This window comes from Esox lucius, chromosome 20 (assembly GCF_011004845.1).
Source record: "Esox lucius isolate fEsoLuc1 chromosome 20, fEsoLuc1.pri, whole genome shotgun sequence".
In the NCBI taxonomy this organism is placed as follows: domain Eukaryota; kingdom Metazoa; phylum Chordata; class Actinopteri; order Esociformes; family Esocidae; genus Esox; species Esox lucius.
Window position 1 is genome coordinate 21,597,087 of NC_047588.1, and position 288,358 is coordinate 21,885,444.

The 288,358-nt window shown below is 39.9% G+C and overlaps 1 protein-coding gene across 9 annotated transcripts; it reads left to right on the forward strand.

Moving 5' to 3' along the window:
* The first annotated feature begins 18,357 nt into the window (after positions 1-18,357).
* Positions 18,358-199,172, forward strand: adgrb1a (adhesion G protein-coupled receptor B1a). Of its 9 annotated transcripts, XM_034289044.1 has the most exons (33): positions 18,358-18,911; positions 19,343-19,454; positions 79,094-80,079; positions 109,963-110,121; positions 125,593-125,712; positions 126,404-126,574; positions 127,063-127,242; positions 138,507-138,671; positions 138,753-138,917; positions 141,380-141,481; positions 141,704-141,810; positions 143,820-144,014; positions 153,600-153,668; positions 154,082-154,190; positions 157,190-157,333; positions 160,944-161,019; positions 161,819-161,921; positions 162,199-162,242; positions 166,262-166,388; positions 171,604-171,707; positions 171,972-172,074; positions 172,230-172,380; positions 172,655-172,724; positions 173,026-173,092; positions 173,649-173,734; positions 185,673-185,771; positions 186,934-187,105; positions 187,361-187,456; positions 187,731-187,794; positions 188,670-189,355; positions 189,954-189,989; positions 197,451-197,609; positions 198,018-199,172. In XM_034289044.1, exons 3-33 carry the CDS (start codon positions 79,314-79,316, stop codon positions 198,210-198,212), a joined length of 4,890 nt encoding a protein of 1,629 aa, XP_034144935.1. In that variant the 5' UTR covers positions 18,358-18,911; positions 19,343-19,454; positions 79,094-79,313; the 3' UTR covers positions 198,213-199,172. The 9 variants fall into 9 exon arrangements, 7 of the variants coding, with proteins under 7 accessions (XP_034144935.1, XP_019897029.2, XP_019897030.2 ...); XR_002195787.2 differs by lacking the exons at positions 19,343-19,454; positions 198,018-199,172 and adding an exon at positions 189,565-189,796 and having other exon boundaries at positions 197,451-197,504; XM_020041470.3 differs by lacking the exon at positions 19,343-19,454.
* Positions 199,173-288,358: the final 89,186 nt, after the last annotated feature.

Consider the following 288,358-nt stretch of genomic DNA (forward strand, 5'->3'; position numbering starts at 1 on the left):
TATTCTCATTTACCAGATGGCTGGGTCTTATCCCCTTAGTGAGGCACAGGGTGGCGTATGGGAATAAATGTTTGGTCTGAGAACATTTGTAAGGCAGCATCAGGCTGGCTGGCAGGTTGACTCTCCAACACAGTTGCAACTTCATACTTAGTATCAATAGGTTTCATCTAATGGCTGTGAGGTTCTGTTTTGTTCGGTTTAGATTTTGGTTTTTGAATGTAGCCAGTTCTGTTTGGTTTTTGTCCTTTGATTTTGAACAGAGCTTATCCTTTTGCATTGTCGTTTTTTACCTGTGCCTTGTTTGCCCCTTGCTGTGTCCCCATTTAAGTTCCTCCTGCCCCTGTGTTTTTGTCAGTCATTGTATGGATGTTGTGTTGTTAACGTTGTGTTATGTTCCTGAGTCGTGCAATGATAAATATGTTTGTTCCTGAGCCTCTGCGCTTGCAACAGGGCTGGGATTTGGTTTATATTAACTTTTTGAATATAGCCTGTTCAGTTTGGTTTTTGTCCTTTGATTTTGAACACAGCTTGTCCTTTTTTGTTATCGTTTTCACCTGTGCCTTGTTTGCCCCTCGTTGTGTCCCTGTTTAAGTTCCTCCTGCCCCTGTATTTTTGTCAGACATTGTATGCATATCATGTCTTGTTTACATTGTGTTCCTGAGCATCTGCACCTGTGTCCTGATACTTCCCCTTGTGACAATGGCACACTCTGCCATGCACATGGTAGTGTCTGGTAGTGTAAGTGGTATCGGTACTGCATACCTTGCTCATTGATTATAGGGATTACTAGTATAGTAATCTCTATAATACTACTAGTAGTATTGGATACGCATCATGTGATGGCGGTGAGTAACCCCAAAGGCCAAGACATTGAATGTGTATTATTGTGCATTGTTTCTCCATATATGGTCACTACAGGTAGTGTTTTCTGTTTGAAGTGCTATGTATTAGAAACAAAAATCAATTCATGGCAATTCAATTCAATTCATATTTGCATTGCAAATATTTTTTTATTGGTATAGCTTAACTGTAAGACCGGTGAGGCTAGTTAATATTGAACTTTGCAGAGGTTAGTTGTCTTAATGAATTGTGGAGTCAAATAAAATGTACACATGTTTCAGACATCTGTAATGCTAATGGTAGTTGTGGCTAAGGCAATCACGTTCATGCCATTTTAGTTTAATTAATTATTTAATTGTCACTTTGGTTTTATGTCACTAGCTGATTTCACAAAGAACACAGCGCAATAAGCAATGCTGAAAATTGTATCAAAGTGATACCTGAATGAAGAGTTATAGATCCTGCCCACTAGCTGTCCACCACCACTTACTTTATGCTTTCTGCTCCATCAAATTCTCAAATTACGGACTTAATCATAGTATATCTACAGAAATACTATTGAGTCAGCCTCTGATTCTACTTTGCTGTCAAATAATTCCTGCACTTTGACACCTACTCAGCTGACTGTTTGACACATGGACTAACACAAACACAGCGAGGCTCATATAGGTGTGAGGTGTCTCGAGCTCATAAGTGACAAGCTACATGTAAACTTGTTTCTTTGGTCAGTGAGTTATTTCTGTATGCATCTGGAGAAATGCTTTGGATAATTTTCTAGATGACTAAATAACAGTTTCAACCTTATGACAAGCAGATCTCTTGTGTCAATGACGCTATGTACCCGAGTGTGAATCCCTGAGCCTTTGATAGCAAACATTTAAAATGTGGAGGATGGTTTTATTTTCTGTATATTTCTCCACCACTGTTTGTGGGCAAAAAAAGTTTTCTCTTGACTTACAATAGAAACTGGTTCTAATCAAAGCTTCAGTGACGTGTAGCAAACCCCAGACATTGAGGTCTATGTTACACAAGAGTAGGTTTCTTCTGGAAAGATCATCTCATAGCTGTTGGCATGGCATGGAATTGTTGCTGATTGCTTATAGAATTTGTCTCATTTTGTCAAAACTCTACATACAACACTTCGTGTCAGGTCCTCGCCGGGGTGCCTCTAGGCATCTCTATGTGCCTGGAGGCCACAGTCAGGGCCTGACTGCAGAGGTGCCTCTGGGCATCTCCATGTGCACTACTGTTTAATTATCCCCAACCAGAGGCAGCTACTCCCTATTGCCTTTTATTGGGATCCTATTTATGTTGCCCGGTTGGTCCCTTAGTTGCGGGATATTGTTTTGCGTTAGCGTTGTGGTTTGCTGTGCTTCAGTTTATGGTTTGTACTTATCATTTGTACAATTAAAAGGGTGTTCATTAGCTCTGTGCCTTGTGTCCTTTCTACACTGAACCGAGACACTTGGAGATAAACGTCTCATTTCTAAGTCAAAATGAAACTACAATCATAACCTGAAAGTGTTTTATTTCAAAATGGCATTTCACACACATGCACCATTTGAATTACAACACACCGATGTACTTTATACAAAACACTGCTGTCTTTCGTACTTTGTATACCTACATTTTCTCATACATTCATTTGTGAAAGATTGATCCAGTACATCTACTCACATTTCAATGATCATAAAAATAAAGTATTCAAAAAAATATACAACCTATGTTTGCCATTGCAGGTTTGTACAACAAAAACACACAAAGTAACATTATAGTACAGCAATAAAAAATACTGTAAAATCCCAGAAACAAAATTAGTTACAGAGAAATTACAGTGCCATTGTAAACAAAAGTATTGTAAGGGATGTGGGTGGATCATTTATGCATCCCACCTTCTGTTAGGGTCTGGCCACATTACCTCATCCACATCACAGGCAATGTCCTCCCTCGCTAAGCGACGGTGAATGTATCGCCTTGCGTTCCGCATTCAACTCTTGTGTGACCCCACCTCAGTGTCCACGCTTGCCTCTTCCATTGCTTGCAGAAGAAGCAGGAGGGCATGTGGTTGATGGTCAGACACTTTCAAACGCCAATCCCAAGATAATTCCTCAATTGGATTGAGAAATTGGGAGTAAGGGGGCAAGTATACAACTGAAAATATTGTGTTTGGTGAACCATGGACAATGAACAGTTCTTGTACATGGGTGAGCAGACATTGCCTTCCACCCTCAGGAGGTCGTCTGACAGTTCTGTTGAAAATGCCAGAATATGATTTCATTGGTTAGGTTCATACGTACTGTCATACTATAACACAGTAACATCAAAACTGTATTACATGTACTTCATAGCACTGTACCTATTTTATTTCTTCACTTAGTCACACAAAGCTACAGTTTTTCCCAACTGATACACACTATCCTCTGAACAACACCCTAGTGATTGATCAGGTCCTCCCTGAACTGTGTCCCATCTGACACATCTTTAGTTAATAACAGTCTGAATAGCCGTCTAGGTGGAGAGGTAGACACGCATGCGGGGTATGGATGTGGATAATGTTACCCCCGTGATTGGTTTGACTTCTTACAACCCGCTCACATAGTCCATGGCCCAAAGGCAGGGTGGTTGGCCCATGATGGAGTTAGGGATCACACAGGAATAATATCCAACAATGCCATACGCTTGAAGTTGAGCCAGAACACAGTTATATCCATGCAGACCAACGTGAGTCCAGGTATGAAAGCCTTTTCGAGAAACAACATGCTTGAGCGCTGGGGACGAGGCTAAGGCGGGTTTTCAGGAGAGTAAAGGATTCCTCCATCTCCGGAGGCCAGTCAAATGGAACGGAGCCAGTCAACCCACCTCCAGTGCATAATACGGTGGTTTTGGCAAAGTCTGAAAACTCAGATATAACAACGGTTCTAATCCAACAAATTCAAGTGTCGCCTCATAACAATGAGGGAGTAGTAGGCTACAGAAATGGCATTTGTGACCTTTAATAATCTATGAATTACTACTCATATGGTTTACACTTTACAATAAGAGTCAAAATGTATTTGAACTGATGGTTTACTACTATTAAGCTATGCTAATAAATGGCCCACAAACTTTGGTAATACATTTATTTAGGGCTGTAGCCAAGGTTTAAAAATAAGTGAGGTCCAGGTTTATTTTGTTTTCAACATGGTTTATTTGCCATTCATGCCAACATTACACCTAAACACAACCAGTTGTGCACTACAGTCACATAAACTGATCATTATTGAAACACATACAGAGGGACCTGTTGGCAAAAATACTTTTATTAAGGCTGCACAATTTGCCCTCACTGTTCTTGTGTGTGTGCGTGTGTGTGTGTGTGTTATGTGACAGAAAGGGAGAGAGAGAGAAGAGATAGTAAAAAAGCAGAGAGAGAGTCAGGAGAAGACCAAAAGTATTACATTATTTTGAAAAGGATTATTTGATTACATCAGTTTTCATATTCTCTTATGTAAAAACTGAGATTATATTGTGCACTAACTACGTAAAGTGACAATACAGATGCAAAAAAGGAGATCAACAGCATTAGACTTGATTAGATTAAACTTTGTCATTGAACAGTATAATTACAGTACAAGGAAATGCAATTAGCATCTAACCAGAAGTGCAAATAGAGGAGTGCAGAAAATGTATGCGTATTTACAAATATATGTATATTACCAGTGGAATTTGTAGATGTGCAGTGAAGGCAAATGCAGTATAAATGGCAACAGTAAATGTGCAATAAGGCAAATAGAGGAGGGCAGATAATGTACAGGTATTTACAAGTATTAAGTACAGTTGTGCTCAAAAGTTTGCATACCCTTGGAGAATTGGTAATATATGTACCATTTGTAAAGAAAACATGAGGGAGCAGGTATTTCTTATAGGATTCACATTCAACTGTAGGTCATAACAGAATGGCACAATCATAAAACAAAACATGGCAACAAAGAAAATAAATGAACTGACCCCTGTTTGTAATAGTGGTCTATGAGGCCCCGAATTCTTGCGAGTGGTATAGTTGCCCATTTGTCTTGGCAAAATGTCTCCAGGTCATGTAAAGGGTTTGGTTGTCTTGCATGAACTGCACATTTGAGATCTCCCCAGAGTGGCTTGATGATATTAAGGTCAGGAGACCATTCCAGAGCCTTCACCTTTTTTGCTCAAACCACTGGTGTCAACTTGGCCTTCTTCTTAGGGTTATTGTCATGCTGGAAAGTCCAAGAGCATCCCATGCACAGCTTTCGTGCAGAAGAATGCAAATTGTCTGCCAGTATTTTCTGATAACATGCTGAATTCATCATAAAGCTCTATTTTGGTTTCATCACTCCAAATTATAATGTGTCAGAAGCTGTGAGGCGTGTCAAGGTGTTGTTGACATATTGTAACCAGGCTTTTTTATGGCATTGGTGCAGTAAAGGATTCTTACTGGCAGCTCGACCATGCAGCTTATTTTTGTTCAAATATTGTCGTATTCAATCAATCAATCAAATGTATTTATAAAGCCCTTTTTACAACAGCAGTTGTCACAAAGTGCTTTACAGAGACACCCGGCCTTAAACCCCAAGGAGCAAACAACAGTAGTGTTGAATTTCAGTGGCTAGGAAAAACTCCCTAAGAAGGTCGAATTTTAGGAAGAAACCTAGAGAGGACCCAGGCTCAGAGGGGTGACCAGTCCTCTTCTGGCTGTGCCGGGTGAGATATTAAGAGTCCAATTGGAATAATAAATACATTTCTCTGGGCTAAATCCAGAGTCTATTTGATTTTAGACTAGGTCAGAAGTATGACCAGGTGGACAACGACAGGGGACAGCAACGGGCCCCCCAAACCAGGTAATCCGCAGGTGTGGACCAGGACCTCATCTCCTTCTAAAATTTAAAACTGGAGGAAACTGAGAAAAGTTAGTAGTACATCCCTCATATCCCCCAGCACAATAATATAGCAGCGTAACACCTTGGAACTGAGACGGGTGGGGTCCGGTGACACTGTGGCCCTACCCAGGGGAGGCCCCCAGACAGGGCCCAACAGGCAGGAAATCAATCCAACCACATTGCCAGGCATCAACCAAAGGGACACCCACCAACTGCAACCCCCCTGAATGAGGGCCGAGTATTGCTAGCGGCGTACAGCCCAATTGCACAAGTGCGCAACAGAGAGTCAACAACAAGCCAGTGACTGTTCCCCCGAAAGGCATTGGAGGGAGGGCATCCCAGTGGCGACGAGAGCCCACCTGGCAAGACAACAAGGGTGGACAGTATCAAGCCTACTGGTCACCTTCACGCCCACGGGCCAGGCTATACCTAATTATAAACCGTGCTGTAGAGATTAGTTTTTAGTAGACACTTGAAAGTTTGCACTGAGTTTGCATTTCTAACCTTAATTGGCAGCTCTATAAGAAAAGGCCCTGCCGCCAGCTGTTTGTTTAGAAATTCTAGGTACAATTAAAAGGCCTGCATCTTGCGATCTAAGGTTATGTGTAGGTATGTATGGCTGGATCATTTCAGCAAGGTAAGTAGGAGCAAGTCCATGCATTGATTTATAGGTAAAAAAAACTTAAAATCAGCCCTAACCCTAACAGGCAGCCAATGTAAGGACGCCAGGACAGGAGTAATGTGTTCAAATTTTTTCGTTCTAGTTAGGATTCTAGCAGCTGTGTGCAGCACTAATTGAAGTTTATTAATTAATTTGTCTGGATATCCAGAGAGAAGAGCATTGCAGTAATCTAATCTAGAAGTAACGAAAGCATGGATTAATTTTTCTGCATCAGTTTTTGATAGAAAGTTTCTAATTTTTGCGATGTTTCGAAGATGAAAATAAGCAACTCTCAAAGGAGAGGTCAGGGTCAAGGGTAACACCAAGGTTTTTTACAGTTTTTTGGGATACAACCATGCAGCCGTCGAGGTTCACAGTGAGATCTGCTAACAACGCTCTTTGTTTTTTGGGTCCTAAAAGGAGTATTTCTGTTTTATTTGAGTTTAAGAGCAAGAAATTCTCTGTCATCCACTTCCTAATATTTGAAACGCATGCTTCCAAAATAGCTAATTTAGGGGCTTCTCCATGCTTCATTGAAATATATAACTGTGTGTCATCAGCATAACAGTGAAAGTTAATATTGTGATTTCGGATTACATCGCCCAGAGGGAGCATGTATAGTGAGAACAATAATGGGCCCAGAACCAAGCCTTGAGGAACTCCAAAGCATACCTTTGACTTGTCAGACGATATGCCATCCACACTAACAAACTGATATCTTTCAGATAAATAAGATTTAAAAAGCCCAATATGGGTTTCCAGTCTCTCTAAGAGAAAGGAGTGATCAATAGTGTCAAAAGCAGCACTAAGATCAAGAAGCAACAGGACGGTTGCGGAACCTTTGTCTGAGGCTATTAGAAGGTCATTTGTTACCTTCACGAGTGCAGTCTCAGTACTATGATGGGATCTAAAACCGGACTGGAATATTTCATAAATGTTTTTTGTCTTTAGGAACGGGAGGTTCGATATTGGCCTATAATTGTTTAATATGTCGGGATCTAGATTAGATTTTTTTTAGAAGAGGCTTAATTTCCGCAATTTTTTGTGAGTTTGGTACGCATCCGGAGGAAAGGGAGCAATTTATTATGTTCAGCATTGGCTGACCTAGCACAAGAAATAACTCCTTAAGTAATTTTGTTGGAATCGGGTCTAGCTGAGAGTTTGTGGGTTTAGAACTCATTACAAATTTTGTAAATGTGTCAAGCGATACGGTATCAAAAAATTCAAGTGTCCCCATTGACACCAAATCAGGGAGGTCCAGGAAATTTTTTGGACAACTGAGATTTTGAGGACCATAACTATTTAAGGAGTCAGTTATTTGTTTTCTAATGGTGACGATCTTTTCATCAAAGTAGTTCATGTATTCATTACAACTAAAGTGAAGACCCACTTCACTTGCTAAGCTTTGCTTTTTTGTTAACTTTGCAACTGTATCAAAGAGAAATTTTGGATTGTTTTTGTTCGCCTCAGTCAGGTTGGAGAAATAAGCTGATCGAGCACACGTGAGTGATTTTCGGTATTGTACTGTACTGTCTATCCAGGCTAGTCTAAATCGCTCCAATTTTCTGGAGGCTTGCTTAAGTGCTCTAGTATTGTCGGTGTACCAGGGAGCAAGATTCTTGTTGCGTATTTCTTTAATTTTTAGTGGTGCAACTATGTCTAATGTATTTCGCAGTATTGAGTTTAGATTCTCGATTTGATCGTTTACAGATTTATTTACTCTGTCGTTAATAAGCGAACTTGTAAGAATGTCAAGGAATTTATTTGTAGTCCGAGAATTTATAGTACGGCTTTTGAAACTCATTGTTTGGGGGGCAAGTGGATTTCTTGTTTTAATGGTAAATGTAATAAGACAGTGATCCGATAATCCAGGATTTTGGGGGTAAATTATTAGATCTACAATATCTATTTCTCGTGACAGGACTAAATCTAAGGTATGATTGTGGCAATGTGTTGGACATGAGACATGTTGGATGAAACCCATTGAGTCAATTATGGCTTTAAAGGCTTTTTGAAGAGGATCATTGGAGTTTTCCATATGAATATTGAAATCGCCAAAAATTAGAATACTACCTGCCATGACTACAAGGTTAGACAAGAATTCTGGAAACTCATTGAGGAACAATGTGTATGGCCCGGGGGGCCTATAAATAGTAGCTATTTAAAATGATTTATTGGCCTGGTTAACTTTCATGAGTAAATCTTCGAAAGAATGAAACTGTGATATGTTTGAGAGTAAGTTTATATTTACTGTCATAAATATTAGCGACACCCCCTCCTTTTCGGAACGCACGAGGGATATGATCACTAGTATAGCCAGGAGGAGAGGCCTCATTTAAGGCAGTGAATTCATTAGGCTTAAGCCACGTTTCACATAAACCAATAGCATCTAGTTTATGATCAGAGATTAATTAATTTACTGCAACTGCCTTTGGAGCAAGAGATCTAATATTTAGGAGTCCCATTTTGAGATGCGAAGTGATACAATTATTTTTATTTTTGACCGAGGTGGAGGAAGGCTTTATCTTAATAAGGTTGTTTTTGTTAGCACTATGGCAATAGGTAAAGCTGTACTAACTACTCTGGCTATGCTATTGACAGACTCCACTATGCTAGCAGGCTGGCTTACAGCCTGCAGCCTGACCTGCACCCTATCTCATGTTAAAGCTATAGGAGTGAGACTCCTGTCAATGTTCTTAGATAAAAGAAGAGCATAACTCCAGCTAGTATGGAGTCCGTCGCTCCTCAGCAGATCAGGCCTGGCCCTATTTCTGGGAGAGTCCCAAAAAGAAGGCCAGTTGTCTACAAACTCTACCTCCTGCGACGGGCAGAACTCCGTTTTCAGCCAGCAATTGAGTTGCGCAAGTCTGCTGTAGAGCTCGTCACCACCCCTAGCTGGGAGGGGGCCAGAGACAATTACTCGATGCTGACATATCTTTCTACCTAATTTACACGCTGATGCTATGTTCTGCTTCGTAACCTCTGACTGTTTCATCCTAACATTGTTGGTGCCAACATGGATAACAATATCTCTGTACTCTCTATACTTGCCAGTTTTAGACTTCGCTAGTACCAACCCCAGATTTGCGGCTACGTCGGTGGCTCTGCCCCCAGTAAACAATGTACGATCGCCGGCTGTTTCTTTAGTCTAATACTGCGTGTAATGGAATCGCCAATGACTAAAGTTTTCAGTTTTTCAAGGCCACCGGTAGAACATGCCTGCCGATCATTCCCCTCCGAAGACGGCTCGGGCCTTGACTCCGACTCCAGTGGGGAAAACCTGTTCAAAGTCTCAGTTGGTTTTAGCAACGATTCAGGTTTAACTGGTCGACGGCATTTCTTCCCAGTGACCAAGAGAAAGTTATTGCCCGGCTGCAGGAGCTGTGCCGGGGGGCTAACAAAACTATCGTTTCTACCTGGTGGCACTGACGCAGATTTTTCTATTTCTACACTAGCATAATCCTTGCCTGGCATTTGCGTCAGAAGCCGAGCCTCTAACTCTGCTACAACAATTACAGTGATAAGGCATTGTAATGATACTTAGCCTCGGGTGTTCAGGGTGAGTAGTTATGTTAATTATGTCCAAAAAGAGTATTGTGCTCCTTGAAACAACCACACTGTCTTTTCCAGGAGCAGCCTGCATTTCTCCTGAGGTTACCTGTGGGTTTTTCTTTGTATCCCAAACAATTCCTTTGGCAGTTTTGCCTGAAATCTTGCAAAGCCAGGCTTTGGATGTCTTTTTATATCCTTTTCCATCTTTATAAAGTTCCATTACCTTGTTATGCAGGTCTTTTGAATGTTCTTTTCTGCTCCCCATTATTCAGTATCTAGCCTGCTCAGTTCATCCACATGAGAGCTAACAAAATAATTGACTATTTATGCACTGACACTAAATGCCCTTTAAAAAGCCACAGGTGTGGGAAATGCACCTTTAATTGACATTTTCACCTGTATGTATCTTCTTATGTGTCTGTAACAAGGCCAAACATTCAAGGGTATGTAAACTTTTGATCAGGGCAATTTGGGTGATTTCTGTTATCATTATGATTTAAAAAGGAGCCAAACAACCATGTGATAATAAATGGCTTCATATGATCACTATCTTTTTAAAATCAATGGACATTTTTCACAATTTCTGCCAGGATATGTAAACTTATGAGCACAACTGTATATAGCTTTAAAATATAGACCTTAGAAGTCATAAGGACTAAGACTCAACAGGAGGCAGCCGCAAAAGCTGGATTTAATTTATTTAGGTACATAGCGACGGTGATGATCTATAAATGTAGTCTGAAATACAAGTATATTCACAAAGTCATACTCTCTTTACAGTTAGAATTCAGTCAGGAAATCGCAACTGTATTTCGTTCATCCATATTGCTTGTTGCATATCAGTGACATTTGTGACATGCAAATTATTTTTCCCATATTATTAAGGTGAAACACCAAAATGCTTGTTAAAACTATTAAATAAGTATTTTCGTTTTGAACATGTAAGCATATATTCTCGACATTTAATTATTTTTGTGTAGGCTACAGGAGAAACATTTGTAGCTAACATATGTATGTGTTATGTATTTAATACTAATTAAATTATACCTAATATAGTGGAAGTCACTTATTACAAAGTTTGAGAAGTTGTGAGCAACTTGTCTCCTCAGTCCCCAGACGTTTGCAGAAGAAGAGGGGATGCCACACAGTGGTAAACCTGGCCTTGTCCCAACTTTTTTGAGATGTGTTGATGCCATGAAATTTAAAATCTGTATATAGCTTGCATTCTGTTTTTATACACAATTGTTCAGTGTCCCAACTTTTTTGGAATCGGGTTTGTATGTATCAGCACTGTTAGATATTATCAGTTTCGTATAGTGGTGAAATAATAATAGCATTCCCAGGTCGAGTCAAGGGAGAGATACATTTAATTATTTATTGAAGCACAGTTGTTGATACGTATGTTCCATTATCATCTCATTGTATTGATGGTGGCTCACCAATATACAGCTCCGGGACAAAATTAAGGGACCAATGCACCTTTTTCTTTCCTTTCCAAAAATGTTTAAAAGGAAAGTTTTGAATGAGGAACAGAAGTGTTCAATTTGCAGTGGTCTCTTAATTTTAACCCTTCAGTTAAATATTTAATAAATATGACATTGTATTGATCTAAGGAAATATTGAATATAACACATTGTACAGGTGATTATGGCAAACAGACTGTTTAACCTCAAGTTTGGATATCACAAACCAGATAATCATAGAAACATAGAAATGTTTCACAATAGCAAATCATGACAATGTAATGTAGTTGGGGAGAAAAGAATTGCTTATAGACTGAAGGAAATATTCAGGCAATACTTACAGAGATGTAATAAATAATTTTTCCCTTACACAAAATTTCAGAGGCTATTGTGAATAGCACAAATGTTTTTTCATTAATGAGATACATCAACTTCATTCATTTGGTAATTAAACAGTAATACTTATAATTACTTGGTCTTATAGTATCTATTATAGTATCAAACTCTATGTTGGGCCAAGGTCCATTTGTTGATGGTGACATTGGCTATATTCATCCATAGTACTCCATGTATCTTTGATAGTACATGACAGCTTAGGCTGTCATGCACCTTCATTTAATCCTCACATCTTTTTATTGGAAGTCAAAATTCAAAATGTTTCAGTCTGAGTGCCTTGAGATCTCATGGACAAACAAACTATTTACTGATAGCTGACATTATAGTAATCAACAAGGTGCCATTTATTTATCAATTTTGGATTTATTTTCATATACATTTTGTCTTCATATAGGAACCAATCCCATGCAGTTATCACTAGGCCTATGCTATAGGGTTCTCTTATCTGACCAAATCATATAACATTCATGCCTTGAGTAGCTCTTATATCCTGAGTGTATATATATAAAATATGCAACATTCAACACATTCTTTAGCACTACTGTTACTTGAAGTCAATGTGTCCCCAGGGAACTATTTTACTGTGTTTTGTTGAAAATGTTGCCCTGCAAAACTGATATTTGTGATGTATGACCACTGCAGATATTGATTTGTTGTTTACGAGCTGCCATTTGACAAATATCTGAATACATTAGTTTGCATTAGTGTTACTTTTAAGAAATGTGAGCCTTTTCTGTAAATGTTGTGTGCATGACATTTTGGTTATGTTGCCATGACCCCTCTGATAACAGAATTGCATAACTTGGTTGAATAGTTACAAAGCGTCCAAGACTATAAAAATATGTCACCTCTATGCCAAGCTATTTGGCATTTTACCAAAATAAACACTATACTTTCATCAAGACTATCATGAACAGCAGCTTCAGGAGTTAAACTTCATTGAAACTTGGTTTGGATCAAAGATTTATGATCAGACCAGACAGAAAATTCTGCTTTTTGGCCACAGACCAGATGTAGGTTTAGGGTAAAAAGAGGGATGGTCATTTAGAAAATAACATATTCTCACTGTGAAATATGTTGATGGAAATGTGATCTTTTGTTGACAATTTTGATTCCAAAAGCTCTGGGAACCTACAATAGTTTAAGATGCATAGCATTATGATTTTGGACCAAAATTTGTCTGCCACTTCTTGGAAGCTAAAAACAGGTTGTCAATAAACTGGCAATTAAAGGCATCAGCAATTGCATTTTGATCAGTAGTAAGTACTGTCTGTTGTGGCAGTGTGTTAATGGCACTGTTGTTCAGAGTTTTTAATGTTTGTCCAGGATTTGGAAGGGCATCCATTAAAGTAAATAGTGCACAGTGGGGATACACTGTAGAGGTCTGTAACTGTGAGAGACAGAATCTAAAACAAAAATCCAGAAAATCACATTGTATGATTTTTAAATAATTAATTTGCATTTTATTGCATGACATAAGCATTTGATCACCTACCAACCAGTAAGAATTCCGGCTCTCACATACCTGTTAGTTTTTCTTTAAGAAGCCCTCCTGTTCTCCACTCATTACCTGTATTAACTGCACCTGTTTGAACTCGTTACCTGTATAAAAGACACCTGTCCAAACACTCAATCAAACAGACTCCAACCTCTCCACAATGGCCAAGACCAGAGAGCTGTGTAAGGACATCAGGGATAAAATTATAGACCTGCACAAGGCTGGGGTGGGCTACAGGACTATAGGCAAGCAGCTTGGTGAGAAGGCAACAACTGTTGGCACAATTATTATAAAATGGAAGAAGTTCAAGATGACGGTAAATCTCCCTCGGTCTGGGGCTCCATGCAAGATCTCACCTCGTGGGGCATCAATGATCATGAGGAAGGTGAGGGATCAGCCCAGAACTACACGGCAGGACCTGGTCAATGACCTGAAGAGAGCTGGGACCACAGTCTCAAAGAAAACCATTAGTAACACACTATGCCATCATGGATTAAAATTCTGCAGCGCACGCAAGATCCCCCTACTCAAGCCAGCGCATGTCCAGGCCCATCTGAAGTTTGCCAATGACCATCTGGATGATCCAGAGGAGGAATGGGAGAAGGTCATGTGGTCTGATGAGACAAAAATAGAGCTTTTTGGTCTAAACTCCACTCGCCGTGTTTGGAGGAAGAAGGATGAATTCAACCCCAAGAACACCATCCCAACCGTGAAGCATGGAGGTGGAAACATCATTCTTTGGGGATGCTTTTCTGCAAAGGGGACAGGACAACTGCACCATATTGAGGGGAGGATGAATGGGGTCATGTATCACGAGATCTTGGCCAACAACCTCTTCCCCTCAGCATTGAAGATGGGTCATGGCTGGGTCTTCCAGCATGACAACGACCCGAAATAAACAGTCAGGGCAACTAAGGAGTGGCTCCGTAAGAAGCATCTCAAGGTCCTGGAGTGGCCTAGCCAGTCTCCAGACCTGAACCCAATAGAAAATATTTGGAGGGAGCTGAAAGTCTGTATTGCCCAGTGACAGCCCCGAAACCTGAAGGATCTGGAGAAGGTCTGTATGGAGGAGTGGGCCAAAATCCCTGCTGCAGTGTGTGCAAACCTGGTCAAGAATTACAGGAAACGTACGTAATTGCAAACAAAGGTTTCTGTACCAAATATTAAGTTCTGCTTTTCTGATGTATCAAATACTTATGTCATGCAATAAAATGCAAATGAATTACTTAAAAATCATACAATGTTATTTTCTGGATTTAGATTACGTCACTCACAGTTGAAGAGTACCTATGATAAAGATTAGAGACTTCTACATGCTTTGTAAGTGGGTAAACCTGCAAAATCGGCAGTGTATCAAATACTTATTCTCCCCACTGTATATACATAGTAGTCTGCTTTTGCTTTTCTCAGTGTCTGCTAGTCTATGCTAGAAGTAGTTTTTCTAGTATTTGCCCACGCCAGATTTCTTTAAAGAATAACATCAGATATTTCAAAATTAAATCAGGGATTAGATCTGTTCTTGACTCTTATCCTCGTATAAGGGGCATGCTTATCTGCTATGGAGGTAAAAACAATTGTGAAATACAGTAGTGCTATTTCGGCCTCTGGAAGGGCTGAAATGCAATCAAGATTACTTTGGGGAGGTCTTGTGAAAAAGCTTGTTCAGTAAAATTTCAAATATACAGTTTTCATGATAAAACATGGTTTGACCTTTGGAACTCTAACATCTCTAATGCATGCAATAGGGCAATGGTGGGCTGATATCTTACGGAATATAGCACTTCCCATATACTTTTCTGGTACATTTATCTATACACTGAGGAGCCAAAACATTATGAGCACCTGCCTAATATACTGTTGGTCCTCTGAGTGCCGCCAAAAAAGTCTGGACAACATCCATGGTATCAAGACATTTGCAGCAGATCCTTAAAGTCATGTAAGTTACAAGGTGCCCATGGTGCCATTGTCGAAGCCATTGTCACCGCCATTGTCGAAGCGGCCGCTCGGAGCTGTGGCCGTAAGGTCTCCGGTGCCTGTCGAGGCGGCAATCCCCGAACCCGGTGGTGGACACCGGAAGTAAGGGATGCCGTCAAGCTGAAGAAGGAGTCCTATCAGGCCTGGTTGGCTTGTGGGACTCCTGAGGCAGCTGACGGGTACCGACAGGCCAAGCGTGCTGCAGCCCGGGTGGTTGTGGAGGCAAAAACTCGGGCCTGGGAGGAGTTCGGTGAGGCCATGGAGAAGGACTATCGGCTGGCCCCGAAGAGATTCTGGCAAACCATCCGGCGCCTCAGGAGAGGGAAACAGTGCCCTACCAACGCTGTTTACAGTAGAGGTGGACAGCTGTTGACCTCAACTGAGGATGTCGTCGGGCGGTGGAAGGAGTACTTCGAGGATCTCCTCAATCCCGCTGACACGTCTTCCATTGAGGAAGCAGAGGATGAGGGCTCAGAGGTGGACTCGTCCATCACCCGGGCTTAAGTCACTGAGGTGGTCAAGAAACTCCTCGGTGGCAAGGCACCGGGGGTGGATGAGATCCGCCCTGAGTACCTCAAGTCTCTGGATGTTGTGGGGCTGTCTTGGTTGACACGCCTGTGCAACATCGCGTGGCGGTCGGGGACAGTGCCTCTTGGATGGCAGACCGGGGTGGTGGTCCCTCTTTTTAAGAAGGGGGACCGGAGGGTGTGTTCCAACTATAGGGGGATCACACTTCTCAGCCTCCCCGGGAAAGTCTATGCCAGGGTTCTGGAGAGGAGAATACGGCCGATAGTAGAACCTCGGATTCAGGAGGAACAGTGTGGTTTTCGTCCGGGCCGTGGAACACTGGACCAGCTCTATACCCTCTACGGGGTGTTGGAGGGTTCATGGGAGTTTGCCCAACCAATCCACATGTGTTTTGTGGATTTGGAGAAAGCATTCGACTGTGTCCCTCGCGGCATCTTGTGGAGGGTGCTTGGGGAATATGGGGTCCTGGGTCCTTTGCTAAGGGCTGTCAGGTCCCTGTACAACCGAAGCAGGAGCTTAGTCCGCATTGCTGGCAGTAAGTCAGACTTGTTCCCAGTGCATGTTGGACTCCGGCAGGGCTGCCCTTTGTCACCGGTTCTGTTCGTAATTTTTATGGACAGAATTTCTAGGCGCAGCCAGGGGCCGGAGGGTGTCAGGTTTGGGGACCACACGATTTCGTCTCTGCTCTTTGCAGATGATGTTGTCGTGTTGGCCCCTTCTAACCAGGACCTTCAGCATGCACTGGGATGGTTTGCAGCCGAGTGTGAAGCGGTGGGGATGAAAATCAGTACCTCCAAATCTGAGGCCATGGTCCTCAGTCGGAAAAGGGTGGCTTGCCCACTTCAGGTTGGTGGAGAGTGCCTGCCTCAAGTGGAGGAGTTTAAGTATCTAGGGGTCTTGTTCACGAGTGAGGGAAGGATGGAACGGGAGATTGACAGACGGATCGGTGCAGCTTCTGCAGTAATGCAGTCGATGTATCGGTCTGTCGTGGTGAAGAAAGAGCTGAGCCGCAAGGCGAAGCTCTCGATTTACCAGTCAATCTACGTTCCTACTCTCACCTATGGTCATGAGCTTTGGGTCATGACCGAAAGGACAAGATCCCGGATACAGGCGGCCGAAATGAGCTTTCTCCGCAGGGTGGCTGGGCGATCCCTTAGAGATAGGGTGAGAAGCTCGGTCACCCGGGAGGAGCTCAGAGTAGAGCCGCTGCTCCTCCACATCGAGAGGGGTCAGCTGAGGTGGCTTGGGCATCTTTTTCGGATGCCTCCGGAACGCCTTCCTGGGAAGGTGTTCCGGTCCCGTCCCACCGGGAAGAGACCCCGGGGAAGACCTAGGACACGCTGGAGGGACTATGTCTCCCGGCTGGCCTGGGAACGCCTCGGTGTCCCCCCGGAAGAGCTAGAGGAAGTGTCTGGGGAGAGGGAAGTCTGGGCATCCCTGCTTAGACTGCTGCCCCCGCGACCCGGCCCCGGATAAGCGGGAGAAGATGGATGGATGGAATTGCAAGCCAGGCCTTCTCGTCCAACATTACTGCCTCACATCAAAAATGCTATTTTCGCTGAATGGGCACAAACTCCCAGAGACACTCCAAAATCTTGGGTGCGATGGTCAGGTTTCCACATACTTTCGGCCATATAGTGCAGTGGTTCCCAACCAGGGGTACTAGGACCCCTGGGGGTACTTGGCCTCTCCACAGGGGGTACTTGAAAACACTCATGACACCATAGACTTACTAGTGAAATTAGCATGAGGGGGTACTTCAGGGGTACTGAAAGCAGTGCAAAAACATTTTGGGGGTACAGTAACTAAAAAAGATTGGGAGACACTGATATAGTCTAACTAAGTTTCAGATAAAACAAATAAAATAAGTCTTGAATTGACTGAAATTCCAAAATTATAATAAAATCAGTTTTCAACAAATTCTGTACATTTAGGAGTGAAAACCCAAAGCCCTTGGGGTTTTTGAATCTATGTGGACTGTCAGCATATAGAGGATTGCTTGTGGAGTATATTTCTTAAGCTACTTGTGTGACCCAACTGCAGTACAAGACTACTACCTACTATTCCTCTTTGTTTATGCAAGAAGGTAATAATATGATGGTCAGATATAATACTACAGAGAGTTTAGGTTGAGCTGACAATACTTTTTTTATAAAATAAGATTACAGCATTTACATAATCCCTCCCCTCATCTGAAGCAGATGTTGAGTAATGGGACAGTGGTTACCTTAGCTGAGTTCAACTTTGACTTTTGCAATTGCCCTAGTAAGGAAATCATCTTTGTTTAACATGCCATCAGTAATTTTATCCAAAATACTTAAGGCTATAAATCATGATTTTACAAAACGTATTAGGCAATTCATGAGTAAATTAAAAAAATTTTACATTTTAACTGTATAAAGAATTCCCATTAATGCGCCACCTCTCTTTTTTTCTCACATTTTTCACTCCTTCCCTATTTGCTGTGGCTCGTTCATTTCAGTGTGACCCACGCATTGCTTCGACTCCAGCTCCAGAAGGGGGGGCTGCTGGGTTTTGTGACGAACCCCAGGGCTTCAAAGACAGAATCCAGTCCTGCGCTCGGACCGCAGACACACTGGCAAGGACACTCCGAAGCTGGGAGGGACGCTGGATGCTCCCTAAACGCGCACACTGGAATGAACACAACACAAGATGAGCTATCCTAATTTTACGCTTTCTTAGACCTTAGTCTTCACCATCCACACGAAGCAATCAACATTGGAGAATATCTTGGTGACAAGGCTTGTACAGTATATTGGGAGTAAAAATATACATTTTAAGAGCATCTCTACAGAAATATTAGGGGGACCTTTGATTCTGAATCGACGCAAGCCTACTGTGAAACCCAATAACGTCTGGATTTGTATTCATTTTACGCATTGGAACTTTGGAATAGGCGGTTTTGAATCGCTGTCTCTCAGACTTTTTCCTTTCTTCAGACTACATTAGACATACGTCCGCTTGAAATTATAAATAGGCCTATCACGAACTTATTTTGCTCATGGAATTTTCGATTGTCTTTTGAAAGAATTTGAGCTTGGAGCACAGAAGATAGGCTATGCTTTAATGCAACTGTTAACTTTTTCAAGGTAAATATCATTTTAATTTAACTTATAGACACATCGAAGTGAACAATTTATTGTGATTTTATATCGAACGTGCCATATATTTAATAACATTGTTATATTAATTCGACATTAAATCTGATGGTCGCATTTTCGCCAGAAGAAAAGACTGTTTTTAATAACGAAACATTTGTATTAAAATTATATTGCAGCACCATGGTTTTCAGATACGTCTCGTTGATAAGAGTAGACAAATTAAATCTGTAAATGCGAGCTGTTCTTTTGCAGTTTAGCGAAGGCAAATTAGAGAAAAGCACTAACTTATTTTAAACACACCAGTGATTGTTCACCTTTCATTTGTAGACTCCCCAAATCGATTACAATAAGCTCTAAATCTTTGAAAATGGAGAACAAGTCGAGATTAAGTTGTTAAAACGAGCTTTCACTGGTCCCAGTTTGGATTAAGGCAGTATCAACATGTTCAACGGACGCGATCCGGGAATAACAGCGTTCAACTCCGAGCGCACTCGTCGGCGGCGGTCTCGAAGACGATAGTCGCTGTCCAAGGTATCTATAATTAAATCCTCCGACGAGCTAGATAGCAAGTGCAGCCCCACCAAATATTTAGTGTGATTTCATCAGTTTTTCAAACACCTGGTCTTTGTTTTTATGAGGAATTCAAAGGGACATTCCAGCATATATGGCAAATGGGGGTTTGACATGGATTTGAAGATGCCTTTCTTGTGCATATTTTATGTTTACATTGATTAAGCTATTGTTTGTATTGTTAATGTAGTTAAGGAATACCTCGGTGGTGTTTCTATATGTCTTCTCAAGTCCTCTTCCACAAGTCAATTGTCTTTGCATTTGAAAGTAGGTTCTGTCTGATTTCATAAATCGAGGGTTGCAAAGTCAATTGATGACGCTCTAAGCTTGACTTTGTAACTCTAAACTTTTCTTATTTGCATAATTGTTCAATGGCAATAGTCCTTGGTGACACAATTTTCGAAAACAACATAGGCAATCCTATATACATTTTCTAAATGTAATGTTTTTTTTTTGTGTTAATTAATTCAACCATAACTTACTGTACAGTGATCTGGAATGCAATGAAAATATGATTGAATACATTGTGGTTCATTATAATGGCAGTTGGTTCCCTCAGCTTCGCGGATCAGTAGTCACTGAACGCTTAAGGGTGAGCATGTGATGTACAGCTGACGCTTCTGTATCTGCACAACCTTTCCTTTAGTTCTATACCATAGCCAGAATACATAACAGACTACAACAATACAATTGCCTAAAGTAAACTGTGTGTTTTTATTATTGTCCTCCAAATGCTTTTTGGGAAATTGTCGATCCTCTACGTCCCTCGTGATGTAAGTGAATGCAAAAATGTCAGAACCTATTCTCCCTCCCTGTATGTAGGGATAAATGAAGCGTTCAACAGCAGATAGTGGTCGAAAGGCGGAAAGGGAGAGAAGACTATTGGCAGGCGCCAAGAGATCTCCTATTTGTTTCGGTTCAATGTGCTTTAAGATCAGAGAGAGAGACGCAATTGAAAGTAATCTCTGGGTGTGTGAATGCAACAGTGTATGCGTGTTTGAATACATAACAAATATAAATAAGCGCTTAATTCAAAATCATAGAGATTGAAAATTGGCATTACATTTAGAGACAAATATTTATTACATTTTGGCAGGGGAGAAAGTGTGAAAGCGTGTGTGACTTGGGGATAAAGGAAATAATTAAAATGTTACTTCCATGTTCATACTGTAGGGGGTGTCTACAGACACTAAATCCTCTTCATGGGAAGACAGATTTACAGAGCATTACATTAAAAAAAAAGATTCCTAAAACAACGGGTGAGCGTGTTTCTCGTATCTCCACTATGGAACTGTGCAAATGTCTATGTAAAGCCCCATGTTCCTCTCTCTCTCGCCTGTTCTAAATATCATTAATGGTGAGACGCTTTGCCATGTGAATACTTAAAATATATGAAAGGCATGAACAAACAATTAAAAATTTCACAAAATAATTCAGGAAACTGTCGGCTAATAGTGACGATGATAGGAACATGCGTATTTCACAAAGTGCAACAGTGAGTGCTTAACTGCTAGTGGGCTTTGGATACAGCTTGCTAGGGCGTTGTGGAAGTGTATTGTAGATGGAGAATGCCTAAGCCTCGAGCTACAGCTCAGATTCTAGTATTTTTTATTTCATAGGCACAATTTATTATTGCTATAATTATTTTGTGAAATAACTGCTTCCATGATGTCGTGTTGAATTGTCTGTCAATGCGACCCTCTCACTCAAGTAGAGCATGGTACAGTGCATGTGGAGCAACAGTGTGTTCTATGTTACAAGTGGGCACCCTTTGAACATGCTGTAGGGCTACATTGGCTACTACTTTTGTTTAACACAAAAAAAGTATGCAAATATGAAAACAAATACACATTATTTCACAGCAAACATTACGTAATGCGCAAGTGTAACTGTAATGCTACTTTTTTCTGTTTAAACCCAAATCCTTAACCATTATGGAACTTAATAGTAATAATTTCATGTGAGTACCCCATGTTTGTCAAATACTTGTGATTTATTTTACTAAATCCGCAACAATAGCAATAAGAACGAAACAACAGCCAGGCCTGATAGAGGGGATGCATGAGGAAGAAAAGCATGCGAAGCAGCAGCCTGCATACACATACACGAATACGCATGCACCACACCCAAGTTTAAAAGAATATCTGGCAGCAAGGTCAAAGAACGAGATATGGGCACTCCAAGTCTTGTGCTGTTCTGACTCTTTTGGCTCTGTTAACGTTATAAAACCAGTTCCTTCGGCTTCCGAATGGATCTTTTGTTTTAAATACCTACAAATACGCCCAGAACCATAAACAATAATATCTGTAGACTACCATAGTTATGTTACTTGCACTAATTATTAGATCGTTAACTGACGTTGTTACAAAACTGGAGGGAAAAAATGCATTAAGCACACGCCTTTTTTGTGTGAATCATTTTGTAACTAGTCTGCGAATAATCACAGTTTGAAAAAAAAAATATATTAAGGAAATCTATGCCCCAAATGAACGTCTCCTTTCACAAATTCGGTTCCCAACGTTCACCGAAAGGACCCATTCAAAAGGAGCTGTTTGTTCGCAAACGACCCATCACTAGCACTTGCCCAATGGAGCAGCAGCTCACAGACTACGACAGTTTTAGGGTACGGTAGTTCAATTTAACCAGTTCTTCCAACATCAATTTCATGCAACACCCTCTAACTTTCTGAAGTGGTCTAATGCCTGTTTGCGTTTTGTGTCACAAAAATACATCAACACTGTTTGCAATACAGAAACACCTTTTGCCAAAACAGCACTTTCTTGCTAGTTGCGCTATTGAGTTTTAAGGAGAACACCATTTAACCAAGAAGTGTTGTTTTGGCCTTGCAACATCAAATGTGTGATTAGGCAAAAAATCTGAGGACCAAAAAAAATCTAAAACCTGGAAAACCAATTGAAGAAAACGAAATCTGGGCAAAACAGTACTAAGGGGAAACATTATCAATAAACAGTCTACCCAAATCATGTAATAAATAATGTTAAACTGCAGATTTTCAGTAAATTAATATAAAATAATATATAGGCCCCCCAAATTAAACGTTTGGTGATTTATTTAATATATTTCCATATACAATATTTCAATAAATCTAAAAGCAGGTTCCTGACAGCTTTTTCTGACTCTTTGAACTACTAACACTACTAACACTACTTACATATCTGTTAAACAAATGAGGTTTTGAACAATGGCTAATTTAAGTCAGTAGAGCAATTCTTACTCCTTACAATGGGCTAATTATTGGGAAATTATTGTGCCTGTATCAGCAAGAAAAATACTGTTATTCTCCATACTTAAAATATATATATATATATATATATATATATATATATATATATATATATATATATATATATATATATATATATATATATATATATATATATATATATATATACTTTATAGTTTTGCTGGTGCAAGTATTTATTTTTAGCAGGATATTCCTGATGAAATGTCTTTTGTCTCAAGTATATTGTTTTGTAAGTTTAGTGCTGCATACCAAGTTGTCCACATACAAAGTTTTTTATTGTAATTACACTCTGTCATGCCTAGAATTGACCAATTAACATATGATTAAAAAAGCATAGCATAGCCCTTATTAACTTATAACAGTTCAACGCCTAGGGACAGGGATTATAAATAGTCTCTACAGGAACCTCCTGACAGGCAGGCAGTCTTTCAGTCATGGACAGACCGGGTTGGGCTATAAAATAAAGCCAGCACAGTACACAGACCCTTTGAGAAGCAACCATGCATGTCTTTTAACCTAGATGTCCTTTGTTTTTCTATCTCGTATCCAAGCCGCCTTCACAAATACTCTGGTTCTAACCTCTCCTCTATTCTGTACTCTTCTTTATTCTGCTCTCTCCTGCATCCCTGCTCTAAAGCTCAATTGATAGGGCATGGCTCTTACAACACCAGGTTAGGGCTTTGATTTCTACAGGGGGCCAATAGGATGAAAATCGATCACTCACTATTTTAAGTCAAACTGGATATAAGTGTCTGCTAAATAACTTAAATGTGAAATGTAAAGCCAATTTTGAGTAAGGGCTCCACCAATAGGAACGAAGCCCCTATGGGCGACGCTCCACTCATAGAACTGGGGTTACGAAAGTAACCATCATTGTATGTTCAACCAGTGTGAAAAAAAAATCTTGAAATTCTATGTGAATTTGCATATGTACATTATCCCAGTGTTGTCATGGTCATTCAATCACAATGTCATCAAACTGGCAATAGAGTACATTCCAATTGGAAACGCCACCTGGAATTATTTGGAGTCACCTGATTAATCAATTGAACAAAATGAACTAACAACTAAATAATAATGCTATTTAGCTAATAATCTGAATTGAGCTACAGGGTAGAAAACTTACAGTTAAATGGTTTGTTCTCTCAATTTGCTTAGTAGCTAGATAGCTTCATTCTTTGTAGTTTAATGAATTCAAGACACACTATGTAATCAGAACAGATTATAAATAATAAGCAATACTTCAGTTTACCAGGCCAAAGGACTTTGTTTCTATCCATCCCTATGCTGTTGGTTTTATGCTTCTCCTATTGTACTTTGCAGCCGTTGTACAATAGTTGATGAACCTTTTTTTCTCCAATAAGTAGTAGTTGTGGGAACCAAGCCATATGTTTCCTGACCGGTAAAACATTTACTTTCAGGTTCCCTAAAATATTGACAAAACGTTGTAAAAAGATCTACTGATAATCTTGGTTTGTGTCTATTCCTATAAACATATTTATACAACTAGATTTAATGAGTTTGAATATAGAAATGTAATTATATTTAATATTTTGCTTTTCATGCTTTGGTACTATATTAAGTAGATGGTAATTTTTCCACAAATCTTAAAATGAAAACACAAAACTACAGAGTTTAAGCACATTTTACACTTACTGAGTAGAACACACAAAATCTAATTATTTCATATTAAAATACATTATTTATATGTTATGTATAAGTACTTGCATAACATTTGATAAGATTTTCTTCTCTATTGTAAAATCACTGCTTACTATCACTAATCTTATTGTTCAAAATTGATCATTTCTTTGGTTAGTATGCTGTATATACACATTGGGGAGAACAAGTATTTGATGCACTGCTGATTTTGCAGGTTTACCCACCTACCAAGCATGTAGAAGTCTTTAATCTTTATCATAGGTACTCTTCAACTGTGAGTGACGGAAACTAAAACAAAAATCCAGAATATCACAGTGTATGATTTTTAAGTAATTAATTTGCATTTTATTGCATGCCATAAGTATTTGATACATCAGAAAAGAAGAACTTAATATTTGGTACAGACACCTTTGTTTGCAATTACAGAGATCATACATTTCCTGTAGTTCTTGACCAGGTTTGCACACACTGCAGCAGGGATTTTGGCCCACTCCTCCATACAGACCTTCTCCAGATCCTTCAGGTTTCGGGGCTGTCGCTGGGCAATAGAATTTCAGCTCCCTCCAAATATTTTCTATTGGGATCAGGTCTGGAGACTGGCTAGGCCACTCCAGGACCTTGAGATGCTTCTTACGGAGCCACTCCTTAGTTGACCTGGCTGTTTGTTTCGGGTCGTTGTCATGCTGGAAGACCCAGCCACGACCCATCTTCAATGCTCTTACTGAGGGAAGGAGGTTGTTGGCCAATATCTTGCGATAAATGGCCCCATCCATCCTCCCCTCAATACGGTGCAGTCGTCCTGTCCCCTTTGCAGAAAAGCATCGAAAAGAATGTTTCCACCTCCATGCTTCACGGTTGGGATGGTGTTCTTGGGTTTGTACTCATCCTTCTTCTTCCTCCAAACATGGCGAGTGGAGTATAGACCAAAAACCTCTATTTTTGTCTCATCAGCCATGTAGTTCTGGGCTGATCCCTTACCTTCCTCATGAGCATTGATGCCCCATGAGGTGAGATCTTGCAAGGAGCCCCAGACCGAGGGAGATTGACCCTCATCTTGAACGTCTTTTCTAATAATTGCGCCAACAGTTGTTGCCTTCTCACAAAGCTGCTTGCTTATTGTCCTATAGCCCAGCCTTGTGCAGGTCTACAATTGTATCCCTGATGTCCTTACACAGCTCTCTGGTCTTGGCCATTGTGAAGAGGTTGGAGTCTGTTTGATTGAGTGTGTGGTGTCTTTTATACAGGTAACGAGTTCAAACTGGTGCAGTTAATACAGGAGGGCTTCTTAAAGAAAAACTAACAGGTCTGTGAGAGCCGGAATTCTTACTGGTTGGTAGGTGATCAAATACTTGTGTCGTGCAATAAAATGCAAATTAATTATTTAAAAATTGTGATTTTCTGGATATTGTTTTTTTTTTATTCCATCTCTCACAGTTGACGTGTACCTATGTAACTAATTACAGACCTCTACATGCTTTGTAAGTAGGTAAACCTGCAAAATCAGCAGAGTATCAAATACTTGTTCTCCCCGCTGTGTATATATATATATACATTGTTTTGCCTACTATGCTCAGATTGAATAGTACTGAATCCCCACCCTATGGCCCCAGATTAGGGTGACCTCAGTAGGATTCAAGCCTTCATCTTTGCTGTTGGTAATGTGGTGCTCTAACAGATTGAGCCACAAAAGGTTTCCACAATGTGCTAGAATAGCATGGACACACATTGTGATATATACAAATGTAATGATTTGGAGATCACCAAACAAAGACTGGAGTACTCTAATGCAATGAAACAATTGTATGCATGTGGCTTGAGACAAGTTCTTCTATACCCTCGCCACATAAGGATGTCATTGGATGGACAGCTGAGGTTCCAGGGCTTGGTTGCCCAAGTTAGATGACTAGCTGACGTAGCACCAGCCACCAAATGTTCTATATTTTCTATATTTTTTGCAAACGGAATACAATTATGTCATGCATTTATTTGTGGTTGAGTTGCTATATACTATACAGGTGCTGGTCATAAAATTAGAATATCATCAAAAAGTTGATTTATTTGAGTAATTCCATTCAAAAAGTGAAACTTGTATATTATATTCATTCATTACACACAGACTGATATATTTCATTTATTTCTTTTAATTGTGACGATTATAACTGACAACTAATGAAAAAAGTATGAGCATGTACAGCACTCAATACTTAGTTGAGGCTCCTTTTGCCTGAATTACTGCAGCAATGCGGCGTGGCATGGAGTCGATCAGTCAGTGGCACTGTTCAGGTGTTATGAGATCCCAGGTTGCTCTGATAGTGGCCTTCAACTCTTCTGCATTGTAGGCATATCGCATCTTCCTCTTCAGAATACCCCATAGATTTTCTATAGGGTTAAGGTCAGGTGAGTTTGCTGGCCAATTAAGAACAGGGATACCATGGTCCTTAAACCAGGTTCTGGTAGCTTTGGCACTGTGTGCAGGTGCCAAGTCATGTTGGAAAATGAAATCTGCTTAAAGTTGGTCAGCAGCAGGAAGCATGAAGTGCTTTAAAGCTTCCTGGTAGACGGCTGCGTTGACCTTGGACCTCAGAAAACACAGTGGACCAACACCAGCAGATGACATGGCACCCCAAACCATCACTGACTGTGGAAACTTTACACTGGACTTCAAGCAACATGGATTCTGTGCCTCTCCCCTCTTCCTCCAGACTCTGGGACCTTGATTTCCAAAGGAAATGCAAAATGTACTTTAATCAGAGAACATAACTCAGCAGGAGTCCTGTCCTTTTTGTCTTTAGCCCAGGCAAGACACTTCTGATGCTGTGTCTTGTTCAAGAGTGGCTTGACACAAAGAATGCGACAGCTAAAACCCATATCTTGCATATGTCTGTGTGTGGTGGTTCTTGAAGCACTGACTCCAGATGCAGTCCACTCCAGATGCAGTGAATCTCCCCCACATTTTTGAAGGGGTTTTGTTTCACAATCCTCTCCAGGGTGCGGTTATCCCTATTGCTTGTACATTTTCTTCTACCACATCTTTTCCTTCCCTTCACCTCTCTATTAATGTGCTTTGACACAGAGCTCTGTGAACAGCCAGCCTCTTTAGCTATGACCTTTTGTGTCTTACCCTCCTTGTGCAAGGTGTCAATGGTCGTCTTTTGGACAGCTGTCAAGTCAGCAGTCTTCCCCATGCTTGTGTTGCCTACAAAACTAGACTGAGAGACCATTTAAAGGCCTTTGCAGGTGATTTGGACTAATTAGCTGATTAGAGTGTGGCACCAGGTGTCTTCAATATTGAACCTTTTCACAATATTCATATTTTCTGAGATACTGAATTTGGGTTTGTCATTAGTTGTCAGTTATAATCATCAAAATTAAAAGAAATAAACACTTGAAATATATCAGTCTGTGTGGAATGAATGTATACATTATACAAGTATCACTTTTTGAATGGAATTACTGAAATAACTCAACTTTTTGATGATATTCAAATTTTATGACCAGCACCTGTATATTTAAGTAAAATATACAAACCCGACTCCAAAAAAGTTGGGACACTGTACAAATTGTGAGTAAAAGGGAATGGAATAATTTACAAATCTCATAAACGTATATTTCATTCACAATAGAATATAGATACCATATTGAATGTTGAAAGTGAGACATTTTGTAATGTCATGCCAAATATTGGCTCATTTTGGATTTCATGAGAGCTATACATTCCAAATAAGTTGCCAATTGACATAAAAAGTTAAATGTACAGATAAGGAACAGCTGGAGGACCAATTTGCAACTTATTATGTCAATTGGCAACATGATTGGGTATAAAAAGAGCCTCTCAGAGTGGCAGTGTCTCTCAGAAGTCAAGATGGGCAGAGGATCACCAATTCCCCCAATGCTGCGGCGAAAAATAGTGGAGCAATATCAGAAAGGAGTTTCTCAGAGAAAAATTGCAAAGAGTTTGAAGTTATCATCATCTACAGTGCATAATATAATCCAAAGATTCAGAGAATCTGGAACAATCTCTGTGCGTAAGGGGTCAAGGCCGGAAAATCATACTGGATCCCCGTGATCTTCGAGCCCTCAGACGGCACAGCATCACATACAGGAATGATATTGTAATGGAAATCACAACATGAGCTTAGGAATACTTCCAGAAAACATTGTCTGTGAACACAATCCATCGTGCCATTCGCCGTTGCCGGCTAAAACTCTATAGGTCAAAAAAGAAGCCGTATCTAAACAGGATCCAGAAGCGCAGGCGTTTTCTCTGAGCCAAGGATCACTTAAAATGGACTGTGGCAAAGTGGAAAAGTGTTCTGTGGTCAGACGAATCAAATGTTGAAGTTCATTTTGGAAAACTGGGACGCCATGTCATCCAGACTAAAGAGGACAAGGAAATCCCAAGCGTGCATCTCTGATTGTATGGGGTTGCATGAGTGCATGTGGCATGGGCAGCCTACACATCTGGAAAGGCACCATCAATGCTGACAGTTATATCCAAGTTCTAGAACAACATATTCTCCCATCCAGACGTCGTCTCTTTCAGGGAAGACCTTGCATTTTCCAACATGACAATGCCAGACCACATACTGCATCAATTACAATGTCATGACTGCATAGAAGAAGGATCCGAGTACTGAAATGGCCAGCCTGCAGTCCAGATCTTTCACCCATAGAAAACATTTGGCGCACCATAAAGAGGAAGGTGCGACAAAGAAGACCTAAGACAGTTGAACAACTAGAAGCTTTTATTTGATAAGAATGGGACAACATTCCTATTCATAAACTTGAGCAACTTGTCTCCTCAGTCCCTAGACGTTTGCAGTCTGTTATAAAAAGAAGAGGGGATGCCACACAGTGGTAAACATGGCCTCGTCCCAACTTTTTTGAGATGTGTTGATGCCATGAAATTTAAAATCAACTTATTTTTCCCAGTTTAAACAAATCAACTACATTTTCTCAGTTTAAACATTTGATATGTCATCTATGTTGTATTCTGAATAAAATATTGAAATTTCCACATCATTGCATTCTGTTTTTATTCACAATTATACAGTGTCCCAACTTTTTTGGAATCGGGTTTGTATATTGACATTAAATAGACATCTGCATTTGTTCTATGATTCCATAGGGCATTTTTAGGATTGACCAATCTTTAACCATGGGGATCAAACGAGAGATCTTACAGGCTCATTAGCTAAATATCTCAGCTTAGAAAGATAGCTAGCTAAAGTAACAAAACAAAAATGGAATGGAGATGTCTGCCACTTAGAAGAGGAAAGAAAAGCAATACATGATTAAATTAAATAAACAGTGTGCCCTTGACAATTGTCTTTAGTAAAGTTTTTGAGCAGCAGAAGTATGAGAAGACTGATTGATGTAACATTACAATGACAGCTGCAGAAGCGTTGCAGTGTCAAGTGACAAACAGAGAAAATAAAGTGGTAATCCAGTTCGAACTGTAGCTTGCAACAATGTATTTTTACAGCAAATATGAATTATTGTAGCTTAATAACAAGCTTCTGTTCATCATGGTCGATAAAAGTTCTTAAAATTTTTTGGAAAATGAATATTGCCTGCTTGTATATTTGACATGAGAGATTAAGTAGCAATAGTAGTGGCCCATTACTTGCCCCCATGGGAAGTTAAGCACCACCCCTGGTTTGAATGAATGGTTCTTGTCAACATCAGTGACATCTTGTCGACATCATGTTGGGCAGCTCTATTGCTGTGGTGGGTAGTTGTCAAGAAAAATAAAAAGTAAAACCAGAAAATAAAAATATCTGCTATTGCTTTAATGATGTTTGTAGTTGTTCATTTTCTCACGTTTCTTGTGTAGCACCTCAAGAACATTTTGTTGAGGTGCCGGATAATGCTGGATGATGTTGTGTTCCACGAACAAGTTTACTTACTATGCCCACAGTGATTGGCTCATAGGGGAAGGGTCTCTGTCAGTGAATTGATCATAGCAATACTGTAGAAGAATGTATTATGTTGCCATATTGAAATTAAAATATTAAGATGAAAATGTAGGCTAAGTGTCACTGATTAAACATGAAACCAAGAATAATATATTGACTAGTCAAGATATGTTCAGCTAATTGTCAGTCTCTTACCTGGCAGTCTGGCAGCTCGTAAAGATGCGTGTTCATCTTTTGATGGTGCAATAATTCATGCAATTATGTGTCCCACCACCAACAACAATGGGTGGTCGAGCTATGGCCATGAAGTCGGCTTTGTTTCTTTATTGTTGGCAAAAATCATGAGGAAACCACATTTTTTGTCACACAATATGGGGTCTGGGGAGGGCATTTATTGTTTGATGTAATATTCCACTGCCAGATGACTGAGATATACGTAGTTTGTCTGCATTCGCTACATAGCTGCATTTTCTCTGTGGCCAAGTAGCGTAGAGTTGTCACAACCTTGATGTCCAATGTTATTGGGTTCTTTCTGTTTGTTGGTGAAGTAACTTCATCACTGACTAGCTTTATTATGATCACAATACCCTCACGATTAAAGCGATGTTATAAGCTCAGTATCATTAAATGTTTCTAAAATGTCGACATGATTATGAGGTGAATTCCTGGCAGCAGCCCTTTTAGGATTTTTTGTGATTTGGTGACTTAGGAATCCTCTTGACTACTTCTAACATTTCCCAAATTTAGGAGCTGGTTTTAGTGGACTGGTTTTTAGGAGTCCTAAATTTAGGACTGACACAGGCTTTTTTTTTTTTTTTTTTGAGTTACTCCTAAATTTATTTAGGAGCTACTTTTAGCCTTAAGATGTTTTGTGAGTACGGCCCCAAATGCAGAAAACGTTTTGGGTCTCCCACTGTGTTTTCAGTCTTCAACCTGCCCATGGAGAAGTCCATGGCATGCGTAGTTACACCTGGTCTGTGGATTTGAGGCCATTTGGACATACTGCCAATCTCTCTAAAACAATGTTTTAGGTGGCTTATGGTTGAGAAAAGAAGATCAAATTTGGAAAAAGCTCTGTTATACATTCCTGCAGTCAATATTCCAAAAACCATGCTAACTCAAAAGTTATGTCTTTGTGCTGTGTGATGCTGTGTGATCAGTGTATTTTATCATTTATCATAAGGAACTCTTTTGATAGTCATCCATGACAGCCTGTTTCACTACAGTATAAATGAGAGAAAGGTCAGAGAACACACAAATTAAATGAGACAAGATTTTTTGTAAATTAAGCAATGACTATACATCATTTTAAAGCTACATGCATGAAAATATCAATATCCAATGTTCGGGTAATAATTTAGATGGAGCTGAAACGAACTGACCTGGAAGAATACCCAAGTGTATTGTGTCTCCATCGCACATTGAAGAGGATGATTCTCCAAACACAACATTTTTAGATTTGCAGTTGGTTGAATCTTGTGCAAAAACTGCACTAAACTGTCATCTAGATAACAACAAGATAGCCTCTATTTTCATCAATAAATAAATGTCAGTACCTGGAGAAAAAAATCATGCTTTCTGGTGCAAACACTAGAGTTATGTTTGGCATGAAAATATGAATGGTCAAGCAGAAAATAACTTAATCCCCACTTTGACGTTCTTGTTGGTTTCCAAATGCCATGGGAACCTAGTTAGATTAAATGGCATCATAGACTCTTAAAAGAGATTTCAAAGAAAGTTTTAACAGGACAATAATCCAAAGCCTTCCTTCAGATTCTAACAAAAATGGCCCTCCTGGTCTCTTGACTTAAATCCCATTGAAAACCTGAAGACTGTGCTGAAAGGAAAGTCCACATGCGAGGACCAAGGACTCAGAAGTATCTGGAGAGATTTTGCATGGATGAATGGTCACAGATTCTTCGCAATGTGTTCTCCCACCTCATCAAATTTTATAAAAGACTCTGTGCTGTTGTCTTAGAATGTTGTGGGTGCATGAAATACAAAATGCAGGGGTTGCCAATAATCATAACATGTTTCAAGAAAGAAAATATTTTTTCATTAAGACAGTTTTCTTTTTTTACTCAATTAAAGGTTATTTTTTTCTCATATGTTGAGAGTTAGATCAAGCTAATTAACAACAATTATTTTCTTTTATAGACTTTATTGTTCCTCTTCACCAAGGGGCTTATTGTATCATGGAATCATTTCAAAACTTGATACATGTTGTACCAGAATGCTTTGTAAGATAAGCTGATTTGAAAGTAACATTTGATGTTGCCATCCTCATAACCGCACATGGAATTGCCAGAAAAAGTACACCTGTTGATGAAAATAGATAAAACAGACAAATGTGGCTATGTCTTACAAAAAATATATCAAAAATAAGATCACTACTGAATAAGAAAATATATAATATTAAGTACGGACGGATAGGATAGACAAAGATTTTGATCAAACTTAACTCATGTTCACAAGGTAGGCCTATACTGAAAGTCATCATTCTGTATATATCGTGTATATAGAGTGAATATAAAAAGTCTACACAGCACTGTTAAAATGCCAGGCTCTGGTGATGTAAAAGAATGAGACAAAGATAAATCATGTCAGAACTTATGAACAGTTCCAAATACCAGGCAATTTTGTCACAAAACCTTCAGGCGTCTGTTAGAAAGCTGAAGATGAAGAGGAAGTTCACCTTTCAGCCCGACAATGACCCAAAGCACACATCCAAATCCACAAAAGCATGGCTTCACCAGAAGAAGATTAATGTTTTGGAATGGCCCAGCCAGAGCCCAGACCTGAATCCAATTGAACATCTATGGGGTGATCTGAAAAGGGCTGTGCCCAGGAGATGTCCTCGCAATCTGACAGATTTGGAGCGCTTTTGCAAAGAAGAGTGGGCAAATATTGCCACGTCAACAACGTGCCATGATAATAGACTCCTCCCCAAAAAGACTGAGTGCTGTAATAAACTCAAATGTTGCTTCAACAAAGTATTAGTTTAAGGGTGTGCACACTTATGCAACCAGGTTATTGTAAGGTTTTCATTTTTCCCCTTTGAAGATTTCAGTTTGTTTTTCTATTGAATTGTACAAATTATAGGTCACATTAAAAGTGGAAAAAGTTCTGACATGATTTATCTTTGTCACATTCTTTTACATCACAAAAACCAGGCATTTTAATAGGGGTGTGTAGACTTTTTATATCCTCTGTAGTCTAGCATTTAAAGCATTTGACCTTATGTAGACAGAGGTGAAGAATCTGTTGTTCTCCCCTTGAGCGAGGCAGTTAACTTAAATTGCTTCTAGACGTTACTCTTTATAAGTGTCTGTTAAATAACATACATGTAAATATTTTTTGATTTTATTTAAGGGTCTCAGGTCAATTTTCGAAATTCTGACCTACAGAATGTATTATGTAAAACACAATAATGGTATTTGACCGTGCATTATTCTGTTTTATTTTCTTAACATTTTTGAAATCTACTTGAATGGTCATACTTCATGAATTTCTATCTCCTGTGAAGATCAAATGCAATACTTTAGACAGAAATGTAGTTTATGGAGTTCCAAGCAGGCTATACTAGTTGAAGTGATGTTCCTTTGACCAAAAGCATTAGCTTGTGTAGCTTGCTAGAAACACACAGGAATTTAGTTACACCCTTGCTGAGCGTTGGGATTAAAAACTCTAGTTCAGTTTCATGTCAAATGAAACAGCAGTAGCCTACAAATCATCTTAGCCATTTATGCCATCTATAATGTTATGACAAAACAGTTTAACAGTCCCCAGCCATGCTGCTGATATAAATGTTTTGCCATTGAACTAGGGCAGGGGTTTAAAGTCTGAGACAACAGGCCTCCGGTCATAGAACATCAAGACAACCTACCTGCTGTGATGTCAGTTGCGACTTCCTGACTGAATTCTAACTGTAAAGAGAGTATGACTTCTACCTTTGTGAATATACTTGTATTTCAGACTACATTTATAGATCATCACTGTCGCTATGTAGCTAAATAAATTAAAACCAGCATTTGCAGCTGCCTCCTGTTGAGTCTTAGTCCTTATGACTTCTAAGGTCTATATTTTAAAGCTGTATACATTTCTGCTCATAAGTTTGCATACCCTGGCAGAGATTGTGAAATGTTGGTATTGATTTTGAAAATATGACTGATCATGCAAATAAACTGTTTTTATTTTAGGATAGTGATCATATGAAGCCATTTATTATCACATAGTTGTTTGGCTCCTTTTTAAAATATATTGATAACAGAAATCACCCAAATGGCCCTGAACAAAAGTGTACATACCCTTGAATGTTTGGTCTTTCACAAGGTGACACACACAGGTGAAAATGTAAATTAAAGGTGAATTTCCCACAACTGTGGCTTTTTTAATTGCAATTAGTGTCTGTGTATAAATAGTCAATGGGTTTCTTAGCTCTCACGTGGATGCACTGAGCAGGCTAGATAATGAGCCATGGGGAGCAGAAAATAACTGTCAAAAGACCTGCGTAACAAGGTAATGGAACTATAAAGATGGAAAAGGATATAAAAACACATCCAAAGCCTTGCAAATGCCAGTCAGTACTGTTCATTCACTTATTAAGAAGTGGAAAATTCTGATATCTCTTGATACCAAGCCAAAGTCAGGTAGACCAAGAAATATTTCAGCCAAAACTGCCAGAGGAATTGTTTGGGATACAAAGAAAAACCCTCAGGTAACCTCAGGAAAAATACAGGCTGCTCTGGAAAAAGACAGTGTGGTTGCCTTTAGTGCGCCAATGCCACAAAAAAGCACAGTTAAAATATGCCCGACGACACCTTGACACACCTCATAGCTTATGGCACACTAATTGGAAGTGATGACACTAAAATAGAGCTTTAGGTTCACAACCATAAGCGCTATGTTTGGAGAGGGGTCAACAAGGCCTATAGTGAACAGAATACCATCCCCATTGTGAAAAATGGTGTTGGCTCACTGTTGTTTTGGGGTGTGTGAGCTCTACAAGCATGGGGAATCTTGAAAAAGTTGATGGCAAGATGAATGCAGCATGTTATCAGAAAATACTGGCAGACAATTTGCATTGTTTTGCACGAAAGCTGTGCATGGGACGCTCTTGGACTTTCCAGCACGACAATGACCATAAGCAAAAGGCCAAGTTGACCCTCCAGTGGTTACTGCAGAAAAAGGTGAAGGTTCTGGAGTGGACATCACAGTCTCCTGACCTTAATATCATCGAGCCATTCTGGGGAGATCTCAAACGTGCGGTTCATGTGAGACGACCAAAGACTTTGCATGACCTGGAGGCATTTTGCCAAGACAAATTTGATTTATGCTTGTGCCATTCTGTTATGACCTACAGTTGAATGGGAATCCCATAAGAAATAGACATAGTGTATTGCCGGCTCACACAAATGTTACATATATTACCAATTCTCCAAGGGTATGCAAACTTTTGAGCCCAGCTGTATAATGACAAGCTATAATGAAATGATGCGATCATCAGCTTTGTGTTATCTGGTTATCCAACACAAAGCCATGAAATCTCCATAGATAAATACTGGCAATATGATGGGTCATACTGAAGAACTCAGTGACTTTAAATGTGGCACTGTCAAAGGATGCCACCTTTGCTGCAAGTCAGTTTGTGAAATTTCTGCCATACTATATCGGTCCTGGTCAACTGTAAGTGCTATAATTGTGAAGTGGAAGCATCTAGGAGTAACAGCAGCCCAGCCATGAAATGGTAGACCATGCAACTCACAGTCTGCCGAGTACATAATCATCTGTTGCATCACTCACCACAGACTTCCAAATTGCCTCTGGATGCAACATCAGCACAAGAACTGTGCATTGGGAGGTTCACAAATTGGGTTTCCAGCAGCTGTATGTAAGCCTTACATCAACATGTGCTGGAGTGGTGTAGAGCATGCCGGCACTGGACTCTGGAGCAGTGGAAATGTGTTCTCTGGTGTGATGAATCACGCTTTACTATCTGGTAGTCTGATGGACAAATCTGGGTGTAGCGGAGAGAACGCTACCTACCGGAATGCGTAGTGCCTCCTGCAAACTTTGGTGGAAGAGGGATAATGGTCTGGGGCTGTGTTTCAGGATTTTAGCTAGGCCCATTAGTTCCAGTGAAGGGTTGTCTTAATGCTACAGGATACAAATACATTTTAGACAATTGGGGGCTTACAACATTGTAGCAACAGTTTGGAGTAGGCCCTTTCCTATTCCAGCATGAATGTGTCCCTATGCACAATGCGGGGTCCATAAAGACATGTTTTGAAGACGTTGGTGTGGAAGAACTTGAGTGACCTGCACAGAGCCCTGACCTCAATCTTGCTGAACACCCTTGGGATGAATTGGAACGGTGATTGCGATCCAGACCTTTTCGTCCATCATCAGTGCCTGACCTCACAAATGCTCTTTTGGCTGAATGGGCACAACTTCCCACAGAGACACTCCAAAATCTTGTGGAAAGCCTTCATATGAGAGTGGTGGTTACGATAGCAGCAAAGGGGGGACAACTCAATATTAATGCCCATGGTTTTTGAATTGGATGTCCAAGAAGCTCATAAATCGGTTTGATGGTCGGGTGTCCACATACTTTTGGGCACATAGTGTATAACATTAACCTACTTTTGAAAATATATTTAATAATTACTGGAGAACATCTCAACTTAGGCTTTACAGTTTTTCAAATATATATATATCTTGACTGATATATATATCATCAGTCAAGATATTATTGCTGGTAGCTTTACTATAAAGCAATAGTGTGCAGAGCTGAAGAAGTTTCTTTATAAATACATTTGAGTTGACTTAGAGGGCAACAACAACAAATTTCTTAGATTACTGCACATGCCAACAAGCTGGAATGTACCTCAATCAATTGGGGTACTCAAATTTTTTGTTCTCAATTTGGCAGAACATTCGTTTTTCACATAGATAGGTGTTATTTCACTAAGTTCTATCAATGTCCTTTAGTGGGGAGAGAGTAAAGGAACTATTTGATACGCTAACTCAACCCTGCTTTCCCTTAGTGAGTGTTGAATGCATAGATACAGTCCAACTATATTTTCAAATTATTTATAGCCTTCCTTCTTTAAGATCCATTTTAACCTGTACACATCTCCTACTTTACCACCATCACACTGCCTCCACCATGCTTGCCTAATAGTGTCAAGCACTCCTCCAACATCTTTTCATTTGGTCTGCTTCTCATGAATCTCCTTCTTTGTGATTCAAACACCTCAAACACGATTGCTCTCTCCATAACACTTTCTTCCATTCTTCCGCTGTTTGGTGTGTGTTCTTTTGCCCATCTTAATATTTTCTTTTCATTGGCCAGTCTTAGATATGGCTTTTTTCCCCCCAACTCTGCCTTGGAGGCCAAGGACGCCTCTTCACTGTTGACTTTGTGTTCTACAAGTATTTTTTCATGCCACACTCCCATAGGGGCCAGATTTGTGGAGCGCTTGTGATATTGTGGTCACATGCACATATTGACCAGTCTTGGCCATAAAGGCCTATGGCGTCTTCAAAGTTGCCTTGTCTTCTTGATAGCCTCTTTGAACAGGCTCCCCTGCCCGATTATATAGCTTGGATTTATGCAAGGTCTGGGTGGTGCCAAACACCTTCCACTTTTTAGTAAGGGTCTTCACAGTGCTCGAAGGGATACAAAAAGCCTTTGAAATTGCTTTATATCCACCTCCTGGCATTTTCCTTTCCACAACTTTATTTTGTATATCTTTTTAAAGTACCTCTCCGCCCTTATTGGATTCTATGCTTTGAATTGCAATACAAAACAGAGGTGACCACTACTGCTGTTATTCTGAAATATCAGTGTCACCACAGTTGTTATACAGGGGAGCCAATTAGCTTGATTTGTGATCTGGAGGGTGGTTGGTTATAAGGTTGGTGTTCTCTTAACAGAACAGGTAATAGGTAAAATTCTGAGTGTATTTTACTGTTTAAATTGTAATTCATTTTCAGAGTTTTTTTGGGATTTTCTTTTCAATTGGAAATTGAGGGATACTGGGTGAGGGGGGTATCTTTCTATTCCCACTGCATTTTAATTGTTTACTTAACAAAACTGCTTTATTTAACAAAAGCTCAGATTAATGAGTGCAACATATTAGAATGCCTTCTTTTCAGGTCTTGTAGCACCGTCATTAACTTGGAGTAAACGTCTCATATAGCCACTAATCAGTCATATTTTCTTAGGGATTTATGTCTACTTCTTACAGAACTCAGACAACTGAATGAGGTTTGAGGGGAATCTGGCATAAACTGTCCACTTCAGGTCCTGCCACAGCATTTAGATTGGATTAGGATTTTGACTTGGTCAGTCCAAAACACAAATCTTTTTTCTTCTGAGTAAATTATTCTTGGTAAAATTATTTTGTTAGTTTGCTTAAATGCTTTGGGTTTTGTCTTGTTGCAAGACCTTGTTTTGGACCAGCTTTAGCTCCTTCACTGATGGCATGATGTTATGTTCAAGAAACTCCTAGCATATATCAGAATCCATGTTTCTCTTGATGTTGTACAGTCAACCATGTACAAAGAAGGAAAAGCAGCCCCAGTTGTTGACGTTCCCAACACCATATACTGGTTTCACCCAACATAGCAGTTTGGATTGTGACCAAAAAGGTCAATTTGGAACTTATCTATCCAGAGAATGGACTTTCAGAAACCTTCATGTTTGTCCAGGTGGTCTCTGGCAAAATGTAGAATGGTAGTGTGGTTCTTTTTTGACGGCAGATTCTTCTTCCTAGCAACCGTCCCATGAATGCCATGTCGATTAAGTGTTCTTATTGTTGAAGCGTGAAAGTAACATGAGATGAAGAAAGGGAGGTCTGCAAATCTACAGATGTTTTGCTTGGGTTGACATTTACCTGATTTATTATTTTTCTCTTACATTTTGGAAAGTCTGGCTGAGTTGCTGTGAAGTTAAATACTACCATTTGTCAATTATTTGCCTCACATTGGACTGATGGAGCTCAAATCTTTTTGAAATGGTTATATAGCCTTCCCCAGACTGATGTGCTATCACAAACCTCTACCTGATGTCCTCTGAGATCTTATTTTCTCTTGGCATGGCTGTATGGGTGAATGCAAGCTGACCAGGTTTCTTATCTTTATTAGATCCCCAACCAAACTCTTTCCTAATCACTCTTATTTTGATTGGTTCATTGAACTCGATAATTTACCCAGCTGATTCTATTTACCTACTTGATAGAACCAGTGCTGCTTGGGGTTTACTTATTTCTGTTTTTGATTTTCTAATTCATTTTCATTTTGTTTTTCTACTACACACATGATTTCCTCTTAACCAACAAATGGAATTGTTAACTAGAAATCTGTTATGTCAGATGAATAGACTGGTTCTGATTTAAAAAAGATTTCATGGTGAACAGTAAAGAAAATATATAGTTACACTAGGGGTTCACATACTATCAAGTAAGAGTGTATGGAATGACACACACATGGCAAAGAAACTATTGCGCAGCCAACTGTACAGAAAGTGCTATAATTCCTACAGTTTACAGTTTATGGATGTTCTATTGGCAAATTAAGCTGATTAAATTGGCAAATTAAACAGTCACACCTTAACCTCTTTGCCATGCATTGTTTCATTGCAAATCCAATGTGCTAGAATGCAGAGCCAAACAACATAAAATGTGTCACTATCCAAATACTAATAGACTACACTTTGGCCATTTGCATTTAATATTTACTTCCTGTTTATCTCTTTCAATATTAAATTTGTTTCAACAGTCATGACACATTTACTAAATAGTATTACATTGATCTCCATGTTGGAAAATGGTCAGCTGGTGGTATCAATGCATTAGATGTTGTGGTATGACTGACATTCAGATATGTTCTACTTAATCACACTTTGTAAATGTGTGATGCTTAAAAAAAGTAGATGTTTAGCTGCTGTTGTTTTGTCTGTTCTATATGAAATGGAGTCTGCACAGTTGGATTATCACAACCACGTTTTCTTTTCATTATCTGGTGTTTATGCATTCTCTGCGGGTTTATGCTTAGTATAATGGAATAAAAATATTCAAGCACCATTTCAAGTCCTGCAGTAATCTTACTATAATCATAGGCTATATTCAATATGCCCATGTATTTCACGTATACACTATCCTATTCTAGATTTTCAAAACAGATGTTAGCTAGGACGCAGCTGTGGAAGGATTGTCATTATCATAAAAAAGGAATAAAAAGCAGTTTCAACCAAACAAACGTATCCGACCCAGAAGTACATCTGTTTGTAATTTGTCTTCCATTAGATGATGCGTTTAACTACATACAAAGTTTATCTCTACAAACAGAAAAGAGACAGCATCTGGTCCAAAGTGCTGACAGTCTTATTTGTCAGCTACTATAGAAAAGTTCTTGTGAAGTGAAGCCACAAATGTACCCTTCTCTTTAATCCAAAATGTCGTTTTTTTGCTGCAGCTGAGGTTGTGAACTGGGCTTACTTTGGGTGCTCTCGTGTATTGTATATACTGTAGCGAATAGGGTGCATGCCATTTAGGACATTGCCTATGGGTGTTTGGTACATCATTAGAGATTGTGGGTTCATCTCCTTAGCTTTCCTTTTCTCCTACTCTAATCTCTCCCCTGCTCCCTTCCGTGCGCCTCTGTATCTCTGAGGAGGAATGTGTTGATGGATGGGCCGGGTCAGTGAGGAGTCTTTGACAGTGATAGCCTTTGTCACTGCTCAGACAGTTTGCTTGTCAGTCTTTTCTTTCTCTACCCCTCTCTATCTCCCTAACTTTCCTCAGCCACTCTCCGGATTATTGGCAGTGGTCTAAGGATACTGAGGGCATTTCTGTGACAGAAGAAGAAGGGGGGAATGGGAGTAATAGCTGGGTAAGCAAATAAGTAGATGTGGAAGGATGGACGAAGGATGGATGAAGGATGGGGAACAATTACAGGAATAGAGAAGAACAGGTAGATTGATAGGATCACATGAAGTGGAACTGACAGCATTTGAAGCACTGCAGATTTGAAGCAAACAGGTATTCATAAAATATGGAAAATATATCAAATACAATTTTTATGCGCTATATTTATTTATTTATTTTAACAATAGGTTCTATTTGACTGTAAATTCAGAAGTAGAGTAATGCATTGTTGGCTGAAGGCATTTATGCAGTTGAATTATTGATTCATATATTTCACAAAAATACTGCATGGAAATAAAGATAAATAGAAATCAGGTTGTAAATCAAAGACTGTTACACTGTTTGTTGTGTCCATCCATTCGGCATTATGCACTGTTTTAGTTACAGTTATTCTGTACTTTTTTATATCCACGAAACAACAACATATGGCTAGAAATGTCAACAGTTAACCTAGGGACAGTGATAATAAATCATAAAGGTGGCAAGTGTGGCAGGGCACAGCAAGGACACAAGGCGGGAGTTGTAGTACACATGCCCTGGGGCATTTTATTAACTCAACATAAAGAAAAATGGATAACAGAAAGCTACAAGAACACAAAACGTCACACTGAGTAATTTAAACAAACTGCTAAGCCCGAATGTATTGTGATCCTAGCAACGCCTCTGCCATCAGGCCCTCCCACGTTCCCCCAGAGATGATCAAAGCACCTCTGGCACTGACTCTGAATGTGACCGTAGCATTCTATCAGATAATCTACTTTCATTAGCCAATGCTAAACCATTAAAATATCTGTGTGCCAGGGAAATTCTATAACTTGACCCACAATTTCACAGCTATTAAATATATATTTCTTATATGCCAACAGCAAAATATGTAATAGCTAGCTACGCCTCTGAAGCAATGACAATAGCTAATAAAATAATCCCCTTCCTCCATCCTCAATACCATCTCAGCAATAACTCTAAACTTCGTTAGCCTACTACTGCATTGCTAAGTCAAGTCAATGTTAACTATTTCCATTGATCAAATTGGTCAGTGTCTAAGTAGGAATACACTTCAACACAGCGAGAGCATTTAAACATCCACCTATTACCGGGTGCTACATTTTTGATACAAGTATTTGCACAGTATACAAACACATGTGAAGCAGTGAACTATTAATAACTTGAACAATGGCAGTGACGCATTAAAATAGAATTGTGTTACATTTGTGATTAATCCTCCATCGCTAGTCCAGATTAAACATTTGCACATTATTTCCAATTTCAAATGACCACTTGGCTAACCAACATGTTATGTACACCACTGTCCAGAGTTTCCCTGGAGTGTCACTGGAGGGGCAGTTAAGGGGCCAATCAGATGTAAGGTGGAGCAAGTGCCCCGGTGGCACACCCACTAGATCCACCAGTGCATGGACTTTTCTCTCTAAACAAATTAGACAGAGATGGCTAGGAACCAATGACGTTATAATTTGAACCAACAATCAAATTACCAGTTTTAATGTTTAGCAATAATCCAGATTTCACCTTCAAGAGATATTATTATTATAGTTTGCCTAACAATGTCCTCCTAACTCTCAAAGCTACTGAAAATTATACATGCCATTCTGCTCAAATAACCAGAGCTGTGTGTTTCTGTGTCTGTATGTCTGTTTATTTATTTGACTAAACACATCTACATATTTTAGGAGCATAAGGAATATGCGGGCAAGCAAATTATTTACATTACTTGTGAAAACATCTGGTGTATGCATTTTATGTTGATACACATGGAAACAAGGCATCAGTAAACTGTTATCCCCCACTTTTGCTGTTCAAGGTGCTAGCATAACCATTGATCTCAGTGTCATGGTGGCATCTATTAAGATCTTCCTGAGTTGTACAGAGTTGCACTGACTGTTGCAGTAGTATAAGAAAAACACCACACTTGATCATAGTAGTCATAGTAGTCTAATCATTTAATCTTAATCAAATGCATGTGGAAACGCATTTAGATCTTCTTGAGGTATACAGAATAGTTCAGGAGGAAATTACAGTTTTGATGAATGATACATTTTGATAAAAACAAAACAGTACCGGGACATGAACTTTTAAGCCATGGTACGGTACTAAGACTGTTGTGCTTACAACTGCACCATGCAGCATCTTGGTTTGTTATTTCTTTTCCTGTGTCAATCAAGTAAATAAATCAGAGTTGGCCAATTGTTTTATAAAAATAGAAAGTACCCTCAACCAGACCACAAACTCTTAGCCTTCAGATGCAGAGACAGCTGTTTTCAATGCTGAGTTATGTAGCAGCTTGGTCAGCAATGTTTCCATATACAAAACTGTGCAACCACACATTTTATGGACATTTTAGGTTTCTGCATATGGCAATCAAAGTCATTTTGAAAATACTGGTTCTGAACAGTCAGACACACCATTTACCCAAGTGTTGTCAAGATATGTATTGCAGGGCCATAGAAATTGTCTCTGATACATATGTGAACAAACAAACAGAACTATTACATTTTCCCCCTTCCGATGAAAAAAAGTATATATATTACTATCAGTTTTGCCATTCTGAAATGTCCTGTGGATCCAGGAAGATGCACATTGTTTTTCACTACGTATGAGTAGATATGTAGCCTTTGGGTAAATTTGGAATGAGGGATACAAAAAACACATTACACATGTGGCATTTATAGCAGTGTAGGATCCATGGTCAACCCCTTAGGGAAAGCATTGTGAGGAAGCCTTAGTATTAGTTGTTGGCATTCGGTAATTGTGCCCCAAAGGCATGTCATGTATTTATTTTATTTTTTTCTGTCTGATGATGAGTACTATTACACTAAGGCAGGGAAAGAGGGAGATGGAGAGGAAGAAAGAAGGAAAAATCTAGGTGAAATGGAAAGAGAAATGAAGAGCGAGGGATGAAAGAGAAAGAAAGAGGGATGGGGATGATGTGCATTCAAGCACACAGACATACACACTCAAAGTCCTTTTAGTTTAGTGCTCATTTGATTGTGTGAGATGTTTGCAATTGTTAGACTGCCTGTGCAAGGCGTAAATATTCTGCCATTGATTTATGGTATATATGGATTCTCCTTCTCCCTAGGAGCCCCAGACTAAAATAAGCTTTGTTTGGCTGCTCAGCACTTGTAAATCTGCTTGTGACATTTTGATAGTGGGCGACACAAATATCATTGGGCAGGATTAAAATCTGTCACTCAAAGACTCCATTATCGACACAATGAGCATGAGATGCTCGGGGCAGACGCAGATGCCGGCAGGAGACACAGACAGAAAGTGCCATCAGCAGTTAAATGACATGAACATCAAAAAGAGTGAGGGATGTAGTTTAAAGGAAAGAGGTGTGAACTTGGGGGTGTATGGGCTTGTCAATCAGAGGAGTCGTGGGTAAACAGAAAGTCGTAAATATTTCAGCCGTCACAGCAAAGTGTGTGCAGCTGGTCCCTTCTAAAAGGTAATGAAGGAGATAGAGAGACCAACTCAATAGAGCCCTTCATTTCAATACTGGGATCCTCTATTGCTTGCTTGCCTACACACACAAACATACACACACAGAGCCACAGCTGAAAGCGTATCCCACTGGATGGGGTGGCTCTCCTCATTTTGTTCTATCTATTCTCAGGAATCAAGTATTTATCTCTATTCCCGGGTCCCTCTTTTAAATTATTAACATTTTAAATGTAGTGGGCTTCATTGGCAAGAGAAACATTAAATAATCCGAAATAATAAGTAAACATTAGACACATTTGAATGCTGTGTGTTAGACACCATGTACCTCTCTCTTAACTCTATGTCTCTTTCTATGTCCACATAAATTCTGTCTCTCTCAAGTTAAGTCACTCTAAACCACTTGCCAGTTGTAGTATCTCTCTCTCTATGCCCATGTCTACTGGTCCTCTCTCTCTCTCTCTCTCCTTTTCTCTCTCTCTTTTTCTCTTTCTTTTTCTCAATTCAACTAATTTGAAAGGGCTTTATTGGTATGGGTGAGATTATTTTATTTAGATTTCAAAAGAAAGAGAAAAGTTGATTGGATATATCTATTATTAGGAATGACAACGGGAAATGAAGAGATGAACATTGGTTAGGTTCATAATGTTATTTGCGCTGATCTGGTTTTCACAAATATTGCTACTGTAATTGGACATTGATGTACTTCACCTAACAGGTACAGAAGTTTATCAATGTTTGATTTGATTTTGAAGTCCTTGTGAATCGGTGTGATCTAAGGGAAACGTGTGTTTGATTTGGTCATGCATTTGGCAGGAGGTTAAAAAGAGCAGAACTGTTTCCACCTCCTTTAATGGACAGTGTGCACATAGTCTATCATTGAGAGAGAGCCAGGTCTGCCTATGGCAGCCTTTCTCAATGTCAACACCATGCTCACTGAGTCTTAACATACTGTAGCGTAACAGGGAAATGGCGGATTCAAGCCACAATCGTTTCTTTTTTTACTTCTGGGTACATCATGTTTGTCTGCCGATTTGTACTCTTTTGCAGATAAGGAAACATTCCATTTTGCATTTTGTTTATACAAAATAATATTAATAAAATATATATAAAATGAGTTGATTATTTTCAATATGTCAAATCTTTATTCCCAGCTCTATTCCTCTCTCATTCCAAGCCTCTAGTATCTCTAACTGTATAATGCTGTGTTGTCCCTATAGGCCCCAGGCTCAATGCCTACCAAAAGCCTTATAATCTGCCTCATTATTCATTCTCAATTCCATCATTATAGTCATCATACTCAAAAGCTTAGTTAGTCATCTGCTCATCTCTGCACTTTGTCCTGACCATTACAATGTGTTAACATCACTTGCTTATGTAACTTTAAATGAATTATAATGCCGTATGAGTTCCTGTCATTTGTCCTACTTCGTCCAGTGTCCCCATGAGGCTATCACAGTAGATTAGAATAAATTCCCCCCAACCAAATTATTATAAGCCTTGTTTTGGGGTTCCAAGAAGAAACCGTTTTGTTTCCAGGGAGCAAATTTTGCTTTAAATTGGAGTCAAAATACTGTTCTTCTACAGGTACAACATGTTCACTGTTTTGATATGCATGTAACAATGTTGGCTTATCTATCTAATTCCCTGCCCCCTACTGCTAATAGCAGCATCAGGGGCTGTATGTTGCCATTGATTGTTGGATCTTTGATTTGACAGGGTGTGAGGTAAAGAGGGTGTCCTTGTAGCATGTTATCTGGTCCTTGCTTACTTGAATACTTGAATCAGAGGCAAAAAAAATATTATCGTCCATCTCAGTGTGTGTGGGTGTGCATTTGTGTCCGACAGCAGGGTAGTTCCTTCACAAGTGCAGTAACAAAAGCAAATTATCTGCCACAGTTAAAACCTGATTGTGTGTGACAAGCTTTCCGTCATCTCCAGTAGGAGAATTAACATGATTCAACCCTAAAATAGACCCTACATCTACAGCGTAGAAAACAATGTGTGGAATCTGATTGCAATGCCTTAAATAATACACAGTGAGAATTTAGTCAGCATGTCTTGATCTTCAGTAACCTGATGTTCTATTACACACACACTTTAATCAACAAAACACAGGAAATTAGAATCTAGGCTGAGTTTGCAAACTCTCTATGCTGAGTTTGCTTCTGAAACCTATTTTCCACATGTACTGTATCTGTCACGTGTTATTTGTCTTTTTCCATCACTGTGTGCGCTTTGCACTCAACATTCTACTTAAAGTGATTACAGTTCGTATAATGTTGTTGGCTATTCTTGTAGCCCCTTGTTTTAGGCTCAAGTTTTAGGTTTGTATTGTCCGTTATTTGGTCTGCCAGTGTGATTTACTCACAAAGATTTACTCACTTTCCTAAGTCAAGCTACCAGAGCAGGTGAAAAAACCTGTGATTTGAGAGACTTTGGCTTCAGCAAAATCTACTTTTAACATATTTATTGACAAGTATGATTGAAAAAAACCTGCAACAGCTTAATGATACTTCAGGATTGTTGCATATCTTTTACACCGAAAGATTTCAGATCTTCATACAAAATGAACCTGAGTAAACACACATTTTTAAATTGTAATTGTATTTTTTGACGGAAAAAAGTTATCCAACATAAACTGGCCCTGTGTGAAAAGTGATTGACCCCTGAATTGAATAACTGCTTGAGCCACTTCTAGAGGGAATCACTGCAACCGTTCCTATACTTGAAGACCAGTCTCTCACATCGCTGTTGAGGAATCTTGTCCCACTCTTTGCAGAATTATTGTAATTCAGCAACATTGGAGGGTTTTCAAACAGGTACTGCTCGTATAAGGTCCTGCCACAACATCTCAATGGGGTTAAAGTCTGAGTTCTTCCTCTGCCCCGGTTTCTGTGTTCTTTTGCCCATGTTAATCTTTTATTTTTATTCACCAGTCTGAGATATGGCATTGTCTATGCAAACCTGTATAAAAGGCCAGCATCCCAGAGTCACCTCTTCACTGTTGACATTGATACTGGTGTTTGCAGGTACTATTTAATGAAGCTGCCAGTTGAGGACCTGTAATTTGTACTCTTGCTCAGTTGTGCACCGGGGCCTCCCACTCCTCTGTTCTGGGTAAAGACAGTTTGTGCTGAAGGGAGCAGTACACATTGTTGTATGAGATCTTCTGGTTCTTGATTTACCTTTGAGTGAATTAAGTGGTCTGCTCATGAATGTTTGAAGTGCTGCTATATTTAAATATATAATGATTTATATTCATATCATGTGTAGGAAAATTGTATGTATAATCATAAAATCAAGCTGTATGATGCCCAAAAGCTTATATATTCATCTGAAATTAAGCAGTGTCTTTGCTGCAAAAAACGGATACTGAAACCCATTACTGTCAACATTTTATAATTTCCTGTTGTTGGACAAGCTGTTTAGCAAAGTGAGGTTTGTGTTTTATAGCCAGTTTCTAACTGTAGGTTGTAAAATCCATATCAACTTGTTGTTAAATGAGCCACTGTATCTCAGTCCATCGGTAAAAGTAGTACTAATTGCAAATGAAGGGAAAAAGAAAAAAAGGAAATTATTGAATTGCTGATCCACTGTAACTGACTGTTATTATTGTGAATATGTACTGATCCTGTATCAGTGGAACTGTATACTACAACTTTTGAGAATACATTTATTGTCTCTTCTGAAGCCTGAGTTTCTGTCAAGGTCATGTCATATTCACAGCATTTGGTTCCTTATTTTTTTATTGTACTGATGTAATGCCACATACTAACTGTATCAATATATTATTTTATTTATGTAGAAGTGAGGTTTTAGTGCTGGACTGAAGAGAAAACCTACAGGAAAGTAGATCTACAGAAACAGGGTTGAGCAGCCCTGTGTTAGCGGGTAAACAGTAACTTCTGGAATATAGTTGGCACTAACAGGCAAATCAGAAGTAGTGTGGTAGATATACTGGCCCACGAGGTACTCTTTTTCACATAAAAGGAAGTAAATATTGTCAAAGTTATATAATCAGTATACTCAAAGTTTACTGATTAGTTTATTTGATTTTAATGCGATATGGCTTGATTATATTTGATTTCAAATGCAATACATATATATATATATATATATATATATATATATATATATATATATATATATATATGTACATATATTTAAAAACAAAGCTCCTTTCATGGAGTGAATTATTCCTGATTTAATTTTTTTTTGTTTTGGAGTTGATAGAATTCCCTACTGATATGTGATATGGGTATTAGGAAGATAAGGTCTGACATATCCTAGTTCCATGGTTCTATATTTGTGGAGAACTAACCCTAACCCTGAAATCCTGGTTCTAAACCTAACCTTTACCCTAACCTCAAAACACTAACCTTTACCTACACTAACACTACCTCAATAACAACTTTTATACCTAAACTTTGCCTTGCCTTTAGCATAACCCTAAACGGAAATGTATCAACTGAAAAATAACCAGATTTTAACACTAAATTAAATTGCACGTTTTTCTCTACACAAATAACATTTTCACAAATGTGGGGACCAGCCCAAAAACCTTGTGGGGACCGATTTGTAATTTTCTTCTATCTTTGGGGATAGTAATACACATGGCCCCCACATGCCATGGATGGATCGCACAAACACATATAAACACAATCCCTACGTCTCTTGTGTCACCCCAATGTGTTGAAGGAGCTACAGGGAGGTTGTTTCAGTGCCAGCCAAGGCTATATGGTCCTAAGTGCTACAAGCTAACCACCAAAGCAAGGCATCTGTTTGTCATTAACAGCCCTTAAAACTGTTTCAAAACCACTTTTGCAATTTGCTTGTGTGGCAAGAGGACCGTAATTCGTGCTACAGATGTCATGCCTTTTCACTCGCGGTGAGAGGCACAATTACGGTTACATTTAACATTGCCTCAATTCCAGACCAACACAGATACAGGGAGGACCATGGTGGAATCACTGTGTATTGTCTCTGTTAATAATTGTTCTCTTTCATGTATGATACTGCGCCAGTGGGCATCACTCAAAAATAGCACTGCACACTATCAAATCATTCAGGATGAGGAGTGAGAAAAGGATATTTAAGCCTACTTAATGAAGGGTTGCTTCTTTTCACATAATCAATCTATGAGCCTAATTAATTAGATATGACATAAGACGTTTTCTTCTCTTGGAAGGCAGAGAATCCCATGTGACTTCCCAGAAACACAGCTAGGCTAACATGGTGTGGTTGTTGATAATAAACAGGGAGATATGGTGCATGGTGGGTGTTTGCCAGACAGTGAGGTAGAGAGAGATGGGCAAAGAACAAAATATACAGACTTTGCTCATCTAAATTCTGCTTCATAAAATGGAAGATGCATTGTTAATGCTTCATTATACCTCATCATGTTGTGCGATCGTACGGCACACACTTTAAAAAAGATAATTACTGGCCACCAGGGGGTATCTGTAAGCACATCAACTCCAGCTTAGAATTGTCATTTTCAGCCTAAACCAGACCTTAACGGATTTGGCCTGGGCTTGGCATAATTGTTTATTAGTCTAATAACTGATTACCAATTAACATAATCGAATAGTGATTGTATTTGTCTCAAACAAAAACAAAATAAAACAACCACATTTGCTTTCATTTAGATTTAATTATCTTGTATTCTAATGATTGCCACTAAGTTATGGCATTTTAACATTGTGTATGAAGTGCAACTATTTGTGGGTAGTTCAATAAAGGGTTACATTAATAAAGAGTGGCTAGCAAATATTATTTATATAACAACGCAAGGAGAAGGGGACAGACCCTTTATACTTTATATATTATATGTGGCATCGTATGTTATTAAAAAATCTGAATTGTAGATAATCTGTTATGGGGAGAGTAATTTCAAAAAATATTCAAATAAAAAAAGTGTATTCAGTGACGCATGTGTAGTGTATTTAAATTATCACACGTTGCTATAACGTACATTAGGCCTATATCACTTGTATTTACAAGCTGGTTATTAATTTATTTTTATTTTGAGACCATAATCAAAATGTAAGTCATTATTTGTAATTAAATGTTAACAATCTTCGTTATTGATATAAACATTCTGATATAAAAGTTTGACTTTATTTCTGTACAAAATCTGTATGTCTTTAGGTTCGGGGACAGTATATTCATGTGATGTTTGGCCGGGCCAGGGCTAGGGTTTTTCATTGGTTGCTGCTGTTGTGAAGCAAAAATCTGGCATACACAAGGATACTGCCACTACAAGTAATCATCTACAAGTGGCTTTCTTTCTATTAGTCTGCATGTAGTCGGAATAGCAATGTTGTTTTGAATATTATTGCAAAAAGACAGTTATCCATACAAATCTGCTTGATATTTCACTGTGACATTTTTGAATGCTCATTCAAATAATGCTTTTTATCTTTTATGTTTTCCAAATACAGGCTATTACTAATTTAGCAATTGCAGTCAACAGCATCTTTTAATCTTAAAATATTTTCTTAGTTTTATCCCCAACACATGATAGGCCACATTACACTATTGTTCTAAATTTAAATGCAAAAGACATTTGCACAATTATTATTAGTTTCTCCTTTGTCATTTATTCACTCACAGAGAGAGACGCATTGGTTATTACGCAAGACTAACGATTGTCATAATGAGCTATTAAGAAAATGTTGGCTGCTATAGGCCATGTCCAATTTAATGGCTCATCAAGGCAACTGAACAACATTTATTGACTCAATAGAACTGCTGCTTTGGACTACTGTACAGTGAAGTGTAGCCCATTTATAAAGCACTTCCACTGTTATATAAAGCACTTCCAATAATATTATTTTTCAGAATTTTTAGACTTTGTAAATAACACAATAAATTACAAGTATTACCAGAGAGAAGGTTAAACATTTTTTTTAAATCTTTTTCTAAAGAACATACAGTAGCAATGTTAAAAACAGCAACATTTGTGCTATACATAAAGCCTACGGCCAACTCACTAGAATTTCTACATACACTACCGTTCAAGTTTGGGGTCATTTCTTTTTTTCCATGAATTCCCATTTTTTGAATAGGACATGTTTGAATAGGAAATATAGCAAAAATAATAGGAAATATAGTAATTGACAAGGTTAGACATAATCATTTTTTATTTAAATAATTATGTTGTTCAAACTTTGCTTTTGTCAAAATAATCTTCCATTTGCAGCAACTGCAACCTTTGGCATATTAGTTGTCAATTTGTTGAGGTAATCTGAAGACATTCTTGCTTCCTGAAGCACCTCCCACAAATTGGATTGGCGTGATGGGCACTTCTCACGTATCACATGCTCAAGCTGCTGCCACAAAAGCTCAATAGAGGAGATAGAATATCGGCTGACTGTTTCTTCCCTAAATAGTTCTTGCACATGCTTTGGGTCATTGTCCTGTTGAAGGAGGAAATTGGCTTCAATCAAGGGCCGTCCACAGGTTATGGCAAGGTGATGCAAAATGGAGTGATAGCCTTCCTTCTTTACTCTAGCCTTTACCATGCAAACATATCCCACTTTACCACCACCTAAGCACCCACAGACCATCACATTGCCTCCACCTGAACATTTAAAACTTGGATTTTTCTGTCCATAACACTTTCTTCCAGACTTCTTCCATCCAGTGTCTGTGTTCTTTTGCACATCTTAATCTTTTCTTTATATTGGCCAGTCTGGCTTTGTCCCTGAGTCTCCTCTGCACTGTTGACTTTGACACTGGTGTTTTGCGGGTACTATTTACTAACGCTGCCAGTTGAGGACCTGTGATGCATCTCCTCTTGCTCAGTTGTGCATTGGGTCCTCCCACTTTTCTTGCCAGTTTGCTCTATTCTGTGAAGTGAGTAGTACACAGCATTGTACAAGGTCTTCACTTTCTTGCCAATTTCTCGCATGGAATAGCTGTCATTTCTCAGAACAAGAACAGACTGACGAGATTCAGAAGACGTTCTTTGTTTCTTTTCGATTCTATATCAAGTAATACCAAGGATAGTATCCTGAAACCAATACTTTTAAAAGTCTTGTGTATGTATTTGCCGGTTGTAATAAAAGGAAAGAACAGTCAAATATGCCTGGAACTCAAAATGTCTGTTGTGAGAACAGCACTGTCTGCATGATGTAAAGTTACCCTTACAATGTATTGATAGTCATAATACAGGTCTGTAATTGTACCCTCCATCAAGTGTTTAGCAGCTTGGGATTTTATAGTACCAATCAAGGGACAAATACCTTAAAACAGGGATGCCCAACCCTGTTCCTGGAGATTTACTGTCCTGTAGGTTTTCTCTCCAACTATTTTAGCACACCTGAATCTAATAATTAGCTGGTTGAAAAGCTTAACCGGGTAAGTCACATAATGTGTTTGAAGAGAGAACCTACAGGACAGTAGATCTCCAGGAAAAGGGTTCCTAAAGGTTTCTGTACCAAATATTAAGTTCTGCTTTTCTGATGTACCAAATACTTATGTCATGCAATAAAATGCACATTAATTATAAAAAAAATCATACAATGTGATTTTCTGGATTTTTGTTTTAGTCTCTCACAGTTGAAGTGTACCTATGATAAATTACAGACCTCTACATGCTTTGTAAGTAGGAAAACCTGCAAAATCGGCAGTGTATCAAATACTTGTTCTCCCCACTTTAGTTGGGAATATTAACCTTAGTTGGTTTATCAGAATATTAGTTTACATGTAAAAGCACCCACAGTAATATTCTGCACTGTGATAGCCTATTTTTTTAAATGTCCTGCTTTGTATTGAAATTATTAAAACAATTCATACTATCTGCACACATATACTATACTGTGTATATACATATGGCTTGTGTCAGACAACTGCCTCACTATATCATCAGATCTGGGGGTATTTGCCTGCGTCCTTTCCTTTGATCGCCTCCGCTGTACTTCATCAAACTATTTCATGTGGTTGATTTGTTTTAACAAGTTTGTAGTATTGCCAAAATATCATACAGACTTTTGACGAAGATCACATGTTGCTTCAGGTTTGATTATTGGAGTGAAATAACCCCAAACAATGCTTCGTTTCCGTTCTGCCATGAACGTACAGGTAACCTAGTCAACTCCTAGTTCTTTAACTGTGACTAGAAGGTCAACCAATGGATTGCTGAGCTGAACAGGACACAACCAGAACAGTTTACCAGTCTGCAAGGCTAGAGATATGTGACCTAAAGGCTGAGCTAGACACGGTAGGTAAAACATTGATAACCACACCAAACTAAAATAAAAAAACACAATGTTAAATCTTTTGCTGAATTCTAGTTGGACGACTCAATTTAAACACTTATTTTAGGGTTTGAAACATTTCAAATTACAAATGTTCTGTGCTACAGGCAATAATAAATGTATAAAGCCTGTAGTCATACATTGTTTCTATCTTTTAGTCATAGTTCAAAGTCTCCCTATTCCTATTTATTTTACTCAGGCGGTAGTGGTGCTATTTAGATGTAGCACCTACCATTATGTATCTCAAGAATTACGTTCCCTGGGGACTATTGTAAAAACGGCGATTACGTTCTATGCCAACGTATCTAGCAATTCCATCGGTCAATAACGTTATATTTAGACAAATAAATCAATGTGTATGGTAATAATCCAATAGTTTTGTAGGATATCACCTATCCAAATAAGGCAATTTGTGTAGACCATCCCCACTCAACATTCCCACTCAAGCCAAATCAGTTGTTTTTAAAAGAATACAAAACCAAAACCTGTATGGAGAGTGCCGCATGTGGCCATTCAAAATGTGGATTGATATATAACGTTCTTGACCGACGTAATGGCACTAGAGTGTTTCACAGCGTGCCTGTGTGTAGGTTATATTAGGAGCGGAAGGAGACAGCAGAACTAGTTCCTATAAACAACATTGTTACAGCACCAAAAACACATTGAATTGATAAAATAAATAATAATAACTGGTTAAAGAAAGCACTTGGTATTGATATTTTTATGTGAAGATTGATTCTCAAAAAGAAAAGTGAGAATCGAAAGTATCGATACTTTGGTATTGATCCGCACATCCCTACTGGCTACTTTGTAGCCACTTCCACCGTGTCTTAAATGACAGTATAATTTTCAAGAACATTTTAGTACGATGAAAGCACAGTAATGAAATCATGAGTAACACTAGAGGGTCTATTTTAACACAAAAACGTGTATTTATGTTAATTGCATACAGACTGGTCACATAGGTATGTGTAGTTGTCCGTCAATCCACTCATTAGTGTAATGTGCATCAATACCACCCATTGGCACTCTTCATCCTTTCATTCAAGATCTGTTTCATATCAACTTGTGCTCTGCTATTTTTAAAACATCACCCTGCCTCCATGGTTCCTTTCATATCACATATACATGTATGAGTATCCTAATGAAAAAAATCCCATTTGGCGCATATTCTGTCATGTACCCAGACAACTGTCATAAATCCGCTGTAAATCTCCTAGTAATGGCAGAACTTTAGCTAATGCACAACAAACATGTTTTAGATTTGTTCTTTATGTTTGTGCATAGGGCTGGAAAATAAAACAATATTCATTATTATCATGTTAAGCAAATATGTTGATAATCTTTTGAGATATATTTTGATAAAGACATAGCTTTCGCCATTTTACACAATCTCAACAACAAATTACTTGATACAGCAGGTAAACATTGCAACACGAACAACCACTCACAAAGCATAAATACATATATACAACTGCATGCATGTTAAGGTACACGCAGAACATCATTGACCATGTGTGTGTTAATAAGGCTGCATGTGTACAAAAAGAAAGATGAATCAGCCCAGTAGGAAAAGACATTTGGAAGAAAGAGAAGCCAGGAATAATAAATTGGATCTAAGAGGAAGCAAATATCCTTTAACATGCCAGTGGTTTTTGCTTTTGAAATCTGACAGAGCACAGGCCAATATGAGCACAGGCCAATATGAGCACAGGCCAATATGCTGTGCAAAATATGTCAGCAACTAGTGAATAGGAAGTCTGGCAAAAACAGGCAACCGCTTCCTATAAGGATGAAGCTAATGATGTTCCTGCCAAACCAGGCAACCACTTCCTAGCTATAAGGATGAAGCTAATGATGTTCCTGCCAACAACAGCTTCTACTGAGTTCGCTGCTCCAAAACCTAGAGTGAGTATTATCCAAAATACTTTGTAGATCAACAACTATCTGTGTTTGAATTAGTTGTTTACAGCAGCATCTTACACAGACTGGTCTTACATTACTGCAATAGGGGTTGTGCAACAACACAGGCGGCTTTGTGAAAACATAGTATACAGTATTCACTCCACATTTGGTTTTCACATGGATTTCATAAGTCCATAATTTGAATAGAAAAAAAAAATACGGAAATGTTTCTAAAATAAAATATTTCATTGCATAAGAGTTCACATTTGCTATGACACACCTGAAATGTGTTGTGGTGCAACCAATTGTCTTTGGAAGTCACATTACTAGTTGAATGGAGTTCACGTGTATGCAATTATGGTAAAATACACCTGTCTGTGGGAAGTTCCACAGTTATTTAGTACAATTCCATTATGGAATATTTTTGTGTTTATCAGTGACAGAATCTCCTGATTAGATCCATTGTGTTGTAACAAAATAAATGTCAAAGAGGGCCACTGTAAAGCCTGCAGATACAAACTTATAAACAGCAGTTATAGCTACATTTGGTGGAATACATATCTCTATGTATTTGTTTTCCCCTGTGTTAGGTAATGGACCTAATGGTGCTAAAGATGGCACCACAATCACTGAGACATATGATCGTTATTTGATCACTCATATTTTACTTTTCTAGAAAAGCTACTGACCACTTTAAAGGGTATGATCCAGCTCTTTTCTTCCAATACTTTGTGAAAGTTCCAGAATTGTTTGTAGAAAATGGAATTGTGTTCATGTGTTTATTGCATGACGCAATTTAATAACACATGGCATAGTTTTCAGGTAAAAATATGTCTCTACCTGCAGTATATTGTCCTATTAAATTGTTCTCAAGTATACCCAAAAGATGATGCCAAACGTATTGGGACATTTTTAGAACACTTTATGGCTATTGATTAATTACCACCTTTTTATAATCATGTTTTAAATTCCTCTCAGCTTTGTCCAATTTTCATTAGTATCATTATATATACTGATTCTGTGTGGCATCTACAGGCCAAGTTTAATTTATATTAATTGATTATTAATTAATATGGTTTTGATAATGTTTCTTTTTGTGTGACAGGTCTGGGTTATAACCAGTATAGTCTGAGTCTTGGAAACTGTGTTTGTCGTTTTGATGAAATCTAGTACACATTGAGTAAATGTGCTAGCATTTTTGAAAAACTGCAATATATCAAGGTCTAGGTTCTTTCAAAATGTGGTGAGTTTTGAGAACTGTGTTAATAGTTTTGAGAAAATATTGAATATGTTCTGGGCAGTTGTGAAAAACATTAACAAAGCAGGTTGTTAAAATTCAACATTGTGGCACAATTTCTACTTACCAAAGTAAGTACATGTCTTTTTTATGGGTGGATACACTTTAACAACCTGCTTTGAGTAAATAGATACAGGAAATCAGATAACATTTAATGCAGACAGACAGACAGAAGCCATCGTAGACCGCCAGTGCAAGCGATGTCAGCGCAGGGTGCACGGCATCACCAGGGACCCTTTGCATCCAGGCCACAAACTGTTTTCCCTCCTCCCATCAGGCAGGTGGTACAGATCTCTTCGTTCTCGTACCAGCAGGCTCAGGAACAGTTTCTTTCCATCTGCTGTAACCCTGCTGAACTCTGTGACCCATCATTAACCATGCCCACCCTTTGTACCACTGGACTCTGTTAATGCCTTACAAAGTCTGATAAGGAAGTCTTCAGTTGTCTACAGGCATGTGTCATTGCTGCTATTCCTGTATTTAATTAGCACATGCTGACTTGCACCTTAAAATGTCCTTCATGGCACATTTAGAACTGCCACTGTACTCGCATTTTCAACTGTAACATACACATCTACCTTGGGAATCTCTTTGCTGCTATCCCTGCATTTCAGCTGCACATGCTGCCCTGCTCTTTCAATTTGCCTCGATTTCAAATTCAGAATGCCATTGAGAATTCCAACTTGTACCCGTACAACTATTTATTCCACTTGAACATACATTATACTTAATATGGTGTATAATGTATGTACAAGTGGAATATTTACAATTTAATACTTGCAAATTTTCTGACCTCCTCTATTTGCTTCCATTGCACATTTAGAGTTGCCATATGTAATGAATTTGCATTAATTGCACATCTATACATTCCACTTGTACATACATATACTTAATACTAATATGTTTTCTGCCCTCCTCTATTTGTACTTCTGGTTAGACACAAACTGCATTTCGTTGTACTGCACTTGTTCAATGACAAAAAGGTGAATCTAATCTAATCTAAAAAGAAGGACAGTCAGATATGTACCAGACTGTCCTCCTTAATCTGCCTTTGCTCTATTAATTTCCTCCACTGTTTAGTCTGTTAATTGAAATTAAGTGCAGGTAAACAATCCACTGTCTAAGAGGGAGTGAGCTCTAAAAATTACAGACCAGAACAAAATGAGGGGACCAGGCATGTTCAATCATACTTGTCTCTTTAACTGACTCACTGAGACAAGTCCTCCTTCACTCTATGGCTACCATCCTTTTAGTTGTTATTTCAAATGGTTCAGCTTCAACATAGATGGTGGGGTATTTGCATATCATTTCACTTTGCAATTAGAGGTTTAAGAGAGAGAGAAAATAATAATAAATAATTGGACACTGACACAAGTTTTGTTATTTTAACTGTTTACCAAAATATATTCAAGTTACAGTTAAACAATATGTGCATAAAGTGCAGTGTCTCACCTTTTTTTTTGGAGGATATTCACATGCAAATTGGAGGAAGGGTTTAGGAATTACAGCTCTTTTGTGTAGCCCCCTCTTTTTCAAGGGACCAAAAGTTATTGGACAATTGACCCAAGCGCTGTTTCATGGACAGGTGTGGGCTATTCTTTCATTATGTCTTCATCAATTAAGCAGATAAAATGCCTGGAGTTGATTCCAGGTGTGGCATTCACATTTGGAAGCTGTTGCTGTGAACCCACAAAGCTTCACTTTACACATGTACAATGACCCAAAACATTCTGTACTGCAAAAGAAACCTAGGAGTTTTTTAAAGCAAAGATCTGATCAACCATGCATTTCACTTACGGAAAACTAAACTTAAGACAGAAAGACCCACGAACAAACAACAACTAAAGAGAGATGCAGTAAAGGCCTGGCAAAGTATCATAAAGGAAGAAACCCAGTGTTTGTTGATGTCTATGCTTTCCAAACTTCAAGCAGTCAATGCCTCCAAAGGATTCTCAACAAAGTATTACATTTTTTATTTATGATTGTGTTTTTCTGTCCAATTACATTTTAGCCCCTGAAATAAAGGGACTGTGTATGAAAATGGTTGCAATTCATAAACCTTTCATATGATATTTTTGTTCAACCTCTTGAATTAAAGCTCAAAGTCTGCAATTCAATTGCATCTCAGTTGTTTCATTTCAAATCTATTGTGGTGACGTACAGAGCCAAAATTATGAAAATTGTGTTAGTGTCCAAATATTTCCAGCCCTAACTGTATATTGCTTCAGTACTATAGACTTCTAAAGATTAGTAAAGAGATTATTTTTGAAAAAGAGCTTTCTTCATTAATAACAATTTCAATGGGCACTGGGTACATACTGTTCCTGTCTTGAACATGGTGGCTTGTGTTTGTTTGTGCAAATGACATATGTGCAGACCTTTACGTACGGAGGCATGTGTGTACAATGATTGTGTGAACTGAGGCATGTGCTTTTCGTTTGTTAATTTCTCTACTGAGGAGAAAGGTTCCACATTTAATATAGTATACACATTAATCTCCAGAGACAGATAATTATCTCTCTAATGTGGAAACATTCTCAGGGTTTCTGGGATGTTGTCCAATGGATATGTCAAAAGACAAGAGATGTGTTTTGTCAGGAAAGAAGATTCAATGTTTGTTGTTGCCTTCTATTGGTTTCTTTTTGTTTGTTGAAATGACATTGCTAGTAGCTGAGTGCTACTGCAGCCCTTTAATTTGTGCGGAGGGTGGTGGGATAGAACGATATTTAGGTGGAAGGAAGGCACAGGGTGGCACATAAAAAAAAGAGTCAGATAAAATAAAACCGGAGAAACACTAGTCGGTCATGGTACCAAGGTTCTCTTTCAAGCGCTGGAAGCTTTTTCTCCTTGTACTTATCTCCTTTTTTCCACCCGTTCCCCCCTTTTTGCTTTTTTACTCTGTAATTTTCTTATTTTATGTGCTGCCTCCAGTCTAGTTCTTTCTTTCTCCGTCTCTGTCCCAATCCTTGGTGCACCTGTTTTCTTCCCTCCACTCGCTCTGGACACCCCCTTTTTCTCTCTGATGCAGTTTGATTGCTGCAATCTTGTAACACTAAAATATAACAGCCAAAACTCTCTAACAAAATAAAGAATGCATCTGTTGATATTCAGTGATTATATGCTTGCCTCCTCTGTTTTTGAGTGGGGTGATATAACGTTTCATGGCTAAATCCCTCATATAGAATAATGCAATGGCAAAACTGTAATAATAATAATTGTTTGCAGTCATTATTTTCCTGTGAGAAAATACATTTTTCTAGTTATTTATAGTTTTTTTCTGACTAATGACTATAGAAACGAAAGCAAGACATGACTGTGTGTGAGTCTGTGAGAGACGGCGAGGCCCTAAATTAATTAAGTGAAATAAAGGGTGTGTGTCTGTTTTAAAGTTGCATGGTGCACACTAGTTCCATGGTACACATTAAAGCTGATGTCACAAAATGCTTCAGCACCAACATAATTGTCAGGTTAGGTCAATTGTCAGGTTAGGAGGCATGATGCAGTTCTGAGGAGACTGTGCTTTTACATGATGTTTTGCTAAAAGGTCGGTAAGACCAAAAATACAAGAAAGCACACAGCTCTACAGACTACACACTGACAATAAGCAAAAAGAGACAATGGGATCGGAGGGATACATATACACAGGATGTTTACGGACCAGGTGTGCATAATGGAGAGACGAATATAAGGATTGGATAATGACGTGCAATTGTGTCAGTGGCAGCTAGGAGACCAGCAACACAGAGCGTGGGTGCGGGAAGGCAGACGAAGAAGGCGTTACAATAATTGAGTCAATGAAAGTACTCTAACATAAAACAATTAAAAGTCAACAAGAGAACAATGAAATCAATAATCCAAATGGGACTCTGCAGGTACTGGAAATATACACACAGTATGTGGGGCAAGTTGTGTATAAAGACTCTGGACCCAGGCAATTGTATTTGTAAACCCGTCATCTGAACATTAAAACATATTTATGGGACTCATAAGGTCATGTACTCTTATAGTCTCACACGGCAAGAGCCAAAAGTGGACTGGCCACCCCCCAGTGTCTGGTTCCTCTCTAGGTTTCTTCCTAGGTTCCGACCATACCAAGGAGATTTTCCTCGCCACTGTGCATCAAAACTTTTGTTTCTGTCTTTTTGGGGTATATGCATAAGCACTTTGTGACAGTGTAGCTGTATAAAGGGGTTTATAAAATACATCTGATTGAATGATTGATGAATGAATAAAGCATCTACAGTTTAATATCATGGTACTTGCAATGCCAGATTTTAGGTTTCCATCGGGGTAAAAACGAACAGATGTACATACTCATTACTGTAAATTGATCTGGTGAAGAGTAAGTGCTAAATCACACAAATGGAAATGGAGAAAGTTTAATATGATGACTCAAAATCGTGGGGGCATAGTTGAAATATCCCCTTTGTCGGGTTAATTGCTTATGAAAGCGAACTCAACAGTCACATAATAAAGTCTTGGAAAATCCACATATCTTGACCAATTATGTTGGTTTTATATTTCCTCTTTTGAAAAAGAAATAGGCATTGGTGAATTCTGTATCGGTATACTGTCCTTAAGGTAATCTTCAAAATAGGTTATAGTGTTCTAGGTAAATATCCTGCCCTGCACAAATAAAAAAAACTACTTCAGTTGATGGAGGGTAGATCACATCCCCGTACTCATTAATGGGGAGGGTCAAAAGCTTCAGGTTTCTTAGCATGCAGCAAAACCTCATCAATAATTGACATGGGCCAACCACACCAAAAACTGTGGCGAAAAAGATGCCAAATTGTGTTAGAGGACACTAGTGAGGACACTAGTGAACCCTTTGTGGCCCACTTCCTGTCCTACAAGAAAGGTATTCAACACAATGTTGCAGGGAGGCATCAAAGGATATTAAGAACCTCAGCCAACCAAGGCATGGGCTGTTTGTTCTGCTACTATCTAGCAGAAAGAGATGGTTCAGGAGCATTACAACCCGGGTAGATAAACTGAAAAAAGGTTCTACCCCCAAGCCATCAGATGATCAGACTGTTAAGCGAACTAACCATCTGCCATTTAGATTAATCTGCAACTTAGAGCACTTTTGCACACACACACAAACACACAAAAACACACGCCCCAGCTCATTCATGCACATACTCAATTAGACAAACTCTCCAGGGACACAGTCTCTCTCACTCACGTTCTTAAACTCACACACACACACACTCAAACCAATGCAACCAAATGTATTTTATGAAGCCCTTTTTACATCAGCAATTGTTTGTTGTGCTTATACAGATACCCAGCCTTGAAACCCCTAAGAGCAAGCAACAACCAAAAATGGATGCAGAGTGTCTAGATAAAACTCCCATGTAGGGTAGAAACCTAGGATAAAAACTAGAGTAGTAGTAGCTGGGAGGCGTCCTTCCCTGAGTTCAGACTAGAGGGCTGTCCTCCTAGCGCAATGCATTAAACCCAGGCTACAGTAATTCATAGACGATGGCAGAGTAAAAACAAGGCACTGAGGCGAGATTCACAGACACTTTGGCTCCGTCATATTTACCCACACATATGCACCCATTCAAACCATGCTTCTGTGCCACGTTCACTGTGAACACCAGTAACTTCATTTATATTCTGTTTAACAGATTTTCCCACAATGCTACTTGGACTGGAATAATATACACCGATCAGCCATAACATTATGACCACTGATAGGTGAAGTGAATAACACTGATAATCTCGTGATCATGGCACCTGTCAGTGGGTGGGATATATTAGGCAGCAAGTGAACATCCTCAAAGTTGATGTGTTGGAAGCAGGAAAAATGGGCAAGTGTAAGGATCTGAGCTACATTGACAAGGGCCACATTTTGATGGCAAGATGACTGGGTCAGAGAATCTCCAAAACTGTGGTCTGCAGTGGTCAGTACCTATCAAAAGTGGTCCAAGTAGGGAATAGCGGTGACCCGGCGACAGAGTCATGGGCGGCCAAGGCTCACAGATTGATGTCAGGAGCAAAGGCTGGCCCATGTGGTCTGATCCAACAGACAAGGTACTGTAGCTCAAATTCCAGAGAAAGGTAATGCTGATACTGATAGAAAGGTGTCAGAACACACAGTGCATCAAAGGTTTTTTGTGTATGGGGCTGTGCAGTGGCAGACCAGACAGGGTGCCCATGCCGACCCCTGTCCACTGCCGAAAGCGCCTACAATGGGCACGTGAACATCAGAAGTGGACCACGGAGCAATGGAAGAAGGTTGCCTGGTCTGATGAATCACGTTTCCTTTTACATCACATGGATGACCGGGTGCGTGTGTGTCACTTATCTGGAGAACACGTGGCACCAGGATGCACTATGTGAAGAAGGGAAGCCAGCGGAGGCAGTGTGATGCTTTGGGAAATGTTCTGCTGGGAAACCTTGGGTCCTGCCATTCATGTGGATGTTATTTTGACACGTACCACCTACCTAAGCATAGTTGCAGACCATGGGTACCCTTTCATGGTAACAGTATTCCCTGATGGCATTGGCCTCTTTCAGCAGTATAATGCGCCCTGCCCCAAAGCAAAAATGCTTCAGGAATTGTTTAAGGAACACAACAAAGAGTTCAAGGAGTTGACTTGGCCTCCAGATTCCCCAGATCTCAATCCAATCGAGCATCTGTGGGATGTGCTGGAAAAACAAGTCCAAACCATGGAGGCCCCACCTCGCAACTTACAGGATTTAAAGGATCTGCTGCTAACGTCTGGGTGCCACATACCACAGCACACCTTCAGAGGTCTAGTGGAGTCCATGCCCCGACAGGTCAGGGCTGTTTTTGTGGTAAAAGGGGGACCTATGGTTCCCTTTGGTTGATGCCTGGCAATGTGGTTGGATTGATTTCCTGCCTGTTGGGCCCTGTCCGGGGCCTCCCCCGGGTAGGGCCACAGTGTCACCGGACCCCCCCTCAGTTCTCAGTTCCAAGGTGTTACGCTGCTATATTATTGTGCTGGGGGATATGAGGGATGTACTACTAACTTTTCTCAGTTTCCTCCAGTTTTAAATTTTAGAAGGAGATGAGGTCCTGGTCCACACCTGTGGATTACCTGGTTTGGGGGGCCCGTTGCTGTCCCTGTCCTTGTCCACTTGGTCATACTTCTGACCTAGTCTAAAATCAAATAGACTCTGGATTTAGCCCAGAGAAATGTATTTATTATTCCAATTGGACTCTTAATATCTCACCCGGCACAGCCAGAAGAGGACTGGTCACCCCTCTGAGCCTGGGTCCTCTCTAGGTTTCTTCCTAAAATTCGACCTTCTTAGGGAGTTTTTCCTAGCCACCGAAATTCAACACTACTGTTGTTTGCTCCTTGGGGTTTAAGGCCGAGTGTCTCTGTAAAGCACTTTGTGACAACTGCTGTTGTAAAAATGGCTTTATAAATAAATTTGATTGATTGATTGATTGACCTACACAATATTAGGCAGGTGGTCAACATTTTCTGGCTGATCGTTTTATATATATATATATATACACTCACCTAAAGGATTATTAGGAACACCATACTAATACTGTGTTTGACCCCCTTTCGCCTTCAGAACTGCCTTAATTCTACGTGGCATTGATTCAACAAGGTACTGAAAGCATTCTTTAGAAATGTTGGCCCATATTGGTAGGATAGCATCTTGCACTTGATGGAGATTTGTGGGATGCACATCCAGGGCACGAAGCTCCCGTTCCACCACATCCCAAAGATGCTCTATTGGGTTGAGATCTGGTGACTGTGGGGGCCATTTGTCAACTCATTGTCATGTTCAAGAAACCAATTGGAAATGATTCGAGCTTTGTGACATGGTGCATTATCCTGCTGGAAGTAACCATCAGAGGACGGGTACATGGTGGTCATAAAGGGATGGACATGGTCAGAAACAATGCTCAGGTAGGCCATGGCATTTAAACGATGCCCAATTGGCACTAAGGGGCCTAAAGTGTGCCAAGAAAACATCCCCCACACCATTACACCACCACCACCAGCCTGCACAATGGTAACAAGGCATGATGGATCCGTGTTCTAATTCTGTTTACGGCAAATTCTGACTCTACCATCTGAATGTCTCAACAGAAATCGAGACTCATCAGACCAGACAACATTCTTCCAGTCTTCAACTGTCCAATTTTGGTGAGCTTGTGCAAATTGTAGCCTCTTTTTCCTATTTTTAGTGGAGATGAGTGGTACCCGGTGGGGTCTTCTGCTGTTGTAGCCCATACGCCTCAAGGTTGTGCGTGTTGTGGCTTCACAAATGCTTTGCTGCATACCTCGGTTGTAACGAGTGGTTATTTCAGTCAAAGTTGCTCTTCTATCAGCTTGAATCAGTCGGCCCATTCTCCTCTGACCTCTAGCATCAACAAGGCATTTTCGCCCACAGGACTGCCGCATACTGGATGTTTTTCCCTTTTCACACCATTCTTTGTAAACCCTAGAAATGGTTGTGCGTGAAAATCCCAGTAACTGAGCAGATTGTGAAATACTCAGATCGGCCCGTCTGGCACCAACAACCATGCCACGCTCAAAATTGCAAGGAGTTGGGCAAAGCTGAAAATGTGACTCGTCAGAGAAGATTACTTTTTTCCATTCCTCTACAGTCCAATCCTTATGGTCTTTTGCAAACTTCAGCCTGGCTCTTCTTTGCTTCTCATTGATGAGAAGGGCTTTTTTCGAGTTTTGCACGACAACAGCCCTGCCCCTAGGAGCCATCTTTTAACATTTCAGGATGGAAGCCACCTGACGCTCACTGTTTCCCTCTGCCAGTAAAGCCAAAATGTACATCTTTTCCTGACTCAAAGCTTTTCTTTTCAACTATTCTTTCATGCAAAAGAATAGTTATTTTTTTATTCAAATTACCTTTGAGGTACTACTACTACCAGTTTTTGCCATCCAGCTCGTCCTATTGCGGATAGTGGATAGTGATGACCACAGCAGTGGTTTTTATACTTTTCCTCATTAAATTAGATTTGGTTCAGGTAATCACCTAATCAGTACCTCATAAAGTAAAATGAGGTGTGCCTGTGTTGGAATTTAACAGACACTGAAATGGAATGGCTGCCATAAATGTAGAGATTCTGATTCAAGAAAAATTAGGAGTGGTCTCTTAATATTTTCCAGTGCTGTATATATACACATTACTGCGCACAGTTAATCAAATTGTAAATCAAAAGGTTTACTTTGTTAACCGTTTATCAGTTCATCAAAAAGTTAAATAAGTAAGACATAGCTTAACAAAAGTTAACAAGTAAACAAAAAGGTAATCACTTAAATTGTTAAAAATGTAATGGAAATTAGCGATAAACATTAACGTTAATGTTTTGTATAAAATTACTTTTTTTGCTCTAAGAACATCTAAAAACAAATGTCTAACCAATTTATGTGCCAGAAGCTCACTGTTATTTCCATTGGATTCCGGACTTCCTGACTAAGTCAATTGACAATACATTCGTCCTTTTCCGTAACGGGGAGTGATGTTGAAGTTACTCTTTTTTTGCAAGATCTTGCCAATGCATAGTCAATCCATTTCACATATATTAGAGAGCCATTCACAGTTGGCCAATTCCCATGTTGGCCAATCACACATGATGTTTACAACACATAAATAGCTGTTTGCAAGTAATACGAGGGTTCCCAAATGTTTTTTCACTCTTGACCTTGAGACTATCTGAGAAATACATTTTTGACTAGAAATACAGATATTCTAGATATTCAGAACAGCAAGCATTGGATTTGGTCTCGTTCCCCACTCCGGACTGAAGCAAAAAATAGAGGGTTTTAAAGGTTTTTTTGTGATGTTTTTGGGTTAGCAGATTTGAGTTAACCAAAGTTAAATGCAATGGAAGTTAATTAGTCCGATAATGATATTCACAGTTAACCTAAAAGTTAAATTGCTGTCTGTATGTGTGTGCATACAGTGGTGCTTGAAAGTTTCTGCTTTAATATGACCTAAAACATCATCAGTTTTTCACATACGTCCTTTATGTAGATTCAGAGAGCCCAATTTAAAGAATGATACAAACATATTATACATAGTCATTTATTTATTGAGGAAAATGGTCCAATCTTTGAGTGGCAAAAGTATGTGAAACTCTAGGATGAGCAATTCATTTGAAGGTGAAATTAGAGTCAGGGGTTTTCCATCGATGGGATGACAATCAGGTGTGAATGGGCACCCTGTTTTATTTAAAGAACTGGGATCTATCAAAGTCTGATCTTCACAACACATTTTTTGCGGAAATGTGTACCATGGCATGAACAAAGGACATTTCTGAGCATCTCAGAAAAAGAGTTGTTGATGGTTGGCTCAGTTCTTGTGGTTGGCTCTTCCATGGTAAGAGGAGATTCCATAAAAAGGCTGAGACCTTCTGCTCTCCAGGTGCTAAAGGCTATTAGCACCTGGAAAGCAGAAGGGCTATTCTTCCGTCAATTATTAGCATAACACTGCCTCAGCGGTCGTTGTTCACGTGGGGTGAAATTATATTAAGCGGGCAGCAGTCGGAGAAACTCAAGAGGTTTTACATGTTTTACAGACATAACTTTTAGTCATATTCACCAGCTTCACGTAAATATATTGTTGTGCCTGAGGCATTACTTTTATTGATCATTTTACTGCTTTTCTTGAACGGCCAAATCTGTTCCAACCTAACAGGTATGGTGACAACATCCTTTCATCCAATATCTCTTCGGGCCTAGCATCATGCGCGGTATTGAATGCTTGATGCTGTGTACCTATGGAGGACTGTTCACATAGTGTTTCATGTCCAATTTCTTGTGTGTTTAGGACTGGGTCGGTCCTCTACTGGATGTGAACTTAGGCCTTATGGAAAAGATAAGCGAAAACTAACATTAGTTCATTTACAACATTATGTTTTTACATTAATCATGGGGCTTGGTTCCATTCAATTAAATATTAGGAGCTTGCTGCCTAAACATGACTATGTAAAGATTTTGATGAATCCGACTAAACCTGATATTCTCATCCTATCTGAAACTTGATCATCTAAGAAAACATCCGATGCAGATATTACCACTGAAGGTTATAATGTTTTCCGATCAGACAGGGTGACAAAGGGAGGAGGAGTGGACTTTTTTTGCGGGATTCCATTTCATTGTCACCTTGTTGAAATCAAAAGAGAGGCCTTCCATTAAAGGCCTATCTCACATTGACTAACGTCAATGTTCATTAGTACACCATCAGAACACTGAACAGCAGTGGTGTGCATGGTAGAGTAGCAAGAAGAAAGCCACTCCTTCCCAAAAACAACATGCCCGTCTGCAGTTTGCTCAAGATCATGTAGACAAATGTGTTGGTGGATGGATGAGATCAAATTAGAACTTTTTGGTTTATATGAGATGTTATGTTTGGTGAAAGGAAAACACTGCATTCCAACATAAGAACCTTATTCCATCTGTGAAACATGAGGTGGTGGGAGTATTATGGTTTGGGCCTGTTTTGCCCCATCTGGGACAAGACAGCTTATCATCAATGATGGAACAATGTATTATGAATTGTACCAGCCAATTCTAAAGGAAAATGTCAGGAAGTCTGTCTGCTAACTGAATCGCAAGAAAACGTGGGTCATGTAGCAAGACAACAACCCTAAGCACACAAGTCAACCGTCCAAAAAATGGTAACAGATGAATACATTTATGTTTTGGAATGGCCACGTCTATGTCCTGACCTTAATCCAAACCCACCAACGTCCCAGAGTTGAAGCTGTTTTCTATGGAAGAATGGGCTTAGATTCCGCCAAACGAATGTGCAGAACTGATCAACAGTTACCGGAAACATTTAGATGCAGTTATTGCTGCACAAAGGCGTCACACCAAATACTGAAAGCAAAGAATCATATACTTTTACTACACACAGATTGTAATTTTGGATCAATAAATAAATGACCAAGTAAAATATTTTTGTCTAATTTGTTTAACACTAGGACCACAAAATGCCTTGCAGGGATTGACATTTGAGTTTGTAATTAAAATAAAACTGCCATTTTGAAAGCTACACCCTCCCCCTTCCATGACCTTTCCTAAATTGCCGTATATTACTTTGTTACGTTTTCAGAAATCGAAACTCAAAAACGGGAAACTATTTTCAGATTTTTTACCAGTTTCTTTACCCTATTTTCCCGACTTCATTGGCAAGCAGCCCACTAATTTGACCCAAATGGCGCTAATCACCCCTCACTGAATGCATGACGTAAATGGATGAATGCGCGATACTCCCAGATAAATGTCTTGGTTGAATTTAAATTAACTTAAAGGAAATACAAGATTTCCATTCAACTATTAAATTAGGCCATTATTGAAACATAATGCAAACTATGTAGGCTACTTGACATTTCAAAATATATATCACCCATTATCATTTTTCATGTAGATTCAGCTTCTTGTGTAAGTTTATTCATCAAATGTAAATCTAAAACGTAAATCTAAATATTATAAGAAAACAAATACCAGATAGTCTTTACCAATACCCAACTACCAATTCAACAAACGTATTACACATTACTGTTTATCTGGAGTCAGATAGAAATAGATCCTGAAATTAAGGTCTCAGATGTCGGGTCTTCATCTTATTCTTATAATGAGCCAAAAAAAAAAATACACGAACCAACAGCAACCTCAAAAGCTACTGTGAGATACAACTGTTATCGCTTGATCATCCTTTTACTCTGCTTATCAAAATTATATTTTAAAATGTTGTATTCAAGTATGTCACGGTGATAAGCAAGGAGCCCAGGCGCAGGGTGAAGGGTGACACAAGTGTTTCCTACACAAGGGCAGTTATAGGCTGTAGTAGTGATGATCCGGTGTGTGTAATGATGGGAAGCCTGGGGTGATGTGTTGAGGTACAGGTGTGCATAATAGTGGAGAGTCTGGCATGTTCCGTGAATGCAGTGCTAGCAGCAGGGAGAATGGACAGACCAGCGACAGGAAGCAATGTAGTCGAGCTTCCCCAAAGAGAGTCGTCATAACTGGAGGCACCGTGACAGTGTAGGCTACTGTAAATCATCCTTTGATCATCCTTTTACTCTGCTAATCACATTTTCAAATAAAATGTATTGAATAAAACAATGCAGTTTTTTTACTTGAAGAGGTTACATATCCTTGGATCTATAAACCCGATTCCAAATAAGTTGTAGAATTGTGAATAAAAACAGAATGCAATGATTTGGAAGTTTCAAATTTCAATAATTTATTCAGAATACAACATAGATGACATCAAATGTTTAAACTGAGAAAATGTATCACTTTAAAGGAAAAATAAGTTGATTTTAAATTTCATGGCATCAACACTTCTCAAAAAAGTTGGGACAAGGACATGTTTACCACTGTGTGGCATCCCCTCTTCTTTTTATAACAGACTGCAAACGTCTGGGGACTGAGGAGACAAGTTGCTCAAGTTTATGAATAGGAATGTTGTCCCATTCTTGTCTAATACAGGCTTCTAGTTGCTCAACTGTCTTAGGTCTTCTTTGTCGCACCTTCCTCTTTATGATGCGTCAAATGTTTTCTATGGGTGAAAGATCTGGATTGCAGGCTGGCCATTTCAGTACCTGGATCCTTCTTCTATGCAGTCATGACATTGTAATTAATGCAGTATGTGGTCTGGCATTGTCATGTTGGAAAATGTAAGGTCTTCCCTGAAAGAGAGGACGTCTGGATGGGAGCATATGTTGTTCTAGAACTTGCATATAACTGTCAGCATTGATGGTGCCTTTCCAGATGTGTAGGCTGCCCATGCCACACGTACTCATGCAACCCCATACCATCCAAGATACAGGCTTCTGAACTGAGCGCTGATAACAACTTGGGTTGTCCTTGTCCTCTTTAGTCCGGATGACATGGCGTCCCAGTTTTCCAAAATGAACTTCAAACTTTGATTTGTCTGACCAAAGAACACTTTTCCACTTTGCCAATTTCCATTTTAAATGATCCTTGGCCCAGAGAAAATGCCTGCGCTTCTGGATCCTGTTAGATACGGCTTCTTTTTTAACCTATAGAGTTTTAGCCGGCAACGGCGAATGGCACGATGGATTGTGTCCACCAACAATGTTTTCTGGAAGTATTCCTGAGCACATGTTGTGATTTCCATTACAGTATCATTCCTGTATGTGTTGCAGTGCCGCCTGAGGGCCTGAAGATCACGGGCATCCAGTATGGTTTTCCGGCCTTGACCCTTACGCACAGAGATTGTTCCAGATTCTCTGAATCTTTGGATGATATTATGCAGTGTAGAAGATGATAACTTCAAACTCTTTGCAATTTTTCTCTGAGAAACTCCACTATTTTTCGCTGCAGCATTCGGGGAATTGGTGATCCTCTGCCCATCTTGACTTCTGAGAGACACTGCCACTCTGAGAGGCTCTTTTTATACCCAATCATGTTGCCAATTGACATAATAAGTTTCAAATTGGTCCTCCAGCTGTTCCTTAACTGTACATTTAACTTTTCCGGCCTCTTATTGCTACCTGTCCCAACCTTTTTGGAATGTGTAGCTCTCATGAAATCCAAAATGAGCCAATATTTGGCATCACAATACAAAATGTCTCACTTTCAACATTCAATATGTTATCTATATTCTATTGTGAATTAAATATAAGTTTATGAGATTTGTGAATTATTCCATTCCTTTTTTACTCACAATTTTTTTTACTCATCATTTTTTGAAATGTTTGGTGTTTATCAAGCAACTGTGCTTTAGGTCTAAGTATGGCTATTCATAAGGATGTCCTTTGATCATTACAGACTGGTTGATAATGTCTGTTATTTTACCTTGTACATCATCAAAATTAGATCAAAATTAGTGATGTGGGATTTTTCTTTTGTATTTTTGTAGGGCCTAATAAACAAATGAAAATACTATGGTCTGTGTTCTTAGAAATAATTGTTCTATGTTTTCTTTTTTTAGTCGTTTTTCCGTATGATACAAACGCATTCTTGTAGTTTTTCAAGTTCATTAACCGCTTAAAACAAGAATTATGTTCTATTCTATATAGTTTGACCACTTGAACTGATGCTCTGGCTGGATAGTGATACTGTGAAGGAGAATATGTATGCTAATAGGGCCAATTTGTATGCAAATGACAAGAAGCAGCGTTCGGCTCTGGCTGATACTGTTTGTCTGAAAGTCTTTGTGGTTCTAGTAGTGTTAACTAGGTTCTCAGTATCTACATTTAGAACTTATGTGAAAATCTGATGTTTTAGATTATGCAGGAATATTCATTATAAAGGTTTCACAAAATGTTTAACCCCACTTTATAGCCTATATACAGTATCTCACAGAAGTTGGTACACCCCTCACTTACGAGTCACATGACACCGGGGAGAGAAAATTGCTATTTGGGCCCAATTTGGACATTTTCACTTAGGGGTGTACTCACTTTTGTTGCCAGGGGTTTAGACATTAATGGCTGTGTGTTGTGTTATTTTGAGGGGACAGCAAATGTATACTGTTATACAAGCTGTACACTCACTACTTTACATTGTAGCAAAGTGTCATTTCTTCAGTGTTGTCACATGAAAAGATATAATCAAATATTTACAAAAATGTGAGGGGGTGTACTCACTTCTGTGAGATACTGTACATGGGTGTAGGGCTTGACATTGGCACCTGCCAAATGCAGGTAGAATTCGGGTGTGGCGTGTAACCCAGTCACACTTACTAGCCACTTTGTCAGGTGGCAATCTATACACAGGGTTTTCCTGCATTCAAAACTCGATAGCCTTCTCACCACCTATGTGTGTTGACATGGTAAAACATGATTTTACGCTCATATATAAAATAACAGCGAAACACTGTAGCTAATGTGACAGTAGGAGAAAACTTTTCCCATACTGACAGTGGTGTCAGGTGGGGTGTTTCCTACACAATTGGGCTATTTTTCTGGTATCTGCAGGAGAATAGCAGTTTACAGTTAATGAAATCTGGCAACCTTGCATACAGGACCACACCGGCCCTGACTTCATGGGGATGAGTAACATCGGAAAAACAAGTGGATCCTAGCTTTCTTTTACACCCAAGCATATCAAAATATTTAATAAAAACTTAACTTCACACTGCATCCAATCCGCATGACATTTTAACTTTTCAGGTGAATTCTAGTAGTGTAGAATTACAAATTATTTAAAGACAGATGGCGAGACAAACGAAGATGACTGTAGAAAAGTCCATCAGCTTAGGGTATGTACTGTCACTAAAAACATTATGCTATGTATGCAATATACATTGTGAAAAAATATAATTAACATATGTAAGTCACTAACAATATAAATATAAGAACGTGAAGATGTTGGATCAGGGACAACAGCAGAGCCTAGTACAGCTGAAGGAAGTTAACAGAGGGAGCTCAACGATGTGGCATCAAGGTAAGGATGGGGAAAGAACTTTACGTGACAAGGCTGTAATATACACATCTGTTTATTTTTTTATGCAAGTCAATATTAACAAGAACATAGCATAACATCTAAAATAGACAACAATAATATTGATAGTGATTAATTATAAAGCTGATGGGTGATTTCATATTTATTTTTATATAATATGTTAATAGGTTTATGTTAAGAATAAATATATTGCTTGTATATTTTGGTTTATATTAGGGAGGACATTGTCCATTAGCTGCTCAAGTAGGCATGGACAAGAGGGCAGATTTAACACTATAATAGTTTTTCAAGGGTGTATCCACATTTTATGTAAAGTATATATCACAGAGGGGCATCCGGTTGAATGCGGGGGTTGGGATACCACCTTTGCTTAATTTTGAGCCAGGAAAACCCCTGCATATATATACACACACACACACACTTTTTTTTAAATTGTAGACACTACGAGCTACAACCTTACAACTTCCATGAGAACTATCTGCATAGGGTTTGATTATTTTCCATTTGTTTAGGCCTATAGCCTTGTGTGCCAGTGACTGACAGTGTGAAAAAGACAGGTTATGATGTAGCACACCATAGTCAACTTTTTATTAAAAAAAACGTAACTAACAACAAAATGGTGGCGGGGACATGCTAAGTATTTAGTAACTTTGGAAAACCACTAGCCACAGTGGCTGGTGAGCTAAAAAGTTAATGTCAAGCACTGCATGTGTATATATGTATGAATGTACACTACTGTTGAAAAGTTTGGTGTCACTCAGAGATTTCCTTGTTGAATAAAAAGCAATTTATGTCCATTAAAATTAAAACAACATATTAATCAGATTGTGATACAGTGTAGATAAATGAATGTTGTAAATAATTATTGTAGCAGGAAACAGATGATTTTCAATAGAATATCTACATACGCGTACAGAGGCCCATTATCAGCAAACCATCACACCTGTGTTTCAATGGCACGTTGTGTGTGCTAATCCAAGTTTATCGTTTGTAAAGGCTAATTCAGGGCGATCTACTCTCCTGCAGGTTTACTCTTCAACCCTACTTGTGACTAAGTTAAGCTTTTCTTCCAGCTAATTATTAGAATCAGGTGTGCTAGTGTTGGAGAGAACCTACAGGACAGTAAATCTCCAGGAACAGGGTTGGGCAGCCCTGGGCTAATTGATCATTAGAAAACACTTTTGCGATTATGTTAGCACTGCTGAAAACTGTTATGCTGATTATGGTAGCAATAAAACTGTCCTTCTTTTGGACTAGTTCATTATCTTTAGCATCAGCAAACAAATAACTTATTTCTTAAACTTGTCAGTTTCTTGTTCTGAAAACATGTGAGAAATTGTCAAGAAGGTGAAATAAATGTTTTCCTTAATTAAATGTAATTTTCATTTCAACACTAACTTTTGTGTTTATTTTTTGTTCCCCATGATATATTACATTTTGTATGAAGATTTGACACCATTCAGTGTGACAGATATACAATGATAGTAGAAAGAAGTAGGCCAAATACTTTTTCATGCTACTGTATACAGTGTAGCTTGAAAGTGCATGAAACCTACAGGGATTGTAATTATTTTTGTATACATTTTAAAATAAACTCATAAAATCAGTTTGGAAACTGCAATTCTTAATACATATCCCAAATAAAGGACACAGACAAAAGTATTGACATTATTTATTGAACAAAACTCAGTTTTCATGTGTCCAAAAACATGAGAACCCCTTTATTCAGTAACTATGGCACCTCCATTAGCAACAATAACTTGGAATAAACATGTCTTTTAGCCACTAATGCATCTCTGACTTGATTGTTGCCCAGTCCTCTTCACAGAACTCAGCCAATTGAGTGAGGTTTGAGGGGTAGTGATGGGAAATCAAGGCTTTCTGAAGCATTCGAGACTTTAGTCAAATTAAGCTGAAAAATGGTTCATTGTCTCGAGGCTTTTAGACTCACTGCACAGTGGTGAAACCTGTTTAATGTTTATAAAGACGCATTTTCTGTCATTTCTACAAGGTGCAGAGGTTACATGTGCGGTTTTGCGAAGGGGCTTCTCATTCCACATTCTTCTTGCCTTTTCAGCTTGTATGTTTCAACAGTGCATCCATTCTTATGTTTTGTATTAAGGCAAGATTGTCACAAGATAAACTAAATAAAAATAAAGAATTAAACATATAACAGTATTGTTTGCTCTCAAAAAGTTAAACATGATTTGGATTTATGCGGTATAAAATAAACAATATTGTGGATGACCGCTTGTTATTATACTGAATGGTGTGTAGGAGAAACATTTTGATATTCACCAGTTAATTTGTGAATATTAGTTCTTGTTAATTAGGCTGCAGACTAAGAAATGAATTGTTCACTTGATGAAGTGCAGTGGTCCAGGTCCAGAGGAGGAAAAGCAGACCCAGATATTGACATTCCCACTACCATGCTAATCAATTTTATACTCATCTGTCCCGAGAATGGACTTCCATAGATCTTAAGGTTTTTCCAGGTGGTCTCTGGCAAAATGTAGAATGGTAGTGTGGTTCTTTTTTTATATCAGATTCCTCTCCCATTATTCCCATTTTGATTCAGTTTTCTTATTGTTCATGCATGCAAAGTAACTGGAGATCTCCAGATGTTATGTTTGACATTTACCTGATTTATTCTTTTTTTGTGGCTCTTGGGGATATTTTGGAAGGTTGTCCTCTTGTAGGCAAAGTTGCTGTCATGTTAAGTGCTCTCCATTTGTAAATGTAGCTAAAAAATTTGTAAAATAATCTATAGCCTTCCCGAAACTAATGTGCTTTGAGATTTCCTTTCGCCCTAGTTTATTTTCTCTATCAGAGCCCTGCCCAAATCCATGATTGGTTCATTTGGTACCCATTTATTTACCCACCTGATTCTACTTACCTACTTGATTTAACCAATACAATTTGGAGTTCACTTAGTTTTTCACCTGAACTAATTCCTTTTTAATTTTGCTTTTCTACTACATGAATGATTTCTTCTAAACCAGCAAATGGAATTGGTAATTATAAACCTGATGAAAAATACCTCAGATGAAAAATACTTTTCTAATCTCGTAAAGACTTCATGGTGAGCAATAACAAAATCTATAATTGCACAAGGGGTTCACATCCTGTCAAGCAGCACTGTATATGTACTGTACATAAAGATAAGCACACAGGGCATTTGTAGAATCCAGATAAGTTTCACAACCAGCTGGACAAGGACAGAGAGGAACAGCTGGGCTGTGGCCAGTGACAGCCAGAAGTAACCAGGCCAGGTACTCCTAAGTCATGGTTCAAGGACTCTGGCCCCCCTAAGATTCAACAGGGCATCAGAGAAAAAAAAATGAGGGAGCATTCCCTAACAGACTGATATCATGGCAAATCAAACTGAAGGCTGATACTTTAATGGAAGCTGTGCCACATGGTGCATCTCAGAGAATGCATTTTTAGAACTAGATGAGTGGCTGAGCAGTTAACATCTTGGTTTAAAAAAAGAAGAGGAAAATTATTAATGAATGCCCTTCCAGTGCACATCCAAGTGCCATCTATGGGTTAGTGGACTTGGAACATATCAGTCAGGCATCTCACCCAGCTGAGATAGAATACAGCAACTTCTTTCTCCAGAGAAATATATTGGTTGTGTTGTTTTTTATAATATGGCATTGTATATTCCCTACAGGTTTTAAAGGAATTATTTTGATCAATTATGGTTAAGAGCCTTTAAAAATGCAAATAGCCAAGTTCAAGCATGAACACTGAAAATAAATAAGGTGGTATTTATAAACCACAATCTCCTACAGATGTGTGTATGACTGTTAGATGGATCACACTATTTCTAATCTGTTCCATCTTTAGTTTTGCATATGTCTGTCTATTCTTGTTGAATAGTCAATCATATTATGTTAATAGCCAACTGTACATCTGTCTACTAGTTTCTTAAACACATAATCAAAAACAAGATGGAGGCGTAGTAATAGGTTAATTAGAAAGCAACCATGAAGTACTTCCAATGTGCTTGAATTCTGAACTTTTGAGAGAAAATGTCTTTCACACTGGTTGTGGTAGTTGTTTTAGAACACATTTTTTAAAAATATCTAACAGAACTAAATCCAAATCTGGATTTGGACTAAGGAAATAGGCAGTGGTTACTGAAACAAAACCCAGTCTAGTACTGACCATGGTACTGTGTTGATCTACCAATTTAAGTATACTGTGGTTATGGTGGCCTAGTGTGCATTTACCACACCCACCCACAACACCAGATTTACCAAACCTGTCTTAGGGAATAAAAAGTTGGTCAATATAAAGCATGGTAGCAATTGTTTAAGTGAGTAGAATTTAACATAACGAACATTGAAGCTAACTGAATGCACATTGCGTGGGAAGTGTCACACTGGGTAAAATAATTACAATAACCGGTGGGGAGCACATAGGCAACAAAGTGGTTGAAGCTTTTTTCACAAATATTAAGGCTATAGAAACATTGTCATCATCATCATATCATTCACAGACCATTCTTAATCAATGTACATTTTAAATTCCATATGTTTTAAGTGGGGGAAATGTGAGAGGTGGCCATCATAATATGCTACCTCCTAATATGTTGCATTTTCTTTAAGACAAACGTGACACAAACTTACTGCCACACAATTATGATGATAATGATGCAATGATCCCCATTTGTCTCAGTATTGTCTTTGATCTCTGGGGAGAAGGGAACGATTAGCCAAGGCTTTTAGATTAGCTTGATTTATCAGAGAAAACCTTGAGGTGTCTGGTGTCTGACTCCTCCAGTAATCCTGCTATAATGCCCTATCCTATCTGTCATCATCTGAAATCCATACAGGGCTGGGACAGCCAAAGCAACTGAATCATGATCATGACAAAGTTTTCCAAAGTGATAATTATAGTTTGATTTTTGGACTCCACACCAAAACTGTCTTTCAATAAAAGTGACAAAAATGTATTTTTGACAAAAACGATCTCACTTTTGGGCCTAATGGCTTTTGTGTTAATAATTGAAAACAAAGACAGCTATAGATCACACTAGGTGCAAGATAATGAATGACTGCAGGTGTTCATATTTTTGTCATTAATAGCTGCATAATTGGACAAATTAGTGTGCTCACTGATGAAATATGAAAGGAGACATCTGAAACAAGCCACTGTCTCTCAGGAAGGGACCATTCTGAACTTGAGTAATGAACAACAACAGAGCTAGGCCTATATAATGTCCTCCTTGTTCACTAGTTTGTTTGTATAAGCTGGATATACTGGACATACTGTTCTCTTCCTAAGCCCCTCTGACAGTTTCTCACAATATTGGGCTTTGTCAGTGGGTTTAGAGTACCTCGGTTGTTATGGAGATGAAACTAACCATTTGCTGTTAGTGGCACTATTATGGAAAAATACATTTTTATTTGATTTGGTAGTGCACTTGATGTCAGCAATTTTGCCAGTCAGATCTTCACCATTCTTATCTTCTTTTTCTCTCCAGGTTTCACTGAACTTCTGAGAAAACAGTAACAGTCATGGACCAACTGCTAGATCTCTGAGAGCATCCTTCCTCCTTGTCTTCCTTCTTTCTACACCTCCACCTGAAACACACTGGAGATCCCACCTGGACCATAATATTGACAAGCGTCAACAAGCGTTTTAGAAAAAAATGAAAGGTTCTTACTGAATCTCCTTTCATCTTGCTTATTTATTTAGTAACCATGACGACCACTTTCCTTTCCTACTGCTTACCTGGGTACCTGGTGAGTTCCCAAGTCCCCATGCCATCATCGTTGCTGCTGCTGCTACTGCTACAACTGTACAGTCAATCCCTGGCTGCTCCTTCAGGGCCTGAGTCAGACACCTGCACCACTCTGGTCCAGAGCCGATTCTTCGGCCATTTTCTGTCCTCTTCTACCTTCCCTATGGCACCCTGCTCCTGGACACTGCAGAATCCTGACCCCCGCAGATATACCATCTTCATCAAGGTCACCAAACCTACCTCTATGTCAGACTGTGTTCCCCGGGAGCTCCGCACCTTCCAGTTTGACTCATTCCTGGAGACCACGCGTACCTACTTGGGTATGGAGAGCTTTGATGAGGTGGTCAAGCTTTGTGACTCCTTATCCCCTGTGGCATTTCTAGAAGCTGGAAAGCAGTTCCTACAAATGAGGAAGGGGCCAACCCGGGAGGGTGTGGCAGTCACCAACCCCAGCTCTGGTGAGGATGGAGACTTTAAAACAGAATACCTGGTGGTAGGGAAGCGTAACCCAAGTATGGCAGCGTGTCAGATGCTGTGCCAGTGGCTGGAGGACTGCCTAGCATCCAGCACCTCAAACAGGCCCTGTGGCATCATGCAGACCCCCTGCCAGTGCTGGGAACCACCTCCTCCACAGCTCACTTTGGGGGACGGATGTTACAGGAATGGAGTCTACCTGGAAAACTGCCTTCTAGGTGCCAAAGAGAAAACGGTTGCTGACAACAATGGTGAGTGGAATATTTAAGTTTTTTTAGTTATGGACATTTGTGGAAATGTTTTGGTGCTCGCTTGTCATCTCGTCAGTATAGCATACCACTTGATTGTAATTGGGGGATACACATGGTCCAGGTCAACCTATGAATATGCAGGGAGTGCCTAGCCTGGTACTCTACACTATAGAATACAAAGTAAAAACTCTTCAAAATGAAAGACACTAACAACACTAACATATCAGCCTAGATTACTTGCTTTTTTATTTTTTATTTAATTAACCAGGGAGACACATTGAGGCCTATGTCTCATTTACAAGTGTGCCCTGGGAACATTAATCCAAAAACAAAACAATTAAATACAAAATATATACAATTTACATACAGAATTACATTAGCCATCTCAATCAACTGAGTCCCCATTTTTGTCCAAATGACTCAATGACCTAGATGGGCCATGAAAAATCAAAGAAAGGCAGTGGAAAAGATCTCTGAGAGCCAAAGAGACAGTTTAGGGTTTCAGTTGGTGGGTTCTGAGCTGTATGACCTTGGTAGGTTGGCGCCATGTCTGTGTTTTGGGAGATGGACACTGGATCGGCCTGAGGGAGGCTTGGACTTAGTAAGAGGATCTGGGTGAGGTATGCTTGGAGTTGAGGGGTGGGGATGGTTGCGGTGGTATTATATTACTATCTGAAATGTGAAGACTGCAGCCAGTTGAAAATGCAGTATATGTGATATGAAAAAACTGATAGGCTGCTCCAATAAGGGAAATTATACACTGCTCAAAAACATTAAGGGAACACTTACACATTGGGTCTAGATGAACTAAATGTATTAAATATCAAAATCTTTAATGTACATTTTGCAATTCTTTGAGAACAAAATGACGTAACAATGGTCACTGGAAACCAAAATCACAGTAAACAATTGGAATCACAGGCTGTTCCAATTGTTTCATCAGGGCAACTCATAATGTGACTCAGCAGTGTGCATGGCCCCCACGTGCCTGTATGCACACCCGACAACGTATGGGCATGCTCCTGATGAACATCAGTGAGCTCCTGGACAGTCTGTGGCACTACTTTGCGCCGTTGAATGCACCGATGCATCACTGACCCACCGCAAAACCGGTCATGCTGGACGATGTTGCAGGCAGCATAACGTTCACCACGGTTTCTCCAGACTTTTTCTCATCTGTCACATGTGCTCAGTGTGAACCTGCTCTCATCTGTGAGGAGAACGGGGTGCTAATAGTGGACCTGCCAATTCTGGTGTTTTCTGGCAAATGCCAATTGAGCTGCGCAGTGCTGGGCTAGTGAGCACAGGTCCCACTACAGGACGTTGGGCCCTCATCCCACCCTCATGGAGTCTGTTTCTGACATTTTGGTGAGAAACATGCACACCAGTAGTCTGCTGGAGGTTATTTTGTAGGGCTCTGGCAGTGCTCCTCTTGTTCCTCCTCGCACAAAGGAGTAGATACTGGTCCTGCTGCTGGGTTGATGTCATTCTGCGGGCCCTGTCCAGCTCTCCTCGTGTAATGGCCCTTCTCCTAGTACCTCCTCCATGCTCTTGAGACTTTACTGGGAGACACAGCAAAACGTCTTGCGATGACACCTAAAGATGTTTCATCCTGGAGGAGCTGGACTTTGGGGGTTGTCTTGCTGTTGCCTCTCCAGCAGTTCCGTGCACAGACCTTCTGAGGGGCTTGTGCTGAATCTGAAAAAGTGGGCAGAGTTGTCGGCACACACGGACGGACAACGAATGCCCATCAAAGTTAGTGACATATGTAAAAAAGACGGACAACGCATGCCCGTCAGTGCACGTGACGTACGTTACCAGGGGAAACAGGCACATGCCAACCGGAAAGGGAACTAGGTAGCAAAGGGGCATGTGCTCTACACTGGTTGAGTCTTCTCTCTAGTGCACTTTCATTTGCACCAAAACAAGTGGCACTGATTCACAATCGTTTATGCTTCTTAACTGGACAGATTGATATCCCTGAAGTTTAATTGGCTTGGTGTTATACTGTGATGAATATTGTAATATATCATACAAAATATTATAATATTGGACGGACAGAGTACACAATTTAAGAATGCCAGCACAATTTAGTCAGGGATCATAATCAACAATAATGTGAGTACAGTAGCTAATCTAGTAAGAAAGGTGGCTATATATTTAGCCAGCAAAAAGCATGTAGTCTAGATACTTTCACAATATGATGGGCTACCTTTCTTTTCTTCCCATATTGTTTTTTGATGGCTGTATATGTAGTAGGCTTTACATTCAGATCCCACTGAGCAAAAAGGTATGCAGGTGCCCTTTGGTTTGCTAACTTACAAGAAACTTTACAAACTAAGCACACTCCACTTTGCAAACATTATCCACATAAATTAAATTGGCATTGATCAAATGGGTTCCTTGGTCAGACAGACATGTTTCCTTTAAATTGTCATATGGATTAACATAATGTTGGGACAGAAATGTGCAATAGCATACAGGTTGCAGCAATACACAAGCAGTTTTGATATACGGAAAAGTTTAAGGCTGTGATCAACTTTTCCCTCACTAGATGGCTAGCTGATATTTGTGTGTTGAAGATATGTGCACGTGAGAGAGCCTACTTGTGCTTCAACGATCAGGAGTGGTATGTACGTAAATTAGGAATCCTCTGAAATTAATTTATTTTGTCTTAATTTATTGCTTTTGTAATACTTAAATGTGTGATTTTGCTATTGGCTGTAAACAAATTTAGTTGCATATTGGCCTAGACAGTTTTGTCTGTGTACAGTTCAAGACAGACACTTTTAAAAAAAAAAAGTTATTGTGTACAATATCTGTTTTAGTCCAGATGCTCGACTACTTGCCAACTCTGAATTGTTATCGAAATTCCCAAACAAAAAAAAACCCATCAAAACAATAAGATCTGTTTCAGTTACATTACCAGCAAGTTTTTATCATTTCTAAACTCCTAATTTATAAGACTGTTCATGCTTTGGGACAACAGGGATATTTTGCTAGCTTGTTTAGTTTGCATTTATCCATAAAGTTGAACAATTCTCAAGTATTCTCACTGTTTTAACTGAGGAACTGAATCAACATCATTGCTAAGAAAATCAAAAAAGGACTGCAGTTGTTCATCATTGTTATTATGATATTTAAAAAATGTTGTCACTTATTTGACAAGTCAAATAGTGTTTTTAAAGTCTTAATTTAGAGATGCAATAACCCAAACAACATTCCATAATCAGCTTTCATGTTGAATCAATGAATACACATCAGTGATTCCGTTGCTTTCATTTTACCATGGCAAAATCTTTCACGCCACGTCAAGAAAAATAAATCAATAATCAAAACGTTTTGTTCAACAAATGACAAATTATTTGTCAGGGTACAACATCTTACCAAATTACTTTAACCTAAATAACCGTATTAATTAGGAGAAAATGAGAAGGACATCTAGCTACCTAGACTATTTTTCCAAGAGGAAGAAAATCATGTGACTACCCAAGTTAATTAACCCATCTCTGATAAAATGGCATAGACTTCGGTAACTAGACATGACAAGTGTCATAGATACACTGAAGGCAGAGTTGTGGATTTGCTAGCAGAGTGCAGTTGTACTTTATTTCAGCACAAACAAGGACAAAATGGAAGAGAACTTGGTTGGAGGGCAGGCAGTGGTCACACACAGATATCCAAAATACACAGGCTGAAGAACATAAGAGCTAGGCAGGTATTGATGTCAAGTCAGACAGAAGGATGTCTTTAACAGAGTCCAGGCAACGGTACAAGAGGGCAATTCTGAATTCACAAAATTCACCGATAGAAGAACCTGATTAAACACAGGTAGGCTGAGAAGAATAGAAAGATTTGCTAGGAAGTCTTAGTATGTCACTGAAAGCAAGTAATACCTCTCAAAGATTGGTAAACTGAGGGAGAACTAAATTGTGAGAGGTAATGGGTTATGGGTGACTAGTATTCGGGTGATTGGGATCTGGGGCGTGAGTGACATTTAGGAGAGGGGTGTTGTGTGTGTGGGTGTGTGTGTGTGTGTGTGTGTGTGTGAGAGAGTGAGAGAGAGAGATCTGGGGTGTGAGTAAAGTTCAGGAGAGGGAGGTTTTGTGTGTGTAAGTGAAGGATGTGCAGGAGTAGGAGATAGTGTCTGCCTGGACCTCACATCAAGGAAAAAAAAATATCACAGGAACACCAGAAAAAAAGACCCAAATGACACAATTTTCTTGCCATAAAGAGGACCGGTATCATCCTCATAACGACAAAGCATGCCCAGGCCTTTACAGTTTGCATGTGAACCCGAATAATTAAATTTGAGAACATGTTGAGAATAAATAGCTAGCTACGCTGTGTTACATGTCTCTTTTAATAAAACTGAGCTGAGAAAGAAAAAAACATGTTAGTCTATTCTGTTTAAATTGTTGCCTTTGTGTACAACAAATTAAAAAATGTAATACATGTTGGAACTTTGTGAGCTGAACTTGAGAAGGAAAAGCCACAGTGGCGAGTGGTGGTGAGCTATTAGTTAATCAACATTGTAGAATCCTCTGGTTTCCATTGTAGAATCCTTCTCTACAACACTTCCCCTCCCCAACTATGATGATACATTCTTTATCCCAGAGGTAGGCTAAGGCTTCCGTTTGCCATTAGGTTGGAATTTTGTTCTCCCAATTAGTCTTTTCTCCTCCATCCATCCTTCGTTCTTCTGCTTTCTCCATCACTTTGTCTCATCAGCCTTCTGTTCTCTTTCTCAGAGCACCCAATTCTCTTATCCTTCACATCTCTTCCCTCCTTCAATCCATCAATCATCCTAACTCTCTCCCTTCTCTATCTCTAACGCTTGGTCCCTTCTCTATCTATAACTATCACCCTCTGGTCAAGCCTCTACCACCCCATCAATTCTACTTTTCCTCCCTCCCCCATACCTAGGCCTATAGGCTGATTCCAGGCTGAGAGAGGAGACTCAGTCTATAAGCCAGCCAAGCAGAGCTTATGTTGTGGGTAGTATCACATTGCGTCTTCTCTCCTATCTCCTCTCACTGCAGCTAATGTTCCCTGTCGCCATGGCTTTTTCTTCTCCTCTCCTCCCTGTCCTCTTCTTTTCTCTCTTCCCTTCTTTGCGCCACACTAGGCTAGTTATCCTTCTTATGTAATACAGCTTACGGTTTCAAACAGCAGGGTGTGGGCTGTGCTGTTGGTGCCTGGAGGTGCATAAAACACAGACTTGGCTGGGCATAATAGAAAGAGGTGTATTTTTCACATTATAATTATCTTCTCTTTCTCACACAAACACCCACTCTCTCTATGTGTTTTTCTCAAACACTCTCTTGGTCTGTGTCAAAATAGTTAACTTAAATGATATTTCTACACCTATCCTAGTGAGTGACAGAGCAACCCCATCTGAGGTTGAGGGAGACAGTGGATGGATGTCTAAATTGATAGACATAATGATGGATGGAGATGGACAAGTTGTTTGATGATTAATATAAAAAACATTATGTGGGAATGGGCTGTGAGCAATACAGGCTTGTTGTACTATGGACAAGAGGAGCTATAAGTGGTGAAGAGAGGGCGAAGAGAGGAGTAGGAATGTGAAATGACTGTTGAGGAACGGGTAGTAAGTGGTTGAGACGGAGGTCCTCCTGGCCCTGTCTGTCTTTGAAACCAATTAGTGGTTCTGTGTCGATCTCACCTTATGTCTTCTCTCCACTGACCCCCCCCCCCCCAACACTAATCCCAATGTTTTTCTTTCTAAAGAGGATAGACATTACTTTTTCTCCTGGCAACACCTCTATCCCATCCGATCCCCGTTTCTGATGGAGGGTAGTGGGGTACATAAGTCAAGCCTAACCGTTTGCCCTGGACAAGGTTATCCAGTTGGAGGGTGGGCAGGCAGTGGTATGAAAGGAATGGAAAGCTGCTTTAATTTCAGTGTGGGTGTGTGGGTGCGTGTGTGTGTGTGTGCGTGTTTGACAACAGAGAACAGGACACATTTTTCGCTCTACAGACGACAGCAGGGGAGGCATTGACAAATTAAAAGGGGGATTTGAGAGACAAGAAGAGAAAAAAGAGGAGGGAAAATGGGAGTGGGGACGAGTTCAAGGGGACTGCTAAGAGGGAGGAGTGTGGAAGTACGATGGGGTAAGGAGGAGTGCGGAAGGACGATGGGTTAAGGAAGGTGGAGTGGAGACTAGTCTCATGCATTAACACCTCATCTTACACGCACACACTTTCTCTCTTTCCTTCTCTCTCTCTTACACCTTCTCTCTATCTTAATCTCTCATTGGGCAGATATTAAGCAATAAGCTTTAGAAGAAGGTGAGAGCTAAAGTGTGTGTTTCTGTAGAGAAGGTTAGACTCGGACAAGAACAGCTACAGTAGACTGGTGTCACTGGCTGTCGCCACTCTACAAAACAGTGTGTTTAAGAATTTTTTTTTTTTTACTACACTTTTTAAAATAATTTAGGGAACACTGAAATCACACATCTGGTCTCGATGAACAAAATATATTAAAAATCGAAATCTTTACAGAACATTGTGTAATTCCTTGACATAAAATGACATAACAATGGTCAATGGAAACCAAAATCATCAACAAATTAAGGTCTGGATTCAGACTCACATCGAAAATCAAAGTAAACAACTGAAATTACAGGCTGGACCAACAGGGGAATTTCATCACGACAACTCATAATGTGACTCAGCAGTATGTATGGCCGCCACATGCCTGTATGCATTCACGAAAACATTTGGGCATACTTCTGATAGAGTCCTGGGGGATCTCCCAGTCCTGAATCAAGGCATCAGTAAGCTCCTGGACAGTCTGTGACGGTACTTGATGGTGTCAGATGCGCTGAAACATAACGTTCCAAAGGTTCTCAATAGGATTCAGGTGTGGGGAATGTGAGGGCCAGTCAATGGCATCAATGTCTTCATTATCCAGGAACTGCTTACACACTCTGGCCACCTCAGGACGGGCATTGTCCTGTACCAGGAAGAACCCAGGGCCCACTGCACCAGAATAAGGTCTGACGATGGGTCTGAAGATTTCATCCTAGTACCTAAAAGCAGTCAATGTACCATTGGCTAGCATGTGCTGGGCTGTGAGCAGGACGTCGGGCCCTCATGCCACCCACACGCTGGAGGTCATTTTGCAAAATTCTGGCAGTGTTCCTCCTGTTCCTTTTTGCTCAAAGGAGCAGATACCGGTCCTCCTGAACTGGGAAACACAGCAAACCTTCTTGTGACGGCACGTATGGATGTGCCATTCTGGAGGAGCCTATGCAACCTAAATGGGCTACAGGTACTGCCTCATGCTACCAGTAGTGACAAGGACACTAGCAAAATGCTAAAGTAGAGAAGAATCAGTCAGGAAGGATAATGAAAGAGCAATTGTCTGTGGCAACCACCTGCAAAACCATTCCCTTTCTGGGGGTGGTCATGCTGTTGCTACTCCAGTGCACCTGTTGTCACTTTCATTTGCACCAAAAAAGGTGAGATACTCTAATGTATTTGTCCACTTGCTCAGTTGTGTATTGGGGCCTCCCACTACTCATTCTGTTCTGATTAGAGACAGTTTGTGCTGTTTTGTGAAGGGAGTAGTACACAGGGATTTTCAAGATCTGAATTTTCTTGGCAGTTTCTTGCATGGAATAGCCTTAATTTCTCAGAACATGAATAAATGCAGTCCTTTGTTTCTGGCCATTTTGAGCCTGAAATCGAACCCATGATTGCTGATTCTCTAGATACTCAAGTAGTCTAAAGAACGCCAGTTTTATTGCTTCTTTAATCAGCACAACAGTTTTCAGCTGTGCTAACATAATTGCAAAAGGGTTTTCTAATGATCAATTAGCCTTTAAAATGATAAACTTTGATTAAGAAACACAACATGCCGTTGGAACTCAGGACTGGTGGTTGCTGATAATGGGCCTATGTAGATATTCTATTTAAAATCAGGCATTTCCAGCCACAATTGTCATTTGCAACATTAAAAGTCTACACTGTAATTCCGATCAATTTGATGTTATTTTAATGCGATAAAAATGTGCTTTGTTTTCAAAAACAAGGACATTTCAAAGTGACTCCAAACTTTTGAACGGAAGTTTATCCGTATAAATAAAAACATGAAGAGAACTAAGGTCACAGGAAAACAGAGTTGAGCACAGCTTAAAGGGATAGCTAATTCAAAAGTCATATTTTCTTGAGGATTACTTATCAAAAGATATTCCAGAAGGCCCATAGAGTCATTTTTTCAAACATCCATTATTCAGGTCTATTCCAGTCTATAATTAGCGTTATTAGCATTGTCCAAATTCATGAATGGAAATGTTTTGAACCACTATCGCAAAGCTGCATTGCAATCGGACAAAACACTTCAAACTACATTCAATAAAGTGTTGCGGAACCATACATTTTCTTTTAACTGTACACTGACAAAACAGTCTGCAGAATTGGCTAAATTCAAACTGGAACTAGCAAACTTTTTCCTATAACCACCATACACAGCTTCTGTCTTAGCTTTGATGTCATCGAGATGAGCGCAAACTTACAATAACCTGGTTGCATAAGTATGCACACCCTTAAACTAATACTTTGTTGAAGCTCCTTTGATTTTATTACTGCACTCAGTCTTTTTGGGTAGGCGTTTATTAGCATGGCACATCTTGATGTGGCAATATTTGCCCACTCTTTTTTGCAAAAGCGCTCCAATGTAGACCACCAGTTTGGTTAAATTACATTAATGTACCCCGCAACCATACATTAAAGATGAACAATGTCTCATTTCAAAGCACAACTCGTACTATTGTGCCAAACTAAAACTAAAGAGCAGAAAATGGCAAACGTTTTAGATAAACTTCTGTCGTCATTGGTCTAATGTGTTGTCTTAGGTCTGTATCACTGTTATGCCCTTGTTCCACAAAAGTTCAGCTTTGCAAATCTTTGTGTGAAGTCTTCACTGCAAATTGCGAAAACATTTTGTGTTATCATTATAGGTACAGCTTCCACAATTATTTTGAACGTTACTTGTAATTTCTTTGCAGCTGCCCCAAATAGACACAACTAATCTATATTTCAATTACTTGTCAACTGGTTTTCATTACCATTGTTATCAATGTTGTCGATTAGTGGTTGCAGCACTAAAACAAAATGTGGAGAAAGTGAAGAGGTATGAATACTTTCCAAAGACAATGTAAATGAAACAGGCCACAGACATTGATGCATTCAGTTACTGCTCAATTTAATATTGGAATGGAGCATGATAAGATCTTCAATGCCAGGCAAGCCAGATCAGTTATATCGACACAATCACCCTGTTGGCCTTTTTTATGCACAACAGTGTTTATGGTTTACTGAGAATGGTGCAACAAAATTGTTTTTGTCTGCAGCATTTGAAGGCAAAGCAGTTTGTTGACTGGAGAGGTCAAAGGAGAATATCAAAATTACACCAGCTTACACACGTGCCACAAACCAGCAAATAATGTGCAGTACAAAATTGGTGTGCAAGACGACATCTCTAACAGCGCAACTCGTTGGCCTTTATCATAGATTGGCTATTGCAACAGACAACCACAACAGGATGCACTCCTATAAGCTGAAAACATGAAAATGACGCCACACAATCTCTAATACACACGTGCAGGTTTGCACACACAGACTCCAGAGCCCCGACTGTCTAGCCCACAACTTTGGCAGAGAAAGATAGGATCACCCACCCCCCTAAACACCCCCCCATTCTCCTAATCCACCTCCTCCTTCTCTTTTTTCCATCCCTCTCTTCCTCTGACTCAGAATGCATCCTACACTCTGGGGGAAAGTGAATAGGTTTAGATGACGGTGTTATAGAGTGTGGATGGAAAGTACCACAGGTGTATATATGTGTGCGCTGGTGTACCTGTGTCTTTGTGCATGATCTTACACGTCTATGTGTGTATATCACGCTAAGCAACTTAAACATTTGTGTATATTAACATTTCTAATGCAGGAATCATCACTGAAACAATACCAAAGCATCTACCCCCCCCCCCCCCCCCTTCTGTAAAACTATGAGAAATGGTGCAGGAGAATAAAGCTACTTGAAAATGAATAGACAGAGCTATTGATGCAACCACGTTTCAAGGCATTAGTATGATTGTTTACAGACATTAACAAGTAAAACAAGCTGATATTTTGGTTTTGGCTTCAGGAGAACAATTAAACTAAGGCATTTTTAAGTAATATTTCTTATGAATAAATCAATGCTTATCATTAATATTGCCCCTTTAAGTCATTCTTGTTAATTAATTTTCAATATCAGGACATGTTTTATGTTTCGTGTGTGCCCTTTGGAAGACCTGCTGCTGCTTTCTAACAGCTAATGGGGATCCTAATGAAATCTTAAAACCTAAAGGGAGGGGGTCTAGCAGTAGCTGGCCTTGTTTTTTTTTTACTGTAGACATTAACTCTTTTGAAACGTGTAAATGAAGCGATCTAATGTAAGGTCCTTGGTCGGCAACTGCATAATTGTAAGATGGAGAATTATAGTGACACTTTCATTAGAAAAGGTACCTGGTGAGTTGCGGAACAGTTTAGAAAGACCTAAGAGGACCAGGAGGACAGGACGAGAAGTGAGTGAGTTTCAGTTGTGGGGGTGGTCTGAAATGCATTAAAGCCCTCTCATTTATCACCCACATGCATGCATACACACATTTTCCTCTCAGCACACATAGGCTCAAACGCACACGCACAAATATGCAAACTAACCACAGCCTTGGAGGGGGGGTTATAGAGGGGGTGGTGAAATGGGAGGATATAGTCACGGAGGCCCTAGATGTAACCATAGAAACACTTTAGCTTTACACAGGCTGGTTTCAAAGTAAACAACCTGTAAACAACCTCCAGCTAGACTTAAACTGTTTATCTTTTATTGAGTTAGGGCCTTGTATTCTACTGCTTCTTGCACTTTCAGCCTTAATTGTCTCAGACATGACAAAGTAGATAATAAACACCTTCTGATTGCATTTTCAAGTTGAGAGTGTGTTCATTTCTATGGAAAAAAAAGGAATTAATTTTGTACAGACAAGTATGTTGGCGATTGTGTATGAGTGTGTATGTACACTGATGAGCCAAAACATTATGACAACTTACAGGTGAAGCAAATGAAATGTATAATCTCCTAACAAGGACACATGTCTAGGTCTGGGTAGATTAGATGGTAAGCGAACAAATTGATCCCGAGGAGAGACAAACCACAAATCGGCGACTGGGTGGGCGCGAGGGCAAGGATGGCTATCCTGTCTGGTCCAAACCGACAGAAGGTCCACTGTGGAAAATAACAGAACAATTTAATGATGGTTACAGGAGGAATGTGTCACAACACACAATGCATTGCACCCTGCTGTGTATGGGGCTGCAGACTGGTCAGAGTGCCCATGATGTCCACCGCCTACAACAGGCACGCAAGCATTTCATTTATTATTTCAACTGCTGATTCACACTATACGTATCATTTTACAGATTAGAAGAAAAGACAAATGATAATCAGAATTATAGACCTCTTTGAGGTAGTAACTGTTGCAACTGCAGACAAATAGTTATTGTAACCATCGTTAAACTTGCTGGCCCTTCCGACTCTCAATTTGATCCACTCTTCAGCATTACATTTTTAAAATGATTTCTGTGGTTTTCAGATAGACCATAGGTTTTGAATGTGATTTAGAATTGGCATTTGTGTTCCCATATTTTCACACACAACCAATTGCTAGCGCTTATCAGAGCAGGTGTTTCTGCTTATAGATGGATGTGGGTCCCTGTCTGTCTGTTAAGCTGCTAGAAAAAGTAGATCCCTACCAGTCAAAGGCTCTTTTGAGCTTTTTCTTATCGCTCCCTCTGAAGTGAAGCATCCATCTTCTGAATTGAAATGTCTGCCTGGCTGACCTGCACCTCTAAGCAGACAGCCCCCTCCCCCTGATAGATATTTATAGACAATAGGTCTGTTCATGAGCACAAACAGTGGGTAGGTATAGGCTCGAACTGGGCTCACAGGTATTATAGGAGTTTAAGAAGATGCTCACAAATACAGTGGGGAGAACAAGTATTTGATACACTGCCGATTTTGCAGTTTTTCCTACTTACAAAGCATGTAGAGGTCTGTAATGTTTTATCATAGGTACACTTCAACTGTGAGAGACGGAATCTAAAACAAAAATCCAGAAAATCACATTTTATGATATATTTATAATTAATTAGCATTTTATTGCATGACATAAGTATTTGATCACCTACAAACCAGTAAGAATTCTGGCTGTCACAGACCTGTATGTTTGTCTTCAAGAAGCCCTCCTGTTCTCCACGCATTACCTGTATTAACTGCACCTGTTTGAACTTGTTACCTGTATAAAAGATACCTGTCCACACAATCAAACAGACTCCAACCTCTCCACAATGGCCTGCAAAGGCTGGGATGGGCTACAGGACAATAGGCAAGCAGCTTGGTGAGAAGGCAACAACTGCTGGCACAATGATTAGAAAATAGAAGAAGTTCAAGATGATGGTCAATCTCCCTCGGTCTGGGGCTCCATGCAAGATCTCACCTCGTGGGGCATCAATGATCATGAGGAAGGTGAGGGATCAGCCCAGAACTACACGGCAGGACCTGGTCAATGACCTGAAGAGAGCTGGAACCACAGTCTCAAAGAAAACCATTAGTAACACACTACGCCGTCATGGATTAAAATCCTGCAGCGCACACAAGGGATGCTCAAGCCAGCACATATCCAGGCCTGTCTGAAGTTTCCCAATGACCATCTGGATGATCCAGAGGAGGAATGGAGAAGGTCATGTGGTCTGGTCAGACAAAAATAGATATTTTTGGTCTAAACTCCACTCGTCGTGTTTGGAGGAAGAAGAAAGATTAGTACAACCCCAAGAACACCATCCCAACTGTGAAGCATGGAGGTGGAAACATCATTCTTTGGGGATGCTTTTCTGCAAAGGGGACAGGATTACTGCACTGTATTGAGGGGAGGATGGATGGGGCCATGTATCACAAGATCTTGGTCAACAACCTCCTTCCCTCAGTAAGAGCATTGAAGATGGGTCGAGGCTGGGTCTTCCAGCATGGCAACAACCCAAAACACACAGCCAGGGCAACTAAGGAGTGGCTCCGTAAGAAGCATCTCAAGGTCCTGGAGTGGCCTAGCCAGTCTCCAGACCTGAACCCAATAGAAAATCTTTGGAGGGAGCTGAAAGTCCGTATTGCCCAGCGACAGCCCTGAGACCTGAAGGATCTGGAGAAGATCTGTATGGAGGATTGGGACAAAATCCCTGCTGCAGTGTGTGCAAAACTGGTCAAGAACTACAGAAAACGTATGATCTCTGTAATTGCAAACAAAGGTTTCTGTACCAAATATTAAGTTCTGCTTTTCAGATGTATCAAATACTTATGTCATGCATATTAATTACGTAAAAATCATACAATGTGATTTTCTGAATTTTTGTTTTAGATTCCGTCACTCACAGTTGAAGAGTACATATGATAAAAATTACAGACTTTTACATGCTTTGTAAGTGGGAAAACCTGCAAAATTGGCAGTTTATCAAACACTTGATCTCTCCAGTTTACCAAAAAGGTGTGGTTATGTATTAGGTTGATAGCTTAAGGGATGTTGTCGTTCTGTTTGGTTGATGACTTTAGGATGTTCTGTCGTATTGTGGTAGGTAGTGACTATAAGACCGTAAGGCAATGATCATTGCAACAAACATTTTCAATTTCAGGTACTATAAATCTGCTGATATAAAGGCTGAAACCATGGCATACTGTGTAGGCATTGAAGTGATTTGCATGATCACACATTCCATAGTCCTGGTTAGTATTTTCTATTGTAATTTTTTCTAATTATACAACAGTAATCTACACTTTTAAATAGATTTATTTTAATTAGTATATTTTGTTCACATATTAGGTTTGTAGCACAACTACACACAGTAGAGCACGCATTTTTTTTCACAAAGGAGAAATTATACCTGTGGTTTCAAAACATTATGTATCATTGGCTATATAATGATTAAACATTTTTATATTTTAAAAACTGTTACAAGGACTTAATAAGGGAGAACAACAGCAAATATCCACAATGTGTCTTAAATTCATAAATCACTTGATGTAATTGTTGGACTTTATCTGTCTGTAAACACATAGCTCTCTCACTCAGGAAGAGCAGGGTCAGGCTGCCTCAAGAGTAGTGTCAGAGGGTTATATTGCTCTCACCCCACTAAAACAATTTGATATTACTTTGAGAAATGACGATTATGTATTTGAAAAACTAAGCATACAGTATCTCACAATACTGTATGAGTACACCCCTCACATTTTTACAAATATTTGATTATATCTTTTCATGTGACAACACTGAAGAAATGAAACTTTGCTACAATGTAATGTAGTGAGTGTAAAGCTTGTATAACAGTGTAAACTTGCTGTCCCCTCAAAATAACAACACACAGCCATTAATGTCTAATCCACTGGCAAAAAAAAGTGAGTACACCCCTAGGTGAAAATGTCCAAATTGGGCCCAAAGTGTCAATATTTTGTGTGGTCACCATTATTTTCCAGCACTGCCTTAACACTCTTGGGCATGAAGTTCACCAGAGCTTCACAGGTTGCCACTGGAGTCGTCTTCCACTCCTCCATGACGACATCACAGAGCTGATGAATGTTCTTTCGTTTGAGGATGCCCCATAGATGCTCAATGGGGTTTAGATCTGGGGTATACACTTAGCTTCTTTAGCAAGGCAGTGGTCTTCTTGGAGGTGTGTTTGGGGTCGTTATCATGTTGGAATACTGCCCTGCGGCACCGTCTCCGAAGGGAGGGGATCATGCTCTGCTTCATGGCATTCATGGTTACCTCAATGAACTGTAGCTCCCCAGTGTCGGCAGGACTCATGACCCAGACCATGACACCCCCACCAACATGTTTGACTGTAGGCAAGACACAATTGACTTTGTACTCCTCACCTGCCGCCACACACGCTTGACACAATCTGAACCAAATACGTTTTTTTATGTTCTCATCAGACCACAGGACATGGTTCCAGTAATCCATGTCCTTGGTCTGCTTGTCTTCAGCAAACTGTTTGCAGGCTTTCTTGTGCATCATCTTTAGAAGAGGCTTCCTTCTGGGACGACAGCCATGAAGACTAATTTGATGCAGTGTGCGGCGTATGACTCCCCACCCCTTCAACCTCAGCAGCAATGCTGGCAGCACTCATACATCTATTTCCCAAAGACAACCTCTGGATATGACGCTGAGCACGTGCATTTAAAACTTCTTTGTTCGACCATGGCGAAGCCTATTCTGAGTGGATCCTGTCCTGTTAAACCGCTGTATGGTCTTGGCCACCGTGCTGCAGCTCAGTTTCAGGGTCTTGGCAGTCTTCTTATCTTTATGTAGAGCAACAATTCTTTTTTTCAGATCCTCAGAGAGTTCTTTGCCATGAGGTTCCATGTTGAACTTCCAGTGACCAGTATGAGGGTGTGAGAGCGATAACACCAAATTTAACACACCTGCCCCCCATTCACACCTGAGACCACTAACGAGTCACATGACACCGGGGAGGGAAAAAGGCTAATTGGGCACAATTTTGACATTTTCACTTAGGGGTGTACTCACTTTTGTTGCCAGCGGTTTGGACATTGATTGCTGTGCGTTAAGATATATTGAGGGGACAGTAAATTTACACAGTTATACAAGCTGGACATTCACTACTTTACATTATAGCAAAGTGTCATTTCTTCAGTGTTGTCACATGAAAAGATATAATCAAATATTTGCAAAAATGTGAGAAGTGTAATCACTTATGTGAGATACTGTACATGTGCATGTGCTCCCATCTGTCATCTTTAGAGGAGATGTTAAAAAAGATTAACTTGAAAACCCACGACTGACATTTATTAGATAAAATCTATATTGCATGCACCACAATCGATTGGGGTTCCCCAATTTAATGTTTCTGCTGTGACCGAACATTATTCTTTCACATAGATACAGTGGGTATAGAAAGTCACCACCCCTATTCCAAATGTTCACATTTTGCTGACTTACAGCCTGAAATGAAAACACACAAAATCAGACTTTTTTTAGCTTTATTTGTCTATGTGCTTTGGGTCATTGTCATGTTGAAATGTGAGCCATCTTTCCATTTTCTACTTCCTGGCAAAGGGATGCAGGTTGTCTTCAAGAATCTGTTTATATTTTACCCTGTCCATTTTCCCTTCTAGCCTAATAAGTGCTCTAGTCCCTGAAGAAAAAGACCCCCACAATAGGATACTGCCACCGTCGTGCTTTACTGTTGTGCTTTTCCTTCCGGACTGTCATGCTTTTCCTTCCTTCCTTCCTGACCAAGGCATCTTTTGTGACATGGCCTCAGAATCTACAATGTGTTTTTTGACAAAGCTCAAACAAGACCTGATGTAGCATTTTTTGAGGACAGTTTTTTTTCTTCTTCACCCTGCCACAGAGGCCAGATTTGTGGAGCGCTTGTGATATTGTGGTAACATGCACACATTGACCAGTCTTTGCCAAATAAGGTCTGAAGCTTGTGATTTGGAAGGTGGTTGTTTACACCTTGGCAATAATGCAATTTTAATTCTTAAGGGTAGGGGGGTTCACTTGTCCAAATAAGCTATATTTCCGTTTTTATATAAAAAAATATATACACTTGGATATTGTGGGTTATGGTATGTAAATAGAGCCAGAAAAAAGTCTGATTGGGCAAACCTGGTGGTTTAACTGGTTAATAGAGATTAGACAGTGTTGGAGAAAGTTATTTGTCACTGACCACAAACTTTTATGCTAGCCTTTTCAGATACTTTTTTCATTTACTTAGCATTTACTTAGTTGAGATTTCAGAAATCCTGCTCATCACTCTCTAAGCACTTGTTGGGCTCTGCACACTGTGACAACCAACCCCCAAATCAGAGTGACGTCCAGCCCAATCTGAACTCTTGAGCAAAATGTTACACTTGGTTTGGATCTAGCATTTGAATTTACTGAAACCATAATTATTCCCTTCTATTATACCATTCCTTCCAACAAAAGGTACTAAATGGGAATACACTAAACCTAACAATGAACAGAAGAAAATGAATACAAAAGTAAACATATACTATGACCCATCAATATTAGAATGTTTTCCCTCACCTCAAGATTGTTAGCTCCCTCTACAAACTGAAAATATTAATGACCTCACAGAGAGGTCACACATTTGATAAGAAATGAGCTCTGTGATGACCACCTTGTGTGACAACAAACCTTAGTCTCCCCTACTTTTCCTTTCAAAGTACAAGCTATTGGCATGTCAGCAGCAACTACACGGTTTCCTTAATAAAGAGGTTGCGTATCTCTCTGAGCTGGTTACACTTAAGCTCATCCCTTATCATCCACTCAGTTTTAAACCTGGGATCCAGGAAAGCAGCTCAGAAAATATGTTTATTGTTATAGTTCCCCCCCATATCGAGTTTAGACGTTTTCTGATAATGTTTCGGAAAAAGCATGTCTATTCGCTCAGATATGGGAGTCAACCGATGCACTTTGTTAAAGGTTAGTTTTGCATCATCAGATGTAGACATCAGATTTTCCTTATCAAACATTCATCACTGACTCAATTATGCATTAATGGGTTTTCCATCTTGTCTTGGAGGCTGTAGGACGCACTTCTAATCTGTCACTTTACTCAATGGCCAATGTACTTTATCTTACACCTTTCACAAGTTTCCCCACTTTCTGGATCAATCCACTAACCCCATTATGCATGTTAATTGCATCCTTTATTGCGACCTAAAGCATGTTAATTGGGCATCATAAATGGAGATTTGATGTATTTGTACTAACGTCATGCCCATGTTGTTTGCTACATGGTATTTAGAACTCTGAATGCTTCATGTCCGATGCCTCATCTTCTTCTTCTTCACAACAAGTCTCCTTGAATGTCTTGATGGCTTGACCATGTTACTCGCACTGTCTGTCACTAGTATTATCACGTGTCGCTAGACGTTCAAGTCCCTCGGCAAACTGATAAATCTGCTCTGTGGCATCCTTGTATGTGATCACAGCACAAACACATGTTGTTTACTTGTGGACACTACATCACTGCACTCCCTTTCATTCTCTTGGTGCTTCTCATTTCTGTATGTAACCTTGATTTTGCACCGTTTTTTTTTTTAAATCAGTTTCTATATAAAAATATTTAGCTATGTATCTAGCTGAGCATCAGTAAGTATCCTACTGATGCATGATGGGCCAAGCTTTGTCTGACCATGGTACTGACTGGAACTGGAGTGTTTACTGAGTGAGAGCCCTCTGGCCTGCTCCAATTTCGCTCCATACTCCAGTCAAATTAGGCTTGCTCCTCTCCTCTTACATACTCTGCCTCACACTATTACAAAATTGACAATTTAGCAATAATAAGTTCAATATATTTTCTTAAACATACTCTGTACTGTATGCTTGTGGTCATTGAAATGTTTGAGAGGCCATTTTGAGACCTTAAGGAGAAACAGGTATTGCTTATAATGGCATGTACATCTTCTGTGAGGAATTACACTGGGTACTGAAAACCTGTAAGGTTTTAATAAGTATATATAGTCCACACTTAATGAGGCCACACAGAAATACTTTTAGTAGTAAATAGTTAGTAAGGATTGGTGTTATGAATCATTCTACAACAGGTTAGTCAAATAAAGAATTATGATTGGTTGAAATGCATTCTGAGCAGTGGTAAAAAAAACGCTAAAATGTTTCCCACAGATAATACAATGATAGAGGTGTGTGATGGTGTAGGTACCACAGGTAATACGAAGGTGTAGGTTTGTGATGGTGTAGGTACCACAGGTAATACGATGGTGTAGGTGTGTGATGGTGTAGGTACTAGCCTGTCCTTAATGTTTGCACCTGTGTCTTGTTTGTCCTCGTTAGCGCCCTATTCAGTTTGCCCTTTTCTGTTAGTCCTTCGTCTGTCATTGTGTTTGATGCTTGATTTATGTTCATCTTTGCCACTGTCCGGTGGGTGTCCAGGGTTTTGGATGGCGGAGCAACAGTTTTCTAACCGTAGTTGCATGAATTATACAATATGTAGGGAATTACTTTACTTTGTCGAAGATTAATTTAATGTACTCTGTTAACTGTGAAGCTAACAGAATGAACACCATACATTTTATTATTTGTAACTACGTGGAGTACTGTGGAAGTATTTCTTTATATTAGCATACACATGAGTCAAGGAGCTGTTGCCAGCAAGCTACCACCAAAGCCAAAGGCACCGTCAGCTCTTATAAGTGGAATTCACTATTTGATGGAAGACTGATACCCTCTATAAGAAATGTGCTAAAGGCCATGGTACAAGTCTTGACTGGAAAAATCTCAACATTTATGAATAACTTAAAATAAATACAACTACAATATACATTAACCTCTTCAATTAAATACATTTATATTACCATCTATAAGATTATATAGAATGTTTGAATTCTTATTGAAAAGGATTTATAAATTTTTCTTTTTATAATAATAATTAAAAACAATCCCATAGACCTCCTGCAATTATGTCAACTGACATGTCATTCAACACAATGCTGCTCACCTCTTTCAGTTGGGACTAGGGCCGGTTCAGGTGTATGGGGATGGTCAGACAGGGCTGCTGAGCCTGAAACTGCACCTGTTGGGCCAGGCACCAGGCAAGGGACAACTGATTTAGGATCAATAGCTTGCTAAAAGTTTGCCGGCATTGATTAAATGTCGGCAAAAAGAGGAACGAAATTTAAACACAGAATTTTCTGTGAAGATATCAAGTAACTAATATTAGGGGTGCAAAAGTAACCTATTTCACTGTGGACTAAGATAACAGGTTAATTTCCACCACTCACGGACTACACCCACTTTCCTTTGTGAAAAAGTGGTTAACATACTGTCGCTTTTTCTTTTCTCTTTTCTTTCTTTTCGTTTTAGGAAACATGATTTGATGCTCCACCAGTACTCCTCACACACAGTTCACTGCATACACATAAATGCTCATCTAAATATATCCTACTTTCCCGAAATACAACTATGTTTCGATTACAAAATTGCTATTTTTAATATAATGCAGGCATTTATGTATTTAATAAATATATTAACTCAATATATTTAAATAGTTTTATTGAAATATTTGAATTCATAATTTTGGCATCCAAATTTGTTACAGTGACCTTTTGATTACTGACCCAAAACTCTAAACATTCTAAACAATAATAGTAGTGCCAGAGGTTTTCAGTTGATACTTATATGAGGTTAGAGGATAAAGGGGTAATGTTACTACCGTTGTTTATGTAGTGCGTGGAGTGCACCTCAGTTTAAGCTTCCTGCTCCCAGAGGATGAGGAGGTAGATTGATCGATAGGATAGGATTGTGTGAGTGCTACTGTTCAAATATTTATCCAGAACAGGAAGGATACTAAACTAACTGCAGGCACTGGATTATACCTGCTAGCTGCACAGTGTGGCCCAGTCTGATTGAACCCAATTTCAGAAAAAGAATGGTGAGGTGAATAAAAAAGGAGAAAGGCAGAGGGATAGAAACAGAGATAGACTGGGAAGAAGAGCAAATAAGGCAAAGGCACACATTGTAATCTTGACTTGCCAGACTATCATTGACCTTTTATTGACAATAACCAAAAGCTATTTTTGCATGTAGTCTAGATAACGATGATGGGGAAATTACATTGTTTTCTCACTATCTATCCATCTTTGTGTATTATTATAATCATTATTTGTAATTCATGTGCTTTCATGTGAAGATAATGTAGATAAGAACATAGAAATCCATCCCTTCTTTCTTTTTTCCTCTTCCCTTCCATCCCCATAGAGGGGCTCTGCCTCAATTACATTTAATCCAAAAACACTTTAATGGACTAGAAAAGTGTTACCACACACATTGTCAAAACAGACACACATGAAATCAATTATGGCATAGATAGATAATGATAAGAGGAAATATCGGAGATGAGGAGATATCCCTAATTTGCTTCCACCTTTTTGAATGAAGCTGAATTACAGCAACAATAGTTCACATTCACACCAACTGCCTGCTTCTTGCACAATCATACTACACATTTTCATTTTCACTTTTATTTCAGTGGAAATTGAGTGAACTGTGTGGAATTAGCAACAATGTGTAAAATTAGCAACTCTTGAGAGAAAGCCTGTCTGGTTACTTTTGTATAGAATTATGTGTTATACATGTTGTGAAATATCACTTTAACTCCAGATATATTTTATAAATGTTTTAAATTACAAAGCCAAAATTAACCCTTTTAACAATCAATGTGTCAAACATCTTGAATTGCAATGTGCACTACATTAATATATGGTATGTTTTTAAGGTTGATATACACTGAAATGTAAAAGGATTTGGACAGGAATACATATTTTATTTAATTATTTTCCTCTGCCTCTTTACAAAAAAAAATATTATGCACATAGTGGCGACATTTTAGGGTGCAAAAAAGTATTTGGTCAGATTAACATTATGTACAGTAAAAAAGTGTTTAGTAATTGGTTGCATTTGCTTTGCGTGCAATGCTTGCCTGAAATCAGCAACCCAGAGACATCTTATGAATGTACACTTTGTAATACAACAGAACATCCATTTGTATTCATTCTCAGGAAGTCACGTTCATAGGAAGCCACGTTCTGTCAAAGCTCGCAACTGTAATTAGCCAATAGTCTGTAGAATTCTAGGTAGCCACACCCCTGTATAAATGAGTGTGTATTGCCATTTCCTAACTGATATTGAGTGGAACATCATAGAGGCAACACTTACTGCGATAATTTCAATAAAGGACTGTATTCTCTCTCCCTTGGCTCGGCGGGTACATTCTTATCAAAAGTGACCACAACTGAAGAAAAAAGTCTAATATCCTACAACATCATCAGATGCTGGGTCTCTTCCCTGGTAATGCTCTGCCGGGGCTACATTTTATCGACCTTTAATTCCCAATGGTTTCAGGGCCTTTTTGCCTGCAGTCCTGTATTTAGCTTGTGAAAGGCATGCATAGTTGGATTCAGATGAGGTGATTGACTTAGCCAGGCAAGAAATGGTCACTGTTTACTCCTTGGTGGTTAGAGGTATGTTTGGGTTCGTTGTGCTGCTGCATGACGTGCAGTTACATTGGCTTTGAGGCATTTTGTTGTCTTTTTGTGTTTAATCAGACAATGTGTTTTTGTACTCTTCAGTATACTGCTAACATCAGAAGTTACATCATGAAAGAAGAAAATAGATTAATTCCCACAGGCAGCCATACATAACCAAGACATAACACCCCCAACATCATATTGCACATACATATAATGTGGTATGTCAGTAAGTGTTTGTATCCACACATTCCTGTTGACATAACTCTGGTAAGTTCAGCTTTATCTTATCTTTCTAGAGTATGTTTTTTCTAGAACTCTGCAGGCTTATTTAGGTAATTTATAGGCCATGCTTTGCATGATTAGTGTTTCTCACCTTGCGGTCCTGCTTCTGTAGGTTGGCTGGTGAAGTATTCTGCGGATGGCAGTGGCTGATACATCCATGCCTACCTGCTGGAGTGTTGTTTGGTTCTTGTTTCATCATAGTGATAATTCTTGGGTCATTCCCTGTAGAGGTCTTTCGTGATTTGCAATTGCTCAGCTCACCAGTGTTTTCTGTCTTGTTTTGGCATGATCGCCGATTTAATTTATTCTGATTAATCAGTCTCATGATGGCCAGCTTGGCTTACACTGATATTGCTCTGGTTGTCATGTTGTCACCAGCAACATTGGCAATACAAATGTAAATACAATGCTTATCCTTGACACCAATCTCGAACTACAGCCCCTACACCCTCAGCCCTTTAACAAAGTTTTACATTGTCACCAAGTATACTTGCCTAAACAATGGACAATGATATTTGGATTTAGTCAACTCTCTGTGGAGTGTGCTAAAGAGTTAGACACCACACAAGGTCAAAGAAATATACATTGCTCCAAAAAATTAAGGTAACACGTAATAATCACAGTATAACACCAAGTCAATTAAACTTCAGGGATGTCAATCTGTCCAGTCAGGAAGCGATTGTGAATCAATGTCACCTGTTTTGGTGCAAATGAAAGTGACAACAGGTGCACTGGAGAGGCGACATTAAGACAACCCCCAAAAAGGGAATGGTATTGCAGGTGGTGGCTAAAGGCATTTTCTCTCTCATTATCCTTCCTGACTTGATTCTTCTCTAGTTTAGCATTTTGCTAGTGTCTTTGTCACTACTGGTATCATGAGGTAGGACCTGCAACCCATTCAGGTTGCACAGGTAGTCCAGCTCCTCCAGTATGGCACATCCCTACGTGCCGTCGCAAGTAGGTTTGCTGTATCTTTTAGTGCAGTCTCAAAAGCATGGAGGAGATTCCAGGAGACGGCTGTTGCACTAGGAGAGCTGAAATCAACTTCTTTTTTTTTAACAAAACATCTATTCCTCTGTATCTGTCTGTTAATGTCACAGCTTAAAACAGCGACAACTATTCTGTGACTCTCTTGTGGAACCTTCACCTTGAACAAAACACAGCAAAATGGGGAATTCTTGCAATGCATTACATGAATGCCTTAAATGTAGATGTACAACAGTCTGCCAGACAGTGAAGAAATTTGTTGCTAGCACAAATACATAGTGAAACAAGGTAAAAACTGTAAGGATGTAATGCCCGTCTCATTCAAAAGAAAGACAAATTGAGAGAACAGGAAAATAAAGTTATACATTAATTCAAATAAGTAAATAAAACAAAGGTAGTAATGTTTTTTGTTTAGAATTTTGGAGAATGGAGAATTATTTATAGTGAGCAGAACAGTTTTTCTTTGTAGGCAGATGACTGAAATGTGTTTTTATAGATAGTCTGTGCGTAGTATGTTCCTCCATTTTCTATCAGCCATTTTCTACATTTTGTTACTTTGGCTTTTAGATAATCCAAAGTCCGCTTAAAGTTTGTTTTGAAGCACATTTTGTCCAAAATATGTGTAGGTACGTCTGTGCAGTATTAATCTTTCTATGTCTTGTTCCCATATCCTTCTTGCAATTGACTGCTTCTGTCCTCTGGGTGTCAGCACTAGCCGTGTGATAGAGCTCCTCTCTCCCCTATTGCTCATTCAGCCATACAACTGCTCATCACAGACACTAATCTCTCTCAAACTCACAAACCAGATCGCACATAAAAAAGAATCACATTCACAAACAAATCTAAAAGCATGGGCATTCATACCACATACACGTCCATTCACAGATCGGGTTACCTCTGAGAGGGTTGTAGAGTTGCCTTGTGTTGATGATTTCAGTTGAAGCAGAAGATGTACTAGAAGATACTAGTCCAGCCAATCCATGGCTCCAAGTAGAACATCAAGGTGACTTTCAGTAGATGACCATGATAGATGGACTCACACATGCAAAAACATACGCACAGACACTCTTAATGAGACACATACAGTGGATATAAAAGGTCTACACATCCCTGTTAAAATGCTAGGTTATTGTGATGTAAAAGAATGAGACAAAGATAAATCATGTCAGAACTTTTTCCACCTTTAATGTTACCTATAACGTAAAAAATTCAATTGAAAAACAAACTGAAATCTTTGAGGGGGAAAAATGTAAATTAAAAAACTCACAATAACCTGGTTGCATTAGTGTGCACACCCTTAAACTAATACTTTGTTGAAGCACATTTTGACTTTATTACAGCACTCTTTTTGGGTAGGAGTCTATTAGCATGGCACATGTTGACGTGGCAATATTTGCCCACTCTTCTTTGTAAAAGCGCTCCATATCTGTCAGATTGCAAGGACATCTCCTGTGCACAGCCCTCTTCAGATCACTGCACAGATGTTCAATTGGATTCAGGTCTGGGCACTGGCTGGGCCATTCCAAAACGTTAAACTTCTTCTGGTGAAGCCATGTTTTTGTGGATTTGGATGTGTGCTTTGGGTCGTTGTCGTGCTGAAAAGTTAACTTCCTCTCCATCTTCAGCATTTTAACGGACGCCTGAAGGTTTTATGCCAAAATTGCCTGGTATTTGGAATTGTTCATCATTCCCTCCACCCTGACTAAGGCCCCAGTTCCAGCTGAAGAAAAACAGCCCCAAAGCATGATGCTGCCACCACCATGCTTCACTTTGGGTATGGTGTTCTTTGGATGACGTGCAGTGCTGTTTTTGCACCAAACATACCTTTTAGAATTATGGCCAAAAAGTTCCACCTTTGTTTCATCAGACCATAACACATTTTCCCACATGCTTTTGGGGGACTTGATGTTTGTTTTTGCAAACTTCAGCCGGGCTTGGAGGTTTTTCTTTGTAAGAAAAGGATTCAGTCTTGCCACCCTACCCCATTGATTTGAATAATATGGGAGATTGTTGTCACCTGTAGCACATGTAGTACTTGCCAGAAATTCCTGCTCTTCCTTTAATGTTGCTGTAGGCCTCTTGGAAGCCTCTCTGACCAGGTTTTCTTCTAGTCTTTTCATAAGTTTTGGTGAGACGTCCAGTTCTTGGTAATGTCTCTGTTGTGCCATATTTTCTCCACTTGATGATGACTGTCTTCACTGTGGTCCATGGTATATCTAATGCTTTGGAAATTATTTTGTACCTTTCTCCTGACTGATATCTTTCAACAATGAGATTCCTCTGATGCTTTGGAAGCTCTCTGTGGGCCATTGCTTTTGTTCTGAGATGCAACTAAGAAAATGTCAGGAAAATCCTGATAGAACAGCTGAACTTTATTTGTGATTAATCAGATTCACTTTAAATGATAGCAGTTGTGTAATGAGTTTGAAAGTGATTGGTTAATTCTGAACACAGCCACATACCCAGTTATAAGGGGGTGTGCACACTTATGCAACCAGGTTATTGTGAGGTTTTATTTTTCATTTTTCCCCCTTGAAGATTTCCGTTGGTTTTTCAATTGCATTGTTCACATTATAGGTCACATTAAAAGTGGAAAAAGTTCTGACATGATTTATATTTGTCTCATTATTTACATCACAAAAACCTGGCATTTTAACAGGAGTGTGTAGACTTTTTACATCCACTGTACATAGATACATACATACTTACATACATGTACTGACACGAGCAAACTTTACTGAGTGTGCATTGTCAGTGTTGCGGAGTAGTGAAGTACATACATATCTGCTAGACCAGCCTGATTTTCAATTGAAACCTAGTTTTTGTGTTTAATTGGCTAAATTACTATAACCACAGTGATCTGCCGTTGCCATTTACAGTTTACAGTTTTTTTTGAAGTACAGTTAAGAAAAATATAAATGTAAAGTTTTGGTCCCATGTTTAATGAGCTGAAATAAAAACCTTTATATATATTACATACGTACACACATACAGTTCCAAAGAAAATTAAGAGACCACTGCTCCTTTTGCTTTCCTTTCCAAAAAAGTTGAAAAGGAAAGTTTAGAGTCAGGAACAGAAGGTTTAAAATTAAGAGTCCACAACAAATTGAATGCTTTGAATGCCACTGCACATTGAATGGTCTCATAATTCTTTTCCCGATCTGTATTTCTCTTAAATGTTTCATTTCATCCTGGTTAGTGAGCATTTTCTAATTAGCCAATATAATCCATCCATCTGACAGGTGTGGCAAAGCAAGTAGCTGATTAGACAGTATAATCATTATATACACTCACCTAAAGGATTATTAGGAACACCATACTAATACTGTGTTTGAACCCCTTTCGCCTTCAGAACTGCCTTAATTCTACGTGGCATTGATTCAACAAGGTGCTGAAAGCATTCTTTAGAAATGTTGGCCCATATTGATAGGATAGCATCTTGCAGTTGATGGAGATTTGTGGGATGCACATCCAGGGCACGAAGCTCCCGTTCCACCACATCCCAAAGATGCTCTATTGGGTTGAGATCTGGTGACTGTGGGGGCCATTTCAGTACAGTGAACTCATTGTCATGTTCAAGAAACCAATTTGAAATGATTCGACCTTTTTGACATGGTGCATTATCCTGCTGGAAGTAGCCATCAGAGGATGGGTACATGGTGGTCATAAAGGGATGGACATGGTCAGAAACAATGCTCAGGTAAGCCGTAGCATTTAAACGATTCCCAATTGGCACTAAGGGGCCTAAAGTGTGCCAAAAAAACATCCCCCACACCATTACACCACCACCACCAGCCTGCACAGTGGTAACAAGTCATGATGGATCCATGTTCTCATTCTGTTTACGCCAAATTCTGACTCTACCATCTGAATGTCTCAACAGAAATCGAGACTCATCAGACCAGGCAACATTCTTCCAGTCCTCAACTGTCCAATTTTGGTGAGCTCGTGCAAATTGTAGCCTCTTTTTCCTATTTGTAGTGGAGATGAGTGGTACCCGGTGGGGTCTTCTGCTGTTGTAGCCCATCCGCCTCAAGGTTGTGCGTGTTGTGGCTTCACAAATGCTTTGCTGCATACCTCGGTTGTAACGAGTGGTTATTTCAGTCAAAGTTGCTCTTCTATCAGCTTGAATCAGTCGGCCCATTCTCCTCTGACCTCTAGTATCAACAAGGCATTTTCGCCCACAGGACTGCCGCTTACTGGATGTTTTTCCCTTTTCACACCATTCTTTGTAAACCCTAGAAATGGTTGTGCGTGAAAATCCCAGTAACTGAGCAGATTGTGAAATACTCAGACCGGCCCGTCTGGCACCAACAACCATGCCACGCTCAAAATTGCTTAAATCACCTTTCTTTCCCATTCTGACATTCAGTTTGGACTTCAGGAGATTGTCTTGACCAGGACCACACCCCTAAATGCATTGAAGCAACTGCCATGTGATTGGTTGATTAGATAATTGCATTAATGAGAAATTTAAAAGGTGTTCCTTATAATCCTTTAGGTGAGTGTAGGTGCTCCTTTTGATTATAATTTTTATTATTATTAAACCTTTATTTCAACAAGGAACACTGACTGAGACTCTTTTACAGCGGGGCCCTCCGTATACAAGTTTACATATACAGGTTAGTTTCAATGATTAAAAATAAATAGAAAAACAGGGTACTGAAAAAACAAGACATTTTAGGTAAGATCACAGATATGATGGGGACAGTAATAATAAAATGTGCACGTCTGTCAAACCTCCCAACGCCACAAATGTCTTTGCAATTGGCATCCTGTGTGCAGGAATTTCCACAAGAGCTGTTGCAAGAGGATTTAATTTTAATTTCTCTACTATATACCAACTAACATTGTTGTAGAGAATTTGTCTGTATGTCCAAATGGCCTTACAAACTACATATAACCATTGAAAGACCTGATCTGATATCAGTTCCCTGGTCCACTGAAGAGTTTTCATAACTGTCTTAAGTTATGAAAACTGTCTGCTTCTTCTGACCCATGCCCTGTCTTGTTTTTGAGGTATCTGTGACCAACAGATGCATATCTGTATTCCCTGTCATGTGAAATCCATAGATAAGGCCTAATTTCTTTATTTTAACTTGGCATTTATATTTTTGGATGATGAAGTTTATCCAAATATGGGTAGCTTTATTTAAGTTTAACTTCCTTTAAGTGTGAAACAATTGGTAACTTGTTAATTTTTTTACCAAAAGTACTGCAGCTTCCCAACACCAAATAAGGTATAAAGAAAGTACAGTAAATAGGAGATTTAGAGAGACGGAGAAAGCAGAAGGGAGAATGAGATAGGAGGACAGACGTGGAAAGCGAGAGGTCAGAGAAGGTTTTAGTGTGATGGAGTGACTGGGACTTTGCAGTTGAAATATACAGGGCTGGGCTGTAAAGCCCATCAATGGAAATCCACTAAATTATTGAGAACATAATGAAATGTCCTTGGGGACATAGAAAGAAAACACTGTATTATTCTCTTCCATCCTCTTCTACCCTGTCTGACTTTGATTATTGGACAAAAAAGTTCACACTTTTCTATCGTTTCTCTCTGCAAGAAGAGAATCTTATCTGCAAATTGTTTTTCTCTCTCTCTCTCTTGTCTCTCTTTTTCTCTCTCTCTCTCCTGAAAACGTTTATTTGACCGAGGCCCTCTGTCCTCTCCTCAGGATCAGCAGTCACTCTCTGTATTCATAAGCTGCAGCATTTGTTTCTAATAAACCCCTAAATGATCCAGGGGTAAGAGGAACTGAAGTTTATTTTACCCACATTTACCCACAGTACCCATTTACCCATGCTCCACAAAGCATGCATTTAAAAGGGCATTGGATGGATTTTTTGGGTGCAATTTAAAATTGGATTGTTGTTGGCAATTGTTTTACTGTTCCTTAATTGGGTTACTGCTATGATTGATGGATAGGGTGTTGTGATATTGATTAGCTGTGTTATTTGTTACTTTCCCACTGGATCTGGTTTACTGTGGCTGCGGTTAGAAAAATGTACTTACATTTTATTGAAGAAAAAAATACTTAAAATGTTGATTACCTGGGTATACATTTTAATAAAATATAGCCTTTTCTCTTACTCCCGTTCTGTTAATAAGCTATTTTGAGTGCTAAACTAAAATCAGGTAAGTCACGGGAAGATCAAGAACCCCATTCTTGGAGCATGCGCCCTTAGTTGGGAAACCCTGCCTTTCCTCACCCTACCAGTCACCCTGAAGATATAGATTTTGTGAATATACCTATAAATGTGTATCTGAACGTTGTCCAGCCTTATGATCTATTCATGCAGATTAATACATATTTGCAGTCGCCTGTAGGAGATGAAAGTCATCTGTCTGTGCCTTTAAATATTCATGAGCGACATAGTGATGGGGTTAAATTGCACACTATAGTCTATAGATGACACTCCACAGAAAACCTTATATAAACGATCCTCCTATTCCTCCTACGCATATCCCACAGGTGGCTGGAGTGTGTGGACGGAATGGGCAGAATGCAGCAGTAACTGTGGTGGCGGGATTCAGACACGTAGCCGTACCTGTCAATCACCCCCAGAGGACTCATACCTGTGTGAGGGAGTGGTGGAGGAGGGCCAGCCCTGTAATCTTCAAACTTGCAATGGTGAGCAAAGACCATGGTCATGGTCTGCCATGACCCTTTGTTTATGTGTGTATGTATGCATGTCTGTGTTTGGGTGTGGATGTGATCCAAGTTTACAAATCTTTTTGTAATTCCAAAAAATGCTTTGTCTGTGTGTATTGTTCTATTTCTGTTCCTCACTCAAAACTTTACTTTTAAACTTTTAAATTTTTTCCTGGAGCTGTATTTATGTGTGTATTGGTGTCTATGTACAGACAGGTGACATTTTAAAGGAAAAACCTGAATAAAGGAGTGGAGGAATATAATGAATGCAGATGCTTCCATAAAGGTGTACTACATGATACAATTTAACAATACACATTCTATCATACTTTGTGGCATGTGCAAAAATGCTGAGTAAGCCCAGTTAATTTTGTATGATTTTGTATCAAGATGGCGGGACCCTAAAACGGTGGGACTAAGTGCAATAAAAGATAACCTTCATGTTTTACACAATTTCTCACAGTTTATGGATGTAAATACCCTCATATTAAAGTATTGAGTATACACTTAAAGGAATGTATTGCTATTTAGGATCCTGGGGCCTTTTTTCAGATTATCTAGCCTAATCCTGGACTGTGGAGACATTCTTTTTTGGAATTAATACAGTTTTGAGATTTATTTTTATTTTTAAATGAAGCCTCTCCCAGCCAAAATGAAAGTGAACGGGGCAACAGATGCAGGCCATAATGCTCAAATTCATTTTAATTTTTTGAAATAGTGGTTCACACAAAGTTAATAAAGGACCAAATAGTTTGTCTGCATTCAGAAAGTGAAGTCTGAGCTAACATAGATGTGTTAAATGTTAAAGAGATAGTTCAATAAAATAACAAAATGGCAGTATGTAAGCAGCCATTGAATTGATCCAGGCTGTGGAAAGGGCACTGTGCAACCTCCAGATTCTTGGTGAAGAGGATGCTGTGAAGAACCATGTTGCTGCTCAATCTCTTGAAAGCTTCCCAGTTCACTCAAGAAGGAGTGGATTATCCACAAAACTGACCCAGCAAACAGGTTCTCTCCACGGCATCATTTTGATTGCCTCCTAGGATTCTTGAAGAAGCAGGAGGAGATTCTAGAAGAGTTGGATCAATTGGAACCAAGCCCTGCAGATAAAGTCCCTGTGGAAAAGGGTGCTGCATACTACTCAGATAAAAGAGGGAGGATGGCTTTCACAAAATCCACAGCAGGTCAGAAGGATGACTATCCCAGCTGTATCCAAGCTATTTGCCTGCAAGGTCTTCAGAGAGCAAGATCTCTTAAGAAAAAGGGCCCATTTGAAGAAGCTAGGGTTGTGCTCCAAGTGTTTGCGGCCCCACCCCAAGGATGGAAAAGGATGCACACCCAGATACCTCTGCCCAAAAGTAGACTGTCGGAAAGGAGGGGTGTCGGACCACAATTACCTTCTGTGCCCTAAGCCACCAACTCCAAAGAAAGACAGCAGCAGTGAGGAGCAGAGTACCATAAAATTTGGAGGAAAGAAACTTGGCCTAACCAACAAACAAGAGTTTCTGGCAGAGCTTACTCCAGAACAAAGAGAGAAATACAAGAATGCGTTCTCAAATAAGATATCATCAACTGTGTGCGGCAAGGCTGGAGATGGACTGCAAGAACATCCAGTGGTCATGATGCTGATGGAGGTAACGACAAACTCGGGTTGCCTTGTTGGCTCCCTAATCGACCTCGCATCTGACACCAATTATATCACCAATAAAACAGCTGATCGCCTTGGACTGTGCGGTGAGAACATCAGGCTTATAGTGCATCAAGTCGGGGGGATGAAAAAGACTGTCTTGACCAAAAGATATTCCCTGCGGCTGAAGGTGAAGGCATCCAAGGGAAAAGTGGCAGAGTATAGAATTCTCTGCTATGGCCTGGACTCAATCAGTCACTGCCGAGCAACTGCAGAAGTTCTTCCCGGATGTACCCAGAGACGAACTGGTCCGTCCCACAAAGATTGACCTCCTTATCAGTCACCGGGAAGGTCGTCTTGTTCCCCTGCCAATCAAGATTGTGGAAGACCTCGTTCTCTGGGACGGCACGCTCAATCTCATTGAGACAGTCGACCTGGCCGTGTACCGCTTTGAAACTCACCTAGCAAGGACCATGAGATCAGCCTCGATGGCGTATAAAGAGACCATCATACCTCAAGAAGAGGAAAGACATGAGTTTGTCTGGAGCACCGCAACCGCCATCAAAGAGGTCTTCGAGTGGTTCAGGTGGGACCGCATCGGAGCAGCATGCAGTCCTCAATGTGGCGGCTGCAAGTGTGGTAGGTGCCCCCCTGGTGGAAAAGAAATGACCCTCAAGGAAGAGCGGGACCTGGAAAAGGTAAAAGAGTGCCTAACATACGTGCTGGCGGACAAACACAGCAACTCTCCCCACTGGGACGCAGCTTATCCCTGGAAGACGGACCTCACAAAACTGCCAGACAATCGGCAGGCAGTGGAGGCAACCTTCAAAAATACTGAGAAACGTCCGGAGAAGGAACCTGTGTGGAAAACGGCATACAAAGAACAAATACACGAAATGGTTTCAAGAGGGGCTGCTGCAAAACTCACAAGGGAGGAAATTGACAACTGGGAAGGACCTAAATGGTACATCAGCCATCCTCCTAAACCCCTGTGAGAATTGTGTGGAATAGAAGCCAAGAGTTCTGAGGCATAAGTCTAAATGATCTCCTTCACAAGGGTCCCAATGTACTCTATCCCATCAGAAGTGTTTGACAAAATTCTATGCTTAGGTAGAATTTCCAGTAATTGTTTCCAAATGCATTGCAAATAACATTTAAGCATTTGTTGCACAAATCATATCCAAGTCTAAAGACCAAATATGAGCTTTTTTAAAAATCATATGCAAATTGTCCAAAAGTTTCTAAAATTGATTGTGAGGCTCAACAGTGCTGCTTAAAAGCATGCAAACCCTAGAGGGATGGTCATTATAATTTTTTATTACAATAATGATATTTAACAATAATGACCATTCATCCCAGTAAGGTAAAATATTAAAATAAACTCATAAAATAATTTTCTAAACCCCAGTTTGCAATACATTCCAAATAAATGACACAAAGAAAAACATATGATAGATGCTGTCATATGTTGATATATCAATCAGGAAGGATAAGGAGAGAGCAATTGTCTGTGGCCACCACCTGCAAAACTATTCCCTTTCTGGGGGTTGCCACTCCAGTGCACCTGTTGTCACTTTCATTTGTACTAAAACAGGTGACACTGATTAACAATCGCTTATGTGTCCTACCTGGACTGATTGATATCAGATTGAAGTTTAATTGACTGTGTTATACTGTGATGATTGTGTTCCTTACATTTTTTGAACAGTGTATTTTCATTGTTTATTTAACTAGTGTTAACAAAAAATGTGTGCAACATTATGTGAACCCTTTGATCCAGTAGCTTAAGGCACCTCCAATAGCAGAAATATCCTGTAGCCACTAATTAGTCTCTGACATATTTTTCAAGGGATTTTTGCCCAGCCCTCCTTGCAGAATATGGCCAATTTTAGGATTATATGGCATGTACTGCCCACTTCAGGTCCTGTCACAGCATTTCAACTTGATTAAGGTCAGGACTTTGATTTGGCAATGCAAAACACAAACCATCTTTGGCAGATTTGCTTGAATGCTTTGGGTCGTTGTCTTGTGGGTAGACAACAACCAAAATCATTCAATCAAATAATTTTTGCCCCAGATTTAGCTCCTTGATGGATTTCCTGATGTTATGTTAATTATTCTCCTGTTATAACACAGAATCCATGGTGATATGCTGCTGACCAGGTCCAAAGGAGGAAAAGCAGACTCAGATCTTGACATTCCCACCACCATTCTTGACTGTCGGGAAGGTTGTTTTGGTGATTGGCACTGTTGGGTTTTTGCCATACAGTGGTTTTGATTGGGGCCAAAAAGGTTGTCTTGTGGACTCATCTGTCAAGAGAATGGACCCTCAGTTTTGACCAGGTTGTCTCTGACAAATTTAAGTTTGGTTCTTTTTTGACAGCAGTAACTTCTTCCTGGAAGCCACTCCCATGAGTGGCATTTCAAATAATTGTTCTTATTGTCGAAGCATGTACAGTAAATTGAGATTCAGCAAGAGAGGTCTGCAAATCTCCAGATGCTAAATTTGGGTTGGCATTAACCTGACATTAACCTTTTTTTTGCGTTTTTTAGGGATATTTTGCGTTTTTCTAGGCTGATTTGCGATCATGTTAAATGTTCTCCATTTGTAAATAATTTGCCTCACAGTGAACTGATAGAGCTCAAATCTTTTGATATGGTTGTATAGCCGTTCTGATACTGTACTTTCAGTACTGTTAGCTTCTGTCCACTTTTGATCCACTAACAAAATCATTAAACCGCAAGGCAGGGGATAACCTTCTTTATTGGCATGAGTCCAAAATGTTGATCTTCCATACTTCTTCCATATTCTCCAATGATTACAATGTTAAGACAGTCTTTTATGCCAGAATAGATAGATGGTCAGTGAGCCATAGCCAACCACAGTCTATTATAAGAAACGTTTATCCTACAAAATATCCTTGTAGGGTGTTTTTCAACCTATGGTCCAAAGGACTGTTCAGAGAGTCCTATGACAGACACATGTAGTTGAAAGACAAATATTTGGACACTGACACAATTTTCATAATTTTGGCTCTGTACGTCACCACAATGGATTTTAAATGAAACAGCCCGAGACACAAATGAAGTGCAGACTTTCAGCCTTAATTCAATGCGTTGAACAAAAATATTGTATGAAACGTTTAGGAATTGCAACCATTTTCATACACAGTCCCCTTATTTCAGGGGCTCAAATGTAATTGGACAAAATAAAAATCATAAATGAAATGTTCATTTTGAATACTTTATCGAGAATCCTTTGCAGGCAATGACTGCTTCAAGTATGGAACGCATGGGCATCACCAAATGCTGGGTTTCCTCTTTTGTGATGCTTTGCCAGCTGTCTTCAGTTGTTGTTTGTTCGTGGGTCTTTGTGCCTTAAGTTTAGTTTTCAGTAAGTGAAATTCATACTCGATCGGATTGAGATCAGGTGTATGACTCGGCCATTGCAGAACATTACACTTCTTTGCCTTAAAAAAAACTCCAGGGTTGCTTTCGCATTACAGTATGATTTGGGTCATTGTCCATCTGTAATGTGAAGTGCCGTCCAACCAACTTTGCTGAATTTGTCTGAATCTGAAAAGACAGTATACAGTCTTATGAAAAAGTTTGGGTACGCCTCTGAGGCTGCATAATAATTTACTCTGTTGTCACAGAAAATTATAACAGTGGCATGCCATTCATTTTCTAATAAAAGCTACTGGGGTGTTTTCCAGATAAAGAGTTTTAGTGTAGCAATATTAAGTTGTATGAAATTAAATCAGGTGTGAAAAATAGGCTATGCAAAAATTTGGGCACCCTTGTCATTTTGTTTATTTGAATACCTGTAACTACTTAGCACTGATTAATTGGAACACACAATTGGTTTGGTGAGCTCAGTAAGCCTTGAACTTCATAGACAAGTGCATCCAATCATGAGAAAAGGTATTTAAGGTGGCCAATTTCAAGTTGTTGTTCTCTTTGACTTTCCTCTGAAGAGTGGCAACATGGGGGCATCAAAACAACTCTCAAATGACCTGAAAACAAAGATTATTCAACATTATGGTTTAGGGGAAGGCTACAAAAAGCTATCACAGAGATTTAAGCTGTCAGTGTCCACTGTGAGGAATATAGTGAGGAAATGGAAGACCACAGGCACAGTTCTTGTTAAGGCCAGAAGTGGCAGGCCAAGTAAAATATCGGAGAGGCAAAGGCGAAGGATGGTGAGAACGGTCAAAAACAGCCCACAGACCACCTCCAAAGACCTACAACATGAACTTGCTGCAGATGGTTTCACTGTGCATCGTTCAACAATTCAGCGCACTTTGCACAAGGAGAAGCTGTACGGGAGAGTGATGCGGAAGAAGCCTTTTCTGCACACAAACCACAAACAGAGTCGCTTGAGGTATGCAAACGCACATTTGGACCAGCTTAATTTCTGAATAAGGTGCCGTGGACTGATGAAACAAAGATTTAGTTATTTGGTCATAACAAGGGGCGTTATGCATGGTGGCAAAAGAACACAGCGTTCCAAGAAAAACACTTGCTACCCACAGTAAAACTAGGTGGAGGTTCCATCATGCTGTGGGGCTGTGTAGCCAGTGCCGGTACTGGGAATCTTGTTAAAGTTAGAGGGTTGCATGGATTCCACTCAATATCAACAGATTCCTGAGAATAATGTTGAAGAATCAGTCACAAAGTTATGCCGGGGCTGGATATTTCAACAAGACAACGACCCAAAACACTGCTCAAAATCCAGATCTACCTGAATATCATTGAGAATCTGTGGGATGATTTAAAGCGGGCTGTCCATGCTCGGCAACCATCAAACCTAACTGAACTGCAGATGTTTTGTAAGGAGGAATGGTCCAAAATACCTTCATCCAGAACCCAGACACTCATTAGAGGCTATAGGAAGCGTCTAGAGGCTGTTATTTTTGCAAAGGGAGGCTCTACTAAATATTGATGTGATTTTTCAGTTGGGATGCCAAATTTATGCATCTGTCTAATTAAATTTTGATGCATATTGCACATTTTCTGTTCATCCAATAAACCTAATTTCACTACTGAAATATTACTTTGTCCATCAGTTAATTGATAGATCAAAATGAAATTGCTGATCCAAACACCCATGAAAATCATGGAAATTGTCAAGGATGCCCAAACTTTTTCATACGACTGTATCCCTATAAACTTGAGAATTCTTCCGGCTGCTTGTGTCTTTTTGTCACATCATCAATAAAAACTAGTGACCCAGTGCCATTGGAAGCCATACATGCCCATGCAATCACGTTGCCTCCACCGTGTTTTACCGATGTGGTATGCTTCGGATCATGAGCCGTTCCAATCATTCACAATAATTTTTTCTTCCCATTATTTTGGTACAGGTTGATCTTAGTTTAATCTATCCAAAGAATATTGTTCTAGAAATGGGCTGGCTTTTTTAGATGTTTTTTGGCAAAATATAATCTGGCCTTTCTATTCTTGTGGTTTACAGTGGGGAGAACAAGTATTTGATACACTGCTGATTTTGCAGGTTTTCCCACTTACAAAGCATGTAGAAGTCTGTAATTTTTATCATAGGTACTATTCAACTGTGAGTGAAGGAATCTAAAACAAAAATCCAGAAAATCACATTGTACGGTTTTTAAGTAATTAATTTGCATTTTATTGCATGACATAAGTATTTGATACATCAGAAAAGCAGAACTTAATATTTGGTACAGAAACATTTGTTTGCAATTACAGAGATCATACGTTTCCTGTAATTGTTGACCAGGTTTGCACACACTGCAGCAGGGACTTTGGCTCGCTCCTCCATACAGACCACTCCAGATCATTCAGGTTTCGGGGCTGTCGCTGGGCAATACGGACTTTCAGCTCGCTCCAAAGATTTTCTATTGGGTTCAGGTCTGGAGACTGGCAAGGCCACTTCAAGGCCTTTGAGATGCTTCTTACGGAGCCACTCCTTAGTTTCCCTGGCTGTGTGTTTCCGGTCGTTGTCATGCTGGAAGACCCAGCCATGACCCATCTTTAATGCTTTACGGAGGGAAGGAGGTGGTTGGCCAAGATCTCGCGATACATGGCCCCATTCATCCTCCCCTCAATGCGGTGCAGTCGTCCTGTCCCCTTTGCAGAAAAGCATCCCCAAAGAATGATGTTTCCATCTCCATGCTTCATGGTTGGGATGGTGTTCTTGGGGTTGTACTCATCCTTCTTCTTCCTCCAAACACGGCGAGTGGAGTTTAGACGAAAAAGCTCTATATTTGTCTCATCAGACCACATTACCTTCTCCCATTCCTCCACTGGATCATCCAGATGGTCATTGGCAAACTTCAGACGGGCCTGGACAGGCGCTGGCTTGAGCAGGGGGACCTTGCGTGCGCTGCAGGATTTTAATCCATGATGGTGTAGTGTGTTACTAATGGTTTTCTTTGAGACTGTGGTCCCAGCTCTCTTCAGGTCATTGACCAGGTCCTGCCATGTAGTTCTGGGCTGATCCCTCACATTCCTCATGATCATTGATGCCCCACGAGGTGAGATCTTGCATGGAGCCCCAGACCAAGTGGGTCTTCACTTTAGTTGTAATGAATACATGAACTACTTTGATGAAAATATCATCACCATTAGAAAACAAATAACTGACTCCTCCTTAAATAGTTATGGTCCTCAAAATCTCAGTTGTCCTAAAAATGTCCTGAACCTCCCTGACCAGGTGTCAATGGGGACACTTGAATTTTTTGATACCGTATCGTTTGACACATTTACTACATTTGTAATGAGTTCTAAACCCACAAACTCTCAGCTAGACCCGATTCCAACAAAATTACTTAAGGAGCTATTTCCTGTGCTAGGTCAGCCAATGCTGAACATAATAAATTGCTCCCTTTCCTCCGGATGTGTACCAAACTCACAAAAAATTAAGAAATTAAGATATTAAGACTCTTCTAAAAAAATCTGGATCCCGACATATTAAACAATTATAGGCCAATATCGAACCTCCCGTTCCTCTCAAAAATCTTAGAAAAATGTGTTTCCCAACAACTGAATGCCTTCCTAGAGACAAATCACATTTATGAAATACTCCAATCCGGTTTCAGATCCCATCATTGTACTGAGACTGCACTTGTGAAGGTAACAAATTACCTTCTAATGGCCTCAGACAAAGGTTCGGCATCTGTCCTGTTGCTTCTTGATCTTAGTGCTGCTTTTGACACTATTGATCCCTCCCTTCTCTTACAGAGACTGGAAACCCATATTGGGCTACATAGACATGTTCTAGCCTGGTTTAAATCTGATTTATCTGAAAGATATCAGTTTGTTAGTGTGGATGGCATATCCTCTGACAAGTCAAAGGTATGCTTTGGTGTTCCTCAAGGCTCGGTTCTGGGCCCATTATTGTTCTCACTATATATGCTCCCTCTGGGCAACGTAATCTGAAATCACAATGTAAACTTTCACTGTTATGCTGATGACAACAGGTTTATAATTAGGTGTAGCCTGGCCCAGGGGCGTGAAGGTGACCAGTAGGCTTGCTACTGTCCACCCTTGCTGTCTTGCCAGGTGGGCTCTCGTCGCCACTGGGATGCCCTCCCTCCAATGCCATTCAGGGGAAGAGTCACTGGCTTGTTGTTGACTCTCTGTTGCACACTTGTGCAATTGGGCTGTACGCTGCTGGCAATACTCAGCCCTCATTCAGGGGGGTTGCGGTTGGTGGGTGTCCCTTTGGTTGATGCCTGGCAATGTGGGTGGATTGATTTCCTGCCTGTTGGGCCCTGTCCGGGGCCTCCCCCGGGTAGGGCCACAGTGTCGCCGGACCCCCCCGTCTCAGTTCCAAGGTGTTACGCTGCTATATTATTGTGCTGGGGGATATGAGGAATGCACTTCTAACTTTTCTCAGTCTCCTCCAGTTTTACATTTTAGGAGGAGATGAGGTCCTGGTCCACACCTGCGAAGTACCTGGTTTGGGGGGCCCGTTGCTGTCCCTGTCCATCTGGTCATACTTTTGACCTAGTCTAGAATCAAATAGACTCTGGATTTAGCCCAGAGAAATGTATTTATTATTCGAATTGGACTCTTAATATCTCACCCGGCACAGCCAGAAGAGGACTGGTCACCCCTCTGAGCCTGGGTCCTCTCTAGGTTTCTTCCTAAAATTTGGCCTTCTTAGGGAGTTTTTCCTAGCCACTGAAATCCAACACTACTGTTGTTTGCTCCTTGGGGTTTAAGGCCGGGTGTCTCTGTAAAGCACTTTGTGACAACTGCTGTTGTAAAAATGGCTTTATAAATACATTTGATTGATTGACCGACCGTCATCTTGAACTTCTTCCATTTTATAATAATAACAGTTGTTGCCTTCTCACCAAGCTGCTTGCCTATTGTCCTGTAGCCCATCCCAGCCTTGTGCAGGTCTACAATTTTATCCCTGATCTCCTTACACAGCTCTCTGGTCTTGGCCATTATGGAGAGGTTGGAGTCTGTTTGATTGAGTGTGTGGACAGGTGTCTTTTATACAGGTAACAAGTTCAAACAAGTGCAGTTAATACAGGTAATGAGTGGAGAACAGGAGGGCTTCTTAAAGAAAAACTAACAGGTCTGTGAGAGACGGAATTCTTACTGGTTGGTAGGTGATCAAATACTTATGTCATGCAATAAAATGCAAATTGATTATTTAAAAATCATACAATGTGATTTTCTGGATTTTTGATTTTCTGTCTCTCACAGTTGGAGTGTACCTATGATAAAAATTACAGACCTCTACATGCTTTGTAACTAGGAGAACCTGCAAAATCAACAGTGTATCAAATACTTGTTCTCCCCACTGTATGAATGGTTTGCACCTTGTGGTGAACCCCCTGTATTTGCTCTTGTGAAGTGTTCTCTTCATGGTAGACTTGGATAATGACATGCATACCTCCTGGAGATTGTTCTTCACTTGACAGGATGTTGTGAAGGGTTTTTCTTTATACACCACTGTTGTCTTCTGTGGACATCCAGGCCTTTTTTTGTTGCAGAACTCCCCAGTGTGTTCTTTTTTTTTCTCAGAATGTACCAAACTGTTGATTTCGCCAGTCCTAATGTTCCTGCTATCTCTGATGGAATTTATTTTGCAGCTGAAGGATGGCCTGTTTCACTTGAACTGACAGCTCCTTTGACCGCATGTTGTGGGTTCACAGCAACAGCTTCCAAATGCGAATGCCACACCTGGAATCATAAGCTCATCATTTAACTGTAACTTGAATATATTTTGGATAAACAGACAAAATAATAAAACTTTTGTCAGTGTCCAATTATTTCCGTACTTAACTGTACACAGTTCCTAGCAGGTGGTATGGAAAGAGTGTGTGAGACCCATTAGTAATGGGGCATTACATTTCCTACCTACAGTAGTGTCCTTCACTGACCAGGTCAGTCAGTATTGTCATGCATTGTGTCAAGCTTAATTCAATTACTTTTCATGCCCGTAATCTCTCAGTACCCTCTTCCTGATTGTCCTATGAGATATCCTTTCATCTCGGCATTGGTGTGTTTTGCATTCACCTGTATGGTATAACACCTAAGTTACCCGGTTTCTCATCTCTAAGCAGAATCCGTTCAAACTTTTTCCAAAAAATCCCTCTCTTGATTGGTCCATTTGGTACCCAAATATTTACCCACCTGATTCTACTTACCTACTTAATTTAACCAATGCAACTCAGGCTTAACTTCTCTGCACCTGCATTAATCCCTATTTAATTGTGTTCTTCTACAACATGCATGATTTCCTCTAAAAGAACATATGGAATTCCTAACTATAAACCTGTTATGTCAGATGAAAAGACATGTCTCAAACTTGTTCTACATGATGCAACATCTGCACATTGAACCTTAGGACCTCTATATTGACCCCAAATTGCTTGAGTAACATATTCATCTACACCTGCATATTTCTGCTTTAAATAATGTGTGAATTTGCAATTTACATACAAAGTGAGTAAATAAATCAATATCAGTGTACAACCCCGTTTCCATTAAATGTGGGATGCTGTGTAAAATGCATATAAAAACAGAATGCAATGATGTGCAAATAATTTAATCCCTATATTTAATTGAAAATAGTACAAAGATAACATATCAAATGGTGAACCAGAGAAATGTTGTTGTTTTTGGAAATACATGCCCATTTTGAATTTGATGCCAGCAACGCGATTTAAAAAAGTTGAGACAGGGGCATGTTTATTAATGTGTTGCTTCTCCTCTTCTTTTAACAACACTCAATAAGCGTTTCAGAGCGGAGACCAATTCCAGTATTTTTTTAAATGAAATGTTTTCCCATTCATGCTTGATATAGGATTTCAGCGGCTCAACAGTTTGGGGTCTCCTTTGTTGTATTTTTTGTTTCATATGCTCCAAATGTTTTCATGGGTGACAGGTCTGGACTGCAGGCAGGTCAGTTTAGCACCCAGATTCTTTTACTACGGAGCCATCCTGTAATACCTGCAGAATGTGGTTTGGCATTATCTTGCTGAAATAAGCAAGGCCTTCCCAGAAAGACATTGTCTGGATGGCAGCATACAGTAAGGGCCGGAGCTCACCAGTGCATTATTCTTTTTGCAGCCGAGGTATGGCCTGTTTCACTGCTCCTGTGGCCTGTTTTCATAAACTTGGACTGCATGTTATGGGTTCACAGCAACAGCTTCCAAATGCGAATGCCACACCTGGAATCAACTCCAGCCCATTTACTTGCTTAATTGATGAAGAGATAATGAAGGAATTGCCCACACCTGTTCATGAAACAGCTTTTGAGTCAATTGTCAAATTACTTTTGGTCCCTTGAAAAAGAGGGAGCTGTAATTCCTAAACCCTTCCTCCAATTTGGATGTGAATACCCTAAAATTAAAGCTGAGACTGCACTTTACGCCTATATTTATTATTTAACTTTAACATTAATATATTTTGGTAAATAGCCCAAATGACAAAACGTGTCAGTGTCCAATTATTTTCTGAATTAACGGTGTTTCTCCAAAAACTGTATATATTCTTCAGCATTAATGGTGCCTTCACAGATGTGCAAGTCACCCATGCCATGTAAACTAATGCACCACCATACCATCACGGATTCTGGCTTTTGAACTGTGCACTGATAACAAGCTGGATGGTCCCTTTCCTTTTCAGCCCGGAGGACACAGCCATGATTCCCCAAAAGATTTTCACATTTTAATTTGTCAGATCCCAAGACATTTTTCCACTTCGCCTCAGTCCATCTAAAATGAGCTTGGGCCCAGAGAATGCATCAGTGTTTATACGGCTTCTTTAAATGGTAGAGTTTTAACTTGAATTTGTGGATTCAAAAACAAACTGTGTTAACAGACAATGGTTTTCATAAATGTTCCTGAGCCCATGCAGTAATTTCCGCCACAGAACCATTTCCGCTACAGGCCCATCAAAGAGCACAGCCATCCAATATTTTCGGCCTTGTCCCTTGCGTACATTGATTTCTCTGGATTCTCTGAATCTTTTAATGATATTATGTACTATAGATGATAGAGATCCCCAAACTCAAAAAAAGGTTATTCTTAAATTGTTTTTCTTTCACAGAGTGGTGAACCCCTCCCCATCTTTACTTCTGAAAGACTCATCCTCTCTGAGATGTTTTTTTTTTCATAGCCAATCGTGTTACTGACCTGTTGCCAATTAACCTAATTTGTTGTGAGATCTTCCACCAGGTCCTTTTTTTGTATAACACATCTTTTCCAGTCTTTTGTTGCCTCTGTCCCAGCTTTTTTGAAATGTGTTGCTGGCAACAAATCAAAAAAGTGGGCATATATTTTTCAAGGAACAATAAAAATTTTCTGTTTCAACATTTGATATGTTGTCTTTGTACTATTTTCTATTGAATATAGGGATTCAAGGATTTCCACATATTTGCATTCTGTTTTCATTTCCATTTAATCCAGCATCCCAACTTCTTTGGAAATGGGGTTGTAATAAAATAATGACACATCAAGTAACAAAATAAAGTAAAGAGGGGTGTTCTCTGTTATGCCTCTCATTAAACCAGGGTTACACAGGAAGGTTATGAATCTGCTCATTGCCTCCTATCAAAATTACCCTATTCTGTATCTGTCACGCCCTCTGCATCCACCTCCTCATAGTCCGGGCCAGGCTTTCTCTCTCTCCTGTCTGTCCATGTATGTGGGGCTTTCACCCACTGCCCCTCAAGTCTCCGAACCTGCTGTTCATTACCTCATAAGCCCGCTTATATATACCCTCGTTTCCCTCTGTCCGGCGCTAGATCGTTGTTATTCATTATTAGGTAGTAACGTTCCCGGACGCTCCAAACCATAGTTTGAGCACCCAGTTTAGTTGTTCCTTCCAATTAACCCTGTTTATTCCCCGTTACCAAGATCCACCTTACCCAACATCCAAACACCTCCACCTGCCCACATGTCAGCCACCTGCTCTGCCTACCCGCTGTCCTGTCTGCCACGCCCTACCTACCTACCTACCTACCTACCTGCCCCAACCCTTCCATCCCAACCACCATTAAAACACCCTTTTTGTTTCTCTGATTGTGTCTACTGTCGTGCGCTTGGGCCCACTCGCGACTCCCCCTGTAACAGTATCTGTATTTCAGTAAAAATTTGCATATGATGCTTGTCAAACCGAATATATGTTAGTGTCCTAATCATCAATTCACTACATTACAACTAAAAACTACTTTTACAACATCCACTGCTTTCTTTATGATAGCTATTCTATCAGCTGATACAAATATTGCAGGTAGGCATTAGCAGTCACTTCTTCTCAACCTAAAAAGGAACATTTCTTAATGTTAAGCAGCAAAATCAAGTAAATATATCAAAATGAAACTTTAGTGGGTCTGCTGTAATAAATCATGAAAGATTAGATGAATATTCACCTAGTCAAATCAGATTTGTATTGTGCCAATTACATTGCTATTCTCATATTCCCCATGGGGGTGTTCAATTGCAGTTGTCATAGTAACAAGACTCTACAAACTGTCCTGTGTGTGTAATAGCAATGACTTCGGAAGACAGGTCTTACAGGTGGTGACAGAAAAAGCACTTGGGGCCAAATCAATCGGATGTGACTGCTCAGACACAAGTCACATAGTCAGATATCGGATTTGTATCCCATGTACTGTATTACCACATATAAATGTGGTTTGAAACGTGCCTTGACAGATTTTTGCTTGTTCAGCAAAAAAATTATTGTGTTTAATGTTGTTCAAAAATCAGACGAGTCACTTCAAACTTCCATTGTAAACAAGAGGTTAGTCACTGTTTCATTTCAAATGCAGTGTGCTGAAGTAGTCAAAACGCCAAAACGTGTCACTGTCCAAATACATATGAACTGCACAGTATGTCTGTTTTTATTTTTTACTATTTGCTCCATCTTATCTTATTTTTCTATTGTCTTTTGTTCTCTCACTTTTGTCCAACAAATTAATATTGTGATGTAAGGAGTGCATGTTGGAAAGGGGAATTTGATTGATGCTATTATATAAGGACTCAACTGTTCTTCAAGGACAAGTACACAATTGTGAAATTCTGAAACACTATTTTTAAAGAACAATAGATGAATTCCCCACACTACAATGACAGAATAAAATTGCTTTTTTGCTGTGATCCACAATTTCCAACTTCTTCAAAAAATAAATAACGCTTGACAAAAAATGTTTTAAAGCCAATAACACACATATCCTGGTTTTCACTAACAAAATTCCCATGTTTGATAGATGCTCTGCTGGGTGACCAATCACGTCATAATTGTGTCCCAAAAATTGATATTGGTGATTAAGATTCTAATCCATAACCCCTGGCCTTGCCCTACCCCTCCAGGCCAAGCCCGTCATCTCTCTCGCAGCCAATCACTTCGCTCCGTGGACAGTCGCAAGCGTGATGGTGGAGAGATAGAAAAGATACGGGGCGGTGGCGGAGGACAGCAGGCCACACAGACAGGTAAGACAACAGGACAAAGAGGGAACCAATGCATCAGTCACTAACAGCCGCTTGGGTCACAGGTCTAACTGTACAGAATAGACTACCACAGACCACAAATGACTGACTTCTACCAGTATAGACTGCACCAAGGTTCCTTCAGAGATTGTACATCTATCAAAAACTCTTTCTTGTGTGTCACACGTGGCACAACTTTCAACATGGACCCTGAATATACTGTTGTTTTATGTATGGAGAGGAAAGGTATGTTGCTGGTATACTGGAGATTGTCTTGAAAAATTGATTTCCTCACTCTCTGTGTATGATGGCTCAATTAAGAAAAATGTGGTCCCTCCTCCGTTCAGTTCTCCTTCACTCCTTTTGCATTGGACAGCCATGACTGTCCAGCTTTTCCCATTGACTAAACTGGGTTTGACTGAATGGCCATGTCTCTGAATATGTTGGGAGGTCATGGCATCTGGGGAAATTACTTGACACTGACATTGCCTTCCCCCATATGTCAAGTCAATGTTGAGGAAATGGAATAGACCCTGGTTGTGCACACTCTTGCCTCATACCACGCTCTCTCCTCTTTTATCCAACAAGTGGCTGTTCCTGCATGATAATTAGTTTTGACCCTCTCCTTCCCTATCCACCTTCAAACCTGGAACCTCTTTTTCCTTACCCCTCCCCTCCTTGCCTCCCCCATCAGTCGACCAGGCTACATCAGGGGAGGAGTGGTCATCGTGGAGCGTATGTTCAACCACATGTGGGGAGGGTTGGCAGAGCCGCACGCGTGTCTGTGTCTCCTCTTCCCACAGCACCCAGTGCAGCGGTCCGCTTCGAGAGCAGAGGCCCTGCAACAACTCTGCTGTCTGTCCAGGTAAGCTAAACACCCTCCCACTGGCCCCAGGTCTCCCTACCTCCCAGCTTCCCCTCACCTGGCCTTGCTAAAACGTACAAGCCCCCTTCGCTCTCCTTGATGATTTACAACCTTTCTCCCCAACTGTATAACCCGGAGGAATGCAGCCCTATGTAGTTTTAGAAGCCCTTGACTGCCCAAGGGATATGAACATGGGGTTTAACATCAGTACAGCAGGATATTCGGGTGCTCAACTTCCTGGTCGTCCATTTGCCTTCTTTAACCATAGAGACCACAACTTCCATATGAAACTACAAATACATTAAAACACTGAACTAATTTTAGTCCAGCCTACGCAGGACAAACATGTAGGCACTAATAGGGCCCCGTTATTGTGATGGCATTATCACTGACTGGTTTGCAGAGTATTTGATGTTGATGTATTTTGCTGTTTTTGTTTGTTCTTGTGGTGGAGGTCTGTGTGTTTCTCTCTATAAATCATACCCTAGCTGCTCTGATTGCAGTGAATGGGGCTTGGGATGACTGGCAACCATGGAGTTTGTGCTCATCAACCTGTGGCCGTGGTTACCGGGACCGAACGCGCAGCTGCAAGCCGCCCCAGTTTGGGGGAGACCCCTGTAAGGGACCCGAAAAACAGACCAAGTTTTGCAACATTGCTGTATGCCCAGGTGAGATAACGCACATTCCTTATGCCTTGTCAAAAGTAGTGCATTGTAAATAGCAACAAATTGTGAAATTGTATTCAGTACCTTTAACATTTTAAAGACCAATCAACAACCTAATTATTTCAATTTTTTTATTTTTCTTGCTATCTCATTCCATTGGTCTCACCCCATTCATCTCGCTATCACAATTTGTGAATTTAATTTAAATGTTATTGCATTTTTTGAATGGGATAAATGTGTTGAAATTATCAATACTTGTGAAAAATATAAAAATTACAATAAATAATTGGTGAAAAAAAATCTAATGTAAACAATACATGCATGCATCAATGGTTACACCCAGGAATCTACAGGCATCTTGTGCCAAAATCAATGTGGAAGTGCATGAGTCAACTGTCAGAAAAGGTCTGTTCAAATTTGGCCTCCATGGGAGGTCAGGACAGAGGAACCCTATGCTCTCAAAAACAATTTTAAGACATGACTGACATTTCCCTGACATCCCCTGGGTAAAGACCAAAAATACTGGAAAAATGTGCTTTGGAAAGATGAGTCAAAAGTGGGGTTGTTTGGATGCAATTCTAGACGTAATATTTAGCGGAAATGAAACTTGCCATCATTAAGTCTACCATTAATTCCATATTATACCTTACAATTCCCAATGAGAATGTGACGCCAATCTGTCAAAAAGCAGAATTTGAACTGAACATGGATCTTGCAACAGGACAATCATCCAAAACACAGAAGCAAAACAACAAAAGAATGGCAAAATAATGGAGGGTTATTGAATGGCTAAGCTCCGGGGCCGTATTCACAAAACATCTTAAGGCTGAAAGTAGCTCCCAACTTGTTGATTAAGGAGAAACTCTTAAAAACAATGGGCGTGTCAGTCCTAATTTTAGGACTCTTACATTTTTGGTCTAAGAGTATTTCACAAAGAATTTTACCGGCTCCTAAATCTGTGAACGGTTAGGGGTAGTCAAAAGAACTCCTAAGTTAACATTTTATAAACATTTACTGATACTGAGCTTTGTAAAAAGTATCTACTTAATTACGAGGGTATTATAATCATAGTAGAGCTAGTCCGGGATGCAGTCAGTTTCCACACAAACAGAAACAACCAAATAACACAGGAGATCAAGATTGTGACAACTCAATGCTACCTGATTACAGGGAAAATACAGCTATGCAGTGCAGATAAACTATGTACAGTGAGGGAAAATACTATTTGATTCCCTGCTGATTTTGTACGTTTGCCCACTGACAAAGAAATGATCTGTCTATAATTTTAATGGTAGGTTTATTTGAACAGTGAGAGAGAGAATAACAAAAATAAAAATCCAGAAAATCAAATAGATTTTCATTTTAATGAGTAAAATTAAAATGAAAATTGAAGGCAAAACCCTTGTTGGCAAAAACAGAGGTCAAACATTTCTTGTAGTTGGCCACCAGGTTTGCACACATCTCAGGAGGGATTTTGTCCCACTCCTCTTTGCAGATCTTCAGGTTTTGAGGATGACGTTTGGCAACTCAAACCTTCAGCTCCCTCCACAGATTTTCCATGGGATAAAGGTCTGGAGATGGGCTAGGCCACTCCAGGACCTTAATGTGCTTCTTCTTTTGCCACTCCTTTGTTGCCTTGGCCGTGTGTTTTGGGTCATTTTCATGCTGGAATACCCATCCATGAGCCAGGTTGATTGCCCAGTATCTTGTCAGGGATGGAAAAAGAGAGTACAGGGATAAGTTGGAGTCTAACTACCACACCTCTGACCCCAGATGCATGTAGGGACGACTGCGACATATCACAGAATACAAAGGGAGAAATAGCTAAAATTTAGAAATTGCCCATCCCGATGATCTCGCTCCCTGATGAGCTCAACACCTTCTCTGCACGGTTTGAGGTGACCAACACCATTCCTTCAGTGAGGCTTGCTGAGGACCAGGACGACTACACTCACCTAAAGGATTATTAGGAACACCATACTAATACTGTGTTTGACCCCCTTTCGCCTTCAGAACTGCCTTAATTCTACGTGGCATTGATTCAACAAGGTGCTGAAAGCATTCTTTAGAAATGTTGGCCCATATTGATAGGATAGCATCTTGCAGTTGACGGAGATTTGTGGGATGCACATCCAGGGCACGAAGCTCCCGTTCCACCACATCCCAAAGATGCTCTATTGGGTTGAGATTTGGTGACTGTGGGGGCCATTTCAGTACAGTGAACTCATTGTCATGTTCAAGAAACCGAGCTTTGTGACATGGTGCATTATCCTGCTGGAAGTAGCCATCAGAGGATGGGTACATGGTGGTCATAAAGGGATGGACATGGTCAGAAACAATGCTCAGGTAGGCCGTGGCATTTAAACGATGCCCAATTGGCACTAAAGGGCCTAAAGTGTGCCAAGAAAACATCCACCACACCATTACACCACCACCAGCCTGCACTGTGGTAACAAGGCATGATGGATCCATGTTCTCATTCTGTTTACGCCAAATTCTGACTCTACCATCTGAATGTCTCAACAGAAATCGAGACTCATCCGACCAGGCAACATTCTTCCAGTCTTCAACTGTCCAATTTTGGTGAGCTCGTGCAAATTGTAGCCTCTTTTTCTATTTGTAGTGGAGATGAGTGGTACCCGTTTGGGTCTTCTGCTGTTGTAGCCCATCCGCCTCAAGGTTGTGCGTGTTGTGGCTTCACAAATGATTTGCTGCATACCTCGGTTGTAACGAGTGGTTATTTCCGTCAAAGTTGCTCTTCTATCAGCTTGAATCAGTCGGCTCATTCTCCTCTGACCTCTAGTATCAACAAGGCATTTTCGCCCACAGGACTGCCACATACTGGATGTTTTTCCCTTTTCACACCATTCTTTGTAAACCCTAGAAATGGTTGTGTGTGAAAATCCCAGTAACTGAGCAGATTGTGAAATACTCAGACCGGCCCATCTGGCACCAACAACCATGCCACACTCAAAATTGCTTAAATCACCTTTCTTTCCCATTCTGACATTCAGTTTGGAGTTCAGGAGATTGTCTTGACCAGGACCATACCCCTAAATGCATTGAAGCAATTGCCATGTGATCGGTTGATTAGATAATTGCATTAATGAGAAATTGAACAGGTGTTCCTAATAATCCTCTAGGTGAGTGTATATTCTGTCCCTAAGAATGTGCAGAGAGTTTTTAGAAAAGTGAACCCTCAGACATCACCAGGGCCAGGTGGCATTCCAGGCCATGTCCTCAGGGGGTGTGATGACCAGCTAGCAGAGGTTTTCACCTCCATATTCAACCTTTCCCTGTCTGTAGTCCCCTCTTCCTTCAAACAGACCACCATCGTCCCTATACTGAAGAAACCTTCCATCACCTGCTTGAACGACTACCGCCCTGTAGCACTGACCTCCACCTTCATGAAGTGCTTCGAGCGGCTCGTCAGAACTCACATCTGCTCCGCACTTACTGACTCCTTGAACCCCTTTCAATTTGCATACCGCCCCAATAGATCTACAGAAAATGCCATTGCTCTGATGACACACTCCACCCTCTTCCACCTGGAAAAAGGCAACATATACATCGGTGGAGCGGAAGTGGAGAAAGTTTTCGAATTAAAGTTTCTCGGGGTGTTCTTCAAAGATGACCTCACTTGGTCCAGACAAGCGAACCCAGTAGTGAAAAATTTCCAAACGTGACTATACCTCTGTAGTAAACTCAAGAAATGTGGTTTTCTGGTTTTGCTTACAGTGGGGAGAACAAGTATTTGATACACTGCCGATTTTGCAGGTTTTCCTACTTACAAAGAATGTAGAGGTCTGTAATTTTTGTCATACGTGCACTTCAACTGTGAGAGGCGTGCCATGCATGCCAATGCGATCACGCTGCCTCCACCGTGTCTTACCGATGATGTGGTATGCTTCAGATCATGAGCCGTTCAAAGCCATTATTTTCCCCCATCATTCTGGCAAAGGTTGATCTTAGTTTCATCTGTCCAAAGAATGCTTTTCCAGAACTGGGCTGGCCTTTCTATTCTTGATGAACCCTCTGTATTAGCTGTCGTGAAGAACTTTCTTAATAGTAGACTTGGATAGCCATGTGCCTACCTCCTGGAGAGTGTTCTTCACCTAGCTGGATGTTGTGAAGCGGGTTTTCTTTACCATGGAATGAATCCTTCAATCAACCACCACTATTGTCTTCCGTGGACGTCCAGGCCTTTTTGTGTTGCAGAACTTACCAATGCGTTCTTTTTTTCTCAGAATGTACCAAAACTCTTGATTTGGCCATTCCTAATGTTGACCGTATATTGTGGGTTCACCGCAACAGCTTCTAAACGTGAATGCCACCTGGAATCAACTCCAGACCTTTTACCTGCTTAATTGATGAAGAAATAATGAAAGAATAGCCCACACCTGTCCATGAAACAGCTTTTGAGTCAACTGTCCAATTACTGGGAGTTCTCCTAGTGGTAAAATGAAATGTTTTGTGAATACGGCCCCAGATATTGAAGGTAGGGGTGTACTTACTTTTTCCACACTATAATGTATTTCCATTGATTTTGATTATTAAATAATTGCAAATTATATCCTTTAAGTGTCATTTGTTAAATTAGGTGACATTTATCTGATAGTGATCAAGTGAACACTGTATATCCAAATTACCAAATATTTAAAAAGACCACTTTCCACAGGGAGAACATACTTTTTCTATTTTCTTTTGATCACCAGTTTATCATTTTGGCCATCTAGTCTCTACAAGGGAAATTGCGCAATGTTTATGACGGGAATATCATAGGAGAATCTAATAAGTGTCAACACACAGACAATAACAACATTTGTGAAGTACTCCATTTCAAATTACATATTTCCCTTCTATCCACTGAACACGAGATACTGCAACACGAATAACCATAGCAACAGGATTGTTTCCCTACTTTTCAAAAACAGTTCCAAAGGAATGTACTTTCCAAGCCAGTTGATTTACATGAATGTAGCCATACCTCTCAGATATTCAACTTATAGAAATATTAAAATATTAAAAAAACTCAAGATACTCTAAAATGTTTTGAACTTTTGAGCTGTCTATACTTAAATGTAGCTATATTTCTTAGCTATTCATATCTGAAAAATACAAAAAGGTACACTAACTGGAGTAACCATAGCAACAAGGTTTAGCTATTTATAGATTTAAGCCTTCAGACTTTTCATACTTAAAAAAAATAAGATTGTTCATATTTGCTATACCAAATAGCAAATCTATACTTAGTTTGAAAGCAATAAAGCAAGCCCCAGTAACTTTACTTGTAAAATTCAAATCCACTTAGATCTGGGAAATCTCTGTTTAGTGCAAGTTAGCGTTTCAATTTGCTTGTTTTTTGTGTATGTCTGCACCAGTGTTTTTATTATTCAATTTGATGCTTGACTCTAAGGACTTAAGGCAAACAAAAGGTGATATGAGAAATATAAATTGACAACATTCATTGTTTACACAGTAGCTGAGGTGATAGTACGTTTTTTAAATAAAATCTGTTATTGTTACTCTGCGTTTGTGTGCTGCCTCTCGGTGAAATGTGACACAGACTGTGAATCTGAGGAAAATGAAGAAAATAACATTCTACAGGTGTTAGAGATGAAGTAAAACAAAGGTATAGATTATAATAATCAAGTGTTTGGATGTTATAATAATGTCAGAGAGTTTGGATATCCCAGTGAACACAGTGGATCAATATGCAGGAAATTACACTTGCATGAAACCACCCAGACATTGCCAAGTAAAGGCTATCCCTTTAAAAATCAGAGCTCAAACAATAAGGGAATTGTTAGAGAAGCTGTATCGACCAAGAATCACTTGATGTTGCTACTGAGTTTAGTGGAATCAGCCAACCATAACAAATGCTGTGCATAACACTGGCCTGTATGAGACCGTTGCAAGAAAGAAGCTGTTACTCAAAAAGTAGTATGGACAGATAAGACCAACAGAGCTTTTTGGCCAGAACTTAAAGCTGTATGTGTGCAGCGAACCTAACACTGCCCATCCCCACAGTGAAATATGGCAGCAACATGATTGGAGGTATTGAGCATCTTGTTAACATTTTAGGAAGATTGGAGGAAATACTGCAGGAGAACATGCTTCAGTTTGCAATAAATGCTCAGCAGGAAATTCAAGGCACAAGGCATCCTTTGGGTTTCTCCAGGACGGATGTGGAAAATAGCGTGAAAGATGAATCATCACCAATGTTCCCTCTAATGGTTGGGCTTACTGAGAAACTAACTGTTCTTCTGAGCGGAAATATAAGTTGTGAATATTCTATTCAACTTTCAGCACGCAATTACAGTGAATAATAAGCCAATAAGCTATTGTGGCTATTTGAGAATAATTTAGGCCTACAAAAGTGCATAATCCAACAGTGGAGCAAATTCTACCGCATTCCATTGAAATTATGTAGTCAACATGAGCCTTTGTGGTGTTCATAGCAGGTCTACATTCAATTAAAAAAATAATTATAACATTACAGCCTGACATTCATGATTTGTATTTGCTCTGTCACACAGTCACCCACCACTTTAAAATTAACCACTAAAATGCTTAAAAATTACCATACAGAAAATTCAACAATTTAGGCTTCCCACTGCTTATTGATGTATTTACAGTGTTTGAACCCCTGTTTGAACCCCTTGTGAAATTATAGATTATTAAAATCAGAACCATTCTTTTGTTTATCTGACAGAAAAAATATATATAACAGTTTACAGCTAGCAATTCCATGTGTTGATTTAGTGAAAATCATGTGTGTAGAACAATAACATTGAAAAGAAATTAGTGAAGGTGCAAAATTAAGTTGCATTCATTATATAAGGTAGGTAAATAGAATCAGGAGGGCATATAATTGGGTACAAAATGAACCAATCAAAGGATCTTCAAATGGTGACACACTCTGATGAATACAGACAAGAAACTTGGCATTACCCATACATGTGAATAAAAGACAAACCATGCCGAGAGGAAAGTAGATCTCAGATATCAGGAAGAGGGTAGTGAGATCAGATTAGTCTAGGGAAGCATATATAAACCTCTCAAAAATATTACAGCTCCATCAGTCCAATGTGAGGCAAATTATTTACAAATGGAGAGCATTTAACATGACAGCAACTCGACCTAGAAGTGGACTTCCTTCCAAAATATCAGAAAGAGCCACAAGAAAAGTTATATCAGCTAAATGCCAACCAAAACATAACATCTGGAGATTTGCAGACATCCCTTCCTGAATCATCTCAAGTTATAGTGCATGCTTCAACAATAAGAACACAGGATCATATTGGCATTCAAGTTAGGGTTGCTAGGAAGAAGCCCCTACTGTCAATAATTCAACCAAATTTCCCATCTTAACTTTGCCTGAGACCACATCGATAAACTGGATGCTTTAGGAAATCCATTCTATGGACAGATTAGTCCAAAATTGACCTGCTTGGTCACAATCAAAACCACTATGTTTGGCAAAACCCAACAATGCTTACCACCAAAATAACCTTACCCCAAGAGTCAAGCATGGTGTTGGCCAAGTAAAAGTCCTGACTTTAATCCAATCAAAATGCTGTGGCAGGACCTGAAGTGTGCAGTAAAAGCCAGACACTTTCAAACATCACTAAATTGGTTGAGTTCCGTAAACAGGACTAGGCAAACATTTCTCACAATTAGTGTCTATAGGACAGTTTACTCCTAGTTACACTGAAAATGGAGGTGCCACAAGCTAACAAATGAAGGCGTTCACACATGAAATCTGAGTTTTTGTTAAGTGAACCACTTGCGTTAAATAAATAATGAAAATACACTGATGAGCCAAAACATTCCCAGGTGAAGTGGCTGTCATTGATCTCCTTACAGGGGTCTGGGTAGATTGGATGGTAAGCAAACAATTCTGCTCTCATAGTCATTGTGTTGAATGCAGGAGAAATAGATGGGAGTAAAGGGGCCAAATCGTTATGGCCAGACAACTGGTTTAGAGCAGTGGTCTACTGGCAGTGGTCCGAGACGGGACAAACCACAAACCAACAACAGACTGTTGGCCACCCAAGGCTCATAGATGGATGTAATTTTACAGTTATTTAAAAATTGTATGTAATATTTTACTTTATATTTAACATGTAATGTTCTGCATTTCACAATGACAGTAAAATTCTGTTTTAGATTAGATATAAAACCTTCATTCAATGTTTGTCCTGTAAAATAACTGGAAGTATGTTAGGAGTAAACACAATAATTATCTGTTTTTCCAAAGACTTTGATTTGCTGTTTACGAAAATAAACTATGTAAATAAAGAGTATTTCTTTTTTATAATCGATATCCCAGCATGCTTTGCGGCTGTTCATTTTGTTAATGTTTATGTTTGTTGCAATTGGTAAGGTGACAGTGTGTCGTTTTTTGTGCTATCTTGTTATTTATGTACAGTGTTAACCTTTTCAATGTTCTGCAGGATTTTGGTCATGTTTGTGTGCCATCCATAGAATTGAAGATGATTCTGTTTGGTCTAATTTATAAACTTTTTCATGATTTCTGACAAAGCAGAGCTCTGACTCTTGGATATTTCTGCCAACCTTGTGCTTAGTAGACATTGGTAAGTTGTCAACAGTAATAATTGGTGTAAATATACAATTAACTTGAAAGATCAACATTTTAAAAGTGATAGGTGACAGCAACAAAAGGGAGAATTTGGGTGAGAAAATTGGTTCTTCCTGTAAAACTACAGGAATATACTTCATTTGAAGTAATGTACATTTAAGTACTTCTATAGATTAATAATGTAATTTTGTTTTGCGGCATAAATCTGTCTTTTTCTGGCTTCCCAGCTGCCAGAAATGTACTGTCTTTTTACAGTGCAGAGTAAGGCATTCTTGGCTGATCGGACTGGTGCCGTTAAATTCTTGATTTTCTTCAACACCATAAAGTAATAATAGTAATATATTATACAATATGTTGCCAGGATAAAAAAAAAGTAAAATACTTTGCTTGTTTACCAGTAGAAGGCCCTACTTGCCCCTGTAGGTGTAATTATTTGTTTTCTCTAGGGTATCGCATCGCATCGCATCATCTTCCGCTTAATCCGGGGCCGGGTCGCGGGGGCAGCAGTCTAAGCAGGGATGCCCAGACTTCCCTCTCCCCAGACACTTCCTCCAGCTCTTCCGGGGGGACACCGAGGCGTTCCCAGGCCAGCCGGGAGACATAGTCCCTCCAGCGTGTCCTAGGTCTTCCCCGGGGTCTCTTCCCGGTGGGACGGGACCGGAACACCTTCCCAGGAAGGCGTCCCGGAGGCATCCGAAACAGATGCCCAAGCCACCTCAGCTGACCCCTCTCGATGTGGAGGAGCAGCGGCTCTACTCTGAGCTCCTCCCGGGTGACCGAGCTTCTCACCCTATCTCTAAGGGATCGCCCAGCCACGCTGCGGAGAAAGCTCATTTCGGCCGCCTGTATCCGGGATCTTGTCCTTTCGGTCATGACCCAAAGCTCATGACCATAGGTGAGAGTAGGAACGTAGATTGACCGGTAAATCGAGAGCTTCGCCTTACGGCTCAGCTCTTTCTTCACCACGACAGACCGATACATCGACCGCATTACTGCAGAAGCTGCACCGATCCGTCTGTCAATCTCCCGTTCCATCCTTCCCTCACTCGTGAACAAGACCCCTAGATACTTAAACTCCTCCACTTGAGGCAGGCACTCTCCACCAACCTGAAGTGGGCAAGCCACCCTTTTCCGACTGATGACCATGGCCTCAGATTTGGAGGTACTGATTTTCATCCCCACCGCTTCACACTCGGCTGCAAACCGTCCAAGTGCATGCTGAAGGTCCTGGCTTGAAGGGGCCAACACGACAACATCATCCGCAAAGAGCAGAGACGAAATCGTGTGGTCCCCAAACCTGACACCCTCCGGCCCCTGGCTGCGCCTAGAAATTCTGTCCATAAAAATTACGAACAGAACCGGTGACAAAGGGCAGCCCTGCCGGAGTCCAACATGCACAGGGAACAAGTCTGACTTACTGCCGGCAATGTGGACCAAGCTCCTGCTTAGGTCGTACAGGGACCTGACAGCCCTTAGCAAAGGACCCAGGACCCCATATTCCCGAAGCACCCTCCACAGGATGCCACGAGGGACACAGTCGAATGCCTTCTCCAAATCCACAAAACACATGTGGACTGGTTGGGCAAACTCCCATGAACCCTCCATCACCCTGTAGAGGGTATAGAGCTGGTCCAGTGTTCCGCGGCCCGGACGAAAACCACACTGTTCCTCCTGAATCCGAGGGTAATAATGTCTAAATTTGAACTGAATTTCTGCTGCCCAGAAGCACCAGATCGTTGGCATATAGTAGTCCATTAGGTTAATGCTGTATGCTGCACAATGGTTCACGTTCTCCTGACAATTCATTTCTATACATTTTAGAAAGAGTGGGCCGAATCCGTGTGTCACACCCCAGACCCTGAAGGAAAAATAAATGTTTGATGCCAATTTTAACTGCACACTTAACTGTACCTTGAACTAATAAGATTGTATTTTTCATCCCGGATGCTGCTTTCTATGTTTGTACAGCAGAACATCATGCCAGATTGAGTCAAACGCTATTTTGACATCAACAAAGCATGAGAAGAACTTGCTTTTGTTTGTCAATTAGGCTATTCAGTGAGTACACAGTCTGTTGTGTGGTATTTAGTTAAAAATATATTTGTTTTTACTGAAATGTTGTCTCTAATGTTGGAGACAACTGTTAATGATACTGCAAAAAACGTTCATGAGGTTTATGAATATGTGATAATGGAATGTTTAATAGCAAATTTATTAATAGCAAAGTTATTTTGTGTTCGTAAAATGTATATTTATTTTTTATAAGTTCATTTTTTCAATCACCGTGAGTTAATTTGTCATGCTGTTACTGTTTTAGTGTTTCCATGTAGGAAACGTTCTGGGTTTCTGTTTTTGGTTGTATAGTTTTCTCAAGCTTTCCTTCTTAGATTTTTACATTCCTAGTAAAAAAAAAAAGCTGATATAGTAATAAAATGTTTCGTCCGTTAAGGTAACTCCTGCTAAGAGTGTGCAGTTTGTTGGAGTTTTATGCTTCATGGATGGGTACTGATTTGTTCAATTAGGTTGGGCTTTTGCTGTGAACTGAAAGCACTGTTAATGGGTTGAATAGTCTCTCATTTTATACATCTCTCTTTCTGTCTCCCTCCCTCTTCTTCTCCTCCGTACCCTCTCCCTCGCTTCTGTTTCACTCCGCTTTGTCCAGTTGATGGAGTGTGGAATGAGTGGGCTAATTGGGGTTCATGCTCTGCGTCTTGTTCTAACGGAACAATGCAGCGGATCAGGGAGTGTAACGGACCTTCATATGGAGGATCAGAGTGTCGAGGGGACTGGATAGAGACCAGAGACTGCTTCCTACAGGAGTGCCCCGGTAAAATATGCTATCAAAATGATGTGCCGCAGTCTTAATATCCACCAATTCAGACCTCACCTGATGTATTCTGTGTCATAGTTGATGGGAAGTGGCAGCCGTGGACGTTGTGGGCAGGCTGTACAAAGACATGTGGTGGAGGGAGCCAACAGAGACAGAGGATTTGCTATGGGCCATTCTTTGGGGGTGAGGCTTGTCCAGGAGATGGAGAGGAGGTGAGACGCTGCAATGAAAAGAGATGTCCAGGTGAGATGTCAGAACACAGTTAAGGAAAGATGTGCTATTAGAATACCAATGGCATTTTAACTAAAGACTACTACTGTGACAACTTGTCAAGGTGTAGTGTTGGAGGGAACCAGGCGCAGGCAGTACTCTCGTTCGTGGGATTTATTAAAACAACAAACAAACCAAACACGAACGGAAAAACAATACTAATGTACTCACCGATTAAATGCACACACAGCAACAATGACAGCGACAGCAACAATGATCCACCATGTGGGGAGCAGAGGGGAAACATATATACACATACAAACGAGCTAGATTGGGACCTGGTGTGGAAGATGGGAAACATGTGACAGTCCGGGATGTGTTCGTGAGAATATGGGAACTTGTGGAAATATGGCACGGTGGCGCTGCTGCTCACCGCACCATGACAGTACCCCCCCCCAAAGGCCCGGCCACCGGACGGGCCAAGACGAACCCCAGCCCAAGGGAGGGGGGGCGGGGCAGCACAGTACCCCCATCGGCACAAACCCGCCGAGGGGGCGGAACAGCCGAGACTAACCAGGGTGGCGGAGCCGTCGGGACAGGCCGGGGAGGCAGAACCGGCCGAAGATCAGGAGCCGGCGGAGGGTCAGGAGCCGGGAGAGCCGACGGAGGGTCGGTGGCCGGCGGAGGGTCAGAGGCCGGGAGAGCCGACGGAGGGTCGGTGGCCGGCGGAGGGTCAGAGGCCGGGAGAGCCGACGGAGGGTCGGTGGCCGGCGGAGGGTCAGAGGCCGGGAGAGCCGACGGAGGGTCGGTAGCCGGCGGAGGGTCAGAGGCCGGGAGAGCCGACGGAGGGTCGGTAGCCGGCGGAGGGTCAGAGGCCGGGAGAGCCGACGGAGGGTCGGTAGCCGGCGGAGGGTCAGAGGCCGGGAGAGCCGACGGAGGGTCGGTAGCCGGCGGAGGGTCAGAGGCCGGGAGAGCCGACGGAGGGTCGGTAGCCGGGAGAGCCGACGGAGGGTCGGTAGCCGGAAGAGCCGACGGAGGGTCGGTAGCCGGAAGAGCCGAAGGAGGGTCGGTAGCCGGAAGAGCCGAAGGAGGGTCGGTAGCCGGAAGAGCCGAAGGAGGGTCGGTAGCCGGAAGAGCCGAAGGAGGGTCGGGCGCCGGGGCGGCCGGGACAGGAAGGGGCGCCGGGGCGGCCGGGACAGGAAGGGGCGCCGGGGCGGCCGGGACAGGAAGGGGCGCCGGGGCGGCCGGGACAGGAAGGGGCGCCGGGGCGGCCGGGACAGGAAGGGGCGCCGGGGCGGCCGGGACAGGAGAGGGCGGTGGCAGCCAAACCCCGGCAAGCTCAGGCGGTGCAGGCCACTCCTCCTCGGCCTCAGGCGGTGCAGGCCACTCCTCCTCGGCCTCAGGCGGTGCAGGCCACTCCTCCTCGGCCTCAGGCGGTGCAGGCCACTCCTCCTCGGCCTCAGGCGGTGCAGGCCACTCCTCCTCGGCCTCAGGCGGTGCAGGCCACTCCTCCTCGGCCTCAGGCGGTGCAGGCCACTCCTCCTCGGCCTCAGGCGGTGCAGGCCACTCCTCCTCGGCCTCAGGCGGTGCAGGCTGCTGCCACTGGCAGGAAGGAGGCGCTGGCTGCTGCCACTGGCAGGAAGGAGGCGCTGGCTGCTGCTCCAATGCAGCAGGGGGCAATCGGCGCCGTGGCGCAGGGACAGGGGCGGCGGAAGGCCGCGGAGCAGGAAGCGGTGTGCGCCTAATTGCCAGCCTACAGCCTGGCCAGCCTGCACGGGGTCGAGGAGGCACCGGACATAGAGGGGGCGCCAATCGCCCCTCCAGGTATATACCCTCTCTGGAGGGACTGCCTGCTGGTTCCAGGTTTGGTGGATCATTCTGTAACAACTTGTCAAGGTGTAGTGTTGGAGGGAACCAGGCGCAGGCAGTACTCTCGTTCGTGGGATTTATTAAAACAACAAACAAACCAAACACGAACGGAAAAACAATACTAATGACTGAATGAAATAAAAGTGCGCAACATGCGTCTTAACAATTAACATTCAAACAGTACATTCAATAACACTCACCGATTAAATGCACACACAGCAACAATGACAGCGACAGCAACAATGATCCACCATGTGGGGAGCAGAGGGGAAACATATATACACATACAAACGAGCTAGATTGGGACCTGGTGTGGAAGATGGGAAACATGTGACAGTCCGGGATGTGTTCGTGAGAATATGGGAACTTGTGGAAATATGGCACGGTGGCGCTGCTGCTCACCGCACCATGACAACTACTATATACTAGCTTTATTCATTTTCTAGTGCTTATCTTTAGAATGGAAACCTGTCTTTGGTAAATTAAGTTATTTATTTTGCCATAAATATTTATTATACAGGTAAAATAACCTTATTAGTTAATATTTAGAAAATATGTCTTGTTACTTTGAATCTCAGTCAGATTGGTGGTATACTGTTGATTGTTTCTAATTAATTTTGATGCAGAGCCTCATGAAATCTGTGCAGAGGAGAACTTTTTTAACGTAGTGTGGAAGATGACTCCAGCTGGAGACACAGCTGCTGTACGCTGTCCTCCCAATGCAGTGGGTAAGTTATCTCCATTTTACCCTTAAACATAGTTGGAAACTCCAGTGACAACAGTCTACAATACAGCCAGGTCCAAGAGCAAACCCACACTTACCTAACTGATCTACCCAGCCAGAAGCACATTTGTGTCAATCTACAACAGTGTCTGGCTTAGGATGCATAAGGCCACTAGGCTCCCTAGGCTGTAGTAATGTTGACTCATCAGTCTTTGTCCCCATTCAGGGCTGATCCTGAGACGATGCACTTTGGATGATGAGGGCAAAGCCTACTGGGAGATCCCAACATATATGAAGTGTATCTCTAATGACTACCGTAGCATCCAAACACTGGTGAGTACCGGGAGGACTTACAGCAGATATCAAAAGTCTACACACCCATATTGAAATTTAAGCTTTTGTTTATGTAAAGGCTAAATAATGTTGAATTCTTTTAAAATTCAATAAGATCAGTTGGAAATATTCATTGTCCCATCTATTTTGATGAAAGCCTCCGTCCCTGGTGCCAACTTGCCTCCACCTCTTAATGATGATACATGTAATGTCTTTAAAATACATTTAGATCCCTCTTCTGATCTGTAACTTTCCATAACAAAACTTAATATATCTTTTGTTAGCTTTTTGTGGACCATGGCTTTATGTGCAGTATGCAACCAAGAAACATTCAAGGAAACCATACGGGAACAGCTGTTATTATTTAGAGCTCCGAACAGAAATAATCATGCAACACAGAGAGTTTGTTTCTGTCTATTAGTGAGACACGTTTTGATATTCACTGCAATCTTAATGCCAGACATGCTGCATGGAAATGGGCTGCAGCAAAAGTAAAATGCCAGGTATGTTCAATTTTGTCTTTTAGATTAATGATAAATATTAATTGGTCTAGCTAGCAGACCATTAAAAACGCAAAAATATACCTCCCAAAATATACCCTAAATACTTGGAAAATGTCCCTCTTAAATATTAACTTTTCAAATCTGGATTTTTTTTATTATGAATAAACTCAGCAATAAATTTTGATTGTGTTCTTTTAACAAAATGTATTGTCAAAGTGTGCTTGTTGCTATTCCATAAACTAGTACTGCAAATAGCTGGAATATACATATGGCAGTTTTGTGTCTGGTGGTTTACCTGCTTCCGTATCTGATACCACAAAGCAACACACAGATTGTAAAATCCAAAGCATGCGACACACTGCGGGCTCTGCATACTTGTCCAGAAGATTAGCCTCCAATGAAATGAATGGACTTCTGCCAGAACGCATATAGTTTGATGCAACTTGTTTGCATGCGGCCTTACAACCTTCATAATAAAGTGTGTAAACACTTGTGAAACCATTTCTATAATTTTTACTTAAATATTGTTGGTTACAAGATCATTGAGGTGAAAAGAGGTCATTGACGTGAACATTTGTTATGAGTTCAGCCTTTACATAAACAAAAGCTGCATTTTCAAGAAGCATCTGTAGACTTTTCATATCCACTTAAACTCAGAGATGTGCAAATTGCGGCTCACAGCATGCCAGCAGCCACTGCAGGAGACAACAGCTGAATACCTGTTATGCAGAAATAATGGCTTTAGTTCATGAGGGCTGTATAATTGATAAACCCATGTCGTGTAATGAAAACCTTAAAATCAAAACTCTATAATCATTAAGATTGTAGGCTTGAGATGTTAAATTTTTTTAAAAATAAGTACATGAGCTGAATCTGGGAGTGCAAGAAACTTAATAAGGTCTTTGAGGAACTGCAAAATTCACACCCTGTGTCTTTGTTCAAATTTAAATAGAAAACCGTTGTGCATGCCCCAAATCAGCCTTCAATATCTAGCCATAATACGTAACACTAGCCATCCTTGCGTGGACGATGCATATCTTTTGATACGTATCTTCCCTTCACGTTCTCATTCCTGTGCAGTCGCCATGCTAATCTTCTCCTCCTTCACATTAATTATAGACATTGGTTAAACATCAGCATAGACATTTCTAAACAATTCCATTTCCAAAATAGTTGGGACGCTTGGTAAAATGTGAAGGAAAACACAATGCATCTATATTCAAGAGAAAATATTTTTTCTAGAAAATACAAAGACAACATATCAAATGTTAAAACTGTGAAATGTTATTGTTTCTTTTTTATGATATATATGCCCACTTTGATGCCAGCATCTCTGCACCACCCACATTTTACCCAAATCACTAAAACTTGAGCAGAAGATCAACATTCTGTTGTATTTTAACCAGACGTTTTTCACAATATGTATTTTAATTTAGTGTAATATAATACATCATATAATATGAGCTGATGGTGATACTGTTCTAAACACCTACCTTTCCTTTTCAGACTCGCGAACACCTGTCCAAGGCCCAGCAAGGGCGTGCAGGAGATGGCGTTTCGGATGTGATGACCAAGCTCAGGGTTACATCAAGTGATGGGACCAGCTACAGTGGAGATCTGCTAGCCATAGTAGATGTGCTGAAGAACATGACAGAGATATTTAGAAGGGCCAACAACAGTCCCAGCAATGCAGACATGAGAGTAAGAGGAGGGGCCACTTGTCTCCCTATTGAACAAAATATTTGAAACCGTCTTAAAGCATTTGTACTGGGGGTTTCATTTTGGATGATTTGTTCCCATGAACGTCTTTTAAGAGGCAAAAAACTTTTTCTGATCAGAGGTTAGACATGCAAGCCATGTCCAAGTGCTAAATTATTACCTATAGACCTCCTCTAATCTCCCCATCTCTCCCCTCCCCCACTCCTCTTTTCACATTTCCTCCTCTCCATCCATTCTCTCCTCTTCCTATTGCCTCCCCTCCCTGTCTTTCCTTCCTCACCTCCTCTTCAATTATCTCCATCTCTTCTTTCCTCTCCTCTCTGCTGTCTCATATCCTCTGTTCCACTCTGGTCTACTCTCTCCTCTTCCATGTCCCCTGCTGGGTCTTTACTCTTTACTCTGTTGACTTGTCTCTTCCCTGCCTACTAAAGTAATGCATGCACTTCGTATAAAAAACACAGAGCATAACCTTTAAGAGATGGTAGTAATCATTTTCTCCTAATTAATAAGGTTATTCATTTAAATAATTTAATTCAACTTTAAAGTTGTCTGACACTCCTGTCCGTGCTACACTTTTCTCTTTTGTTGAAACGGTTTAAACCATTCATTTATAATGTTAGATGACCAACATAGCTAGCTTGGAAAAATACTGTTAGTGTAAAACTTGCTTTACCTAACGTCTGTGTTTCTCAATACATCTCAGTATAACTGGAAATACAAGTGTGGTAGCAATAGCTACATGTAGACAAGGTGAGAATAATTTGTGTTTTAACCGAGTAGTTAGCTAATTAACAGAGCCACGTAAACAAACGGCCGGTATAACGTGCATTCCAGTTGACTGGCCTGATCTGAAATCGGCTATACAAAAGTTCTGAACTATTTGTTATGTTAGCAACTGCATGTTTGTCAGTTATGTCTGTCAACTTGCTAGTTACATAAACAATCAGTTCTAGCTAAGCTGTATCCCAGATAACACACATACGTCTTACAGATGTCCGCCCTACATACACACGAGATGTCGGCGGAATACACGTCGGCTGCTCATCGGCAAGATGTCGAGTAGACGTAGATTTTCCGCTGATGTTTGAACGACGCTTCTCCGCCGACGTTTAGCCGACATTTAATAGATCTACTGCCTACATTTAATAAATCTACTGCTGACGTAGTGAAGAGACAAGATAAAGACTAAGGTATGAACTTTATTTATAAAATGTACAATTTAACAAACATAAAAAAACAAAAGAAGCCTAAACAAAAACACACAACCTCGACCTCAGTAGATCCTGGCAAAAGTGGGTTTTTAAGAACAGAACCTGAAAGACAAAAAATGAAGCGATTGCTTCATTATGTGATTATGTAGCATTACATTTAACGTCATGGCGCAACGTAAAGAAAAACAAATCTAAAAGTGTTTTTGTTAGACAACATACACATTTTGTCAGTATACAAAACCGTTATTATGGTATGTAGTGCGTTGATCGATTTTCTGCATGTTTCAATACTGAGGAAACGTAGATCACACAGTCATAGTCAGAGCTACCAATACTTTAAGCAGATGAGTTGAAGCAGGAAAACAGACGTCCTGATCTAGATCAAAAACAATTATAACAGAGTGTTTGCCAGCAGGAAGGAGACGAAAGGATCGGCCAGTCATCAGAGGAACACACCTTATAGGTAGAGAGAAAAGGTCAGTCACCAGAAGATGTAGCTATCAATACTGCTGCCACAATTAAATCCCCAGTTATATTGACACGGACGTTAGGTAAAGCAAGTTTGGCTATCTTGCACAGTACTATTTCCATGCTTAATCGTGATTGTTCAGCCAATATTAAATGCAACATAAATGTATCGGTTTTCAATGTGATTTTCTTCAGGAGTGAACAGTTTAAGCCGTTGCAACAAAAGAGAATGGGGGAGCAGGGACAAGTGTCAGGCAACTTTAAAGTTGGATTAAATTATCTATTATACTTTAATCTGAATAACCTTATTAATTAGGATAAATTATTATTACCATCACTTAAAGGTTAAGCTCTGCGTTTTCATAAGAAGTGTTACTTCAGTAGGCAGGGCAGACATAGTCTTGATAATGAGGGACAGAGTGGTACAGAAGGTAGAGTGCCAAAAGGTACATGGAAGATGTATATGTACTTAGTTAGCTAGCTAGGTACACTGTGCACATTTTTGTAAGTCACATTAGATAGAAACACAAGTTGCTTACCTATGCATATAACTAAGCTAGCTAACATGTGCTCCGTCACGCACTCCATTCCGTTGCGCCGGATGTCATTCATTCCAATGAAGTCCGTCACAACGGAGCGGCTGAAGTCTCCGTTGAGAAACGGACACGTCACTTTGATATATTTCTAACTTTGCGTCGTCTTCGCTGCAGCAGAATCCGTCCACATAAATGGAAGTTACCAAATCACAGCAAAAAATCAAAAATCAAAAATCAAAATAAATGTTAGGACATATCACCCATCCTTACAAACATGTTACAATTCAAAAATAGACCGACATGTGAATAATATGACAATATTGTAGTTTTCCGTTTATAGCCTACTATAACATTTGTGATAACGATGGTTACATCTATATGTTCCATTATTAAATAATGTTCCCATGTTGTTATGCTTCTTGTGATAATAAAAGTGATGGTTATAATGACTTAAACATTTCTTAAATCATTTTCCCATCTAAAATGTATATTGTGATAATATTGCTGGTTGTAATTCTTGGTCCTTTCTTGAATAATATTCCCATTTTATTCTAAAAATATATATTTAAATATTAATGATAGAATGTAATGTTCCTTTTTTAAATATGGTTATTGCATATGTGTTTATTTTATATTTTACTACTTGGTAACGATAACAGTCAGCAGTACTATCAAATAGGCAACCACAAAACTGACACCGCAACCACAAAACTCTCCTCCATCTTCTTGCATTGCGATGACTACTTTTCTGCATCATGTAGCGGAGCAAGCTTGCGTCCAAACAACGTACGCCATAATAACATACGTTACAAGTTGGAAATTGAGGTGAGAAGTCGGAACTGGGAATGACGTCACACCTCAACTTTCCCTTTGTTTTCTCCACGGAGAGTAGCGGCTGGCCTCACATTTGATGCTGGTTCTCTTTGGAACTGTGCCTCGTTTTTTGTACTTGTCTGTTTTATGGTTTTGTTTTACGTCTTTTACCTCTTGGCTTGTCTTTATGAAGTGAGCTGGGACTTAGCTAGTTATCAGTTCTTCAGCTCTGGTTTAACTCCTGATCGCGACACTAGCTGAACCTCTGCGGTGATAGAGCTAATATTTGCTCAGAAAACATTTTCCACACCCAACACTGGACTACCACCTCCCGACTGGATTATTTTACTTGTGGATTTATTTATCCACTCCCTGTCGACTTCCATCATTGGACCTCTCCTGTTCTACCATGCTTGAGGCACCCCCTCCCCAACCCACTGCCTACTCACCGGCTAGCTCCACAGCTTCTCTCCTGAAGGGATTCTCCCTTTGGCTCTTTTTCTGGCATCCTGGTCACCTCCTGGTTGCCACCACTGTGCCCCACATATCACTTACATTGATTAAGTTTACACTTTCTCCTTGTATTTGTTGTTCTGGCGAGGGTGTGCTTTTTTCTGGGTTTATGTTAGCCGGCCTTGCCGCTGGTTGGTGTGAGTTGGCCTGGCCCGGTTGTCTCATCTATGCTATTGCTAACCCTTCTACTGGTATCTCATCTCCTCGTCTTGTACCTGCCAACTCTGCTTCCCATGCTCCTCCTGACCACACCTACCGCTGGATTACTTTGATTCTCTCCTGCTGTTTTTACTTGTTACACTCACTACTCTCCCTTCACCCTGGTATCTATTAACAACAACTATTGCCTCTCTTTGGAAGTAGCTAGGCGTGCCAGCTCACTGGCCATTCTACGTCGACGCCCCTATATCCATCGAGGCTGTCAACGTAAATGGTTGGGCTATGTTAACAGCAGCAGCAACGTAAGATCTATCTGGTCTAACTCCCTTATCAGGTTCTACCCTTCCCCTCGCTCCGTTGATTTTAGCTGCCTCCGTGCCCTCCAACCTACCGCTTTCCCCAACCATAGTTTACCCTGTTACGCTACCAATCTTGCTCTTTTAAACACCCGTTCTATGAACAATAAATCACTCCTCCTTCATGAACTCATATTGGAAAATAACCTGACTTCCTCTTACTTACTGAAACCTGGCAAACACCTGACGATTTTTTCTCCCTTAATCTAGCTACTCCCCCTGGTTATTGCTATCTGTGCCAACCCCGCCTCACTGGCTGCAGTGGTGGCCTTGCTGTTTTGCACAGGAGAAATCCATTTATAAAGTAACTCAGCTGTCTCTTCCCTAATTTCTCTCATTTGAATACATTGCTTACAAATCAGCCTGTTCCCTCACCACTATTCTATTTTATCGACCTCCAAAAAACTATTTTTCATTACTTTTGGACCTAGCAGAACTACTCACCATAGCGGTATCACTTTCCTCCCGCCTTCTGCTGCTTGGTGACATGAACATTCACATTGACTCCTCAAGCTCTAAACTCACCTCTGATTTCATTGCTGTCCTGGACTGCTTTAATATCACCCAAAATGTAAATTTCTCAACCCACAAGGGCCACATTCTTAACCTAATTTGCATTGTTGCCCTCAACATCACTCACATATCCCCTTCACTGTTCCCCTTATCTGACCATAAGACCCTGCATTTCTTTTTTTCCTCAAACATACCACACAATACTTCCGCAACATAAAAGCTGTCAACCCCCAGACACTCTTGGATGCAATCTGTTCTGCCCTTCCCCTGGACCTTGCACTCCCGAAGACCTCACCAACCAGTTCGATACTACTCTGCTGCCCTCAACTCCATGGCCCCACTACAAACAAAAAATTTCACCTTCACATCCTCTTCACCCTGGTTTACATCCGTGCCATGAAGCAGGAGGGCCGCCGGCTTGAACGTCGAACCAGGACTGGCTTAACTGTTCATGCTGAAGCCTATAAGCTTCACCCCCCCTTTACAGAGATGCTCTTCATGCTCTCAGAACATCTTTCATCTCCGACACCATCAAAACCTCCAACACAAACTCCCAAATTTTGTTCTCCACTATCAACAAACTCCTCCTACAACGCAGTGAGCCCTCCACACCATCCACTGTGTTTGCAAACTCTTCTTCAGTTATTTAAGGACAAGATGACTCACATTAATGCTTCCTTGGCTAACCCATCTCCCCCAGTTCCTTCTTCCAATCTCAACCACCTACCCTCTCCTGTTATACAAACCCTCCTGAGCACCTTCACCCTAGTCGACTCACCATTTATCACAAAAACGATTTTATGTTCAAAAACAACGACCTGCTCCCTGGATCCCCTTCCTGCCACTCACATTAAGGCCTGCCTTCCTGTTCTGTCCTTATATCACTCAAATTGTAAATCTTTCTTTCTACCATGGCATCAGCTCCTCCAGCTTTAAACATGTTGTTGTCACACTCACCCTAAATAAACCTGACCTGGACACTACCAATTTCAATAACTTCCACCCCATCTCCAACCTCCCCTTCCTTGCGAAAACCCTGGAAAGGACTGTTGCCACCCAACTTCAATGCCACCTCCTCAATAACTGTCTGTTTGAGCCTTTTCAATCTGGCTTCCGACCACCTCACAGTTTTGAAACCGCCCTCCTTAAAGTTGTTAATGACCCTTTTGTCTCTGCTGATGCTGGCGCCCTCAATATTCTTATCCTGCTTGACCTGAGTGCTGCCTTCTACACAGTCAATCACCAGATCCTCCTCACCAGACTCAAAGCCTTGGGTGTTGAGGGAGCCACACTTTCCTGGCTATGCACATACCTCACCAACCATACTCACAACATTTCAGTCCATGGTCATAATTCTGACTCCACTGTAGTCACACAGGGTGTCCCCCAGGGTTCCCCCAAGTCCTGGCAACACATCACCCCCATCCTACAAGAACTCCACTGGCTCCCAATCTCTAAACACATTGTCTTCAATACCATTCCTCCAGGTCACTCCGCTCTGCCACTGCTGGCCTCCTTATCACCCCTTGATCCAAGCTGCACAGCTTTGGAGACAGGGCTTTTTCACGGGCTGCTCCAAGACATTGGAATGCCCTTCCGCAATTAATCCGTGACTCCAAATCTGATGCCATCTTCATCCACCACCTCAAGTCTCATCTGTTCAAACAAGACAATCCCTAGCCCCAGCCCTATGTGGTTTCACCCCCCCCCCCCCCATTTTTGTTTTGTTAGCTACCATTTGTTTCATTGTTCAATCCGTAGTTGTTTATGTATGTATTGTAAAGCGTCTTTGGGTCTTTGAAAAGCGCTATATACATTTAATGTATTATTATTATTATTGCCCCAGTTAACCCAAATTGATCACGTTCCAAAAGTCCAAGTCAGAAAACAAGATGGACGCCCCCATTGAAGCGTTTGTTGTGCTTGCCCTATTTCAGAAAATGGTTTTCATTGTATTTCATTGTGTTGAAAACATTTTGACCACTTTTTTGGACCATAACTGGTAACCTAACCTGTAACCTGGACAGGCGAGTGCTCTTCAGAATATTGTAACGTAACTATAAACATTATTTTCCTATATCATTTATAACACTAGTCTGCTAAATGGCATAGGGTGCTGCCACATTACGAACTTGGGGCTAGTGGGGTTGTTCTGACTTGCCAAGTTGGAATTCCAACTTGAGGGGGTGTTCCAATAGAAACTTCTGTCTTGGAACTCGGGAAATTCTGATCGCTGAGTACACAGTGGTGTTTTTATATGTACAAGTATGGTGGGGCACAAACCATTTAAAAATATAGGATACATACCAATAAAGCTACAAAACTCCCTCTTGCTACTGATGTGTTTATTTAACACATCAACAAACAGCGTGGCTCCACAAAACCCTTTTAACGACAGAGCGGCTTGCTTCTTCCAGGTGTTGTAGTACACATACTGGAGAGAGAGAAAGAGAGAGAGAGACCTTCTTGTGTAATTGCTCTCTTTCTCTCTCACACACATGTAAAATTACCACTGTCACATTTACAAACCTAAATTAAGAATGCAACCAAGCTCAGAACCAATGTGCCTACAGGGCTTACGCAAACAGCAATGAGCTCAACACAAAAATATGACCAATGCACGGACCAGCACCACAAAGGCAGGATGATAAAATATGCTTTCACTCACCAAGGCTAATGGCTCACATGAAGAGGTTCTTCCTCTGGGCAAACTTTTAGATTACTTTGGGAATTAAGTCATGTAGCTGCTGAATCAGCTGGCTTTCGATGGACAAACATGTCCAATGTGTTGAGTCGCAGCTGTCCCATGGTATTGCGAGTGAAGGTTTTTACCCTCTTCAAGGTGGAAAAGTTCCTCTCTGACTCCGATGTCGTCATAGGTGTTGTTATGATAATTTTTAGCAGAGTGACGGTCTCAGCAAAAGCCTCCTCTAGGTTGTTCTCATGGATGGATCTTAACAGAGACAGAGTCGTCTTACCAGTGTGATGCTCAGTGTGGCGGTACAGTGGTCAGCTCTGACTTTAGCTTTTCCTTGTTTCCTAGAGGCCATAGTTTCACCACACAGTCAAGCTCAGATGTAGGGAATGACAGGACAAATTGTGGAAAGAGCAAGCTGTCAATCAGTTTGGCAGCGATCAGGTGGTCACTTTGTGAAAACCTCTGCTCCACCTGGGAGATGACTGTGTCGCATGCCTCCTTATCACAGGCGCTGTGTTGGTTACTCGTCGGCCTCTTTCGTTTTTGCAGAGTTGTATAAAGCATCAACTTCTGGCATAAGGAAGAAGGAATTATTTTTTTTTGACAGGCCGTATGCCTCACTTATGATGGCCTCATCCCATCCTGGTTGTGTGTGTATGTTCTCCATACACAGGAGCAGTGCATTGCGGTTTTCCCAAACTGCACTGACAGTTCTACTTTTATAGTTCCATCATACAGCGGGTGGCCTTGGAAAGCATCTCTGTGTTGCCTCAGCAAGTGCCGCAACACGTTTTGGAGCGCCAGATAAAAAGGTGGCAAAAGCAGTTAAATCAAAAAAAAAATAAATCAAGATGCTCATCCTTACTGAACAAAGTTGCTGCAAGGTCAGGTTCAGCTGGTGAGCATAGCAGTGAACAAACTGGGCATGTGGGTATGTCTCCTTCATTAGCGTCTGTACCCCTCAGACGTTTCCACTCATTACAGCCGCACCAGCTTTTCTCCCTGCTTCAGTGGTTCCAGCACACCCTTGATGCTATTAGAGAGGCCGAGTCCAGTTTTATCTTTGACTTCCACAAACACCAAAAACCTCTGTCACTGTATTGTCAGGCATGTAACGCAACACAACCACTATTTGTGATTTACAGGAGACATCAGTTGTCTCATCTGCCTTTCTTTTCATTTTATTTATTTTTCAACAAATTAGAAGTAAAAAATAGTGAGCAAATGGAAGAAAACAGGTTTCTCATACAGGTAGCAGAATTAATTATGACCTAAACAGGGAAAAGCAGTCTGTTGTAACAACAATCAACTACGTGTCTTCTTTGAAAACAATTTTTAATTAAGGCTCGAACTTAAGAAATTGGAGACTGAGATAATTAAAAGAAAGCAAAGCTTTACGTAGGTGGTAGTGAAGAGTTCACATTTACAACAGTCCACTGAGACAAATGCACATGGCCTGAACCTAAAAACCAAAAGCTGAATTGAAGGAACACATGACAATATGAATCTGTCCGTTAGTCTGGGAAATCTGCTAACATTTCCAAGCATGGGTTCAAGAGCAGGTGTATGGAATTGTTCTCTGTCCATACTCACCAGGGTTTGCCTGGCCCTACAGTTTGCAGCCCAAACGTTTACATGAGCTTGTGTTTCATTTGAACATTTCCTGCCCATTTTCCTTTCCCATATCCCAATTTCACACATGATTGAGAAGCCAACGTACCAGGTATACTGTAGTCACTCAAGTAATCCTTAAAGTATATGCAGGTTTTGGCACCCTTGATGAAGATGAATATAAAAGGTTTATCATCTTCATCTTGCACCCAAAACGTTAGGACAATCTGACCTTTCTTGAATTTACATTGGTCAACGAAGTCCTTAATCAGAAAATCTATATTAAAATTGTTTCTCTGAAAGTATTCTCCCTCCCTTGGCATTTTATACATTTTATTGTGACATGAAATCAAAAAAAATTTATTATGAATTTTTGCCACTGATCTACACAAAGATCAAATAATAATGAAAAATGTTATGTTAAAATCATTGTAACATTATTATAAATATAAAATAATTAATTGTGTAAGTATTCACCCCCTTAAACATTATTTGGTAGAGTCACCATGGGCAGCAATATGCATGAATCTAAAGTCTCCACTAGCTTTGCAAATCTCGACACCAATTTATGCCCATTCTTCTTAGCAAAATGGATCCTGCTCTTTCCAGATGGATGGGAACCTTTGGTGAACAGTGTAACATATTTGGCCCCTCTGTCCATCTCTGTTTTTGTCTACTGTCTATTACAGAACTTCATCCAGTCAGTCAGTAACCTGTTGATGGAGGAGAACAGAGAGAAATGGAAAGAAGCTCAAATGGTGAGGGGATCTCTTAATCTTTCTTTTACAAGCCCTCTCGCACATCTTTATTTACATACATGAACTGGCAAGCATAGTCATATTTTGGTCTTTTTTTATGTTTTCTGGACCATGTGTTGTATAGGCTTAATTTCATTGACTATTCTCTAGTGCCTGTGTGTCTAGCTGTTGGCATCATGGTGACATCATGTGAGTCTCCATGGAGATGGATGGTGTGTAATTCATACGAACAGACTGGGTGTCTATTTTCCGTTTGCTTCATTACTCATCAATCGTTTTTGTAACGTTCACTTTGTCTTACAAACTCCCTCTCTCACTTTCTGTTACTCCCTCCCTCTACCTCTTGGTCCCCATCCCTGTCTTTCTTCCTTTCTCTCTCTTTCTATCTCTCTTTCTGTACCTCTTTCTCCTAGCTGGGGCCAAACATAAAGGAGCTGTTCCGGTTGATGGAAGACTTTGTGGATGTATATGGTCTCAGAATGAAAGACTTCCAGGACATGGTTGAGGTCACCGACAACCTAGGTTAGTGTTTGTCTTTGACCTATGTCTTTGATTGTGCCCAAAAGTATTACTTCATCCATACCTGTGTCCTCAATAATTCTTGCAGATTATGTCCATTTATTTAAAAACTCATTGGAGAAGATCAGAGGGAGGGAATTTGGAAGGGCGGCGACAAGAATTTGATGGCTTGTAATGGCCATTAGAACATTGGCAGGTTGGCAATACTTCATAGCTGAATAATCAGAATTAGATATGCCCCCAGCAGGACAGTAGAAATTTTAATCTGCTCCGTTAATGCTGTGTCAGTTGTGTGGATCTCACTTGTTACATGTGTTTCGCCTGGGTACTATCCCCGGAACCAAACATGGCTATAGAACCGATCTCTTTTGCTTGCATATCTCTAGAGAGACAAAAATCTCACCCAAAAATTGTTCAGTTCCAGTCCAGTGACCATGAACTTCTGTGTTTCACACATACAGCATATTATGTTTATAAAACACAGAAGCTTGACTTTTCACTGACCTGTAGATAAACACAGCATAGTGGGTGGAAGCAAGTGAGTTGAGGCAAGAGAGTATGTGGGAGAGTGGAGGGGCCAGTCATAAGGTCCTGTTAGTGACTCTGCCCACCTTGCTGACTGCGATGCGGCTGAATATCCGCCCACATCCACAGCCAAACTACTCCTAGCTACTGACCTTACTGTACACTCCCCATATCCCACACACCTAACAGAGAGATGGAAGAATAGATGGAGAAAGAGAATTGTAAATAAACAAGATGGTTATTAAATACATTATGTATTGACTTAAATATTTCACTAGTGAGAAAGAAGAGGTTAGTCAAGCAAATGGCTACCATAACATTTAAGGAACTGTAGAAATCTGTAGAGGTTGACATGGGAGCAGGAGTCCAGCAGGATTTGCAGATTGCTCAAAATTAGTATTAAACCAGCTATTTTTACAGAAAATTTGATTGAAATTCAACACTACTGTTGTTTGCTCCTTGGGGTTTAAGGCCGGGTGTCTCTGTAAAGCACTTTGTGACAACTGCTGTAAATAAATTTGATTGATTGAATTTTATTGGTAAATGGGTATTGCAAAGCTGGAAAACAGGTTTTAATTCCTTTTCTGGTATTGGTAAACTTTTAACTGCCGAACTATAGCAAACTTTACATACATATTAAGAATGTTTGAAATTGACAATATGTTTTTTGTATAGTGTAGTTGCTAGCCGCAACATTTAAAAACTTTTGGGGGCCTAATCTATATGATCGAGCAACTTACACCAGGCAAATGTATTTTGTCTTTATGTATAAGTATGTTTATATGGAACTATGAAATGCTAAAAGGTATTTACGTGTCCTGCATCTAATAACAGAATAACAAAAACCTACCTTTTCAAAGAGTAATGTATGTATGTGGCCAATGGAGGCATTTAAAACAAAAAAAGCAGAAAGCCAGTAACCAAAACTAGAAGAAAATTTGGCAATGGTGGTTCACTTGCTTAGGGCTTTTCATTTCCAGCAACATGAGCGGTTTAGGCGACAAATGTGAAGAGGCAGTTTGTGCACACTGGTATATACCAACCATAGGCAGCATCTGTTCCCCTCTTCTTAGATGCCCTGATCAGATTTTATGAGTAAAAGGTGTGGAAGGGTGGAACCGGCCCTCCCAGTTTCCTCTCAAATATTCCCACTTCTTGCTGTTGACGCCAGGTGCAATCTTTCTGCTGTCTGGAAACTACCATCCTTTTTTTTGGTGTGTGCTCTTCAGGGTGCTGAACGTGGCCAATGCACCCTCGCTCAGTTGGCGCAAGATGCTGATGGAATTGGCTCGTAACTAAAATTACTTACAAGTTACCTCCCTACGTTGTTTTTGTGAAATACATTTATTATTTGTTCATTTATTTAAAAAAAATTGGTTTGAGTAATAATGAGAATAATAATGTAATAGAAACCTAACAATATTTATTTAAAAGTAATAATTGCAATCAAATAATATTATAAAAACAACTGCATTCATTAACAACAAGAAACAGGTCTATAATTAAGAAAAACTACTCTGTATTTTTCAACAATCATTGCAACAAATACATCTAATTACCTACATTATTTACATACAGTGGATATAAAAAGTCTACACACCCATGTTAAAATTCCAGGTTTCTGTGATGTAAAATATTGAGACAAAATTAAATCATGTCAGAACTTTTTCCACTGTTATGTGTCCTATAATGTGAACAAGTCAAACCTTAAAATAACCTGTTTGCATAAGTGGTTGTTTCCCCTAGCTTCTTAAAATGCATGCATTAACTGTAAGTTGCTCTGGATCAGAGAATCTGTTACACGAATACAATATAATATATTTAACCAAAGTAAAATATTTAACCATGTAAGATCTTGGGTAAACACATTTCAAGACCCACAATCAGAGAACTTATCAATAAAAGTATGACATATCTGTTGTCTGATTCAGCACAACAAAATGAAGTGACAATGTCGCAACCAAAACATTATATTACAGCCTGTGTTGATGCCTATGGAAAGTGAGAGCTTAATGCTTTGTGAGCACGTCACATTTACAGACAAACCCTTTTATGTAGCCTGGCAGATTAACTAGACATTTAGATGGGTAATTATCTCACAATTTGAAGCAGCTGTGGCTATTTTCACATTTATGACATTGGTTGAAAATAGGCAAAACAAAGAAGTAATTATATATATTTTGCTAAACACTGTAAATCTTTCCATATGATGACACAAACAATCTTCCAAGCTTCATAACTGATGAAATAACCTGTATCAAGTAATCATGACAGAGTAACCATATAGACTAGGTTGCACAGACACTTCAGATTCAATTCAGGTTGCTTTTTATAGATGATAAGTGAAAGTATGGAATTGTTGGATTTATTTCAATCTTGTTCTCAGGGCACTCTTCTGAATGAGACACTGGTCTCAATAAGTTTCCCCTGAATAAAAAATTGCCATTTTCACTCCGGCTGTCTCTGTCTTTCTCCAGTTCTGTCTATCCACAAGCGTCCTGTGGCAGGTAATACAGACATCAACTTTCCCATGAAGGGATGGAAGGGGATGATGGACTGGGCACGCAGCTCTGAGGACAGAGTCACAATCTCTAAGAACATCCTTTCCACAGGCAAACCCGGTGAGAGCACAAAAACAAAACATTCATGAAAAGTGCTTTTGGAATTGCACTTGACATTTGAGAGCCTAACATAGAAAATATCTCCAGACTCTCAGGTATGTGAAGAAGTGTGGTGCCTTGTTCTTAGCCAATGGGATCATCTTGCTCTCTATGTAGCTCTCATTACCATAGTTCTCATTGTAATGAGTCAGTCACTTCTAATCAGAAGTCAACAGCAGCCAATCAGGAGAAATTAAAGCTAATCACCTCCACCACTGGGTGAAGTGTTTCCATGGCAGCAATCACACTCTAGCAGTCACTCATACTTCTTACCTGCGGCTCTATAAACTATGGGCATGGTTAAGAGGGGGGCAAAATTCTCACAAAGGTGTGTTTATGAAATGCTTTTCCTCAATTAAATATAGAATATCTCATCCTCAATTAAATATATAAATGGTTTTGTTTATATACACTGGAGGGCACTATATTTATGCAAAGTCTATGGTCAGTATACCATGATTAAGAGCTGTTATAGGCATGACACATCAGAGTGCCTGGACACAACGCTTAGCCATGGCATATTGGCAAAATTCCACAAACCCCTGATGCCCTATTGCGTTTATGAACTGGTTACATAAGCAACTACACCAGTAAAGAGTGATGTGATGTCATGTCTGTGGTTAACTTGGTGGTTTGAATTCTGAATGCTGATCAGCTGATACCCTGGTCTCATTTACCATGGTTATGTGCTTGATATTAAGGGAACCCTACAGTGATGGATATTATTTTTGTCTAAAATATTAAAATAAACTTGTCTTATCTAAACTCCTATTTGTAATTAAGATATTCCATAGAAAGGACATAAATAAATTTTCACTGTTTGTTCAACAAAAGTGGTTGACATTAAAACATATATATATATATATATATATATATATATATATATATATATATATATATATATATATATATATATATAACTGTTAATGGAGGAGAGTAAGCATCTCCAATAGCCAGTAATCAGTCTCTGATATCTTTTTTGTGGTATTTTTGCCCAATTCTCCTTTAGAAACACAGCCAACTGAGTGAGGTTTTCACTATAAACTATAAACCTATTTTTTCAGATAAAAAAAAACAATCATGTTGAACACTTAAAAAATCTATATTTCAAAGGGTTCACATACATTCAAGCAGAACTGTATTTATATATGTATGTATATGTAAAAAATAAAGCATGAGAGGGTGTGGTATATCACAGCTAAAATATGTTCTTAGGCATGACACATTGCTATGGTATGTTGGTTGTAAAGCCCTGAAATATCTTATTGCTTTTATAAACCAGTAACTAATAAAATTAGGCCAGTAAAAAAATATGTAATGTTATACCCGTGGTATTCAGTCTCATATACTAGGGTAATCAGCCAATCAGCATTCAGAATTAAATCTATCAGATTTATATATGCATATAAATATATATATATATATATATATATATATAGTTTATAGTTTATATATGTACAGTGGATATAAAAAGTCTACACACCCCTGTTAAAATGCCAGGTTTTTGTGATGTAAAATAAATCATGTCAGAACTTTTAATGTGACCTATAATGTGAACAATTCAATTGAAAAACAAACTGAAATCTTCTAGGGGGAAAAATGAAAAATAAAAACAATAACCTGGTTTCATAAGCACACCCTTTCATAACAGGGTATGTGGCTGTGTTCAGAATTAACCAATCACATTCAAACTCATGTTAAATAGAAGTCATTACACACCTGCCATCATTTAAAGTTCAGCTGTTCTAGTAGGATTTTCCTGACATCTTCTTAGTTGCATTTCAGAGCAAAAGCCATGGTCCACAGAAAGCTCCCAAAGCATCAGAGGGATCTCATTGTTGAAAGACATCAGTCAGGAGAAGGGTACAAAATAATTTCCAAAGCATTAGATATACCATGGAACACAGTGAAGACAGTCATCGTCAAGTGGAGAAAATATGGCACAACAGAGACATTATCAAGAACTGGACGTCCCTCCAAAATTTATGAAAACAAGACAAGAAGTAAAATGGTCAGGGAGGCTTCCAAGAGGCCTACAGCAACATTAAAGGAACTGCAGGAATGTCTGGAAAGTACTGGATGTGTGCTACATGTGATAACAATCTTCCGTATTCTTTATATCAGTGGGCTATGGGGTAGGGTGGCAAGACAGAAAGTATTTTCTTACAAAGGAAAACATCAAAGCCTGGCTGAAGTTTGCAAAAACAAACATCAAGTCCCACAAAAGCATGTAGGAAAATGTGTTATGGTCTGAACTTTTTGGCCATAATTCCAAAGGTTATATTTGGCGCTAAAACAACACTCCACATCACCCAAAGAACACCATACCCACAGTGAAGCGTGGTGGTGGCAGCATCATACTTTGGGGCTGTTTTTCTTGATCTGGAACCGGAGCCTTAGTCAGGGTGGAGGGAATTATGAACAGTTCCAAGTACCAGGCAATTTTGGCAAAAAACTTTCAGGCAACAACGACCCAAAGCACACATCCAAATACACAAAAGCATGGCTTTACCAGAAGAACATTAACATTTTGGAATGTCCTTTTTCCCCCTCAAAGATTTCAGTTTGTTTTTCAATTGAATTGTTCACGTTACAGGTCACATTAAAGGTAGAAAAAGTTCTGACATGATTTATCTTTGTTTCATTCTTTTACATCACAAGAAACTGGTATTTTAACAGGGGTTTGTAGACTTTTTATATCCACTGTATATACACACACACCCAAACGTTCTCCCTATCTCTTGCTCTTTTCCCCCCGATGCCAGTGAGATCTCAGCTGGCTGGCTTGGAGCGGTGTAAAACCCTCTGTCTACTGCCTGGCATGCATCTGTGTGCTTTCAGCACACATCCCCTTAAACTGCCAACTTGCGAACCACAGCGTGTTGTAGCTTGAGAAATCTGACATCTTTTAGATAGAGGAACAGATGGACTTTGTAGGTTTATGTGTTTGTGTCTCTGACACTGTAGCAGGAGACACCCTCAGGCCATGTTCTCCTCTCTAGGCGTGCCGCACAGTAGTTTCGTTTAGCTGCATTTTTTGTTCCTGTTTTGCCAGTGCAGTCTGCCTTCATGGAAATCTCCCCAAAACATGCTACTGTGGCAACTGTTTAACCCTTGTCACCAGAAATCTATGTGACAGATTAATTAAAATATTTCTTTCTAGCCTTTTGTCTGTATGTGTGTTTGCAGTGTAAGTTAATGAATTATGTACTTTTGCAAGGCTATTCCATAAGTCTGCTCTGTGTTATGGTGATGCTGGGTTAGTTGCATATGTATGTGAGTGTGTGTTTATACATTAGGAGTTATATAGGCCAACTGCTGGGTGCAAAGCTCAAGGGATCTGAAGAGACTAACTGACCTGTGTGCTTTCTTGCTTTCCTTCAGTGGAGGTTACTAAAATTAGAGCTCCAGGTCAACACACACATACAGACATAAACACTCCAAATGTGACTCCCCCCAAGTCTTCCATTCTATTGCGCCCTCCCCCCCCACCACCCTCATCTTTTTTGCCTTTGTGCATGTGTGTTGGCCTATGTGTGAATGGTGGACACATGTTTCTGTTGTACTTCAGATGCCGATGATTCTTCAGCATTTGTCACCGGGATTGTTCTCTACAGAAACCTGGGCAGCATCCTTTTTCTGCAGAGGTGAGATTGAATGACATCTCTAAGATTCTCCTTCCTGGTCTGCATCTATTGCGTTCTATAGTGCACTAAAGTGCTCTGGTCAAAAGTAGTGCCGTTTTCAGGAAATAGTGTGCAATTTGAGATGTAGTCAAGCACAGAGGCCTTTTTTGATAGGTGGCTCAGAATACTAATACTAGGTTTCCTGGTATGTCCTTGTCCTCTTGTCTTTCTAAAATACTGCATTATGCATTTCTAAAGTGTGTGTGTTTATGATATATAGCTTTTACTAAGGAATGTTCTCTCCATTTTCTTAATATTCATGTACTGTATAATGAGATGGACATATGTAAGAAAGCAGGCTAGTGTGGCTGAATCACTCCCACCCAATCCACCCACATACTTCTTTTATAGCAATTCTGTGTTTCTTATGGGTACATTATGTTGTTGTTTTTCATCATTGGGCATGGAAGCTCCCACTTCTCTTTTTTTTTTTTTCCGGGCCTGCATTTTTGTGTTTTAAACAGATTCATACAGAGGCTGGGTGACACAAACATTTATGTTGACTGATTGTGTTCTAAAGGGAGATAGAGTGAAAGAGGGAGAAAGACATTAGGGTTTGGAGAGAATAGACACTTAGAAAAAAATCATTATTTCTCCGGCAAAGGGTTCTATCTAGAACCTTGATTATCCTGAGAACAATCTTTTGAAGACAGGGTTCTTTGATGACTCTTTGAGGGGCAAGAAGGATTATTTGGCAAAAAGTGTTGAGTGGGATGTCCTATGATGGTGACATCAAACTGATGTTCTTCCTGTTTCTCAGGAACAACACTGTGCTTAACTCCAAGATTGTCTCTGTGACCATCAAGCCCACCCCTGGATCCCTCTCTAACCCGGTAGAGGTTGAGTTCTCACACCTTTACAACGTGAGTAACATTTCACCTCTGAACCACTGGCAACAACAGTGACCTCAGTATTAACTGAACCCTGTACATAATAATATTCCTGATAATGTTCATACATAGATCATGTGGCTAATCTCATAAAAACAGCAAACGTTTGAAAGCATCTACATTACACATGTTCCTCTAATTATATGCCACTTTTAGCAAATAGAATATTCCACTATGTACAAATTAATTTGCCTATCTTTCCATTTCCCATTCTCTTTTACACTTTCTCTTGCTCTCTCTCTATGATCAGGGCACCACCAACCAGACCTGCATCTCCTGGGATGAGAGTGACAGGTAAGATTGTTATTTAGTTCATTCCTTTCCTTCTACCCAGGAAGTTAAGCAGGAAGTGTACCCATAACCTGGAACTAAAGTAACTGTAATTATTTAGTGAATTTATATGGCTACATGGCTCTGAAAGACTTGTGGATTTTCACACTAAGGCATATAACTTTGGGTGACAGCATCACATCACATCATTTCCCACTTTTACTGCGTGTTGCGTGTCTGCTCCTGCTCCACTGTTTTTAATCTTGACAGAGTTTCTGTGACACTCGCCCAGCAGAAAGGTGCTGAGTGTGTCAGACAGCTCTGAAGCTCCTGTCTGTCAGGGCTGGGAGCTGGGACGGGGCACACGCTGCTAACACTACGCTCACACTGATGCAGCATGTGGAAAATTAAAAGTGTCGCTCACAGCTTTCCCTTCCTGGCCCCCACACATGCACACACTCACCCAGGCGTCAACGCAGAGGGATGGATGGAGAGTGGTTCGGGAGTGAGAGAACCCGAGAACGATGGAGTGTCTGTGTAGTAAAGGAGAGAGTGATACAAAGGGAAAGAAATTGGGAAAGTGTTGGGGGGAGAGAAATTGCATTGCGTCGTTCAATTTCACAGCTGCTGTGGGTCCATTTCACACACTTTTCATATGCCTCATACATTTAAGTGCCCTTTTTGTTTTAAAGCCAAAAACAGAGAGAGAGAAAGGGAGTAAGAGAGTAGCTGTGTGCAAGAGAGAGCAAGAGCTTTACAAAGCATCCTGTGCCCAAGGCCTTATTGCAATGCAGGTTGGACATTTGCATTTAGATAGGTACGTACACTTGTGTTACAGAGACGAGGCACAGAACAGAACACTCTTTGCCTCAGTCCACAGATTAAAAAAGGTTGGACCAGGTAAATGTAGGACTACAGAAAGAGAGTGATGAGGGAAAAGGAGGGAGACGTAGATGGGGAAAGCATGAGGGATGAGAGAGGATGGAGTAAAATAGAGAGAGGCTGAGAGTGAGAGAAGCAGAGAGAGGAGAAAAAGTCTAATCTGGCTTCACACACAGTGTGAAAGAGATTTGGGGTGGGGGGGGGTGACATGTTCTAAGCAAAATTAAAATCCATATTGAACCACAGGTATGATTAATGAGTTAATATTCATGGCAGAAATTGGAATGTGAGCAGACGTGTCCCTGTCATGGTGCTGTCTGGTTGATAAGAGCTGTGATGCTGTGAGAGGCAGAGAGGCAACTGTAAGACAGGTGAGGCTTCTTCCCAGGGAAAAACATTCAATCTGGTCTGGTTGTCATCCTAACCTGGCCCATTCACCTTCCCTGTCTTTTCTCTGACCAACCTCAACTCCTGTATAAACCCGTTATCAGATTTTCTTATTTTATATCTATTCTGTTGTGGAATAAATTGTAGTACTCAATAAAAGGTTTTGTGTTTGAGAAATGATTGTTTTGTAATGAAAGTATAGGGCTGCCCCTTATGTTTGAGGCCAAAATATGACTCATTGTGTGTGTGTTATTTTTTTTTTTGCTTTCACTTTTGCTAAATTTAATGGAGGATGACAATGCTTTTTGAGTTGACTGTATGATTTCTGTTAGGACTTGATTGAGCTTGTTTGTTTTAATGGAAAACAGAAGCGAAAAAAATATCAGAGTAGAGCAAATGGTGTAAAAACACAGTATTTACGCTCCAGAGTGTCTGTGGTGATGTAGTAGGCAAGCAGTCAGACATGCTCGGTCCCATTCATTCAGACCTGGCCTGTTGGAGTTCACACATTTTAGTGCTGCTTGATTAAAACCCAGATTATCCCATAAGAGAGTGGTAAGTTGTGTGTTCATGCACCTGTGATGCTATGGTTAGCTGTATGGCTAGGAGTGGCCTAGGAGAGAGTGAGATTGATATAATCTTATCTTGAAATTTCTTGAAGTGTTAAATTCATACAGTATGAATATGATGAACACTGTCAACAAGATAACTGAATTGCATTTATTTTGGTTAAAGACATACAACCAAATAAGCAACCTGGTAGAATAAATGAATGATAGTGTTTGTAAAATCAATTATATGCTTTGTAAGTAAGTGTTTTGTAAGTACTACTTAACAAGTATTCTGCCTGGATACTTTTCTCCGCACTTTTTTCTGTCCTGCTTGTAATCTAGTTTAAGTGGTTGTTGGTTGATTAACCCTGGGGGTCGCTGTGAGTTCCTGATACCACTATCCCATGTGCTCTGCAGAAGAACATCTTGATGAGTCCCATTGGGGACCACTGTTTGGAAAGTTTGAAGGGCTTGCATGCTATAAAGGAGTGTGACATCACCAATGTACAATCCAGCATCACTGTGCCATCACAGGGAAACACTATTCAAAATTGCCTAGTAGTGAGGAACCAATAACAATCTGGATAATTGTTTGTGCACCTCAAGTCAAACCACTACAAGGAAAACAATGAAATGACATACAATGCAAATAAACTTTAAAAAATGCCTATTAAAACCAACATGTTCTGAGATGTTGTATTAATCATGGTTTTAGGGGTTTTAGAACACTGTTATAGAACACTGTGACAACTTAGACACATGTAATGTCTAATATTTTGGCACCATGGTTTGCAGGAAGATAGGGTTCTATTTTTTTAGCAAACGTAATGCTATAGTAAATTGTAGAATATATTATAGTGCACAATGTTTAAAAGCTTGTCCGACATATTTAGCTGTTTTCACAAATGAAATGATGGTGTAGTTACTCAAATTTGTTCAAAAGGGCAGGGATAAATAAGCAGTGTAAAAGGTTTTCGCTGACCAATCATAATATGTCCTATGGCTAAATATGTTCTGCTGTATATTATGTATACATTATATTTTTTTCTGAAGTAGGGAATGGATGTTCCTACTCTCAGTTAAACATAGTATATGTATTTAACTAGTAAACTATACAATGCTAAAATGGTGCTATACTATAACCAGTTTTAATGTAACTGCCTCTCAAATACCAGATTATTTTATATTGCAATTGCATTTTGAAATGTTGTGTCTTACTTTGCATTCCATTGGGTCTGTATATTGGCATTGTTCCTTAAAATAATGTTGATCTAAGCAAACAGGCAGATATCAACAGGCCAGAACCCTTTATCCCACTGCTGAAGCTAAGCAGGATCCATCTTTGGATAAAAGACAAGATGCTGCTAAAGTGGTGTTTAAGATCCAGTAAGGCGGCTCTACTCTTAATCTAAATATACATTTCCACTGCCCCAGGGAAGTGATGGGGAAATTGCCCTGCATAAAAATGTTTCCTTCAGATAGGATGTTAATTGGATTTCCTCCCAATCTATGGTCACAAAAGATTCCAAGGCACATGTGAGTGTAGGGGTGTGAATTGTCCTGGTTACTTTTAAAAATGATTTCCCTCACACCATCCATCATTCACATTTTGACTAATGCAAAATGCAAAACAAAATCTTTATTGTCGGGTTGGAATTGTAACTTATGCTGATCCAGTACAATATGGACAAAAGTACTTGGACCATTTGGTTTACTGTCTGGACCAACTGTCTGGCTGATTATTATATATTTTTATTTAGCCCTCAGATTGTGCCTGCAATTAATAAATCAAATAGAGATACATAATTATACTAACTACATATAATGATATAACCCCCCCCCCCCACACACACACACACACACACACACACACACATAAACACACACACACACACACACACACACACACACACACACACACACACACACACACACACAACATTACAATTGTGTATTTCTGGGTCATCTTTGAATTCCTACTCTATAGCCTACCTATTGCAATAACCTGGCCAAGCAGAAACCTGAGAAGCACAGCGTCTGCCTCATAGAGAACCGTTCATCACCATTTTCACTCACATTTCAGCGCTCTTGCTCTAGCTAACGCCGGAGATGTAAAGAGGATTTGAAATGAAATCGCCGGTGTCTGTAAGGTGGTGGGGGATTTAACTCGCTTTCCCACGTTTTATTCACCGCAGCGCTCGCTCTCTCTCTCTCTCTCTGCAGTTCTTCACTGCTTGGATCTTGGTCTGCCAGGGGCTGCAGAGCCGTGCCTGTCGACTCATTCAGAACCAAATGCGTGTGTGACAGACTCTCTACCTTCGCCATTTTAGCACGGCAAAATCCTGACATGGTAAGTGCTACACATTCCTTCATTATTTTCTGTTAGCTTATCCAAAAAAGGCATGTTTATAAGTAAGGCCTATGTGTATGATGTGTCCTGCCGGTTATAGTAGGGAAGGGCGTCATTGTCATTCCGTATCAACTGATCCCTCACGAGCACTCCCCCCTCCCCTCCCCCTCCCCCTCCCCCCTCTCTCTCGCTCGCTCGCTCGCTCGCGACATGCCAATACCGTACAGCGAGGGCTCTGTTCTCTAATAAAGAAAGTGGACATCTTTCAGCCATCAAGCAGTAAACAGACTTTTGTGTCAAAATTTGGTTAGAGGTACATGTAGCTTAAATTCCAAGTGGAAAGTAATGGTGCAGTTGTGTGGATTTTCTTTCATTACATGCTGAATATATTGTTTGGCTGTGTGAGAATGATTTTAGGGTTTTCAGAATCCTATGCTGTATGTGTATGTATATATATATACACACACACACACACACACACACACACACAGTTAACACTTACCTTTCCCGACTATATCTGGGTAATAGTGGGTTTTTATATGACAATATCCCCTCTTTGTACAAAAATTCACTGACAGTTCAAATATGGCCCAGTTTCTGGGAGAAAATGAAAAGGCAAGGACTGTCTTTGTTGGGACATTTTGATTGTGTGATTAGTTATTATTAGACCGCAAACTGCCTCTTAAGCAATTTGTTCACTAGTTGCCCTGGTAACAGCATGGATTGTAACCAGGAGCTTTTAATGCTGTAGAAGACGGTACACTATACACCACCACAGCCTTTGTGCTGCTTGGCCTATATAGAGGGAAAGGAAGAACGAAGAGATAGAGAGGGAGGTATGTAATACTGTTTATATTTACCCGTTTTAAATATTACGTGTTAGATACTATATGATACTACCCAAACGCTATGTCAAGAGAAGGGTATAGAGAAGAGAAAATGTGCACCTGCAAGCTGCAGACAGGCTTTCGGCTTTTGTCCTTAGAAACTGCAGCTGTGTGTTTGATGTTCTGTAGCTCCCTTTTCTTCCTGTCTCCCTCTCTTATGCTCCCTCTGTCTTTCCCCTGTCTGCCCAAAAGCCAAGATTATTCAGCCAGTGGGAGGATCTTGGAAGTGTGTGTGTGGGCTCTAGTGTGTGTGCATCTCTGCTAGATGTTTACAGATCATCACTTGCTACCACTCATACAGAGAGTCGCTGACCTTATTATACATGACTGCACACATGCATGCAGTTACACACGACAAACAGAGACATACATGCATTTATTTTTTGGGCATGTGCTGTCCATGTGTCCTTGGCCAGCAGCCATAGTAGCATGGTGCTAATAGCACTTCCAAAGTGATGGCTGCTTCTCTATAGCTCAAGCTCAGCGTAGTCCGCCCCCGTTATCCCTCCTCATATCTCTCTACCTCAATTCATCCCTCTCTCTACCTAAACACACGACAGGCCGTTTCACAGCAGTGTCGCAGTCTGGGGGCTTTTAGAGGCCCTAAGGGAAGCATATTGTGGCAATTTGATTCGCCTCGCTCTGTGCCAGGAGAGATGGCCACTCCTTCCTCCTCCACTCCCAACCCATCCCTCTTCTCTCCCCCCCAGCACCCAAACCCCCACCCGCCATGCTAGTGCGTTTGTGAGACAGCCATGGTTACAAAGCTTGCTAATTATTCCTGCTGCAACACTTGCCACGTTTCTGAATGGCCCAGCCCCTCTCCCTCTGTCTGCAACTAGCTTCCTACAGCCCCAGAATAACAAACACCCAGCTTCATGCTGTCCCTCTCCTTCGTATCTCTCTATCCTCTCATCCTATTAATCTATTCTCTCTTCCTATTCCTATTTCCTCTCCTCCTATCCTATTTTTCTTCCTGCTCTGTCATTTCCCCACATCCTTAGCCTCTGCTTATGCTCTGAATGTTCTCTCTCCCTTTATGTGTCCAACCCCAATCACTCCCTGTTTTCATCCCTCCTCCTGTCTGCTGTAATGTTATCACGTTCAGTCAATCCAACTCAGCTGCAGGCTGTAGAAGGAATTATATAGAGAGAAAATGCACTGCAGTTATATGAAGCGTATCGAAAAAGGTCAAAATCTGAACCCTGCAGGCCTAGAGATAATTATTGGCTTGTATTGTTGGGAAGAGGATGACTTATGTTGTGTGTGTGTGTGTGTGTGTGTGTGTGCGTGCATGAGTGCATTTGACTGTTAACATATTACCCCTATTTGATACAGACAAGCTTTTGTTAGAATGTTACCTCATGGGCGTGTGTGTATGCAGTGCACCCACTTTCAGACTTGCCTTTGACCATTTAGCCCATGTTATGCAAATGGATTTCAAGAAATAGGTCATCCAATTCAACCCAGCAGAACGACAGTATAGCTTTGTCTTTCCCTCAGTACCAGAAAATCCTTGATTTTTTTTTTATCATGATATCATCCATAATTGGGTTCATTTTCCAATGCAGTCAAATACAGGTGTCACAGAGTTCAGGGGAAGGTCAGAATTCAAAGCATTTACATTTGACTTTAACAACAACAACAGTATGTTGTTACTTAGTGTGTCTGTGATAGTTTCCAGAAACACTTGACCTAATGTACACATTTACAGATGCAGTATAGCAGATAACTAACCAGGTGTATTAATTACTAGTTAATAACAGTTAGGTTTGGGGGTGGTCTGAATTCTTAATTCTGAAGTTTTAGTTCTGAAGACAGGTTTGATTTGATCATGTAGCCTATCTTCTCCAGAATACAGTGCAACAAAGCAGTTGCACTGTAAACAATTCACATCCTACATCCTTGCACTGCCATTGGTGGAAGAGAGGGCTGTTAAAACTAGTCAGTCTCAGATGACATTGTTCTGTTTGGCTGTACTCAGATGGAGACCAAGAGAGGGGAACTCACTTCAGTGCAGATTTAATTAACATGGCCCTATAGCACACCCATCAAACCTGCAGACAAGACAAGTTATAAACTTAGCCAATTATCTTCTGCTTCAGGGTGCGATGCAGAACCATAGAACACCCCCCCCCCCACACACACACACACACAAAATGTTCCCCCATATCCCTCCCTGACATACCTATGCTGTCCAAATCGTAGATGTGGCTTGCTGTTTGTGATGCTCTATAGAGCATATAAGGCAATGCTGAGGAACACAACACACAAACCCGACCTGCGTTTGGAGAATGACGTGTCGGTACAGAGGATGTCATGCATGAGAGCCTGCAGTCAGCACCAATCCCTCAGACAGATCCACACTGCCAGCTAAATGTTTTTACTCTGTTCAGGCCACAGCGGGAACTCTCATGGGTCAGTGCTGTGAAGCCTGTCTGAATCTAGACTGGGAATTGTGTCAGAAATATACACACATACACTAGCGAGGTTCAAGGCATGCCCGTCTGAGAACATATCTCTATTCAGCTTTTATTTGGCTGTGTTTGACAAGAGAATAATGCATTAGTCAACTAATTGTTAACTCACATGTTGCTTTCAAAATAGAATCTGACATTATTCATATGATTACCTTTGCAAAGCAACGTTGTTTGGTGAATTTACTATATGGAAAACAAAATCTCTACATGGAACTAAAATGTTTTGTCCCACTTGTTTTTCCGAAGTTTATATATCAATGCGAATTAAACTCACTCCCATGGCAACAGTTTACATACAGTAAGCATTCTTTTCTCATGGGAAAGAATATTGTTTGATTAATTAACAGTGTATACACTTTTGCCACTGTAAAAATAAAGCTGACAAAATCCATTGGTCTGAAACAAAGTGTCACATTTCTAGTCTTGATACAAACTGCAATGGTTTATTCGACAGCAATATATGTTGATTTTCACATCAGGTGGTTTACTATTCTGTAGTGTTTTTCCACCTAGTGTTTAATATTCTAGGTGACATCTACAATGATTATTGATATACTGCACATCTATGGAAGAACACTTTGGAAGAAAGTTGACATTAAAATATTTGTTTGAAGTGACTGGTTAGAATAAAAAAAATAAAATAAATTGGAAGTATGCCTACACATACGTAAATGTGTTTTATGTAACCTTTGCTATGCTATCAATATAATGATTAAATATAAAATGCCTATATGTGATTTTTGGACAGTTTTGTATTTTAAATAATACAACATTTTGTATTTGAAATTCAAGTAAATACCCACTATAGTTAGTATTTGTTAGATTCTTTTAATGGATCTTCTCTCAATTTGGATGACCGGTGCTGTTCACACACACCCACATGCAGAAATGCAAAGTGTTCATGCTAACACATGCATGCATAGGTCTGTGAGATTTTGCCGCCTTTATTTCCTCACTGCAGCTGCTGCTGTCATGCTACCATACCGATATCCCACATCACCATGGCAACTAAGACAATGTCTGCTGAAGGAAGGAGACAGCGGTGTGTTATTGATGGCTTTACAGAAATAGTTTTTGGATGTGTTGCTATGTTTTTTAGAAAATAATCTGACTCTAGTGTATTTGGACAACAAAATAGGGGAAATGTGTAATATTTAGCTCCTGGAAATAGTAGTTTGGATAGTGGCCATTTCTGTACGGAATACATTTTAAGTCACCTTGTTCTTCATAAAGGCACAATGCCCATACAACAGCCTGCATGTCTGTCTGCCTTTGTACAGCTCTTTTCTGTCTGTAGCAGATACCATTTTTCTACATGAAATGTGTGCGTGTGTGCGTGTGTATGTACAGTTTGGTTTAACAGATCGTATTAGGAGAAGTCCTCACAAGGATAGTAAAACATGACAAATCTACCCCTTAGGATCCTTTACCCAATATTTCTGGCTTAGGGGTAAGGTTTAGGGTCAAACTTACAGTTAAGGAATTTGTGTTCATTTAAGGTTTAGGCATTACTAGTTAGGTTTAGCTTTAGGCATTAGGGCTGTGTGAAGTTTAGGCCTAAATGTTTCGTTATTGAGGTTGAGGTAAGGTTATGGTAAAATTAAGATCATGGTTATACTGAGGGCCCCCACAAGGATAAAAATGCACAGCTGTATGGTTTGTGTGTGTATTTCTGACTTAACTATATAACAGGACCAAAATGCCCCAAAACTGTGGCTAAATCAGAAAAAGTTTACTTTTTGAAAGTGTAAGTAAACACTGTTAGTGTGTGTAGAAGGGAGTCCTGAACCAGGAGAGTGGATGAAACAATCAGCTCCAAATTAAGGACTGTACTTCTTTCTCCTGCAGATCATGGATAAAATGCAGCTTCCCTCTGTGACACTGATTGTTGGCTGTGGAGTCTCTTCTCTAACCTTACTGCTCCTCATCATCATCTACGTGTCCGTCTGGAGGTAAGAAAATATTGACTGTCATACTAGTGACTTTCATTGTCATACTAGTATTAGCATTCAGTTTCTTTAACTTGGATGAAAAGGACAAAGTGCAAGGACCAAATCTGAGCCAGCGTAGTATTTAATTTTTTGGCAAAAAATACTACAGATTTGATCATCAAAGACCACATTTAAACCAACTAAGGTAAGAATGAGTGTGGTGGATTTATGTTTGCGGGTCAGTTGGAAAAGATGTGGACCACATAACATGTTTATTTGCCTCAGATACATTCGTTCCGAGCGCTCCGTCATCCTCATCAACTTCTGCCTCTCGATAATTTCCTCCAATGCCCTCATCCTCATTGGTCAGACGCAGACACGGAACAAGGTAAGTAAATATGCTATATCCAACCATACACAAACTCTTAAGGTCTTGTATACATTATTTACTCATATGGTCTCTTCCATGCTTCTCTTCCTTGTTCTCTTTCTTTTTCCTTCCTCCTCTCTCCGTCTCCTTTCTTGGCTTGCCTCATCTCTCAGGTGATTTGCACGCTCGTCGCTGCCTTCCTGCATTTCTTCTTCCTGTCTTCATTCTGTTGGGTTCTGACAGAGGCGTGGCAGTCGTACATGGCTGTGACTGGTCGTCTGAGGAACCGCATCATCCGCAAGCGATTCCTGTGTCTGGGCTGGGGTAAAGATGTTTGTCTTTATGTCACAAATCACTGCTTATAACACTTCCAACCGTTCTGTTTGCTGTCTGAATGGTCTGGGTACATAAAAGCAAGGAAGCTGTGGGACCCTCACCATAGTGTTTCCACATTACAGCTATACAAACTTCAAAGATTAGGCAAAGGGCAAACGGGAGGGGAACAAAGCAAATTGGTGTTAGTTCCAACCTTCTATCATCTGTTTGCACGTCTGTCCCATTCATTCCCAGTACTGATCACTTTATTCCTCCTCCTAAGGTCTACCTGCTCTGGTAGTGGCAATCTCTGTAGGTTTCACCAAAGCGAAGGGATATGGCACTGTCAACTAGTAAGTGTGTTATCCCTTATATTGTTGGTGTCTCTCCTTTCTTTTCTCTATATCTTACTGTGTTTTTCTTTCTAATCTTGTATTATTTCTTCCTCTCTGTCATTTTGATATCACATCAAGAACATTTAAGAGATTGGGTTTATATTTATGCAGCATAACTACATTTAGTTGACTTAACCCCCCCTACTCAATCAATTCCTCTTTTTCTCTTTTTCTCACACCATTTTTCTCTTCATCAAAACATCCACTGCTCTGGGTACCTTCCCCTCTCCACTCCCTCTCCACCCCCTCTCTCTCTCAGCTGCTGGCTGTCTCTGGACGGGGGTCTGCTTTATGCATTCGTGGGACCGGCAGCCGCTGTAGTTTTGGTACTTCTCCGTCTTAGCCTCTGTTCCGTACTTATCTCAGACGAACCCTAAATATATGAGATGTACTGTATAGTTCTGTATAATTTAGAAGAATGCGTAACTTCTCGTGTCATACCCATACACTTCAATATTAGCTAATAAATGCAATCATCATTAGCCAGTAAATATATTATATATAATCAATCAATCAATCAAATGTATTTATAAAGCCCTTTTTACAACAGCAGTTGTCACAAAGTGCTTTTACAGAAACACCCGGCCTTAAACAACAAGGAGCAAACAACAGTAGTGTTGAATTTCAGTGGCTAGGAAAAACTCCCTAAGAAGGCCGAATTTAATGTAGAAACCTAGAGAGGACCCAGGCTAATCTTAACTAACCCATCAATGTTGTTATCAATGGATCTTATATGTTTTGTGTTACTGACAGACAATACATTTATCATACTCTTATAATTTATATTGTCTCATGCCAGAATATGTTTAGCTAGGTGGTCAGAATTTTTTTTGTTCTCTCTATCTGACTGCTTTGTTCACATCTTGCTTTTCTCTCCATCAGGTTAACATGGTTATCGGGATTCTCGTATTTAACAAACTGGTGTCCAAAGACGGCATTACTGACATGAAACTGAAGGAGAGGGCTGGGTATGCCTCATCCTACCACACATCCATCTCACTGGTCCACCAAAACCTATCCTGGGGATATATGCTTTGGGGCACAGCTAGCAATGCCATTGGTTCTAATTTCTAGCACACAGGAGACAGATAAGGAAATTGATAGTATTTTTTTTAGAAGACAGAACATTTAGAAATGGGAGATAACAATTGGGGAATAGAAACACTGACAAAGGGAGAGAGAGAAGGAGAAAATATATAGTGAGTGAGAGAGAGGTTGGTGGGGAAATGTGACGGAGAGAAATGAAAAGAAGCAGATAAGAGAAATATTGAAAGGAAAATGTGGATGCTCTCATAAGGCAGAGACAAAGATCAATGATTGGAAGATTTGTAGAGGATGAGGTCTGGCAGAGAGGGATAGGAGAAGAGAGAAGCGAGGAAGGGAGGGTGGTGAGGGAGGGACGTAGAAGAGTACAGATATGAGAAAAGAGAAGAGAAAGAATGGACTGGTTATCAGTCGTTCCCGTTAAGAAACAAGATGGTGCTTCAGTTCTCATCTCATGACTATCATTTTGGTTTAATTGTGCTCAGCCATGTACTGTATGTTGCTTTTACACTTTCACTCAGCTTTTTAATTTGCAGGTGTTGCTAGTTATTGTGCCATTCTGTAAATGTATCTTTGTCATTTATTTTGTTGTGTTGAACATTTTTGGGGGAAGGGAACCAGTGGGGCTATGGCCTAGGACAGTTCAGAGATTAATTAATCCTTTAGTCTGTTTTATATCAATATACATATTGACTAGTATAAAACATATGCCATTTGATACAGTACTCCTGTTGAGTTTTGTCATTTTGTCTACTCCTTTCAGGAGGATTTTATCCTTATTCAACCAGATGTACTTGACATAAGTATTGTTTTCATTTGTACTTACTACTAACTAGTAATAATAGAAAAACTTCTGTCTGCAGGACTATCAATAATATTCAATGTTCAGAAAAGTCATGACAATAAGATCTCTTAGTGACCCCTGATTCTCTCCCCCCTACTAACCAGTTGCTGTTTTGTCATTGACCATCATTAGTGCATCTAACTGTTTTGTTGTTTGTTTATTTAATTTGAACATGTTTGTCTCTCTCTGTAATGATATATTTCACTGTACTTCAACTGTAAAAGTTTGCGTTTGCTGTATGAAACGTTCTGTTTGAGTTTGCATACAATTCCCCGTCTCTCACTCAGGGCTTCTCCTCTCAAATCAGGAACACTTAAATCTCAGCTTCCACTTTCTATTTTGTCTCTGATTGGGTAAAATTCAGCCCCTTACTCGCTGTTGATGGTTTTTATAAGCCCTTTTCATGGCCCACCTAACACACTGCATCTTATCACCTAGCCGTAGCTTTCACTGAATATCCCCTCTGTACGCTCTGATTGGCTTCATTCCTCCTCCACATACTCTACTACTAGCCTTATGTTAGTATCTCTTTTCCTGCAGTCAACTTCCAATTAAAACCATCAGGACAACAAATATATTGAATTGACTAGTATAGACATTAACGGCAGCAGAAAATGTAGGTCATTTTTATTACATCTGTTCAATGACAGTGTGTTGGTGTGTGTGTATGTATGTCTGTGTGTGTTTGTGTGTGTATTTATAAAATATACTATGTATACTGTTACAACCAATGAATATTCACATCCTTGCATTTTAGAAGTACTTCCTATTTTCTACCTTTGGACAATTTCTAGTTTACGTTTTCCAAATTGCAGAATTTATTAGTGCTACTGAAACTTAATTGTATTATTATAATTCAGAAAATAAACAAAAATTGTTATGAACAAAAGTATTGGCACCCAAAACCTAATATTTGGTTATAAGGATAACTGCAGTTATTGCTTTCCTGTAGCCATTAGTAAACTACCTGCACTACTCTTTTGGCTATTTGACCCACTATTCAGTGACCCAACGCTCAGTTCTGCAGTATTTCAAAGGTACATTTACCCAACTGCTGATTTCCCCTCTTGCCATAGTTGTTTTATAGAATTTATATCTTGAGTATCGCTGGACACTTCAGTCCAGTATTTCTTCTTTAGTGATTCCTGAGTGCTTTTTGATGGGTATTTGGCGTTGTTGTCCTACTGGAAGAATCACAATTTTTATGTCCCACTGTCTGGATACTAGGTTGAACATTACACTCCAAAACACCTTGATGCCTTTCACAAGTCCAACCCAAAATAATTATTCAACCGACCTGAAAAACTGGCTGTAGGTATGGTGTTCTTTGCTTTGACGCTTCATTTGGTCATCTATAATCATCAAGCTGATCGGCTTTCCCAAAGAGCTCCAATTTTGTTTCAATTACTCCACTGGTAATTTTGCAAAAGGAAAACGTCTCTCTTTTAACTGTGGGGTCTTCCTGGACTTTTTGTCAAGACTGGTGCGGATGGTTCAGTTTGAAACTGTAGATATTTAGCATTTGTGCAAGGGTGCTTTTGTAACCATTCAAACCAACGTTTGACCACATCTGAGGTCAAGTATCTTCTTGACAATGTCTTGGGTGGTTGATCACAATTCCATGGGTTGCCAACCTTTTCATATTACTGAGTACTTTGCTAACAGGAATTCCAAGTTCCTCGAATATGGATTTGTAACCTTGGGAATGTCTTGAGGATTATTTTGTTTCCATCCTCAGACAGGTCTTTGGGCTTCGCCATAGAAGGTTGTTTTCTCTTTCTGAAATCCTGTTGCATGGCATTTTGTGCCTCTTCAGTGAATCTGCAAATTACCAAATGTTAGTTAAATATTGCAGTAAAAGATTGTCCTTTGCCTGTACAGAAATATTTTGAATTCTCCAGAGGGGTGCCAATCATTTTGTTATTTTTTAATATAATTTTAAAACATATTCTTGTTCCTGTGTAGTTGTGACATAAATCAAAGCACCAGTGAACATTGCGTTTCATTTCATTTCATTTTTCTCCTTACATTTTTGGCTGCTACTGTATATGTTTTTTGTTTAAATGTTTGAGTAATAGAGTGAGTGTGAGTAGGTGTTTGTGAATTAGTATGTATGTTAGTGTGGATTGAATGAAAAAATTTTTTTGGTTTTGGAGTATGCCTTTGGGTTGTTTTATACCAGTGTTGCATAGACAAATCACTGGGGTATCAGTGGGCCCTAGAGTGATGGTAGAGTAAGAGTTGGCATCAGAATAGTAGATAAATACACAACACAGGAGAATATGATTGTATTCTCTGATTTTGTTCTCCCTATTGAGTCCAATTCATATTCTCACATGCCATTCTCAAGGTTCTGATTCATGTTTAATGAAGGTAATTGAAGATTGCTAGCTTATTCATCTAATTAGCCATAGCGTATAGCATCTGCACTGACCAAACCGGCTTCACTTTGTCATACCTCAGAGAGTTGATTGACCCTAGCTGTCTGATGAGGCTTTCTCTTCTTCCACCCCTACATTTAAAGGCTAATTGGATGGGAAAATTGAAACAGGCAGGTGGGGAGAGGAGAGGCCTTATGTAGAGCCATTCAGGCATTGATGGTGCAGTTTCTTCATGCCAGAAACAGTGGGTTGCTGTTCAATCTCCCATATGATTCTACATCACTATACTATATGTGTCTGGAGACTCCCTAGAAAACATTGGTAGTTGTGAATAAAATAATTGTAGTAAAAATAACTGCCAATAAACGATGAAAACATTGAATCCTTGTCTGTCAACTAAGAACCATAGTAATATTAGAACTATAACATGTATGCTACCCATGTTGTTCAGAAAGAATAATGAGTGAGGATTTAGGATAGACATACAGTGGGGAGAACAAGTATTTGATACACTGCCGATTTTGCAGGTTTTCCCACTTAAAAAGCGAATCTGTAATTTTTATCATAGGTACTCTTCAACTGTGAGTGACGGAATCTAAAACAAAAATCCAGAAAATCATATTGTATGATTTTTAAGTGATTCATTTGCATTTTATTGCATGACATAAGTATTTGATACATCAGAAAAGCAGAACTTAATATTTGGTACAGAAACCTTTGTTTGCAATTACAGAGATCATACGACTTTTAGCTCCCTCCAAAGAGTTTCTATTGGGTTCAGGTCTGGAGACTGGCTAGGCTACTCCAGGACCTTGAGATGCTTCTTACGGAGCCACTCCTTAGTTGCCCCGGCTGTGTGTTTCGGGTCGTTGTCATGCTGGAAGACCCAGCCACGACCCATCTTCAATGCTCTTACTGAGGGAAGGCCAAGATCTTGCGATACATGGCCCCATCCATCCTCCCCTCAATACGGTGCTGTCGTCCTGTCCCCTTTGCAGAAAAGCATCCCCAAAGAATGATGTTTCCACCTCCATGCTTCACGGTTGGGATGGTGATTTTGGGGTTGTACTCATCCTTCTTCTTCCTCCAAACACGGCGAGTGGAGTTTAGATCAAAAAGCTCTATTTATGACCTTCTCCCATTCTTCCTCTGGATCATCCAGATGGTCATTGGCAAACTTCAGACGGGCCTGGACATGAGCTGGCTTGAGCAGGGGGACCTTGCGTGCGCTGCAGGATTTTAATCCATGACGGCGTAGTGTGTTACTAATGTGTTACTAATGACTGTGGTCCCAGCTCTCTTCAGGTCATTGAACAGGTCCTGCCGTGTAGTTCTGGGCTGATCCCTCACCTTCCTCATGATCATTGATGCCCCATGAGGTGAGATGAGCCCCAGACCGAGGGAGATTGACCGTCATCTTGAACTTTTTCTAACCATTTTCTAATAATTGCGCCAACAGTTGTTGCCTTCTCACCAAGCTGCTTGCCTATTGTCCTGTAGCCCATCCCAGCCTTGTTCAGGTCTACAATTTTATCCCTGATGTCCTTACACAGCTCTCTGGTCTTGGCCATTGTGGAGAGGTTGGAGTCTGTTTGATTGAGTGTGTGGACAGGTGTCTTTTATACAGGTAACGAGTTCAAACAGGTGCAGTTAATACAGGTAATGAGTTGAGAACAGGAGGGCTTCTTAAAGAAAAACTAACAGGTCTGTGAGAGCCGGAATTCTTAATGGTTGGTAGGTGATCAAATACTTGTCATGCAATAAAATCCAAAATAATTATTTAAAAATCATACAATGTGATTTTCTGGATTTTTGATTTAGATTCCGTCACTCACAGTTGAATAATTACAGACCTCTACATGCTTTGTAAGTAGGAAATCCTGCACAATCGGCAGTGTATCAAATACTTGTTCTCCCCACTGTACATGAACATGTAAGGTTGGGTTAAGGTAATCATTCTGTATGTTTAAGGTTGGGTACTACATATGAAAAGGTCTTAGATCACCTGAGATTTTCTCTTTTCTTATTTTCACTGTCCAATTGATCCCTTCAGTAATGATAAGTCTGGTGCTCTGAGGATGCAAATTTAATTCTTTGAGTTCCAAGTAAGTCTTACCTGTCTTTGCAGATTATTTGGGGTCATTATTGTGCTGACAGATTAAATGTTTGGCAGCTAGTCTAAAATGACCATTGTTTGTAAGTCTTCTTCTCACGGTCAAAGCAAATCATTTGTTGCCAGATGACTTGAGCACATTTTGTACCTTTAAGTACTGCAAAAAATGTGTGTTACTTTTTAATTGTATTCATATTTACTGATATTCAGATGTTATGTTATATCAAGATAAATAGCTCTACAAATTCTTCTGAAGTGGATGTAAAATTGCAAAGAATGTGCCTATCATTGGGATTGTATTTGCAAACCTTGCAGTGTTAATAGGTGCTCATGTCACTTGTAGTGTGCATTAAATCCAGCCTCTCCAGTATGCCTGGCTGGTCTATGTGTGTCTCTATGGATATAGGTATTTTCTACTCAGCCTCATCCAAATGCATAGCAGAACTCTTTCTGTCGTATACACATCATAAAGACAGGAGAAATAGGGCTGTATTTCAAAAACGACTGATTGCTTTTTAATGTCAGCGCCTACAGCTGTGTGTGTGTGTGTGTGTGTGTGTGTGTGTGTGGGGGGGGGGGGGTTCTCTATTGCCCTTTTACTTGAAATGGAATATCTTATATTATGTGATTTTTAAGCTGTCCATCCAGTGGCTATAGAGAATCAATACCTTCTTCTTCTCTTATGGTTTACTTCTTTTTTATTTTTACATCTTTTTACTACTTGAAAACTTGTTGCAAACTCTGTTTATGATATCTCGTTTTTTGGGGATATTTTAAGAGTATCTACCAAATGTTGCTAATTGGATAAACAGTTCGCTTCATCACTCTGTGAGATTAATTCCTACTGGATGTACTGAATATATTATGTCTCGTATGTAATCGATGATGAAGAGGCATTCTAGAGATGTACTGTGTGTGTCCGACTTCCAGTCAGGTGTCCATGTGAGAGGCAGACCACTTACACAGGAAATACTAGGTTTTGTATACTGAGAAGAAATTACAACACAGATATAAGGATAACATAGAAATAAACAGCTAGACTGGAATGCTGTTGTTTAGAGAATTCATTTATGTCCTTTGTTTATGTCAAAATAAAAGTTGTAAACGTACACCCCTTTTTTGCATATTTGGACATATGGATATGAAATATTCACTTCAACTAATGAGAGATAAAGGTAACCTTATTAAACCAATTACAGTGAAGTGTTGTACTTTGCAATCATTTATTAATCAAAGATACAATTTGTTTCATAGTGCGAAGTAGGACACCAATACCTCCAGTAGCTTGTACTGCCCCATTGTTTGTTATAACGGTCTCTTACATCCATTAGGAGGAGTTTATCCTCACTCATCTTTACAGTACTCCTGTCATTTCTGAGGGCTTCCTTATAACCTCACCCCACAGGAGTTGAATGGGATTGAGATCTGGACTATAACTTGGCCATCCCATAACCCTCCATTTCTTTATTTTGGGCCATTCTGTTGTAGCTTTGCTTGTTTGTTTTGGATCATTGTTCTGCTTCAACATCCATCTGGCATTGTGGCCAAACAACAAGAACATTTTTCTATTAGTTTTGGTCTTAACCCAAGTGTTTTCTGGAAAACATCAGTTATGTTTTGACGTTTAAGAGCATAGGCTTCTTTCCTGACCTTCCATGGAGGCCGAGATTGTCCAGTCGCTTTCTGACAGTTGGCTCATGCACTTCAACATTGATGATTCCATGATGGCTTCTTGGAGACTTCTATGAGGATCTTTTAGTCAGATCATGGGGTGAATTTGGTGATGAGACCTGTCCTATGTAGATCCATTTGTACTGTATATGATCTGTTGGAGTGTGGAATATTGTACTTCCAATTGCTTGGAAATGGCTTTGTAACACTTCCAAGACTTATTTGCAATTATTTTGGTGCACCTGTTTCTAATTGTATGTGATAGAAAAGGTAGGGGTGTAATAACCTTTTCTAGATAAGGAAACTATATTTATATTCATTTTAATTGCATAAATGGTAAAAAAAAAAAAATAGAAAATAGATTGTGTAATTTGTTAAATGGGGTTACCATTATCAGTCAGTGTAGTTCGCTCAGATATCCATGTCTCTAAATGAAAAAGAAAAAAAAAGACTTTACAGGGGTGTACTTAAATAATTTGTCACAAATTATCAAATATCCTTTTGTAATTTACTGTGATTAATTAAAAAAAATGTATGTGCTAAAAATTTGCCCTAATTAAACACCAGCAGCATAATGATTTATTAATTACAAGAATTACAGAAAAACAATCAGGATCATAATGTTTTGAAGCATCAGATTTCTGTATTAGGATTTATTCATAATAAAAGCTGTAATTTATAGCTTTTAATGCTTCCAATGTAAAGGTAGGCCTAATTTCTATGAGCAATAGAACACACCATAATTGAACACACAGACTTGCACTCTTTCTATATCTAAGGCTGGTTGTATTGGTGCCAGACAGGTACAAAATTAATTAAGACATTGTCAATGTAAGTAAAAACTTATTATGCCATGTGACTTGTCAGTTGTTCTCTTTAAATTAATTTTGCAAATTCAATGTAAAAACATTATATTACCAGATGTATTTTTATCTCAAGTAGTTGTGTTGAAAAAGAAGCAAAAGAATGTGGAGTTGTATTTGCACTATATTGTAAATGGTTTTAAATGAATTGTAATAGGTTAACTATGACCGTCGTGATGTACAGTTCCGGAAAAAAATAAGAGAGCACTGTACCTTTTTCTTTCCTTTACCACCGGCAGGAATTTGGGGCCTCATAGACCACTATTACAAAAGACTGTAATTGATGCTAAAGGGGGCAATACACAGTTTTAAGAATTAAGGGTATGCAGACTTATGTACAGGGGTCAGTTAATTTTTTTCTTTGTTGCAATGTTTTCTTTTAGATTGTGCCATTCTGTTATGACCTACAGTTGAATATGAATCCCATAAGAAATAAAAGACCTGTTTTTGCCTGCTCACTCATAAATGGTATGGTCAGTCTGCAGATTTGTTATACATATCTTCTGTTTGATATTTCATTTTAAAACAATTAAACTAAAATTGCTTTATTACAGTTAGAAAAAGGTACAAAATTATATCATGGTTATATCAAGTACCTGATCATGAGAAGCCTCCCCACAGCATGATGCTGTAACCACCATACTTCACTTTAGAAGTGGTGTGTTAAGGCATGGGTGGTGTTAGGTTAGCTTTGAGTTAGTCTCATCTGACTACTAAACATTTTCCCACATCACAGCTGGGTCACTGCAATTCTTTCGGCCAAACTCTAGACGTGCTTTCAGATAGTACTTTTGAGTAACAGTTTCTTTCTTGTTAATTTGCAATATAGGCCAAAGTTCTGGAAAGCTCCTCATATGGTTAATCGGTAAACTATTATTCTACTCTCAGGCACTGAACACAGAATCTCCTTCAAATTGAGTGTTGGACTCGCAGTGCATTCTTTTTAGGTTTTTTGTCCTTTCAGTGCAAGTCTCCTTTTAGTTTGTGTTGAGTTTTTTGGAACAGCCTTATTTTTGATGAAATTCAGATTCAACTTTCTGATTACTATTATAACCAAACACGAGGTACTTGATATAACCATGATATAATTTTGTACCTTTTTCTAACTGTAATAAAGCAATTTTATTTTAATTGTTTTAAAATGAAATATCAAACAGAAGATATGTATAACAAATCTGCAGACTGACCATACAGTCTGATCATACCATTTATGAGTGAGCAGGCAAAAACACGTCTTTTATTTCTTATGGGATTCATATTCAACTGTAGGTCATAACAGAATGGCACAATCTAAAAGAAAACATTGCAACAAAGAAGAAAATTAACTGACCCCTGTACATAAGTCTGCATACCCTTAATTCTTAATGCTGTGTATTGCCCCCTTTAGCATCAATGACAGTCTTTTGTAATAGTGGTCTATGAGGCCCCAAATTCTTGCCGGTGGTATAGCTGCACATTCATCTTGGCAAAGTTCTTCCAGGTCATGCAAAGTTTTTGGTCATCTTGCATGAACTGCGCGTTTGAGATCTCCCCAGAGTGGCTCAATGATATTAAGGTCAGGAGACTGTGATGTCCCCTCCAGAACCTTTGCCTTTTTCTGCCGTAACCACTGGAGGGTCAACTTGGCCTTCTGCATAGGGTCATTGTCATGCTGGAAAGTCCAAGTGCATATCCCATGCACAGTTTTTTTGCAGAAGAATGTAAATTGTCTGCCAGTATCATGCTGCATTCATCTTGACATACATTTTCCCAAGATTCCCCATGCCTTTAGAGCTCACACACCCCCAAAACATCAGTGAGCCACCACCATGCTTCTCAGTGGGGGTGGTATTCTGTTCACTATAGGCCTTGTTGACCCCACTCCAAAAATAGCACTTATAGTTGTGCACCTAAAGCTCTATTTTGGTCTCGTCACTCTAAATGAATGTTGCAGAAGCTGTGAGGTGTGTCAAGGTGTTGTCGGGCATATTATAACCAGGCTTTTTTGTGGCATTGGCGCTGTAAAGGCTTCTTTCTGGCAACTCGACCATGCAGCTCATTTTTGTTCAAGTATCGTCATATTGTGCTCCTTGAAACAACCACACCATCTTTTTCCAGAGCAGCCTATATTTCTCCTGAGGTTACCTTTGGGTAATTCTTCTCTCAGTTTTGGCTGAAATCTTTCTTGGTCTACCTGACCTTGGCTTGGTATCAAGAGATCCCTGAATTTTTAACTTCTTAATAAGTGATTGAACATTACTGACTGGCATTTGCAAGGCTTTGGATATCTTTTAATGTCCTTTTCCATCACCTTGTTATACAGATCTTTTGACAGTTATTTTCTGCTCCCCATGACTCAGTATCTAGCCTGCTCAGTGCATCAGTGTGAGAGCTAACAAACTCATTGACTATTTATACACAGACACTAATTGCAATTTAAAAAGGGTGTGAGATATTCACCTTTAATTGCTCTTTTCACCTGTGTGTTTCACCTTGTGTGTCTGTAACAAGGCCAAACATTCAAGGGTATGTACAATTTTGATCAGGCCCATTTGGGTGATTTCTGTTATCATTATATTTTAAAAAGGAGACAAACAACTATGTAATAATAAATGGCTTCATATGATCATATATATTTTTTTTTTGCATGATCAGTCATATTGTCAAAATCAATGCCAAAATGTCACAATTTCTGCCTGGGTATGCAAACTTATGAGCACAACCGTAAGAGGAGTGTGGATTGCATTATCTCCTTAAAATTTGACTGAGCTTGAACTTTTCTGCAAAGAAAGGTGAGATAATATGGCCAAATTCTGGTGTGCTGGGTTAATAGAGACTAATCCAAACAGACATACTGCTGTAATCTAAGCAAAGGTCAAGTTATAGGTGAAAAAATATCTGACAATTATTTTGTTTTTGCTTTCAACCTTAACATATAACTGCATTTTCATTTAAGACGTGTAGATTAATTTTCACTCTGTATATATAAATAAAACACTTACAAATCATATCTCTGCAGACTTTTATAAGTGTATAATATAATTCACATGTTAAGGATACATTTTCCAAAATAATGCAATATTTATGTGGATGGCCAAGTCAGATGATAAATGCAAATAAATGAAAAGGGGAAGAAAATAAAGCAGAAACATACACTCCTACAGTATGTACACACACACACACACACACACACACACACACACACACACACTCACACTCACAAACATGCACAGTTTCTAAGATGTACACCCAATAATGAACACACCACACACATACTGTTTTCAAACCCTCTTAATTTGTTAATTAGAGCCAAAGGTTAAGTTACCAAAGGTGAAAACATTCACAGTACTTCCATTTAGAAAGTAAAAAACATCAACAAACACAACTGAGACTCAAAGCAAGGTTATTAGTAGACATTTAGACTATTAATTTATGACAATACATGTGTATGTACATAAAGGATTCAACCCTGTGTATAATGACATTAAGAAGGAAAATATAATGTGTACATGTGCTATTAATACCTGTACTGTGTTACACATGCAGCTCTGCAAATGATTCCATTTAAATGATACTGTCAGCCCTTTATTTAAACTGTAATGAGTGTTTTGTCCCACAGTGTCATGGCACTTTTCTGTGCAAACACAAATATTGGCTGTACTTCCATTGATTCAAGTCATTATTGGAATAATGTTGGAATACTGGTGGTGCAGTATTGCTTGTGTTGAAATGATTATCCCACTCACTGGTTGTTCTTAGGAACCCCCTCAGAAGCTTGTTGTCTTAACATGCAGTGGTTATTGTCCTGTCCAGCCCACACACACTCTCCCCGTAGCCCTGAGAGAGAGAACGAGAGAGTGAGATGTAGAGAGAGAGAGTAAAGGGAACTGTGTCTATGTATGTGAGTGTGAGAATGTTTTTTTTTGTGTGTGTACAAGCATATGTGTGTATGCACATTTGTATCTTTTTGTGTATTTTGTTACAGCTTGTGTTAATGTGACTACTTTACAGTCAGATGACAGTGCCACTGTACAATATGACGCTCAAATGTGCCAAGTGCGGAGTTATCTCGTCGGCTGACGTTTCTACCACAGCTACCAGTAATGCCATGTTAGTCCCGCTAATTCTTTAAACACATATTCAATACACATTCTTTACTGCTTGTATTACTTCGGTTTCTTTTTCCTTTATATGCCTCTTTTATATTTTCTCCTCCCCCTCACTTGTGTTTGTTCTCTTTTTGTTACCCTTCTTAATTTCCTCTTCTCCCCTGTACCCTCACTGAGAAACATTTGGAATTAGTTCTCCAGTTGTTGTAAGGTATGTGTGTATGTGTGTGTGATTGTGGATCTGTGTGTGACTGTGTGTGTATGTGTGTGTGTGTGTATGTGTGTGTGTGCGTGAAACAGAGTAGAAAAGCAGCTATGATATGAACCAGAGTAAAAGTGCAAGGCTCATTGACTTTTAGCTAAGTTATGCCTCCAGGCTATGGATGGATACAGCACATCGAGGAGGATTTCAAAGACAGTGCACTTGATTTATTTATTTATATTTGTTTGTGTATGCGTGCATGAGTCTGTCCAGTGTGTGTGCCTGCATTGGGGTTTCATAGCCAGGCCCAACATGTAGCTATTTGTTATGTAATATGTTTTGCATGGGTCTATGACAGAATGTTTTATATTATAGTAAACAACATCTAGAAAGTTTGAAGGATTAACATGTTAAGGAAAGAAAAAGAATGTTGACAAAACAAGAAAGAAACTTTAGGAATATATTATATGGACCAGAAGAGAAGTCCTTGTCCACTTAATCCTACCTCTGCTTTCTGCTTCTTGCTTTTGTCAATGTCTTTGTTATGTTTTTTCTTGTTGCTTCATTTCACTTTTGTTCTTTCTTTGCTCATCTCAGCTCCTCCTTTTTCTATTGCCCTGGTTCTCATATGTTTTATTGACATACCCTAAGCATACATTCATATTGTATATGCTAATTACGGAACATGTTTTGGATGTGTTTTTGTGTGTGATAGCATTTAGTACTGTACGGTACATGCTTCTCTAGTATTAAAAAGGGTAATGATGCACTAAGTAGGCATTGTACAAGTGTGCAATGAAAGATACATTTATTAATGCAGAATCATTGTATGACGTAAAATGTTTTTTTTTAAAGTGAATTCTCCAAAATCAGATCAACATCTTCAGACAATTTTTGAAACCGTACATCTCCTGTTGAAGTGACCCTGACCTCACGTTGCTGTTCCTCTCTCATCATCCAGGGCATCATTGTGGAGCTCCTGTGTCGTTCTGCCTCTCCTTGCCCTCACCTGGATGTCTGCTGTTCTAGCCATCACCGACCAACGCTCTGCCCTCTTCCAGATCTTGTTTGCTGTGTTTGATTCCCTGGAAGGATTTGTCATTGTCATGGTGCATTGCATTCTGCGCAGAGAGGTATGCCTGTTTTCAGCCCCTGAAACTCTGACACTTGCACTTTAATACTCTGTCGCCTTGATTATTTCATTATATTTTGGATTGGATGTTTGGTGAGGCCCGTTATTTGACTGGGAGGTATAGAAGGAGAGTTGATTGAGTCAAAATGCATTGGATATTTTGAGGGTGATGTTGAAGGCAGGATAATCATCAGACAAAATCTTGACAATGACATTGAAAGGTCAATATGTCTGTGTTTATTATTGTATATCATAGGTTCAAGAGGCAGTAAAATGTCGTGTAGTTGATCGTCAAGAGGACGGTAATGGAGACTCAGGGGGATCTTTCCAGAATGGCCACGCTCAGCTTATGGTACAAATAGAATAAAAAAAGTCTGTTCACAGATTGTCTAATGGATATATATATATATATATATATATATATATATATATATATATAGAGAGAGAGAGAGAGAGAGAGAGAGAGAGAGAGAGAGAGAGAGAGAGAGAGAGAGAGAGAGAGAGAGAGAGAGAGAGAGAGAGAGAGAGAGAGAGAGAGAGAGAGAGAGAGAGAGAGAGAGAGAGAGAGAGAGAGAGAGAGAGAGAGAGAGAGACGCATTGATTATTATTTTCTTTTCTTTAACCAGACTGATTTCGAAAAAGATGTCGACATGGCTTGCAGAGGAGGTAAGAGTACCAGCAAAAAAAAGAGTGAGTTCATGCAGGATGTCGCTGTCTTTGTCAATATTTTTATTTGTGGATTTGTTGCATCTGCTTTGCCTTCACATTTCCCTCATATTTATCGTACATGAGCTGCTTTGTTGGCTACACTCTTCCCATCCTCATCTCCCTCTCCACCTTTGTCACACACCATCTCAGCAGCTGCCCCTTATTAAGCGCAACACACTGTTTGCACCACATTACTGGGACATCACACAATTGAGTTCTAAAACGTGTACAGAGCAGTAATATGTAGATAAATAGGTCTGAGTCTTTCAGCACATCCACCGGCAGCCAGCCAGACCATATTATAATTAAGTCCCGACTGACAGTGCGGCATCAGATAACAGTTCTCCTCTGATATCCATTGGGAGCCGACAGGAATCTGATTATCTCTGGAGACAGGATATCAGGAAAAACATCTGGAGCAGAAATGCTATTGAGACGTGAGACATAGTAGACATGCCCACTGAAGGTGGAGATGGAATATAAGGGCAGGGAAAATACTCTGTGAGTGTGGTGTGGTGGGGACTGAGGAGTAATTGGGACTGTATGATATTCTGTGATGCAGACAGGATGTTGTATGATGCTGTTTTCCAGCACAGGTTCAATTGTGAGATCCACATCACAGCAAGCAGTCAATAGTGAAATGGTTCAGGTCACAAACTTCAAACGAATTTCAATAATTTGTCAGTGTAATGATGAGATAAATCATCAGTGGTAAAGGTTTACACTTATTCAATAGCATGTACAAGTCAAAGTTGTGCACCTTGATATTTTATTTTCCATATTTTTGGTTCTTCCAAAATCTCTCTCTTTCTTTGTCTTCCCTCGCTTGAACCTCTCTTCCCTCCCTATCCTCCCAGGTACTCTGAAGCGTTCCTCTCTACAGGGTGATGAGAAGCCTTCCTCCCAGCCCCTAACCCTTCAGAAGGGCTCTAACTTCAACACAATGCCAGCCAGTATGGCTAAAGTCCACCTTCAGAACGTGGCAGACTACTCCAGTCATACCCTCACCTTGCGCAGGGAGAAGGGAGGTGCTACTAAAGGCATCAGCACCGAGCTACCAGGAGCCAAGTCGATCTACATCTGTGATGCGGACCTCTTTAAACAACTGGATGGGGAGCTGTCTACACTGGGGGCAGGTGAGGCAGGGGGGCCTGAGGGCACAGGAACAGGTCCAGGACCGGGGTACATCATCCTGCCCAATAATAATAACACTGGCACCCTGGGGCGACCCGGAAAGGGCAACAAGGAGGACCAGAAAGCCAAGTACAGCATCAGCATTGAGCAGCAGCTGCCACAGACCAGGCTCATCCACCTGGCCAACTCGGTGGGAGTTGAAGGTGTCCCGGGATTTGGTCTGAAAAGCCTGCCTGCGGACCGTGTCAGTGTGTCCTGCTCTGAGCGGGATTCACCTGTCCACAACATGCAGAATGTCTCTATTGAGTCCCAGATTACCAACAGCAACTGTGAACAAGGAGATTCTGGGAACTCTGGTATGATGTCCAAGAGCGAGACTGTGTCTACTCTTTCAATGAGCTCTCTGGAGGTAAGGCACAAACACAATTACAGTCTTTACCACAGGCCTTGGGGAGAATGAATGGTACCAACTGGATTATAGTTTTTCTGTGTCGCACTATCCCACGTGAATACATGTATGTAAATAGCCTGGTCTTGCTTGCCACAACAGAACACTAAGATCTTTAAAAAGGTCATGTTTGAGTATACTCTTCTTGACTGCAACCCCCCTTCCCATAGCTGTACCAAGACGGACAAGCAGACCTCTGCCTGCTGGTGTCTTTTTACCTCAGGGCTAAACTCACTCCCCTCCCACAATGGCGTGCATGCAACTCTGCAGCTGCCAGGACAACCAACAACAAACCAGCCTGAATGTCAGGCATTTGGAGCTCGCCGACAAAGGTCACTCGGTCACAAGCTGTTTACTGCAAGCCTTCACACCAATGGGTCAGGAGGAACCAACATGGCTGCTGTGTGTCATATGAGTCACTATTAAAACTGACAAAAGTCTTGTTTCATTGATTTGATAGTGAAAAGGAGTGAAAGATGGAGGAAGACTTCAATATTTTTTGTCACAAAGCATAAATAATATGAGAGTATATTTTAATCTTTCCCTCTTCTTTCTCCAGAGACGGAAATCCCGCTACGCAGAGCTTGACTTTGAGGTAATTTCTAAGTTCTATTATGCTTTTTAAAGAAACTGTCTCTGTCTAAATTTTGTTGCCAAAAATGTTGACTAATGTTTTGAAACTTTCTTAACATTCTATAAACTGTAAGTGTAATCTTCAAAACTGTTTCATCACAACTCTACGGCATGTCTGCAAAATGTAGTAATTCCCCCAAAACATTTAATTAATGCTTCAAGAATCTAGTTATTTTGTCATCGTGTGAGTCGTACTGGTCAAAATTGTAAAAAAAAAAGTCACCATGGCAGTGAACCATGAAAAAGATTGTTATATACAAATTTCAGTTTTGTTCTACTTTTTTGTTGACACTGACTGCTTACCGTACTATACAAGAATGTCTGTTTTGTGTAGCTGAATGCTATTGTGTATCACACTGAGCTTTTTAGATACAAATTTCTATTACCCCCTGTCAGGTAATTTGCCAATTTAGCATACATCACAAACATTCCATGTCATAGATATTAATAGAATATACATGTATATCTGACAGATTTTGATAATTGCATGGATCATTTTGAATGTCATGGCTCACATGATAAAAGTTGTGAAGAGTATGAAAATTTCACTGAAAATCAACTCATCAGTTTTGATGTGCAAGCCATGTGCATGTAGGTAATATAGACAATTGTACTTACTCTTTTGCACACATGTGCTCGAACATGCAATTTGCTTTAATTAATAAAAACTTCATATCTGGTGTGAACAAGAAATTAACTGTTCAGAGATTTCAACTTGTTTTGAAAAAAATAATTGTAATTCGAGAATTAAGTCAAAGCGATTGGGAAAAAAGAAAATGTACATAACCTTTTTTCTATATAACTATGATGGATGGGACTGCATAGCAGTTATACCATACTTTGTCTGTGTCGCCACTGTGTTGGATGTTAGCTAGATTTATTTTTCTATAATGGGTGTTTTTTATGCGGTTGGTCTAAGTAGAACATAATGCACGTTATCTCATTCCCTTTTAAAGGGATTGTAGTTATACACTCACCTAAAGGATTATTAGGAACACCTGTTCAATTTCTCATTAATGCAATTATCTAATCAACCAATCACAGTTGCTTCAATGCATTTAGTGGTGTGGTCCTGGTCAAGACAATCTCCTGAACTCCAAACTGAATTTCAGAATGGGAAAGAAAGGTGATTTAAGCAATTTTGAGCGTGGCATGGTTGTTGGTGCCAGACGGGCCGGTCTGAGTATTTCACAATCTGCTCAGTTACTGGGAATTTCACGCGCAACCATTTCTAGGGTTTACAAAGAATGGTGTGAAAAGGGTAAAACATCCAGTATGCGGCAGTCCTGTGGGCGAAAATGCCTTGTTGATGCTAGAGGTCAGAGGATAATTTGTCGACTGATTCAGGGTGATAGAAGAGCAACTTTGACTGAAATAACCACTGGTTACAACCAAGGTATCCAGCAAAGCATTTGTGAAGCCACAACACGCACAACCTTGAGGCGGATGGGCTATAACAGCAGAAGACCCCACCGGTTACCACTCATCTCCACTACAAATAGGAAAAAGAGGCTACAATTTGCAAGAGCTCACCAAAAATGGACAGTTGAAGACTGGAAGAATGTTGCCTGGTCTGATGAGTCTTGATTTCTGTTGAGACATTCAGATGGTGGAGTCAGAATTTGGCGTAAACAGAATGAGAACATTGATCCATCATTGCTTGTTACCACTGTGCAAGCTGGTGGTGGTGGTGGTGTAATGATGTGGGGGATGTTTTCTTGGAACACTTTAGGCCCCTTCGTGCCAACTGGGCATCGTTTAAATGCCACGGCCTACCTGAGCATTGTTTCTGACCATGTCCATCCCTTTATGACCACCATGTACCCATCCTGTGATGGCTACTTCCAGCAGGATAATGCACCATGTCACAAACCTTGAATCATTTCAAATTGGTTTCTTGAACATGACAATGAGTTCACTGTACTGAAATGGTCATCTTTGGGATGTCGTGGAACGGGAGCTTCATGCCCTGGATGTGCATCCCACAAATCTCCATCAACTGCAAGATGCTATCCTATCAATATGGGCCAACATTTCTAAAGAATGCTTTCAGCACCTTGTTGAATCAATGCCACGTAGAATTAAGGCAATTCTGAAGGCAAAAGGGGGTCAAACACAGTATTAGTATGGTGTTCCTAATAATCCTTTAGGTGAGTGTATACACAAACAGACTTGGGACTCACAAGTCCTTTATTTAGTCAACAAGAGATCTTTGCAGCAGATTTCTCGTGAGCTTGAGTCGTTCAGTTTTATCATTCATTTCGATGATGAGTTTGCCGACAGGTGGGTGTCATGTGTGCTCTGGGCCTTAAGCCCACAGCATGTGGACGTGGTAGGTGTATCATGCCCTTCACTGACTTAAATTAACAAAATTGATAGTTCATTTTACTGAAACAATTGAACTTCCCATCACTACTGAATTGACAGTACTGAGTCTTTTTCTAGTGACTGGTTTTAGAGAGTCGTTCACTCAAATTGCTAGCAGCGGGTCTGTACAATGCATGTTTTCCTGACAGTCAGCATTCTTTTTCCTAAACGAATCTAAAAGATCTGAGTCAGTAAAAAGACTTGAACTTCCTAGCACTAGTTGAGACATCTACCCCAATATCACCCCTGTATCACTATCCTTGGAGCAACATGGAAATGTGTCTCCCCAATTCATTCAAGCAGCCCTTAGCATCAGTCTAATCAGGCTAAAGAAATGACAATAGCAATGGGTGGGTGTATGTGTGGCTGCAGATATCTGCCTGTACTTCGGTTAGAATAAAGTTGCAGCACTATTTTAGCAAACAGGCAGGCCTAGAACCCATATGATTATAAAACAATGTTTGTGCCATGTTTATGTACTGCACTTTATTGTTGATTGTGTTCTCATCAGACATAATGCTTTATATATATTTCCTGTATTGGTGTTGTATCTTGCTGCCAAATAAACCAAAATTAATTATTGCGCTTTACAGAAACGTAAAATCCCAAACACTTAACTTACCGTGGGTTAGGCATATCGTTACACCCCTACTGGATAAGTATACCTAATAAAGATCCCAAAACATGGTGAAAAATGCTGAATTTCTCTTTCCCTTCCAAGATGAAGGCTAAATCAAATAGCTTTTGAGCAAACTTACAAATCTCCTGGAATTCATGTCCTGGCTCCAGTCTAAATCAGTTACAGGTCTTGTGACCTATAGAATCACGATACACTTACTTATACTTGGCCTCTTGGCCCCTCGGGAGACAACGGATTATAGAAAAGTAACAAAAAAGTCAGGGAATCTGGGATAGTAAGAGATGGGTACAGTTTGAAATTTTTCCTTTCGGTTTCTTTTCTAGGTGCCGATTCATACTACAGGTTTGAAGCATTCAGGTGTTTTTTTTGTGGAAATTAAACATGCACACTTTTTCTGGAGTCAAAAGACAATACTTCCATCCAACCTGAAGTTATATCCTTACGTTTCCCACAATTACTTGTGTAGCATGCAAATGTATTGATACAATTCAGTAGTTTCATTTTGCTGTATCATCATTCATTTTAACAAAACGCAACCGAAATGTAGACCGCCATTACTCAATTTGTTTGCCATCGAACTGAGGTAAAGCCTCAGGTAAAGCTAGCCTGGGCGGAATCATAACATACTAAAGTTTCAGTTGGTACCTATCTGACATTTAAATAATCATCTAAATAAGCATTACATTTAAAAAAAAATCAGCTGAGATTTGAATATCCTCTTTCTCTTTGCAAACGAACTATTGGTGGATGGAGAGGGATTTTGGAACAATGGCACTTCGGTTGCAAACTACTGATCCCCTTTAGGGTCATGGTACAAAAATAAAAGCCATGCAAATCAGCTTTTTAGTTCCTTAACCCTTTTAATTCATCGTCTATACTTTTATATATTCTCTCAATTTTGTATTTGAATTTCCTCAGATCTCAGCTGATCAGTAGACATTTAAAGATTAATGGCATAATGTTTAATCTATACAATTTAAACTAAATTATTATTTGTTTGATATTTATTTTATTTATTTAGTGTTGATGCTTAGTGTTTAATTTATTTAGTAATTTTAAAAATGGAGAAACTCTAAATCATTGAAATCAACAACCAACAGTTTATCTTCAAGGCAGGCAGACTTTAGCAGATAATTTTTGTAATCTCAAATTCTAATTACTGCTTTCAAATGAACTCATTACTAATGGCTTACCTGTAGCACGGATGTCAGTCCTCTGGATTGTGGCAACCACCAGACACATATTGAGGCCCTGCTGAGGTTAGATAGCTGGCGTATAACTGCTGCGATCTTGTATGATGTGAAAGGCTTCTTCATCAGCAAACATCTGTCCCCATTGTTTTCTATCTATATCTAGGCAGTGTATTCGGTTACAGTTATTTTCAGTCGCTTTGGTACTATTATCAATAATATGGTGCAGCGTTACAAAACTTTTAGTACAAGACTCCAAACAGATCATACTCGTAAATCATTAAAACTTGCATTCAAAACAACACATTTTGCTTTCATTTGGTTGGTTAACATCTTTCACCACAAGATCTGTGATTCAACCACTAAGCTTTTGGTGAAATACAACAAGTACATTCGTTAAGTGATCAAAACATAACATGTTGCAATACTTTCTGTTAAGTAATTGTAACAATCAGTTAGTCCAAGAACAAAAAAGTATGACACAAGTTTGAATCTTTGAAGTGCTTAAGGTAATCTGTTACAGGATATTTCACTGTTTTCACATTAGGCAAAACTCTCTCATTAGGCAAAAAATGCCACTAGCTTGGCATCATACCCAGTTGGCATCTCCTATTCTTCTATGCAGATCCTCTCAAGCGGTCAGGTAGGATGGAAAATGTTGCTGCACAGCCATTTTCAGGTCTCTCCAGAGATGTTTGATCGGGTTCATATCTGGGTTCAGGCCAGGCCACACAAGGACATTCACAGACTTGTCCCAAAGCCAGTCCTGTATTGTTTTGGCTGTGTGCATTGTGTCATTGTCCTGATGGAAGCTGAACCTTTGCCCCAGTCTAAGGTCCTGAGCGCTGTGGTGCAGGTTTTCATCAAATATCTGTACATTAATTCTGACTTTTCTCCCAGTCCCTGACTCTGAAAAACATCCCCAAATCATTATGTTGCCACCACCCCATGCTTCACCGTAGGGATGGTATTGGCCAAGTGCTCCAGACATGACATTTGGCCAATACCATGTTTGCGAGAGATTGTGTGTTTGGGAATAAAAATACAACATTTCATGATGACTACACATGTTACCTATTTTAATTTTAAATTGAAACAAATCGTGCAACTGTGGCCAGGGATTGGAATTTCCCTCATCAACGTCCTCCAATTGATAACTTTCCATCTCGGTGTCGGTGTCTGTCATTTAATTCGGTACGTCTGTGCTCGAACTCTGATGCAGATTTAAAGGAGCAGGAGGGAACATATCACCACAACCTCAAATAATAAAACGAAAAAACTATTTTTTGACCAACGACTGAAGACAAAATTGTTACGAAAGAGTGGGTGAAATGTAATGGAGTAAAGAGTACGATTTACGAAAAAATACTTGAGTAAGAGTAAAGAGTACAGCCCCCAGAATGTAACTAGAATAGTATTTGTTTCTCTGAAAGTGTACTAATTTACTCATTTGCGTTACTTGAAACACGTTACTACCCACCCCTGGATATTTGTAAAAATGGTACAAACAGTACTAACCCTACAGGACTAAAAGCTAGCAAAAGGTAGCTCTGTCAAATTGGAATGTGTGGGGGTTGAATACAAATTTTGTTTTCCCAAATTAAATGTCAAATACAATTATTAATTTTGAGTTCCAGTGTTTTGAAATGAAATTTAAAACACAATGTGATATGTATAAATTGGTATGAGAAAACCAGTCAGGGGTCTGAATACTTTCACATGACCCTGTATATATTTTCTAGCTTTTTCAAGCTCTCTTCCAACATGTTTCATGGATAGTGTGCGTTCAAATCTAAAATGTATGTTTTTCACTATTACTTACTCTTTTGAATATTATTTACTGTAGCAATGAAAAATGTACATATAAACATGTAATCGAAAATCTATTACACATTCCAGTAGTACTAGTAGCAAGCAAGCAAGCAATTTTATTTATATAGCACACTTCATACATGGAAGCAATTCAATGTGCTTTACAAAGAAAAAGAAAAAATATAAAAATACAATAATGTAAAAAAAAAAATACTCAAATGAAAAGATCAATAACAATATCATAATAATAAGACATAGAATAAGAAAATAGAAATTGAATAAAAACGGGATAAAAACATAGGAAGCTATGAAAGCTGTAAGGCTAAATCATGCGGTTAAGTGTTAGTGCTCAGTCACTAGCGCGTGAAAAGAGAGGTGTTTTAACCTGGATTTAAATTTGGGGCACATCTAAGATCTTCTGGTAGTTTATTCCAGTTGTGTGCAGCATAACTGCTAATCGCAGCTTGACCATGTTTAGTTTGGACTCTGGGTTCTACTAGCTGACCTGTTTTCATGGATCTAAGAGCCCTGCTCGGTTTATATTCTACAAACATATCAGAAATGTATTCAGGGCCTAAACCATTCAGTGATTCATAAACTAAAAGCACCACTTTAAAATCTATTCTGTAACTGACTGGAAGCCAGAGCAAATAATTTAAGAACTGGAGTGTTGTGCTCTGTTCTCTTGGTGCTGGTTAACATTCTAGCAGCAGCATTCTGAATGAGCTGCAGCTGTTTTACAGTCTTTTTGGGGAGTCCATTTACAGTAATCAACCCTACTAGATATAAAAGCATGGATGAGCGTCTCTTGGTCTTTTTGGGACACCAAGCCCTTGATTCTGGCTATACTTTTAAGAGGATAGAATGCTGTTTTGGTGAACGCTTTGATATGACTGTTAAAGGTGATGTATGCGTCTCATACACCAAGATTACACACATGGTCCCTGGTTTTTAGGGCCCGAGAATCCAGGTCTTTACTAATACTAGTTCTTTTATTTTTGTTGCCAAACACAATAATCTCTGTTTTATCTTGGTTTAATTGTAGACAATTTTGGTTCATCCAGGTCATCATGTGCTTCATACCATGACACAGTGAGTCTATTGAGCTGTTGTCATACGGTTCGAGAGCCATATATATTTGAGTATCATCGGCATAGCAATGGTAGTTAATGTTGTTATTGTGTAGAATTTGGCCCAGATGTAGCATAGAGGTAGTATTACTAGTAGGTAAAAACATTCCTGAACCTCTCATGAAGATATTTTTCATACAACCATTTACTTATAAATAACATTAAAGAGGAAATCATTAAAGATTGTTCACAAAAAAGTTACAACACATTATACTACACACTATGTAAGAATTGTATTGATGTTGATTGTGGCAAAAATAATAGTTTAATCTTGTCCCATGTAGAAGATCATGCACACACGGAAGCGTCACCAGGACATGTTTCAGGACCTGAACAGGAAGATCCAAACTGCAGACCAGGAGAGGGTGTCTCCGCCTGTTGATGGAAAGACGGGGAAGAGATGGAGTGTGTCGTCAGCAGGCAGCGACAAGACTAACCTGAGTGTATGACAACCTCCGTCTCCCTTTGTCTGACCGTTTCTTTCTTCTCCGCCCCATTGTTTGCCTTCAAATATGACATTTGTCATATCCAAAGTGTCTATAGATTCATTTTAAGATAGCTAGGTAGGAAAACCACAGAAATCAGTAGTTATAAGAACACCATACTCTGTAAAGTAGCCATTAGCAAAAATCTGGGGTAGAAGGAAGAGTATTAGAATTAGTTTACAAAAGCAAAATAGTGGGGGAGGCTGGAGTGTCTCTTTCCCACCCCAAACCATTCTCTCACCATGTACTTCACATCCCATTCTCTGTGTATAACACAACCCTGTCTCAAACAAGGAAGATGCATTTTTTATGTTTTGTTCTCTGCTTGAGCTATTATTCTCTTGTGTCCTACCCTCTATCCAACAGGACAAGCAGCAGACACCTAGCAAGAGGGCCTGGGAGGGAATTAGAAAGACCCACTCTCCCCCATCATGGGTTAGGAAGGACCTGGAGCCCTTGGCTGCGTCTCCCCTGGAGTTGCAAAATGTTGATTGGGAGAAGGCCAGCGCCACGATCCCTCTGGTGGGACAGGAGATAATGGACCTACAGACAGAAGTGTGAGTCTCAAACAGACAGAGACAACGAGAGACAGAAAGCAACCAATCCCATTCCACAGACCAGCTCTCAGACAGACAGACAGCTTCCCCTCTTGGTCAATATCCTTATGGGAACCAACGAACAATGATAAATGAAATGGGCAGAGGTAACAAGAGAGGGGATAGAAAGGATAAATGAGTATGCGTGAGAGAGAATGAGAGATAGACAGGGGGTGGAGTGGTTTTACAGTGCAGTTTGTACTTTTTTGATTGCTGTTGGAGTCTGTTTTTTTGTTTACTATTTCAGAAAATGATAGATCTGGCCTGTTATTAGCCACATTATCACTTCACTACACACATGCTTATCACTCTACCTCTTCTAGATGGTAGATTTTTCTGGGTGTTTAGGTGGTGTAGGTTAGAGGGAAAGACTGCAACTGCCAATGGTCTCTTCTCCATCCTATTCACTCTTCAGGACCCAACATACAGTTCTAGTTCCAACTAAATGCCAGTACGCAATAGATGAGACCTTCAGGCTAAACATATTACATTTTCCCACCAAACTACATGTCCATTACATGATCCAAACACGCCTAGGCAGTGGAGGAGGCAGACTGCCGGACCATAACCATGTGCCTCTCCATGCCAACCAATAGCCTCACCCCTCCATGCTTCACTGCACTATTTAACAGAGTCCCTGCCCCCTAGACGGGATGGGAGCAAAACAGGGAAACCCTCTCTTTGGCGGGTGCCAAGATGGCCCAATCTCATTGGTGGCAGTCTATATGAACTAGACAAGGAAACACTGTTTTGATTGGTTGACTGGTTGCTTCACATATGAGCAGGCTTGAAACATTTATAGCAAATATCATTTTGCTGTTTTGGTAAATGCTGTGGTAAAAAAAAAAGGAAACTCTTGTCTCAGAGTATGTCAAGAATTATGCTTAATAGTTTAACAATTGAAATGGATGCATTAATGAGAAAATACATATACATACTGTATATACACAGTGCCTTGCAAAAATATTCAGATCTCTGACCAAATCTCCCATTACTGATTTACAAATGTTGCACTGACATTTTGTTCTATTTGACTCAAATTCAGTTATTGTATGGTAAGACTGGTTTTATGTTGTTAAATAGAAAGAAAAAGAACAAACATATTGTTTTGCAAAAGTATTCAACCCCCACATATTAATGGGGATATTACCATAGCTCATCTACTTAATGTTACTGATTACTCATGTAAGCAATGACATCTCCTTGACGCAATCTAGAAATAACACATTGAAAGACTTGAAAGCCACTAAAGACTTCCTTATATTTGTCTGTTCAGCATTTATAGTGAACACACCACCAAAAAAGTTGGGACAATATGTAAAATGCTAATAAAAATGTAAAGATATGCAAATCATCTAAACTTTATATTCAATTGGCAATTGTACAAAGACAACATATCAAATGTTGACACTGAAAATGTTTACTGTTCCTAGAAAAATATATGTCCACTTTGAATTTTATGCCAGCAACACATCTAAAAAGCTGGGGCAACAAAATAATGGAAAAGTTGTGTAACACAAAAAAAGAACCTGGTGAAACATCTCACAACTAATTAGTTGAATTGGCAACATGTCAGTAACATAATTGGGTACAAAAAAGCATGCCAGAGATGGTAAGTCTTCAGAAGTAAAGTTGGGGAGGGGTTCATCCCTCTACAAAAGACTGAATGGGCAAATAGTGCAAGGATTCAGTGTAAAAGATTCAGAGAGTCCGGAGAAATCTCTGTATGTAAGGGACTTGGCCGAAAAACAATATTGGATGGCTGTGAATTGCACTAAAAACAGAATCATGCAACGAAGAAAAAAACATCCAGAAACGCAACTGTGTTCTCTGGGCCCAAGCTCATTTAAGATGGACTGAGGCAAAGTGGAAATTTGTCCTGCGGTCTGACAAATCAAAATGTGAAATTATTTTTGGGAATCATGGACGCCACGTCCTCCAGGCTTAAAAGGAAAGGGACCATCCGACTTGTTATCAGTTCACGGTTCTAAAGTCAACATCCGTGATGGTATGGGGGTTCATTAGTGCCATCCAGACAACTTATTTTTTAGGGGAATATCAAACCACATTCTGCAAGTATTACAACAACTTGAATTTCATCACGGCCACTCATAATGTGCGTATGTAGTGCTTATGGCCCCATGTGCCTGTATGCAATGTCTTGGCATGCTCCTGATGAGACAGCGGATGGGGTCCTGGGGGATATCCTCCCAGACCTGGATCAGGGCATCAGTGAGCTCCTGGACAATCGGATGCACCAATACATAACTTCCCAGAGGTTCTCAATTGGATTCAGGTCTGCGGAACGTGAATATCAGTCAATAGCATCAATGTCTTCATTATCCAGGAACTGCCTACACACTCTGGCTACATGAGGCCAGGCATTGTCCTGTACCAGGAAGAACGCAGGACCCACTGCACAAGGTCTGACAATGGGTCTATGGATTTCATCCCGGTACCTAACAGCAGTCAGGCTACCATTGGCTGGCAAGAGGAGGTCTGTGCAACCCTCCAAGGACATGCCTCCTCAATGACCATCACTGACACACCGGTATGCTGGATGATGTTGCAGGCAGCAAAATTTTCACCACAGCGTCTCCAGACTCTTTCACATCTGTCATGTTCTCAGTGTGAACCTGCTCCAATCTGTGTAGAGAAGGAGCCGCCAATGGTTCTCTGGCGATTGCCAATCGAGCTGCACGGTGCTGGGCTGTGAGCACCGGTCCCACTAGAGGATGTCTGGCCCTCGTGCCACCCTCAATATGGCATTTCCAACTCTTCTCATGTAACGGCCCGCCTCCTGGTATCTCCTCCAGGACACAGTCCTGGGAGACACAGCAAATCTTTTTGCGACGGCACGTATGGATGTGCCATCATGGAGGAGCTGGACTGCCTCTGCAACCTGAATAGGCTGCAGGTACTGTCTCATGCTACCAGTAGTTACAAGTACACTAGCAAAACGCAAAACTAGAGAATAATCAGTTAGGAAGGATAAGGACAGAGCAATTGTCTGTGGCCACCACCTGCAAAACCATTCCCTTTTTGGGGGTTGTCTTGCTATCGCCTTTCCAGTGCACACATTCATTTGCAACAAAACATGTGACATTGATTTACAATTGCTTATGCTTCCTAACTGGACAGATTGATATCCCTGAAGTTTAATTGACTTGGTGTTATACGGTGATGATTACGTGTTCCCTTCCAGATTTTGAGCAGTGTTTTTTCCAATAATTACATTTCTCTGGTTCAAAATAATTGACTTTGTACTATTTTCAATTAAATATAGGGATTAAATGATTTGCACATCATTGCATTCTGTTTATTTTCATTTTACGCAGCTTCCCAACTTTTTTGAAAAAGGTGTTGTAGATACTGCTTCCTTAACAAAAGGCAAACATTTTTAAAACAATTACCTGTGAAACACCAGGTTTGAATATACCTATGTAGTATTCTGCATGGTTTTACTAATTACAGGAGTTGATGCAGTTCTATTCTCCAACAGTTCTAATCTCCAACTGTCCCTCAAATCCAGTTTGGTGAACTTACCAGTTTTAAAAATGTTTGCTTCAATATCACCATGTAAGATCACAAAATTATTATCAACATATTATTATTTTAGATGTATTGTATATATCATCAATCTTGATGACAAGCCATTGTTTTTGCATAACTAATCTGTCAGAATTAAGACAAACTAGCAAAACTAATGAAGTCCCAAAGAAGCAGTCTTAAGGGAGGGACTGGTCCTTATAGGGTTTTAGTCTTTAAATTATGAACAAATGCAGACATTGTGTACATTTGTCAATATATACACTGTAGGAACATTACTGACTGACATCCAATGGCTCTGTCAAACAATGACAGCGGTGACTACAGTACACACAAATTGCGCGATTGGTAGAACATGGAGGCTTTGCAAACGAAAACATGAACATTATTTTTCAGATCACTCACCTATAATCACACGTTATGACATTATAGAGTGCATGGTTTAGCGCGCAAAGCCCATTTCAGTGCTCCTTCTGGGCAATGATGGGTGGAAAAATCTCACTGACCTAGAAATCTTTCAAAAATGATACAAATGCGTGAAATGCGCCTACAATATTTGAGAGAGCCACAAATGGCTCCAACAGGTCTAAGTATTTTGGGGTAAGTATATACCAGCTTTTCTCACAGTGTCAGAGGGATTTTGGCTTATCATTTTTGGCACACTTGCTGCTGCAATTTGGCTGGACAACGCTTGTAGACTGTAATTTTCAAATAGTGTTGCATATTCTTACTATAGGACATTCACCTTTCACTTTTTCTTCTTGAGCCACTCCATGCTCATATGACCCCAAACCTTTTCCCACATTGCAGCTGGGTTTTCTGTCATGCTTTTTGGCAAACTCCAGTCATGCTTTCATATGGTACTATTCGACTACCATGCACTAAACTCTGAAGCTCCTTGGAAGTGATTTTTTGCCCTCTCTGTGGCTTCTCTCACAAGTCTCCTTATTTGATCATTGGATTTTGAGGGAAATCCTTTTCTTGGCAGTGCCTCTGTAGTGGGACACAGCATCCTGATTATTGATCTAACTCTGCTCATTGAGATATCCAAAATATACACATTTTTATTACTTACTATTATTATTATAAAACTTTTGTAATGCTTTTTGGTCATGCTTTTCTTTTAAATTTACAGCCTGACCATTGATTCTTCAACAGTCTTTTTTTTTTGTTGAGAACATGTGTCAACAACATTAATGGTTCATAGTTGGAAGGCAGTGGTAAAGAAATCATGTCCTCGTTATGACAGTATTATTCAACATAAAAAAAGGTGCTTCCATGGCAAAAGGGTAATTATGCAAGCAACATATTGTAACATATATCACCTACATAAATAATTAATTTAAACATCAGTGTTAAAAAGCAAAATATTATTAAAAAAACTAAATGTGAATATACCATTTATAATTCAGTATTATGAAGAGGTCCGAATACTTTTGTAAGGCAATTATTTAATACACACACACACACACACACACACAGAACATAACAGAGGTTGTGAATGCATTATGGGTTTGGATTGGTTAAACAGAGAAAGCACAAGACTCTTTTGGAGTCCTGTTGTACAGCAATGTAATTATTTCAACAGAGTTCTAAAGAATGAATTTTAGCCTATACGTATATTTCTTACTGTGCTTGGGGATTATTGTTCTCATTATTATAATTATGCCCATGATTATTCAGATAACGTTGCATTCTGAAATGTCACCCTATTCTCTATAGGACAATATATTATTTATTGTACTATACAGTATATGGAGTAGGGTGTCTTTTCGGGTACACAATATGACTCCCCAACCCATCCTTTTCAGGGTACTGGACTATAAGGGTGTTCTGTAACTTGATGTAAGTGTGTGTTTTGATATCACTGACTGTCACTCCCTCCTCAGATCTGTACTGACCCCCCCCCCCCCCCCCCCGCACACACACATACATTTTTGGTTCAATGGGTTCCACTATTTGTTAATGTACAGTTTTCAGAGCACAAAATGAATGTGTCACATTTCTAATAAAAGTATATCTATATAATAAAAAATGGTCTTGGTGCATTTGTACGAGGGATATACTGCACCTAATATTTGCATATACCACAGGCCTAGAGTTGACTCCCATAATTGTATAATTATTTTTAAAGCATGTGGGATTCCATGCAATTTCCTGGCAGAAAATTAAGGTATGTGTGTACTGTGTGTATCCATAATGACCTAAGTACTACTCATAGGCCCTTAACAGAAACCCAGTCCATAGACCAAGAAGCTTGTTTGGCTGATAAAGATTTAAGCACTCACAAATAGCTCAGGCAAATAACAAGAATGTGTTATTAAAATATCTAAAGGTCATATCAACGGTCAGTCACCACGGTTTACAGTGCTGGAGAAATTCTATTCATGCACAAATAAAGTATATAACTTCATGTCAACAAATAGATGCTAGCCCAAATTGTTGGGCTATAATTTATTCATTAATCTATTCAAAATGGATCGTCTTTAGGCATTTAATAAATGTGTTAAAGCTGATGGAAAAGGCTGTAGGAGCCAACAGTACATTGCAAGAATGTTGTGTTTGCCGGACTTTAAGACAGCTTACTTTAGCAAAATGACAAGTTCCATAACATTTACATAATTCATGAATATTCCTGCCAGATAAGTAGAAAGTAATTAACGTTCACCAGATCTGTCTTGACCATTTTATACAGCTTTATCATTACCAAATGGAGCTGGACAAAAGCCCAGAACACGCTGGTGGTGTAATTGCAATTCTCTTTCAGGGGCTTTACCTGAGGTAACAAACCTCACAATTGTTTTTAGAACGTAAGAACATACATTTTGATATCCCACAGGTGTAGAAAAATGTATGAAACATTTATTATATAAGTTGTGTCCATCCCTTGGTAAAATTCACCAACTACGTCAACCAATCTTCCATGATGCCCGTCTTTCACTACTCCCCTTCCTTCAAAACAGCAGTATACAGTGAGGAGAACAAGTATTTGATACACTGCCGATTCTGCAGGTTTTCCTACTTACAAAGCATGTAGAGGTACATCATTTTTATCATAGGTACACTTCCACTGTGAGAGACAGAATCTAAAACAAAAATCCAGAAAATCACATTGTGTGATTTTTAAATAATGAATTTGATTGCATGACATAAGTATTTGATCACCTACCAACCATTAAGAATTCCGGCTCTCACAGACCTGTTAATTTTTCTTTAAGAAGCCCTCCACTGTTCTCCACTCATTACCTGTATTAACTGCACCTGTTTGAACTCGTTACCTGTATAAAAGACACCTGTCCACATACTCAATCAAACAGACTCCAACCTCTCCACAATGGCCAAGACCAGAGAGCTGTGTGAGGACATCAGGGATAAAATTGTGGACCTGCACAAGGCTGGGATGGGCTACAGGACAATAGGCAAGCAGCTTGGTGAGAAGGCAACAATTGTTGGCGCACTTATTAGAAAATGGAAGAAGTTCAAGATGACGGTCAATCTCCCTCGGTCTGGGGCTCCATGCAAGATCTCACCTCATGGGGCATCAATGATCATGAGGAAGGTGAGGGATCAGCCCAGAACTACATGGCAGGACCTGTTCAATGACCTGAAGAGAGCTGGGACCACAGTCTCAAAGAAAACCATTAGTAACAGACTACGCTGTCATGGATTAAAATCCTGCAACGCACGCAAGGTCCCCCTGCTCAAGCCAGCGCATGTCCAGGCCTGTCTGAAGTTTACCAATGACCATCTGGAGGATCCAGTGGAGGAATGGGAGAAGGTAATGTGGTCTGATGCGACAAAAATAGAGCTTTTTGGTCTAAACTCCACTCCGTGTTTGGAGGAAGAAGAAGGATGAGTACAACCCCAAGAACACCATCCCAACCGTGAAGCATGGAGGTGGAAACATTCTTTGGGGATGCTTTTCTGCCAAGGGGACAGGACGACTGCACTGTATTGAGGGGAGGATGGATGGGGCCATGTATCGTGAGATCTTGGCCAACAACCTCCTTCCCTCAGCATTGAAGATGGGTCGTGGCTGGGTCTTCCAGCATGACAATGACCCGAAACACACAGCCAGGGCAACTAAGGAGTGGCTCCGTAAGAAGCATCTCAAGGTGCTGGAGTGTCCTAGCCAGTCTCCAGACCTGAACCCAATAGAAAATCTTTGGAGGGAGCTGAAAGTCTGTATTGCCCAGCGACAGCCCTGAAACCTGAAGGATCTGGAGAAGGTCTGTATGGAGGAGTGGGCCAAAATCCCTGCTGCAGGGTATGCAAACCTGATCAAGAACTACACGAAACGTATGATCTCTGTAATTGCAAACAAAGGTTACTGTACCAAATATTAAGTTCTGCTTTTCTGATGTCTATGTCATGCATTAAAATGCAAATTAATTACTTAGAAATCATACAATGTGATTTTCTGGATTTTTGTTTTAGATTCCGTCACTCACAATTGATGAGTACCTATTATAGAAATTACAGATTTCTACATGCTTTGTAAGTGGGAAAACCTGCAAAATCGGCAGTGTATCAAATACTTGTTCTCCCCATTGTATGGATCAGGGTCTCAACATAACTCCCTCAAACTTCCCTGGAGTGCAGCATCTGGCCTTCCACAGAGATATTTTTTTCCCCCACTTCCTGATTATTTTCTTTTGCAGTTTTCTGTTTAAAATATATTTGTAGTTAAACTGTTCATCTGGAAACTGTTATTTTGTCTTACCCTCATCGTCCTGTGTTTGGGCACAGATTATTTGTGTTTTATCAGAACAGGGAATTAATTTGCAGCCCTGTCAGAGGGATCAGTGAAGCTGGCTCTGATTTCGGCAAACAGGTTCCAACAGCCCACCTTCCTCCAAAATAGCCCAAGCATGTACACGCACACATACACAACTGTGTGTGATTTTCTGCATATCTGTCACCAACACAGAGACTTAACTTCCCCTCTCCTCTCATTCACAGACAAGGAAACCTAAGCCACATTCTACTAGTCCTGATTTAGTCCAATGTCACAACACCTACATCTCATTGTAATAGACCTTGTCACACGTTTGTCACATTATGCACGTTAGAGTGCCTTCAATTATCCAGTGTGAGCAACAACCTGTAATGAAACCTCTTGAGTGCCCATCATAGACATGAGCCTCACATTGTACATCAGCAGACAATACGCCTAGACAATTAATCCTTATTACGCTATGGACTACCATGAAGTTCAAATGAACTGAGGATCAAATGACAGGAGCTGACACTGATCACCAATGGGCGCTCAGAATGCTCCTTCCTCACTGTGGCCTGGGGAAAAGTGGGTGAGAGAGGGATAGAGTGGGAGAAGGGAATTGATGAGCCAGAGGAAAGACCCTAATGGTCAGTGGCCCTTGGAACAATCTACAGTGAATGCAAAATGTAGTTAGACTTAAATATAGCACTTAAATATGTGGACCCTTCAAAAATTGTGGACCCTTCAGAAATTGTGAAATTTTGGCATTGATTTTGAAAATATGACTGATCATGCAAAAAAAAATTATTTTATTTAAAGATAGTGATCATATGAAGCCATTTATTATCACGTAGTTGTTTGGCTCTCTTTCAAATCAGTGATAACAGAAATCACCCAAATGGCCCTGATCAAAAGTTTACATACCCTTGAATGTTTGGCCTTGTTACAGACACACAAGGTGACACACACAGGTGGCAAGTAAAGGTGAATTTCCGACACCTGTGGCTTTTTAAATTGCAAATAGTGTCTGTGTATAAATAATCAATGAGTTTCTTAGCTCTCATGTGGATGCACTGAGCAGGCTGGATACTGAAGCATGGAGAGCAGAAAAGAACAGACAAAAGACCTGCGTAACAAAGTAATGGAACTTTATAAAGATGGAAAAGGATGTAAAAAGATATCCAAAGACTTGCAAATGCCAGTCAGTACTGTTCAATCATTTATAAGAAGTGGAAAATTTGGCGATCTCTTGATACCAAGCCAGAAAGATTTCAGCCTAAAATGCCATAAGAATTGTTCGGGATACAAAGAAAAACCCACAGGTAACCTCAGGAGCAAGACAGATGGGGCCATGTATCGTGAGATCTCCTTCCCTCTGCATTGAAGATGGGTCGTGGCTGGGTCTTCCAGCATGACAACGACCCGAAACACACAGCCGGGGCAACTAAGGAGTGGCTCCGTAAGAAGCATCTCACGGTCCTGAAGTGGCCTAGCCAGTCTCCAGACCTGAAACCAATAGAAAATCTTTGGAGGGAGCTGAATGTCCATTTTGCCCAGCGACAGCCCCTAAACCTGAACGATCTGGAGAAGGTCTGTATGGAGGAGTGGGCCAAAATCCCTGCTGCAGTGTGTGCAAACCTGGTCAAAAACTACAGGAAACATATGATCTCTGTAATTGCAAACAAAGGTTTCTGTACCAAATATGAAGTCCACTACCGAAAGTGCCAACAACGGGCATGTGAGCATCAGAACTGGACTACGGCGCAATGGAAGAAGGTGACCTGTTGTAATGAATTACAAATTTGTATACATCACGTGGATGGCCAAGTGCAAGTGCGTCGCTGGATGGACAAATGTGTGGGAAAACACATGGCACCAGGATGCACTATGGGAAGAAAGCTAGCTGGCGGAGGCAGCGTGATGCTTTGGGTAATGTTCTGCTGGGAAACCTTAGGTCCTGCCATTCAAATGGGTGTAACTTTGATACATACCGCCTCCCCAAACATTGTTGCGGACCATGTGCACCCTTTCATGGCAACGGCATTACCTGATAGCATTGGTCTCTTTCAGCAGAATAATGCGCCCTGCCAAAAATCTAAAATGGTTCAAGATTGGTTTGAGGAACACAATGAGTTCAAGTTGTTGACTTTACTCCAAATTCCCCAGATCTCAATCCAATCGAGCATCTGTGGGATGTGCTGGACAAATAAGTCCAATCCATGGAGGCCTCACCTCACAACTTCTATTGACTTAAAAGATCTGCTGCTAACGTCTTGGTGCCAGATTCCACAGCACACCTTCAGAGGTCTACTGGAATTCATGCCTCGATGGGTCAGTGCTGTTTTGGCAGCAAAAGGGGGACCTACACAATATTAGGCATAATGTTATGCCTGATCCGTGTATTTCCATGATTGTGAGCCAATAATAAAAATCAATAACATACTGTATATTTGGCACACTGCATTGTTCTTAGCCACTGGCTAAGACTGGCCCTGGGCTAGTTAGTTTTCCTTGGGCTAAGGTTTACCCCTAGGCTAAGGATACATACTTATATTCCTAAGTCCAGGGCTAACAGACAAACACGACACTATTTTACATTCAATCTTTGACAAGCTACAAATGTTACCTATATGAATAATGTTACAAGTACATTACTGACATGAGATCAATGTTACTTAACCATGATTCAATTAACGACTTCATGACATTGGTTGATCAAGATGCCCATCCTGTCGGTATGTGCTTTGACAACTTTGTTAAAAATACGCAAATAAAGAGAAACATTTCAATGTGAAAATAAGGCAGAGAATGTGATTAGTCAACCTTTATTCTTTTTACCTATTTGCTAGATTTATGTCGAAAGCAAGCTACAATAACAACTTTGTTAAGGTTTAGCAAGTATAATGAAATGACTAAACGCTGCAGAATGAACAGAAATACATTACAGCTGTTGGTAACGTTTGTGTGTGCAAACGTTTCGTGACTTCAGAGGTGAGGGAGCATCCAAAGGCACTCGTGCCCTGGGGCCTCAACATGTAGATCCGTCCTTGGTGGCCCTCAAAGCCAGTTCCACTCAAACCTTTCATTGTTGCCTTGAGAGAAAAGGTTGCTACTTTGAAGAATGTATATTGATCTGATTAACTCTTTATCTGATTACTAGAAGATTGCATATGTGTTATTTCTTAGTGTTGACGCCTTCACTAGTATTCTACAATGTGGAAAATAGTTCAAATAAAGAAATACCACTGAATTAGTTGGTGTGTCCAAACTTTTGATGGGGTCTGTACATATAACAAATCAACATGGCATATCAAAGATTTTTTAATGACCATTACAACTCAAGTATTGTCTCTTTGGTCATTAGTTAATATTTAATAACTGCTTTCACTAATTCATGAGGACATCTGTTTATTTATTTTTGCTTCCCCTGTGCTGGGTTATACAGGCACAGCAATTACAACTGACTCCAGCTGCAAAATGCTCTGCTTGGTAAAGAGATTACTGGGACCTTTGAGGGCAATTACAATACATTTAGCACATATTCCTACATATGCACATTCACTTTCCAAAAACACTCCTTATCATTGTCACCAGCAAACCACACCTACACACCCTGAAACATGTATCTACAGGGTAATGGTGGAGTTAGGTTATTATTGCTGGGATCTAGATAACATTGGCAGTACACACACACCATTTTCCATGTGTACCGCTTTACTTAAAAAAAAATACTATTGCAGTTGGTGATCCTATTGACCATTTATAGAAGCACACAGTTCAAAACATTTGGTCCATCCAGTGAAGGCAGTATAAGACTAGAACTATGCTTGTCCCAGGGTGCTTATCTGCAGCTCAGCGTCAACAGGATTTTTCAGCACAAGATCGGCTAACACTAACAATATTGTGGATTTTTGGTTGAATAATTCCTTTCATTCTATGGGGTTCACAGAAAGACTGAATTGTGTGAGTGTGAAAAAATATTGGGAACATGTACATTACTCACAGGTAACACGGTGACAAAGTTCTGTTATATTTGGTGTTACTGGTGACTATCATTCACCTTAGAAAAGAGAAATGGACATCATTGCCTATGCCTCCTTGCTGGTTTTCTGAAGAATATATTGAATTGCCACTGTAATAGCCTGGGACGGCCTAAGCCGGGACAAGAAACGGTTAATTCTCCCGAGGCTCTTAAACTCACTGCACAGTGGGGAATAAATTTATAAATAAATGTATATAAATAACTCACCTGCTACACAGGAATAAATATCAAATTTTATGTATAGGTGTTTTTCAATAGTAACCTACATGATTTCGTAGCGCAGTGGTTAGGCGTGCGCTTTGCGAAGAGGAATCAGAATGCTAGGTTTGTATCCCACAATTGTTTTGCTTTCCAGCTACAGTAGCATTTTTCACCTGTGCACCTGTTTTAATGTTTTGTATTAAGGCAGAAGTGCCATAAGATACACATAATAAAATAAATGATTTAAACACAAATAAATAGTTACACCACAACAAGTAAATGACTAAAAGTCTGCGACGCTACCAGCTGCGCCACCACTAGACTTGCAATGCTAACAACTTTTTGAAATAAACGACTAAATAAGGTGACCAGCAGAGGTCGGTATTTGAAAGTCTCAGGAACCAAAGAACCACAGACCCCTGCATTGTACAAGAGGCTTTGGAAAAAGCATGTGATCAAACAACGCTTCGGACCTGAGCTGCCGGCATGTGTGGCGAGCTGGCATTTGCCCCAGAACCAGGGGCGTAGGTTTCATTATACATGAGTGGGACACCCCCCCCCCACTTTTTGAAAATTGCATTTTGTCCCCCCACTTTTTATAAACATAATTCTTATTATAAGAAAAGCACAAACTCTAGAATGTTGCAGTGGCAGTACAGTAAGCAATTGTGTAATTAGAATCAGATTGGCTTTAGGACCACACGCAGGCACTTTGCTTGGAGTACAAATGTGGGGGGAGGGTGAATGTTTTTATAACTCATCTGTTTAAATTATATTAAGTCTTATAATTAGCAGACGTGGGCTATTGAGTGACAGGTGTGGTGCTGGCGCTGTCACTCATCACTCCTAGTGGTATGTCCTTTCTGGTATTGCCTCAGCTAACTCCATTCACTGACAAGTAACGTTATAATCAAATGACATCCAAATTAATGACTCGTAACCACACAGTGCTCATAACGAAAGTTATGTGAAAATCTAATATATAATCTGAAAGTCTCAACCAATTTTTTTGTCTATCATTGAGAACAAATCTAGAGTAATAAATTATAAAATATCCACCTTTATATCTTAAAAAACGCTTAAGCATTTGTGTTTTTGCGTTTTGTATAGTTTCAGGTTAACTTGCTTCAAGTGTAAACTGGTAACGATATAGTGACTGGCAACCAACATCCAGCTAGCAACCGCTAACAACGCAGAGTAGCATTTAGCCTAACTTCTTAGCCTTTGCTAACTTAGTAATGTCACGTTAGATGGGCGTTGTTACAGCAGCCAGGCACCTCAGCTGTGCCCACGCCCCACCTCTTTGCCCATTTTTGGTTATCCAGGAGTTAGGCCGAGTGACGCGCTGCCAAGATGGCAACAGCCATCTCGGCCAAAAATGAGCTTCAAAACGAGTCTTCAGACACCTATGGGTGACGTCACGATTACTACGTCCATATTTTTTTTACAGTCTCTGGGTTCACCTCACTCACAGCTAACACTATATGACACCAGCCAAGAAAAGACGGAAGTTAGACAAACAGGCGTTTTTTTTATGCAAAGACAAAGTGTGTGGTACAGCTAGCTAGCTATGAGACATTAGAAGATATAGCTAACTAACTAGCTTAATTGTTCATCTCTTAAAAAGTTGTAGTTCCCTACATTAGTAGCTGCATTTGACATTTCAACCTAATGTGGGTCTTATAGATCAAACATTGCCATCTGGTTCTGCAGGCGTCAATGTAGCTCAAGTTGTTCATGTCATATATGTCCTGCATTTTAGCAGGATCAGATGGTGACTGTGAGAAGGTCCTTGTCATAGCCGGATCACACAGCCAGGAAGAAAAGGTCAGCCGTGGAGCTGAGGTGAAATGTTGTCTTTAAAGGTGGATCACTTAAATAAAATGAGTAATGTGTAGCCCATATCTTGAATGTTCATATTTATTAGCACAACCAGAAGGATGTTGAGTCAACCAGTGTAGTCATGCAAGAGAGTGGTGGAGCTTGGAGGGTGAGGTTGTGAAATTGAAGTACAGTACTGGGAAAATGTACATGTAGATTGCATATCAGCCACACACATTGAAATACAGGTCTGTAGTGGCTCTTTACTGAGGGCACACACAGAGTTGGGGGGCAACTGATTTACAAGTAATCCGTTACATGTAACAGATTACAAAAAAACAGTATCTGTAATCTGTTACATTACCAACTAAAATATTGTAATCCGATTACAGATACTTTCGAAAAAAAATATGATTACTTCTTGGATTACCTCAATTGAAAAATAATAGGTGTGTTAAATAATTATGACACGTTGCATGCTTGATTTTTTTATTTAATGTTTTATAACACATTGCTATTTGAACAAAAACAATTGTGAGCCTCAGTTGTGTGTGTGATCCAAGGTTATAATCGTCAACGAAAACGAATAAAAAAACGAAAACTAGGTGGGAAAAAACATTGTCGTTAACTGAAATAAAAATGAAAAACGAGGCATTACAAAAAAACGATAACTAACTAAAACTGTAATGAATGGTTGACAAAACTAACTAAAATAAAATACAATTATAGAGTAAATGTTCTTAGTTTTCGTCAATGTCTTTCCTTTTTTAACGCTATTTAAAACACACAGTATTCGCTCAGCTGTGTTTCCTTTCCCTGCTCTCCCTCCGTCTCTCTGTCACTCACATACACACACACACACACACACACCCCTCCCCTCCATGCACACCGCGTCCCCATGAGAACGAGTGTTTGACGTTGAAGCAAGTTCGCAAAAGGTTGGTATCTCGTGAACACCTTTACACAATCACACATTAAAAAGTGGTTTAAAAATATTTTAAATTCTGAATATGATTTTGTCAGTGTGTTAATGTCTACCCAAGAAGCGATTGCGCCTTCTTTAGAAAGTTAACTAGTCACAAGTTTGAGGTAAAATGCACTTGTTGATGTCAAAACACTATAAGCTGTGATTCAAATATTAAATAATGTTATGTCATTTTTACTTTTACACTGAATGTTTGCTGCTTCAATCCAGATGAGTAGGCAGAAGGCTATTGTATAAATGTAGAATAGGGTGTGAAAATTGTACAGCTGTGGTATTGTAGTGTGAATTCTGTTTAGAAGATGTGTAACGTTAGAGTTTTGATACGGCGTGTGGATTTTGTAAGAGGTAACGTTAACTTTAAAGGAATTTCCATGGGGTGTGAATTTGGTAGGCCTCTAGGGTGTTAAATGTGTATATTTTGTGTAGGCGGGAACCATATTTAATATAATAAAGTTCTGTGTAACATTAGTAACGAAGGAATTATTTTAACTATCCCTTTCAGATACGATCAGATGGCTAAAAACTTCATCTGCATTTTGAGTTCTATCTATTTATGCTCTTGGCAAAGGTCATAACAAAACTAGTGCTAGACATATAAATGTATGATGATTCATGGTTATCACAGGTTTTGAGTGCTAACATCTTTGAATCTGTGCCTTGCTCCAAATATACATGTCATAACACTTTGCCCCTAAACAACATAGTTTTTTTTAAGTTATTATTACACAATACTTTCTCTGACCTTTTTGAATCTTGCCCCTGACAAATAGCTCATATTATAAAAAAAGACTAAAACTAACACTAAAACTAATACAAACTAAACTAAACTTGCAGACCCACTTTAAAAACGAATTAAAACTAATCTGAATTTGAAAACAAAAAGTAAAAACGAAATAAAAATAAAAACTAATGAAAAATGCAAAACTATAATAACCTTAGTGTGATCACACAGATTAGTGTGATGGTAAGGTGAGCAGCAGCGCCAACGTTCCGTACATTCTCAGTTTCCATCACCACATGAACGCATCCCGGACTTGTTGTGTCACATGTCATCAATCATCGTTCACACCAGGTCCCTATTTACTAATTTGTATGTGTTTAAATGTTTCCCCTCTGCTCCCCACAGTGTGGATCATTGATGTTGTCATGTTTGATTTCGTGTCAGTTAAATGTATGTGCCTTATACCCGTTGCTACATTTATTTTGTTGCTTTCGTTTGTTTCTTGTAATTAAATAGAACTACACCGACTACCTCTACCTGGTTCCAGGCTCTTGCAACACCCGCATTCGTTACAATTATTGACCAATGAAGCACTAGCATAATATTCTACAATAATATTAGCCGACCCATATAAAATGTATTATTGACGCATCTTTCTCAAAACAATGATAGATTATAGGCCTACCTGGTGTTATATCTGTTTCAAGGATCAAGGTTTATTTGTCAAATGCACCGAACAACACAGCCAGGAAGAGTTGCACCGAACAACTTAGACAGGAATTGTTTTGAAGATTAAGCAACTATTTGTTAGATCGCTTTAACATGGTGCTGCCTTCAAGATAAAACATTATAAGGAATTCATCACAATATATGAGCAGAAAAGGTGTTGGAAAGCATTCTGCCAAAGGATGATGATTTGCATTTGATGCAGCCATCTCAAATCCATCCATGCAGGTAGGCCATGTGATTCTGCTTGCTTTGCATCTCAGAAAATTGCATTCTTTGGTTATCTTTGACTGCTGACGACATTACTCAATGTCAAAGAGTTCAGGTGTATGATCACAGTTTATTTCTTTAATTTGCGTTTTAAAAATCCAACGCTGGTGGCCCTACTAATCGCAGGCAACGTTCGTGTGGGTAAAATGTGTGTGCTGGTGTTCAAGATTGGGAATGTGCATTCGCATTCCTGGGCGTTCTGCAAGGTTTTTACAATTTTGGTGACTACTGCATATTTAGTGTACGCATAAAAAGCTACGGATATCTTCATTTTTATATATAATAATGTCTATACCCTTTTCAAGAAATTGCCATTTATTTTTAAACAATGTTTTGAAGCAATTAAAAACATGAATAAAACATAACAGAATAGGCCTACACATCCTTAGATTTTGTTCAGATAAAATGTCAGATTCTGCAAGATCCAGGGTTACTGGATTAATTGAAACGACTGAATATCTGACCGACATTTAGTGTGTAGTGTAGAGATGTAGCCCAATCATATTGAAGTAGAAAGCAATGGTTTAGAAATCCTTTCCAAGGGCACTGTACATAACCCATAAGGTAAAACGCAAATTCTGTTTTTAGTCAGCTATGTAAACTCTAACATTGATTGATCCCACAAAAGGTGTTCACATGGTTGTAGGCTATTCCTATTTGTTTTCTAATGCCCCTTAAAATGAAAGTAATCTAAAAGTAATTCAAAGTAATTGGATTACGTTACTGAGTTTGGGGGTCACCACTCTACCCCAGTGTTTGTCCCCCTCACAATTGAAATCAAACCTACGCCCCTGCTCAGAACTTTTAAAATTGGTGTGGCGCTACCCCATCACTTTATGGAGCAGTATTGAGTGCAGTATTGAGCATATTCAATGTATCGACTATTATAAATGTAAAAACATATTTTATAATGGAAACAATGAACATGAATTTCTTGCAATTGAACAAGTTGATCAAATACTTCCTCAAATTTCAGCCCATTTACTCATTCAAGCTGATAGAAGAGCAACTTTGACTGAAATAACCACTCGTTACAACCGAGGTATGCAGCAAAGCATTTGTGAAGCCACAACACGCACAAACTTGAGGTGGATGGGCTACAACAGCAGAAGATCCCACCGGGTACCACTCATCTCCACTACAAATAGGAAAAAGAGGCTACAATTTGCACAAGCTCACCAATTGGACAGTTGAAGACTGGAAGAATGTTGCCTGGTCTGATGAGTCTTGATTTCTGTTGAGACATTCAGATGGTAGAGTCAGAATTTGGCGTAATCAGAATGAGAACATGGATGCATCATGCCTTGTTACCACTGTGCAGGCTGGTGGTGGTGGTGTAATGGTGTGGTGGTGGTGTAATTGTTTTCTTGGCACACTTTAGGCCCCTTAGTGCCAATTGGGCATCGTTTAAATGTCACAGCCTACCAGAGCATTGTTTCTGACCATGTCCATCCCTTTATGACCACCATGTACCCATCCTCTGATGGCTACTTCCAGCAGGATAATGCACCATGTCACAAAGCTCGAATCATTTCAAATTGGTTTCTTGAACATGACAATGAGTTCACTGTACTGAAATGGCCCCCACAGTCACCAGATAGAGCATCTTTGGGATGTGGTGGAACGGGAGCTTCGTGCCCTGGATGTGCATCCCATAAATTTCCATCAACTGCAAGATGCTATCCTATCAATATGGGCCAACAATTCTTAAGAATGCTTTCAGCACCTTGTTGAATCAATGCCACGTAGAATTAAGGCAGTTCTGAAGGCGAAAGGGGGTCAAACAGAGTATTACTATGGTGTTCCTAATAATCCTTTAGGTGAGTGTACATCCACAGCTCTACATGTTGAGCAATCAGCCAGTTGATGTCCCTTCTAAAATTGTAAGACATCTTTAACAATTGTCTACGCCATTGTGGATATCCACTGTTATTGATAATGAATGATGTGTAGCAGTAAAGTTTTGGCATTCACTGGTTTGTGAATTTCATTCGTTTTTTGATAATTAAGCTGTAGACTAATTTAGTTTCATATGTTTTAAAGCATTGTTAGAAAGCGCCATGTCTTTAAAAAACCTATTAGATGGTTACTTGAGTTCCGAAGCATAAAAATGTCATATAACATTTTGCATCCAATATTGTTGCTCGGATGCAAGCCTCAGCCATTTCACTTGGAACAGACTGGGTTGGAATTTCAAAGCAAGCCTATAAGTGTCAGCTTCGTATGTCCCATCACTACAAATTACTGACTATACAAGTGTTGTGTAGATATGGGTCAAAGAAAAAGTATCTAAATTATAATCATCAATACACACAATATATTTTAAGACACAGTTGAAGAATTAATATATTGCCCACACCCTCTCACCAGTTCCAGCATGAAACCAGACTTATGCTACCAGTTTTTTTCTTGAATAACTTGTAATGGATAATTTAATTTGAAATATTTTAAATTCAAAATAAAACAACAGCGCTTAGCTCTACAATCACTATAGCCTAGTTCTCCACTTATTTAAGTCACAATCACAACTGGAATATTAAAATATTTCACTCACGAAAGCAAAGTGTCATGATCAATAAAACGTTACATTTTTCCTTTGCAAAGGCACATGCAAGAACTTTTTTAAATTTACTGGCCTCTGGATCCATTTGTGCAACCAGATAAAAGTATCTCTCAGAACAGCCAATATTTACTTTACCTTTCATAAATATGTTTGCAATGACTGTGCGTTTTTCAATCAGAAATCCACTATTTACAAACACCTCCACCAAAGTGTCTCTTTATAAAAAGTCAATAGGAAATACAGTACAGTTAAATTTCTTATTGTAATGACTTCTTATTCTGCCTAAATCCAGTGTAAGAGGGGGGCAATGCTGCTTCTGCGTATGTTACAAAGAACTTTTCCGGAGAGTAGCGCCAGAAAAGCTTTCATGCTAATAAGTCGAGTGGTGCCGTGGATAGATGGATAGACTCACTGGGTCTTCAACCAACTCAACCATGGAAATGCAACAATGCAACGTTCTCTTGTTCTTAATGATTAAGAAGCATAGCCGGTGTCATTCCATTTTAAAAGCATTCTCCTCTCATCACACTGCCATCTCTATTTGGCCAATGTGAGCTGACTTAACAGGGCCTCTTTCGCCATAAAACATCAGGACATTTGATTACCATCCCTTTCTAATGGAGTCAAGCAGGAGCTGAAACATTGTGGTAATCACTAGCCACTCTAGTTATGTAAGGGTAGGATAAAACAGTCTGGTCCAAAAGTATTGGCAGTAATAAAACAAAATATACAAAAACTGCGCTAAGCCTTTTCTATAGAGTTTTATGTGCTCTCTGGCCCAAATTAGGAGGCATATGCATAAAAAACTACTGTAAATTATGGTGATTGTTCTTCAATATTAAATAATTTAAGATGGCAAATGAATATTAAATATTTATCATAATGCCACTTTAAAATAATTATAGTATGTATAAACATTTGGCTGCCAGGTGACCTTAGGACACTGTGGACAATCCCAGCCTGACGAGTCCGGACAGAGAACGAATACATTCGTCGTCAATAATTGACCTTAGTTCTCTGACAAAGAAACCAAGCCAAGATGGGAAGTCAAGTAGCAAAATTGCAAACATTGTTATATCCTCCCTGTTAAAGGGAGCTAGGCGTGCTACCCAAACAAGTACTTTTACCTCTTCGGTGAAGCTCTTGTATAAACCCATTATTTAGATAACTCATTATAATAGATAAAAAAGATAACCTATTTAAGGAAACACAAACGCCAAATTCTTTTGCTTTTTTAAAAAACCCCAATGGCTTTTTTCATTGCAAGAAATGCATATTTCAAATTACTGGCTTTTTCATAATTTTGTGGTCTATTTCATGATCACAAGACAAATGTCAATCAATGTAAGACGGTGGTCTTAAGCCGCTGACCGGATAATTCATTACCTTTGCTGGTCATGGCTAGAAGGGATACAGATCAAGCTATCAACAGTGATCTCTTTGCTAGTGAGTGAACAAAATGATGCTCTCTAACTGGCAACACCCGCATAGAGATAACAATTTTTGTCAAATTAATGTATGTTTATTTAGATGGTTGAGCAATATATACACTGAACAAAATGATAAACGCAATGCTTTTGCCCCCAATTATCATGAGCTGAACTCAAAGATCTAAGAATTTATCTATGTACATAAAAGTCCTATTTCTCTCAAATATCGTTCACAAATCTGTCTAAATCTGTGTTAGTGAGCACTTCTCCTTTGCTGAGATAATCCATCCACCTCACAGGTGTGGCATATCAAGATGCTGATTAGACAGCATGATTATTGCACAGGTGTGCCTTAGGCTGACCACAATAAAAGGGCACTCTAAAATGTGCAGTTTCACTGTATTGGGGGGGTCCGAAAACCCCCCGGACAATATTTGAGAGCAGAAGTGTTGCGTTTATAATTTTGTTCAGTGTAACTTGAATGAGTGACATGCCAATTAGCTCCCATTTATGCCACTGGGATACATAATGGCATACCAGTCCCAGTGATACAGCATACTGGTGTTGTGTACAGAAGAGCTTGCAGACAGTTAGTTGATTCTTTCTGGCCACCCAATAGTGTTTCTGGGATCATTTTGTCATTAAATAATATGCCCAAACCATTTTTTTGTTTTTGAGTAGGATAGGATCCTACAGGAGAAATTACTTATACAATATGGTGGTGACCATAATAAGCTAGATGTTAGTGATACAATCTACTCAGTAAGGCGTCAGTGACCATCAGACCCGCTTGCTGCAGCACTAATGTGCTCTGCACAGTAAGTTAGTGTAACTAAAATCAGGGTGATTAAAGCACAATATGTTAATGAATTGCAGTTTCCTAATGAGGTGTTCTTTTTGAAGGACTCGTTAGTGACTTTAGTGATTTATAAAGACTTGGATGCAGTTTCTAATGGTGAGTATACAGTGGGGAGAACAAGTATTTGATACACTGCCGATTTTGCAGGTTTTCCCACTTAAAAAGCATGTTGAAGTCTGTAATTGTTATCATAGGTACCCTTCAACTGTGAGTGATGGAATAAAAAAAAAATCCAGAAAATCACAATGTATGATTTTTAAGTAATTAATTTGCATTTTAGTGCATGACATAAGTACACTTCAATTGGCTGTAACTCCCTGACTTCTGGAAGGGCCAGACACTAGTTGATGCTTTTATACAGGGCTATCTTACTGAAACCTAGCACAGCACAAAATTAATCTGAGAAACAATAGTTATCAGATGCACTCACAATATTTGCACTACTGCCTATAAGGCTGTTTAAATGTGTGATACAAAACATTTTCACTGTGAAAAGGTGGAAGCGTGACAATTTTTACAAATGTTTTTTTTTCAGTAACTCTTTTTAAATCTCTGAAATTACAAGGGATTTTAGTTGTTAGCCTGAACACTAGAACTGCCAGGCCTTTCAGATCCCCAGTATCAGCCAGAGCCGAACGCCGTTTCTTGTCATTAGTATATGAATCGGCCCTATTAGCATACACATTCTCCTCAGCCGGAGTCCAGTGCATGTTGGACTCCGGCAGGGCTGCCCTTTGTCACCGGTTCTGTTCGTAATTTTTATGGACAGAATTTCTAGGCGCAGCCAGGGGCCGGAGGGTGTCAGGTTTGGGGACCACACAATTTCGTCTCTGCTCTTTGCAGATGATGTTGTCGTGTTGGCCCCTTCTAACCAGGACCTTCAGCATGCGCTGGGACGGTTTGCAGCCGAGTGTGAAGCGGTGGGGATGAAAATCAGTACCTCCAAATCCGAGGCCATGGTCCTCAGTCGGAAAAGGGTGGCTTGCCCACTTCAGGTTGGTGGAGAGTGCCTGCCTCAAGTGGAGGAGTTTAAGTATCTAGGGGTCTTGTTCACGAGTGAGGGAAGGATGGAACGGGAGATTGACAGACGGATCGGTGCAGCTTCTGCAGTAATGCAGTCGATGTATCGGTCTGTCGTGGTGAAGAAAGAGCTGAGCCGCAAGGCGAAGCTCTCGATTTACCAGTCAATCTACGTTCCTACTCTCACCTATGGTCATGAGCTTTGGGTCATGACCGAAAGGACAAGATCCCGGATACAGGCGGCCGAAATGAGCTTTCTCCGCAGCGTGGCCGGGCGATCCCTTAGAGATAGGGTGAGAAGCTCGGTCACCCGGGAGGAGCTCAGAGTAGAGCCGCTGCTCCTCCACATCGAGAGGGGTCAGCTGAGGTGGCTTGGGCATCTTTTTCGGATGCCTCCGGAACGCCTTCCTGGGAAGGTGTTCCGGTCCCGTCCCACCGGGAGGAGACCCCGGGGAAGACCTAGGACACGCTGGAGGGACTATGTCTCCCGGCTGGCCTGGGAACGCCTCGGTGTCCCCCCGGAAGAGCTGGAGGAAGTGTCTGGGGAGAGGGAAGTCTGGGCATCCCTGCTTAGACTGCTGCCCCCGCGACCCGGCCCCGGATAAGCGGAAGAAGATGGTATGGTATGGTATTCTCCTCAGCAGCATCACCATCCAGCCAGAGCATCAGTTCATCTACTGTTCTTCTTCACAGACTAGATTATTAACTATACTGCCTTGTACATTTCAATGGTGGTAAAGAAATTCTGAGTGATGCCAGCATAATATCATATTGATAAAATATCGCTAATGAGGCCTCAAATGTCCACCACTAGCTAGCACAGAATTCATGGAACATCCCAGACTCCATTATTATGCACACCTGTTCCTCATCACATCACCCTGGACTTCCTATCATTACGCACACCAGAACGTCCTTACTACAGCCTATAACTGCCCTTCACAGCCTTCTCTTCAAGTAAAAACTTTGCAGTGTATAATTCAATTCATTTTATTTGTAAATTTCATTAGCAGAGTAAAAGGATGATTTATAGCAAACTACATAAATAATGAAATTGACTCTTTGATAAAATATGGAAGTTATTTGTCAATTGCTTTGCATGATGTGGCCCACAAAATCCCATGTATTTATGTATCTCGCTCGAACTTCAAACTTCTACCTCACGGTCAGCACACAGTTGCGGGGATTGGTGTGAGTAAGACCGGAAAACAAAATGGTTGCATTGCACACAGTTCTCATTGGTCTTGTTTTCCGTGTGCACTTGCTGACTTGACACTGTGTCTTCTTGCCAGGTGTGAACTGCTGAGGCTTGGGAAGAGGAAGAGTAGGTGTTGCCTCCTTGGCGGCTTGCTTCTTGGCGGTCTTGTAGTTTGAATGAATGCTTTGAGTTAATCAACAGACATGCCCCACACACTCTCTCCTTTTCTGTGCACGAGTAACAGTACATTCTCTGATGTGCTGCAGCATCTGCATGTCACACAAACAAAGAAAACTGTCAGGTGCACTGCCAAGATGTCCTCTGGCATTTGGGGTCGCAGTTGGGTCATTTCTTGTTTTTTTGCGAGGAGGCTCAGGCATTGGAGGTGGTGTCTCACTATCAGAATCAGATGAAAACCTGCATTCCGAGAAGTCAATTTCAGGATCTGTCTCTGATCCTCTATCTGACTCCATCTCATCTAAATCTTGCTGCACCTGCAATGTTGTGAAGGCATCGATGCGTCAGAGTCGTTTTGCCATTGTGAACTTAACTCTGTAAATTGTGTCTGAGTTGTGTCTGACGTGCTCATCATGTTCAGATTATATACAATTTCTACCCTCATCATTACACTTCAGTCACATGCATAGGTGTGTCTGGGTTGATGAGGGGATTATCCATCGTTCAGCCATTGACGACATTAATATTTCGTTGCTATTCATTTGATTAGATTCAACTTTATTGTACAAGTACAGTATAGCGAAATGCAGTAAGCATCTACTGTAACCAGAAGTGCAAATATAATAGTGCATAAGTAATACCAAATATATTATACTGGTTCTCTGTTGAATAGTCTTCCCTCCTAAAACATCTAGGCATTAGTTAATGGCATAAGTAATTAAACGCAAAATGGTTGAACCAGTTGTCATATTCTGTAAATCATATTTTCTATACTCAGACACATACTCAGATCACTCTTCTTGCTACCATGGATGCAGCATGTGAGGACATCATAACAGATGCCTGCAAAGGCTGGATAAGACACTGTAAAAGATTATTTCTGTGCTGCATCGCAATGACATTGTACTGTAATTTGTTGACAGACCAACAGAAAAAGCATAAATGTGAATCCAGTCCAATCTGTTGCAATCAATATCCTACATACAGTAATGTGTAACTTTGTACTTTTGACAGTGTGCAGCCTTGTGCATTTCCAATCATTGTCATCAATACCGTAGGCATATTTTACTTCAGAAAATATTGACAACATGGCTAAGCGTTTTGAATATCTTGTTTATGAACATTGACACAAGGACTTATTTTGATGGCACAGATATGTTCACTGACAAATATTTACTTTTGAGAGATTAACTAAGGATTTTGAGCAAGTTACAGGCTTTTGCAAGTAATCCATTGTGTGGTGCTGTTTGTATGAATTGTTTCGAGAAATGCACTTACTGGTTTGCTGATGTTAGGGATGATTCGAGAAATGTACCAAAGTGACTGAGATTAACTGTAGCTTCAATAATCTACATTAATTAAATTTCAGAGTTTGCTTCTTTGAACCATTTAAATTAACATTGTTTTTGTAGGATGTCCATCCATGATGAATCATTTTGTTGTTCTTATATACGGAACCCCAAAAACACCAAAGCAGGGATTTCGCTGGCACAGTGTACATTGATTTGTCAATTCTCTTTCATCCGTTCTAGTCAACTAGTTATGTTAGGTTGACATTATCACATGATCTAAACAATTTGCTAGAACAGTATTGTTGCTAGTTAGGCAATCTAGCAACAGATGATATTCTCACGTGGTGGGGGGTGGGGGGGAATGTCTGCTCCATTTCTTTACTGCCCCACTCACCTCTCACAGAAATAATGTTTTGTCTTTACATAAAACAACTCAGATCCGCAACATACTAGTTCTGAACCACGAGTCGACCTGCAGGTTGAAAGGATATTATTCCACCCGCCTGGAGATTAGTTTGAGGTTCACCTGCAGGGAACAGAACCAATGCAGGACTAATTGCATACACATCCAAAAATGTACTCAACTGTTTGTTAACTGTTCATGAGACCCAGTACTACATATGCTTGACATACTTATCACAGTCTGACCCACAGCACAGCACAAAGCCCAGCTGAAAATCCATCTATTCTTATTAGACTTCCAATACATCTGTGTCTCACTCCCACCACACAGGGGACGGAAGAATACAAAAGAACAACCCAAATGCAAGAGAGATGAATTGATTAGCATGGTTGTTTATGAGATTTTCTTTAAGCGACTGGATTTTGAAGATTGGATTTGTGTCCAATAAGCTGAATTTAGCTGGCAGTAATGTGTCTGGCTTTCTTTGTTAAAGCGATACTTGCTGATATTGACCCAAGCAATACACTTCACCCTTAGCGTTTGTCCTCTGCGTGATTTTCCCATAACTTTGTCAATGTAATTCTCGTACAATATAGATCTTCCCCTCACAGAGATCCGCATACACTACCATTCAAAAGTTTGGAGTCACTTAGAAATGTCTTTGTTTTCGCAAAAAAAAGAGTCCAGTAAAATAACATCAAATTGGTCAGAAATACAGCATAGACATTGTTATTGTTGTAAATGACAACTGCAGCTGGAAACGGCAAATTAAAAATGGAATATCTACATAGGCGTATAGAGGCCCACTATCAGCAACCTTCACTCCTAGGTTCCAATGGCATGTTGTGTTTGCCAATCCAGGTTTTTAATTTTAAAATACAAATTGATCATTAGAAAATCCTTTTGCGATTATGTTAGCACTGCTGAAAAATGTTGTGCTGATTGAAGAAACAATAAAACTGGCCTTCTTTAGACTTCAGTATCTTCAGCATCAGCGGAACAGGCTCACAATGGCCAGAAACTAAGAACTACTTCTAAAACTCATCAGTCCATTCCCGTTCTGAGAAATGGATATTCCAAGCAAAAAAGAGCCAAGACACTGAAGATCTTGTTTATGTTGTGTGCTACTCCCTTCACATAACAGCACAAACTGTCTCTAACCAGAATAGGTGTCGGAGGCCCCGATGCACAACTGAGCAAGAGGACAAATACATTGGAATGTTTAGTTTGAGAAACAAATGACATACAGGTCCTCACCAGGCAGTTTCATTCAATAATACCTGCAAAACACCAGTCTCAACTTCAACATTGAAGAGGACAGGTTCCTCTGTCCAGTATCTGTGTTCTTTTTCCCAACTTTTCTTTTTATTGGTCAGTCTTAGATATGGCTTTTTCTTTGCAACTCTTCCTAGAAGGTATTCCATTGAAAATCTGCCATTTCCAGCAACAATTGTCATTTACAACATTAAGAGTGTCTACACAGTATTTCTGATAAATTTGATGTTATTTCAATGGACAAAAAAAAATACATTAAAAAACATGGACATTTCTAAGGGACCCAAACCTTTGAACTGTAGTGCATTTACACAAACACAAAGAAAACTCACTACTCAAAGGCACAGCTGTCTAATTTCAATGTAGACACTCAATATGTAGAATTCAAGGTTCAGACACCACCCCTCACTATTTACCTTTTTTATTTTAGTATATTTTATATATTAATAAATGAATTGCCTATATTAATTGCCTATGTTACAGACAACAGTTTTCCACTCAATACACTCTTGGAGTTTAGATGGTAAACTGCTTAAAAACTCTTTACAGTAGACGTATGTGGATACAGACCATCTGTTGTGTGGGAGGTGAGGTTCTGAGGTGTATACCACTACTCTAAATCAGAAAATCTTTGGAACACCAGAACACAACACCACAGAGCTACATTACTGATACACAAACCTCAGCATTTACATCAAAACCCATAATAGGAGCAATCTCAACAACAAAAAAATCACAGACTCTCCTTAGAATATTGTAATTGAGTAATTAAAATGATTGTTTTTCTGATGACTGAAGAATAAAAAAAAATCTGTTTCTGAAGATTTTTCAGCTTTGTAATAATTCATTTGTAATCAGTATTGGGGTGAACTGAGTTTAAGAAACTGACTATTCCAAAGCAAAGTTGTAAAAACAACATTACAAATCACATCCATAATTACTTTTTGGTGACTGTAGGCAGGGCCATGCACAGACATCCAGGGGCCCAAGCAAAAACATTGCCACCCTAAACCCACCACCAACACATGCACCCTTTTCATTATTCATACCGGATGTTGCCACACCACCATTCAAAATCACACACTATGTTCATAATATGGGCCATGTTCAATGTCTCGTCTAACACATTCTTTCTTGAAGAAAGCACAGATGAATCAGTAAACATTTATTGAATGTGACATTTTTATTCCAGGCATGCTGGTTAGATGTTGACTTTAAAAACATATATTGAATGATTACAGCACCCAAAACAGATAATCCGTTGAATTTTAACAAACTCTTTATAGACATAAAGAGCTTTTTTTGAGTTGCCACACATCTTCCATCTGATGACATAATTAATAATTTGTTGACTAACAATAGATTTGTAGATGTTTTACAGACTTTCAATTTTATTGTTTGATAGACAATATAAATTAATCTGTGTGGCTCCAACTACAAACAACTTTTTTTCTCAAACTTTTTTGTGGATGTTGGATATAAATCCCCAGCCCAGGCTGCACACTGTTTTCATATAAATGATGTTCTGTCATTGCACTGGTAGAGGCTTTATAGGAAGTTAAAAAACTCAAAATGAACAGACAGAGAACTCCAAAAGCATTTGAACAGTAACGTATGTGGTTGTCTCTGGATTCTGAACACTTTGGATTTGATATGATACAAGTGCAGACTGTCAGCCTTAACCTAAAGAGTTTTTGCATCCATGTCCATTTGATCATGACTCCAAGTATACAATCAAGTCAAGTCAATCACCCAATCTGAATCTAATTGAGCATGTATCTTAAAATCACGAAATAATGATGTTAAACTGTGCATGCATGGTGAAATGTTGAAAAAGGCAAATACAGGTAGTCGTCGACTTACGACCTGGATACATTGTGGATGTTGATTTGGTTGTAAGCCGGCTGAGGAATAATAACTTAGTATATTCAAGTCCCCCGTAGCCATGTTTGTGTTTTCACTTACTATGCTCGCTCGGCTCCATTTCCTAAGATTCGTTACAGTACCATACTCTTAAGTTGTATAAAACAATATAAGAGTATACCACGCTTTTTACTTTGGTCGTGAGTCCAGACGGAATTAATTCACATAGATCATAAGTCGACTACTACCTGTATATAAGGAGTAAATTAGCCCTGTTAATGTTTATGAAATCACATCAAATTAGTTAAAACACTAACATGATACAGCTAAAGGTTAAGGTGAAAAGTAATCCATTCTAGTCAAGTAAAACATAACAACCAACCTGTTCAGTTTGACCGGTTCACTGGTGTTTGTTGGTCAGTCTAATTTCAAAATTAGACACTGTTGCTTCGGAACCTCCAGAAATGCGCTGCGTGTCTAGAAAGTGGCTGTAGCGGAATCGGATTAACCGCTCAGAATGCTTCTTGAGAAAGGTATAATACTGACATCAGATCAGCTCTACTTAGTTGCATAACGGCTAATGGTCCTGCTTTATTGAGTTGATACACTTGAGTAACGGCCTGTCAGATCAAATAGTTTTTGGGGTGGCCATTGGCAATCAGATTTCAGTGGTGTCCATTGCCACCCCAGGCCACCTCCTGGACACGCCCCTGTGATTCTATAATTAGCTTTGGAAAATAGGTGCTGGTGATTCAGCTAGAGTGGAATGGTTAGCATTTTACAGTAGTTACCTAATTTGTTCTTGAATTGGTTAGGTAGCCTATTGTAGCCACTTGAATTATTTTATTTAGCATATTGTAACATTTAGCTTGCCCAATGTCTAGCTATATCATGCTATGTGCCACTCCTTTCATTGGGAACTTGAACTTTTGTTGTACCAACGCAACAGTAAAACCATACAGAAGTTGAAAATATTGAACGCATACGTTACACTAAACGCACGGAAATGCAGCATCACATTGCAAACATAGCGTTTTTGAATGCTCCACTGACAATTAATGACTTCCGGCACAACGCAACTGGTTTGACGCATTTGATGGATATCGGATGTTAAGCAATATTAGGGAGATTGAGTAGTATGATTAACCTACAAATTATTAAGATTGCAACTGATCAAAAACAAGGCGTGATACCTTAACAATACTGACCGTTGAGTAGCCTATGTAATACAGAATCATTAAACATATTTTCTTATCAACTTTGCAAACTACTGACGTATAGCCAAATAACCTATTCATGTTGCCCTTAGATCATTCCACAGCATTATACAAATGCAAATATAATGCATTTGATATTGAGTTATTTAATGAGAGAACATGCAATTACCAATCAACAATGTTCAATACTGTATTTTCTATTGTTTTTAATTTCTTGCATGTCAGGAAGAGAAAGTTATTAGCGAACGGCCCGTTAGGCTAGTAGAATAGTGTCTGCGTCTTTTCAGTGAGACATCGCTTTCGCCTATGTTCACTTAAGACAGATAATATATTACACTTTAATATAATATACTATAGCATGTCTGATTGGAAAAATATGCATTGAAATACATTAAACAATTGTGCATGTGGAGCTAAAACATCCTTGAGAGGCAGGAAATGAACCCACTTTTGATAGGTGTTCAACCTACTCAGCCACCAAAACTTGACAGTAGTGATGGGACACACAAAGCAGACACTCCGAGGCTGACTAGTATTCTGCCAGCAGCACTGACAACGATGTCATATTCATATTGTAATGAGGAAACCTTCAGAATAAAGGCGCCAGTGTCAATATATTGCATAGTGTATAATTTGTTCTAAAGGAACAATCCACTATTGAGTTCTAAGTTTAATTAACCTTTCTTAGTTAGTATAGAAATGTTTACCTATGTACTTGTATTCTGTTCAATTAGGGTATCATTGAAATGTTGATGGATAACAGATGTTTCTGTAAGGTGTGAATGCAGAGACAAAATAGTTGCTTTTAATTGCCTTGCTTGCTTGATCCTTGAGATGACATCAATGTGTCATATGAATGGCCCGTTTGGCCCCAGGAAACAGATCGGTATGTGTCACTAGAGTATTTAAGGTCACTAGATAAGGTGTCTGATAAGGGGTCTATTTTACAGGACTAGTTTTGTCTTCCTTAGGTCAGTTAACCAACCCCTACAACTTAAGTTTTAGGATATAAACCAGAGTGAGGTTTGGGAAAGGCTCTCTTGCCTAACCTTTGAATTTGCCCTTGCAAACCTCTTGAATCTCCAGAGAACTTTTATCTTTGATACTTGTACTGTTATACTCTCTTTAGATATTAAATTAATTTGTTACATTAATTCATTGACAATTTAGAATTAATCTCAAAGCGGGTCAAAATCCAGTTCCTTCAGTTCTAAACATAGTAAAGAGGGCATTTTTAACAGGTTTTCTAACGAATGCAAAGAGCAAATAATAGAAGAATCAGAGTGGGGAGAACATGTATTTGATACACTGCCAATTTTGCAGGTGTTCCCACTTACAAAGCATGTAAAAGCCTGTAATGTTTTATCATAGGTACTCTTCAACTGTGAGTGACGGAATCTTAGACTATATAATTTACAGTCCTACATTAGTCGCTAAATTACTGAGGTAAGACCTTGTATGTTGCAAGCCTTTATCATCAGTTTCTCAAGCCAAGATGTTATGATGGCGATAACAAGCTAATCTTCACTTGTCGGCTTGCCCCGCTTACGAACAAATGCTTTCAGTTAATTCCAAACATTTTCTATCAAGTTCAAATCTTGGTCTTGACTTGGTCTCGCTTCAGGTGGTGTCGAACACTGCACAGGCTATTTGTATAGGCCTATGGAATCAAAATCTTGATGTCCCATGTAATTAATTTAACTAGCCAAGATGTGTTTTTGAAATAAAATTGCTTCACGCTAACAGAAACATTTACAAATCTGACTACTGTATTTACTTGTTTTTAATTATGGTAGAAGCACACACATCTTAATCTCAAAGTAGATGAAAAATGCTGGCCACATAGTAGCCAAGCAGGCACTCACTCTTAGTGTGTGATACCCCCAGATAAAAGTTAAATGCGAATTAACTTAACATTGAGAATGAAACTGTGTAATGTTGATGACAAAGTCTGTCTGAATTCATTACATTTCACTGATTGTTTTATAGAACCATGAAGAGGATCCAGCTTCCTATATAATCCATTAAAGGTATTACTATAATTAATTATTAGTGAAGCAAAATAAAAACTATATCCTTGACTTTCATAACTCTTTGATATTAGATTAGCTTTATGCAAATCGTTTTACCTGTATTGGGCTTAGTAATTAAACATTCTAATGGATTTATCTCTCAAAAATTTTAATGTGGAGGATTTTCATTTTTATTTGTTTATTGATGAAAGAAATAGCAGCAGCATGTCGCAAATCATTTCTTAATAATGATTTAGTAATTAAATCAATTTCATTTAAAAAAATGTTTGCCGGGGTTGCTCAAACAAACTGCAGAAGCTGTGTGCTGACTGTGAGCAAGAAGGATAAAGAACAACATTGATTTATGTCCAAATGCATAGGTAATAATAGTATGAATAATATAGGTAATAACAGTGTCCAATACAGTCAACAAATGGCATTACTATATATTGGTAGATAATGTCCCCTTTTTAATCTCCTACATCATCAATACAAGTTTAAAATAAAACCTTCTTTTACGAATTTATGTGATGAATCTTTTAAGAATTTACATGTGGTGTATTTTAATTTAAATCATTTTTAGAGACTAATAAACTAATGAAAATGCTATAGTCTGTTTTTTTTTCATATTTTTTTCATATTCCAATCATAAGACCTCAAATACAAACAAATTCAAATACGGTAGACATTTAAAACAAACAAATCCTGTAATTCATATTTTTTTTTGACAATTGTACGCTAATGACTCTAAACGGCACAGATACTGGGGGTCTGAAAGGCCTGGCGGTTCTATACTAGTGTAAATCCTGTATTTGGTGATGTCAAAAAATATTTTTGGTAAAATATAGTTTAAGTGTTGAAGCAGAAAATACAATATCATATTTTTTGTTTTATAATTTCTGCTTGGGTTTATAGTTTGCCTATAAAAAGTCAACACAGAAAATCCTGTCATATTATGAATATAATAATATTCTCATTCACAAGCTTTATTCAGCTTTATAGAAAAAAGTATAATTGAAAAGTAGTTTTGTCCATAGATAATAGATGGTTCTGTCGTTATCTCTTGTTCTCATTTGACAAATTAGGAGCGTATACAGCTGTAATCTTTTAAGCGCCATTGCGTAAAAATTTTTTAACATTATGACAACAGCAAATCCTGTGTTTTGATTCTTTTTTTATTGAATAATGTGCTTAATATGCATTTTTGGCTGTGACTACTCAATAACGTTACTGTAAGCCAATGAACACTCAAGCCGTTTGACATTTGAATGCCGATGATTGGTGTTAACATCACTGGCTAATGGCTGTAAATCATTCCATGATCAACATTTTTGGTGCTTAATCGTTAGAAGTGTTGGGATGTTCGACTCTTTTTACCGACTCAGATGTTTTTGTGTTCTATGTTCATTAAAATCATTAAAATCCATTTACTATATGATTGTTTATTGTAGTAATGAAGTTGACTGTTTAGTGTATACACTCACCTAAAGGATTATTAGGATTATTACCATTAAATCTATAGACTGATCATTTCTTTGTCAGAAGGCAAACGTACAAAATCGTCAGGGGATTAAATTATTTTTTCCCTCACTGTATGTATGTATGTATGTATATACATATAAATAAAGACACATTGCATTTAGATGATGATGCTTGCTTTTGAGTCGTCCACATGCAGTGGGGGAGGACCGCATGCCAGGATCGGCTTATAAACCGCATCGGCGTGCACCCAGCCTGGCGTCACCACGCTATGCCAGTAGGCATAAGCCGTGACATGTCTTGTCTTACAGATCCATTTCATTTGGATTCTGCACAAGTGTACACAATGCAAATGCAATGTATATTTATTTCCAGTTGTGCTCATTAATATGCATACTCTGGCAGAAATTGTGACATTTTGGCATTGATTTTGAAAATATGACTGATCATGAAAAGTATCTGTCTTTTATTTAAGGATAGAGATCATATGAAGCCATTTATTATCAGATAGTTGTTTGGCTCATTTTTAAATCATAATGATAACAGAAATCACCCAAATGGCCCTGATCAAAAGTTTCCATACCCTTGAATTACAGACACACAAGGTGACACACAGGTGAAAATGGCAATTAAATGTGAATTTCACACACCTGTGGCTTTTTAAATTGCAATTAGTGTGCAGGCTAAATACTAAGCCATGGGGAGCAGAAAATAACCTGCGTAACAAGATAATAGAACTTTATAAAGATGGAAAAGGATATAAAAAGATATCCAAAGCCTTGCAAATGCCAGTCAGTACTGTTCACTCATTAAGAAGTGGAAAATTCGGGTATACCAAGCCAAGGTCAGGTAGACCAAGAAAGATTCCAGCCTAAACTGCTAGAAGAATTGTTCGGGATACAAAGAAAAATCCAAAGGTAACCTCAGGAGAAATACAGGCTGCACTGGAAAAAGATGATGTGGTAGTTTCAAAGAGCACAATATGATGATACTTGAACAAAAATGAGCTGCATGGTTGAGTTTCCCGAAAGAATACATACATATACATATACACTCACCTAAAGGATTATTAGGAACACCTGTTCAATTTCTCATTAATGTAATTATCTAGTCAACCAATCACATGGCAGTTGCTTAAATGCATTTAGGGGTGTGGTCCTGGTCAAGACAATCTCCTGAACTCCAAACTGAATGTCAAAATGGGAAAGAAAGGTGATTTAAGCAATTTTGAGCGTGGCATGGTTGTTGGTGCCAGATGGGCCGGTCTAAGTATTTCACAATCTGCTCAGTTACTGGGATTTTCACACACAACCATTTCTAGGGTATACAAAGAATGGTGTGAAAAGGGAAAAACATCCAGTATGCGACAGTCCTGTAGGCAAAAATGCTTTGTTGATGCTAGAGATCAGAGGAGAATGGGCCGACTGATTCAAGCTGATAGAAGAGCAACTTTGACTGAAATAACCACTCGTTACAACGGAGGTGTGCAGCAAAGCATTTGTGAAGCCACGACATGCACAACCTTGAGGCGGATGGGCTACAACAGCAGAAGACCCCACCGGGTACCACTCATCTCCACTACAAATAGGAAAAAGAGGCTACAATTTGCACAAGCTCACCAAAATTGGAAGAATGTTGCCTAGTCTGATGGGTCTCGATTTTTGTTGAGACATTCAGATGGTAGTGTCAGAATTTGGCGTAAACAAAATGAGAACATGGATCCATCATGCCTTGTTACCACTGTGCAGGCTGGTGGTGGTGGTGTAATGGTGTGGTGGTGGTGTAATTGTTTTCTTGGCACACTTTAGGCCCCTTAGTGCCAATTGGGCATTGTTTAATTGCCATGGCCTACCTGAGCATTGTTTCTGACCATGTCCATCTCTTTATGACCACCATGTACCCATCCTCTGATGGCTACTTCCAGCAGGATAGTGCACCATGTCACAAAGTTCGAATCATTTCAAATTGGTTTCTTGAACATGACAATGAATTAACTGTACTGACATTGTCCCCACAGTCACCAGATCTCAACCCAATAGAGCATCTTTGGGATGTGGTGGAACGGGAGCTTTGTGCCCTGGATGTGCATCCCACAAATCTCCATCAACTGCAAGATGCTATCCTATCAATATGGGCCAACATTTCTAAAGAATTCTTTCAGCACTTTGTTGAATCAATGCCACGTAGAATTAAGGCAGTTCTGAAGGCGAAAGGTGGTCAAACACAGTATTAGTATGGTGTTCCTAATAATCCTTTAGGTGAGTGTAGTTATAGAAGTATGAACAGGTAATGCTCAACCTGTGCACAGCACATGCTCTTTGTTATATTGTGCCCTTTCCAGTTGACATGAGCCAGTCTGTCTCTGATTCTTGACCAGAATCTTTAGGTCATGGAAACTAGTAATAAACATATGACCAAAATATATTGAAGAAGTCTTGAGACACTAGATTATTTTGCACAACATTTTCAATAGAGCCCCCCCCGGAGTTTAAGATAAGTCTATCTAACATTTTATTCACTCTCTTGTAATATAAACTCTTAAAAGCTCTTAGAGTTTGATATAAACCAGTTTTTACCAGTCGTTAAGTCAGCACTGGAGAGACCTGGGTCTTTGCATATACTAATTACCTGCTAATGTGTCTATTCTCCACATTGTCAATTCCACTTTCCACTCAGCAGGCAATCCCTAAAGAAAACATTCAATTTACGCTTATTTAACTAGGTCATTATGCCATTCTCATTTTCGAGGATGACCTAACAAAAGGCATCTGAATGCAAGACAATGCAGTACATAAAACAACATTCATAATTATAACAGTAGAAAAACTGTAAAACACAAGAGGAATGGTAGAAATTAGAGACTAGAGACCACAATAGAGTTCATTTCTGTATAGATTAGGATTTTCTTTCTTTTTGAGGAAAGAGTAGTAAAAAAAAAACAGCAAGCAGGTGGATCACACAAAACAAAAACAAGGAGAATCTTGACCAGAATCTTTAGGTCATATAAACAAGAAATAAACTAATGACCAAACTAACCAAGAAAAGCTACGTAGAGCTACTCCTCTACTTTACAGATCAGCGCTATTTTCACAGATCAAACCATTTGAAGCATTCAAAGAAAGGAACACCCTACCTACAGTTAAATGTAGGGAAAGATAGATAATGCTGTGAGGTTGCTTTGCTTTGATACTAGAGACTTACAATGTGTGAAAGACATCATGAATTCAAAGGGTTATCAAAAGGGTTTTGGAGTGTAATGTTTAACTGGTTACCTCTGAAAATAAAAGTCCCAGTTGTAGTCAACTTGTGATTGAGGTTTGGGAGAGAATACAATTGCTGTGATACACTATCGGTCGAAAGTTTTAGAACACCCCCATTTTTCCAGTTTTAATAGGTATTTTATTCCAGTGAATTACATGGAATGTTACAAAGGTAAGCGGTAAACTGCCAGAGGTCAAAAAAAGTTTAGGTTACTAAAAACTGAAAAATAATACACATTTCAGAGTTATATTCAGGGAACAAGTAATGGGTTAACAATTTACAGCTGCTCTACTGCAATGGAAGTAAAATAAGTCACTGAATAGGCGGCAGGAAGTCACTGATAGGCGGCTCACAGGACAAAAGCTTCAAGCATAGCTTAAAACTGCTCCAAGTAAGGAGTAGGCTTGTTTGGGCAATGAAGCAGTGCCGGTGGACTAGTGGAGGATTAATCTAAATATGAAATCTTCGGTTCATCACACAGGATTTTTATATGCCATGGAGTAGGTAAAAGGATTGTTTGTTTGTGACACAAACTGACGAACATGGAGGAGGAAGCGTGATGGTCTGGGGGTCTTTTGCTGGATCCAGAGTCGACGACTTGCACAAATTGAGTGGCACCATGCACCAAAACGGCTACCACAGCATTTTGCAACCCCATGCAATACCTTTTGGTGTACGCATAGTTGGTCAGAGGTTTGTTCTACTGCAAGATAATGACCCAAAACATTACTCCAGGCTGTGTCAGAACTAACTTAGGAATAAAGAACAAGACTTTCGGCTTCAAATCATAGAATGTATGTATTTTAATAAAAATGCATGGTGGAATGGTTTGAATGGATGCTCTCGGGAAGTATTAGACCACACTCTGGCAGCAGAACGGCAAGGTAACAAACTCAAAGTTGAGGCTGAAGACCTGGAGAACATGGCAGTTTTGGAACTAATAGCTACTTTATTGAAAACCAGTAAGCAATCAGGTAGAGGGTAATATGAATCTAGGAGGCAAAAACCTGCAATATTTCAACTTTAAAACATTAGGGCACTTTGTTAGTTCCATTGAAAGCAATCTCTTGGGATCAGCCCAACGGCATAAATGTCCCCTCTTGAAAGCAAGTGAGAAAATATCATGTGTCCCATTCTTTTATTGAGATTTTAGTTTCATTTGATTAACATCTGCATATTCTACATTGTTCCTACCCTTAATTACTGATGAAATATCATCATTACTCATTACAGCACATTCACTTATATTGGTCCTTCTCCTTTTTAGTCCGGAGGACCCTGCGTCCATGATTCCCAAAATAATTTTACATTTTGATACATCAGACAGCTTTTTGGGAAACAGGGTTGTATGTTTTCTATGAGTGCAGAAGGATCTTTTCAGTTACTATATAAAGCTGCCGTACTATTCAAGCAATCTCATGGATTGACATTATATTAAAAGAAAGGATTGACGATACATTGTACGCAAGTATATTATCACAGAAATCACATGGCACTAGTGTAACTGAACACGAGGGAATCAATGGATTCATTGGAAACCATAGGAAAATAATTTAAGTTGCATATCATAATGATGTTTAAGCCATTAAACACTGCTAAAAAAATATGGGCACACGTAATCATCACAGCAAAATACCAAGTCAATTAAACTTCAGGGATATAAATCTGTCTAATTAGGAAGCATAAGCAATTGTGAATCAATGTCACCTGTTTTGGTGCAAATGAAAGTGATGAAAGGTACACTGGAGAGGCAACAGCAAGACAACCCCGAAAAAGGGAATGGTTTTGCAGGTGGTGGCCACAGACAATTGCTCTCTCTTTATCCTTCCTGGATGATTATTTTCTAGTTTTGCTAGTGTCCTTGTCACTACTGGTAGCATGAGGAATATATGAGGCTGGTAATACCGGCAGCCTATTCATACAGGTAGTCCAGCTCCTCTAGGATGGCACATCCATACATGCCTTCGCAAGAAGGTTTGCTGTGTCTACCAGGAGACAGGCCGTTGGACAAGGAGAGCTGGACAGGGCCGTAGAAGGGCTTCAACAAAGCAGCATGACCGGAATCTGCTCCTTTGTCTAAGGAGGAACAAGAGAAGCCCTGCCAGAGCCCTACAAAATGACCTCCAGCGGGTTATTGGTGTGGATGTTTCTGAACACTGTCAGAAACAGACTCCATGAGGGTGGCATGAGGGCCGATGTCCTCTTGTGGGACCTGTGTTCACAGCCCAGTCCCGTGCAGCTTGATTGGCTTTCACCAGAGAACACCAGGTTTGGCAGGTTCGCCACTGGCTCACTGTTCTCTTCACAGAGGAGGGCAGGTTCACACTGAGCACAACTGACAGAAGTGAAAGAGTCTGGAGAAGCTGTGGTGAACATTATACTGCATGCAACATCATCCAGCATGATCGGTTTGGCAGTGGGTCAGTGATGGTCTGGGGAGGCATGTCCTTGGAGGGTCACACAGCCCTCCATGTGCTAGCCAATGGTACCCTGACTGTTGTTAGGTACCGGGATGAAAATCTCAGACCCATCGTCAGACCTTACGCTGGTGCAGTGGGCCCTGGTTTCCTCCTGGTGCAGGACAGTGCCGGCCTTGTGTGTCCAGAGTGTGTAGGCAGTTCCTGGATGACAAAGGCATTGATGCCATTGACTGGCCTTCACGTTCCCCAGACCTGAATTCCAATGTGAACCTCCGGGACATTATGTATCGGTGCATCTGACACCGACAAGTAGCCCCACAGGCTGTCCAGGAGCTCACTGATGCCCTGATCCAGGTCTGGGAGGAGATCCCCAGGACACCATCCACCATCTCATCATGAGCATGCCCAGACTTTTTCAGGAGTGATTACAGGTATGTGGGGGCCATACACATTACAGTCACATTATGAGTTGATGTGATGAAATTCACGCAAGTTGGCACAGCCTGTGATTTCAATTGTTTACTTTGATTTTCAGTGGGAGTTTGAATCCAGCCCTCAATCTGTTTTGGTTTCTATTGACCATTGTTGCATCATTTTGCATACACTTTAATATATTTCATTCATCGAGACCTGATGTGTTATTTAAGTATTCTCAATGTTTTTGAGCAGTGTTTTTCTGTTTTTGACTTTATCTTCGGTAAAATGTTTGCTGTTGAATCAATCAATCCAATGTACTCTATTCAGTAAGCTTATTTACATCACAAGCTGTCAGGTCTGTAATATTGTAAGAGAGGAAATGTTTAAAAAAAACAGGCAATTTAACTAAAGTTTTGCTCAAACCAACACTATTGGTATGTTGCCTTTATCATTATTCATCAGGTATAACAGACAGGTTTAGTGACAGACTGTGACTGTGCATAGGCTCTTTGGGATGGGTGCACAACACTGGCTACATCATATCTGTTTTTTCATCTTCTCAGTTACCCTGATAAATGAAAGTACATTTGACAATATGCAATCAAAACACAAAACGGATGCATTGATACACTCATGGCATTGGTTTGCTATGTTTAACTGATACACTCATGGCATTGGTTTGCTATGTTTAACTGATACACTCATGGCATTGGTTTGCTTTGTTTAACTGTTTGTTTTCTCCCTGTCTCCCACCTTTCTGGGCTCATTCCAAGGTGATCACAGGTAAAAAAAGGAAACAATTAGAGATACTACCAAATGGGTTTGAACTCTGGTTTCCACAAGACTGTGCTATCAAGCTAGGCTAAAGCCTAGGACTTTAAGTACATGGAGTGCTTGATGTGCCTGATGTGGTTAATGTTGTGCCAGTAATAAAAATACTGCTTAGCAGAATTCCCAGCTGATAAGGCGAAATATCTGGTTCTGGTTACAAGTAAGGTTACTCACCATTTAATAAACTCAGTAATAAAATGAGCAACTATTTCTTGGTCTTTCATTGTTGTTGTTGTTTGTTAAATTCAATTTCACACAAATTTCCCAAAAAAGCATCTTGAACATTCAATTAAAATATTTACTTCTGTACGTGAACACAATGTAGGATTTAATTTTGTTCTGTGTAATTGTATTTCTAAACCAACCACAGGCAGGTTTCCTGATATTGTTGTTGGCCTCAGAAGGATTGGCATTTTCATTAACTTAATTCCTCTGTGTGCATGTACAGCCTCTGTACCACTACCAGATTGCTGCATCCCAATACACAGAATAATATGTGAGCGGGAAGTTAGGTGTGATACTTGCACACCTAGTGAAAGATAGCATATAGGGAAAAGACATAAGGTGATGTACTGATTAACTGTTTAAAAAATGACAGGGACAAAGGCCCCTCTCTGGGACAGACTCAATATACAGTTTAACATATAGGCAGTGGTAAGAGTATCTGCAGAAATGTACCTCCCTCAAATACAAATTAGTTATTTTTTGTCTGTAGTGTCTAGGGAAAATGTGGCCTTTAAAAAAATTCATTTTATGCATTTTTACTAATAACTGAAGAATTAGAGTAATTGTTTAATATCCCAGAAATTATTAAATTATAGGATAATTTGACAGATAAATGAATGATCTGAGATCAGCAAAACGATAGCATCTTGAATCCATCAATAACCTAGGACTAAGTATAGCCAACAATATGAAACGGAAAATACAGTACTATACTATCAGCTATTATTGATATCCAAAAAGCATGACACTCCCCTATTTCTCTTCAGGTCCTAGTTGCCTGAATTTCAAACACACCCTGACATGATATAAATAGCTACACAACTATTTTCAATGGATACTACAAATAAAAAGACAGGCAGAGGTAAGATGAATTTGTAAGAAAGAAAGAGACAGAAAAAGAACAACAGGATGAAAGAGGGTTATTGAGAGTGTAGAAAGAATGTGTCCTCTAGGATCGAAATAGGACAGACCTGTGACAAGCATCCATCAAACAGTATTGCCTCAGCTCACCACAAGACATGTCCCCTCCATGTCTCGTTTCGCCCCACCCCATACTCCAGCCCTCAACACATTGCTCACAAGGGAAAAAAGCATCACTGTAATTAAACCAGACTGGGTGTTTAATTAAATCTTGTGTGGGTTAATTAGAAAAATTATCCATAAAGCAAATTCCATCTTTACAGATGTTTTGGCTATGCCTTTGTGTTAGTGAGAGAACTAGTGTTCAAGTGGAAAGGAGATGAGAAGAGGCTGAATCTAAAGGCTTGGTCATCCATCGCGCAAATGTAATTTCCTCCCATTGTCCAGTATAACCATTTTTATTAAAGCTTAATTGAAAGTGTAATGTGATTAAGGTCCAGACTGTTTCTCTGCACTCAGGTTTGTGTGTGTGCGAGTGTGTGTATGCATGTGTGTGTCAATCAGTATCTGCCCAGTGCCAGGGTGACAACAGAGAACATTCCCTTTCTCTGTGTTGACCCCACACAGTTTTAAACCTAGTAACAGGGACTAATCATTTCTGTGTCCACAATCTCAGTAGTGTATATTTTTTAATTTATTCAATACAGAGACTTACAGTACTAAGTGCATTACATTCATACTTTCCTCCTGGCACCGGTGGGATATTAAGCCACAACCCTGTTTTTGTAAGCTCCTTGCGGTAGCAGCTGAGTTAAATAGGACCTTGATCATGAAGTCAGTAGTCTGGCTTTGGAAAGTTTTCCCTAAACAATCAAATCCAAATGATTAAATGTATAAAATACTAAATACTCAATGAGGAAGCAGAACCCTTGTACCAAAAAGTTTGATTTACATATTTCACCCTTTCATCCTTGCCTGTGAAGGGAGATACAGGTTTCATTTTTTTTTTTTTTTTGTGCCCACAGCTACAAAGGTTACACTTTATAGACAGTCAACTAGACTGTCATTTAAATTAATGTTTTTTAATGAGTTATCCTTTTACCCGCCACCACATAGGAAACAATGTATCCTGGCAACCACAGAAACTCCATAGAAAAGGTCATGCTTGACACAAAGCAGTGATTCACTTATATAAATTGTTACATCAATATTACTGGAGACAAAGTCACAACAGGCGCTTCCTTCCTTTATGAATGCTATAAAGCATAATGTAGCTAAAAGCTAACACCCCTGTTGTATAACAACGCATGCCTCATAGACATTTTAGTGGTAAATTGTATTAATTGTCATTTATGCAGGAAGTATTTCAGCCCGTTTGTATAATGATGATTTAACATGGTGGTGTTTAAGAAAGACCAATCTTAATCGAAGCATACGAGGGTTGGAGTAAATTTTATCTCACCCAATCCAGTAAATGTGGGAAAATATCTGATTGTAGTAACAATGGTCACTACAGGAAATGTTTGTTCTGGGTTCAACGTTGATCATTCAGTCGTTAATATTGGGGTCTATGCTGTAGAGTTTGTGTTCATCATTCTAAATATAATCCACATTTAAATACAGTAGCTCTAACTCTGAGCTCTGGGTAAATATTCATTGAAACGATTCCGTCTCACAATGTGGCAATTAAACTAAGGCCATGGCAGACAGTTCATCTCCACAAAACATATTATCATAATGCAAATGTGAACTCACATGCTGTATTCAGAAAGAAAGAAAAATATGTTCATGGGTAACAAATAAAATGGTAAATTACTTTTTGGTAAGTTAATTCTCTACAACAAATAACAGCTATTGTGAACATTGTCCAAAATTTGATAGCATTTGTCATTGACGTGAAGTTAATTGAAATTCTGATAGTGAGATCATTTAAAGAAAATTGAGGAGACTGGCGAAATAATTTCTCAATTTTATTAATTGTTGGAAGGATAAATTGAAACTAATAAATGTATGTTACAAATCTTAACTTACCTTACAAAAATAAAATAGTTATTCCCTGGCATTTTGAGAAACATCTGAAAGTGCACAATAATCTTCAAGGGATAGTTAATTGAAATGCGGTATATATTTAGCTAGATGTTTTTTGGGGTAAATGCTTTAAAGCTAAACCAAAACCACACCAAATGTACCATATATATATTTTTTTTTTTTTTCAATTGTCAACCAATTACAGTAAGCCTGAGCTTGCTTCACAAAAACAGTGCAGTCCATAAATATTTGGACATTAACACAACTGGTTTTTGGCTCTGTACTTTAACACATTGGTTTTGATTAGGGGGTTTTGATGGCTGTGCAGTGGGGGCTATTTGCAAAAGAAGCAAATCCGTTGCATTAACAACAGACATTACAAAGCTGGAACTGCCAGAATCTCATCTGGGGGATTTCCATGGCTATCGATATGAAATGCTACATTGACGATAGGGTTAAAATACAGACAGCTTTAACAGCTTTATTATAACATTAACATTTAGACAGAATAGCACATTTTGTACACAGTCTTCATATTTAAAAGTATGAAAAGTATCTGGACAAAAGAATGCTCACCATAATGCATCAAAGAACTGTCTGAAAGAGAATGCTCTAAAAGAGGTTTTGTTGGCGATACTGATGGCTGTTTCGGCAATGACCCACAACAGTTTGGCAGTGGGCTTTGCAAATGAATCTGTATTGCCAGAATATATATATAAAAAAAAGAATATATCAAAATCAAAAGCATGGCTTCCTGGCACTGTTGTACTGCTGTAGTAGGGGTAGTAGAAAGTTCACTACTTAGAAGGTTTTTGATGGGACAGCTAGGAAAATGAGTGCAAGGGAATATAACGTTCATGATAAATAAATATATATATATATTTATAATCGGACTCCATATTGTTTGTAAATAAAGGTGATCATAAGTGACAATAATATACCAGTGGTTCTTAGTAAAGGTAGCTACTGTTTCATTTCAAGCCAAACATTAAAAGGTCATGTGTTTCACAGCCTACTTAATGTTTCTCTTCACTCAAGTACAGAAGTCAGTTTACGTACATGTGTGTACTTATATAGTTATCATAAGCGCCAAGAAAATGTAGGTCTTTTGTTACGATCCGTACATTAAAATGGCTTGTGCTCCTGGGCATAACCAGACTGTTTCGAAATCCTAGACTCAGGGATGCCAAGTCTGGTTACTGTTGTGGAAATTTCTCTAACCAATGTATTCTCACTGATTAAAGGACTGAGAGCCCCTTATTCAAATTAGAAAAGGAATGTGGGGGATCTGGTATTTGCCTAGGGGGCATCTATTGTCTGTCCAGATGCTGTAAGAACTCTTAGAATTGAAGAAGTTACCTATGGCAGGAAGGATAAGGTGGGGGGACTGCCCGCCCTTTGGGTAAAGCCTTTGGAACACAAGACAGATGGGCAACAACTTAACACACCCCTTTTCACTGTAATACATACAGATTGTGTATGTATGGAGTCAGAGAAACCTCAGACAATTATGTTGGTAAGCATTTGACGCGTCTCTCTTATTTGCAAATAACTAATAAACTGTTAATTGTGCCAAGATAATTTTGTCTCTGTTTCTTACTCCTTTAAGAGTGTCGATCAATAGAATTACCATCACATTACTTACTTATAAGTGTGTAATTATTAGTAGCCCTACAAACTTCAGTATGAAAATGAGTCAATATTTCAAAGTAATACAATTTATTCCAAAAATCTATTAGAAATTAGCTGATACATTGACAGAAAATTAGCACTTTGTGAAATGTAAACTTTATTTTAAATATAGGCTATTGCTTTGGCCTGAAATCAATTGCTGGCTTAACTGCTTCGATTTTTAGCCTAGATTCCTGAAACACTTTTAGGAACTCAGATTTCAAGTAAAAACTCTTTGCTATTTTATAGCTAACTACAACAGACTAAATGTTGTTCTCAATAAACGGCTCTAATTTCTATCTTGCCTTACGTAGGTTGTTGACATTATAGTCCACGCACCCACCCCGATGAAGTCACCAAATTTCGCTGGCTGTTTCATCAGTATACAGTCTAAAATAAAAATTATGCTAGTGCCACAGATTACAAAATGTAATGTGTTTAAGTGTTTTGGAGTATAGTTTCCTCAGCTTTTGTAGTGTGGGACACAATTTCCACTCATGGATTTGGACAGATCTCTCCTGATTAATGTTTGGGGATCATCTATGGCCACCTTGGTTGGTTGGCTACATAATCCCTAGCCATGTCGACTTCCTAATGTCACTGCCTATTATTCAAGTACCCTAACTTATACATTTGCTTGAATTTAATAAAGAAATTTGTATTCGTTTTTTTACAGATCTCCCCAGAAACCCATTCTAACTACATCACACTGAAAGGCCCTCTTCTCTAACCTAATTTATATTTCACACCTGTTGATTTAGTTACAGTGTTGTTAGTCTTGATGTTTGTAAATATAATGTGATTCAAAAATAATTTGTAAAGTTAGGTTTGTGTCAAAAAAGCTGTCTGAGAATGGGGTCAGGTAAGGTTTTTAAATAATGGTTGGCTGGGTTCCTGTTGTACTGTAGAATGTAATTTCCTTCAAATGTCATAAAAGATGTAAAGAAAACAAATGTGAGAAAGGTGGTGGTAGAATTTATCTTAAAGGTTAGATAAAATTCAGCAAACAGGAAGAAATGCAGAGGTAGTTCTAAAAATCTAAGGTTAAGCACATGCGGTATTGACAAATACCATTTATATTGCTGCCTGGAGAAAAATACATCGATTAACAACACAATGGCCTCTCACTTCAACACACGGTGAATGACCTCTGATAAGTTATGTTGAAGTTTATGTTAAATTCCTTGAACACAAAGCTTCACTGGCTTGTGTAAATGCATAGCTTTGTCGGCTAAGCACCGCTTGATTGATTGCATAATTATTTTTATAGTAGTACTGTAGCAACAGTTTTAATAAAACGTGTATGTAATAAATGTTTACATTTCTTTAAAGATTCATCAGTTTGTGAAAACTTAAGTGTTTTCTCTTTCTCATGTTGGCTTTTTTTGTTGTAGTGAACACTGTGTTGAATAAACTGTTGCTAAGGAGGGAACTAAACCAGTCCTATCATCTGACTGTAAATCAAATCCTACATTTTTACTGAGGGCTGACCTTGAAGAAATAGAAGAGAAGCATGACATCAGTACATTAAATCAATCTGGCCAAATCGTTTTTGGTGTCACAGTTGTGGATGCAGGTTCTAAGGTGTGACTTTCATGTGAACAGTGGGGGATTCTGAGTAATCCATAGATGGTCAGCATTACAAAGAAAACCTATCGGATTTCAGATGTGTCACAGTAAACAAAGGCTCCCCCAAGGTTGATAAAGAGCACCACAGTTCACCATTTTATGTCCGGAGAGGCTTTTATCCTTGGAACTGCCCAGTGTCTAGACAGAATATTTGTAGACAAGACAACTACAGTGTAAGGACGAACCTCAGTATTTTGGGGTAAAGGGACCGTATGGTGTGTGATGTGAGTGCATACATTTAAGTGAGTGAGGTTGGCTGGAATTGGAAGTTATTTACACCCACAGCCTGTGCACAAATTACAGATGTTTTTATACCAAATATTATTGGGCAAATGTATATAATATTAAGGGAAGATGCACAGTGGTTTTGGATTTTCCAGAGACCTCTATTTATGTAGAATCTCGGTCACATGAATCATTGCAACATATTTCTTTCTCTTCTTCTTCCTCTAGAAATGTTTTGGTGGATGGCAACCATTTTTAAAGGCACATAAACCGCCACCTGCTGGAGTGTTTATTATACATCTAACCAAACCCTACACCAGGGGTTTTCAAACCTCTCCTGGGTTGTGGCCTTGAAGTAGCTCAGCTTAATTGGTCAATATCTTGATAATTATTGGACAAGTTGATGAAGGTGGGATAGCTAAGGAATACATTTAATACATCAAAGTCCAATGAGATGTTTGAAACCCCCTCCCCTACACATATCCCTACACTGAAAAGAAATGATGAAGTATAAGGAAAAACACTGCTTCCTTACTTTCCCGGGGGTGCTCACTCGCACCTTTAAACAATCGGTGGCATCTGTCAATCTGTCTGTGAGCCAGCCTGAGTTTATAAGACTTATAGAACACGCTGTTCCAGGAATCTTCCCATCTGTGGTGAGAACAGGTGATGATTGTTGTCAGTGTCCAGCTGATGGGTCCTGCCTGAAATCGTCACTCAAAACAATACATTAAATGAGCTCATTAGATTAAATATATGTGTAGAGCTCGAGGTAATTGGTGAAGCACTAACCAATACATAAAATCTGGATCTAGCATATCAGCCTCTGTGATTTTCTGTGTCTATAGCAAGAAACAAATCAAGTTCCTCTTTTTCAGTGAAGAAACTCAGCAAAACCCTTGACTCTTAAAATCTTGCTCCTCTTTAAATTACTTGATTTCCAAGTATTCCTCTGTCTTTTTGAAAAGTAATAGGTACAGAGTACAACACTATCTGTTGTGGCAGCGTGGTGTTGTCACTATCACAGGTTTTTACTGTCTTCCAGAATTTGGAAGGACATCCATTGGCATTATATAGCATATTTACATAGTAGTCTGGTTTAGCTTTTTTAATACATTTTATGGATGTGTTTCTCAGTGTCTTAAAAGTCTGCCAGTCCAAGCTAGAAGTAGTTTTTTTAACCTTTGCCCACCCAACATTTCTTCTGCTATAGATGTAAAAACACTACTGAAATATTCTATCGCTAGTTTGACCTCTGGGTATGGCTGAAATGCAGTCAAGATCAAATTGGTAAAGGTCTTGTAAAAGGGTGAGATCACTACAATGTATTTTTGTGATAAAAAGTACAATTTTGTTTCCAAATTGAATACGTTGGCTAGCAATTCAAGGCTAGCAATTCAAAGTGTTGGAATTAAATCCAGGCACCCAGATTGGGGTGGATAGCATCTGCCTTATAAAATGAATTTTGCTAATCGGTGATGAACTGGATGAAATTCTCTCATCTCCACATTTCTCATCTAGGTTTGAGCATAGGCCTCAATCTGCTGAAGAGTTAGAATGTGGCACAGGTTCTGGTGATGATGAATGAGAGTGGTGCAAACCTGTTAGTAAGCCTTATTTCCTGTTGACAATAATCCCACTGCATCTTGGTTGGCTTACTGCTGGTGATTTGATAGCCTTTCCCTTGTGCCTCACACTGTTGAGTCATTTTTACAACCCAGTGCCTTTTGACCTTGCAACTTTTGTATCTTTCTGTCACAACTAGGATATGTTTAACTATCAGAATTACATAGCAATAGCTCAGGCCATTATATCCTGATAGTTATGGGCAAATTAGTCACACATGAAGTATGACAAATGTCCAGCCTGGAATGGGACATGTATAACTATTTGAAATAGCTACTGGGGTACCAGAGGGGAGTCGCTTGGGAGCCCGAGGATGGGGTTCCTGCCTTCTGGGCCTGGCCTAAGCCCTTTCGTACCAACGCTGTGTGGCAGTCGTCTGGCCATCCGGGGGCACCCCATTCCGTGATTTGCGGCCTGCTCTACGTCCGGTGCCAGCTTCAAGGCGCCGAGTGCTCCCTGCTGGCCAGGAGCCGCAGTCAACGCCGCCTGAGCCCATCGCCGACAGGCCGCCAACAGTTGCTGCACTGCCCTGCCCCCTCACCCCGGACTCATTCATTGTCTTGTCTCCCATAATCATGCACACCAGGTCCCAATCTTCCCATCATTATGTGTTTAAATGTTCCTCCTCTGCTCGCCTCACTTTTCGGTTATTGTTGCTTGTCATGTTACGTGTTGGTAAGGGTTTTGTTTTCATTTCATGTTAGTTAGCCGCTACACCGTTGATTGGTGTTTTTTGTTCAGTTTTCATGTGTGCCGTTCCTTTGTTTTGTGTGTTGATAAGCATGCGTTCCTACATACTCTGCCTGCGCCTGGTTCCCTCCACTCAACCACCAATTCTAGGTAAACCCATAGTTGGTCACCTGGAATCACTTAGCAATTTCTATGTACGGAACATTATATTTTCCTGGTAGAACTAAACTAAACCTTTCATGTAACCTTCTTGAACCTGGCTGCAGAATATCTTCTGGACTAGGGAGAAGGGTAGTAAATGCATTGAAAAGATGTCCTCACACTGAATTGGCCTTGGATTTCTTCCTTGAATTTCTCCACTTTTACTTTGGCTCGCTTCTTTTTCTCTCACTGTACTCTGACAGTATGAATTTTGTTTTAATAGCTATTTATAATGAGGAATTCTAACATAATGACCGCAGTGTTTAACTTGACTGGAATGAAGAGTCTGTGAGTGGTAACAAAGCAAGCACTTGTTCAGCTAGGCTAAAGCGACAGTGTTCAATACAGCGGTCAAACAGACGTGTCATCGTCACCTGAAAACATTTCAGATTCACAACACAGATTTTAACATTTGATGAAAACACTACAAAGCACCCCGACTCTGCTCATGTTATTGCGGTGGATACATTTTTGATGTTAAAATATTATAGAACCTGGGCAAATGTGAGATGTGAACTAGGAAACCCAATTGGTCTGGATAATCCTGGGTCTTCCAAATACAGAAATTAACTAGGAGACTTCACCACTTATTTAGTAGTAATATTGCAAAGAGGTAATGTTGCAGTATTTCTATTGGCATTACACATAACTGGCAGCAGATAGGTATAACCGGCTTTAGACCAAGCTAAGCTACCCAATCAGTCAACTGTCAGATTTTCGAAGTGTTGATGAACAACAAGGAAGAAGTAAGTGCAGGCTTTATCCCCTGGCTTGATTTCACTAATATTTGACATGTGTAGCATGTTATAAACTCCAGAGAAAAGGCGCAACATATGATTGTACGTTTTTCTAACCCAAATATCCAGCTTTGTAACCATGAGAAGTTAAAACCAAGTCCCTGTGTCTAAGTTGAACAACCATATGAACAATGGGATCAACCACACACAGCAATCTTGTGGCACCCACTTCCCACTAACAACATCTCCTGGAGGAGGCATCCATGTGCAACACCAGAAAGGTCTTGCTCAAACAGCTATCTTAAGGTAGAATCAGCCCGCTGCTCTTTAACTAGATACTCGTGAGAGAAAAGATCAATCTACAGGGAAAAACATGTAACAGTATGACACAATAATTAATTTAGGACCCACTTCCATATGCAGGACTAATTGTATGGAGGACTAAATGTGCCATAATATGAAAAAAGTAAATTAATATATAAATAATTATATAAATAAATAATTAAATATATAAATAAATACTCATTGCATTTGCATTGTGTACACTTATGCATCGTCCAAATGAAATAGACATTTCATTTGGATGGTGTGAAGTTGTGCCAAAATGGTACCCAGGCGCTAATTACCCCTCGCTGAATGCATGACGTCAATGGGTAAATCTGCGATACTCCCAGATGAATTAAAACTTAATTAGCCTATTATTGAAACATAATACAAATGATATAGGATACTTATCACCTGGGTTACCGTTTTTCAATAGAAGATTCAGCTTATTGTGTAGGCTAATTAATCAAATGTATATCGAAAATCTACATTATTTTAGGAGAGAAAGAGAAACTAAATAGCACACAAATCCTATCGTCTTTTTTTACATTTTCTCTGCTTATTTTACTTAAGATTAATATTCTATGAGGCTAAATAATATTCTATTAATATGTATGAGGCTAAATAATTATTCACAAAATGAAATTTTGTGTGTGTGTGTGTCTTGAAATAGAGGAGACAATTACCTTACCATTAGCATCACACCTTACCATTGGCCTCCTACATTTTGGCCTAGGCTATATATATTTTTTGGGGGGTGTCAGTAATAATGTGTAATTATTAGCTTTAAATCCAATTATAATGGGGAACTGGAGAACAGCCTTGAGTTGTGAATGTTCTGTCCAGCCTGCCCGACTTGGCCCAACTCTCTATGTTTAACACCTTGCGTCTATGTCCCCCTGGAGACAGCTGAGCTAGAGAGTTACCGGGTTGTTGAAGTTCATGCGGTCCTCCTGGAGACAGCTGAGCTAGAGAATTGTAACAGTCTGACTGTTTTAATCCCATAGCAATTTGTTATTTTTTATTTTCATTGTAAAGCACATTTCATCGCTAATAAGTATGAATTGTACTATATAAATAAACAATGTCTATATATTGGGGGGAGTATTTTTATTGGGAGTGTGCAATTGTATTACTGGTTGTGTTTTGCACTTCCGGGCCACCGTAAAAAAAAGGATAATAAAACAATTCCAAAATAATAATTTTAATTGTAAACTTAAAACATCTGAGGTAAAGTCAGTGTGATGTATTTTTTTGTCATTAGTAACAATTCACTAACTTACTAGAAATGAGAAGAAAACACACATTAGTGTTTACGTTGGATCAGTCAGGTTGTTGATTTTATCCACAAACCCCCCCCCCCAAATAATTCCATTCCTGGAGTTTTCCTGCCACAGCCGCTGTGCATGAGGGTATGTTCATTCACACAAGATAATCTTTTATTTCTCCCGTTCTAGTTACGTTAGCTATACATTTTCACATGAGCTACAAAAGTAGCGTTATTATTTAGGCTATCTAGCAAGGGGTGATATTCATACATGGGGGAGAGAGCAGTTCTTGCTCTATTCCCTCATTGTGTCGTAGCTGATTCTCTTTTTCGCCTCTCACAGAAATAATCTTATGTGTTCATATAAAGCATATAAAGTTCAAGAAAGATAAAACTGCACTTTGCAATCATTTACTCATCACAATCTACAGAATAATTTTTTGTACATCCCTAGCTTCAGCCACTGATGTTGCCCCTATTGTTTGAATAATGTAACTATTTAATGTTAATGTCTATCATTCTCTTAATGAGAATATGAAACTGATGGTAAACTCAATGATGGCAAGTTGGCTAGGCACTGAGGCAGCAAAGCAGCCCCAAACCATAATGGCATTGCCTCCATGATTTACAGTAGATATGAGTTTCTTCTTTTCAAAGGCATTTATTTATTTTTGGCAAACATGGTGGCAAACATGGTGTTCCACCTGGCCAGATTATGTTGTTCCAGGAACAACATACTATGTTGTTTTGGTCTTTATCCAGATCTCGCAAACATCAGTTGTCTTAATAAAACATTTTGAGAGCAGAGGCTGGTAGATTTTTTATGTTGCATAGAGACTTCCATGAGCATCTTTCTTGGCATGATGTGTTACCACACACCCAGTTGAGACCAAATCAGAATCAGGTTCTAATCTTTGTGTAAGGCTAGACCCACCTCAAATTACCTTCTAATGATTAGCTAATTATTTCCCCCCATTTTGGTTCACCTGATTCAGATTTTGCCATTTTATATGATGGTACAGTATAGGCATAGTGACATTTCATTTCTGTTTATTACTGCAGAAATGGTTTCAAAAGATTTTTTTATGATTTTGCTCAACTATGATTCATGCATCCAAATCTGTACAAGAAAACACAATCTTTACAGGTGCACCTACTTTTTCACATGACTATTGTGAATTGAGTGAAAACTGCAATGCAGCTTTTATTGAATACATTCAGTACTGTGAAATATGGTTACTCTGATATCGGTGACTGTAAGATAATTAACTTCCAGATATGATACTTCAATGCCTCAACTACACCAAATCTCTTCAAAGTAATTTGATCTATAATGTCAAACCTTTTATACGATTACTTTCAAAGAATTGCAATATACTTGAAGCGAATACTCCCCCCCCCCCCCCCCCCCCCCCCCCCCCCCACACACACACACACACGCCCTGCATGGTTTAATTGGGAATATAATGTCACCTGCAGGTCATACTATGCATATTGCTCCAACTCTCAGACACCTGTCGTCACCAAGGTCGCTTTCAATAGTCCTAGTCTGAGTATTAACACACTGGTTGGCTAGCAGACAAAGAAGGCTGCATGATTTGCATGCATAATATGGCAGAGATCAGTTGAATCCCTTGTCAAACGCGAACATTTTATTCAGGAATGGAAAATGAAAATGCTCCTATTTAATATTCTGTACGGAGGATACAGCAGTGATAACCGCAGGTTACATTATATTGGTAGCAAGGGAAAAGTTAGTTTTTAGCTATCAATATAACTGTTTTAGTGCATTTTACTATAGTAATAGTGATGAGAGACTTTGTGGGCAAAGTGTCTGGGGAGAATATTAATGCAATACTCAATACTGGTTGAGCTATTGATAGCCTAGAGACCTGAAATATGAAATGTCTTAGGATAGCAAGCACTGGGCATCTTGGAAATGGAGTTTGGGTAACTCAGTGTGGGAGGGGATGAAATACAATTTTTGGAGTTGTTCATTGTGTAATATTTTCTTCTATTGTATCTCCCTTTTACGTCAATGTGAGGAAGTCAGTTGGCTTGACCTTTTTTCCACTTCAGTTCATTGCAGCTTCACTCCAGCAAAATGCCCTTCAATATTTTCTAGTGCATCTGAGCTAATTGAATATAAAAGATTGCGTTTGAACCCAGAGGCTGTGGTAATAAGTGCACTGAGATCCTCAGACACAAAAGGTCCAGAATATAATAGAAAGGGGTATGCTCTCCTTCTGATAATATGCCACTGACACAGTCTCCAAAGGGCAATCACACACTCTTCTGTGTTCTCCCACTGCAACTGAAAGGGCACCCAGGGAGCAGTGGTGAGTTATGGCACCTAACCAACCTACCTCCAAAACCCCACTGCCCACATAACCCTACATAAGGTCTATTCACTACATTCACCCTGGGACAAGATTTGTGAAAAAGTCATTCCTAAAATTCCTAAAACTGTAAAGAAAACTCTAATTTGCAGTACCCATGTGCCTCAGTAGTACTTTAGATATTTTTTTTTAAATAATTGAAAACATTTTTACTTATTACGAAGTTGATGCCTATCAAAGTCCATACATTCTACTATCCTGTCTAGTTTAATGGGGTGTAGGGTGTTGACAACCCGGGAAACCTGTTTGTGCTGCAATATTTCTCTGCAAAACACAGTCTCAATGTCAACAGTGAAGAGCCAACTCCGGGATGCTAGCCTTCTACGCAGATTTGCAAAGATACAGCCATATCTCAGACTGGCCAATAAAAAGAAAAGATTAAGATATGCAAACGGACACAGACACTGGACAGAGGAAGATGGGGGGGGGGAAAGGCCAGTATCCCAGAGTTACCTCCTCACTGTTGATGTTGAGACTGGTGTTTTGCGGGTATTATTTAATGAAGCAGCCAGTTGAGGACCTCTGAGGCGTCTGTTTCTCAAACCAGAAACTAGTATTTATCTCTAATGTATTTGTCATCTTGCTCAGTGGTGTACCAGGACCTCCCACTCCTCTATCAAATCTGGTTAGAGCCATTTTAGCTGTTCTGTGAAGGTAGTAGTACCTAACATTGTACGAGTTTCTCGCATGAAATAACCTTCATTTCTCAGAACAAGAATAGCTTTTTAAAATGCTAAACCTGAATTAGGAAACAGAACGTGCCATTGGAACATAGGACTGATGTTTGCTGATAATGGGCCTCTACTATTATACTATTACCACCTGCTTCTGTGGACAGGTGTCTTTTATACAGGTAACAAACTGAGATTAGGAGCACTCCCTTTAAGTATGCTCCTAATCTCATCTCGTTACCTGTATAAATGACACATGGGAGCCAGAAATCTTAATGATTGAGAGGGGATCAAATACTTATTTTACTCATTAAAATGGCAATCAATTTATACAATTTTTGACATGCATTTTTATGGATTTTGTTATTGTTATTCTGACTCTCACTGTTCAAATAAACCTACCATTAAATCTATAGACTGATCATTTCTTTGTCAGAGGGCAAACGTACAAAATCGTCAGGGGATCAAATATATTTGTATGTATGTATATACATATAAATAAAGACACATTGCATTTAGATGATGCTTGCTTGTGAGTCGTCCACATGCAGTGGGGGAGGACCGCATGCCAGGATCGGCTTATATACTGCATGGGCGTGCACCCAGCCTGGCGTCACCACGCTATGCCAGTAGGCATAAGCCGTGACATGTCTTGTCTTACAGATCCATTTCATTTGGATTATGCATAAGTGTACACAATGTATAAATGCAATGTATATTTATTTCCAGTTGTGCTCATTAATATGCATACTCTGGCAGAAATTGTGACATTTTGGCATTGATTTTGAAAATATGACTGATCATGAAAATTATCTGTCTTTTATTTAAGGATAGAGATCATATGAAGCCATTTATTATCAGATAGTCGTGCTCATTTTTAAATCATAATGATAACAGAAATCACCCAAATGGCCCTGATCAAAAGTTTACATACACTTGAATGTTTGGCCTTGTTACAGACACACAAGGTGACACACACAGGTGAAAATGGCAATTAAATGTGAATTTCACACACCTGTGGCTTTTTAAATTGCAATTAGTGTGCAGGCTAAATACTAAGCCATGGGGAGCAGAAAATAACTCCCAAAAGACCTGTGTAACAAGGTAATATAACTTTATAAAGATGGAAAAGGATATAAAAAGATACCCAAAGCCTTGCAAATGCCAGTCAGTACTGTTCAATCACTCATTAAGAAGTGGAATACCAAGGGAATACCAAGCCAAGGTCAGGTAGACCAAGAAAGATTTCAGCCTAAACTGTCAGAAGAAATGTTCGGGATACAAAGAAAAATCCACAGGTAACCTCAGGAGAAATACAGGCTGCACTGGAAAAAGATGATGTGGTACTTTCAAAGAGCACAATACGATGATACTGGACAAAAATTAGCTGCATGGTTGAGTTGCCCGAAAGAATACATACATACACATATACACTCACCTAAAGGATTATTAGGAACACCTGTTCAATTTCTCATTAATGTAATTATCTAGTCAACCAATCACATGGCAGTTGCTTAAATGCATTTAGGGGTGTGGTCCTGGTCAAGACAATCTCCTGAACTCCAAACGGAATGTCACAATGGGAAAGAAAGGTGATTTAAGCAATTTTGAGCGTGGCATGGTTGTTGGTGCCAGATGGGCCGGTCTGAGTATTTCACAATCTGCTCAGTTACTGGGATTTTCATGCACAACCATTTCTAGGGTATACAAAGAATGGTGTGAAAAGGGAAAAACATCCAGTATGCGGCAGTCCTGTGGGCGAAAATGCCTTGTTGATGCTAGAGGTCAGGGGAGAATGGGCCGACTGATTCAAGCTGATAGAAGAGCAACTTTGACTGAAATAACTACTCGTTACAACCGAGGTATGCAGCAAAGCATTTGTGAAGCCACAACACGCACAACCATGAGGTGGATGGGCTATAACAGCAGAAGACCCCACCGGGTACCACTCATCTCCAATACAAATAGGAAAAAGAGGCTACAATTTGCACAAGCTCACCAAAATTGAACAGTTGAAGACTGGAAGAATGTTGCCTGGTCTGATGAGTCTTGATTTCTGTTGAGACATTCAGATGGTAGAGTCAGAATTTGGCGTAAACAGAATGAGAACATGGATCCATCATGCCTTGTTATCAGTGTGCAGGCTGGTGGTGGTGGTGTAATGGTGTGGGGGATGTTTTTTTGGCACACTATAGGCCCCTTAGTGCCAATTGAGCATTGTTTAAATGCCACGGCCTACCTGAGCATTGTTTCTGACCATGTCCATCCCTTTATGACCACTATGTACCCATCCTCTGATGGCTACTTCCAGCAGGATAATTCACCATGTCACAAAGCTCGAATCATTTCAAATTGGTTTCTTGAACATGACACTTAGTTCACTGTACTGAAATGGCCCCCACAGTCACCAGTATCCATGCCACATAGAATTAAGGCAGTTCTGAAGGCGAAAGGGGGTCAAACCCAGTATTAGTATGGTGTTCGTAATAATCCTTTAGGTGAGTGTATACACGTTGCTGTATCCATATATACGTATTTAATATTATGGCATTTAGTCCACCATACCCTCGCCCATGTACAACCCTGTTTCAAAAAACATTGGGACGTTGCGTAAAATTTCAATAAAAACAGAAGGCAGTGATGTGCAAATCATTCAAACCTTATATTGCATAGAAAATAGTACAAACAGAACATATCAGATGTTGAAACTGAGAAATTGTATTGTTTTTGGAAAAATGCATGAACTAAACTAAACCTGGTGGAATATCCCACAACTAATCAGGTCAATTGACAACAGGTCAGTAACATGATTGTGTATTGAAAGATAATTCCAGAGAGGATGAGTCAGTCAGAAGTGAGGATGTCGAGGGGTTCACCACTCTGTGAAAGACTACACGGGCAACAGCGCAACAATTTAAGAATACAATTTTTCAACGTAAAATTGCAAAGAGTTTGGGGATCTCATTATCTATGCCACATAATATCATTAAAAGATTCAGAGAACCCAGAGAAATCTCAAAAACCAATATTGAATGGCTGTGATGTTCTACATTACAACCAGACACATTTCCAAGGTGGAAATCACTGCTTTGGCTTAGAAACACTTCTGAAAACTATTCAGTGAACACAATATGTTGCTGTATCCACAAATGCAAGTTCAAACTCCATCATGCAAAAAAGAAACATGTATAAACAATATCCAGAAACGCTCATTTAACATGGACTGGGACGAAGTGTAAAACATTCCTGTGGTCTGACAAAATAAAATATAATTTATTTTGGGAATCATGGATGCTGTGTCCTCCGGATTAAAGAGGAGAGGGACAATCCAGCTTCTTACCATCGCACAGTTCAAAAGGTATGCAGATTATTTTTTATTTGTTTTTGTATTACATATGTCTTAATTTTTACTACATAGATGTCATGTGCCACGTAACAAGAATTTCATGGTGCAGGATGACACTGTGTTATCCGGTGCATTTGATAAACAAGCTACTTGAACACCTAGACTAGGTACAGAAGCTATGCAATATGATTACAATTAATGCAGCCAGTTAATATGTAAAGGCCAATTAATGTTTATAATTACCCCAAATAATGGTTCAATGGCCTGACACTTATGAAGTATTCATAAGAAATAACATTTGAATACCATATTTCAATGTTTTTTAAAAGAAGGTAAACATTTGGTAGTTTAGCCTATTTTGTGCATGCATACAGTACATACTGTATCTCACATTTTTGTAAATATTTGACTATATCTTTTCATGTGACAAGACTGAAGAAATTAAACTTTGCTACAATGTTAAGTAGTGAGTGGACAGCTTGTATAACAGTGTCAATTTGCTGTCCCCTCAAAATAACACAACACACAGCCATTAATGTCTAAACCGCTGGCAACAAAAGTGAGTACACCCCTAAGTGAAAATGTCCAAATTGGGCCCAAAGTGTCAACATTTTGTTTGGCCACCATTATTTCACAGGTTGCCACTGGAGTCCTCTTCCACTCCTCCATGACAACATCACGGAGCTGGTGGATGTTAGAGACCTTGCGCTCCTCCACCTTCCGCTTGGCCAGTCCATCACATTCAGCTTCTTAAGCAAGGCAGTGGTCGTCCAATTTTGACATTTTCACTTTGGGGTGTACTCACTTTTGTTTCCAGCGGTTTAGACAATTACGGCTGTGTTTTCATTTTGAGGGGACAGCAAATTAACACTGTTATATAAGCTGTACACTCACTACATTTCATTGAAGCAAAGTGTCATTTCTTCAGTGTTCTCACATGAAAATATATAATCAAATATTTACAAAAATGTGAGGGGTGTACTTAATTTTGTGAGATAGTGTATGTCTGCATTAGTACGTCCATAAATTGTGTATATAAGAAAAATATGCTACCAGTGCAGATGGTCACTGCATATGGATATTGTCTGAAAACTAGAATGTCTGTTCCAGTTCTCCCCCATTTGTCCCTCTCTACCTCCCACTTACTGTAGGAACATTAATTCTGCCCAAACCTTGGAAGACCTGTTTTACCTGTCATTAACTACATCAAGCCAGTTAGTAGGTGATTGACATACAGTACAGTACCTTAACATTCATGTGTGGGGGAATTCGAGTTTCGTTCTTCGTGTTTTTTGTCCATTGAGGAGAGAAAGAGAGAAGATCTATCTGTCCTCAGGGGAAATTACAGGCCTGATATTGATACTGTGAGACTCATCGATCTCTTTGTCCATGTGTAGTCCTCATTGTAGCTTTATCTCACTCCAAAGACTTCAGAGAGACCAAATAGATGGGCTTAGAGACTGATCAGGGGACAAATACATTACTTTATAGCGCCTCTCCTCACACCACCCCTATATAACACATTAAAGGGGCATTTCACCCTGGGGGATCCTTAGGTGGTTTGTATAAGAGACTTCTAGGTCAGTGAGATTTGTTTCATACATAAAAGGAGCACATAAAAAGGCTTTGTGTGCTAAACGAAACAGTCTAGTATGAGTAGAACATACTGAAGTGCAAGCAAGATCTGAAAAATAAATGTAGTCATATTGTTTCATTTTGAAAAACCTCCATATCATAACGTTTTGCTGCAAGTCGTTTTGTGTGGATTCACGATTTCCCTTGTTTGATAGAACCACTTATCAGCAAATGTATGTATAAATGTACATGGTGTCAACATTTTTCCATAAACTAAATTATTACAATTGGAACAGCATGCTTCCCACTCTGGACCAGTCTTTTTGAAAATGCATTTTTATCCTTGACAGATCACTTGCTAGCTAAATAACTTTTAGGAACACTATGGCTTTTCATCAAGACTGAGGTTGGATGCATGTTTTGGAAGGAGATCTAATATGGTGATATTGATAAACAAACAATGACTGTCAGAATTAACTTACTACTTATTTTGGCTAGGTTTAAAAGCTACAATAACTACTGAGATCTGTGGCTAGCAATCTTTACTGTAAAACACATACTTGTTTCAGCTATGGCTACTTTCAATTTTTCTTTAGATTTCTAAACATCCATTGGCAGCCTTTCTTTACTGGAACATTCCAGTAAAGAAAGTAAGTAAAAGTAAAGAAAGTTGTGTAAGTACCATAAAATCTACTTTGCTGTATTTGCATGGATATTGTCATTAACAAGAAACTAGAAACAGGGTATGCTGTTGTTTGACTTTTTAAAGTTTTATTTATATAATTCCTCAAATGACAGCGCCAAAGCAGCCTTGTCTTTTCACGTTAGAAGAGAGCATTTCAATGTTGTTTGATGATACAAAGATGGAAGTATCCTTGCTCTCTGAAAGCGCTAATGATGTCAAGGTAAGTGACATAAATAAACAGTGGATATTTTCAGTGTTGTCCATGTTTGATGCTGTGAAACTTGTAATATCTTTCAGATAACAAGAGCAACCATGTCATGATCATTTGATTGCTTGCTCAGTCTTTTATATAAACAGTTGCCGTGTTTAGCTCTCTAGTCAGCAAACTTGTTGGATGTTTTTACATACTTTTTCCCCCCAATATCATACATATCCCAACTGGTTGTTATAGCTAACTAGTGGGGCTTTCAGAGTTTTTTTTATGAGCCACTTTATTTGGCTCCATTCACCTGAAACAGCCGGCACATTTGCCTCCAGAATATCAATTTGTTTAAAATGCTTAAAAAATTACTAAAAACAATGAAAAAAGTACAGATGTCCAGTGTAAAGAAAAGGCTTGAAATAGGTTACATCTTAAAATGCATGTTCAAATGGTTTATATCTTATTCATCCTACTTATTAGATTGTCTGCTATGTTATTTTACTGAAGTTACCCTACTGGAAAAATGCATGTAGCCAAATTATTTGCCAAAAAGACACATTCAAAAAGAGCTTTACCCTTCACGAATGTCCAATAACTACAACTCCGGAAAAAATTAAGAGACCACTGCACCTTTTTCTTTTCTTGCCAAAAAAGTTGAAAAGGAAGGTTGTGAGCGAGAAACTCATCAGAAACTCATCAGTCTACTCTTGTTCTGAGAAATTATGGCTACTCAATGCGAGAAATTGCCAAGAAACTGAAGATCCCTTACAACACAGAACAGCGCAAACTGGCTCTAAACAGCATAGAAAAAGGAGTGGGAGGACACAACTGAGCAAAAGGACAAATACATTAGAGTGTCTAGTTTGAGAAACAGATGCCTCACAGACCCTCAACTGGCTGCTTCATTAAATAGTACCCGCAAAACAGTCTCAACGTCAACAGTGACAAAGTGACCCTACTCTGCTGGTCTTCAAGGCAGAGTTGCAAAAAGAAAGCCACATGTCATACTGGTCAATAAAAATAAAAGATTAAGATGGGGGAAAAAAGTGTTATGGACAGACAAATCTAAGTATGAGGTGTCCGGATTGCAAAGAAGAACTTTTGTGAGACGCAGACCCAATGAAAAGATGCTGGAGGACTGCCTGATGCCATCTGCCATGATGGAGGCAATGTGATGGTATGGGGGTGCTTTGGTGGTGGTAAAGTGGAATATTTGTACAGGGTAAAAGGGATGTTGAAGATTACAATGAGGAACTCTCAAGGAACAACATTGCCTCGCTTGGTACTTTGAAAGCAGGGGCTTATCACGTACAGCAAAGCATACTCTGTAACATTTGAGTGATGTTTTAACATTCTAATATTCATAGGGAATTATGCTATTGCTGTTCATACCATTGCCAAGCGCAATTTCTATATTTAGATATATTTATTTATTTTGTGTCAGGCTATTAGGTATGCTAAACTGATTAGGTCTTCAATATACTCTATGGACTAGGGATGCAAATCCGACCTGCAAGTGTGATTGCTGCTGTGCGATAGTTGGTATGACTACCGAGGGCAATGCTCAGGGAATGGCCATGCTTCGATAAGTCTTTGGGAAGGGTGGGTGCATTATTCCATTTCACAATTCTGTACTGGTTCAATGAATCATGTGTTTTCTTATTGTGATTGCACAGTAGATATCTTGGCAGTTGCTGTTTTTGTGGTGATAGGCTTCCAGGGTCCATGTTACCAGAAAAATACAATATACACTGATCAGCCATAACATTATGACCACTAACAGGCGAAGGGAATAACACTGATAATCTTGTTATTATGGCTTCTGTCAGTGGGTGGGATATATTAGGCAGCAAGTGAACATTCTGTCCTCAAAGTTGATGTGTTAGACGCAGGAAAAATGGGCAAGCCTAAGGATCTGAATACATTTTGATAAGGGCCAAATTGTGATAGCTAGACGCCTGGGTCAGAGAATCTCCAAAACTGCAGCCCTTATGGGGGTTGTTCCTGGTCTGCAGTGGTCAGTACTTATCAAAAGTGGTCCATGGAAGGAAAAGCAGTGAAATGGCAAAAGGTTGATGGGCAGCCAAGGCCCATTGATTCACGTGGGGAGTGAAGGCTGGCCTGTCTGTTCTGATCCAACAGACAAATTGCTGAAAAGGTTAATGCTGGTACTGATTGAAAGGTGTCAGAAGACACAGTGCATCGCATGTTGTTGCGAATGGGGCTGCGTAGCTGCAGACCGTGTTGGGGGGCTGAGTGACCTCAGAATGACCTATAAAATATAATTTTATATCTATTAAGTGATTGCAGCACTTAACGGCACAAACCAGCAGGGAAATTCAAAGTGCTTTACATTAGAAAATAATGATAGGAATAATAGAAATGTAGCATAAAACAAAGCATACAATAAAAATGTCACATTTAAAATGACTAAAAGATTATTAAAAGATTAACAAAAGGCAGAAGAAATCATAAAGGTTTTAGCCTAGATTTTAAAACGGTCAATGTCGGAGCAAGTCTAAGATTTTCTGGCTGTTTGTTCGAACTCTGCACAGCATAATGACTAAATGCTGCCTCAACAACCTTTGTCCTTATTCTCAGAACGGTTAGCAGACCAGACCCTGATGACCTGAGAGGTCTAGAGGGTTCATACTGAGAGGGTCTGAGATGTAACCTGGCCCTGAAACATTCAGTGATTTATGTAGCAGTATCTTAAAATCTATTCTATGAAATACAGGGAGCCAGTGCAGAGACCTAAGAATTGATGTAATGTGTTCAGCCTTCTTAGTCACTAGATGAGAGAGCTATATACTTTTGGGTGTCATCTGCATAATTATAATAAGCAATGTTGTTGCTTTGCATGATTTGGACTAACAGTAGCCTATTCTTGAATAAAAGAGGCCAAAGGCAAGAGCCTTGCGGACCTCCACATCATGTGTGTTCTCTCTGATACATAGTTGCCTAAAAAGACAAAGTTTCCCCTGCCTTGCAAATAAGACTTGTACCAATTTAGGACCATGTCATTAAGACCAACCCAGTTTTCCAATCTGTCTAGCTGTATTGTGTGGCCAACTGTGTCGAATGCTGCACTAAGGTCCCATAACACTAGGATTGACAATTTACCAGAATCACTGACGTATAATAACGTCAGTTTCAGTGCTGTGGTGGGTCCAAAATCCTGATTGGTATGTGTCAAAGTAACCATTTGAGTTTAACACCAGAACCGCCAAGCCTTTCAGACCAACAGTATAAGCCAAAGTATCAGTATCAATTCAAACTATATAGAATAGTGATAAAAATTATAAATTACAGAATTTGTTTGTTTTAAATGGTTAATGAACTTGAAAAAAATACAATAATGTGTTTGTATTGAAGGTCTTATCATAGGAAAGAAAACAAATACATTAGCACGATTATTTCTAAGAACACAGTCTGAAGTATTTTTATTTGTTTATTATGCCCTTCAAATGCACAAAATGAAAATTATTACAAATAATACACTTAAATTATTACAAATAAATCCATTAGAATTGTTTTCATTTTGATCTCATTTTGATGATGTACAAGGTAAAATAACAGACATTATCGACCAGTTTGCGACGATCAAAGGACATCCGTATGAATAGCCATACATAGACGGTTGCTTGATAAACACAATTTTAAAGAAAGAATAACACAGCTAGGGATGCACTGATAAATAAAAAAAATCTGACCGAGTACAAGTACTTATATTTGAGTTCTTGCTGATACCAAGTACTGATACCAAGTACTTCGACTTTTCACAGATCCGGTCTGCATGACTCTTTTTGCGTTCGCTTTCCACTGTAAACATTCTACTAAAAGCAATCAGAGTTCATAAAGTTAACTATTCCTGCAGCTTTTTGTAGCCTTAGCACTGCCTGACAAGCTTGTGAAAGTTAAATTTTTTTGTTTTCCGCAATTTAACCAATATAAGGGATGTGCTGTAGCCTATTCCTGTTGATTTGCCAACCGGACCCATGTCTCTCATGCGCCCCAATGTGTTTCCGGACCTCCTTCTTTACAAATTTAGTATTAAGTAAACCCTTGTTTCACCGTTCATCCTGTGCCTGGGCTCCTTGCTTACCACACCGTGACATACATGAATAACGAAATATAAACATTTTAATTTGATTAGCAGAGTAAAAGGATGATCAAAGGATAACTTACAGTAGGGTCTCACAGTGGCGATTCATTTCGTGAATAATTATTTAGTTCTTAGTTTCATGAATAATTATTTAGCGTAATACATTTGTAGAATCTTAATCTTCAGTAAAATAACCAGCGAAAATTCAAAGAGCGATGATTGGATGTGTATGCCATTTTGTTTCTCTTTCACTCAACTTTCCAAATGAAAACAGTAACATTTAATACGTTTGCTGAATTGATAATTGGTGATCTTCCATTTGTGAGTTTAGATTTCAGACAACGGAACAATGTAATATACACCCATTAAGGAAGTCATGGAAGGAAGAGGGTGTAGCTTTCAAAATGGCAGTTTTCTTTTTTTGACTACAGTTTAATTTTAATGCCAATTTCCGTATTCATTTGGCAGTCCTAGTATTAGTTAGCAGTAGATCTATCGTCAAGCAGCTAAAACACTTTAAAAAAAAAGTTTGCAGGCAGAGCATCAAGGCAGCAGCTGGACAGCTTAAGATGTTGTACATCATCCATAATGGTTCTTGTTATTGCATTAAATTGTGCCATGCTTACCAAATCCCTTTTCTGTGAATGTAGCGGGGGCACTGTTCATATTGTTGTGGAGTTTTTAAATCCCTTGTCTTGAAAGGATAAGAAGGCAATCCCCTCTGGTAGAAGGTTGAGGTCTATTGGGACCAAAACCTCTCGCTACAAGAACAGTTTGTTTCCTACAGCAGTAGGCCGCATGAACATGCCCCTGGAACCAAATTGACTATAGCCCGCTCCCTACACAACCCTCAACTAGACAAATCTATGACCCCTCACCACATACACACACAACCCCTCACTGGACAATTCTTGCACCTTACACTTTTTTAGTATATTTTGTAATTTATTTATGCTCAGTCCACTTAATTGTTTTGCTTCCCTTATTTCTTGTGTATTAATTGTTGCACCCACGATCAGAACAAATTCCGAGTTTGTTGTGATACTTGGCAATAAAACTCTGATTCTGAAATTCAGTGCATTTTTCGAAGGAAAGTAGCTCTGGGCTTGTTGGTGCGGAGGGATTCGTTAACCTATAAACAGTAGCAAATAAAATGTGAATTCTTAATGTTAGAATAAAATGATTGTCTTGCAATTGTCTTTGCGCTCAGCTTTTTGTCACTGTTCTGGGTTTTTACAGATGTAGTATTTTTCCAAGGTGCTTGTTTGCTTGCCAGTAATAGGTTTGACCCTAGCAGGTGCAATTGCATTAATAACATTAAAAACTTTAAAACCGAAGGTTTCTAGAAAGTCATTAACACAGGTTAAAGTGCAGTTTTCACATGAGTTTGGTGACAATGAGATAGCTTTCATAAACAGTACTTTAGTGATCTCATTGATACACTCTTTTGAAAGTATCTGATCTGATACTAATGTCAGGAATTACAGACATATCAAAGACAACACATAAATGATCAGATTAAGCAAGGTCAATAATTAAATCCAAGATTTGTCCTCAATTATGCGAGAGCCCTTTCACATGCTGAGATAGTCCAAAATGATCTAAAGTGGTGTAGAGTTCTTTAGTACTGCTGTCGTGAATATTGAAATCACCAGTTATAACTCGACATAATTGGGGAGGATAAGCTATAATATATTTTTTTTTATTATTGAAAATGGTCATTCCAATCCACACATTTTATTTAGTTAGCTAAAATGCCAATCCTGCACCACTACCCTAGACATGTAGCTATACAAAAAGTGTTCACTCAGTTATACCACAGGCAGGACAGGTTATTAAAACAGTAATTCCAAACCAAAAGTTAGATAGATAGTTGTTGTACAGTTTGCTGCTTGGGCTATGTAGAGTTGTAAATGCAGTCTATCTGCTATTCCCCTTGTGTAAGCTAGAAGCCAGAACTTACCAATCTCTCCTATAAACTCAAACTAAACAAAATAAATGAAATGGACTACTTTCCAAATGCACAGGTTCTAACATTTGAAGTCCGGAGCTATTATTTTGAGGTGTGCTGTGAGGGATGGGATGAAAGTCAGAGAAATGTCAATTAAAAGGTCAAAACCTTTCAGTTATCTGAGCAGATGGACTAGTCTCTGATCTGGACCTTTCAAAGAGCATCACCATTATGGTTTGATTGAAGTTTCAGCTCTCCTAATAAGACAACAAAAAGAGAAATATGGAGAAGTAGTTATACAACACAAACTTCAATAGTTTACAATGCACCAACATCTAAAACTAAAGTTTAACCTACTAAGACCTGAGCTTTGATAATATATGCATTTGTAATTTCTCTTGGCTATGTGGGATTAGCAGGACCTGATTAGTATAATATCTAAGCATTATCTTTGAACAGGAAGTACTCCTCGTATGATGACATTGAGTTTATTTTACTGAAACTTAGTGTCCTCATATGTGGACACAGGGACTCAGGAGGTTAATTAGTTGTTCAAATAGTGAGATAGTAAATTTAGCAAAATTATTTTACTCATAACATTTCTCAGAGAAATTGGTTAAATTTTAATAAGTAAAAAAATTAATCTGAAAAAGTTCAGAATTGGAAGGACTCCATTTTTGGACACCTTGCAAGAAGAATGGCACTGTAAGGGTGTAACGCAAGCCTAACCCATAGCACATTTGAGGGTCACAGTTTAGTCATTTCTATAGCCTGATTATACTGCTGCTAAGGGATAAATGCATTGGGGAGCCAAAGTGGTAGAATTTGTTTGCGTTTCCATGTTGCTCCAGAGATATTGCTTCTTGGGTGATACTTACCTTCCAGTACTTAAAAAAAATGTAATCCTCGCGATCTTAAACAGTGCCACCAAAGATCCAATATCAAATGAAACATAACTTCAAACTGATTTGAAGTGCATTTAAAAATGTTATATGGGACGTTACATGTCATGACAAAAGTAATTAATTTAGAGTCTTGACATTATAACCTATCATATAAACGTAATATAAATTGGATTCTAGTTATGTTGTACACACTAAGACAATACAATCAAATACAATCAAGTTTAATTTTATTAATAATATAATTAAACATGTTAACCATGACAGCCACATGTATGTGACATTTCAACTGCTTTGCAATACTATATGTGAATTTCTGGTACTCAGCCCCTGAGCTCTTCTTTATTAATCAAGCTCAGTGGAATAAATATATGGTAAGTAGTGTATTTTTGTCAGTGACCTATTGTGTGCATCCGAGATGTCTGAAATTTAGAAAGCCTAAATGTTAGATATTTTATTGAACAAGCATTCTTACAAGCCCTTCACCGAAGTGATATCAACTTAATTTCTGTCATACCAGAAGCAGAGCTAGCTCTAGAGTATTTCTAAAGTATTTTTGCTAAGCACTCTTCACATAACAGAATACGAGAAAGGAACAGACTGATTGCTGGTTAACTACTGACTGGCAGATTTTTACGCAAAGAAGAAACATAAGCATGAAACATGTTAGAAGGGCTCACTCTGACTACTATGTAAAGACTATCAGTTTGTGATGGGAATCCCACTTAATTCTGAAAAATCGGACTAAATGTTGGAAAACAGCTCTTCTACTTCCCTGCTACCACAGATCCTGTTACAATCTGTACTCAATCGTAAATGGTTGTTGTTGATGGCTTTAATCCTCATTTTATTACGACAGGCAATCTGTATGAGAGAACTCAGATGCCTATTGCAATTACTGATACAGGAATTAATTACAAGTAAGTATTCATGCACACTGATGTAAACTGCTAAGGTTTTCGCTACATCATTTTAAAGAAAAAGAGGTCCTTGATGATTTATTAGTTATCAACACAAACAAAAGTGCTGGGTCTAACACAAACTTGAACAAAATCTGCTGGTGAATGCTACCACTTGATATTTGGATAGCATGGAAAACAGTAAATTTTTTGTTAATGCTACCACTTCATAAGGGCAGAGATTCAAATCACCTAATATTTATCGTCCGATATCTAAATTGTGTTGCCTTGCAAAATAATGGAGTTATAAGTAAATAAACAGTGGAGCTCTTTTTCCCCGGAAAATGCACTGTAAATAGATACCAGTCTTTTTGTTAGACCTCGGCATAGTATTGTAACAGCAGCTATTTTAGTAGTAAAAGATATTGCCAAAGTGTTGGATGAAAAATCTAGTTATATGACTCTGTTTATTGACCTGTCAAACATATTTGATACTGTTGTTCATTCTATTTTGTTCAGGAAGTGGTCTTCCTTGGGTGTAACAATGGACACTTGCTCATGGTTTCAAAATTAACTTGGCAATAGAACTCAGGTCGTAGTAACGTATGGCAATTAATATAACATTCTTGAGTTCCCCAGAGATACATTTTGGGCCTTTACTGATAAATTTGTATAAAAATAACATCTGTAACTCTGAGAAATTGTAACAGGTTTAGGCTCTGGGGCATATAACAGAGTTCACAGGCAGTCCAGATCCTCCAGGATGGCACACACATGCGTGCCGCCTTAGGTAACCATTACAAAGCCCATCTGATGGTCCAAAAGACATGACATTGACCTAAAACATTCATGACATAACAACATTAAAATAATAAAGACACACAGAACACTGAATTTTAGAGTAAATATCATTTTATTAAGTCCCCCACTTCACAGTGCATGTAACTTTCCATAGACCTAGAAGTAGAATTGCGTCAAGGCATAAATCTCATCTCTCATCTCATCTTCATCAGCTTATCTGGTATCGGGTCGCGGGGGCAGCAGCTCCAGTAGGGGACCCCAAACTACCCTTTCCCGAGCCTCATTTGCTAGCTCTGACTGGGGGATCAATATAATCTCTCCACCTAGTCCTGGGCCTACCCCGAGGTCCCCTCCCAGTTGGACGTGCCTGGAACACCTCCTTAGGGAGAGGTCCTGGGGGCATCCTTACCAGATGCCGAACCAGCTCAACTGGCTCCTTTCGATGCAAAGGAGCAGCGGCTCTACTCCAAGTTCCTCACGGATGGCTGAGCTTCTCACCCTATCCCTAAGGGAGAAGCCAGCCACCCTTCTGAGAAAACCCATTTCAGCCGCTTGTACTCGCGATCTTGTTCTTTCGGTCATGACCCAGCCTTCATGACCATAGGTGAGGGTAGGAACGAAAATTGACCAGTATATCGAGAGCTTTGCCTTCCGGCTCAGCTCTCTTTTTGTCACAATGGTGCGGTAAAGCGAATGCAATACCGCCCCCGCTGCTCCAATTCTCCGGCCAATCTCTCACTCCATTGTCCCCTCACTCACGCACAAGACCCTGAGATACTTGAACCCCTTTACTTGGGGTAACACCTCATTCCCTACCCGGAGGAGGCACTCCATCGGTTTCCTGCAGAGAACCATGGCCTCAGATTTAGAGGTGCTAATCCTCATCCCAACCGCTTCGCACCGGTCCAGTGAGTGCTGAAGGCCACAGAGCGATGATGCCATCAGGACCACATCATCCGCAAAAAGCAGCGATGAGATCCCCAGCTCACCGAACTGCAACCCCTCCCCACCCCGACTACGCCTCGATATCCTGTCCATAAAAGTTACAAACAGGATTGGTGACAAATCGCAGCCCTGGCAGAGGCCAACCCCCTCCTGGAACGAGTCCGACTTACTACCGAGAACCCGAACACAGCTCTCACTTTGGACGTACAGGGATTGGATAGCCCTCAGATGGGACCTCCTCACCCCATACTCCCACAGCACCTCCCACAGTATCTCCCGGGGGACCCGGTCATACGCCTTCTCCAGATCCACAAAACACATGTAGACCGGAAGGCATCCTTCTTCAGTCGGACGGCTTCCCTGACCACCGGTGTCCACCAGGTTGTACAAGGGTTACCACCCCTTGATGCACCTAAGACCTTTAGACCACAGCTCCCCGCCGCAGCTTCTGCAATGGAGGCTTTGAACATCGACCACTCAGGTTCAATGCCACCAACCTCCACAGGGATGCCAGAAAAGCTCTGCCGGAGGTGTGAGTTGAAGATCTTTTGGACGGGGGCCTCCTCCAGACGTTCCCAGTTCACCCGCACTACCCGTTTGGGTTTTCCCGGTCTGTCCAGAGTCTTCCCTCACCACCTGACCCAACTCACCACCAGATGGTGATCGGTTGACAGCTCCGCCCCTCTCTTTACCCGAGTGTCCAAAACATGCTGTCTCAGATCCGATGACACAATCACAAAATCAATCATCGACCTTTGGCCTAGGGTGCTCTGGTACCACATACACTTATGAGCATAAATCTGAAGAAGGTAATAAAAAATTACTAAATCATTGACATTTCCCAATAGCACAGTGGGCTCAGAAACACACTCTTCCTAACGCTGTCTGTGCAGCCATGTAAGTAACAGGGAAAGAAGGGCCTTGGTCAGAAAGTGACTAAAAACGCAGTGGTCAATCTATCAGAGGTTCGTAGTTCTGCAGAGAACCTGCCAGAACGACAACCATCTCTGCAGCATTCCATTAATCAGGCCTTCATAGTTGAGTAGCTAGACGGAAGCCACTATTAAGTAAAAGGCCTGGGCCAAGTCTGTCAATGTTCTGGAGTGGATTGTTTGGGGGGGGTCCAAGAGACTTGAAGATCATGGTTCAAGAGCATTCCTCATCCAATCTGACAGATCTTTACAGGATCGACACAGAACAAAAAGGAGAAACTGCCTAAATCCAGGTGTGCAAAGTTGGTAAAGACATAATCAAGGAGACTTGATGCAGTGATTGCTGACATTGGTGCTTCTACAAAGTACTGAATAAATAAACTACTGAATACTCACGCGCATAAGACATTTCAGCTTTTTTTTTTTTTTATTGGCACCCTAACAACTTGTTTTCACTTTCCTTATGGGGTATTGGGCGTAGATTGTTGCAAGAAGCAAGCAAGCAAGAATCAAATATATGTAATAATTTAGTCTATAACAAAGGAAAATGTGGAGAAAGTGAAAGGGTCTGAATACTTTCACAGCTTATTTATCATTCACATCTTTCACAATGCATGGCAATTGGAGCTCCAAGGCAAAATCCAGGTGTAGTCCAGAAAAGACATGGCCCCACCATTCAACGCCAGCCTCATTAGGGCCGATGCTTAAGTGGAGGAAGAGAGAGGTAAAAGAAAAGAAGAACCGACTAATGTGGTGAATGTTCTCTCACTCTTTCCTCTAGAAGAAAATGGACCTGTCCTGGTCTCCACTATGCATGACGGTTTGGATTCCATTCCTTTCTTTAGTTACTGGCCAGTTTCAGTTATGTTATGTTATCTATTTCTTCTTGAGCTACTTAGGAAGAAATCATCCTTGGGCTGCACAACTATTCCTGGCTTCAGTGTCCTTGGTGTGCTACATTACAGTATTTAATGTCAACTTTACCTGTTCTTTTACTATAGCATTCATAGTAATGCAGACTCATATTGGATATGTGAATGATAGCACAGTTTCCTGTTTCACGCACACATGTGAACGTTATGACTAAGTTCCACCACTAGGGGCAGTAGTAAACACATTTAGCTTCAAATGTCACATTTTGCCAGGGATTTGTGCCACTGACTCGGCAAATGAGGGCAATGTACAGTGGCTCTCAAACATTATTCCTCCCCATTTTGCACCTGACCTATTGTGTGAATTCCAGCTCAGCTGTGGACTATCCTAGAGTTGCCCCAGGGCTCTCAGTGGCCTCCCTAACTTGTGCCCTTCTATTGATCAGTGGCAAAAACACCTAATTAAATCCATTTTGATTTCATGTTGTAAAAGTGGAAAAGTTCAAGGGGGGTGAATACTTTTGAGAGCCACTGTACATGTAAATGCATAAGCATGAAAATGTTTACTATATCCTAAAACTAACATGTGTCCTATACAAATAATTAGTATGCTAAAAAACATAGAACCCATCTTTATCAGGTCTCAATCAGAGATTACAATACTTTAAAATTAGGAATCTTTGAAATCAGAAATCAATCTGTTAGAGCAGATTGGGTGCGCATGGCGAGTGGAGTTGATAAGAATATCAATACACACATGCACACGCACTCAGAACAAATACACTTGCAAACACACACACTAATTAATAGAACACACACAGTAACAAATGCAGCCTGTAGGGATTTGATTAGGTTGGCTTTTTCATTGCTGAACAAATTGCTTGTTATATTCAATCAAACACCCTAACCTCTGTTCCAACTCTTCAGTAAGTCTCTCATTAGAAAGGCAGAATAAACCAGGCAAGCCAAAACATCATTAGATCGTTTCATTAACACTTACATTGTTATGAAGAAAACAGGCAACTTTTGGGCAATTGTCAATCAGAATTTGTGGTCTAGGACAACAATACTTGATCAATTCTAGTCTCAATAGTTCCATAGTTGAGACTCCAGTTGGCTAGCTACCACAAAGACAAAGCTTGCGGACTAAATTACACTCTTACCTCATGTATAGTGCACTACTTTTTCAGAGAGAGAGACGGAAAGTATAGACTAGGCCAAAGCCAGTTCAGTGCACTGCAACTATAGCTGTCACGTACAATAAAGATGATTTACATACCTCCCTCATTCACCCTCTTCACCCAATTTGGAGTGTTCAAACCCCCACCACTAAAGTGATAATATGGACAATTTGTAAGAGAACTTAATTTAGACTTCTTGGGAGATCAGGGAAAAATGGGAGATGCTATAGTATACTCTGAGATGTGAAAATGGTCAAGCACACAATATTTGTTTGCAAGTCCTATACTATTATGCCCAATCTCTGGCTTTATTACTGCTGGGATATATTCTAACCTGGCATAGTTTATATTCTCACCCAGATATGAGGAAATGTTTTCTTTGTAGTTATGTAAACTCTTGTGTGTTTCTATATGGATTCCTGTCTCAGCCCCAAGGCTTTACGCTGCTATATTATTGTGCCGGGGGAGTAGGGTCAGTTCTCCTTCATTGTAAATCCTTGTAAATCTAAGGAATGTGCTCTCTAAATTTTCCTTATCTCCTGCTGCATTTAAACTTAGGAGGACATGAGGTCTGGGCCCACACCACCGGAGTACCTGGCTTGAAAGACTCGTTGCTGTCCCTGTCCAAAGTTTTCCTGTTCTGTAGCTGTTGTGGTTATATTATAAAGTATTCTATTTGTGTGTCTGTTGCTTTAAGTAGGTAGGTTCTCTTCCAAGTGTGTTTATATTTATTCTCTGTATTTCTCAGTTTCACCCTTCAATAAACCTGTGGACTGAGTGAACTGTCTTCAGACTACTTGATGAACGAAAGGCATTTAGCTGACTTTCAAGATATGTATAGCACACATAGATGAGGACAGCACACCTCCTGTGTTGCAGATCAAGACGATACCTGATGATTCCAGCTGCCACTCTGCTGAACATTCCCCCCCCGAGTTGTCCCTGTCCTTGTCCGTCTGGACATGCTTCTGACCTGGATTAGGTTTTATAGACTCTGGCCAGAGCCCACAAGCCTTTAGTAATTATTACTAATATGTACTCTTAAAAGTACAGGCACAGCCAGAACAGGATTGATCACCCCTGCAAGCCTGGTTCCTCTATGTTTCTTAAACATACATTTCACCCCATTTTAGGGAGTTTTTCCTATTCACTGTGTTTCAGGCTGGGTGTTTTGTAAAAAAACTTTGTGACAAATGCTGATGTAAAAAGGGACTTATAAATTAATTTGATTGGTTGATAAATTTGACTGATTACATGTGCTTCTGTATAACTACAGTATGTGTAATGCTAAATATGCTTTAATGCTGAAATTATGAGTCTTATACTTTTTGAAGACATAGAAAAATAAAGCCCCTCCAAGAACTGCCACCTTAACGTGGTGGAGGGGTTTGAGTACCCGAGTGACCCTAGGAGCTATGTTGTCTGGGGCTATATGCCCCTGGTAGGGTCTCCCAAGGCAAACAGGTCTTAGGCGACGGGTCAGACTAAGAGCGGTTCAAAACCCCTTAATGAAGAATAAAATTTTGAGTACCGTGACGTCGCCCGGTATGGCGCAGCCGGGGCCCCACCCCGGAGCCAGGCCCGGGGTTGGGGCTCGAATGCGAGCGCCTGGTGGCCGGGCCTTCCCCCATGGGGCCCGGCCGGGCTCAGCCCGAACGGGTGACGTGGGGCCGCCCTCCCGTGGGCTCACCACCCACAGGAGGGACCATAAGGGGCCGGTGCAAAGAGGATCGGGCGGCAGTCGAAGGCAGGGGCCTAGACAACCCGATCTCTGGACACAGAAACTGGCTCTAGGGACGTGGAATGTCACCTCGCTGGCGGGGAAGGAGCCTGAGTTAGTGCGTGAGGTTGAGAGGTTCCGATTAGAGGTAGTCGGGATCACCTCTACGCACGGCTTGGGCTCTGGAACCACACTCCTTGAGAGAGGATGGACTCTTCACCACTCTGGAGTTGCCCATGGTGAGAGGCGGCGGGCTGGTGTGGGTTTGCTCATAGCTCCCCAGCTCTGCCGCCATGTGTTGGAGTTTACCCCGGTGAACGAGAGGGTCGTTTCCCTGCGCCTACGGGTCGGGGATAGGTCTCTCACTGTTGTTTGTGCCTACGGGCCGAACCGCAGTGCAGAGTACCCGACCTTCTTGGAGTCTCTGGGAGGGGTGCTGGAAAGTGCTCCGACTGGGGACTCTATTGTTCTACTGGGGGACTTCAACGCCCACGTGGGCAACGACAGTGACACCTGGAGGGGCGTGATTGGGAGGAACGGCCCCCCTGATCTGAACCCGAGTGGTGTTCAGTTATTGGACTTCTGTGCTAGTCACAGTTTGTCCATAACGAACACCATGTTCAAGCATAAGGGTGTCCATCAGTGCACGTGGCACCAGGACACCCTAGGCCGCAGGTCGATGATCGACTTTGTTGTCGTCTCATCTGACCTGCGGCCGTATGTCTTGGACACTCGGGTGAAGAGAGGGGCGGAGCTGTCAACTGATCACCACCTGGTGGTAAGTTGGATCCGATGGTGGGGGAGGAAGCTGGACAGACTCGGCAGGCCCAAGCGTACTGTAAGGGTCTGCTGGGAACGTCTGGCCGAGTCTCCTGTCAGAGAGATCTTTTACTCCCACCTCCGGCAGAGCTTCGACTGGATCCCGAGGGAGGTTGGAGATATTGAGTCCGAGTGGACCATGTTCTCCACCGCCATTGTCGAAGCGGCCGCTCGGAGCTGTGGCCGTAAGGTCTCCGGTGCCTGTCGAGGCGGCAATCCCCGAACCCGGTGGTGGACACCGGAAGTAAGGGATGCCGTCAAGCTGAAGAAGGAGTCCTATCAGGCCTGGTTGGCTTGTGGGACTCCTGAGGCAGCTGACGGGTACCGACAGGCCAAGCGGGCTGCAGCCCGGGTGGTTGTGGAGGCAAAAACTCGGGCCTGGGAGGAGTTCGGTGAGGCCATGGAGAAGGACTATCGGCTGGCCTCGAAGAGATTCTGGCAAACCATCCGGCGCCTCAGGAGAGGGAAACAGTGCCCTACCAACGCTGTTTACAGTAGAGGTGGGCAGCTGTTGACCTCAACTGAGGATGTCGTCGGGCGGTGGAAGGAGTACTTCGAGGATCTCCTCAATCCCGCTGACATGTCTTCCATTGAGGAAGCAGAGGATGAGGGCTCAGTGGTGGACTCGTCCATCACCCGGGCTGAAGTCACAGAGGTGGTCAAGAAACTCCTCGGTGGCAAGGCACCGGGGGTGGATGAGATCCGCCCTGAGTACCTCAAGTCTCTGGATGTTGTGGGGCTGTCTTGGTTGACACGCCTGTGCAACATCGCGTGGCGGTCGGGGACAGTGCCTCTGGGATGGCAGACCGGGGTGGTGGTCCCTCTTTTTAAGAAGGGGGACCGGAGGGTGTGTTCCAACTATAGGGGGATCACACTTCTCAGCCTCCCCGGGAAAGTCTATGCCAGGGTTCTGGAGAGGAGAATACGGCCGATAGTAGAACCTCGGATTCAGGAGGAACAGTGTGGTTTTCGTCCGGGCCGTGGAACACTGGACCAGCTCTATACCCTCTACGGGGTGTTGGAGGGTTCATGGGAGTTTGCCCAACCAATCCACATGTGTTTTGTGGATTTGGAGAAGGCATTCGACTGTGTCCCTCGCGGCATCTTGTGGAGGGTGCTTGGGGAATATGGGGTCCTGGGTCCTTTGCTAAGGGCTGTCAGGTCCCTATACAACCGAAGCAGGAGCTTGGTCCGCATTGCCGGCAGTAAGTCAGACTTGTTCCCAGTGCATGTTGGACTCCGGCAGGGCTGCCCTTTGTCACCGGTTCTGTTTGTAATTTTTATGGACAGAATTTCTAGGCGCAGCCAGGGGCCGGAGGGTGTCAGGTTTGGGGACCACACGATTTCGTCTCTGCTCTTTGCAGATGATGTTGTCGTGTTGGCCCCTTCTAACCAGGACCTTCAGCATGCACTGGGACGGTTTGCAGCCGAGTGTGAAGCGGTGGGGATGAAAATCAGTACCTCCAAATCCGAGGCCATGGTCCTCAGTCGGAAAAGGGTGGCTTGCCCACTTCAGGTTGGTGGAGAGTGCCTGCCTCAAGTGGAGGAGTTTAAGTATCTAGGGGTCTTGTTCACGAGTGAGGGAAGGATGGAACGGGAGATTGACAGACGGATCGGTGCAGCTTCTGCAGTAATGCAGTCGATGTATCGGTCTGTCGTGGTGAAGAAAGAGCTGAGCCGCAAGGCGAAGCTCTCGATTTACCAGTCAATCTACGTTCCTACTCTCACCTATGGTCATGAGCTTTGGGTCATGACCGAAAGGACAAGATCCCGGATACAGGCGGCCGAAATGAGTTTTCTCCGCAGGGTGGCTGGGCGATCCCTTAGAGATAGGGTGAGAAGCTCGGTCACCCGGGAGGAGCTCAGAGTAGAGCCGTTGCTCCTCCACATCGAGAGGGGTCAGCTGAGGTGGCTTGGGCATCTTTTTCGGATGCCTCCGGAACGCCTTCCTGGGAAGGTGTTCCGGTCCCATCCCACCGGGAGGAGACCCCGGGGAAGACCTAGGACACGCTGGAGGGACTATGTCTCCCGGCTGGCCTGGGAACGCCTCGGTGTCCCCCCGGAAGAGCTAGAGGAAGTGTCTGGGGAGAGGGAAGTCTGGGCATCCCTGCTTAGACTGCTGCCCCCGCGACCCGGCCCCGGATAAGCGGTAGAAGATGGATGGATGGATGGATAGAAAAATAAATGTTCTAGAATACCACTACAGTAACATGTCGACAGCAGAAACCACTGGCGAAACCAGTCTGCCTGCTCCCTTCACTGCTCCCCCTCCCTTCCAGTGAAAACACCGGGTGTCAGTCCATGATACTCTAATGGTGCACGTCCACTGTTCCGGCACAAAATTGCCTGCAAACGTGCCATCATGCCTCAGATGGGCGCTTATGGGCGTTTGGTTTTCGGTGGGGGATGGCTGTGTTGAACTAGCATTCCGTGCTAACATCTCTCACTTTTTTTAATTTAACATGAAACCAACCACATACAACCAATTTGTATAAATACAGGGGTTTTGTTGAGCTGTTATACCTACCCATGAATCAAACGAAGAGGATTCTTGTTGTTGTTTCTGTATCTCCAGAGGAAGTGCCACAGTAGCCACTGAGTTCAACCACTCTTACTAAACCCCACACCAGTATGGGGAATACTGCCGCCTGGTTCAGGAGCTTCACCTTGAAGATGCCCTTTTCTAGCAGTATTTCAGACTGTCCAAACATCAGTTTGTTGTCACTAGTGGGACCCCAGATTACAAGAATGAACACCCATTTTCGGAAGGCAGTTTGTGGTGCTCAGAGACTCGCTATATGACTACGGTACGCTAAATATTTTGACATGTTGTAGAAGAACAAAGGACACACAAGGAAGAACCTCCCTTGTTTATGAAAGACTACTTTCACTGGAAATATGCCTCACATTAGCAGGATTCATTTGCATAATATTGACGGTGGCCCAACTTTTTCACACAGCTCAAATGGTCGAGCCACCTATCCGTGAGAGGCGAGGGGCGTGCCAGAACAGTGGTCGTGCACCGTAAGCAACTGAGCAGTCAGGATCGCACTAAACTAGCCTAGCAGTAATGGAAGAAGGTACTGCTGCATATGTTTACTAAATATACAATAAAGAAATATAATCGTGCATTAGCAGCAGTCATTTGTTACAGTTAAGATATAGTCTACTAGCTTATGTAATGCAGTTGAATTTGAATTTGCAAATGAAGTAGCTTGTAGCTAGCTGCCATCATTGCCAAGTAACGCTTGTCCTGATAACTAGCTAGCAAAGGGGCACTGAACAGTGTTGATGTAGCTTGCTATGGATAATTCAATTGCTAATTCTATCTGTGGAGAAAGTTAAGGTTTATCTATAGTAATTCTAAATTAGACATCTCTGGACATTTCTATAACATGAACAGAATGTGATGTGTGGTCATATGTGATAAACAGTTGTAAAGGTTTTGTTAGTATATTACATTTCTACTCCATTTATATACTTAGTGTATTCATTATTTGTTTATTTTTAAGCAATATAGGGCATTCATTTTCAGGATGCATTGATTTATGCTTCTGCACTTGGCAGAATAATATAAACAATGTCTCAAAGTAAAATACGGCATCTTGTCCCTCAATGCTTAAGCATATATAATACATATATATAATACTTAGTGAACTCCCAACACTCAGAGATTTTGTACCAGTAACAGGCTAATAAGCTGTTTATACGGCCAGTGGCAAAAGCCATACAATTCATAGTTGCTATTTGTGGTGGAGGTGAACTTAATAAGAAACATTAGTTTAACACAATGCTAGTGTCTAGCGATATATTCAAAGACGGGCTACTTGTTATTTGTATTATCTTTGTTCATAGTAGAGTAGCTAGAGAAATTATATACACTGCTCAAAATATAAGGGAACATCTAGTCATCACAGTATAACACCAAGTAATTTAAACTGCAGGGATCTCAATCTGTCCCGTTAGGAAGCATAAGCAATTGGATCAATCAATGGAATCAATGGATCAATCAATGTTAGAGTTTATATTGCTGGCCAATATCAGAATTTGCATTTTACCTTATGGGTTGTATACAGTGCCTTTGAAAAGGGTTTCTAAATCATTGCTTCTACTTCAATATGATTGGGCTACATCTCTACATTACACGCTATGGTCTGTCAGATATTTAGTCATTCCAATTAATCCAATTACCCTCGATCTTCCAGAATATAACTTTTTATCTGAACAAAACCCAAAATCGAATGATGCCTAAGCCTATTTTGTTATTTGTATTGTATTCATGTTTTTAATTGCTTCAAAACATTGATAAAAATAAATGGCAGTTACTCAAAAAGAGTATTGACATTGTTGTATATAAAAATTAAGATATATATAGCTTTTCGAGCATATACTAAATCTACAGTAGTTTGATGTTTTGTTCCCCAACCAACAACATTGTCAAAATGTTGCGGAAACCCCAGGCACTCGAATGCACATTTGCAATCGTAAACACCCGCATAGAAATAAGATTTACCTGTGCAAACGTAACCTGCATTATTATGGCTACCAGTGATGGATTTTCAAAACGTAAATAAATAAATAAACTGTGATTATAAACCTGCACTCTTAGATTAAAGTAAATGACGTCATCAGCCAATGATTACAATGAACAAAATCGTCTGAGATGCAAAGCAAGCAGAATCATATGGCCTACCTGTATGGACGGAGTTGATGTGGCCACGTCAAATGCAAATAATCATCCTTTGGCAGAGTGCTTCCCAACAAAAATATTTTCTCTTTCAAATGTCGTGGTAAATTCCATATAATGTTTTATCTTGAAGGCAGCGCCATGGTACAGCTATCTAAATAGTTGCCTAATCTAAACAATTCCTGTCTCATTTATTCTGTGCAACTCGCCCTGGCTGTGTTGTTCGGTGCATTTGACAAATAAACCTTGAAAAACACCAGGTAGGCCTATCATTGTTCTGAGAAAGATGCGTCGAGTAGATAACTAAATAACATTGTATATGGCTTGGCTAATATTATCGTAGATATACTCTGTTTTTACCAGCCATCCATCCAACCAAAACCAGAGAAAATTATACTAGCGCTTAATCCGTCGTTAATCTGGTAATGCGAGCGAACCACTTTTGCGGATTTAGGGCTGGATTCAATCTCACATCAAAAATCTAAGTAAACAATTTAAATCACAGGTTTTTCCAACTTGCGTGAATTTCATCATAGTAACTCATAATGTGACTCAGTAGTGAGTCACATTATTACACATTATGGTCTGGGGCTTTTTTGTTGGATCCAGAGTCGCCAACATGCTGGCGACTCTGGATCCAACAGAAAAGCCCCAGACCATCATGCATACAGGCATGGGGAGGACATACACACTAGTGTACCTCACAGTTTAAGTGTACCTATGATAAAAATTACAGACCTCTACATGCTTAGTAAGTAGGAAAACCTGCAAAATCAGCAGTGTATCAAATACTTGTTCTCCCCACTGTATATAACTACTGATTGGGGAAATGAGCACCAGTTGTGTGTAGTGGGGAGATGAGACAAGACCGAGATGTGATGAGTGTCTGATTGAGTTATGTTGGGCCGGTGGCAGCTAGTACACTGGGAAGGAGCAGATGTGACAAAGACAAGCATACTCTTTTTCTGTTTTCTTATTAATGACAGCATCTACGCATTTACACTAACAGGCTATTAAGTAGAATTTCGGATATTTAAATAAATATTATTGTTAAAAACCATCGCTGTCAGGGTCCTCTACAATAATATAATAGAAGTCCGTCGGTGGCCGCTATGAGATCTAAAGGGTTATGTTAGTGAACTGATGAAAAAGCTAAAGATTAAAATCTGTTTCATTTATAGGAACAAATCATGTCTGTCACATCAGCATAGAAAATATATTGTGCATGCAGCTTTTATATTGCTGCTAGATTATGGGGATACACTTTACATGTGTGCCTCAGCTTCTGTTCACAAATTTCTAGATGCAGTCTATTATTCGTCCTTGCGTTTTATCACTGGTGCTCATTTTTGCACACTTCACTGCCTATTATATGCTTCATTGTCGGGTGGGAGTCAGGACATCTATAAGGGCAGACACTGGTTGATATTTTTATATAAGGCAGTCATTAAAAAACGTTGTCACTATCTAATTGAGAAACTTAGTTGGAAGGACAGCGGTTACCAAACACGCTCTCAAGACTAGATCGTCCTGGAGATAAAGCAGGCTTATTTGGGTAACTGGGTAAACTGCTTTTCTATATTTTGCCACACACTCATGGAAGGCCATTCAAAGTGATGTTAAACATTTAAGAGCCTATAAGACATTATATTGTAAATTATCATTTTATTGTCAAATTATCTTTTTAGTTAATTGTGAACAATTGTGATTGGTATATTCTTAATGTCTTATTTCCATTTTGTATGTGTATTCATTGTTGTAATACATGCCTCATCTTTAAGAGACTTTGGTCTCACTGTATTTATCTGTATAAATAAAGGTAGATCACATTTCAGATCAAGGAGCCAGTGTTCACATTTGTTCACATTTGTCTCCACATCTTTTGCGTCACTTTACTAAAAAACAATTTACATTCATTGTGCCAACACTGTTTAACAGGAGATCCCAGTGCTTTATTTCTGTGCTGTATAATTTTCAATCATGAACTTTAATTGTTTCTGCCACTCACATATTGATTTATTTATCTCATCTTGTGTGTTAATTAAGCAGACTTGACAGCTGTACTCTGGCGCTACAAGTCCCAGTTACTACCCTAGAGATCCAGCGACTAACGTAGGAAATTCAGCGACCACTGGACTGCAAATGGAACTAGAAGTCCTATTGTTTAACCATTATACAGAATTCCTCTTGAATATATTGGAATGTTATTAATTTTAACTCTTTCTCTATTATTTCTTCCCTCTAATCCAACCCATGATTGACCCTTACCAACTAATGTATTAATTAAGCTCTCTCTTCCTCCTTACTGGTCCTCCTGGCTGCCCAAGTACTTCGACTCCCACCTGCTATAGGTATTTCTTGCCTTACAGATTGATTTACTTCTCTCTCACCGTATTAAACAGCATATATGGAAGAGTAAGCATTTCAATATATAATATAGTTATAGTTTTTTATTTTCAAACCAAACAACAAAATGTTTGCTTGCATGTTTCGGTTTGACAGTTCAAAAAATAGTGTTAGGGATTATAGAAATTACAAAACATGTGTAATAGTACCAATAATAATGATACATACTATACTGGTTAGCAACATAGGGTACTGTACTGTCTATATTGGTTAGCAACATAGGGTACTATACTGTCCATACTGGTTAGCAACATAGGGTACAAAAGTCTTAGACACCTGAAAGTTGAATTAAATACATTTATTTAGGTATTGTTAATTTGTAAATATAACATAAATAAGTACACACTACCTGTCAAAAGTTTTAGAACACCCTCATTTTTTTATTTTCATTGAGTTCAAGTCCATTGAATAACCTAAAATTGCACAAAGGTAAGTGGTAAACTGCCAGAATTAAAAAAAAAAAAAAAATATATATATATATAATTATATACAGTGCCTTTTGAAAGTATTCGGCCCCCTTGAACTTTTTTGTGAAGAATCAACAAGTGGGACACAATCATGAAGTGGAACGAAATTTATTGGATATTTCAAACCTTTTTAACAAATAAAAAACTGAAAAATTGGGCGAGCAAAATTATTCAGCCCCCTTAAGCTAATACTTTGTAGCGCCACCTTTTGCTGCGATTACAGCTTTAAGTCGCTTGGGGTATGTCTCTATCAGTTTTGCACATCGAGAGACTGAAATCTTTGCCCATTCCTCCTTGCAAAACAGCTCGAGCTCAGTCAGGTTGGATGGAGAGCGTTTGTGAACAGCAGTTTTCAGTTCTTTCCACAGATTCTCGATTGGATTCAGGTCTGGACTTTGACTTGGCCATTCTAACACCTGGATATGTTTATTTGTGAACCATTCCATTGTAGATTTTGCTTTATGTTTTGGATCATTGTCATGTTGGAAGACAAATCTCCATCCCAGTCTCAGGTCTTTTGCAGACTCCATCAGGTTTTCTTCCAGAATGGTCCTGTATTTGGCTCCATCCATCTTCCCATCAATTTTTACCATCTTCCCTGTCCCTGCTGAAGCATGCCCAAACGATGATGCTGCCACCACCATGTTTGACAGTGGGGATGGTGTGTTCAGGGTGATGAGCTGTGTTGCTTTTACGGCAAACATAAAGTTTTGCATTGTTGCCAAAAAGTTCGATTTTGGTTTCATCTGACCAGAGCACCTTCTTCCACATGTTTGGTGTGTCTCCCAGGTGGCTTATGGCAAATTTTAAACAACACTTTTTGTGGATATCTTTAATAAATGGCTTTCTTCTTGCCACTCTTCCGTAAAGGCCAAATTTGTGCAGTATACGACTGATTGTTGTCCTATGGACAGAGTCTCCCACCTCAGCTGTAGATCTCTGCAGTTCATCCAGAGTGATCATGGGCCTCTTGGCTGCATCTCTGATCAGTCTTCTCCTTGTATGAGCTGAAAGTTTAGAGGGACGGCCGGGTCTTCGTAGATTTGCAGTGATCTGATACTCCTTCCATTTCAATATTATCGCTTGCACAGTGCTCCTTGGGATGTATATGGCTTGGGAAATCTTTTTGTGTCCAAATCCGGTTTTAAACTTCTCGACAACAGTATCTCGGACCTGCCTGGTGTGTTCCCTGTTCTTCATGTTGCTCTCTGCGCTTTAAACGGACCTCTGAGACTATCACAGAGCAGGTGCATTTATACGGAGACTTGATTACACACAGGTGGATTCTATTTACCATCATTAGTCATTTAGGTCAACATTGGATCATTCAGATATCCTCATGAACTTCTGGAGAGAGTTTGCTGCACTGAAAGTAAAGGGGCTGAATAATTTTGCATGCCCAATTTTTCTATTTTGTATTTATCAAAAAGGTTTGAAATATCCAATGAATTTCGTTCCACTTCATAATTGTGTCCCACTTGTTTGATTCTTCACCAAAAATAACAGTTTTATATATTTATGTTTGAGGCCTGAAATGTGGCAAAAGGTCGAAAAGTTCAAGGGGGCCGAATACTTTCGCAAGGCACTGTAAATATATGTTACCAAAAACTCAAAAATAATGTACATTTCAGAGTTATAAAAAAGGCCTTTTTTCAGGGAACAAGTAATGGGTTAACAACGTACAGCTGTTCTGCAGCAATGGAGCCGGCTGGTAGCCTAAAACACACTGGTAGGGTATGAGGTAGGAGTGGTAGAGCAAGTTCTGGGCGTACTATTCCCAGGGCAGGGAAACCGACCACTCCCCTGGCCGGTCCTGACAGTAACACCTAAGGAACCTACAAATCTCCTGGTTTGCTCTCTCCACCTGTCCGTTGGACTGGGGCTGGTACCCAGAGGTGAGGCTGACAACGACCCCCGGGTGGTCCCTAAAGTCTCTCCAGATCTGTGATGTGAATTGTGGGCCACAGTCAGTGATGATGTCCTCCAGGATCCCATAATTCCGGGAAATGTGGGTAAAAAGGGCCTCCGCGGCTTCCAGGGCTGTGGGCAGGACAGGCAGATTGAGGAGGCGACAACCTTTAGAAAAACGGTCCACGGTGACCAAGATAATGGTGTGGCCCTCGGAAGGGGGTAGGTCAGTGATAAAATCCACCGACAGATGGGACCAATGTCACTGTGGGACCGGAAGGGGAAGGAGCTTGCCGTAGGGAAGGGGTCTCGGTGTCTTGCTGCGAGCGTATATATTGCATGAGGAGAACGTAGGCCACCAGTATTTGTCGGTCAGCGTGCTAATGGTCTTGCCAATACTAGGGTGTCCCAAAACCGGTGTGGTGTGCGCCCAGGTTAGGAGACGATCATGGACAGTAGTGGGAACGTACAGACTATCCGGAGGACACAAACCAGGTGTGGGGTTGGTGGATAGGGCTAGACGGATGTCAGTGTCCAAATCCTATGATGTTGGCGCTACCATCAGCGAGGGTGGGATGTGTTGTGGAAATTTTGAAACCTGATGCATTCTTACTGTTTAAAGGACTGAGTCCCATTGTTTGGATGTGAGAATAAATGAGTTACTAGTCAGAGATGCTGACAGGGATTTGGTATTTGTCCTAGGGGGGCATCCTTGACCGGCACCAGCAGATTATAGGGTTAATCATAAATCTGCCCATTTGTATAACCCTTTAGTGTCTCTGTTGTTCGTCCAGATGCTTAAAGTCCCCCTCAAGGTTTGAGAAAGTTAACCAGATGGGGGAGGACAACATGTGACTTGTTTGAAACCTAGGACATGTGATAGAACAGGGAGAGTGTGTTTCATTGACAAGACAGATGGCTAACAACTTACCACACCCCTTTTCTATGTGATATATACAGTTGAATGAGCTATATTGAGTTAGAGACTCCTCGGATGATTATGTATGTAAGCGTTTGATGCATCTCTCTTATTTGCAAATAATAAATAAACTGTTAATTTGTGCCAAGAGTATTTCGTCTCTGTACTTCCTTCTTAAAGAGTTCTGATCGTTAAAATTGCCATCACAGATGATAGGTGTCTCCTCCCAGATGTGGTCACCCCCATCGTAGTGCGGGGAGAGTGTGTCTGCCTTCAAATTGTTTTATCCTGGGCGATATGAGAGGGTGAATTGAAAACAAGCAAAGAATAGAGCCCATCTGGCTTGTCTGGGATGCAGACACTTAGCAGCCCTGATGTTCTGTAGGTTTTTGTGGTCTGTCCAGACCAGGAAAGGATGATGTGCGCCTTCTAGCCAGTGTTGCCATGTTTTCAATGCCTTTTTGTGCTCCCAGTCGACCACATCGTAATTCCTCTCTGCGTTGGTTAGCTTACGCGAGTAGAAGGCACATGGATGCAGCCACGATAAAGAGGAGAGAGGGGTCCGGATGGGCTAACACAGGAGCTGCGGTGAAATGGGCCTTCAGGGACCCGAACACTCCGTCTGCAGCAGCCAACCATCGAAGTTGGGTAGGTCCACCCTTCAGAAGAGATGTCAAGGCACCACTTTACTGCTGAATCCTCTGATGAACCTCAGGAAATAGTTTGCGAACCCCAGAAAGCGCTGTAGTACTTTTATTGAGGTGGGAACTGGCCAAGATGTTGCCACCTCAATCCGCTGTTCCTCCATTTCCACTCCTGCTGCCGAAATGCAGTATCCAAGGAAGGACATCAGCGGGTTGGAAGAAAAGGCACTTCTCTCCCTTGGCGTATAGGTTATGCTCCAGAAGCCACCCAAGCACTGCCCGTACCAGAGCGACATGTCGGTCTACATACACAAGGATGTCATCAAAGTGCACCACCACTCCATGACCGAGCATGTCCCTGAATACTTTGTTGACAAATGCCTGGAAGACCAAAGGAGTGTTGGTGAGGCCAGAGGGCATTACCAGGTATTCATAGTGCCAGGATTGGGTGCTGAAGCTGTTTTCCACTCGTCCCCTTCTTTTATGTGTACCAGGTTATATGCGATGCGTCCAGTTTGGTGAAAAATCGTGCCCCATGCAGTTGTTCTATGATGGTGGGTATGAGTGGTAAAGGGTAATTGTATTTAACTGTGATCTTGTTGAGTGACCGATAGTGGATGCAGGGGCGCAAACCCCCATCCTTTTTCTTGACAAAAACTGGATGAAATGAGAGTGGTGGTCGGGCGGACAAACCCCTGGTTGAGCGATTTCTGAATTTAAGCCTCTTTACTAATACTAGTTATTTTATTTTTAATGCCAAACACAATGATCTCTGTTTTATCTTGGTTTAATTGTAAAAATGTTGGTTCATCCAGGTATTTATGTGCTCTATACAATGACACAGTGAGTCTATTGAGCTGTTGTCATAGGGTTCGAGAGCCATTTATATTTGAGTATCATCAGCATAGCTATGGTAGTTAATGTTGTTGTTCTGTAAAATTTGTCCCAGAGGTAGCATATAGAGATTGAACAGAAGCGGTCCAAGAACTCCGCAAAGCACTTGTGATACATTAGTTCATCAACACAATGTACAAACCCGATTCCAAAAAAGTTGGGACACTGTACAAATTGTGAGTAAAAAAGGAATGGAATAATTTACAAAACTTATAAACTTATATTTAATTCACAATAGCATATAGATAACATATTGAATGTTGAAAGTGAGACATTTTGTAATGTCATCCAAATATTGGCTCATTTTGGATTTCATGAGAGCTACACATTCCAAGAAAGTTGGGACAGGTAGCAATAAGAGGCCGCAAAATTTAAATGTACAGATAAGGAACAGCTGGAGGACCAATTTGTAACTTATTATGTCAATTGGCAACATGATTGGGTATCAAAAGAGCCTCTCAGAGTGGCAGTGTCTCTCAGAAGTCAAGATGGGCAGAGGATCACCAATTCCCCCAGTGCTGCGGTGAAAAATAGTGGAGCAATATCAGAAAGGAGTTTCTCAGAGAAAAATTGCAAAGAGTTTGAAGTTATCATCATCTACAGTGCATAATATCATCCAAAGATTCAGAGAATCTGGAACAATCTCTGTGCGTAAGGGTCAAGGCCGGAAAACCATACTGGATGCCCGTGATCCACGGGCCCTCAGACGGCACTGCCTCACATACAGGAATGATACTGTAATGGAAATCACAACATGGGCTCAGGAATACTTCCAGAAAACATTGTCGGTGAACACAATCCACTGTGAAATTCGCCTTTGCCGGCTAAAACACTATAGATCAAAACAGGATCCAGAAGCGCAGGCGTTTTCTCTGGGCCAAGGATCTTTTAAAATGGACTGTGGCAAAGTGGAAAAGGGTTCTGTGGTCAGACGAATCAAAATATGAAGTTCATTTTGGAAAACTGGGAAGCCATGTCATCCGAACTAAAGAGGACAAGGACAACCCAAGTTCTTATCAGCGCTCAGTTCAGAAGCCTGCATCTCTGATGGTATGGGGTTGCATGAGTGCGTGTGGCATGGGCAGCCTACACATCTGGAAAGGCACCATCAATGCTGACAGTTAAAGCCAAGTTCTAGAACAACATATGCTCCCAGCCAGACGTCGTCTCTTTCAGGGAAGACCTTGCATTTTCCAACATGACAATGCCAGACCACATGCTGCATCAATTACAATGTCATGGCTGCATAGAAGAAGGATCCAGGTACTGAAATGGCCAGCCTGCAGTCCAGATCTTTCACCCATAGAAAACATTTGGCGCATCATAAAGAGGAAGGTGCGACAAAGAAGACCTAAGACAGTTGAGCAACTAGAAGCCTGTATTAGACCAGATTGGGACAACATTCCTATTCATAAACCTGAGCAACTTGTCTCCTCAGTCCCCAGACGTTTGCAGTCTGTTATAAAAAGAAGAGGGGATGCCACAGAGTGGTAAACATGGCCTTGTCCCAACTTTTTTGAGATGTGTTGATGCCATGACACTTAAAATCAACTTATTTTTCCTTTAAAGTGATACATTTTCTCAGTTTAAACATTTGATATGTCGTCTATGTTGTATTCTGAGTAAAATATTGATATTTGAAACTTCCACATCATTGCATTCTGTTTTTATTCCCAATTGTACAGTGACTCAACTTTTATGGAATCGGGTTTGTACACAAAGGACTGAACAAACCAGGTCTGTGGCTCGATCAAGACAAGGGAACTGAGGGAACATATATAACATACTAATGGATAATGGAAAACAGGTTGCATGATTGAACAAGACAGTCCAGGTACGGTCACGACAGCTGGGTGTTGAGGAGTTGGGAACCGATTGTGATTAGAAGGCAGGCGATTCAGAACGGCGCAGGGGAGGTGGAGATGGTGGAGCTGTGCCGGGGGAA

Coding starts and splice junctions, on each gene's coding strand:
- adgrb1a (XM_034289044.1), top strand. CDS start 79,314: ATGACGACCACTTTCCTTTCCTACTGCTTACCTGGGTACCTGGTGAGT. Junction 141,811..143,819: donor ACCGTAGCATCCAAACACTG/GTGAGTACCGGG, acceptor TTTCCTTTTCAG/ACTCGCGAACACCTGTCCAA. Junction 189,990..197,450: donor ACGCAGAGCTTGACTTTGAG/GTAATTTCTAAG, acceptor TGTCCCATGTAG/AAGATCATGCACACACGGAA.